Below are 288,358 nucleotides of genomic sequence, written 5' to 3'. Positions count from 1 at the left end.
AAGTCCTACCGGTGCCATGTTTGCTTTATCCCATCTTCTTTTAATTTTCTTGGCCTGAACTTTTGTTGGAAATAAAATGCTAATGCTTCCTTGCTATAGAAATCTCTACTGTAGTCAGGAAAGGTAGCTTAAAATTCTTCAAGGTAGCATTCTGAATAACAGTTCTTATTTTGTTACACAAAACCCAGATCACAGAATAGTACTATTGTGTCAGAAATTTATTCTTTGAAAAACTAAAAACCTTACTTTTAGTTACTTACTAAATAAGTTACTAAGTTACTAAGCTATTTTAGTTACTTACTAAGTATTAAAAGCCTGTATTTACCAGTAGTTACTTACTGATGTTCCAAGTATGTCTTTGTTGCTCTCTATAGACTGATATTATTATAAAGAGAATGACTTGAAAATAATTCAGATATTGACAGAGAAATATTATTATTTTTTACTAAAGTTGATGATATTTTCTGAGCCAAAGCATATACTCTACACAATTCTATACATATAGGCAACTATGGTTAAACAAGACCCATAATAATATGTAAATAAAACAAAACCCATAATAATGTGTACATTAAGAAGTGAGAAATTTCTTGACCTAATGCATATATCCTCACTCTCACCTCCCACCACTTAAATCCAATACTTAAGAAAAAGATGAGATACCCCTGTTTGGTGAACTAGGACCATAATTTTTCTTTAACCTGTTAAACGCTTTGCTGAATCAGTGCTTCTTCTAAGCAGCATCTTAAAACTGTAATTCCTTCCACCTATTCAATGAATATATTTCAACCAGATAGATGGAAAGTGGATGAACAGTGGGCTGTGAAATATATTTTTCTTATCTGATACAGGGAGGATAGATCATTGGAAGAACCCATCAAAGCCCAAGACAATAAGCCTTTCCTTTAGCAACTCTTTCAACCAATTTGTTTTTCAACGAACCCCCCTAGAAAATCTACATGAATATTCACACACACATTCATACGTTTCTCTTAATATACATTTTTGCATACTCTGCTTCCTAAGACATATATTTTGCAGGCAAATTTTCCAAATGTCATGCATTTTTGTTTATTGTATTCACTAACATTCATTTACACAGATTTTTTTTTAATGAACACATTTCAGTAAGGATTTTTAAAATCAGATGACTGCATTGCAGCCATTGGTAAGATGTGCCTATTGAAGTACAACTCCATTTCAGCTGATATATTTTTTGTAAACAAAAAAGCACAAATTGGGTAAAATAGTCTCTGAATAGTAACAACCATTTGAACTGAACAATAGGGTCGAAAAAAGGCTTAAAACCAGTCCTCATACTTACAACCATCACAGTATCCCCACAATCATGGGATTATTTGGCCAACAGCATGTATTTAAGAAAGTTACAGTGTCCCAGGACTGCATGATTGCTATTCATGACCTTCCCAACCAATTTCCAACAAGCAAAGTCAATGGGGGAAGCTGAATTTGCTTAACAACCACATGGTTCACTTAACAACTTCAGTTAATCACTTAACAACCATGGAAAAAAGGGTTGTAAAATGAGGCAGAACTCACTTAACAACTGCCTTGCTTAGCGATGGAAATGTGTTGGCTCCTATGGTGGTCATACGTTGAGGACTACCTGTAGACTATATTCATTTCATACCCCAATTTCAGTTGTCAATCTCCATCTATCTATGGAGCGTTTCAGTCATCCAGGTCATGGTTGTCCCAAAGGTGCTTTTTCAGAAGGCAACTGGACTTTACTTTTTTGTTTCTTTGCCTTTTAAAAAATCACCTTTGGGCCAATCTCCATCTGTTTTTGCTGGTGATGTAAATGGGTTGAATTTATGTGTGACTAATCTAGGATCCCGCTTCCCAGTTCTGCAATAATGCTTAATCATGACAGAGGGGCTGTTAACTGGAACAAATAAGAACACTGGGAGTGTGCCAAGAATACACAATCCTAGTGGGGTCACCCAAAGTGTGAAGGCCCTCCTCACCACCTAGTTAAAGCAAGCAGGCATCTATATTGCGTAATAGAGTCTAGTGGATCATCACTTTAGAGACAACACCGAAGGGATCGTTTCATATTGCAGAGGAGAAGGCGAGGGTACATCACTCCTGCATTTTACCAAGAAAAATCACATGAATAGACAATATAAAATGATTGATGATGGCTGGATGGCATTCAATATGCTACTGAGGAAGAGCCGAGGACCTTTCAGAGTACTAATGATGTCAATGATATAGCTAGATTAAAGCCTTCGGGATGTCTCACTGCTGAAGTCACCATGCAGGAAAGGAAAATCCAAAGCTGCAAAGACAAATTACAAAGGGAACATGTAAAATAAGATGCATGAAATGGGAATGCTTAACCTAGCAAAAGATGAAATAAATCAACTATACATTGACATCCTAGGCATCAGCTATTTGAAATAGACCAGAAAGGGACACTTTTCTGTTTACTATTCAGGACACAAAGAAGGAACAGCACTGCTTTCATAGTCAGGATAACATATAACAAGAATAATATTTGGTTACAGTAAAATCAATAGCCAGATAATTATTTAATTATCTAAATTTAACTATCTAAATTTAAGTTCCAATCAGGTGTGCCAAATAAAAAGAGTCTGGTGAGTTTTGTGATCAAGTTCAATTTGAAATCAACAGAGCAGGCTAACAAGATCTGCTGATTGTGGTTGGAGATTGGAATGCTTAAGCTGGAAATATTAAAGAGAAAAATGTAGTTGGACTATATGGTCTAAGAAACCAAAATGAAGCAGGAGAATTCAATTTTTGCCAATCCACTGATTTCTTCATTGTTAACAGTCTTCAAGCAACCACACTGATGCCTGTGAATAGAAACATCACCAACTGATGTTTGGTGCAAAAATCAAATTGACTGTCTTTTTGCTTCAGCTCACTTATAACAGCAAGGATGAAATGATATAGGGCCGTGATGGCGAACCTATGGCATGCGTGCCAGACGTGGCACACAGAGCCCTCTCTGTGGGCACGTGCGCCATTGCCAGATGCTTTTCCAGGTTCCATCACACGCAGGTGCGCCAGACACCTGGTTCAGCACACATGCGCCCCAGCCAGCTGCTCTCTTCCGGGTTCCGGTGGGCATGCTGGTCTCCCAGAAGAGAACACGAAAGAGGGCAACTGGCCGGTATATATGCACATGCCAGAACCCGGAAGAGCAGCTGGCTGCTATGCATGCCTCTTCCGGGTTCCAGCGTGCACACACACATGCACAAACACGTGGTCCAGTTTTGGCACTCGGTGCTGAAAAGGTTAGCCGTCACTGATATAGGGTCTCCTGCTTGAGCAGAAGGTTGGACTAGAAGACCTCTAAGGTCCCTTCCAACTCTGTTATTCTGAGGTGGCCAGGGGTTGACTATGGAACAGATCACAAATTACTCACGTGCAAGTTCAGATCAAAATAAAATAGAAAACCAACAGTTTCCACAAGATGAATGTCTACTATATACTGCCATTCTCAGAGAGAATATCAGGAATTATCTTGAAGTTCAGGATGTTACTGAAAGGGATCTAAGACAGCTATGGCACAAAATCAAAGAAGTTGTCAAGGAAGAAAAGAGATGGCCAATGATCAAGAAACAGAGGAAAGCAAATTGGACATCAGAACAAATAGTGGAAATTGGCAAAAAAAAAAAAAAAAATAGAAGAGAAGCCAAAGCCAAGAAAGGCAAAAAAAAATCTCAGAAAGGAATTTAACAAAGAGTTTGGAGAACTGTTAGCAGAAACAAGATGTATATTACAATATCATCTCTAAAGACATTGAAGATGGAAATAGATATGGGAAAAACCAGGAAAATCTTCCAAAAAATGCCTGAATTAAGAAGGCGGCTAAAGATGTTTATAAAAATAGACTGGACAACCATTTGATTGGGATGATATAAGGCTCCTGCAGGAGGTTGGACTAGAAGATTTCTGAGGTCCCTTCAAGCCCTAGGATTCTATAATTATATGATCTTGTCTCAGAATGACCCCTTTCTGCCTTAACACCACCTCTATATAACCTTCTCCCTCCAGGGATCAGGTGAGCGGTGCCACAGAGCTTGCCCCACCTACCACTACCCAGATGCCTTCGCTTCCCCTAAGCATTTCTTTGCCTACCTGATTTCCAGGTCCGTCACGTTTTTTGCCGTCATGTGCAGGGAAACAAAAGTTTGTAGGACTAAAAAAAAAAAAGTTCAATCAATCAATTCCAACTTTGTGAATTTTTTTTTTTTTTGAATGAAGTTGGAATTGATTGATTGAACCTTTTTTTTAAGCCTCACAAACTTTTGTTTCCCTGCACATGATGGCAAGAAACATGACGGAGAAATGCAACGGATTTGGAAATCAGGTAGGCAAAGAAATGCTTGGGGAAACAAGGGCATCTGTGTGCCAGGCACTGAAACAGGCCCATCCCTTTCCAGGAGTTGCCCAGGCCTGCTGGAGGGAAGCCTGGCATCTACCGGCACCTAAGTATGGCGGCATTCCAGCTCTGGCCAGGAAGGGGCAGCCGGCATAGCCACTGCAGGCAGGTCCATTCACTTCAGCATCCTCCCAGACATTCTGATGCTCCGTCAGCGCTTTGGCCCTGGGCTGCTGCCTTATGCACAGGCCCCACGGGCCAGGCCAAGGCATCGCAGGCCAGAGGGATTGAAATAGATGCTATTCAGTCGGTTCGCTGAACTCCACAAAAAATTAGCTACCGGTTCTATTGAACCGGTGCGAACCAGCTGAATCCCACCACTGCTAATACCTAAGAAAAGAGATTCATCAGAATGTACAAACCTTCACATCATAACCATCATTTTACCTGCTAGCAAAATAATGCTTAGAATCATCCAATGTATCTTTATAGAAATATTTCAAAGATCTTCATAGAAAGGGAGATCCAGATATTCAATCTGGCTGTAGGAAAAAACCAAGGAATATAGTACATTACTGTTGATGCATGCTGAATAACCGAGAACATCCTTGTACTGTAATCTCTAGAGTTGACATCAACTTGATGGCACATTGGAAGCCATTTTGCAGAAGGCATACTTAGCCACTTTAAGAAGCTAAGAGAAAGCATTACTGAAGGACATCATCACTTTTTAATTTATTTATTTTTTACTTTTCAGCTAAATTAACATTTTTATGAAGCATAAAGATTCCCTCAAGGCTTAAAACTAGAATAATTCATCTGCTTCATTAATAAATAAAGGAAAGCAATAACTATCCATATACAGGTTGAATACCTCCTCTTGGATGGGGAGACTCTTATCTTCCTGGGACTTTCGCACCATTTTTCCCTCCGTTTCCCAAGTTAAGCCCTGAGACATGTTAATGTCAAAGATGTTGCCAAAGCAACACAGGTCTGATACAGATGGAACAAAGATGTTTTTCTGAAGCCCAACATGAAATGATACTATGGCTTCCCCATTTCAGGAAATGAAGCACCATAATGCTGTCATCTCTCATTTAGACTTTCATTTTTTGGTTCAAACCTCGCCACACACACACAAAAATCCTGCCAATGAATATCCAATCCTGATTGATCATGTCAGTTCCTGTCAAGGCTCTGTCTGTTTCCTAGGAAAGAAAAATCCTCAGCTCCATAGATTTAGAAAAAAGTACTTTTACTAGGAACGAACCGAAAACAAGAAATTCCAGGCAAGCTCTGAGGCAAAGTGCGCAAAAACAGCAACTTGAAACAAACTGTACAGCCCAATCCCCTTGTAGCTAGACAACCAGAGGGCTGCTGCATACCAGAGCTAGAAGAAACAACCTTGGAGAAATAAGCAAAGTACAGGCCATAGTTGCAAAGCTGCAATAAAAAAATTATCCACTTATCCCTCCCCCCCTTTTCCATGGCAGCAAGCAGCAGGCTAGCTGACAGTTCCACTCAAGGGTATCCACAGATGCTTCCTGCTTTTATCAAAATGGTGAAAGCCCAATCAGTCCATAAATTCGACACCTTTTATACACACGTTCCACATCATAATGCATGTGCAAAGAAGTGGGTCTTTTGTCATTCCTATCAATTATCCTATCTCCTTCCTGGAATATTCATGTGAGTGACCCAACCCATCAGAGGTCTTATAACCTGGCCAATGTCAAAGTGCTAAGAACACTACTGTATATCTTAATTTCAGAGAGTTCTAGAATCTCTGAAGAATCTAAAGCTCTTCTGGCATAAACAGACCTGAGCACAATAATAGTGTTTTTTCTCAACTCCTACCTCATAACATTCTTTATGTCCACTCCAGGATTCTTCATTTGGAGGTTCAGAGAGTCTTAAATCCAGCAAATCCACAACTTTACTTTTCCTCTATGGTCCAGGCAACATTTGATCCTGTTAATCCGTTTTGACAATGGACTTCTTGCATAAGGAAAGAAACTAGTTTGGAAGCAGTTGGCACGAGGAATGGGAAGAAGTGGTTTCAAGCCAAGTTTGCATTTGTGAAGTCAGAGTTTCCCTACATTTCCTCAGTATCCTAGGTTTTCTGGATTTAGAATAAAGTCATCGTGCATGTGCATTTACATATTATCAGAAGAGATCATTGTTCAGCAATATTGAAAAGACACCAAAACAATGTTAAATTATCCTGGCCCAGTTTGCAGAGAAAGCATGTGCAAAATGTTTTTTTTTTCTGAAAAGATGTATAGGAAAGGCAATTTATTGGGGGGCGGGGAGTCACCAGGATTGACCTGAACATTTTGTCATCATGTAGTGGCAAATATAACTATAATCTTCTCTACCTTCATGATCTGTTGTGACACTTAACAAATCTGACAGGCAACTGATTCCACTTAACCTGGGAAGGGTCACTTGTTTTGTACTGATGAGAGAATAATAATTCAGAGGATTCTGAAATTGAATTTCAGCTGGATTTTGTCTTAGGGGGACATCTGGGACAAAGGTGAAGGTCCTTGCGTCTAAGTAACACATTGATAGAATTACGTGGGAAGAAAGGAAGGGCATCTGGAAGTTACCGAACACCATAATGCAAGCTGTTACTATCTCGGGTTGGCACCTGTATTGCATTTCTTATTAGGGCATATTGTGTAAGGAAACTCTACAGTGCACAAGGTGACCTTGATAAAATGTAGTACTTTCACTTTCAGCCAAACTGGTGAGAAGTTTTACAGGGAAAATGTCAACATTTTTGCAGAGGGGATTCAACCTTTTTTTTATTTCAGGGTGGGGGGGGGAAAGAGCTTTGATTGCCCAGCCTAGCATAACTTTTTTCCTGTATTTTATAATGCTTTACATTTCTGCTTTCTTTATTTCACTACACAATTTCTAAATAAGTATTCTGAAATAGTTCTGGTGCCACTCACAGTGCCATAATTCTTCAAAATAGTTTTCCTAAATCTTGGCGTAATAGTAACAGAATAACAGAGTTGGAAGAGTCCTTGAAGGTCTTCTAGTCCAGCCCAGGGTTGGGTTCTACTTACCTTTACTACCGGTTCGCAACGGGATCACATGCGCAGATCGCCGATGATGACATCCGGGGTGGTGGGAGGAGCCTCCTGCCGGTTTTACTACCGGTTCTTGCGAATCGATCTGAACCAGGGGCAACCCACCACTGGTCCAGCCCCATGGTCAAACAGGAAAACCATTTCAGACAAATCATTGTCCAATCTTTGCTTAAAAACCTCCAGAGTTGGAGCGCTCACAACTTCTGGAGGCAAGTCATTCCGCTGATTGATTGTACTGTCAAGAAATTCCTCCTTAGTTCTAGGTTGCTCTTCTCCTTGATTAGTTTCCACCCATTGCTTCTTGTCTTGCCTTCAGGTGCTTTAGAGAATAGGTTGGCCCCCTTTCCTTGATTTCACCTGGCTTACAACTATGGTCCCAGTTAGACCAAATCTGTGACTTTCTGAATCTTCATGGACTATTCAAATGTTGAGATGTTCTGTAACTACAAAGATCAGGATTGTAAAAGTAATTATTTTCCCTGTGACATTGAGTTTGACACCCCTGGTCTATTAGGTTACCAAGAGTTAAATGACTCATAATCAATCAACGATCATCATCCTATAAGAAATAAAGTGTTACTTCTCTGCCTCCCAGAAAGATTCTAAAACTTCTAAATACACCTCATCTAATTCAATAATCGATAAGACCCACTGTAGATAATTTCTTTTATTGCTTAATGTAAAAATGATAATCCACTGGTTGTAAATGGGCTCAAATGCTGATTAGCATTCAACCATATAGTTCAAGACTGTCCAGTCTCTGTATCATCGTGACAGCTGGATAAAAGGCTGCCAGCTCAGTTCAGATAGATCTGAGCATGTTTACTAAATAAACGAACCTGTAGATAAGCCACATATCAAGAGCCGCAGCTTAGTGCCCTCTTAATCTCCTCCTGCTGTCCTGCAGAAACACAGTGTTTTAAACAACTATCCCTTCTTGAGAAAAGGCCTGTGATTCCATCTTTGATTTATTGATCAGTAAGAATTAAAACCTCAGCTATTTCCTTTTTCTTGACTTTAAGCAAGTCCAAAAGATAGCCACACCATGTTTCAATTACAAAACAAGGCTGCGTCAGCAACATTTTAGGTTCTTCTTATTCTTGATCTAAATTTTTAAAAAATCTTAATGCTGAAATAATTTTAGAATTTAATGGACAGAGAAGAAATAAATCATTAGATTTATTTTCTTATTGAAACAATAATTTTATAGGAAATCAAAATAACAAGAATTCTGTTAGGTGTGGTTTTCTCCTGGCTACGAATTCTATTTCCCCCCCACTTTTCTTTGTTTAATTTTTGAATTAGTCGGATAACCAATCCTACCCAATATTAAGTAAGATTATCATTGAGCTAATATGACAATGGTATACTTAGATATCAGTATAAAAAGAGCCTTGGTAGTACAGTGGTCTAAGGCATCCTGTTATTAAGCTGGTTATTAAGACCAGCTGCCTACAATTACTGCAGGTTCGAATCTCGCCAAGGCTCAAGGTTGACTCAGCCTTCCATCCTTTCTAAGGTAGGTAAATTGAGGACCCAGTTGTGGGGGCAATAAACTGACTTTGTATAAAGTCACGAGTGTTTCCAGGATTGCTGTGGCTATCTGCCTACTCACAAACAGTATGGTTTTTAATCAAGCCATCTGCTGTTGGCAATTACCTGCAAGCCTTCCCCGCCCTGGATAATTGCAGGTTAACTCCCTATATAAGCAAGGACCTTTTGCTTGCTACTTGGGCCTAGTCTAATCTAGGCCTAAATGCACTGCTCCTGCAGGAAGCTTGGTGCAACGCCGCGGATGGGAGAAGAATGCAGATAAGGACTCCAGATGTTACAGAGAGACTCCCACGGATGCTTGCCTTTTGCTGTTTTGTAGCACGCAAGCTATCATCGGGACTGCTGTTGCTGGACCTTCTTCCTCCCACAAGCTTCAAGCAATGTTTGCTGTTTGAACTGTTTTTACTTCAGGTGACTTTCAGCTGTGAAGCTTGTGCTGCTCCCACCATGATGGCCTTGATGATGTATCGACGCCGAAGCTGATTACCTTCATGCTAGCTTTATTCTTTTGTGAACTGTTTTGGTATTGTGGAGAGGGATCTAGGGAGATAGCCTTGCTTCGCATACCCAGATAAGACTTTGTTTTTAATGTGTTTTCTTAAAGACATAGTGCTTTTTAAATGTTTTAAAGTAAATTATATTTTTACACAAGACGCCTCTGTCAGAATCATTTCAGTCTCAGTGTGTTTACTCATGAGCTGGTTCACGGTCCGGGGTACCCCTCAACCCCATTTCTTCACATATACAAAAAGGATGAAGGCTATTGCTGAGCACATTGTAAACCGCCCTGAGTCTCCAGAGAAGGGCGGCATATAAATCAACTTAAAAAAAAACAAAACCAAATTCTAATCTGATCATGTCCCTGAGATTGTCTGAAAGCAATTAGGAGAGGGATTACATTATGTAAATGATGTCTTCAAGCACTTCAAAATTCAGGTTTAGGAGGAGTCCCCGCCCCAAAAAAACCCCTAATAGAATATAACTCATGTGTTTATGCTCTACATAACATAAGAAACAATGAATTGTTTCAACCAAACTCTGATCTTCAGAATGGCATATTGACTGAAGTTTAATGAATTATTATGGCTTGTCACACAGTTAGGCACATGACTGGAGTTGGCATGCTTATCCAAGGATAAGTCCTTTCCAAGGATCTGTGATAGGCAGATGTTGCTGTTGGATGGTGTTAATGGTATCATCACAAGATGTAAACTATTCCAAGTAAAGTTGCCTTTTGCAATAGATGGATGGTGATTTTCTTAATGCCAATGATATTCAACAGATGCGCCAAATGTTTTGGTATTGCATCCAAGGCACCTGTTACTATTAGTACTATGTTTCTTTTCATTTGCCACATTTGTTCTACTTGTATTTCCAGGTTTTTTGTGAGTTTCTCTAGTTCTTTCTGCCCTATTCTGCTGTCAGCTATTACCTGTTCACAACAATGGGAAGTCACAACTGCTAATTCTTTAGCTGGTATTGGTCCTTCATATCATCAGGTTCTTCCCAAGAACCTAGGATATCATAATGTATTATTAGCACAGTATATGTGCAGATCCAAGCAGATTGCAGTTGATAGATTTGGCTTCCTGCAATTTGGAACTGATAGATGGATTAATTATTCTTTTAATTATTGATTATATAACAAGTCTTCCAACCAGGTTTTCCCCTTCTCACATATTGAGCTTCATCCTTTCTGTTTTTGGCTTCTATCAAGTTGTTTTCTGGTATCTTGATTACAAGTCATGCAAAATTGGCCTTTATTTTGTTCCATTAAGCAGTATCATAAACAGAACATACTTGAAGCAGATATGAATTGTGCTATATTTTCAGTTCAACCCATGAAGATGCTGTCAACAAACATGTCATCACCTTTCCAAGCTCTTACTCCAATGTTGTTGAAATATCTATCACTTTAAATGACCCCCTAAAGACTTATGTGTCAGTTTGACTGGTATCTTGCTTTCACATAGACATTCCAGAGAAGGACTTCTCCAGCTAGCGTTCACAGCAAAATGTACTTCTTTTATTGCTGACAAAACTCTTGACAGATATGAGCAAGCAATGATTTCCCTCAAAAGCTGTTCTCTACAAGAACTAGAAAAAGCCAGGAACAGATGGGCCAGGGCTGATTTTCACTCACAAAATTGTTAATGAGCTATCCTGAGAAATATTTGACAAAACAAAGTACCGTAATTTTTTTAAAAAAAATAAAAATAATTGCAGGAAGACACATACTATAGTAGATTTTGTAGTTGGATTTTTTTTTCTTCACCATTAATTATAAAATATTATTTGCATTCTGGTAATAATGTCCACAAAGCACAATGGAAGGACAGAAGCATTTCCTGTTAGGCCCAGCATTTGACAGAAGTAACAATATTAACCCAAAATCTTCTGTAAATGTGAGGAGAAATGTGAGGGAATGAATCAAAGATAATTGGGAATGTCAGCATGCCCTGCTCAATGCTAGTCCATGTCATATTCATCTGCCATCTGAAATAATAGCAGACAAATATAAAAGTGTCTTTTCTCTGATGAATCCACCAAGTGAAACTGCTTTCCATATTACTTCCATCAGAGTTTGAAGACACATTTTCTTTTCAAAACAACTTGCGTTTTCCTGCCATATCCCATACCCTCAATTTTTTACTCATTCTGGGCTCTTCTCGAGTTTTTCGTGATATTGCTGCATTTTCCATGTTTGCTGATGTGAATATAATTTTGGAAATGCCAAAATTATCAAATCATAATGTTATTTTCATTCTCCCCAAATAACTAATAGAAGAGTGGTGATAAGCCACTGGTAACCTTAGATCTCTCAAAGTGTAAAATCTCTAAAATTGGAAGGGGTAATTTGACAGTTCTCTTGGTGATATCGTAGTGACATCATCACATCTGCAGACTTTAGCGCTCACGAAATTGCTTTAAAATATTTTCATAAAACAGTTGCTTAGCTCCGTATTAAACACAGTCAAATGCCTTGAAAGACAGGGATCTGTTCTTCATTAGAGGCTTTTGAGCAGAGATAGGAAGGAGGCTACAGAAACAAGTTACTTCCATGATTGGATTAGATGTTCTTTTCATCTCTGTGATTCTAGAAAATCATACATATCTTTTGTTAATGATGGCATTAGCCATAATCGTTATATGACTATCACTACTCCTCTCTAAATCCATGGTCCTTTAGTCTGCATTTAATTTGTTGCAATTTTAATCTGTTTTTATATTTATAATTGTTTTTATATATCTATTTTTATTTATATTGTAAGTCACCTAGAGTAGCCTCACAGTGAGATGGGAAGCATAAAAATATAATAAATAAACAAAAATAAGTATCAGTTTCAGCAACAGCAAAGCCAGTGAATCTAATCTTCACCCTAACACAGTTTAAACCAGTCACATAGTAGTGCCTGCCTGCTGGTAACTGACACCACCACACAGGATACACACTGTGTAAAAACAGAGTAATCCCTTCCCCCTTAAGAGAAGAGGTGCCCAACAATGGAAGAGTGGAAACATACCTAAAGAAAGGGAAATAACAAAGAAAATACTTGACTGTGCAGAATGTGATAGACTGATGCTAGAACTGAAAAATAAAGGAGAGACAGAGTACTATGAGATTTGGAATAGATTTTATCAATGGTTAGTTTTAAGGAATGGAAGTCGGAACTGATAAGAACAAGGGTGCATAGAGTGAAACAAGAGGCATTATATGTAATATATTATGTAATTGTAATTGTAAACGTGTAGAAGAGGTTAAGTATGTGTATATAATTAGTAAGTAGTAATATATATTGAATACATAAGAGACTTGTGTTACACTCTGTATGACAGAGATATCGCCAAGACGGTTCCACCATGTCCATTTTTTTTAACAATAAAGATTTAAAAAAAAAGAGAGAGAAGAGGTGGAATTCATGTAAAATCTCATGCACAGAATATGATGTAATGTAATTTTTCTTAACAGAATAACAGAGTTGGAAGGGACCTTGGAGGTCTTTTAGTCCAACCCCCTGCTCAAGTACGAGTCCCAAAAACAATTTCACACAGATGGCTGTCCAATCTCTTCTTAAAAGCCCCCATTGATGAAGCACCCACAACTTCTGAAGGCAAGCTGTTCCACAGGTTCATTGTTCTCACTGTCAGGAAATTTCTCCTTAGTTCTAGATTGCTTCTCCCCTTGATTAGTTTCCATCCCTTGTTTCTTGTCTTGCTTTCTGGTGCTTTGGAAAATAGTTCGATCGCCTCTTCTTTGTGGCAGCCCCTCAGATATTGGAACACTGCTTTCATGTCACCCCCCGTCCTTCTTTTCACTAAACTTTTCTGCATTTCTCTGCTCTGAGAACTTAAGGAGAGGTAAACTGCATACATCATTCTGATTCTATATATTCCTTGTTGCAACCCTGCTGAGCACAATGGCCTGGATAGTTCTTAAAGCTAATGAACTGCAAATAGTCATCTAAGGTGCAAGGGTCCATAAATTCAATTCCCAGAAAAGGGTTTAAAGGCCTTTAAAGGTTTAAAGATAAGTTCTGGATATTTAAACCCAACAATTCCTAATAAACTTACCATTTACTGCTTCCTGCTGGTCAATATAACAATGCAGCGTGGGGGAGTAGAAACCTGATGCAATAAAGATGCAGGAGTCATTTGTCAAAAGCCTAATGAAAATGTTCACAATGGAATCATTCTGAGTTCATCCAATGAGTTTCACACTTCATCTAGTAGGAATAGAATAGAATAGAATTCTTTATTGGCCAAGTGTGATTGGACACACAAGAAATTTGCCTTAGTGCATATGCTCGCAGAGTACATAAAAGAAAAGATACATTCGTCAAGAATGATAAGGTACAACACTTAATGATAGTCTTAGGGAAATAGTCAATATAAATCTTAAGAATACCAGCAACAAGGTTACAGTCATACAGTCAGTGGTGGGATTCAGCCAGTTCGCACCTATTCAGTAGAACCGGTTGTTAACTTTCTAAACAGTTCAGAGAACCGGTTGTTGGAAGAAATCTTATTTTGTTTTTCCTCACTTTACAGGGCTAATCCTGTAAGGAAGGCAGGAAGTAAACATTCTGGTGTTGTTTCTAGCCTAATCTTTATTGCCCTGCTTACAGAAACTGCCTTTCTGATTAACCCTTATTACATTGTAAGAGCTAAGGCGAAGCGCCCATCGACGTGAGTGACATTGAGTTGGCCATGCCCACACGGTCATATGACCACTGAGCCACGCCCAGCCAGCTGGTCATTAGGGCAGAGAACAGGTTGTTAAATTATTTGAATCCCACCACTGCATACAGTCATAAGTGGGAGGAGATGAGTGATAGGAACGATGAGAAGATTAATAGTAATGCAGACTTAGTAACTAGTTTGACAGTGTTGATAGTGACAGTTGACAGTGTAGGAAGGGAAGGAACAGCAATGCAGATCTAAGGAACAAAACAGCTAAGGTGGACCTATTGTCTTTGTGAATTACAGACCCATTCCCTGTAGATGAGCACCTCTTGAAAAAGGACAAACTATAGGTCTTTCCCTTTCACAGAGGAGCTGATCTTCAACCAACAAAGGGACAAATTTTCATCCAACAAATAAACAAATTTGCCCATTTAAAAAAGGATCTGTTTGGGGTGAGCAGGAGTGAAAGATTGAAAAAAGCAGATTTGTTCCTTTTGAGATAGATAGCAATAGCAATAGCAATATTATTTTTAATAGCAATAGGACTTAGACTTATATACCGCTTCATAATGCTTTACAGCCCTCTCTAAGTAATTTACAGAGTCAGGATATTCCCCCCAACAATTTGAATCCTCATTTTACCAACCTCAAAAGGATGGAAAGGTGAGTCAATCTTGAGATGTTCAGAATCGAACTCTGGGCAGTGAGCAGTGTAGTTAGCCTGCAATACTGTGTTCTAACCACTGCGCCACCATGGCTCCTGGTATATATAAAGATAATAGTACACTGTTGATATTAAGTCCTCTTACTTTTTTATATCTTGCCTGGTCTCTTTTTCCTCTCCTTTCTTTTGCTTGCCATTTTCCTGTTTTGCTGTTAACTATTTTTGATGTGGGTTGATGTTTAATAATAAAATCAAACTATATTCTTGGCTAGCTAAACTGAGTGTCATATGGAATTCTTCTGCATTGACCAGGAGGTTTCTGAGTTAAAACTAAAGTGCAATTACTCATACAAATTCTCCAACAACAGCATGACAGCCATTATCAGCCGCATAAGCATCAACATCACAGCTGCTGCACATCATGGTGGATTTTAAGCAGCAAATGCTTATTTAGCTTTAAAAGCAAAGACCCGCACTGCTTCTTTTATTATTGGGAATTTATTTCTAAGCTGCACTGTTGGGTTTGCTAGTACAATTTCAAGTATGGTAGAACTTACTGTGAGAAACAGGTTGAGGGGTAGAAGGGGAATGAATCACCTTCCGTTTTGGAAATCTGACTGTTTGTTATGCACAGCCTGAGAGACTGGTAGAGGAAAAGCATGTGTAATTGAAATTTCCAGACTGGTAACCATGTTAATCTCAAGGTATTTGAAAATGAGCTTTCAAATTCTACAGCCCTATGGTACCCGAACAACACCCACTCCATTTTAAAAGGATTAATGTACAGTACACCCATCTGAAATGGCAATATCACTGAACGAATTCTTCAGGAAACTCTCTTGCTGATTTCAAGATTTACAATGGATTTAGAAAGTCTGATTTTAGCGTAAAACAGTAGAGTCATAATTTGTTAGAAGATTTAATACCATTTCTTACTACTAACCAAGAGCAAAGTTCTTATCACACTACTTCAGATTAACTAACCGTTCCATGGAAAAAAGACTGTGTCACCCCCTATTAGTGCTTTGCTTATGGTCATAGGAGAAGACTAATATAGTTAGTGATCTTTATGTAATGGCCAAGATTGAAACAAGCTGAAAATCCATATCTGAGAAATTTTAAAAAGAGCTAAAGAATAGAATGCATAGGTTTAATATGCTTTTTTTTTTTTTACTGTGCAAATTATCATATCCTATTATTGGAACGGAGATGGTCACTTTATTAAAAATTTAGAGAATATTCATAGCTCAGTTTGTAGATTTAAGCAGAGATTTAGTTACCAAACTAGGTAAGATGCTAGGTAAGATGTTACCAAACTGAAGATGTTACCTACTTTGGTAATGAAATGTCTGGGAGCCAAGCAGCAAGCTCGGAAGACTAATGTCTGTCTAAAGGTCACTTTATTTTCCCTATTCTTTTTCCCCAGCTACAGCTTTAGATACTTTATCTTAGCATTGTAATCCTTCCCTAAATTTTTTTGCTTCTCATCTTTTTCTACCTCAGTTTCAGCTCTTTTTTCCTTTTCTTTTTCTTTTTTTTTTTCCTGTTTCTAATTCATGTGAATGCTCGCCAACCCCTGGAGAAAAAAAATTCACTTGAAACTGAAGATGTTAATCTTGAAACTTCTGCTCCCCCCCCCCTCCCCATTCTGCTTTCTCTTTTCAAGCTCACCACCTCTTGTTCTGAAGTAATCTCCATTTTCTCAACCAAATTGTGGCTGTGGCTGGCAGCTCTATGCTTGGCATTCTGCTTTCTTAACAGCTTTTTTCTTCTATTGCCTCAGATAAAGCTTTTATTAATGCCACAATTTCTTTTAATTTTCTACTGTTCTGTCTGCATACAACATCCCAATTTACTCATCAAAACCACATTTTTTCTGTCTCATCTCCTCCAGATTTGTTCTTATTTCTTCCAGAGCTACTTTCTTTCTTTCCCAATTGTCTCTGCATTCTAATTATATATACACACACACACCAGTTCTGAACATTTAACTGAAAACAAAGCACCTGCTTGTTTTAATTTTTTCCCAACAATCACAGCCTTTTTATGTTGTCTTTTAACATTACAGCTAATAAGAAATTCACATGTTTCATACTTTTTTCAGTGTTACATTTTTTTGTGGCACTTTCTTCTGTGGTTTGGTTTTCTGTCAGCCACTGACTCCTGAAACAACAGCCTTCATTGATCAATCTTTCAGATTGAATTGAAAACGGACTCTCTATTTTCCTTCCCTCTGCCAAATTTGAAAGATAACAACTCTCTATTTAGTACAAATTATCTCAACAGTTCTCTCTATTCCTGGTCCTTAACTTCTACTTGTAACTCAGAAGGAACCAAAATCAAATACTATAGATGCCTGTATTGATTCTACCATTTTCAGAGTGTCTAATGTGGCTCTATCAAACCATTTTTTTAGCTAATGGACCAATTACATACCTAAATCTCATGATTTCCTGTTTTTGCCATTTAGTCTCCAGTTTGATTAAAGATAGCATGTACCACAGCTTATAGTTGGTTGTTAAGTGAATCACCCCAGTTGTTAAGTGAATTATATAGTCATTAAATGAATCTGGCTTCCCTTATTGACTTTGATGCCCTTTGGAAAGGAAATCACTCGACCCCAAGATGAGGCAAATATCATAAATACATGCCAGGTGCCAAGCGCCCAGATTTGATCGTGAGGATGCTAAGAGAATCATAAATACAATGACCAATTATAAGTCACTTTTTTCAGTGCTATTGTAGCCTTGAACAGTCACTAAACTAATGGTTGTAAGTTGATAATAGTTGTAGAAGCTAAAGTTCTCGAGAATAACGGTGCTTTACAAATGAACCTCAAATTGCAACATTTTCTTGTCAATAGAAGAAAATATTTGCAGTTCAGGATTGAACTATGGAATTCTTAGTGTTTTCTGGATTTGATTGTTTTCTTGCAGACATTTTATTACCCAAATAGGTAACATCATCAATCTTAGAAGGGTATGGGTTTGCTCTTATTTTATTACTAGTGGTTTGCCTGTCATTGCTGACTGGAGTGTTCTTGGTGGTTCCTTGATTAGGCTATTGTTTACTGTTAGCTTGTTTGTCAGAGTTGTTAGTTCCTTGATTGGTGTACTGCTTATTTCTTGATTGTTGGTTTAGTCTTTATCTTGGTTTTAATCTCTGCTGGGCTTGATTGCTGCTAGAAGATGTTGTGGTCTTTTTCATTTCCTTTATGACTTTTTGTTTGTCTTCTTTTTTGAATGGTATGTAAATGTTGTTTACCTCTATGTGCCTATTGAGGGCTGATTTGTCTGAGTGCCAGACTTCCAGAAATTCCCTAGAGTTTTTAGACTTAACTTGGTCTAGGATACTCAGTTTCCTAATTGAAACTATGAGGAAGTTTGTCCATGTATTGTACAGTTATACATGCTGACGTTGAGCCTCTTTCGCTCAATTCCATTTCGAATTTCCTTTTAGCTCCAGCTCTTTAGACTGTTTTCTTTCCTTAAAATGTCTAAATATTCAGTAGTTGGCTTGATTTGGAATTTCATTTCTTTTTGTGGATTATTCTTGTTAACAGCTCTTTTTTTAGGCAGTAACAATCTCATACCTTCCACACTGACTCCCTCCTACTGGGAGCTGTTTCCCACATTCCTTTTTTTAACAGTTTTACTTATGGTTCAGAATCTGGCAGCCATTTCTGTTTTTGTCAATGTTCCTTTCTGTTCGCATTCACAGCTTTTTTCCCCCCTCTGTAACTCTTTTTTACGAATGCCTCCGTGATTTCTTATATTCTCAGGCCCTACCCCAGTGATGGCTAACCTTTTTGCCATCGCATGCCAAAAGTGGGGGAAGTGCAGGGGGGTCGCATGCACGTGTGCCCACACCCATGCATGTGTGCGCACCCCCCCCCCGCACTTCCCCCACTTTTGGCACGTGATGGCCTGATGGGCCTGGTAGGCCTGCTTTTTGCTCTCCCAGGCTCCAGATCCTTTCTAGGAGCCTGGGGAGGGCGAAAACAGCCTCCCCCCCTCCCGGAGGCCCTCCGGAGGCCAGAAACAGCCTGTCAGCCCAACTTCCAGTGGGCCCAGAAGGCCCGAAAATCAGCTGGCCAGCATGCACATGTGCCAGAGCTGAGCTCATGTGCCCACCGATATGGTTCCACGTGCCACCTGTGGCACATGTGCCATAGGTTCGCCATCATGGCCCTACCCATTTATTTTTTTCCTTCAGACTTCCAGAGTTCTCTGATTCCTGTCCTCCTTTTTCTTCAGGCTTTCACATCTCACTACCAGCATCACATATGGAGAAACCAGTCTTTCATTTAGTTGGGATAAATATATAAATAAAATGTCACTGTGATTTGTCCCAACCAGTTCTTACATTTTGCTTCCAACCTTGCTCCATTTTTTTTCCCTTTGTTCAGACAAACATCTTAGATTTAGATGCTGGGAGAACATTAAATTGTGTATCTAGAAGACCAGCTGATGGGTTAGGGTTGCCAGGTGTCCACTATTTGAGCGGACTGTCCACTTTTTTCACATTATGTTCACTATTTTTTTTCACAAAATAGTGGACATTTTTTTATTCAAAAGCTTTATGATGAAATGGTACGTAATCCAAAGCTGTACAGTCTAAGAGAATAAGGATAGGAGAATCACGTTTTGTCTTTTTTTTCATAAGTTAGAATGAGACAAAGATCAAATGCTCATTGCAATAATCACATTTTACACAACAGTGCAAAAAATGCATTAAAGCAGTTATCTTTTGATATCGAAAATGTAGTGCTGAAGGTTTTTGCCGAATTTTCGAATTCTGCGAAGAAACGAGAAGAGTTGAAATCATTTTTTGAGTTTTGTGAGTCAGAATTCCATGAAGTTTTGCGCCATGTTGGTTAAGTTTGTTTAATGCAGTCGAAAGACTTCTTTTAAACTGGATACCTCTAAAATCGTATTTTATTTCTCTTGGATCTGATGAGTGCCATAAGATTATCTGGAACCTTATTTCGGATCAGGAAAATGAACTCGCAAAGGACGATGAACCAACAATTTCAGAATTGTATTTATATTTCACGCACTTCTTCATGTCAATAATGCAAGACACCCTACTGAAACTGGAAAGCAAGAAAATTCTTGCATGTGATCTTCACATTATCATGTGTAAACTGTGTGATTCTTTGCAAAAAAAATACGCTGAGCAATTTTTTGGAATGAAAGTTTTATTTGCCTTACGTAAAAAACATTTGCCTGAGAACGCTGTGCAAAAGTTCAAGAAAGAAGCCCTCAGCGTGTATCAAAGAGCCATTGCATACCTAGAAAAGTGGTATAATTTCACCGATTCAGTATATGAGACGCTAAGTTGTTTCAATCTAATTGATCGCAATAATCCTCCAACTTTAGAAGAAATGACGAACATCTGGTTATTATCACCATGGCGAGAAGAACTTCCACCCAACACTCTCTTCGATGAAATTTCTGCCTTAGAAGAAGTTTATGTTCATCTGCAGGGCGATTCATCCCTTGATAAGTGGACGTACTTTTTCAAGAAAGAGCCAGCTCTGAGTTTACTGAAACTGTTCCAGTATTGTGCATGAATTCCGGTATCAAATGCAAACATTGAACGAATTTTCAGCGACATGGGAAATTTGTGGACTGACGAACGTAACCGACTGCTTGTATCAGTTTGAAGTGAACTTTATATATTTTTTAATATTTCTCAACGTTGTACTGAAATTAAAGAATTATTCCTTAAACACAAAGAATTGATCAAAGCTGCGCAGTCAAATAAAAAATACACACGACAGCAAAGTAAAATGTAATTTACTATTTTACATATTATTATATTTGATGTTTTGAATTTTAAGTAAAGTTTTGAAGTCATTATTTTAATACGTGTTAAAATGTTTGTAAGAAAATATATAATTTAATTGTAAATTTTTTTATTTTTTTTTTACTACTTAACCACCACCACCACCACCCCGCTTGTCCGCTATTTTTTGGAAGCAGACCTGGCAACCCTACGTGATGATGAATAATTAAGTTTATATTTATCAAATAATCCTAACACATAATACAGGATATGATGTTTCTGTTTAAAGAGGTACATTAATAAAAGGGAAAAAAAACTTTTTTTTTAATGTCTGGCCTGGCAAAAAAGGTCACCAGACTCTCTTTTTCTTTTCCTAACAGGAGGGAGTAGGGCATATTAACTGAGCCATGAAAAAGACCTCCACCCACCAACAGGTTCTCTTTGTTACTCTCTAAGTTCCCTTAATTTAGAAACAAATGTCTGGTTAACCCTTTTCTTTGCCTCTAGCAAAGCAATTTTCATTTCACCGCAGTTGGCCCTGCTGGTGAACTGTTCTTATTGTTGGGAATATTTTATTTTCCTTACCTTCATTCAAAAATCTGCCTTTCCTGTAAATTAAATCTATTATTCCATATCCAGCATTCTGGAGTAATAAAGGAAAAAGTCTTGGCCTTTTGTACTTGACATGCTCTCAGGCATTTGATGAATACTACAATACCTTTTTTTTTTTTTTTTGCTCTCAAGGCTACACTTTCCTGATTACTTCCATTTCTCTTCTTAGTTTTGGTTTCTAGTCTCTGGATGATTCCTAATGCCCTTCTCTGAATCTGTTCCAGTTCCATGAAGAGTGCCCAAATCTGAATACAGGTATTCCTCAACTTATGAACGATCATTTAGCAACCATTTAGAGTTACAATAGACTTCCCTGGAGGTACTTATGACCCAAATTCTAAGTTCCAATGGTGGGTTCTCCCCCCCACCTCCATGGTCATGTGATCACACTTTGGGCACTTGGCAACCAAGCCTCATTTACGGCCAATTGCAGCATCCCAAAGTCACATGACCAAAGAAGAGGGAGTCAAGCACCTGAGGGCAGGACAAGAAGCAATGGATGGAAACTAATTAAGGAAAGAACCAACGTAGAACTAAGAAGAAATTTCCTGTGAATTAGAACATTTAATTAGTGGAACAACTTGCCTCCAGAAGTTGTGAATGCTCCAACATTGGAAGTTTGTAAGAAGAGATTGGACAACCATCTGTCTGATATGGTGTAGGGTTTTCTGCCTGAACAGAGGGTGAACTAGAAGACCTCCAAGGTCCCTTCCAACTCTGTTATTCTATTCTATTCTATTCTATTCTATTCTATTCTATTCTATTCTATTCTATTCTATTCTATTCTATTCCATTCCACTCCACTCCACTCCATTCCAATCAATTCCAATCCAATCCAATCCATTCTGTTCTATTCTTGTCACATTTTAACCAAATCCTGACATTTACATTTTAGCAAAACCAGTTTACAGCAAAACATGGGTTCATTCACAACTATGGCATTAGCTTAATGACCACTGCAAAAAAAAGGTTGTAAAATTGAGTCCATTGTGAGGGTGACCCAATTTACAAACATCACAAGTTACGACTGTGATGGGCATGCTCCATTAAGGTCATAACTCGAGGACTACTTGTATAATGTTTGAAATGGGATTTCACCACTGTAAAATAGAATGTAATGATGACTTCCCAGAATTTAACTATTCTTCTGTTGATACTGTCTGAAATTGAATTTCATTCTTCAGCAGCCGTAGTAATGCCACTCCTATCAGTTTGCAATAAAATAATATTCCATATTCTCCTCACAGGAACTACAGCTAAACCTGCTAAAACCCATTCTACATCTGAGCATTTGGCTTCTGTTTCCCAGGAGCATAACTTCACAATTCTCTATGTTGATTTATTGTCATTTCCAATAAATATTGTTAACTTCTCGATATCATTTTGAATTTCATTTTTGTTTAATAGGGTGTTAGCCGTTCTCCCCAGCTTTCTATCATCAGTAAACTCAATAAGCGTTTTCTTCACGGCCTCATCCAACTCCTTAATAACAGTGTAAAATACAGATCACAGGACTGAACTTCATGGGGATTAATTCTGTACTTCACTCTAGTTTAATAGGAACCGCTAACAAATACCCTGTGAATCTGATTTCAAGCCAGCTATTTGGCCACTTAATTGTCATGCCTTCTAGCCCATATCATTCATCAGAAAAGCATGGGGCATTTTGTTAGTGCTTTATTGACATCAAGATATATAGTATTACCTGTAAAGCTTTCCTACAATACTGGCAATATTCCACACTTGGGAGAAAATGACAGTGAATTTGAAGAAACTAATTTTTACCTAGACGTGTAAATCATGCAGGCTGCAAGTCTTCAGCTTCTTCTCCTTTTTTAATTAGTCACAAGAGGAAAATGAGCTATGCAGCACACTGGAACCTCAACTCCCATCTCTGAAACTATACTTTAGGTTTTCCTCATGTACCTTCATTTATATTTTGTATGATCATGAGGGCTAGCAACTTGGGTTTCTGGGGAAATAAGCTTGAAAGTTCATTTCTAGCCTTAATATTAGCACATTTCCCTCTTCCGTGAAACTGCAACATATGTACAGTTCTATGCCGGTCCTGACAACACAAAGCATCCACAGTATTCCCAAACAACATCTGCACTTCTACCCCAGAGTTCCTACCTTTGAAAACCTTCAGTGAATGAAACCTCAAGAAACGGGCAAATCTCATGAAAACTTGGTGATTTTGTATATGGGTTTACGAATATTCTCATATGAGATCTTGGTAAAATTCCTGGAATCTCAGAAGACTGTATTATGAGATTTAAAAAAAAAAAAAAACACCAGGTATATACCCTATAACTTGGAGCATGATATCTAAATCATGAAAATCAGCACACCAGTCCATTTCTCCCCCATGCAAGCTCACCATGGCTGTGTCACTCAGGAGAGGCTCTTCCTTCACATAGCAAATGACTTACTTGTGTATTTGTTATCCCTCCAATTTGGGTAGAAGTGCAAAGTAATGAGTTAGCTCCATGTGCTGGCCTTTTTACCTTCAGAATGGACGTCTAAATCAAGCCCAGAGAGCAGTGACTGAAAATCCATTCAGGGGCTGTCTGCTCAAAAGGTCACAGAATGAAATAGTATAAGATAATTTTGCTATAGTTTATAGTGGTGCAATCTCTATCACAAAGAGGGAACCACAAGAAAAAGTGTCATTTAATTCAGTTGGCCCTGGATCTTCAGGGTCTAGGGAGACAATGGGAATAAAGGAAACTGTCTTTCAGACAAACGAGTCAAGAAAAATATAGGCAACAATGGTATTCTGAATTGGGACATTTATAGCACTTCTCAAAATAAAAAGGGCACATCTTGTGGGTCTGCCAGAAAGGTTTCAATTTGCTGTTGGATGGAATACTATCATACTTTTTTTTTTCATTATAGTCCAGAGATGTGTGCAATATTGTGCATGGAAGTTGGGGCTGCACTGAAAATAATTTGAATTATTACCTATGGAGTTTTCCTCCATTGCCCCATACTTCCAAAAATGCATTCATAATATTATTGCTATTTATAACTTTTATAGAGTGATTAATATATGTACTTATACAAATACATATTTCCATACAAGAATACTTAGGAAGATTCAATAGTATCTTCCTAACAATAGTCTAGATTGGGGCAGCAGGTGAAATGACAGTATATTTTTAGCTTTTTCAGTGTTACAGTATTTGTATTCTAAACCTGACCTTTAACTGAGGTTACAGAGTTAATGATTAATCCTAAACTTGCCAATTTATTATGTTGCCACGGAAGGAAGCCTTCAACCTGACTAGGAGATAGTGGACTATAATTTGCATTACTTCAGTAATCAACACATTTGATTGTTGCTAAGGAGATAAGGAATATATTTGTCAAATGTTTGAGCCAGAATTTTAAATAGTTCAAGACAGTAGTTGGAAAATGTAGAGGATGCAAATAAGCAAGTTCAGAGCTGAGGAAATAACTTGCTTCAGAAACACCCTATCTACTTTATCATCCAAGCAGAACCAAGAAAAAGTGATGCCCCAAACCCACAGCTAGCAGTATTCTTCCTGCTGCCCCAGTGAGCCAAAAACATTGTCAACCTCAATCAGTCCATCATTTATAAATTTGTGGCCTGTGATGGACGATGACATCATTGGAAACACATCACATGACCCACTGTCTCCTTTAATCTGCTGAATCACAATCAAGGACACCAACAATGACAAAAATATTTTATACTACACCATCCACCCTCTGTGAAGGAAATGGGAGGTTTTAAAATTTGATAAACAAACAAACAATTTCTCCCTCCCTCCCTCTGGCTCTCTGCCATCTTTCCTGCCCTAAATAAGGGGCACAATAAAGCAGTGTTTCTCAACTTTGCCAACATTAAGATGTGTGAACTTCAATTCCCAGAATTCCCCAGCCAGCATAGTTGACCAGGGAATTCTGGGAATTGAAATTCACACTTCTTAAAGTTGCCATGGTTGAGAAACACTGCAATAAAGGATAAGGAGTAAAACTAACTGCTTCTGTCCAGTGGTGGGATTCAGCCACTTCACACCACTTTGGGAGAACTGGTTGTTAACTTTCTGAGCAGTTTGGCAAACTGGTTGCTGAAAGAAATCATTAGGGCAGAGAACCGATTGTTAAATTACTTGAATCCCACCACTGCTTCTGTCCTTTTTAAGCATGGTTCCCAGTTACCCCGAAGCAATTTAAGGGAGTTCCTCCTTCTTGCCTTTCTTCAGAGGCAAAGACAAAATGGAGAGTTGGCTGTTTATTGTTTGCTGTCTGAGTCCATCTCCTCGCCAGAATAGCTTCAAAATGGAAACGTTAGTGTTGAGTATCAAAACCATGCTTAATGCCGTGCATAATTTAGGCATCATTAACAGGCTCAAAAGCATTAAACAAAATGTTCTCTCCCAACTCCTTAGCAAGTCAGCCGTTAACAGAAATGTGTACAGTTTGGGTGGATGCTAATTTAAGGCAAAGAGGTGAAGGATTCTTGCCACCAACCAGCAGTAGGATTTAGGCAACATGATGACATCTGGATCTAAATCTGGTTTCTTGTTCCAGTGGAAAGCTTGAGGGATTGCCAATAATTCCAACATATTTATAATCATAATCATAAGTTTATTTGTCAAGCATATATAAGATAACAGGTAAAAGTATAAACATAATTTGAATACATGAAAAGAGTAAGTAAAAAGGAATATTAGGACAGGGATGGTAGGCACACTGGTGCTCTTATGCACACCCCTTACAGACCTCTTGGGAATGGGGTGAGGTCAACAGTAGACAGTTTAAAGTTAAAGTTTTGGGGGTTTGGGGAAGAAACCACAGAGTCAGGTAGTGCATTCCAGGCATTGACCACTCTGTTGCTGAAGTCATATTTTCTACAATCGAGTTTGGAGCGGTTTACCTTGAGTTTGTATCTATTATTTGCTTGTGTATTGTTGTGGTTGACGCTGAAGTAGTCATTGACAGAAGGACATTGTGGCAGATAATTTTATGTACTATGTTTAGGTCAGACTGAAGTCAGTGTGGTTCTAAATTGTCTAAGCTCAAAATTTGGAGTCTGGAGGACTCTTCTCGTAAAATATCTCTGGACTCTTTCAATTGTATTTATGTCCGATATGCAGTGCGGGTTCCAGACAGATGAGCTGTATTCAAGAATTGGTCTAGCAAATGTTTTGTATGCTCTAATTAGTAGTACAACATTACCAGAGAAGAAGAATTTAGAAGAATGTTTCAGGAATCCTCCCGAAAGAGCGATTCCTTTAGTTGCTTGGGAGTTTTACTCGACACATATTCCTGTGCTCAAATCACAGAGTGACAAAACGGAGCCATCCCCCCCCCCCATCCAGTCATGATCTTAATGAAAAGCACCTCAGCAGGTTTGCCAATGCTCCTGACATAACGCTTCTCTGCAAAGTTCACAGTATTTTCAGAAACAGATCTGTCTGCTTTAATATGAATATGCAACTGATCCCTCTCAGGCTTTACCTTAATCACAGTTAAAGAGCAGTGCTATTTTATAAATAATTCCTGTCACCGATGCAGCAATAGCATCCCAGAGGGACAGCAGATTTACACATCTCCAATGCCGTACAAAGCTAATATAAGAAGGATTTGCTACAATTAAGAGAAAGGATTAGGAAGGATATGTGAAAACTGTTTGACTAATAGACAACCACACAATTCTCTCTCTGCTTTTTTTCAGTCATATAGCCATTTTGTTCATCTATTCGCAGGCCTGTCAAACTGACGGCCCGCGGGCCGGATATGACATACCTCGGCTCCGCAAAGGCAAAAAATGTCACGATACGTCACGTGACGTGATCGAGTTCGACACCCGTGATCTATTGTTATTTAGGTTAATTCCCTTATAATATTTAAGAGGAGTCCCTAATCGTTTGGGACCTGTTGACACATTTGAAACTCTGACATCACATTGGGGGAATGTCACGGAATGGTTGTCTTGGTGATTATGTGTTACAAACTGATTATCAGGATAGCCAATTACAAAATACATACAAGAAGGCAAACAAAGCACTAGGCTTAATTTTCTAAGAATGTCCCCTATCCACTAGCATTGTTGGAAAAAGAGGATATATTTGAGGCTGGTGCTTTCCTTCTACCTTCCTGTTAATTTTTCTAATAAAAATTGATAGGGCAAGAAGTTAGATGGAGGTCAAGAAACACACTGAAGAGAACATTATCACCCTGAAACCCAGTTTTGGAGGCCTAGATTATATCAGCACTTAACCAGAAGAAATTTTAACTAGATCTCATTACAAATTTAAAGGAAAAGCTCAAATTTAAATAATACATTGAAATGTAGAACTTTGCCAATACACTGAATTCTATGCAGTGCAATCCAACACATGTCTATTTGGAACATTTTTTAAATTAATTTTATTAAGTTAAACTAAATAATATCAGGAAAATATAAAAATATACAACAGTATTAATAAAATAACTTCAAACTTAATCATGGTCCTTACTTAGAGACTGCCTGGTTGAGTGATGAGTCACAGTTATGGTGATGAAAAAGTAATTTTGCAACCAAACCTCACATTTATGACCTTCACAGGGTCTGTAAAGGATGTTTCACTTAATGACCATTTAAGTTAACAACCAAGTTGCCAGTCCCAATTGTAGTTGCTGAACAAGGACTACCTATATTTCCCAAAGCTACTCAGAAACAAGTTCTGTTAAGACTTTATTTATTTCAAACATCAAGTGCCAAATGCAGATAAGCATTAGGCAAATTAAGAATATCAAGATAATTTGCATCAGAAGCACACCAGAGAATTACAGGAATAAAGTAGCATTTATAACCCTCTAGAACTATAGAGAAAAACTTATTTCTTCATTTAAAACAAGATGGGCAACTTACAATTTAAGGCCATATGCAGCCTGTGGTTTAATTCAAAAGCTTTTTGTTTAAGTTACTGCCAAGAAATGTATGGTCCTTTCTATGTACTATTTTGGAAAAAGAGAGAAGAGGAGAGTGCATAGGAAAAAAATGAGTAAACACAGCTATTTTTTGGTTCTGGAACCCCCAAATGATTGCTTCAGCCAATTATGAGGATAATCTGGCTGTGCTATCTACAGAATTACCTCATTGATCACTGAGATTGGTTCAGGTGATTTAGTAGGCTAGAAATGTATCCCCTCCCTCCTTCAATCAATACTCTATGTTGATGCTTCCTGAAGCTTCATACATGGTGGAAGAAAATGGTCATCCCTTGTAGGAGTGTAACTGTGCTTTTGGTCAGTTGATTCAGCCCTCTTTATTATACACTAAGTAAATTGCTCTTGGAAAAACTGGGGTCTTAATTTAAAAAAAAAAAGGATGTCTATCCATTAACATTTATATCCCAATGTGTGAGTGCTATAGATCCCAAGATAATTTGCAACAGATTGCTAGGGCCAGAGAAAGTTTCATAGAAAGTAGTTTTAGACCTTCTAGTCTTAACATTCTTATCATAGGGGATTCAACTTGTGGTCGACCCATCATGCCAGATAAACTCAACCTGATGCCCTTCAAATTTTAGAAAACAACTTCCATCAGCCCTAGTTAACATGGTCAGTGATAAGAGATTATGGGCTGTTTTACAAGATTTGCAACCCAAAATTAATTGTTGTTGAGGACATAAGTAAAAGGATCCATATTTTGGTGTTCAAAGTAGTTTCACAAGGACAATATTTCCTGAAGTTTTAAGTATTTATTTAGAAGATTTTTATAATCACCCAACTTACCTAACTGTGACTCCAGGGGGTTAAATAACTCACCCCCAAATAATATGACCGATAAAGAGCCACAGAGCATTAAACAAAAAGAAAAAAAGAAAGAAATCTGTAAACCAACACATTAAATTATACATAGCTGTGGCTTATCAATTGTACACTCCACTTCCCAAGATTGGCTCATCTATCATCTTGGCCCAACACCTGGGGGAAATATTAAATCTTTAAGTTTTCTGAAAGTCAATAATGTCAATTCTTGGGAGAGGGGGTTATTCAAAGTTAAGTGCTATAACAGGCAAGGCAAGTATCTCCTAGATCTCATCAGATGAAATTGCCTCAAGGAGGTGGTCTGGAACATGATGGAAGTAGTCAATGTTACTCTGACCTAGGGCCTATTTGTCATAATATTTGCCAGATGTAGTGGCAGGTCAACCACCACACTTAAGGCCCTGCTGAGCAATCAAGAAATTCAAATATATCTCCACCTCACAGCCTGCCCTGCGTTTCCCTTGAGAGGCAATGCATGGAATGTTCTCCTTCTTGACAAATTGCCATGCAACGTTGCCATATATACTGTGTGGAAGTTCACCTGCTGTTTCACAACCGAGAAGCAGATGGGAGGAGAAGCAGAGGCTTTCCCTAGGGTGGAGGCTAGCAATGAGTCACTCTACTCTCCACTTTCTGCAGGCTACAAAGCTGGTGGATTTAATCATGAAAAATAGTTTTACAATAAATTGTTAGAGCTAATATACCATGGGATGAGAATCGAACTGTTAGTAGGTAGCACATGAGGTCTCACAGATACAAAGATCAGCCTTCATTTAAGCTTTAGACCTGGTGTCAAAGCTGACTCGTAATGCACCTCTACTCGCAACTTGACAGTAGAAACTAAGGGAGAGGAGAGAGGGTTGCTTGGAATGTATTGGGAGCTAGGAGGGAGGTGAGGAATTTATGTGAGCTGGTTTGCAGCCTGAGAAAATCCTGACACTTCAAGGCCAAGCGATGGGAATCTTCCAAAGGCGCAGACTGTTTTCCCAAAATAAAAAAACAAGTTGGATTGGTGAACAATGGACAAATGGGTGGCCCAAATGGGAATTCAACTATGCTGTTTTTCACGCGAAAACCTCAGAGCTACCTTTGCTTCTTCTGTGCCTGTATGGATCTATCAGTAAAGTTATACCCTTGGTAAAATAATGTCCCAGGAGGGTTTTTTGCTTCATATGCTAATGGGGCGGTTGACACTACAGTCAATGTAGCTTGCTAGCTTGGAACAGCCTTCCAGGCATGGAGTTGTGCAGAAAAAAAATGGCGTATAGGATTGTCTCAACCAGTGTAAGAGTTATGGATGTCCTTCTTGACCCATGATCTTGAAACATGATCCACCATCCTACAACACCAGTTCGATTGGGAAGGACAAAAATCATTGGCTATGCTAGCACCCGCCATGCATGTGAATTTGTTGAGGCCTGGTATGCCACCAAGGAGCAATTAACAAAAATATTGACCTAGATCCAGCATATGAATATATAAGAAACCAGACCATTTGAACAACCAATCAACAAAAGAACCAATCAGCTGCTCAGAATTTAAATATCACTCCAAACGAACAACCAACCAAAGGACCAACTGACCACACTGGCACACAAGACATTTATAAAGCTAAGGAGAATAGGACAAGAAAATCCTGCTGATAAGGTTACCTAATCTGGTAACAAAATGTTCAGAAACTAAATTGAAACAAGCTTGGATAGCAAATCACTGCCAAAATCTAAAACCTGAGCTACAAATATATTCTACTATTTCAATGATCCACCTCTATTGCAAGGCCTCCCATTTCATCTCACCATCCTAGAATGCTCTTTCCCTGGCTTTTCTCTCTCTCTTTTCTCTTTCCTCTGTCTTCTTTCCTTTGATGATGGGCTTGCAAAGCAATAATATCAAAATATAAGTCATCTTCTTGCCAGTTATATCAATTTCTCTACTATAAACATTTTCTTCCACTTATGTTTTTCAAGATGCACAGTGGTCTGAGGGTCTGCAAAATGATCTGAGAGGCTACTGTAATGGGAAAGCATGTAAAAGGAGGTCGGTTAAAACGGATGTTGCTTACCTGAACGTCCCTTCTCGACGCGCAGCTGGAGAATCCAAAGCTTCGGGTTGTTCAGTAGTTGGATAGCCTACACTGAGTGTGTTCCTTTAAGAGATTTCTCTTCAGACACGCCCACTTGCTCAACAGAGTCCCAGTTTTGTTCACGAAGTAAGGAGCAGTAGAGCGTAAGGAAGGAATGTTCAGCAGCCAAGCTGGGTGGGTTGGATTCTCCAGATGCGCGTCGAGAAGGGACGTTCAGGTAAGCAACGTCTGTTCTCCAACGCGCAGCTTGGAGAATCCAAAGCTTCGGGATTTACCCAAGCAAGTTCAGACAGGGAGGGAAACTGGCTGCTGCACGTCGTCTGAAGAGTTGCATACAGCTTGGAGCACCCGGCGGCCGAAGGATGCCTCCACCGAGGCGAAGGAGTCCACCTTGTAGTGCCTGATGAAGGGATTCAAGGATGACCAGGTAGCCGCTCTGCAGATGTCAGAGACGGAGGCATTAGTGGCCCAGGCGGCCATTGTGGCGGCGCTCCTGGTAGAGTGTGGAAGAATCCTCTGCGGAACTGGTCTGTTCTGAGCTGAATAAGCCCTGGAGATGCAGGATTTAATCCATCTCACAATTGTTGTTGAAGAAACCTTCCGGCCCATGGAAGCGGGCAGAAAGGAAATGAAGAGCGATTCTGATTTCCGGAAATGCTCTGTTTGTTTAATATATCTGCGCAGGGCCCGTCGGACATCTAAGAGGTGCCAGTCTGCTTCCCGGGGATGTCGAGGTTCGGGGCAGAAGTCCGGTAGGATTAATTCCTGGGATCGATGGAATGAGGAATTAACTTTAGGCAGAAACGAGGGGTCTAGTCTCAGTACCACGCGATTTGTGTGAAAGACACATAGGTCGTTTCTCACTGATAGAGCCGCAAGTTCCGATATACGGCGAGCCGAAGTAACTGCGACCAGGAACGCTACCTTAAGTGTCAGAAAACGGAGGCTGATGGAAGCGAGAGGCTCGAATGGAGGATGCATTAGGGCCTGAAGGACCAGAGTCAAATCCCAGGTCAGGTAGCGATGTATAACAGGTGGGCGCAGGTTGGTTGCCCCTCGAAGAAAATCGCGAATCGTAGGGTCTTGAGAGAGGGGAAGCGTTGCAGAAGCAGAGATGACAGTACTGAGAGCCGCAACCTGGCGACGAAGAGTGTTAGGCGCAAGGTGCTTGTCCATGCCCTCCTGAAGGAATCCCAACACTTCAGGAACAGAAGCAGACGTTGGATCCAGGTGGGACTTAGCACACCAGGAACAGAAGGCAACCCAGGTTGCGTTGTAAATTCGGCACGTTGATGGCCGCCTTGACGCCTGAATCATGGGAATCGCATTGCTAGGTACGTTGACTTTCCTTAGAAAGATCCTCTCAAGCGCCAGGCGGTCAACTGCAACCACTGCGGATCTGGGTGCAGAATGACTCCCTGGCTGAGGACGACCCTGTCCCCTGGAATCTGCCACGGTCGTGCCACCGACAGGCCTATCAAGTCCACGAACCAGGACCTCCGAGGCCAGTGGGGTGCGACCAGAATGACGTCGGCCCTGTCTGCTATTATCCTGCGGATCAGATGAGGAAGGAGTGGTAGAGGAGGAAAGGCATAGAGGAGACCCCTGGGCCAGGGAGAGGCAAGGGCGTCGACTCCTTCTGCCAGAGGGCACTGGTACCGGGTGAAGAACCTGGGAAGGTGAGTGTTGTCGCGGCTGGCAAATAGATCGACTAGAGGCATGCCGAACTTGCAAACTATCTCGGCGAACAGATCCGGGTGAAGGCGCCACTCGGCGTGGTCCAGGTGTTGCCTGCTGAGCCAGTCCGCTGTGATGTTCGTGGTCCCGGTGATGTGCTCCGCTACGAGGGACAAGACATGCGTCTCCGCCCAGATCAGAAGCAGGGTCGCTTCCTCCATCAGTGGGCCCGAACGGGTCCCCCCCTGGTGATTCACATGCGCCTTTGCTGTTACATTGTCCGTGCGTATTAGGACATGGTGCCCCAACACAATCTGCTGGAATCGTTGGAGGGAAAGACGGATCGCCCGGAGCTCCAACCAGTTGATCCCTTTGAGGCACTCCTCTGTTGACCATGTGCCTTGGGCAACGTGAGAGAGAAGATGACCTCCCCATCCCGTCAGGCTGGCGTCCGTTGTCACTACCAGGCACTGCAGGTTTTGGAAATGGCAGCCCTGCTGTATACTCTGGGAGAACCACCAGAGGAGAGACCCTGAGACCTCTGGTGGGAGGGATACTTGTGCAGAAGAGTTGCTTTTCCTGGCCCTCTGAAAGGGGAGGAGGAACCACTGGAGCTGGCGGGAGTGAAACCTCGCCCAAGGGACGACGGACAGGCAGGATATCATTTTGCCGAGTAGGTGGGACAGGAGCAGCAAGGTCACCGTCCGAGAGGAAAGGACCTGAAAGGCCAATGACTGGAGACTGGAACACCTGTCCGGTGACAGGAACACCTGGCCCTTTACTGAGTCTATTACTGTCCCGAGGTGAAGAATACGAGTAGTGGGCTGCAAATGGCTCTTCGGGATGTTGAGGGAGAAGCCATGATGACGAAGGCAGCGACACACCACTTCTAGGTCTCGAGAGGCCCGGACCGGGGAGGGGGAGAGCACCAGGATATCGTCCAAGTAGCAGTGGAGCCGTACCGGATGTTGACGTAGATGGGCCGCCACTGCTGCCAGGAGCTTCGTAAAGGTTCTTGGGGCGGAGGAGAGGCCGAAGGGCATTGCTCTGTATTGGTAGTGCCTGTTGTTGTAGGCAAAGCGTAGAAAACGACGATGGGACAGTCGTATGGGTATGTGGAGATACGCTTCTTTCAAATCAATAGAGGTCATCCAGTCCGTTGGTCGAATGGAAGCCAGAATCGATCGGAGGGACTCCATTTTGAACTGATGGTATATGATAAATGAATGTGAATTAATCAGGTTCTTTTCTTTTCTTTCTTTTCTTTTCTTTTTTTTTTTTAAAGGTATAAACAGATGATTACAGTAGAAGAACCTAAGGAAGCACAGCAGGTAAGTCCAAAGAGAACTAAGAACTCTAACAGTTATAACACAGAGGCAATGTCATAAGCACAAGAAATTGCCAGCAGGAGGCTTTTGGCTTCCAGCAGTCAACTGCGCATGCGCAAGGCAGTTGCTGGGCAGAGAAAAACAGCCGTTGACTTCCTTGCACCAGGGTGGAGGGAATGGCTTCAGGGGAGGGCTGCAGAAGAATGGATGATTTTTTTCCCTGGCAGGGATTCCTTTGCTTATCGCCTCCCCTGATGGTGGAGGCGAGGTGCCCAGCTGTAGGGAGGATTAAAGAAGGCTCGCCGGAGGGACAGGCAAACTGGCGTGAGCTGTCACAAATGGCGGCTCTGAGCGCTGAGGAGGGCGAAAAAAGGGCGCGAAAATGTCAAAGGCTACTAGCGGCGCTGCCCAGAAGCGAGAGGACAAGGAGGGAAGCCAACGATTGAGAAACGCAGCTGAAGCCTCAGAAGAACTTCCAGCGCTGCGTGGGACGACTGGAGCTGCGAAAAGCCGCTTGCGATTTCAAATTGAGGCTGCTGATTGAAGTATCGGCAAGGGGAAGTTGCGGCGCTGTCCCTGTGCTTCCCAGGCGCGCGATCGTTCAGAAGCGATCCCAGCGCCAGCCACCAGATCAAATTTTAATGAGAAAGTGCCACTGGGAGCAGGGCAACTATCTCAAGCCGCTAATGTCCGAGATCAAGTCCAAGGGGCGGGGGCGGTGTTACCGGTAGGCCGGGAAACCTACCCACACGCCAGTGGCTATAAAGTGGAACGGGGATTCAGATAAGCGGCCAGGGCCCCGGAGAAGGTAAAAAGTCCCAGACAGCCTGCCTGAGGCGGCAGGCAAACTCACCCCTGGCCAACCAATCGAAGAGAGAAAATTAATCCAACAAAAATGCAGAAAATTATGAAGAGAATCCAAAGCTTCAGGAACAGTTTAGTAGAGAAATATGGAGAAAAATTCAGACAGTGTCACAGGCTCAACTGAGTGAACTAAACTGGGACTCTGTTGAGCAAGTGGGCGTGTCTGAAGAGAAATCTCTTAAAGGAACACACTCAGTGTAGGCTATCCAACTACTGAACAACCCGAAGCTTTGGATTCTCCAAGCTGCGCGTTGGAGAATAAAATTAATCCAAAGCATTGCAAAACACTGGATCTTTTTCATCTGCCTTGCCAATATTCTCCTGCTTCAGTTAAAAGTCACTCTTAGTTATGAGAATGAAACAACAGCATGTTTGCAATTCTGCATCCCAGTAATTCTCCCAGTTAGTTGTGACTGTTGCATGTTTCTACTGTGGCTGATATAAGCGACGGGGTTCTAATAAATGGATGCATTTAAAAAAAAATAAAAAATCAAGCTCCAGAAACAAGATTCTGAATCTAGATGGGGAGAGGAGAAATAATGGCTGGCTTATCCAACAGAGGCTAGCAGAGTTTCTGCCAATGGAAAAATAGACTGCCCACTAGGTCAGCCGATCTATAGTGATTCACAGCAAAATGCCATTTTGGGAGTCAAAAATAAATTGTCTCAGCTCTGCAGAACAGACAATATCATATATCAACCACAACTCAGCTAATACTGAAGGTGTGCAAAATATTGAGGTGGAAGTGCCCTCAGGTAAAAAGGGACCTTGCCCTCCAATCATCTATTTTCTTCTCTCTCTTTTTTTTTTTTAAAAAAACCTGGCGTTATCAGGACATAGTGTGGCATATGATCTTTAGCGGCCTACTCTAGCTGCTGCTGCACTGGTGCAAGTCAGCAAAAGGAGAGAGAAAAGGAGAGAAGAAGCTCAGTCTTGGTGAAGAGCAGTTGCGCTGTCATGAAGGCTAATAACAGGCACAAACAGCCAGGCTCACATGTCTAGAGTCCAAACTAGCTACTTTATTGTTCTCTGCCAATAGTATAGGAATCTCCCCAACTTTGGCCTGGGAAAGACTAGATAAAGCTCAAAGGCATTCAGGGATGATCAGATCTTGCCTCCTTATGTAATGAGTCCAGCCTAGTTCCCTGTTTGAGCCCTCCTCCTGACTGGGTTGGTCACTCTCCAACAGCTGATGAGCTGACCTGGCTGCTACACAGGGCTGTTGTAGCAAAGACAGCAGGCCCACTGGTCGACCCTGGTATGTAGGTATTGGAGACTAGAGCCCTGGTGGGACATCCACCTCTTCAGTTGATGGCGGATATACTGCTGCCAGTCTGACCCCAAATTGGAGAGAGCCAGAAGGAGAAGAGAGAAAAGAAAGCAAGAAAATGAGAATAACAAAACCGATGTTAGTAGTATGAATATAGTATGAAGGAGAGTTCCATCTTTAGAAGACTGTTCTATCATTCCATTAAAATGATCTTTTGGGGAAAAAATTAATCACCCTAACAAAGATGGTATAATCCTGGAGATAGTCGATATTTCCCCTTCATGGATTACTGCCTTGCATAGCTCAATGAAGCTATGAGCTATGCCGTGCAGGGCCACCCAAGATGGACAGGTCATAGCAGAGAGCTCTGACAAAAGGTGATCCACTGGAGAAGGAAATGGCAACCCACTCCAGTATCTTTGCCATGAAAACCCCATGGACAGTACCAAAAGGCAAAAAGATATGACGCCGGAAAATGAGCCCCTCAGGTAGGAAGGTGTCCAATATGCTACTGGGGAAGAGCAGAGGGCTAGTACCAATAGCGCCAGAAAGAGTGAAGCAACTGGGCCAAAGCCGAAAGGACATTCAGCTGTGGATGCATTTGGTGGTGAAAGGAAAGTCCAATGCTGTACAGATTTTTTCTCCATAGGAACCTGGAATGTAAGATCAATGAATCAAGGCAAACAAGAGATGACAAGACTGAATATCAACATCTTAGGAATCTAAGTGAACTAAAATGGATAGGAATGGATGAATTTAATTCAGATTACCATCAGGTATAGTACTGCGGGCAAGAATCCCTCAGAAGAAATGGAGTAGCCTTCATAATCAATAAAAGAGTAAGAAAAGCAATACTGGGATACAATCCCCAAAATGACAGAATGATCTCAGTTCAAAGGCAAACCATTCAATAATCTAAGTCTATGCCCCAACCACTGGTGCTGAAGAGGATGAAATTGACCGATTCTATGAAGCCCTATAGCACCTTATAGAATTAACACCAAAAAATGATGTCCTTATCATCATGGGGGATTGGAATGCTAAAGTAGGAAGCCAAAAGATAATCGGAATAACAGGCAGGTTTGGCCTTGGAGTACAAAATGAAACAGGGCACAGGCTGATAGAATTCTGTCAAGATAATACGATGATCATAGCAAACACTTTTTTCCAGCAACCCAAGAGATGACTCTACACATGGACATCACCAGATGGTCAACACAGAAATCAGATCGACTATGTGCTCTGCAGCCAAAAATGGAGAAACTCTATACAGTCAGTAAAAACAGGAGCTGACTGTGGCTCAGATCATGAGCTTCTCGTTGCAAAATTTAGACTTAAATTGAAGAAAATAGGGAAAAGCACTAGGCAGCTCAGGTATGAACTAAATCATATCCCTGATGAATATACAGTAGAGGTGACAAATAGATTTAAGGAATTAGATCTGATAGACAGAGTGCCTGAAGAACTATGGACGGAGGTTCGCAACATTGTACAAGAGGTAGCAACTAAAACCATCCCAAAGAAAAAGAAAGGCAAGAAAGCAAAATGGTTGTCTGAGGAAGCTCTGCAAATAGCTGAGAAAAGAAGGGAAGCAAAAGGCAAGGAAGAAAGAGAAAGATACACCCATTCTGGAATGCAGAATTCCAGAGAATAGCTAGAAGAGATAAGAATTCATTCTTAAATGAACAGTGCAAAGAAATAGAAGAAAACAATAGAATAGGGAGACCAGAGATCTCTTCAAGAAAATTGGAGATATGAAGGGAACGTTTCATGCAAAGATGGGCATGATAAAGGACCAAAATGGCAGGGACCTAACAGAGGCAGAAGAGATTAAGAAGAAGTAGCAAAATTACACAGAAGAACTATACAAGAATGAGCTTAACATTCCTGATAACTACGATGGGGTGGTCACTGACCTCGAGCCAGACATCCTAGAATGTGAAGTCAAATGGGCTTTAGCAGTGGTGAAATATAAAATTTGGTACTACCGGTTCTGTGGGCATGGCTTGGTGGGGGGGGGTTAATGTGACTGGGTGGGCGTGGCCAACTTTTTTTTTTTTTACTTTTAAAAGCATTTTTTCTACAACTTTAAGAGATTGCAGAAAAAAATGCTTTTAAAAGCCTCTGACAATCAGGCAACTCAGCTGGGATCGTCAGAGGCTTTTTAAGGTATTTTTTTCTACAACCTCTTCAGCCGAAGAGAAAAAAATGTTCTTAAAAGCCTCTGATGATCAGGCAACTCAGCTGGGATCGTCAGAGGCTTTTAAAAGCATTTTTTTCTACAACCTCTTAAAAAATGCTTTTAAAAGCCTCTGACGATCCCAGCTGAGCCGTGCGATCACCAGAAGCTTTTTTTTTTAACTTTTAAAAGCATTTTTCTGGCCGAAGAGGTTGTAGAAAAAATGCTTTTAAAAGTAAGCCTCTGATGATCGCGCGGTTCAGCTGGGCATGGGGTGGGGCAGGGATTTTTGCTACCGGTTCTCTGAACCACCCACCACCATCACTACTGGATCGGGCGATCCAGTCTGAACCAGGAGCATTTCACCCCTGGGCCTTAAGAAATCTTAGCAACAACAAAGCTAGTGGAGGAGACAGTATTCCAGCTGAGGTATTCAAAATCTTAAAAGTCGATGCAGTAAAAGTGCTACACTCAATTTGCCAGCAAATTTGAAAAACTCAACAGTGGCCACAGGATTGGAAAAGGTCAGTTTACATTCCAATTCCAAAGAAAGGCAATGCCAAAGAATGTTCAAACTATCGCACCATTGTACTCATTTCACATGCTAGTACGGTTATGCTTAAAATCCTACAAGCTAAGCTCCAGCAGTATGTGGACTACCAGAAGTACAGGCAGGATTTCGAAGAGGCAGAGGAACTAGAGATCAAATTGCCAACATACACTGGATCATGGAGAAAGCTAGGGAGTTCCAGAAAAATATCTACTTTTGCTTCATTGACTATGCTAAAGCCTTTGATTGTGTGGATCACAACAAATTGTGGCAAGTTCTTAAAGAGATGGGAGTACCAGACCATCTTATTTGTCTCTTGATAAACCCATATGCAGGTCAAGAAGCAACAGTGAGAACTGGACATGGAACCAGTGATTGTTTCAAAATTGGGAAAGGAGTCCAACAAGGCTGTATACTGTTGCCCTACCTATTTAACTTATATGCAGAGCACATCATGAGAAAAGCAGGGCTAGATGAACCAAAAGTTGGAATTAAGATTGCCAGGAGAAATATCAACAACCTCAGATATGCAGATGATACCACTCTAATGTAAGGTGACCAGACGTCCCGCTTTTGGTGGGACAGTCCCGATTTTTAGCAATTTGTCCCGCGTCCCGCGGTGTTTTAAAAAAGTCCCGATTTTTCATTCTGCCTCCTGAGTCCCGGCTGCCTCCTGAGTCCCAGCTGATGGCTAGAGGGAAAAAAAACTGTTTAAACTCTTACCGCGGGGCTTCAAAGGGCCGCCCTACAGGTGATCAGTGTTAAAAGAAAACAAATGAGTAGACCGATGCCTGGAAAAATAGAAAAAAACAGCCCCTTACAGCTTCCGCATAGATTAATTAGCACAAGTTGATTAGCTCGGCTTCCCCGCTCTCAGCTGATTTGCTCTCAGCTGTTTTGCGCAGAGCTCTGTTCTGTTGCTAGCTGCAAAGAGTTCCTGGAGCAGATTTTTTTTCCCCTAGCTATGCTTAAAAGCAAAAGCAAAAGTAAAGCAGCGTGACAAAATGAGGCAGAGAGAGATTTCTTTTTCTTTTTCCTCACCAAAAAAGGTAGGTGCAAAACTGCAAACAATGGGAAATTTAGGGCAAAAGAGGAGAGTTCAAGATTTTAAAACACAAAAGAAAAAAAGCTCTATTTAACTAGGGAATTGTAATAATTGAGATACTATTAATTGTATATTATGTTGAAAGCAGAAATGGTTAAGTTGTGGTTTGGAGGAATATATGGGGGAAATTATTTGGTTTATTATTATTGGTAAATATAATTAATTGATTTGTAAGAAATTGGATTGCATGGAAATAATTGGAACATTCATGTTCATATTGATTAATATACAAAAAAGATAGTTATATAACTAATTGATTTATATTAAAATGTTGAATTTGTATTAAACAACTGTATTACATAATTACATAATTAACCAATGTGAGGATGGATATAAAAATAGATGACAATGGGAAGGGGTATAATATAGAATAGAAGGGAAAATTTGAATTTGATTAAGATTAGAGATGAGGATGAAGGGTAATATTAGTTTTTTAAAAAAAATAGATGAATATGGCAAAAAGAAAATATAGAAATTGTAAATTTAATTGAAATGACTAAACACTTTTTAAATTTGTGAACCAGCCAAATATTCTGTTCAAAGAAAATACATTATATGTTTGTATGTGTGTTTCTAATTATTGCTATTTATTCATATTTGTTCTCTTTTATTCTTTAAAGTTTAACAATTCATTCTTTATCTTAATATCTTTATATTTGTTTGGGGTTGGCTTTCTTTCCTTTCATCTTTTTTATTGTACAGCAATCTTTCTCCTCAAACCTACCACCTCTCTCTTTTCTTTCCTTCTTACTTTCTCTTCCCCCCCACCCGCTTCTTCTCCTCCCTACTTCCTCTTCCTTTCTCCTTCTCCTCCTGTCTTCCTCCCTCTCTTACCCTCACTCCTACTCTAATTTCCATTCCTTCATCCCTCTCTATTGCTGTAATCCTTTAATGCATATGGACTACTCAGAGGGCTGAAAAAGTTATTTTTGACTGGTCCTCACACTTTTGACCCGTCCTCGAACTTATGACTGTCCTCACATTTTACATTTTTGCCCTATCTTGTCATCATGGTGAAGAGAAGCAGTTGTGAAATGAGTGATATGGTTGTTAAGAATACTGCACGGGCATAAATGTGAGGATGGTCATAAGTGTGAGGACCTGTCAGAAATGACTTTTTTCAGCCCTCTGAGTAGTCCCTATACACATAGCCATGGCCACCCGGTCACATGACCAGCTAGCTACGCCCACCCAGTCACATGACCTCCAAGCCACGCCCACAAAATAAGCCACGCCTACAATGGTATCCCTCTTTACCAATGTTAAAATCTGGTCACCTTACTCTAATGGCAGAAAGCGAAGAGGAACTAAAGAACCTCTTGATGCGGGTGAAGGAGAGTGCAAAAGTTGGCTTGATACTCAATATTAAGAAAACTAAGATCATGGCATCCAGCCCTCTCAATTCCTGGCAAATACGGTAGATGGGGAAGAAATGGAGGTAGTGACAGATTTTATTTTCCTGGGCTCCAAGATCACCGCAGATGGGGACTCCAGCCAAGAAATTAAAAGACGCTTGCTCCTGAAGGGGGAAACTATGGCAAATCTATACAGTATACTAAAAAGCAGAAACATCACCCTGCCAACAAAAGTGTGTATAGTCAAGGCTATGGTTTTCCCAGTTGCAATGTATGGCTGTGAAAGCTGGACCATAAGAAAGGCTGAGTGCCAAAGAATTGAGGCCTTTGAACTATGGTGCTGGAGAAGACTCCTGTGAGTCCCTTGGACTGCAAGGCAATCAAACCGGTCAGTCCTAGAGGAGATCAACCCTGACTGCTCTTTAGAAGGTCAGATCCTGAAGATGAAACTCAAATACTTTGGCCACCTAATGAGAAGGAAGGACTCATTGGAGAAGAGCCTAATGCTGGGAAAGATTGAGGGCAGAAGAAGAATGGGACGACAGAGAATGAAGTGGCTGGATGGAGTCACTGAAGCAGTAGACGTGAGCTTAAATGGACTCCAGAGGATGGTAGAGGACAGGAAGGCCTGGAGGAACGTTGTACATGGGGTCGCAATGGGTCAGACATGACTTTGCAACTAACAACAACAACAAAAGTCAATATTTGTGCGTTATTTCCACCATGCTGCAAAATCTCTCATTTTTTTTCCAAAACCAAGCCTTTTAACAGCATATTTCGAATGTTCAGACATTTCACAGGACTTCATTGCTGGTGGGTGGTTTTGTCATCATATTCATGTACAGGCATAATTCTCTCCACTTTCAAGTTCTCCACACCTCTGTGGATTCTGACTACCTTATGTAATTCACAATCTTCATGGAATTTATTTACCAATGCATTCAAGAGAGTGCATTCTCGCCCGCCCTCCCCAACACAGCGATCAGCTTTGAAGTACCCAGAGATGTTGACAGCTTCTGTTTATAAATTCTTGGACTCTTGCTGAATTCTACTCCTTCCTGTTCCCACTCACTCTGGCAGTCAAAAACATTCACTGAGATTGTGTAACTGCAAATAATATTGAAGTTGCTTCTTTTCCATCCCCATTAGTTCTTACGGAAAACTCATGCTGCTTTCTCATCACTATTTTGCCTGCACTAGTTCTTTCCCTCGGCCTTCATTCACAAGCACTGCTTAACACATCATGCACCATTATTTTTAATATTCATCCCGTTTCATGAATCAGAATGAATGACGATTTACAAGCATAGTCAAAAAATCTTGACATTAAAACCAGGTATCAACCTGTGTACTGTGTACTGATAGTGCTTTCTATTTATACAGATAAACACGGACAGACAGACAGACAGACAGAACAAAGAATCAGTTAGGTCACTAGCTACAACTGAGGAGCTGTACTTCCTCCTCAGTGAAGGTTATCGAATCTGACAGGAGACACAGAAATTCGATGAATTGCACATCCCACTCAGAGAGTGCTTAGCAATTTGCTGAGTTGTCTGCCAAGGCAGTTCATGAGCAGTTTGCACAGAAAAAAAGAAGACAGCTATGCTGAGGGGGCAACACAGACACTGGCAGCAACAAAAATTGGTATTAAGCAATAAAAACTCATCAAATCAGCCACAAAGCCACCCATAAAAGAGATGAAATAATATGACAGGCATTATAATGAAAATAAGTACAGGTAGTTCTCACTTACCAACCAAAATTGGGGCTGGCAATTATGTTGCTAAGTGGTGTGGTCGGTAAGTGTGACATCATGTGGCCACAGTGACTTACAATGTCAGTTCTGGTTGCAGTCATTAAGCAAATCACACACGGTTACATGATCTCAATTTGTGATTTCCTGCTGGCTTCCCCATTGACTTTGCTTGTGAGAGGCCAGCAGGAAAAGTCGTAGATGGAAATTCCATGACTATGGGATGCTGCAAATGTCATAAATACATAATGGTTGCCAAGCACCTGAATCGTACTCACATGACTGTGATGATGCTGCAGAAGCTGCAACTTCAAGGACCAGTTATAAGTCTCCTTTTTCAGCACCATCAAACTTCAAATGTTTGCTGAACGAGTGATGGCTAAGCAAGGATTACCTGTACAATCTTATCCACTAGTTACATCTAAATGAATGGTCCCCAAGTTGTCCATTCTGGACAATTCCTCTTCCATAAGGAATTGTCAAATATACCGGTAAATGGAACCTGATGAAATATAGGCATCTAAACAATGAATTAGAAACCAGGGCCCAAGAGACAAATCAACAAATCAACTCTTAGAACAGTAATTCTCAACCCTCAACCTCCCGGGGTCCGTGAAAGCTTGAAGAAATGTTCTATTTCGATCTTGAATTAAGTCTTGGTGGTCTGGGGGGATGGGCCACAAAGGGTATTTAAAGGGGTCTGTGGTAAAGAAAAGGCTGAGAACCACTGCCTTAGAACAGAGTTCCCCAACCTTTTTGGCTTTGCGGACTGGGGATGGTTCTGCATGAGCAGTGGGCAAGCACGCACATGCTGCTCCATTTGCATGAGGGGCGGGCACACACACCAGCTGCTCGCGCAAATGGAGCATGCACACATGTGCTTATCCACTGCTCGTGCAAGTGGGAATGTATGCGTGTATGCCAGTGGTGGGTTGCCCCTGGTTCAGACCAGTTCTATAGAACCATTAGTGTCATCAGGACACTTCCGCGCAGCCCTGTTGCAAACCGGTAGTAAAGGTAAGTAGAACCCACCCCTGGTGCATGCTCACCCACCACTTCCACAACCTGCTTGCGAATGGCTCAAGGCCCAGTAATGGGCTGCGCTCAGGGGTTGGGGACCCCTGCCTTAGAAACATAACATAAAGGAGCAATTAAAAAAAGAAAGATTGTTAGCGGCTGGTTTACAATTGCCTAACTGAATAGTAAAACTGGTTTCCCAGTCCCACTCTCAGGACCTATATTGAATTTTTGTTTCCATTGTGGTGATTCTTTCTAACTTGCATTTACATTGGCACATGCACTTTTTATCCATTCAGGGTCTTTAATTATTAGTATAGTAGAGATTCGCCTTGAGGTTATTTCCTGCTTTTTCCGTCTGCATCTTACCTGCCAAAGTTTTAATTTCTCTTAGCATTTTTTTTACAAGCATCAAAGTATCCAATTAAACTGTATTTCCATTTTATTAATTGCCGGTCTGGCCAATTTCTCCTTACACGAAAGGGTAGGTTTACTAACAAGTGATTCGTGATCTCTCTCTTCCTCAAATTTGGTACAAAATCTCCTTCTAAACAGAATATCAGACAATACTGGCAATTGATGCCAACTTCAAGATTTCCAAATGGGCTCTGAGTGAGGAAAGTGGGAGGAACTTTCTAATCTGACATTCTCTCATGTTGCCTCTGCCCTTCTGTACGCTGAGCGTACAGCAAAAACTGGAATGATGAGGCCTTTGGGGTAGACTAATTTTACAACTCCAGCAAAAGAACCATCTCACTCTCCTCTGGAGGCAACTAATGATATGATTTCATTGATTGGGTAGGAATACTGCCAAAATTCCCAATCTCCCAAACTCCATTTATCTTAAATAATGCCCAGATCCAGAAACAAGCCCTCATCTGAACACAAAGTGACTGTAACCTCGAATTAGTTCCCCTCTTTCCCATTATGACAGAGTGCCAAGTAGTACATTTCATGCCACCATTCGTCACAAAAACGAGGCTGGGTCACGTCCTTTGAAGCCCCAAAAATTACCCTCCAGCTCTATGGGAAGAATCTATCTGTATTTACTTCCAACACCAGTTTGTAGAATTCCATTTCAATATATGTACATTAGAACAGATTGTGATCATTAAGTCTGACTGCTGTCAACTCTTGAGTAAAATCCAGCTGAACAGCAAGTCATAATAAGGATATTGCAAAGTTTTTTCAAAAAAAAAACTCATTTTTTTTCCCCTAGCAACACAGCATATTTTTCCTAAGGACTTTTACTTTCTTAATATACCCAGGTGCACTGCACAATCTTGGATTCACAAGGTGTCTTTCTTCTTTTGTAAAAACAATGCATCTTTAATTTAAAGCCCTGCACTTTATTTATCACATTAAAACCCTGTCTTTTATTTATCCTGATGTATGCCTCAACTCTCCTAGGAAGAAGCTCAAAATAACTTGCAGGGTTATTCCTATCTCACTTTTATCCACAAAGAAAACCTGTATGTTAGCATTATTGAAGAACCATGGGCTTCGTGACTAACCAGGGGGTTTTATATGGATCTCCTTAGCTCAGAATTTGGTTTTCGATAAACCAACCTTCCTTCAAGTCAACAGGATCATACTAATCAAAACAGAGCTATTTTACGTCTGCTCTTTTATTTGTTACTTTAGAAGGCCTCAAACTGTTCTGCCTATCACCAGCACTCATCTTGATATTGTAATTTATAAATAGTAAATGTGATATATGACATATTTTGAATATTTATCCATGTAAACAAATCTCCATGGGTATAATAAGCTGGTACAACCGACTGTACTTATCTCTGTGATATGATAGCATTCTAAATCAGTAAGGAATTTTCTGTGAATATGCCTAAACTTACAGAGTCAGAGGGAGAAAATTTTTAAACATCATACAGAAGCTAAGACAACATTCAATTGAATCCCAAAAGGTTAATGGATTTCTGCTTTGTTACTGTAACAAAACAGCATTCTATGAAAATCTAAACACAAAAAAAATCATATTCCACTTATTTTAGCTGCTCTGAAACAGGAAACAATAGACAATGTGGAATATTTTTTTTTAGAATGGAATATTCCTATCTGGTATTTGTTATAAAAGCGGCAAAGTCAGATTTTATTTCCCAAGCTGGCTCTACGTTTTGTTTATGTTTTAGATATCCAGAAGTTGTAACATTGCAGATGAGAATTGTGATACTTGACAAATGGTAATACTGAACAAATCAACTCTATTGTGATTATATAAAACTGTAGCGTTTTCGACAAATGGGCATATTTCTGATTAGAACTGTGGACGTATGTTTCTAAAATACAGTTTCTATCATAGGATCAGCAATACATTTTTTTTTTAATATAATTTCTTCCTGTCGAAAACTATATAAAAAAGTGACTGGTTCCCTGAGTTAAATGCAATGGTTAGATTTGCAAAAATGTGAACTAGTATTGTTGAAGGCTGCGTACAACACTGAATTTATTTGAAAGAAAATAAAAGAATAGCTGCCTCTAGATGTATTTTATTTTTAAGATTCCTGAGAATGAAAGTAGATTTTTTCCCCCGTCTAACCATTCTTTGGTGGAGATGGTATTCACCTTAAATTCTTAGTCATCTTCCTGTGCAGAAAATACAGCATTATACACAGATTTACACCCTGGCAAAATGCTAAACCAGGAGGCTAGGCAATCATTTTACTGAATTGTAAAGCTGGATTGTCCTGAGAGAGAGCAACTGGTCCAAAGTCACCCAATTGACTTTGATGTCTAAGGTATAACTAGAAATCATAGCTCCCAGGTTTCTAGCCTGGTGTCTTAACCACTGGACCAAACATACTTTCTTTATGTAGTCTATAAAGCAGATTCTTCATATTTATGAAGATGTTCAAAGTCTGATTGTTTAATAGTAAAACTGGATCAGAGCTACTTGGAGAAGTTCCTTGGTGAATATTACAAAAAGCTGCTTTCCACCTCTGCAGTGTTTGTGAAATAGGGCATCTCCCAAGATGCCCATTTCTCAATCTTGGCAGTTTTAGGATGAATGGACTTCAACTCCCAGAATTCTCCTACCAGCATTCTCAGTTCTGGGAGTTGATATTCAATATTAACTTCATTGGCTAGCAATGACAAGACTTCTCTGTCTGTCCAGGAAATGCTGGATGGACATGTATTACCAGTAGATTGAAACAACCCTTTTGTTCAGATCATCAAGTGATTTAGCAGAGGGACCTCCTGATCTAGCAACCATGCAAATAAAAGCTGAGTGCATGTATAAACTAAAATTCATAATACCATAGGGGTTTAGTAAAAGCCAATGTTACTTTCAACTTGATTCTTGATAAGTTCAAGGGCTGTCCATGAAATCACCAAGAATCAAGCTGGACATGGCCTAACCCTAACCCTAATCCTAACCTTCTCATACTGTAAGTTCTCAGTCTTGTCCATAGCTCTAGTATTTGTTTGTGGTGTCCATTAACATATTAGTTGAGGTCACATTAGGAGTGACCTTGTCCAAGGTCAAGTTCAGTCAGGAGCCACAACTGCTGCATTGAAGTTCATATTCACCAACTGGTATAAAGAATACCATATACTGAGTTATTTTACTCTCCAAGATTCTGTAACTTTCATATCATCTGCTTTTTTTATGGCAGCGAAAGGAACAGGAAGCTGAAAAGTTTTGAGTTCAGATTTACAGTTCTTCTTTTTAGTCATGCTATATAAAGTGTTTGCTCTGCAGTCTAGAGTTCTACCACTCAAGCTATCATTTTCTACATAATATGAAACTTAATTAATTGTTTTCCTTCCCTCTTTTTAAGATCCACCAAACATCTATCAACACACATTAACAATAATATTCATTAGACTAACTGGTGGCAAAAGTTGAACTCATGAATAGCTTCTTTCTCCTAAAGGAGATAAATATTCAAAAAAGAGGTAACATAACTTGTAGTCATGAATAATAAAATAAATGTAACATTCTCTGGCTGGTTGAAATGTAGACCAAATATTTCATAATCAGCAGTCCAGATTTTTTTAAAAATGTTTAATCCTGTCCATATTTTGCTAAAGAAAAAAAATATCCAGGTTGCTAAAAATCATAATGGCCTTCTTGTATTTGGTCCTTCAATGACATATTCTGGAATTCATCCCCCCTCAATTTTCCAAATTGGCACCTATAGTTATTATTTTATAGTGACTCTTCTGGTTATTTATTTGTTTAGCATATGGCAATGTTACCTTAGCCAGGAGACTACAATGCTAATACAGAGTAGTAGTTTGGATGCCTGTTTGCTAGCTGTTTGGTTCACTCTCATGCACTTCCCAAGGTGTGCCACAGGAGGGCAAGCTACCTCCACAAAAAAAAAGATGGGCAGCTTCCCTGCAGTGTCATCCAAGGCCTCTCCCTCCACTGAAGCTGCCTCAGAAACTGTCATTGCAACAGGAAAGGTTCAGCACAGGCAGGATTCTGATTATCCACACAAAGCACCAGGTTGTCTCCTCACCAAAGTGGTATCTTTTTATCTAGTCGCATAGAACATGCTTTCAAACTGCTACATAGGCAGAAGTTGAGGCAAGTGATGGGAGCTCACCCTGCCACATAGTGCTAGGACTCAAGCGCTGGAGCAGAGACCATCTGCAGTGTCATTAAGCCATTGAGCCACCGTGCCTCTAGTTTTCTGGGTTAATGCAGAAACGGGGTTTACAGTTGAGGAAGACTGCTTTGTACGATGTGACTTGTATTCTTTTTCTCCCTCTCTTAAGTGGTTGGATAAAGGACCAGCAGAAATAGAACATGGTAAATCTTAATGTTTCCATGCTCACTGCACAATATTTTCATTTTCATTCTTCTCTGGGCTATATAGACCTTTCCAAGGAAAAATAGTATATTTTGCCAATATTCTCTCAAGTAATTACACCCATAGTGTTAGCAGTGGGAAGTCTCTGATGCACAACATAAATCTCCATTGCATGCACACAAAGGACAGTGTGTTATTCGAAAACCAAGAACATTTTGTTGTGTTGAGTGCTTATGTGAAATACTGATGAAAAAGAAATGATATATCAAACACTATATATTCAGATGCAGCTAGACACAGATTTAACTCAATTGCACCAAGTTAAGGGTAGGCATGAACTCCCAGCAAAGAAATTATGTGTAACTAGCCATAATGAGAAAAGCTGTGTTTTCTTTGCTTGCTATCTTCATTCCCTCTAAAGTCAGAAAATTAATAGCAGTTCCAAGGGAGCTGATAGTCCATGGGTGGTGAGAGATTTTCAAATTGGAAGGAGTCGGAGGTATTGTTGACTGTCACATGATGAAATGCTAATAATATGCCAACAAGTTTGCATGGAGTGATAGAAAACATGATTTATTTCAGGTGTCAGGAGCAAAGTTATTTTTTTATTAGTCAGGAGGAACATTAGGAAGATTGAAGCCAACCAGACATGGATAAATAAATGTACTGCAAAAAGAACATCCAACAACTTTATCTCATGTCACTGGTTGATTTCTGTGGACTGCAAATCCACAATAGTCTTTATTTTTTAAAAAAGTTCCTTAGAAAAATATGCAAATAATTATTCTTTTTTCTTTCAGTCAGAACATGGCAGCGGCAACCTTACTAAAATTCTGATTGGAAGCAAAAAAGCAAGAGGAAAGTTTTCCTCTGAAGCCTCCAACTACAGTGCTGACAACTGGATATGTTCAAAAACTTACTTTATGAATGCACTAAAACAGGGGTATCAAACTCAAGGCCTGCGGGCTGGATAGGGCCCATGGGGTGCTTAGATCTGGTGCCCGGTGCCGCTCTGGAAACAGCAAATAATGAGCCTGCGGTGCCTCTGCCAATGAAAATGGAGCTCGGGAGGGCCGCTGACAGAGCACTTGGGCCACCACAGGTGCCCCGACATGAGTGACATGCACCCTGGCCACGCCCACTCAGCCCCCCAAGATCAAACACAATCCTGATGCGGCCTTCACCGAAATCGAGTTTGACACCCCTGCACTAAAGCTTACTTGCTTCATTTATTTACTTATTTTGGGGTGGTTTTTTTTAATATTCTTTTATGTTGTCTTTAAATTGTGAAGCTGTTAAAAACAGAACTAAAAAAATCACTAATACCAACATTATAAGCTTTGGGAAATTCTGATTTAGAAGCACCTGGTTGGGTTTTATTAAGTGAATTTTATTTCCACTAGAATACAGAAAAAAGTGATAGGCATCCAATGAATAGATCTGAATTAGCAAGCTATGTTTTATAACCCAGCAACAGCAGCAGTAACTCAAAGATCAATAGAAGAAACTCTGGGTTAGAGTAGAGTATATTTATTTTCAAACTGATTTACTTAAATTATTCTTGAACTGATACTGCATTTTTCTACAATAAATTACACTCAAGACAGTTGTCAAATTGGAATAAATAAATAAGCAAAATACAATCCTAACCATAAAACTAATAGATCAAGAATGATAAAATACTGGAATAAAAACATATCTTGAGAAAGCACAAGGGGGAAAAAATTGCTATCAGAGCCACCATATGCAATTCTCTTCCACCAAACTGCCACCGATATTTTAGCAAAGTCTCAATACTGAAGTTGGGTTCGCACACGGCCATTACCTATATTCTTGTTTGTTTGGCTCTCACTTAGTACATGAGATGAAACCAGCCACTGTGGGTGGGAAATAATGGTTTATCATATTGTAAGAGTCCAGAAATAAACCACGATTAAACAAACCATACTGAGAGGCTGCACCTGGCAAGGTCATTATACAGACATGTCTCCTAGCCTTTCCTAAAGATTGCAGAGGGTAAAAATTGCCCTTCATTATATACATTATATACATGAAGTGATGAGAGGCCTATTGATCTGGAGTCCTAGGATGTCAATCATATCAATTTAAAAGTAGATGAATCATCAGACCATCCACACAGAAGGGGATTAGGTCACAGATTAAAGAAAGACCCAAAAAGATCAAGGAATCTTTTTTGTTTGCAGTATGAAGTAAGATGCAGTCCAATTATTTAAAGTCCTAGCTAGATCTGATCCAACTTCCCATAGAAGAATGTTCAGAATAAGCATGAAAATAACACTGTGCTGAATGAGGCACATCACAATACAAATCGCTTCACTCTATCTAATCAGGGCATTTTTTGCACCATCCTATGGGAAATGCTGAAATGCTCAACACCCATTGACTTGAGCCTTGGAATGTCATGAAGATGACATTTTCATAAATCTTCATCAGGCAATAAGTCTTAATCTATATGCTTGGGCCACTGGGAAATGCCCATTGGTTAGCATTAAAGCACTAAGCGTGAACAAGAGTAAATAAAGGACAAGATAAAGCTGGCAAGAATCATGATCATTTGAGCAATATCAACTTTCACCTGTCCATGAATATTTGACAGTGGGACCAATGGCTGCCATATGTCATGAAGTCTGAAAGAGATGAAGGAATGGATGTCTTTTGTGTGCACTTTTTATGAAAAGAAACTGCTAACGTTGGATGCTTCACAGTTTTAGGAACAGTTCCTGAGAACCCCTCCAAAGTGAGGTTTTTATGTATATAACAAAAGAGGGAAATATCAAATATTAAAATATGAGGAACAAATTAGAATTAATGCATACATATAATATACCAATTAAATTTAATCAAATCTAGTTTAAATCCTCCTTCACACATCTCAGTATACGAAATACAGTTTAATCTTTATCAATGAACAATATTGCACAATGGAAAAGAGGATTATGAAAATTTTCCATCATGGATAGCCCAGCCTCCAATCCCCATCATTCTTCAAATATAATAGATATATGGCAATGCTGATGCAATGAAATAATTTTCTTTCTTTCTTAGCTAAAGATACTCTTTAAGAGGTATTCGTTTGATTGTCCAACATCACACTCTGATTGCGACAACATTAAACTCATAAATGAGCAAAGGAATATGCGGTGTGTCTATATGTATATGAATTATTTTATTCGTTTAAAACATTTATATAGCCATCCATCTTCCAAACAACTCTGGGCAGCTCATAATCAAAAATTAAAACAACATATTAAATCATATTAAAACTATTTATTTATTTATTTATTTATTTATTTATTTATTTATTTATTTATTTGTCATATTTCTATGCCGCCTACTCTCTGAGGACTCTGGGCGGCTTACACCAAAGACAGTATACTAAATAGCATATTGCCCCCAACAATCTGGGTCCTCATTTTACCCACCTCGGAAGGATGGAAGGCTGAGTCAACCTTGAGCCGGTGAGATTTGATCCGCTGATCTGCTGAACTAGCAGTCAGCTGAAGAGGCTGCAGTACTGCACTCTAACCACTGCACCACCTCAGCTCATTTAAACTATAAAACTACTGTTGCTTCAACCAGCTCCGGTAATATTCTCCATGGCAGAAACTGTCTATCAGGCAGAAATGGGGAACAGGAAAAGACGCACAATTTATTTGAAATTTCTTCATACCCAAACCACCTTTTCTTCAGGGCAGGCTGGAGAATTCTGGGAGTTGAAGTCCACTCATTTTAAAGTTGCCACACTGGAAATTTTTGTTGTTAGTTGCAAAGTCGTGTCTGACCCATCGCAACCCCATGGACAACATTCCTCCAGGCCTTCCTGTCCTCTACCATTCTCTGGAGTCCATTTAAGCTCACACAACTGCTTCAGTGACTCCATCCAGCCACCTCATTCTCTGTCGTCCCTTTCTTCTTTTGCCCTCAATCTTTCCCAGCATTAGGTTCTTCTTCAGTACGCTGGATATACACTGATGTAACTTAATCCCTGTTTTGTTAAAATTTATCTAGGAAAGGAGAAAGGAAACTCATGAAGCATTTGTTCCCCCTGAATAGTAGCTCTTAGTACTGGGACATTTTAATGGATGTCCAAGTGAAATTTCTTTACTTGTAATTTAAACTTGTTATTTAAACTCCTGTCTTCTGAAACATCTCTGAATGCTTTCTTCCTATCTTTTGTATGACAGCTCTTTAGATACTTGAAAACGGTCATCATGTTAAATATATCTGTCTCCCACTGTTCCTTGTGTTTGTTCCATCTTGGCTGACTTCCTGTGGACATTAAGCAGTTTAATATTTTATTTGCCCTTCACTGCTTACACACTATCATATCGGCATTATTTTGGCCTTGTTTGTCATTTAATGAGCATAGGTTTTGACATTTTCCTATTAATTATCTGCCTCTGAGGGCTCTGGTTTTTTTCTCCACTTTCTCTTTGATTGCTTCTCTTTCTGATAGCTGATACTTTGCCATAATTCCTTCTCTTAATTTATGCATATGCATATTTCTCCATGTTTCCTTTTTTGTTAAAAATATAATAGCTTTAAAGGCCCAAATTCAAATTACGTAGTTGCTAGTAGTTGAAAATAATGTAATAGTACACAATCAATTATTGAATCAACAAATTAGAAAGCCAAGATATAATTTAAGAAATAAATATTGCCCAAATTATGTACCTGTATCCCTTCTCCTCAGAAGGGGTTCTAGTGTTCTTTTGGTTTGTAAAAAAGGACCAATGCACAGCTCTGATTGGTTGAGCCCTATGACATCCAGAACTCTTCTTCCTTAGATAAAATGTTCTTTCCAATTCAAATTCAAGGCCCATGGGCCAGATCCATGTCTAACTCAAGGCCCACAGGCCAAATCCGGCCCACAGGGTGCTTATATCTGGCCTGCGTGGCCATCCTGGAAACAGTGAAGGACCAGCCCACAATGCCTCTACCAGCAAAAACAGAGCTCAGGGGGGCCGTGGGGGGCCCTCCCAAGCTCCATTTTCACTGGCAGAGGGTTGCAGGAAGCTTTGCAGCAGAAAATGGAGCTAGGGCGGTGTCCCCGACATGAGTGACGAGTGCCCCCATCAGGAGTGATGTCGAGCTGGCCACACCCACACTGGCCAAGCCCAGCTCCCCGAAGTCAAAACATAACCCTGATGCGGGGTTTGACACCTCTGCTCTAAACATTGAACACAACAGGATCTCAATTGTTGCAAGGAAAGAAGCTGGCCAAAGAAAGACCAACTTTGCAAAATGTCCTGGAACCAACTGGGGTTTTTTTGAAAAAAAAAAATCTCCAAAGAATGCCCAAAATATTGGTAACTGTTCTAGTCTAAGCACACTCCTTTTCCATTCTGGTCACATGACCCAGAACAAAGCAAACACACAATCACAGCATGCTTCTCAGTGCCAACCAGTGGTGGGTTGCCCCCAGTTCGCACCGGTTCTATAGAACCAGTAGTAAAACTGGCAGGAGACTTCGCCCACCGACCCCGATGTCATCAGAACACTTCTGCGCATGTGCAGAAGAGCGCGCGTGGGGCCCCCCGTTACAAACCAATAGTAAAGGTAAGTAGAACCCACCCCTGGTGCCAATGTGCACACAAACATTTGGCATTGCTGGTACAGGTAATCCTCGACTTTTGACCGTAATTGAACTCACAGTTTTGGTCATATATCATGATGGTTATAACAGAGGAGAAGAGAGCTCATCTTCTAGGGTCTCGTGAAAAGAGAACTAATCCATATCTGCTGGGTAAACCAAACTGAATATAGCAATACCAGTTTTGGAGTAACTACATAACCGTTGTCATTTATACATAACTAGAGAAACATTTGTTTCAATGTTGATGTGTTCAGAGATCAAGCTTGTCTAAGTGACTATGAAGATTCTCAGTAATTCCAGGTCATGGTTGTCCCAAAGGTGCTTTTTCAAGAAGCAGCTGGACTTCCTTATTTTTCTTTGAAGATGTTTCGCTTCTCATCCAAGAAAAACAAGAACGTCCAGTTGCCTCTTGAAAAAGCACCTTTGGGACTTGTCTAAGTGAGGTTCTCCCTACAAACTTTCAGTACTGCAGCAGAGAAATCAGGATGAATGACTAAATGCAGGATAGTCAATGGCTTTAAGACTGAAGAAGCTACTTGGATAAGCAGAGAAACGTTTCAAACCAAAAATGAAAAGAAGTCCAGTTGCCATGACTCAATTTCCAGGCAAACTCTGCCTGGATGATTTAGAATATTTATCAGCATATCTATAGATTTATGTATATAATGTGAACATTCAGCTACAAAAAGGCATGGGTGTGATTGAGGGATGGAGCACCAACTTCTGAGACATGCCTTTATCTGCTTCCATGCTCTCATCCTTCTGCATCACATTATAAACAAACATAGGTGATTCCCCCAAAGTAAAACCTCTGGTTTTTGTGCCAAGCACCTGCCTTTTCATTTGCTGCAAGCAACTCAAAACATGTTTCTATTAATAACTTCATAAATAGAGCCCAGGTGAAAGCTCTGTTGAGATTTCTGGATAATTAGGATGTGATAGTTGCACCGGCATAGTGAACGGCAAAACATTTTTGACCAAGAGATGACTGTTTGGGGAGGAAAGCACCTTCTTTGCATACCAAAGGCATCTCCTAGAGACATTTGATTTGTCAGCTTATATAAACCCACGTATATAATTTATCTTTTAAAAGCATTTCTACCTTGATAACACTTTTACTCCTAATGGAAATGAAAGGAGTGGGAGTCAGACCATGAGTGACAACAAAAAGCTATGACATTTGAAAAGAGAAGATGGAATAATAGCATTTCTTGCTAATTTAGACAACAAAACTAGCAATTCCAGGAGTAAAGGATGAGAGGGAAAGGGAATAAGGGGGAAATGTGTAACATATTTTTTTTTTTCTGGTTAGAAACAACACTGAAAGAAAAGAAAAGCTTTCTAAATAGTACTTTGCTGGTCAAATAGAAGAAATTATTTCTTAGGAAGGCAAACCTGCCCTACCAAGTTAAAATTCAGCCATAAACTGTTAGCACTGCAAGATAGATCAGACCAAGAACCCAATGCCATTTATTGTAGGTCAGGACTACATGTATTGTAACAGTTATAGAAAGAGTAACTTGCAAGTCTGAATATGTTTTCTTCTCCCTCCCCTTATCTTCATTTAAACTAGGGAGGGGCTTATCTAAAACATTTTCTCAAGTTGCATTTTTCGGCTTGAGCCCAAGCCTCTCTTATCTGGCCAATGTCTTGGTAGCAGGTTTTCCTCCTGGCCTTCAAGGCAATTCCTTATACAGAAATGAAGCTTTGCTCATAGCAAGATGATCTGCTTTTGATTTCCAGCGAGATATTTGGTTGTGAGGGGGAGGGCGAGGAAAGTATTCTATATGAACTAATATTCTCCTAAAACATACAGCTTTCTTTCAATAATGATACTATCCCTGAAAACAAATGATTTTTTTTTTAAAAAAACCGATAATGGTCAGGTTCCATGCTTTCCTCTGAAGCAAGAAGGCTTCATCCCAGAGGTGAAATTCAAAAATTTTCCCTACCGGTTCTGTGGGCGTGGCTTGGTGGGCATGGCAGGGAAAAGATATTGCAAAATCTCCATTCCCTCCCCACTCTGGGGCCAGCCAGAGGTGGCATTTGCCGGTTCTCCGAACTACTCAAAATTTCTGCTACCAGTTCTCCAGAACCTGTCAGAACCTGCTGGATTTCACCCCTGCTTCATCCACATCATACCTGCCAGGACATTGGAATAAGACTCAGGCAGGCTCAGCATGCCTTAGGGAACTTCTTCTTTAGCAGGAGACAGCCAAAGAACAAAACTTCAACTGTATGCTGACACATTAATACAAAGAAAATGTTTCAATCCCCAGATTAAAACAAATCTCAAATCCTATGCGCATCACAACACATAGTCAAAAATTGGTGGGGAGTTCATGAAGGAAAACAAGGAAGACATTTTGAAACTCAGGGTACATGTTCCCTTCATGTTTGCTAGCAACTGTTCCTATGGATCAGGATCTTCGTGGCTAATGGTCTGTTTATTTACTGAATGACAGGCAGCATTCTTCAACTACCAGCTAGTAGGGAGGAACAGAGAAATGTGGTTATCTCTCTGGCCCTCTTGTCTAGGGTTGTGATTTGCTTGGATTTATCTGGTTGGCCAGTGGATGATAGAGAATGCTGGATTGCATAGACCAGGGTGTCAAACTCGATTTCATTGAGGGCCGCATCAGGATTGTGTTTGATCTCGAGGGGGGGGCGGTGTGTGTGTGGCCATGGTAAGTATGGCCAACTTGATGTCACTCATGTCGGGGTCACCTGTGGTGGCCTGAGTGCTCTGCCAGTAAAAACGGGCTCCCAAGCTCCAGTTTTGGCTGCTATGGCCTTCTGCAACCCTTTGTCAGCAAAAACAGAGCTCAGGAGGGCCACCCATGGCCCTCCCGAGCTCCTTTTTCACTGGCAGAGGCACCGCAGGGTGATCCTTCACTGTTTCCAGGGCATCCCCACGGGCCTGCACTGATCCGGCCCGCAGGCCTGGAGTTTGACACCCCTGACATAGACTCTTGGCCTCATCCCACTAGCTCTTCTTATTCTTAATGATACCTGTAACGAGTGTGTGTGTGTATGTGTGTGTGTGAGAGAGAGAGAGCGAGAGAGAGCACCATACAGCATTTCACAGTTTCAGACTTTCAGAAAGCAATGTCCGATGAAGACTAAAATCCTGCCTTTTCATCTACAGTTTCTTAAACCAAACTTTACTGAGCAGCAATATTATAAGACCATGTCATTATATCAAGATGCTTTTTTTAACTTTCCTAGTCTGACCTATAAGCCTGGGATTTCCAGGTAGCCTATTTTCCCAAGTCCTAACCAAGTTTGACCTTTTCTCAAGGTCAGTCAAAGTCAATTCAGTCCTGTCATCTGCTGCAGGAGGCAGTCTAAAGCTAAAAGCTCTAAAAACACTAAAATTCTGACTGCAACTTTTTCCCCGCTGAGTTCTATTCCGTAATCTTTAAAAAGATCAAGTACGTTCTGCTGATTTTTAAGGGAGAAAACTTCTAAATTCGATGTAACTGCGTTGTTTTTCTCCAAGGTTCCCTTTAAAGCAAAGAGGAAGCAAAAGCCGCTTTCAAAGAAGCAGCAAGACTCAGTGATAAAAAGATGAGGCACCAGGCTGCTTGTGCTTGCCTTCCTGCCTATTTACATACTTCGTTATTTGTAGGCAATAATTCTGCTCAAAAAGCAGCCATTCCCAGGAAGGAAGGTAGATATACTGAGGACAGAGCAGTAGAGCCAGAGGAATAGAGCTACCTTTTAAAATAAGAAGTTAGCTCATAAGAAGTTGTTAATATTCATGCCTGTGCCATGCAGTTCAGTGCCTTTTGTTTGTGTATGTGTTTGTGTAACATGAGCTGGTTTATTGGGGGGAGAAACTGAGTTCATCCCTCTGGGTAACAAAACTCTGCAATCTGATTGAATTCAGTGAATAGTCCCAGGTAAATACATGTAGAATAGTAGCTTAAATTCGGGTTTCCTACAGATCTGTTGGTGTTGTTACCCAGGCCCAAGTAAGTAGTAGGAAAATCAGTCAGTGAAAAAACAAACAAACTTTATTCGAACAGCTGAGAATTACTTCATTCCCAGCGTCTTTCAACTAAATTAAAGCAAATTCCTCCCAACACAAATTCCTCAGTCCTATCTCAAACCTTGGTCCAATTAGGCAAACTGCCAAAGGCCTTTCTTGGCAAACGTTCAGAAGTCACAGATACAAAAATAAATACAAGACGTAGATGAAGAAGACGAAGCTACCAACATTGTTTTCTGGCAAAGCCCAAACACCATTGCTGGTCTGTTTTAAGCCTTATGGGAGGGGCCAATCATCTCTTGGCCCTACTCCCGACTTGTCTTTTTTGCTTGAGCTGCTCTTGCCTTCTGGCAGCTCTTCTCATGCGTGTATTAGGAACAGGCTCCTCCTGTTCCTCTGCCTCACTCCTATCATTCTCTGGAGGCTCTGGAGTCTGCACCTCACTCCCAATGGCCCTGGCCCCATTTCTGCCTCCGATGCAGAGCCCTCATCCGGGCCTTCCCCAGCCTCCAGGACTGGCCCATGTTCTTCCTCAGCCTCATCGCTGTCCGACTCCGCTGCCAGTTCCACAGATTGTTGACGGACTACAACAGTTGTTACGGAATAACCTTGGAGTAAAGTTTTCTTACCTTACCTTCTTTACCTCTTCACTTCACCATTTAGGAATATACAGGTAGTCTTTGACTTACAACAGTTCATTTAGCGACCATTTGGAGTTACAATGGCACTAAAAAAAGTGACATATGACCAGGGGTGGTATTCACTTACCTTCACTACTGGTTCATAAATGTGAGTGCGTGCACACTCGCTTCACTCGCACACACCACCTCCGTGCATGTGCAGGACCTTCTGCACATGCACAGAGCATCAAAAATGGGATGTGATGATGTCCAGGTGGGTGGGCGGAGCCTCCCGCAGCCGCTGCTACCGGTTCGCCCGAACCAGATAGAACTGGCTGAAAACCACTGCGTATGACCATTTTTCATAATTACAACTGTTGCGGCATCCCCACGGTCACATGATCAAAATTCAGACGTTTGGCAATTGACTCATATTTATGAGGATTGTAGTGTCCCGGGGTCATGTGATCCTGTTTTGTGAGCTTCTGACAAGCAAAGCCAATGAAGAAGGCAGAATCATTTAACAATCATGTTACTAACTTAACAACTGCAATGATTCACTTAACAACTGTCGCAAGAAGAGTCATAAAATGGGGCCAAACTCACTTAACAACTGTCACAAGAAGAGTAATAAAATAGGACCAAACTCACTTAACAACTGTGAGCAACAGAAATGTTGGGCTCAGTTGTGGTCATAAGTCGAGGACTACCTGTACTCCCTGCAGGGTTGTGGAGCTGACATCTGTTTTAGCTCTTTAAAAGACCCTTAAAGCCCTTTTTTTTTGTACAGGCATTTTATAGCTAGTTTTAACTGTTAACTGAATTAATTTCATTGTTTTATTGCTATTTTAACTGTGTTTACTGCCTCAATTTTAAATTTGCTTTTTACAGTCAACCACTGAGAAACTTCGGTAATCAGCAGTATATCAAGTCAAATAAATTTAAACTCTGGTACTGAATAGAAGAGATGATGAATCTACAGTGTAGGAGAAAGAAGACCCTACTCTATTTTTCTTTTTTTTATTCACTCACGGCAGTAAACCAACTTGATTGTCAATCCCTGGACTCTTGTTCAGATGGGAAAATAGATGCTAGAAACCAGGGGTGGGTTCTATTTACCTTTACTACCTGTTCGCAACAAGATCGCGCGCAGGCAGGCGCATGCGCAGATTGCAGATGACAACATCCAGGGCGTGGGCGGGGGCTCCCGCCGGTTTTACTACCGGTTCTTGCGAACCGGTCCAAACCAAGGGCAACCCACCACTGCTAGAAACCATGTGCTCTTAGTTTACCTGGAAAAAACACAAGAAGAAATTGGAAATGTCCGTAATGTAGGAAGAGTCATAAGACCCTCCCCCTTTATTTCCATGCCCCCAGAGAAGGCAAAGGAAAACCATCCATAGAAGCTAAAGGAATCCCTGCCTCCCAGCCAGAATGGCCTCATGTAACTCCAGTTGGTTGTACAATCCGGTCCAGTTCCAAGCGGGGAGAAAGGCGCAAGAACCAATGAATTTGGAGGCAAGCTGCAGAAAAGGAGGTCTCCATTTATTTAGGAATCAGAAGTGAAGTAACTCGGCATCGGTTCTGGGACAGCTGACAGCCAGGCTGAATTGAGAGGATTAAGTCTGAAAACACAAAGCCACGCAGGATTTACATTTCCCACTTTTCTCCCAAAGCTAGCCTTGACCCTGACCACCATCCAGGAAACCAAAAAAGGGACAGTCAGAATACCGAAAAGCACATTTTTAATCTAATCAAATGACTCCACCAAGAATCTCAATCTCAAAGGTCCAAAACTGTATAAAAATCACTCTACTCCCCATGCCTGGCTGTCAGCTGTCCCAGAACCGATGCTGAGTCACTTCGCTTCTGATTCCTAAATAAATGGAGACCTCCTTTTCTGCAGCTTGCCTCCAAATTCATTGGCTGTTGCATCTTTCTCCCAGCTTGGAACTGGACCCAATTTTATTTCCAACAGTAGGTTCTGCCCTCTGACATAATAGGAAGCTAAATACATTGAGACGTTCATAATGTTGAAAAATTGCTTCTAAACATGGGCTGTTTCTGAAACAACAGTAAGACATCATGGATTTATTAAAGTGCATATGCTGAAACTAAGCACAACTGGAAATAAATGGATTTAATCCATCCAGTTTCCCATCATGCCATGCACCACCCACCAGCATAAATAAAGTTTCCTTTTTTTTTTACCTCATCCCCATTTTCTTCTGCGACATGTTTTTTACAATGGTAAATTTGGAGGCAAAACAGCATATGAATTTCATTATTTGGTCATTTGCTATGGAAAACCTTCAGGCTGAAGATGGTCTGTAAATAATGCTGGTAAGAAAAACCAAGTCTTATTTGGGAACTCCAGAACTTTTTTGTTCCAGTTTAGTTGGCGCTGTCCTTTTCTATAGGCTCTGCTCAATCTTGATTCCTGGAACTACACTAGTGTGAAAAAGCATTTGCTTTTCCTACATGTTGTATAGGTTCTCCGTGTACTGTTATTAGAGCTTCCTGCGGGTCTTGCTGACATGGAAAAGGAGTCTTGAATGAGTTCACATTTGATGTTTGCTTCCTTTATTTCATAGACAAAATCATTCAACGGGTGATTATTGTATGAGAGAGACAGGAAGTTTAGCCTATAGAAATGAAACCACTATTGAGTCATCCAGATAAACAGTCTACAAATCTGGCAACATCGTTCTGCAAGACTAAACACGTTTAACTCGAAGGCATGAATGGCATGCCAATTATCATCAGAAATAACACTGACAACATAAGAGATCTCTACTGCGCAACAATTCCATCTCTCCGGGGGTGCTGCTTTACATAGGTACAACACTGCATTTAAGAGAGCATTAGAATCATTAAGCTCTTTGACTGGATCGAAAAAGCCATCTCAATCTCAGTGGGATCTCAGGGGCTTTTCAAGGCTTCTCTAAACTGGGCACTTGACGAAAGAGTTAATCCAAACTTGCAGAGGTGTTGGCAGCTCTATCATGCTTCAGTAAAACTGTCTATGCCAAGGTCTGCCTGAAGAATTCATCAGTGGCCAAGCAGAAAAGGGAACAAAATGTCTACAGATTGATAATACACTACCTTCATTAAGCCATTCACGGGAGGTGAGGAAATCGGTATCGTGGTCAAGAGGCAAGAGGCTTTTCATCATATACTTTTAATAACTTTGATGAATACATTAAACTGCACTTGTAAACAAAATGTAGCACATCCCATAAGGAATTCTATGGAATTTCTGGATGCAATCTGACCGACTTCCAAGATTTTCTAGTTAAAATTAATCAGAGCTGGTTTTTGAAGTGTGTGTACAATATTTCTTAAGACATTTAGAGCATAAAAAGGACTGCAGATCCCTCAAAAGGCTCATCTAGTGCTGTGTTTTCTTCTGATGCAGACGCTTTCAGAAGTCTAGAAGCAACATTTTTTTACTACTGGTTCTGTGGTCGTGGCTTGGTAGGCATGGTGTGGCTTGGTGGGCGTGGCTTGGTGGGTGTGGCAGGAGAAGGATACTGCAAAATCTCCATTCCCACTCCACTCCAGGGGAAGGATACTGCAAAATCCCCATGCCCTCCCCACTCCGGGGGGAAGGATACTGCAAAATCCCCATTCCCTCCTCACTCTTGGGGGAAGGATATTACAAAAACTCCATTGCCATCCCCACTCTGGGACCAGCCAGCGGTGGTATTTGCCGGTTCTCCGAACTACTCAAAATATCCACCACTGGTTCTCCGAACTGCTCGAAATTTCCGCTACCAGTTCTCCAGAACCTGTCAGAACCTGCTGGATTTCACCCCTGCTCTGTCTCCAGTACTGACAACCACACAATCTCTGATCAGAAAAAGAATCAATGTGCATAAAAACGCTTTCATAATAAATAAAATAAAGAACAGATGACTAGGAGAAAATAAGAGCAAAGGAATAGCTTTGAATAAATAAGTTACTAGTTAGGAAATTAGCAAAAGGGTAAAGCAGAGTAAAATTAAAGGTGGGTAAAGAGATTGGCTTTTAATTTAAAATGGAATCCTTCCATGGTGGGGACCACTTGACTTCCATGAGGAAGTTCTCCTTCACAATGATCCTGCTACTTTTCTATTTATGAAGAAAGCTATGACTCCTACCCAGAAGTTCCCCTTATAATTTTCTGATTTTAAAAAATAAAAAACTTGGTGCCAAGATTATATGCGATGCACAGAGTGCAGGAAAATTATCTTATTGACTGAATCTTGGTTTCTAATATCTGCAGTTACAAGGATGGCCATGATAATAGTGGTGCTAATGGTCTGACTATTTTGGATTATAATTTTTATATCATTTTTCCTCTAAGAAGCTCAGAATGATGTACAAAAGTGTTTCCTAGCTCTATTTTACACTAACAATGACACTGAAGGGTAAGCCTCAAACCAAGAGAAATTGGCATATTTACCAATTCCACAAGAAACAACACTCTCAAATTATTTATCAGGATTGCATTATTCCTGATAATCATCTCATCTATAAATATTTATTTACATAGAAATAGCCATTGGGTAGGGGTGAAATCCATCAGGTTCTGACAGGTTCTGGAGAACCGGTAGCGGACATTTTGAGCAGTTCGGAGGTACCGGCAAATATCATCTCTGGCTGGCCCCAGAGTGGGGTGGGAATGGAGATTTTGCAGTATCCTTCCCCCAGGAGTATCCTTTCCCTGGAGTGGGGTGGGAATGGAGATTTTGCAGTATCCTTCCCCTGTCATGCCCACCAAGCCACACCCACCAAGCCATGCCCACAGAACTGTTAGTAAAAAAAATTGGATTTCACCACTGACATTGGGGTCTTGTAACATATATTAAAGTCAAAATATGGTTTCCTTGTTTATGATTTAGTTTTCTATGACAAGTCATTTGCTCTGTAATCCATGCTTATAGTGGTGGGGAACAGTTTCTATGGGCTTGGAACTGTCTTTCTGCCTATTAGTCAGGCTGCAGAAGACTTTCTGATGACATTGTGATGATACCAGAAGAAGCAAGACCTTAATTTGGAAGCTTTGATGGGCAGAATAAGCTTTGGGGGATACTTTTTTTTTTAAATGCACCATTGATATTTGGCCGCTTTGGCATTGAATTTCAATGGTGTAATCTCAGTATTCGGAAAATATATTCCAATGCTGTGATGTGCTTATACCAATAAAGAATAGAAGTGTGCAAGCCACAGTGTTCCCTATGACACTCTATGGAAGTGAAAGTTGGATTTTAAAGAATCAAGATAGGAAAAGTACTGATGCCTTTCAACTCTGGTGCTGGAGAAGCCTCCTGAGGATACCATGGACAATCAAGAAAAGAAACAAATGGACCATTGAACAAATCAACCCAGATGTGAGAACTTTCCCAGCCTGGTCTTCTAGGAAAGAAACACTCTCAACTCCATTCGTAGCGAAAAGGTTACTTTTACTTAACGCCAAGTGATTATAGTAGCAAAACCGAATCTAAATATTTGTGCCCAAAGATTCCCTAGTTAACTTTCCCTTCTCCTTTCCACCCCCCTGTTATCTCCCCATTGTCCAGTCATATTCAAGAAGATGTTTTGGTAATTGTCCCTGTAGATGGATAGGCATTGCATTCCATTCCCAGGTCTGCAGCCTTGGGATGTCTCAGGACGGCATGAAGTTCATTTTTGGTTTCCCCCTTGTCTTCCAACAGCTCCCTCCCTTCCCCCCATGTCTAGCAAACATGTCTAGGCTGGCATCTAGCAAAGCATACATGTGAGCGAAAGATGGCAGCTCTGACACCAGAATTCTCACTCAAAGTACAAATGACCAGACTTAAATTACCCTATTTCTGACACAATATGTGAATATCTAGCTTTCTGGAGAAGGTTTTAATTCTGGGAAAGGTGAAGGAAAGAGAAGAAGATAAGCAGCAGCAAGGTGGATGGATAGGACCTCAATTTTTATAGTAGTGATGGGGTTGTCATTGGAAGGGCTAAAGGACCAAGTTAAGGACAGATCACCAGGGAGAAAATCTATGCAGCTAAGAGTTTGCAGTGACTTGATGGCACACAATCTATTACTCAAATCAATCTTAATATGCTGGGAAAATGCAGGTTACCAATATTAGGTTATAGTTTAATGTTTGGGATGAACCCAGTCACCTGTGGTTTATTTAATTAACCATGGTTAAGCAAGTCATGACCGCATTCTGTCATAATGCAGTCAATATCTCACGGATATTATGAATCAGTGCCTAAGGATATGCAGAAATACATTCTGGACTTACAGTTTGAAGAAGCCTAGTTGAAATACAGATTTAATAACTTAGACATAATTAAATCTTTATCTAAGGAAGAAAATGCTTTGGCATTGTTCTCCAGTCCTGTTCTGTGAGCCAGATATAACGAGAATTGTAAGTCCAACACATCTGAAGGATACTGGGGATGGAGACCCTAGCCCTAAGGAATAGCACATGAATGCATGTAAAGGAGCTCAGAGATATTTGCTTAAAAGATAATGGTTTATTTATTATTTGAAGCATTTAAATCCAGAGTTTCAGCCTGAAAGACTGCTAATGTGATTTGCGTAACACAAAAACAGACATCTCTTTTCCTTTGGTTGATGCTAGGACATAGAAAAGAAATGGGGAAGGGACATGCCATTCTTCACATTTTATAGCTAAATATAGATAGTCCTTAATTTACAACCATTGTTTAGTGACTGTTCACAGTTAAAATGGCACTGACAAAAGTGACTTGTGACCATTTTTGACACGATCACTGCAGCATCCCCATGGTCACATGATCAAAATTCAGACACTTCGCAACGGATTCATATTTATGACGGTTGTAGGGTCCAGGGGTCATGTGATCACCTTTTGCGACCTTCTGAGAAGCCAAGTCAATGGAAAGCCAGATTCATTTAACAACCGTGTTATTAACATAACAAGTGTAGTGATTCATTTAACAACTGTGGCAGTGGTGGGTTTCAAAAAATTTTACTACCGGTTCTGTGAGTGTGGCTTGGTGGGCGTGGCATGGTGGGAATGGCAGGGGAAGGATACTGTAAAATCTCCATTCCCAACCCACTCCAGGAGAAGGATATTGTAAAATCTCCATTCCCTCCCCAATCCAGGGGAAGGTTACTGCAAGATCCCCATTTCCTCCTGATCAGCTGGGATTTGGGAGGCAGAGAATAGATGGGGGTAGGGCCAGTCAGTATTTTTACTACCGATTCTCCAAACTACTCAAAATTTCCGCTACCGGTTCTCCAGAACCGGTCAGAACCTGCTGAAACCCACCTCTGAACTGTGGTAAGAAAGGTCATAAAATGGGGCAAAACTCAACAACTTTCTCCCTTATCAATAGAAATTTTGGGCTCAATTGAGGACTTCCAAGGCTTTTTTTTTCCTTTGTTCAAAGAAAAACAATTGTTCCACATTCAATTCAATAGGATCAAGCATTTGAAGTTGTAGAGCACACTTCTTCTTTAGAAAAGTTTCCAGAATTAAACTATCACTGCCTCTTGTGGGAATATCCTGCCGGTTCAGAAATACTTTGTTTTTTATTTTACTTTTGGAGAAGGTCTCCCCACTCTCAAGCACTCAAGGCTGTATGCACTGGTCTTATCCTATCCCATTCCATGCACAGCTAGTCACTCAGGTTATCAAAGGGTTGGGGGGAGGTGAGAGAGAGATCACTGCTTGATCCAATGTCAAAAGCTGCAAGGAAGAAATTATTCCTTTGAACTGGAAGGGCAAAATTGAAAAGTGGAAAGGGAAAGATAAGGCATTTTTACTTCTTTATTGAATTTGGCCTTCTCCTCCATTGTATTGTAACCTGAAGGATAATAGGTGGGATGCCTGGAAGGATGGATTCTACAAAAGGAAAAAGGATGTGAAAATAGGCTTCCAGCAGCATGAAAAGTGCCCAGCTTTTTCTCAATAGGCAAGAGGAGAATAGGAGGAATGCCAAAGAAAGATGCTCTGAAAAGCGGGAAATCAGATATTGTCAGATAGCATCCTCCATCCCTTCTGAACATTAGCCATGCTGGCTCAAACTGGTAGGTGCTGGATTCCAGTATCTTTTGAAAAGTCATAGGCTGTTTATCTCTGCTCTAAACCAGAGTGTTCAGAGGCGCCAGTCAGAACAGAAACTGAATTAGAAATATATGCCTTTTGTTCACAATCCAGATCAATTAAAGAGATGTCAATTTTGCGGGAAGTACTATTTGTTCTTTCTTTATTCTTAGTTTACTACGCTATAAACACTTCCTGCGTGACAGGTTTCCCTTATCCAGACTCACCAAATTAAGCTAATCTAACCCCATGATTTGCTGCCCAGGCCCTCTGGCCATAATTCCACACCTGCCACCCTTGCTTTCAAGATCTGCCAACAGTGCATGTTTACAACATTGCAAAGTTCACCCTGCTAAGCAAATAGGACCACCAGGATATAAAAGGCAGGAAGAGTTATGGCCGAACTGCAAAGAGAAGCAGAAGTATTTTGCAAAAGGGACAGAGGAGCCTGCAATAAAAGTCACTACAAATGAGATCTGGCAGTTGGGCCATTAAAGTGACACAGTGTCTATACAACCCAGGAGTGACAAGCCCTGGCCCACAGATGTTCTAACTGGAGAACCCAATCCATCAATCTTTCAGTCTATTCCTGGCTTTAATTGTTAGAAATCTAAATGGCTGGAAAAATCATATCAAAAATCAGTTTTCTCATTTTCTACATCACTAATAATCCATATCCAAAATTCCGCGGAGACACTTCACCTGGTAGGAATATCACCGAAAAGCTGGTTTCCATGGGGACAGCCCAACAGCCTGCAACCAAGTGCCTTAAGCACATAATAGTGGGACACACACCTTGTTTATTATTGTTTACCAATTTTATATCTCCTATTTTTCTTTATGTTAATACCCAAAGCAGATACCAATAATAAATATTGGGATTTTAAAACTTTAACTATGAGATCAATTACAACAATATAATTTAATATGTAATTAGGTTAACTTAAGAAGCATGTTAAATATTTCCAGATGCAACCAATTAAAAACCAACTCAAAATAAAAAAAAAAAGCTTAAGCACAAAAAGCTGACATAGAGAAGACTTTTCCTGCCAATGGAAATAGATTGAACGTCTTCAGTGAACTCAACTAATAAGGACCAAATTGAAGAGTGCTCAAATTTTGTAATCCTATGATAATTAAAATAGTTGTGCATAACTCCTAATAGCCCAAATAAGATTAATGATTTTAGTGGGATTAGTGTTAGACAAGAAATAAACCAATCTTAATAATTAAATATTAATCTATAAATTGAACGAAACAATGATAGAATCTGACAGTTTTTAAAAAATATATCACTTTCATTGGAAATAAATCCCAAATGTAATCAAATATAAAGCCATGTTTTTAAAAGGGAAGAGAATCTCATTTACTGTAGTACAGCAATACCAATAGCACTTAGACTTATATACCACTTCACGGTGCTTTACAGCCCTCTCTAAGCAGTTTACAGAGTCAGCATATTGCTCCCAACAATTTGAGTCCTCATTTTACCTACCTCGGTAGGATGAAAGGCTGAGTCAACCTTGAGCCTGGTGAGATTCGATCTGCCAAATTGCAGGCAGCCGGCAGTCAGCTGAAGTAGCCTGCACCACTGCACCACCGTGGCTCATGTATGACTACTGGATTATTTGTTTTCCATATTTGTTTTGGATAAATATTTGCTCTTTACAGCCCATGGTGCTAACTGTCTCACTTAAGTTTTGTATGCCTTTTATGCACTGATCCCAAAATTTAGAGATACTGTACATAGGTAGAATAAAATAGAATTCTTTATTGGCCAAGTGTGATTGGACACACAAGGAATTTGTCTTGGTGCATACGCTCTCAGTGTACATAAAAGAAAAGATACATTCATGAAGAATCATAAGGTACAACACTTAATGATAATCATAAGGAACAAATAAGCAATCAAATTGAATTAGGAAACAAGAATTTTATTTTGAAGGAAGGTCAGAAGAAATATCAGTGAATTCTCCACTATAACAGTACTGAGTAAATCAGTTCACAGTTTATCATCATACAGATTCACTATCTTTACTAATACTTCTGTACGCACTCCAAAGACTATTTAAAAATAATAGATAAATATACACACCATTATTGGCAGACTTGCTGGAGACTTACAAATATTTTCTAGAAAGTTCAAACCCAACTTTTGGCATCCAGAATTGATGGATAATATCTAATAAGCTTATCACAAGTTGTCAATTGTTATATTCTGCAAAAAAATGAGACTTTAATCCATTTCAACTGTGTTAAAAAGCCGCATTACACTTTAATCGAAGTAAATAAAACTTTAACATTTTTTGATAAAACAATGAGTTTCAACAGATTGAAGTCAAACATCTGCAAAACAGATAAGAAAGCATAACAGGTCATTTACAATTAATATCCTATGATAACTTACAAATTACAGAACACAAGATTTTTGGCGGTTCATAAAACTCTGGTGCCTTTCTTATAAAAAGGAAGCAGGTAGAAAACCCATTTGTAAGCTCAATAATACTAAAAAGTTCGAACCTACTGTAGGAAGTTAGTACCCACCCTGTTCCTAGGAAAATGAAATATTCTAGGAAATATTAAAAAGGCAGAATATTATATTTTCCCTAAAGGAGAAACATGTTTCTACAGACAAACTCAAAGCCTCAGCTCCCTGCCCCGCCAACAGATATTTTGGTGCCAACCTATCTACAAGACAAAGGCTGGGCCAGCTTATCTACAACACAAAAGACATGGCCCTCAAGACATTATAGGATTAGCCCTCACTCAAGATCCAAACCAGGACAAAACTATTAAGCCATAATAGGAATTGCCCAAAGCCCCTTCATTACATCATCACCCAGCAAGATTCAACTAGGCCTGGGACACAGACAGCCCACAAAGTTAGCTAAAACCTCCACCCCCTGGGAGTCTGAGAGCCAATGGGATACATTTCTTGTACAGGAACAGGAAACTCTTAAGGCAGGGCCCAAGAGAGTATATAAATATATTCCTCTCTCCACTCCATGTGCCTTTTTGCCCAAGATCTCAAACCATGCGGTCCTGTCCACCATTAAAAACCATCTTTCCAAACAGCCATCATGTTTCCAGTGTCTTTCTCTCCACTTGGAACTGAACCCAGATGGACATTTCTTCCAACATTACCTAAAACTTTCTATTTATTTATTAACAACCTCTCCATTTCAGCCTAATGAATGAACAATGTATGAAATTTCAAAGTCTAAGAACAACCACCCAGAAACACTATTTTTGTGTTTCCATTTGGGTCATAATGCATTTCAACAGGCTGCAATTGTCTTGCAAAAATCCAACGACTTTGTATTGAAGGAAGCATACAAATCCATCAAATTACATCTCAGAATCTCATACCTCAGAATCTCAAAACTCTTCATTCTATTTGAAGACAGGAACGTTGTATCATATCGCAATAATCCCAGGATAAATTCGTTCTTCCAAAGTAGTAAACCCAGAGGAAATTTCATTTTCTATGTGGCAACTTTAAAATTTGTGCAATTGAGGTAACTCTGCAATGCTTTATAATGATACAATTGAATTCCAATATGGATAAAATACTCTACATGTAGATAGATAGATAGATAGATAGATAGATAGATAGATAGATAGATAGATAGATAGATAGATAGATATAGACAGACAGTTTTTGCTTTAAATCTGATTCTCATGAAAAGATTATGCATCACCTCTCTTGATTAGTTAAACAACACCTCCCCCTCTTGGACACACATAGTATTAATTTGCTTGCTTTATAAGAGAAGAGGAAGATTAGATTCTTAGCATTGCAATTTAAGGGTGCAGTTAATTAATTACTGTATGTATGTACTATTTAATCCATGGATAAATGCACACATTTATACAGGTACCAGGCAGACATCCTAAGGGTTGCTCTATCACCGTGCTGAAGCTGGAGCATGACACAGCAAGAGAAACCCTCTGCTGTCCACAGATCTTAATGAGCTGGTGGAGATTCTGCAGAAGAGATTTGATGCAGACCCCTTTTGCCATTTGTCAGAGTTCAGCATCTGCCTAATGACCTGCTGATATTTTCTGCTGATCCCGTCTTTGTGGCAAAGGGCTAATGAGAAAGAAAGGGGGACTCAAACAGACTATCAATGAAGATAGACCTGTGTAAATGCACCCCCTTCAGGGTGGAGAAGGTTAGCTCTTGTTAATCCCAGCATTTTCTAATAGGAACTGCCTGCACACAAATCCAGCCTTTCTGGTAGTTTGAGGTGGGCTGAAGCACATTTTAGATGACAGTCTTGCTTTATGCAAGACAGCAGAGAGCACTGTCAAAGGAGGCTCTTCCGGCTAATTTATTTCAAAGGGAGAGCTCGAACACTTTGAACTTCTGTGTCAGCACCTTTCACTCAGGAACATCAAAGCCTCTTGCAAGGCAATTAGTTAATGAGTTGGTCAGCCTTTAGGAAGCAAAGAAATGAAACTGCCAGCCAGTAGGGGGAAAATATGGGAATTGATTGGTCTAAGAGGGCTATTCTCCTTGACTGAGTGATTTACAATGTGAGGCTGCCCATTTCAATGCTATCGGAAAGAAATTGTCTCAGAATTTCACTGAACTTAAAAGCGGTGTAAATATGCACAGGGCAATTTTTAAAAATGAAAACTCCTATACTTTGGGATTCCTCCTGCGACCTGGGATAAGATCAAAGTGAAATATAAAGAAATATTTGAAAGCACAAAGATTATTAAGAGTTTGAATTATTTCTTAAGAGAACTGGCTGGTGAATTTTTCTAAACAAAGAGATAAGGGAAACTTGTGAAAGATCACGTAACTCTAGAACCACATACAGCTGGATGGGTCTAAAGAAGGATATACAGGGGAAAAAAATATCTGCTCTCTCATTTTTGTTGCTTTACCTTTTGGGGTAACAAATTTAAGGAGAGAAATGGTTAATATTAAGAAAGCAAAAAAAAAGAAGAAGGGAGGAAAGAATTATAAATAGAGCAAAGAGGAATTATTCAAGAAATAACAATAGCAATAGCACTTAGAATTATACCACTCCATAGTGCTTTACAGTACCCCTCTGGGTGGTTTATTTACATATTACCCCCAACAATCTGGGTCTTCATTTTACCAATCTTCGAAGGATGGAAGGCTGAATCAACCTTGAGCCAGTCATAATCAAACTCCTGGCAGTGGGCAGAGTTAGTCTTTAATATTGCTTTCTAACAACTGTGCCAGCACAGCTACTCAAGACATTTAAATCTAATTGAAATTAGTTGGGTATGAATTTAACAACAGGTAAAATTGAAAGAAAATATCAAATATTTCAGTGAAGTACTCAGTGAAGATTGTTGGAAAAATCTGAAAAGAATACAACAATGGCAGTGGCAGTATCACTGATTTAAGTCTGTTAAGACAGAGTTTATTATTTTTGAAGGGAGCATGGAAAAAAGATTGTAAATATGGAAGGAAAGATGAATTTAAAAAATTGAAGACTCTATAATACGAATGACAGAAACAATAATTCAAAAGATGAAAAAAAAAAGAATTAGATAATGTGACACGTTTAAAAGAGAATGAATTTTCCTTGGGCCTAAAAGCAGCCATAGAACATTCTGGCAAAGGTAATAAGGGCAGGGTTGTTAAAGCCCTAATACATTTTTAGAAGGGGAAGAAGATAATATGGATGTCGAAGCAGGCAAGGTGTACAGAATTAACACAAGAAATGAAAAGTTAAGAAATGTTCTAAGAAATTCAGTATATTTGTGCATCTTGTTGGAAAATAGTTTTAAAAACCAGGGTTTAGGACAATATCTTAACACTAAACTAAGAATGAATGACACCAGAATGCTGTATATATATATATATACTGTATATATATATATATATATATACAGACTAAAGGAGGGTGATAAAATGTACAGCAATTTTTATGGGTGTGTGTGTGTGTGTGTGTGTGTGTGTGTGTGTGTGTGTGTGTGTATTCTGGAAGTGATGGAAACAAATAAATGAGCCTCAATATCCTGAATGGAATTAAAAATAAATATGAGAAAATGATTTGGGATAAAACTGAAAGAGAACAATGCTGGAAGGGGTATTTTTGAGATTTATATGGGAATTATAGTGATATGTCAGAGTGGAACTGAAATTAAGGCTAAATTGTATCCAAAGAAAAACTGATGTAAAGGAAATTATAAGTACTGTGAAAATGTTGAAAAATAGTAAGACTGCAGATGAGAACTGCAGATACAGAAGATGTTACTAGAGAAACGCCAATATACAGATTTAGTCTGCTTATGTTGTGCTATGGCACTGGGGTGAAGAGTGCGTCCCAGTGGTGGGTTGCCCCTGGTTCGGACCGGTTCTATAGAACCGGTAGTAAAACCGGCAGGAGGCTCCGCCCACTGACCCTGACGTCATCAGAAGAGATTTGCACATGCGCAGAAGCAAGGAGCGTGAGTGAGCAAAGCGAGCGCATGTGCGCGATCCCGTTGTGGACCAGTAGTAAAGGTAAGTAGAACCCACCCCTGGTGCATCCGTGTGTCACAACAGAATAATGAAATAATAATAATATTCTTTCACATGGAAAGGTAAGCCCCAAATTATAGAAAAAATAATTTATTAAATGTGCTTGGCAAGATTCTGGTCAAAAGATATAGCAACTATGAATAAAATCTAGGATGTGCAGTGCAGCTTTATACTGAACATTATTTCAAAAGACCATATATTTCATCTTCAGCGGACCATTGAGATATGCCTGAATGTGAGAAAGAAAGTTTATTGTACATACGTTGATTTAAAGTGTATGCTAAAGTGAGTAGACTTGAATTATGGAATGTTTTCTGTGAATATGGAGTAAAAGCTTGGTTGCCGAATGCAATCATAGTAGTACATGATGAATGTAAAGCATGCGTTAGAATAAATTAAATGCTTAGTGCTTTTTTAAATGCTTATTTCAATATTGGTATGGAAAAAAGACAAGCATGTGTGATGTTCTCCTGGTTATTTAATACACTTATCCTTGTGGTAATTCTAGAGATGTACTGGTTGGGTTCATGAAGCAGCATGTTCTTTGTATGCAGATGATGCCCCATTGCTGCTTAAGAATTCAATCAATTTGCAGTGATGGCAAAAGACTAATGAGTTCAGAATTGAAAGTTAATGTATCAAAGAGCAAGGTAGGTGCATTTGTCAAGAGATTGAAATGAACGGCACATGGATGGCAAAAATTACATTAACTTAATTTGTGTACCTCGGCATAACGCTTATTTAAAAATGGAGATATGGGTAGAGAATATTTATCGTGAAATACAAGTGAAAAGTTGGTAGTGCTTCTGCTCACTTTGTTACGCAGAAGTGAAAGATGCCAGGAAAAACATGTCAATAAATTGACTGCAGTGTGAGTTGGAAATGTATAAGCGGGGGTAAGGGGAAACAAGGATCAGGAATGAATGGGTGCTAAGAAAATGTAGACTGATGGCAAAAGCAAGTAGTCAGCACAAAAATCAGAACTGAAATTCGCCATATAAAGAGGATGAAGACGGACTGAATTGCGAAGAAAATATACCGAGGAAGAAGGTGAAAAGAAAGACAGAAAATGGAGTTGGAATAGATGAGATTTGCTAAAAAGAGAAAAATGAGAACTTTAAAGGACAAAAAGTTATGTTTATAGTGTATGGATGTGGTAGAAGCAAAGATAGTTTGCAAGGGCAGAAAGATAAGGAGTTGACGTAAACTAAATTAAGTCACCTTTCTTTTGTATCCTGCTTTGCAAAATCTTTTGCTCAGTATTGAACAGCTTTTCTGCACTTTGCAGATGGGGAAGAACCTGATGGGTATGTACTTAATTAGACTAAAGCTTAATGCTGTTCTCAGAAAGAAAAGTGTGCCATTGAATCTTTAGCATCTGACAGCCTATTGACCACAAGGATGTAGAGAGTTAGGGATTTCCCGTTTGTTTTTCTGCTGCATTTGCAGCTCTTTTGCTGGCTGATTCTCCACCTGGTAAAATGAAGTTAGCTAGGTAGTAGTCTTTCCTACCTCCTTCCTGTATTTTCTTAAATAAACTTTATTTTGATTACATTTATGAACCTGCTTCACTAATTCTTGTTCAGGGTAGATTCCCATTGTTGAAAATACTCTCTCTTGCACATGCATGCATACATACACATACATTTGCTTTCTTCAACATCAGCAATTTATCTTCTCTCTGAGCCCAGAAAATAGCAATAGCAATAGCACTTAGACTTAAATACCACTTTACAGCCCTCTCTAAGCGGTTTACAGAGTCAGCCTATTGCCCCCAACAATCTGGGTCCTCATTTTACCCACCTCGGAAGGATGGAAGGCAGAGTCAACCTTGAGCCTGGTGGGATTCGATCTGCCAAATTGCAGGCAGCTTGCAGGCAGCAGAAGTAGTCTGCAGCACTGCATTCTAACCACTGTGCCACTGCGGCTCAATCCTTTGTATATATAGATATCAAACTATTTCTCACACATTTGGACTGGTGCCATTACAGATGTTTAACATTAATTCCATTGCCTGCTGGCCCAGTGGATAATTACTCTGCCAAGCAGTCCCAGATGTGTAATGATTAGAAAGCTGTCTCCTCCATGAGTCAAAAAGAGTTTGTCTCCAAAATCTGGTTTGGTTCCCTTGCTATGGCTGTGATAAACCCTCCTTCCTTCTTTCTCTTCCATACACACAATAGGATTTTTAATACCTAGTTCCAAAACAGAGCACACGTTGAACGTAAAATAACTTGAGCATAATAGATCATCAAACTTAAAGAGCCTTGGTACTACAGTGGTTTAAAGCACCCTGTTATTAACACAGCTGCCTGCAATTTACTGCTGGTTCGAATCTCTCCAAGGCTCAAGGTTGACTCAGCCTTCCATCCTTTCTAAGGTAGGTTAAATGAGGACCCAGTTTGTGGGGGCAATAAGCTGACTTTGTATAAAATATACAAAAGTATGAAGGCTATTGCTGAGCACATTGTAAGCCGCCCTGAGTCTCCGGAGAAGGGCGGCATATAAATCAAATTAAAAAAAAAAAAAATAGTTATAAAACAATAGCAAAAACAAAAATAGTGGATGCTGTTTCCAAAGGCACTAAGGTTAGAAATCTCTTAGCCTGTTTCCGGAAGGATGATAGAGAGGCTGCCACACAGGAGCTGACATTGATGCTTTATTTGCACCACAATAAGCCTTCACAAAACAAGTTTAATATGGTGACTGAATTAATCCATTTTCTGAGTTGCACAGTGTATCAAACCATGTAAGAACAGCTACAGAACACGCTAAAGCAGAACATGCTAAACCACCTAAAATCAATCATATTGCGTTCACATATTGTGTGAATGTAGCCACTCTTTCATTGACATGGATATGGGTATATCTATGTTTGGTTTGGTGTGGGTATCAACTTTTTTCAATGTTGACTGGAATGTCAATGGCATACTTGTCAAAAACAAATCCACCTCTTTAAGTTCAAAACATGGCAAGCAGTGGTGGGTTTCAACCGGTGTTACCACTAGTTCACTTCATGCATGTGTTTTGTGCATGCTTCGCGTGCGCATGCTCACTTTGCTTGCATGTACACCAAACTTGTGCTCCACGCAAGCGCAGTGTATTAAGGAACAGCTGAGATGCGGCAATCCGCTCTGCCTTGCCTTTCAGCTGGGCTAAAAACGACCAAATATAAGGTATGTATAACGCAGGGGCGGGCGGGCAGGCCAAGCTAACCATCAGAGAGAACCGGTTCTCACCTCACCATCTCTGCTACTGGCTCGCCCGAACCGGGGAGAACCGGTAGCAACCCACCACTGATGCCAAGACTCCAATGCCAACATTCTCAAACTTTAGATGGACCCTGTATCATTATAAGCGGTCATATAGGGATGTAGTGGCTAAGATGCTGAGCTTGTCGACTGAAAGGTCAGCAGTTCAGCGGTTTGAATCCCTAGTGCCACGTAACGGGGTGATCTGTTATTTGTGCCTCGGGTGCCTCGGTCCTCTCTCCCCTCCTATTTAACATCTACATGAAACCACTGGGTGAGATCAGCCAATGATATGGGGTGGGGTATCAGCAATATGCTGATGATACCCAGCTGTATATCTCCACCCCGCGTCAGTTCAGTGAAGGGGTGGATGTGATGTGCCGGTGCCTGGGGACTGTGAGGGTCTGGATGGGAGTCAACAGGCTCAGACTTAACCCCGACAAGACCGAGTGGCTGTGGGTATTGCTTCCTAAAGACTATGTCGACTGTCCATCCTTAGTTCTGGGGGGGGGGGAAGAAATTGTCCCTACTTTGAGTATTTAACGATGCAATTCTCGAAGCCACAATCCCTAATTCTTGGACAGAGGCCATTATTACATTGTTACCAAAAGAAGAGACTGACCATACACATATTAGAAACTATAGACCGATATTACTTTTAAACGTGGATTACAAATTATTTACATCAATTATCACAGAAAGAATTAAGAAAATAATTAATGAATACATCCATTCGGACCAAAATGGCTTTATCCCAAAGAGACAGATAAGAAATAATATGAGATTAATAATTGACGTATTAGAATATTATGAAATGAATGTAGATAAACAATCGGCCTTAATTTTTTTAGATGTGCAGAAGGTCTTCGATAACTTAAACTGGAAATTTCTCACACTACAACTGGAAGCTATGAAATTCGGCGATAAATTCATAAATATGATAAAGAAAATTTATTCTTCACAAACAGCAAAAATAGCAATAAACGGTGATTTGACAGAACAATTTCCAATATTAAAAGGGGTGAGACAGGAGTGCCCTCTGTCCCCCCTATTATTTATACTAGCTCTGGAAACACTCTTGAAGGAAATTAGAAGAGATAAGGAAATAAATTAGAAGAGATAAGGAAATAAAAGGTCTAAAAATTAAGAGGGAAGAATACAAACTAAAGGCTTTCGCCGATGATATCATATTTATTACGATATCATCGGTGATATCATCGGGGATATAAGATTAAAAGAAGAAGAAACTAAGTCAACTGAACATTTAAAAATGTGTCACAAATACCATTGACTGGTGCTAATGGTTGATACAGGTTGCTGCCAGCATCCTAGATATCCACCAAGTATCTTCTTAAAATATATGATGTTCTGAGTAGTGCAGCTTTTTGCAGTTCCACTGGTGTTTTTGTAGGAAGCTGCAATTTATTGATGCGCTTTGTAAAATTCTTGAACATGGTGCCAAGTGCCTCAATGATAATGGGTATCACTGTTACATGTTTCATCCATACCATGTAGTTTCGATGGCCAGGTCGCAATTTTCATGATTTTTTCCAGTTCTTTTTCTTCGACTCTGGCGTCTCCTGGTACAACAATATCAATAAACCGTATGCTTTGGCCCTCAACAACCGTGATATCTGGCATGTTATGTTCCAAATGACGATCCGTCTGTATTCAAAAGTCCCACAAGATCTTCATTGTTTCATTTTCAATAACTTTTTCCACTTTATCCTCCCATGACTTTTCAGATACAGGTATGTCGTATTTTTTACATAATGTCCAGTGCACGAATTTAGCAACTCAATCATGTCTAACTTTGTAATCAGTTTGCACGATTTTGCTGCGCTCACATATTAAATGTGAAACAGTTTCAACTTTGCCATTGCAAAGTCGGCAGTTTGGGTTGTCAGTGGATTTTTGTATCTTCACTTTCATGGCATTAATTTGTAGTGCTTGTTCTTGAGCAGCAAGTATTAAACCTTCTGTTTCTTTCTTGATGGTTCCTCTCTTAAGCCATGCCCATGTCAAGTTGCAGTTCGAGTCTCAAGTCCTGATATCTGGTGACTTTTTCAAGTTGTTTCTCGTCAATTCTGCTGTCACCAGGTATGGCAATGTCGACGATCCACACTTTTTTCTTCTCCACGATTGTGATATCCGGGGTACTGTGTTCCAAAACTTTGTCAGTCTGTATTCGGAAGTCCCACAGTAGTTTTGCATGCTCATTTTCAACCACTTTTTGACTATTATTATTATTATTATTATTATTATTATTATTATTATTATGCCTTTAAATCATTGTTGACTCCTAGCAACTGCTTAACTCCTTGCAGCTCTCTTGGCAAAATTTCAGAAGTGGTTTGCCATTGCCTGATTCATGGGGCTGAGGGAGAATGGCTTTGTATCTAAGGTGGGACTAGAATTTATGGTTTCCTGTTTCCTAGCCAGATGTCTTAATCATTACACCAAACTGGCTAACGGGAGAAAAAAAACCGAGGGGATTTTTTTTATATAAGTGCCCTTTTCCCGGAAAAAAAGTGAGATATCAATAATAATGATTTCCTCTTATTGTAGAAAGCATATTCCAACTGATTAGCTACTTTAAAAGGAGACATTTCAAGGGAAGAGAAGATCAGCAGTGGCACCATGTCTGCTTAGTGCGGTGTCTGCAAAGCTCAGCAACTTTAAAATATGTGGACTTCAACTTCAATAGGACTTGAAGTCCACTTAGTTGCCAAGGTTGGGGAAAAGAAACTGGCTTAGGGCCTAATCAAAATAGTGCAATTTCTGTAATTAAGGGCTTGCTGCAATAAACTGAATAAAAGAGCTAATGACTACATCTGTATCTGGCCACACCTGATCACATTCCTTTGAGCTACTTATCACAAGAAGTAAATTATTGTTTTGCAAACCGCAAAAGTTGTTTCCTCCTTCATGTTAATGTTAGCCAGCAGAGGGAGTCACTGTGTTATGGAAGAGTCTTTTTACTAGGACAGACAGGAAGCAAGCCCAGATTTCTTCATATATGTAAAGAGAGAAGAGAAAGGAAAGCAAAGAAGAAGAAGAAAATATTTTTTGTCTGCTCACCAGAAGTCTGGTAGCATCTTTTTCAACTAACACATTTTATTAAAAGGCACAAGCTTTTGAGAGCTGCAATTCACTCCATCACATGCTTCTTGTAGAAAGAGTTACTGGTTACACGATTCCTGGCCATTGTAGACTAGCATAGAAAAGTCAGTTTGGTGAAGTGGTTAAGGCAACAGAATAGAAACCCAGAAAGCATTTCAGTCCTGCCTTAGGCACATAGCCAGCTGAGTGACCTTAGGTCAGTCACACTCTTTCCGCCCTAGGAAGCAGGCAAGGGCAAATTGCTTCCACAAAACCTTGCCAAGAAAACTGCAGGAACTTGTCCAGGCAGTTGCCAGGAGGCGACGCTGACTTGAAGGTGCAAATAAATAGCTCTCCTAGAGATTCCCAAAGGTGTTTCAGAAAACAGAGTTCTATCTACTGATAAAGGGGAAAAGCAGAATTCAGGGTTGGAAAGAGAGTAAGTGTCTCTTTCTCATTTCCAACCACACATTGGAAAATCTGCTTTCAAGTAGAAATGGAATTCTGGGAGAAACTCTGTCCTCCAACCTGGACTTTCATAGGAATTATTTCTATATTCCAGCCTTTTGAAAGCCTATTCAATACAGTCAATAATGAAATATAGGAATAATTTCTATGTTAGGATACTGGATGGAGACCAGGGAACTTACTTTCAAGTCATCTGGGAATTCATGTGCAATATATATAACAACAACAACAGTAACAATGACTTTTGAATATAGACAGATCATCATTTGGAACACAACACGCCAGATATCACAGTTGCTGAAAACTGAAGCTTACAATTTATTGATATCGCTGTACCAGGAGACGCCAGAGTCGAAGAAAAAGAACTGGAAAAAATCATGAAATATTGCGACCTGGCCATCGAAACTATGCAATTATGGATGAAACATGTAACAGTGATACCCATTGTCATCAGGGCACTTCGTACCATGTCCAAGAATTTTACAAAATTTATCAATAAATTGCAGCTTCCTGCAATAACACCAGTGGAACTGCAAAAAACTGCGCTACTTGGAACATCGTACATTTTAAGAAGATACTTGGTTGTTACCTAGGATGCTAGCAGCAACCCGTATCAACCATCAGCGCCAGTCAATAATATTTGTGATACATTTTTAAACGTTCAGTTGATAGAGTTGCATGTTTAATGAATATGAGAATAATAATATTTTGATGCCTTTTCCAACCACACATTGGAAAATCTGCTTTCAAGTAGAAATGGAGTTCTGGGAGAAACTCTGCCCTCCAACCTGGACTTTCATAGAACTGTAAATGAGATACTTCTGTTTTTCCACACTGGGGCTATTTAGAATATTCTGAACTATATTTCTTTATAATGTCCGCAACTCAGAAATATACCAGGACACAGTGTTTAAAATAGGACCATTAAGACTTGCTCTAAAAGAACTGAACACAATTAGGACAGGTGACCTATTTTTACTTCAAATGGCAGAAATACCTTAGCACATGCATTGAATACTCATTGGTATTGAATACTCATTGGTACTCAATTTATGATAATTGCGACTAAAGCTTCTGTTGCTAAGCAGGGTGGTAATTAGAGAGAATTGTGCCTGATTTTAAAATCATTTTGCCACATTTGTTAAACCAATTACTGTCGTTATTAAGTGAATCATGTGGTCACTAAGCAAACCTGGCTTCCCCCATTGATTTTGCTAGTTGGAAGCTGGCTCGGATCGCAAATAGTGATCACATGAACCAAGCCAAGTGCTCAAATTTTGACCGTGCGATCATGGAAATACTGCAATGGTCATCATACAATGTGAGGATTGGTTGTGTCACTCTTTTCAGCGCCACTGTAATTTTGAATGGTTGCTAAAGGAATGGTTGTTAAGTCGAGGATTACCTGTATATTTTTTTCTGGTCAATGAACAAGTTACAGTATTTGCTTCTCGATGCTTAGTCAGCACCACTGCAGGGTGGTTTTGTCCTCACAGCAGCTGGCTTTCCTCGTGTTATCTGATAGGTAAGATAGTTTTTGCACCATATAGCTGACATTTCTCTACTCTGCTTTCTCACCAGGAAATTCAGGCCCGCTAACACGAGGGCTCCCTGCAGATCATTCTGATTGCAAAGAATGGCCTGCGGGCAACACTTCCAGAGGCTTTTCACAACTCTGTGAATGTGTAAGGTCACCAGATGTGTGGCAAAAGGAGGACGTGTTCTCCTTTTTATCCCCGTGTCCTCAATCTGGTAGTCATAGCAGATATTGTCCAGGTTTTCAGGTGCTTTAATTTATTTTGGACTGTTTTCACAACAGTAGTCTTTAAAACATTAGAGCTTGTATTATCTGCTTCTTTTCTTTCCCTCCTTCATCAACACAGCTCAACAGTCTGGATTTACATAGCTTATTTCCTGATTCTAGCAGAATCCAGAATTTGAAGATTTCAGCTTCAATCCAGGTCCTTCAAATCTATGTAGATCACGTGACTCATGTTTCTAGGGTGAAATTTGGAGCTTTTCACTGAAATTTTTGGCCCAGATGCCAAACAGTTTGCGTATCCTCCTTTCCCACCCCATTTTGTTGTTCTTTGCAATTGTCCTCCTTTGCCTGTTGACGAGGTACATGGAGCATGGCTATTGCCCAGTGTCCATTATGGTGCTTAAGCCTAAAAAAAGTAAACACAAATGTTTTTTTTCTACAGGAAACAACCAGTTAAAGAAATGCAGAAGTTTTTACAGCCAAATGGTAAACAGATTGATTTCAGAGGATTATGAAAGCCTTGGGGGGGGGGGAGTTAAGGGCCAGCATCCTGCGGCTCTTAACCATTACTTTCTCACAATCCTCAAAATTAAGATGTCCTTAATTAAGCTCAAGGTACATCGACCATGTTATAGCTTAGCATAATTCATGACCCAGACTCAAGTATGTAAGTTAAGTGTTGTGTCTGGTTCAATGAACAAATTATGGTTACAAATCATAGCTTAGCATACCTGAACCTACCCATAATTTCAGGTTACATCACAAGGCAGAAGGACAAGTCCCAACCCCTTCCAATTTCTTCCAGACCATGGGTGGGCAACTATACGGCTTGTGGACTTCAACTCCCAGAATTCCTAAGCCAGAAATGCTGGCTCAGGAATTCTGGGAAGTCCACAGATAAATTGACCATAGTTGCCAACTCCCACTCCAGAGTATTGTTGGGGGGAGGGAGGGCAAGAGTGGCTCCAATAGGCCTAGCAGAGAGCAAGGCTTTTTCCAGAGAAATAACTCGAGGCATTTGAGGCCTAAGGAGAAAAATATAAGCAGTGCCCCTCCCTACCCCAGTAACCAACCTCAGCCATTGATAAAATCAGGAACCTGATTTTCTACCTAAGGCAAATTACCTCAACCTCTGGTGTCAAAGAGACGGATTTGAAATCTTCCGGATATCCTGGTGGGCTGCAGAGACAGGTATGCTGTGTTGCATTAGACAATTTTCTGGAAAGCAGTTTTCCTGATTGCAAAAGGCAATGTGAGCTTTCCCAACAAACAACATTTCCTGGTCTGACACCATTAGGCATTAACGTGCCTCTGAGTAGGTAAACATGGCATTGTTCACCTGTCCTCCGTCAGCAAAGCCATAAATTCTCCTTAAAAACCCAAGGATGGGCTGTTGACACACTTAAGCCCCAAGCATTTAGTCAGCATCGACTTGCAAAATAATTATTTTTCATCCGTGTTTTTCAGGCATTTTCATCTAATAGGCACCAGGAAACTAGTAACAAGCAGCAATTCTTCCCAGAGGTAGAGAAGTGTAAGGCAATTTCTGCTAATCACAACGACCTCACTTAACCTAGCCTTAGAGTTGGCCACTGGATCCAGCAGCATCAGAATTCATTCATTTAGCCTCCTTTGAAGGTGATACACTCCTAACATTGCTCAAGGTTTCTGTATGGAAAATACTGTACCACGGTCTTCCCAGCCCTGCTGTTTCCTGGGAAGCCAATGTAAGGTGGCTTATTATTTCCTGACAGGGAGAACAATTAACCAGTGGAATAGTTTGCCTCCACAAGTTATGGGTGCACCAACGCTGGAGGTCTTTAAGAAGAGATTGGACAACTGTTTGTCTGAAATGGTTATCAGGTTTCCTGCTTGAGCAGAGGGCTGGAGTAGATGACCTCCAAGGTCCCTGCCAACTCTTGTTATTCTGTTATTCTAATTATTTGTGAGGGACACGGTAGCTCAGTGGCTAAGATGCTGAGCTTGTCGATCGAAAGGTCGGCAGTTCAGCGGTTCGAATCCCTAGTGCCGCATAACGGGGTGAGCTCCCATTACTTGCCCCAGCATCTGCCGACCTAGCAGTTCGAATGCAAAACGTAAAAAATGCAAGTAGAAAAATAGGGACCATCTTTGGTGGGAAGGTAACAGCATTCCATGCGCCTTTGGCATTTAGTCATGCCAGCCACATGACCACGGAGACGTCTTCGGACAGCACTGGCTCTTTTGCTTTGAAACGGAGATGAGCACCACCCCCTAGAGTCGGGACTCATACATATGTGCGAGGGAACCTTTACCTTTACCTTAATTATTTGTGCAGGTAGCCCTTGTTTAGCAACTGCCTGGGAGGGCAAATTTTTGCAGCTATGATGGGGTGATAAAAAGCAGCAACTTTGCCACCAATTCTCCAATTTATGGTCTTTGTAAGGCAAAGGGAAGCTGAAGTAAGACTGTAAGAATAGTCGCAGTTTCACTTAGAGACTATTTCACATAACAAACAAGTTGCTGGTCCCAATTGAGGTTGCTAAACATGGACTACCTGTAATAGATTTGAACTAGGTTCAATTCTCTGTTCATCCATGGACTCCTTACGTCATTTGAGGTCTTTCATTCTCTCAGCTGAACATGTCAGAGGGAGGGGTTGCTGTCACAAAAGTAAAAGCGACAGCCGAGAGACAGATTAATAACTGGTGGCACTTTGACTGCCATCTTGACTTTTTTGACTTTTCTCCCATGGTTGACCCTCCTGTCCTTCTAACTAACCTCAAAGGACTGGTGCTGGAAGGATAAAATGAAGACAGCTGCCCATGTAAGCCATCTGGAGCATTCAAAGGAAAAGCTGGATATAAATGTCACCACTAAATATAAATGATTAGTAAATTCCCTGTCTTCCTCAGCCAGTATTTAACACTTCTGAAAGGCATCAGACTGGGAAAAACTTGTGCACAAAACACAAAATTAAAGCAACATTGATTAGGATTGGTAATGAGACAACAGGCCAAAGATATCCAGCATTTGAATCAATCATGAGCCTGAGTGGCGTAGGAGGCTAATGCCTCCTAAGGCAGCATTTAACATCCAGCTGCCTGCAATTACTGTGAGTTCAATTCTCACCAGGCTCAAGGTCGACTCAGCCTTCCATCCTTTCTAAGGTGGGTAAATTGAGGACCCAGTTTGTGGGGGCAATAAGCTGACTTTATATAAATATACAAAAGTATGAAGGCTATTGCTTAACGCATTGTAAGCCGCCCTGAGTCTCCGGAGAAGGGCGGCATATAAATCAAATAAAAAAAAAATCAATCAGAATAGAGCTGGAAGGGGCCTTGGAGGTCTTCTAATCCACCCCCCTACTCAAGCAGGAGACCCTACATCATTTCAGACAAGTAGCTGTAGTCTTTTCTTAAAAATCTCCAGTGATGAAGCCCCTACAACTTCTGAAGGCCAGCTGTTCCATTGGTTAATTGTCCTTACTGTTAGGAAGTTTCTCCTTAATTCCAGATTGCTTCTCTCCTTGATTAGTTTCCATCCATTGTTTCTTGTCCTGCCCTCTGGTGCTTTGGAAAATAAGTTGATTCCCTCCTCTTTGTGGCAACTTCTCAATTTTTTTCAAGCCAAGGGCCTTTTTTAAAAAAAATACAAAGTAGGTGAAGTCAGGAAAAACAGAGGATGCTGTCTATTGGAATCAGCTCCTGTGATTCAATTCCCTAGCTTTAACGTCATAATATTTTATCTTTCTTTCATATTTTCATGTACTGCTATGCTCAACCATGAGCTGTGTTGACATGCCAGTGTAAAAATGATCAATCAACATGGGATGTAATCAAATTTCAATTACGGTAGAACTTTAGTCATCTGAATCATAATTTCTTCATAACACTTAGCTTTTTATTTTTAGTGAGCAAGGATATATTATCAGTTCCAAATAATGCAATGCTTAATTCTGTCATGTCAAGGTAGAGGAAAAGCAACCCAGGGCATCTTTACTCACAAGTAAACCTCTTTGATTTCAGTGCGAAAGATTTCTGCTCCCAAGTAACTATGGGTAGCCTTAAGGAATCAGCTTTCATTTTGTCCTTCATTTGCCACACATATTAAAACTGTCCAAACTTCAGATTAAATTATGATTTAATGATACACTTGTGGCCATGAATTGTATTTGCATCCAGCCAAAGAAGATAATCATACTTTATGGGTCTGTTCTTGAGAAGTAGGAGCAATCATATTGGTGGGGAAGTGGAAAGTGGAAAGTTTGCCTGTCTGATACTTCCAACTCCTATTCCCCCTCTGAAATCCTCTCCAAAACATTAAAAGAGCTAAATGTCACTTGGTATCTTTAGCTTCCAGATGTTCAAAAGTGCAAGATATAGCCCCCAATTCTTAGAAAACTGCCCAGTCTTGCAGGAAACCAAACTGCTATTGTGGTTTATCATGTTGCACACAAATAGATCAAAGTCTTGCAAGCCATATAACGGAGTTTGGGCATCAGTTGTCTTTCTATTGTCTTTTTCCCTTTAAATTGGGAGAGGAGGTATTTTAGAGTTCATGCCGCCACTGCAGCACTTGCTAGTCCATCACCACTTACGATTCTACTTTAGGTCTACAGCCAAGAAATATAATACAAATTAAGCACAATAAATTCAGCCTGCGTTTCTGACAGGCAAGCAAGGATCATCAGCCAGTCCAAGGGTCAGAGTTTCAAGTTTCTTATATAAACTAAAGATGACAACACACCAGACATAGAAAATCAGATGATCATTTCTAAATCTTACATAAGATTTAAGTACTGCAAGTCTTATGTAAGACTGTTTTTAGTTACGCTAGCTGTTTTTAGGTAAGCCAGGTGTTTGACAGAGGGTCTCAGTGAGCATCTTTCCTCTGCTCTCCACCCTACCCCCCCCCAGTCCAAAGGCTTGGAAGTGATATGCCATCATCTAATTATTCTAGCTGTTCTCATGCTCCTTATCACCTCAGCTGATTCCTGACTTGGTGTTTCCTAAAGACACTCGATGCCTCCATGGTTCAACTGGAACAGCTTCTTCAGATTCAATATTGTCTGAGTCCTGGGCCTTGACACTAACTGGTATTTGTTGACTGACTGTCTTTAAAGGCCTAAAGCCTCCAGAGATCCACTTTTAAGCAGAAATGACTGATACTGGCTTTATGCCAAAGGTAGATCTAGAATAGTGTCTGTTACATCTTAAGTATCTCACCTGATATATAAGCTAATCAGCTATGTTTATTTGTTGAATAAAAAAACCTAAGTTATTGACTGTGGAGCAATGGTGGGTTGCTACCGGTTCGCCGCAGATCGGGTTGGTAGTGGTAGCGGCCCACCCACCCAGACGCTTCTGTGCATGCACCCACGCACCCACACGCAAACTGGTAGCTATGGGTTTTGAAACCCGCCCCTGCTGTGGAGGACATGGAGAATGGCTTTGAAAGACAGGAGGAAGAACTGCTATCAAGGCAATAGTCAGATAAAAGGGCTTGAGCCCAGGCTAAAAAATTAACTTGAGAAAACACCTCAAACAAGTCCCTCTCTAGTTCACACTAAAATAATGCAAGGGAAGGGGAAGCACCTTCAGTTTTTACTACTATAACTGTTATAATAAAAGTAATCCTGATTTATATGGCATTGGTTTGCTAGTCTAGTCTACCTTATTGGGCCAACCCTGATCTTCAAATATTACATTATATTAGAGAACCCATTTTCATTATCCTGTCATTCTTCCTCCAGATGCCTCTGGATTCACAAGCATTCCTGCTGTGGAAATAAATGTAAAACAGATAAGAACGTGAGTAATTTAGAAAACGCCAAATTCTTTAGCTCAACTAGAGAGAAAAGAAAAGTGCTGAAGGCAGAACAAAAGAGCACCAGATGTTTTTATCTAATGTTTCACTTTTTCTAAATGCCACATCGTGGTTGACCACAACATTCAAGAAATTGTTTAGATCTCCCCTGCCATTCTTTTTCAATTATGATAAATGGCTCAACAATGTGTTATGATAGTATAATGGTAGACTTGCATGCCTGGAAGAACTGAAATGCCATAATCTAGTTTCCCAAGCTATTCATTCCTGAATGTGGATTTTGCCTGCAGTTGTCAATCTGGAAATGCATTCCAGTGAAGTCACTGGGATTTAATCTGAAAAAAATAATAATAATCAAATCTCATTGTGGCTCTTGTCCTAATTGTAACATGTAATTAACTGGATTTACATCCCGTTTTGTTTCCCTTCAACCCTCAGATAGATTACAGGATATCATGAAAAGAACACAATTTGACAATAGGTAACTTTTTAAAAAAAGATTCTTCTACTTATAAACAGTTATATAGGCATATAATGAACGGTTGGCTTTCAGAAGTTGTAGGTGCCCCCCATCACTGGAGGTTTTTAAGAGACTGGCAGCCAGATGTTTGAAATGGTATAGGGCCTCCTGCTTAAGCAGGGGGCTGGACTAGAAGACCTCCAAGGTCCCTTCCAGTTGTTCTATTCTATTCTATTCTATTCTATTCTATTCTATTCTATTCTATTCTATTCTATTCTATTATTCTATTCTATTCTATAATGAGCATTAGGTAGAGTTTATTAATCGAACCCAGACGTCACGTTTAGGATCAGAACAGGAGGAAAAAGTGTGGTCGTGGGATACCAAATCATCTCCCCACAGCCTTAAAAAAAAAAAAAAAAAGACGCAGACAACAACCCGGGTGAGGTGAGAGTACCCCCCCCCCGACCAAGCGCAGAAGTTGCAAACCGAAAAACGCTTGTGAAATACCAGGGATCAAAAGAGGCTTCTGGACCTCGTGGTAGCCTCCCTCCCCTACCCCCCCCCTCGGGCAGATGAAGCGGGGCAAGCAGATGGCGGAGCCCCTCACCAGCTTGCCTCGCATCTCGACGCTCGATCTCCGAGCCAGGGCAGGTCTAATCCAGTCCCGCGCGGCACGTGATCCCCGACGCGGAGTTTATAGGACGCCGGCCCTGGCGAGCACCTGGAAGGCGGTCGTCAAGCTCCTCCCTTCCAGCCTCTGGGAAAGGCGCTCGGCAGAGATTCCCGACGGGGCAGCCACCGGAGCGGAGGAGGAGGAGGAAGGCGTCGGCGTTAGGTGCCAGGGAGAAGACTGGGGGACGTCATTCTCAACTCTGATCCGAAGATCCTGGTCTCCCGAGCGGGCCTGAAAACTCAGGCGCAACTCAGCATGGCTTTTGGAAAGAGTCAGAAGGATGCCTTCGGCACCCCCGTGGGCCATCTGATCGGTAAGCGGAGCCTGCCGGGTAGCTCGTTCCCTTCAGAGTCAGAGTCAGATTAACAGAGTAGAAAGGGATCTTGTAGGTCATCTAGTCCAACCCCCGCCCAAGCAGGAGACGCTACACCATTTCTGACAGATGGCAGTCCAGTCTCTTCTTGAAAGCTTCGTGCTGGCCCGGAGCCGTCTTCCTGAATTTAGCGGCTCGATCGCCAAAACTTCTGATATCATGATATCGCTTGGATTCCTGGCATTTTCCAATTACGATTGGACCAGACGGCGTGTGAGGCTCTTGAATTTGTGTATTCAAAGGGTTGTGGGGAGAAGGGCTTCACCCGTAGCCTGGATTCCCGCGTGGGGTGGAGGCTCATTTCTGGTAACTCATAGTAAAATCCCAAACTATTATCCGCTGCCCGCTGAAAGTTAGATTGTTATGCGATGTGCTAATGCAACCTATAGGGTAATTGAACTTTTGGTGAGTTTGGAAGACTGAGCAAATGAAGAGATTTGATAATCATATATTATGTATTTGATAAGGTCACTTACAGGAAACTTTAGTCAGCAACTGAGGATCAGAACTCGTCCAAAGTGCCTCATCTATGCTTTTGGAACTTTTGCAAGCATTTTTAAGCACAACAGGTGTGTCCAATAGAGGCAACCAGTAGCACCTGCTGAAGCCGCCTATTTCAGAGCAAAAATTGTGAATATAGGCATTGATGCAGTGCTGGCGTTCTGCATTTTACAGGGCAATGGGTGAACTTCCAGAAGTTGTTGATTAAGATTAATGGTGATTAAAGTTCAATAGCAACTGAGGGCTTTAGGCCCATTTTATCTTGGATATATTTATTTATTTATTTTTATTTATTTATTAAATTTTTATACCGCCCCCTCTCCCGAAGGACTCGGGGCGGTGAACAGCCAAAATTAAAAACACACAATACAGTACAAATATTAAAATACATTAAAACGAAATTAAATTATCTTTGGCTTCCCCAATTTAAAACCTCTTACCCATAAAATTCCCCAATTAAAAGATTTTTAACACAGCCCGGCTTGCTGAAATAAAAAAGTCTTCAGGGCCTGGCGGAAGGTCCGGAGGTCCGGGATCAGTCATATCCCTGGGGTAGCTCATTCCAGAGGGCGGGTGCCCCCACAGAGAAGGCTCTTCCCCGGGGGGTCGCCGGTGGGAGGTTATCGGAGGCAGAAGGTGGTCTCGTAAGTAACCGGGTCCTAAGCCATGGAGCGCTTTGAAGATGAGAACCAATACCTTGAAGCGCACTCAGAAGACCACATATACCCTTGTTCTTGCCCAACGGCTCCTTAAATGGCATTAGAAAATATCTTTGAGCCAGAATACCATGTTGAAATTCCACCAAATGCAATCTATTACTATTAGCTGAATTTCCTACATTTAAAAGTTGGCTGAGAGATATGTGTTTATTTACAAGTAGTCCTTGATTTATGACCACAGTTGAGCACCAAATTTCTGTTGCTAAGTGAGACAGATGTTAAGTGGATTTTGCTCCATTTTATGACATGTTTGCCATAGTTGTTAAGTGAATCGCTGCAGTTGTTAAGTTAGTAACAAGTTGTTAAATGAATCTGGCTTCCTCATTGACTTTGCTTGTCAAAAGGTCACAAAAGGTGATCACATGACCCCTGGGATACTGCAACCGTCATAAATATGAGTCAGTTCCCAAGCGTCTGAATTTTGACCACAGGGATGCTGCAGTGGGCTGCATAAGGGTGAAAAAAAGGTCATAAGTCACTTTTTTCAGTGACTTCCATTGTAACTTTGAACAGTCACCGAATGAACTGCTGTAAGTCGAGGACTACATGTGCTAGATTTATATTTGGCTATTCGCTCATTTTTTTTTAATTTGAAAAAGCTGCCTCCTAAGTCTAAATGTCCTACTTTGATCATCTAAAATAACAGTTTGTTCCTAAATGTCTAGTTTTTTAACCGTGAGCCCAATCTTTCCCTTGGCAGCGAAAGCTACTTTTGGAACCTTGCAGACAGAAGAATGGGGTCAGTTCATGCATATTTGTGACCTTATCAACACGACTGAGGAAGGGTAAGCTGCTTGATCTTGTTCAAAAAGATAAGTGTTTGATCTTTAGCTACGAGGTCAGAGAATGACAGTGCTTCTTCATGAATTGTTGCATTTTTGTTTGCTATCATTTTGCTCTTCAGCACTTGGGAAAACTTAATGTTTGTGGGCAAGCATGTCCAGAATAGTGGATGGAAATGTTTTACTTTTGTTTGTTTTTTGTTTTGACTTTTGTAGAATTTGTGGCTAAGAAGTATAACATGGTAGGCCTTCAGATTTGAAAAAGACACTCTGTTTTGCAGTTTTGTATGTGGAGATGGCTCTGCAGTCCCATTCTAGAAGCATAGAATTAGTGCAGCGGTGGCACGGAAAGTCTGTTGTTGTGGTAACTATGGGTGATATTCTGTGATGCCACTCACTGCTATCAATTTTTGGTGGCACGTGTCTTCAAAGCTGGTGAAGGCTTCATAGCAGAGAGCTTGTCAACAGATTCTGTCAGCAGCTGCAGCTTCCTGTTCTCTTAGCTGGAAGTCACAGTGGTGTGAGGTTTTTTTCACCGTTTCTTTGTATGATCAATCTTGAGATCTCTTCCCAAACTTCGAGATCTCTTCCCAGACTGCAGTACACAGTGGAGAAACTGGAGAAGCATACAGTGATCATCCATTTTTATGACGTGTCCCACCCATCGCATTCTGGGCTCTGATAATAAGAGACTCAATGCTGGTGGACTCTGCATATCCAAGATCTCCAGGCTGGAGACATGGCCTTGCCAACAAATATCAAGGATGGAGCAGAGAGGACACAGGTGAAATTTCTCCAGTTATTTGATGTGCCTTCAGTACAGAGTCCTGGATTCACATTCATATAGGAGGGAAGAGATAACCTGGATTCTGTAGACTTCTGGCTTTGTGGTGATATGAATGTTGTGTGGATTGAGCACTTCAGTACATTGCCATCCCAGCACTGGCTGGCCTTGCTGATCCCTAAGTCAGACCCGTCACTCGAGATGATGCTTCCCAAGTATTTGAAGCTGTTTGCCTTTCTCAACTGGGTATCATCAACAGTGATTTTTGGTTCTTTGGACTTAGTACTACTGGCAAAAAGTACTTCACTTTTGTTCAGGCTGATAGTCAGGGCCAAAGAGCATAGCAGCTTCTAGAATTTTGTTTATTATTTATTTATTTATTATTATTAATTTAGAATTTATTTTAAGAAGTAAAATAAAATATATGTTAAAACCTTTCAGGAGGTCCCCAGAACCACCAAAAATTCCTGAAAACAATGCATTCGCAATGCATTCGAAGAGATTTGCTGTAATAGGGGGAAAAAAACCACCAATCAGACCATGTGAAATTTGTGGTTTATCCATTTCAGCTTTATATGAAGTTGTGGGGACTTCTTCGTCTGTTGCAATGTATGCTAAGAGTTGCCAACTTTCACCACGTTCCTCTAGCTTGCCTTTGAATATTACTAGAACTCTTTTGAATACTAAAAGTGGGGCTTGATTGGCATAAAACACAAGCAAACATTTCTTTTTATGCTGTGAAATCTTCACCTTGACATTTTTTTAAAATCACAGACAGCAAAGAAGGACTGGATTGAAAATTGGTATCGCTACGTGTTTTTGATGATGTGATTACTGTTGCCTTATGAGTTGGATTTGAATGTGAATTGTTCAGCGTCTCTGGAACAGAATATAAATGCTAATAAATAAATAGATAATAAACAAGACAAATTGCATGTATTAGGCAATCCTACTTCCTGATAAATGTATTTGCATCCTACCTGAAAATACGGAAGCTCATATTTGTTGTGTACATGTTCATTAAATGTGTCTGTAAATTAATGACAGTGCACACTTTGAAAACATGGTGAGTAAAGCAGCTCTGTAATGGATTTATAGCGGGGTGTCCATCTGCTGGCTGGGGAATTCTGGGAGTTGAAACCCACGAGTCTTAAAGTTGCCAAGATTGGACACCCCTGATTTATAGGACCGTGCAAGTTTGGCTAGTGCCTTCACTGGTTTTTAGCATTTGAATAGATGTGAGCAATAGGAACTATTCTTACCCCTGAATAAAAAGGTCAAGATCAAGGTTTCCCCTGTCCAGTCATGTCTGACTCTAGGGGTCGGTGCTCATCTCTTTTTCTTAGCTGAGGGAACCAGCATCGTCCAAAAACATGTCCATGGTCATGTGGTCAGCTTGACTATATGCCAATGAAGCATGGTGGTTCACGTGGTTAGGATGCTGGGTTGACAGTCTGCAGCAGCAAATTGTTCAAAACCCGAGTGCTGCTGTGTGTCAGGGTGAGTCCTCATCATTCGCTCCAACTTCTGCTCTCCTAGCAGTTCGGAAGCATGCAAACAGGAGTAGAATAGAATAACAGAGTTGGAAGGGACTTTGTAGGTTATCTAGTCGAAACCCCTGCTCAAGCAGGAAACCCTGCCCATACCAGATGGCTGTCCAGTTTCTTCCTGAAAGCCTCCAGTGATGAAGCACCCACAACTTCTGAAGGCAAGCTGTACCATTGGTTGATTGTTCTCAGTGTCAGAAAAATTCTCCTTATTTCTAGGTTGAATCTCTCCTTGATCAGTTTCCATCCATTATTCCTTGTCTGGTCTGCAGGTGCTTTGGAAAATAGGTTGACCCCGTCCTCTCTGTGGCAGCCCCTCAAATACTAGAACACTGCTATCATGTCACCCTGGTCCTTCTCTTCACTAGACTAGCCATGCCGAGTTCTGTAATCATTCTTCATATGTTTTAGCCTCCAATCCCCTAATCATCTTTGTTGCTCTTCTTTGCACTCTTTCTAGAGTCAACATCTTTTTTAGTGTGGTGACCAAACCGGATGCAGTATTCTAGGTGTGATGTTTACTAAGGCTTTATAGAGTGGTATTAGTACCTCATGTGATCTTGATTGAATCCCTCTGTTAATACAATTTAGGATTGCATTGGCTTTTTTGGCTGCTGCCACATACTGCTGGCTCATATTTAATTGATTGTCCACTAACACTCCAAGATCCCTCTCACAATTACTGCTATTAAGCCAGGTTTCACCCAATCTATATATGTACTTTTGGTTTTTCATGCCTACGTGTAAGACTTTACTTTTCTCTACATTGAATTTCATTTTGTTAGGGCCCAGTGTTCAAGTCTGTCAAGATACATCTAGAATTTGAGCCTGTCATCTAAGGTGTTGGCTATTCCTGCCAGCTTAATATCATCTACAAATTTGATGAGTTCCCCTTCTATTCATCTAAGTCATTTATGAAGATATTGAAGAATACTGGGCCTAAGACAGAACCTTGTGGTACCCCACTGCTTCCTTCCTTCCATGTAGACATAGTACTATTAAGGACTGCTTGTTGACTATATGCCAACCCTAATTGTCAGCCAGTTACAAATCTATCTGGTGGTGATGCTATCTGTCCCACTTTTTTCTAGCTTACCAAGAAATAGGTTGTGAACTATAAATAAATGAATAGATATCACTTTGGTGGGCTCATTAATAGGGAGATGAAAGGAGCCCCCAACTGCGAATCAGAAACAAGCAAAAATGTTGCAATTAACAATTATATGACCGTCAGATGTGCAACTGATAATAAAAGTGAGCTGGTTGCAAAGTACCTGAATTACAATCACGTGATTGTGGGGATGGGTAACAGTTGTAAGTTCAAATTTAGGTCATAACTATCATTTACTGAAGTTGTTGCTAATTCCAGTCATCTTTAAGTGAACTGTCATAAGACAAGGACTACCTTTTAATGAGATTGGTGTCCTGCCTTCAAAAAATACAGAAAAGTCCATTATCCTCAGAGTAATCCTGAGGTGTATTTTTGCCTGAGAAAAAGTGTTTGCTCGGCGAACCTTGTAACTAATTTACACCTATGCCAATGCTCAGTCCATAAGCTGTTAGTCCAGGAAACCTCTGAAGCAAGAATTACAGGGCATCTAGCAGAAAACATCCTATTTGAGGTGTGTAATTTTGCAAAGAAGGAGCATGCTGTTTTGAGCATGTAATTCTATATCCTGAGGCTTGTTGTTTAAGAACTACAATACTAGTTCAAATTGACTTTTTTAATTGTACCATGACTCGGTTTTTATGGTTTTTATGGGTGGATCAGATTCTGTATTCAAAAGAGTTCTAGTAATATTCAAAACTCTCCCAAGCATGCACCCTATTTGCTAACCTGATCTGCCAACATGCAAAAAAAAAAAAAGTTTAATCTATGGTACTTCACGTAACACAAGGAGAGAGGCAAATGACATCTCTGTATTGATATCATTGTACAAATGATACAACTTGTCCTCGCATCAGATGTCACATTGTCATTAAAGCACAGAATTGCACTATTTGCATGACAATATGACATACTGATCTGTTATTGTGACTTTTAATGGAGAAGGCTGCCACAATGGGAAACTGCCATGAAAGTGCTGAACTACAGTTACTAGCATTCCTTACCATTAGCCACGATTGACTGCTGGGAACGGTAGTTCAACAACTCTGGAAGTCCAGAAATGTGTTGACATAGTTCAATATATGAAGTAGCAGTAAACACATCATCTATAATCTTGGATGAGTTATTGGGGGCTATATATCTGGGCCATTGCATAATTTTTGAATGTAACTCTTCCCTTTCCATGCACAGGTAGATACTGTGGTATCTCTTGGCTGCTTCCTCTTAGGAGAGAAAAAGAATGAAGCTTAGTCTTCTCTAACTAGGTGTGCTGTAGATGAGTTGGGTATATGGGTAGTCCTTGCTTAACAACCAGTTATTTTGCAGTTATGTCCACAGGATGGGGACTTTATGACCCATAAAAAACACCCCTGGCCGTCGTAAATGGTCTCACCACATGCTCCCTGCCTGCGGTCATGTGGCTGTATGTTGGGCAAGTCATCTTTGCAACCCATTGTGGCATTCCTCAGCCATATGACCACAATTCCAGCTAAAAATGCCCATTCAAATGAATGGGTTTATTAGTAACTGCCAGATTCATTTAACGATTATTGTGTTTACTTAAGAACCACCACCGCGCAAAAAAATGGCCTGGAAATTACTTCTAGTCATGTGGATGCCTTGACTTACGACCGTAACGATTTATGATGTAATTCCAGCTCAGTTACAATTATAATTCAAGGACTACCTGTAGTTCCTATATCTTTAACCAGCATAGCCAAAGAGAGTTATATTTCGAAGACAGCAGTCTGTGAGAATCATTACTTCAAAGAGCAATTTTTGCTCGAAACAAAATTGGAATAAAATAAGCTTTACCTTTTATAGTTTGCTCCTAAGATATAGGCTATTGTTTATATACACTTAAAAGAGTTGCTTATTGCTAACCCTGGGTTTATTTTTCTGGGATGGGTTTTGTGTTTTTCGTAGGGATTATTCTCTGGAATCGAGCCATGGCCTTTTATTTGTACTTTAGCAGTAGAACCTGTTCTTCCTTTTAAAAGTGTTTCCTGGACGGCTTACAAAAATAATAATAATAATAAAGTAAACCAGCAACAAACCAAATCAACAAAAAAGCAAGTCATAGTTACAACAGTATATACTCAGCCAAAGGCAATAGCAGTGTTATTGCTGTCCATGCTACTGCCTGTGGACTTATCCTCTAAGCAATTTCCAACCACGCAAGGAAAATTGGCACATTGTTCTGAAAGGTATCTCAGTTAAATTTAATTTGATTTATTAAATTTGTTATAGTTGCCCACTCTATTAGATTCTGGGTGGCTTACAAAACCCAGAAAGAATAGAATAGAATAGAATAGAATTCTTTATTGGCCAAGTGTGATTGGAAACACAAGGAATTTGTTTTGGTGCGTACGCTCTCAGTGTACATAAAAGAAAAGATACATTTGTCAAGAATCATAAGGTACAACACTTAATGATAGTCTTAGGGAAACAGTCAATATAAATCTTAAGGATACCAGCAACAAGGTTATAGTCATAAGTGGGAGGAGATGGGTGATAGGAACGATGAGAAGATTGATAGTAATGCAGACTTAGTAACTAGTTTGACAGTGTTGAGGGAATTATTAAAATAGATTAAAAACAATAAAAACATACACAGGCAGCCCATATCTAAATGCTAGGCCATGAAGATATGATGGGCCCTCCACAAATACCTCAGCTAAACATGTTAACCTCAGATAAAAGCTAGTTTTTAAAATCAGAACCCTAGGAGAATGAGTGCCATTTGTATCTCCGAGCAGTGGTGGGATCCTACCGGTTTAACAACTGATTCGCTGAGCGCGTGCGCCAGACGCATGCTGCGCGCGCGTGCACACTTTGAAGAAAATTGAACTTCTGCGTTGTTGAGAACAAGGAAAACAGCTGAGGAGCGGTTTCAAACCAGTCTGAACCGGTAGAATCCCACCACTTTCCAGAGGGCAGGCATTGTGGCAGAGAAGGCATACTTCCTCTATCCTTTAGTAGAGGGGACCTACCGTGTAACCCATTCTGTATAAATGTACCAGGCAGTATTAATTGAAGATAGACAGTACTTCGGATAACCAGGCCATATGCCACAAAGGGCTTTGTGTTACTCTTCTGAAACAATCTTTACGTCTTCAACTTGGGGAGATATATAGTACCTCCTCCCTTTCCTAACTATATTAATTTAAGATTGATGGGAGCTGCCAGGCAGTCAGAGTACCTGGAGTTTGAGGGAGAATACCGTAGAGGTGATGTGAATTTTTGTTTGCTTGTTCATTCAACTTTCGAAGAGCAGAAGAAATGAAAAAAAAAAAACATTCTGGGTTTTTGTTCCTCTGGAAACTTGCCAACTTTCTTGGGTCTGCATAACCACGGATATCTGTGGGCTTAGCTAAAGAGAAGCCATGTTCTCAGGGGGAAACAGGATTATATGAGTTTTGGTCTGGCTTATGTGTCAGTCAATGAGAATAACCAGTGTTTAGCAGCCCTCCAGCCCGTGTCCAGTTCAGCATTTGAAACTATGTCACTAAGGGCTGGTCATTTAACGGTTGGTACAGTGGTGAAATCATTTTTTTTTTACTACCAGTTCTGTGGGCGTGGCTTGGTGGGCATGGCAGGGGAAGGATACTGCAAAATCTCCATTTCCACTCCACTCCAGGGGAAAGATACTGCAAAATCTCCATTCCCACCCCCCTCTGAGGCCATCCTGAGGTTGTATTTGCCGGTTCTCTGAACTGCTCAAAATTTCCGCTACCGGTTCTCCAGAACCTGTCAGAACCTGCTGGATTTCACCCCTGGGTTGGTATCATTATCCCTAAATCAAGATGAGCAACAAAGATAACCAGCGTTAAGCTCAGAGTCATCAGGAGCAGCAGAATATGCCAGTTTACGAAGCATTAAAAAGGCAAATGCTCTCTTACCACAAAGAAAGTTCACCCCTGAGGGGGAAAAGGCTCTAAAGTCATGCTTTTCCATTTATATTATGCAGTCAGGAATGGCTTGAAGGCCACATAAGGCTTCATACAGCATTTGAAAGCCACCTTTCAAAAGTCAGCAGGACCTGAATTTGAAGTCCACTGTTGTTGCTTTATGTTTCTGCAAGGCTTAAGCGGGCCATTTCATCTTCTAAAAATACAACATAGTCTCTCAAATGAACTAGTGTGGCATAATGGATAAAATACTGGATTAATACCGGTATTAGGGAGGGAGTAGGGAGTAGTAGGAAGACCCAGGTTTGAGTTCCTGACCTCAGTCATGGAAGCTGTTTCTCAGCGCATTCTACCTCATAGGATTGTTTTATGTTTTATTGTTGTTTTATGGAAAATAGGACTGCTATTTTCACACAGACACACACACTGGATTTTCGGTAAAGACTTTGGAGGCTAATAGGAGGGAATAGATTCAGAATCTATTTCAGTGTCAATCTTTTATTGTTCTGTTTTTATTCTCTCTCATATTGATGATGATTATTTTCCATGCCTCCAGGAAAGGCATCTTACTTACAACACTGACTATTAAGCATGCTACAATATTTGGGGCTGATGGGAGTTGGAATTCAACATTTTGATAAGCCTATAGGATTCCTACTTCTACTGTAGACAGAAACGATGCACTGAGCTTGGGAAAAGGTTTCAGCAAAGCTTGTGCAGTGTCCCCAGTGGTGGATTATCCAACCTTCTGTAATAGAGATGCTATGCAGTCAACTATATATTAACATTTACCAAATATAAATCATCTCGGACATCAGGTCATGCAGAAATTAACCATCTATTGTACAAACTTCTGTAATGGAATGAGAAATGTTATTCTTTGGCAGGACATGGTGTATATTGGGTGGGCAACTATGGCAATTTTATGACCTGTGGACTTCAACACCCAGAATTCCCGAACCAGCTTGGAAATTCTGGGAGTTGAAATCCGCAAGTCATAAAGTTGCCGTAGCTGCCCGTCTCTAGTGTATGTACTCTCAACACACACGCAACTCATCTTTGTTACTGAAGTGGCTACCTTGCTTTATTCCCGTCTTGATTTAATTTTCCTCTTTGGGGGTTTTTCATTTCAGCAATCTTGATTCCCTATTATAAGAGAAATAATATGTATGTAGAATTTTAATGATCAGTATGTTTTCTGGTTTTATTTCTTCTAACTGCAGACCCAAGGAGGCAGTGAGAGCACTTAGGAAAAGGCTTTCCAAAAACTGTAATCATGTGGAGATTCATCTTACCTTGTCCGTAAGTACAACACGTTTGGTCCTCATAAAATATCTGCACAGCACAGGACAGAATTTGTAGATGTTTTCCAGACAAGTGTTTTGCTGGAATATTAGCACAGTTTTCTGAGGCATCAAAAGTCAGATTCATGGGACGGAAGTTGCCATTTTTGAATTAAATTTACAAAATATCATTTGGATCCTCTTTAGTTCGATAGGCAGAAGACTGCTCCTCCCATTGAAAGTAGCAGAAGTGCTTTGTATACCTCACTTGCGTCTCAGACAAATGGCAAGGGAAGGAAAACTAAAGCAGAGCACACTCTTACAAGTTTTAGCTTCCGGCACTGTAGCCTGGAAATTAATTTAGAACTTCCAGTTCCACTTACTTATTAGTTTTACAGTGTGCTAGTTCTCCAAGAGCTCAAGACAGCTTCCATTCCCTTCATTTTTACCCTTATAGTAACAGGCCTCAGAATGATCGAGAATGACTTATTCAGAGCTAATCAGGGATATTATGTGTTGAGGATGGACTAGTGCCCATTCAACACTTAAGCACTATATTAATATCCTCCTTCTCCCCACTTCTCTTGAATAAATATGGAAGTATTAAGCACCCAATTTAAAATGAAAAAAATAAACAAATTTAAGCATTGTTCAGAGTTCTAGGTTTTTTTTTTAACATTATAGCTTTATCCAACCCACTCTAAAGTAGAAAGCTTAGCATTTTAATCAGCATATTGCCTCATGTTTTCTTTTTAAACTAAGTATTTGGTTATCTTGGAAGAAAAAGAATGACATCCTGTTAAAGAAATTGTTGCTTACCACAGAACATTTTCTCTGAGAGTTTTCCACTTTACAGCATGCTGTAATATCTTTACATCTAGGAGTTAAAGCTAGTATTAAGTACTATGAGAATATTATTGAACCAAGTCTATTGAAGCATGTAGTTTTAACTACACAAAGGTGTTGTTGGCTCAGAATCAGCTCACACAGAAAAGAGATATTTATTTTGTAATTTTAAAACTTATTACAATAGTTTATCTGTAAAGTCAATATGAAAAATTAATGTGTGTTTGTTCATGTATTTCTATCTTTGCTGGGCTTTAATTGAGGGAGACACTATTTCACACAGAAAAGAGATATTTATTTTATAGTTTTAAAACTTATTACAATATTTTATCACTAAAGTCAATATGAAAAATTAATATATGTTTGTTCATGTATTTCTATCTTTGCTGGGCTTTAATTGAGGGAGACACTATTTGAATAACTGGATTAAAACTTAATTATAACATAACTAAGATAAAGAATGCTGGAAGTTATAACTTTAATAATAATTATTGGGCAATAGTTCACCTTTGCTTTATTTGCAGGCATCTACAGTCTTTCATTTCAATGTTACAATGCTGGATGGAAGCTTTATATTTACAAAACCATAACCTGATAGTTATGTTAAAAATATATTGAAGTTAAGCCATGGTATTTTAGCAATAATAATATTTATATAATATGTTTGAACAGGCTATGGCTTGTTCCACCACAATTGCATTTCATCTATGATTTAGTGTGATACATGAACCAAGTCATAAGCCATTGAAATGAGTGTACGATAAACATCACACAGTACAAGGATCTCTGTCTTGTGCATTTAGCCACCAGTCTAGTTTCCAGGATGTTGTAGCAAATAACATGCAATTTTAAAAAGTGGAGTTAAATGGCAGGAGAGCCAGTTTAGTGCAGCGGTTAAGGCATTTAGCTAGAAACTGGAAGACTGTGAGTTCTGATTCTGCCTTAAGCCCATCTGGGTGACCTTGGGCCACTCTCTCTCAACCCTTGGAAGCAAGCAAGGGTAAACCACTTATGAAAAAAAAACCTTGCCAAATAATAACAAGTGGGTGTGAATTAGAAATACTTGGAGCAAAAAAAAAAAAAAGAATTTCCTGTATAGTAGCCCCGTCTGATATTTTTGTGGGTGTTGTCTAACATTCCGATGTAGGCTATAATCTAGGCCAGTATGGTCAAACGGCGATAGCAGTTAAGGAGTTTGGAGCAATGTAGGCTGGTCCATTGCTTGAACTTATGTACAGTAATTGTAATGGTAGATGGATTCAAATTCCTATGCTTTTTTTTTTTTTAAAGTCACTAGTGGTACAAATGATTGATAGTTCTTGTTCACAGGACTACCTGCCTCATCGGTTGTAATATAAGACACAGCTTTTGGAATTTGAGGAATTTGCTTTTCAAAATAATGATTACCACACTGTATGAATGAAGTCCTACTGATTTAAATTTCCCCAAAGATTTTATACCACCTAATGTTTGAATCCTTCCTTTCAGAAATTACAGAACTTCAGTAATGGATATTTTCCCCAAATGAGTACGATAGCTTTCATTCCTAACTTCCACCTGTCATCCTGATTAATTTGCAGAGAGTTGTAGAATATGTGAAGTGTTGTAGACCACCATGGATCTTGTTATCATGTATTATTTTTCTTCATATACATATATACATACATGCACATACATACACACACACACACACACACACACACACACACAGCAAGGATACGCAATTATATCTAGCCTCTACTGTACTTAATCATTATTCATCATTTGACAAATGTGAAAGACAGCAGAGGTCCCTTGAGATTTCATATCCTATAAAAAAATAGAGACAATTTTTAATTTATTGGTCTTTCCATTGGGGAAGGTGGATACCATGAAATATTAAATGGAATGAATGAATAATCACACCTACCATTTCAGATTTCTTTCAGCGAAATCAGATGTGTTGGTGTGTGTTTCTGTCTTGGGGATTTCTTGCAGAAATGATTTTTGGATTATAAAAAACCTATAAGTTTTTATAAACTGGGAAAAAGCCAGTTTGATGTAGTGACTAAGGCATAGGGCTAGAGACCACCTTAGGCACGAAGCCAGCTGAATAACTTTGGACTAGCCCCTCTCTGTCTTAGCCGTAGGATCAGGCAAACACAAAATACTTCTGAAATCTTGCCAGAAAAAAATGTAAAGACTTGTCCAAGCATTCACCAGGACTCATCTGTTTGTCTATCTATGGGATAGAAATGAAGAATTCCTGTAGAGAGATATCATGAAAAATAAAATGCTGATGTGTTCACAATAAAGGATAAGGTAGGCAGAAATCTGAATATTGTGCCAAATTTCAGGATTTGTGTGATCATGCGGCATATGATCAGCAGTGAATACAGGTGGAAACAAGATGCTTGCCAGCTCTGTCTCTCAGGAGAAAATAGTATTATGCAATGTGTGTGTGTGTGTGTGTGTGTGTGTGTGTGTGTGTGTTACCAACTTCTCTGCTTAATCAGAGGAGCTTATTAGGGCTGATTATCAGATGTGCAGGAGCAGACTTATTTATTGCTTATTCTGCTTTTCTTCTGGTAACTTGTTGAGCAGGACAATTATCATCAGAGTTGAGCTAATAATTTAGGTTGATCAATGGCCAACATTTTCCAGACATCAATTTGGACAGCCTTAGTATGTTATGCTGGATTGGGGATTCAGATTCCTGGATATGTCGACACACTTATGTTCCCCCACCCTCTTCTTAGTAACTCTGACTCATTACTATATGTATTTTGAAGTTCTTCTGAGTTGCAAACATACGTATTTTTTTTTTTAAAAAAAAACAGCCTTTGCTTCCTCTTGGCATGCAGATTAGATATCAAACTAACTGCCTTTTATTTATTTTTCCCTGCCTGCTCAGCACACTGTAATGTGTGCCTTGAAAACACCTTGGGATAATTTACCTAGGGATTTATTCTGCAGATGTTAATTCACTATATGGTGTTTAAATAATCCCATATACTTTTATAGCTGCATGAGTTGGTGGAAGTTGGGAACACGGCTGACCTGCAAGTAATTTCTACAAGCAAAAGTAGAGGCAATTTTTCAACAAGATTTTTCTTCTACTCAATTCAGCACATTCTTTTTGTACCTCTGTTAAAGAGTCAAAATTAGAAATTGGACATTGTTATGCACTTGCTTCATTAAGGCATGAGGGAGTTTTGATATTTGAGTGATGAAAAATTGAAGACTAAAATCTGAGGAAAACGATAATAGACAGGTATAGCATTGAGACAAAATGTGCCCCCCCCAAATTCCCTGTCTCATCTGTAAAGATTATTTTTTCATCGATTAAAAGAAATCATATTTTCAAATCAATATTACGGAGTTTTGTTTGTTGTGGGCCTTAGAAGAATACTTAGAGGCTGCATGCAGCCTAGAGGAACAAGCAGCCACAAATCTTCACTGTTTACAATATTTTCAAAACATAGTAAGAAGGAATATTTTTAGATCAACAGCCAAGATCACGGCTTGGTTAGATAATCTCCTTTATTATTAATAAACTTTGGGTGTGTCAGACCTGTTTTCGTGGGAGATTACCTAATAGCTTAAATGTAAATAAACAAGTTGCTGGATTTACTGGAGCCTTGATAATTCTCTGGAGCATTGCCGGTCTGTTTATATGACTTTTGCTGCAGTAGAAATGTAACAATTGTGGGTTGCTACCAGTTCGCACCAGATCGGGCGAACCGGTAGCAGCGGCAGCAGGAGGCTCCGCCCACCCACCCGGACGCTTCTGCGTATGTGCAGAACCACCAAGCGCGCGAGCGAACCGGGAGCAATGGGATTTGGAACCCGCCCCTGGAATGTAAGTGTTAATTGAAAGATCCCGCTGCTTTGGGTCACCATAAAGATCCATGGAAGCTGAACTATTTTCCCAAGCAAATCTGATTTCAGGGATCTGGGTATCACGGTATCAAGGCTTTCTCAAATGCAATGCACAATCCCCATAATAAATGGCTAGATTAGACAGAATGAGAAGATGTTGGTTTGAAACAATAAAGGGATTATAAAGTAGAGTCGACGTTTATACACCTTGAAGGATAGAAGCTTGAAATAGGGCTTTAGGGATAAAGGGGAGGGGGCAGAATAGTCTCTTAACTTGCAGCGATGGCCTCTTTGTAATGAGCTGCATCATTAAATGCTACCTGGAACCAAAGGATGTCTTTAAGTTTGTTTATCTAAGGCAAGCCCATTGGGCAGTCACACATTTGAAAAAGACATTCATTGGGCAGTCACACATCTGTACAGACATTCATTTCTTCCACAGTTGGTTTAGGCTAGATTTGAGGATTTGGGCAGGGGTCAAGGGGTAGATGTTTTGATTTATAGGCGGATCTAAGAATGCAATATTCCCAATTTGTAATATGAAGCACTAAAATTGAGAGCTTTACTGTATTTTGATCTATGTAAATTGAATGCAAGGTAGGTACCTCCGTTTTATCATTCATTAGGTTTACATCCTGCCTTTTCATTTAATTAGAATGTCACTTAATATTGGAACTTGCATGTCAATCCTAAAGTAGATTGTTTGATTTGGCTTGCAAGTTTCATGAACCTCAGCCATTGTGGTCTTTAAATTATTGTTTATGGTTTGAATAATGATGATGAAGCTGGTTAATTATTACTTACTCAGCAAATCATATTTAAATAAACAGTGGGCCTAATCCAAGGAATGATTCTGACCAAAGTGCATTTAGAATGGGGTACAATTTGATTACAGTGCCACTAAACCATTTAAATGTAGCCTTTGGCTTGCATTGTGTTTCATGTTAGCACTGTCACAGCCAGATATGGACTAGTGGCAAGATACAAAGCTTCTTGAAGTACAGGGAGAAGACCTGTTATAGATGGGAAGAGTGTCCACCACCAACATCACAGAGGTGTTTCCATCAATCCAGAATCTCCTTAGGAGGCAGAAGAACAACGTTTTGAATGTGTAACTCCTGTGATGGTCGCTCTAGATCACAGGTGTCAAACTTGCGGCATCATGTTGCCTTCACGTGACTTATCGTGACTTTTTTCCCTTCGCGGAGCTGGGGTGGGCGTGGCCTGTGCATGACACATCCGGTCCGCGGGTCACCAGTTTGACACCCCTGATTTAGATAGTCTGAGTGATTAGTGTAAGCAGTTACTTTCTTTAGCACACAAATAAGCACCATGTGGCCATCTAGGTATTGTTGAACTGCAATTCAGTTTTGTGCTTTCATTACCATTCCAACAACATTAGGAGGGTCAGCTTGGTAATATTTTTTTTACCGTTCTATACTACTCTACTATTATTGATAGCATCAGGTGTCAAAGAGTAACTAAGAAGCTCACACTGATTTATTAAGGACTAAATATTCTCTGGGGATTTAATATTAGAGGATTTGTATTTAATACATTCCATTCAGCTGCCTGAAATTCTCTGTAATGTAGGATGATCTACTTTCTCTCAATCCACATAGTCAAACAAAGGTCTGTTTTGATTAGCTGAGGTGATATAATCTTATTTAAATGGCTCCATTTTGTTTGGAATATGTTTGTAGTGCTTGCCTGAAATCCATCATTGTGCAAACAGAACTGATCTTTCATGAAAATATTTCCTCCACACCCTTTCCAATCTGTGTCCCTACCCTCCAGAGCAGTTTTGAGAACAAATGTTGGGCTGGAACAGAAAGGAAAACTTGGGCCCATTTTTCATTTCACTGACTAAACAATTCCATTAGCAAAACAGAACAAAACTAATTCAGGATCACTGCTGCATTTCCTGTGAAATAAATAGAAACATTGCACATTAGGTTTGGCCTGTGGAACCAATATTCCCCAGGAAGCTGCAGAATTACCTCCTTCAATGGAAACTATCTGGTTTGACAGTTTATCAAAGTTGTACAGAACTAACGATTCTTAACTTTGTTTCAAGAAGTTGTTTGATAACCCAGGAGACCCACTTCTAGCTTTTTTCCAGGTCTTGGCACTGCAGCTGTAATTGCTTTCTCCTTCCCGTTTTGACCTGCGGGCAAAATGTTCTTCATCAAATGCAAGCAGTACTTCTCAAGGTTTCGGCAAGTAGGTTGCACCTTTAGAGACTAGCTTCCTTCTCCATTGCTGGAAAATGGCCTTTCCTATTAGTATGCAATCCTTGCCTGCCTGGGGCACCCCTCCCCCCCAATACTAGGGTTTTTTTCCCCCCTTAATTGTGCAAGATGCTGTGAAGAAGTTCGTAAGATGCCTTAAGTGAGGGAAAGTTTATTTGTAAAAACAAGTGATTGTGAACAAGTATCATAAGAATCTTTTCTTGCCTATCTCTGGCAAAAATCAAATCTCATAGATGCTAGCTATACCAATAATAGAGTTTGTCCTTTCATTATTTTCATCCATTTATTCTGTTAAAGATATATAAATGCATCAGCTTCATTTTCATGTGTTATCGTTCTGCTCTTTTAGAACCCTGTCATAATTGTATTTTCTTGCTGCAGGCAAGATCTTAATAGTGGGAACACAGAACTAGGAATGACAGCTCAAGTCCATCAACATCCTCTGATTTATTCTAATAAGCCTCTTTTTTACATCTTGTTCTTCTAACTGCCACTACTGACTAGTTTACCTTCCTAAATGAGGCAGTAAAAGTGATGTCAGGTTGCACTGCTAGAGATATAAATAGTTGTTCCAAACTACAATGGATCTACGCTATGCTAGAAAACAATAGCTTCCCATGTTATGCTTTATGTGTGCTTGTATTCTTGTGTATCATTTAATTTAATTTTAATTTAATTTCCAATTTATATACCTTCTCCCTGAGGACTCAGGGCGGTGTACAGCCAAGATAAGAACATAGAATACAAATATTAAAAACAGTTAAAAATATATATAAATTTGGCCCGAAAGTTAAGAAATCACAAACTGATTAAAAGAATTTTATAAATTTCTTCTTAAGCCAGCCCGGCTTGCTGGAAAAGATGGGTTTTGAGGGCACGACGGAAGGCATTGAGATCATGGATTCTCCTTATCTCAGGGGGCAACTGATTCCAGAGGGTAGGAGCCCCCACAGAGAAGGCCCTCCCCCTGGGGGTCACCAGCCTACATTGTTTGGCTGATGGCACCCTGAGGAGGCCCTCTCTGTGGGAGCGCACGGGTCGATGGGAGGTCGTCGGTAGCAGCAGGCGGTCTCGCAGATAGCTAGGCCCTATGCCATGGAGCGCTTTAAAGGTGATAACCAACACCTTGAAGCGCACCCGGAAGACCACCGGGAGCCAGTGCAGCTCGCGCAGGAGCGGTGTTACATGGGAGCGCCATGTTGCTCCCATCACTACCCGCGCTGCTGCGTTCTGGACCAGTTTGAGCCTCCGGGTGCTCTTCAAGGGGAGCCCCATGTAGAGAGCATTGCAGTAGTCAAGGCGAGAGGTGACGAGGGCGTGAGTGACTGTGCACAAGGAATCCCGATCGAGAAAGGGCCGCAACTGACGAATCAGGCGAACCTGACATAAGGTCCCCCTGGTAACAGCCGTCAGATGTTCCTCCAAAGACAGCTGCCTATCCAGGAGGACTCCCAGATTGCGAGCCCTTTCTGTGGGGGCCAGAGACTCGCCCCCAATAGTCAGTGATGGAGTCAACTGACTATATCAGGATGCCGGGAGCCACAGCCACTCAGTCTTGGAAGGGTTGAGTTTGAGCCTGTTCCTCCCCATCCAGATCCGCACAGCCTCCAGGCACTGGGACATCACTTCAAGGGCATCGTTGGGGTGGCCTGGGGTGGAGATGTACAGCTGGGTGTCATCAGCGTACTGATGGTATCTCACCCCGAAGCCACGGATGATCTCACCCAGTGGCTTCACATAAATGTTGAACAGAAGGGGCGAGAGGACTGATCCCTGCGGCACTCCACAGATGAGAGGCCTCGAGGTCCACCTCTGCCCCCCGCCAACACAAACTGCGACCGGTTGGAGAGAAAGGAGGAGAACCATCGCAACACAGTGCCTCCCACCCCCAACTCTTCTAGCCAGTGCAGCATGATACCATGGTCGAAGGTATCAAAAGCCGCTGAGAGATCTAACAGGACCAGAACAGAGGAACAACCCCTGTCCCGAGCCCTCCAGAGATCATCAACCAACGCGACCAATGCCGTTTCCGTGCTGTGCCCAGACCTGAAACCCGACTGGAACGGATCTAGATAAGATGTTTCCTCCAGGAATTGTGGAAACTGTCACGCGACCACACTCTCAACAACCTTCGCAATAAAGCGAAGGTTGGAGACAGGACGATAGTTAGCCAATATTGCTGGATCCAGGGACGGCTTCTTGAGGAGATGTGGATCTTCTGCTTTTATTGTAGCTATAAAGTAACATAGGCTGCTTTAGGATGGCTCTGCTGTTGGACAAAGTGAAGTGGCCAACTAAGGCAGAAGAAGGGGCAAGGAGTCATAACTGGTGAAAGACCTTGGAAGAAGAAGTATGCCATCACAACTTGCTTTGTATTCCTAAATTAGCCTCTCACTTGATGCAAAGGAAGACGTTTATTATCAGTACAGGTAGTCCTCGACTTACAACCACAATTGAGCCCCAGATTTATGTTGCTAAGTGAGACATTTGTTAAGTGAGCTTTGCCCCACTTTACAACTTTTCTTGCCACAGTTATTAAGTGAATCATTGCAGTTGGTATGTGATCTGGTTTACCCATTGACTTCGCTTGATAGAAGGTCGCAAAAGGTGATCATACGATCCTGGCACACTGCAACTTTCATAAATGAATCAGTTGCAATAGTGGGTTGCCCCTGGTTCGGACTGGTTCGCAAGAACCGGTAGTAAAACTGGCAGGAGGCCCCGCCCACCACCCCTGATGTCATCATTGGCGATCTGCGCATGTGCAGAAGCTTCTGCACATGCGCAGAAGCAAGGCATGCACGCGAGCGATCCGGTTGCGAACCGGTAGTGAAGGTAAATAGAACCCACCCTTAGTCAGTTGCCACCTGTCTGAATTTTGATGACTTGACCATGGGAATGCTGCAACAGTTGTAAGTGTGAAGAATGATCATAAATCCCATTTTTCAGTGAGGTTGTAACTTTGAACAGTCACTAAATGAACTATTGTGAGTCGAGGACTACCTGTACTGAAATAAGATGCAGCTTCTTGCTCTTTATGATGAATATTTGTCTTAGAAGATATTCTAGTAGGCAGGATGTCCTACCCTTCAACAAATCCATAGTTTGCCATCATTTTTTGAATCAAAATATTTTGAAAACTATTCAATTTTTTTTAATTTTTTTTTAAAGGGTCAATTTGCATGAGGAGCCTGGCTGTCTTCTCGTATTCCGTTTAGCCTTTTGAATCCCTTATAATAAGCTTCTTTTTAGTAGCTCTTGTTCACCTCGCTGTGAATACTAATAGTTCTCCGGAGCATTCTTGTTGCTGCTTTTCAGTTTTGTTCCTTGGAGATTCACCAAACCTTAACATAATCATCATCCAGGAGACTGGTGACCTTTTGTTGCCTAGACATGAGTCTCTGCACAAATATGTAATTTAGCATGCAATCAAATGAATCAGAGTTGCAGTTCAGTAGTCAGATTAATATGTAATCCATAACACACAAATGAACAATTGGAAAATAGTTTTAAGATAAGATAAAATACTTATTCACTTTATTAAGAAGTACAGGTTCTTTACTCTCTTGGTAGATCAATACAGAATTAATAGGTAACAATTCTTGGATTCATACATTGCACTAAACTTAATGTGGTTTATTTTTCTGGCTTGCCATGAATGTGAGAAAGGAGTCAATAAACTATTGTTTAAATATGGATTAGTAAAGAACATTTGGAAATCTTGGTTTGTTGCTGTTTCAATTTTGATTTGGCATGATGCATAAATAGAAATGCATTATTTGGGTTAGTGATTTATTGATTTATACTTGATTGGCTTGATCTAATCAGTCTGCAGAAATCCAAAGGGTGAAAAGGAAGAGGAACAAACCTATTTTGACCAAGCAAGCCATTATTATTTTGTTTATCCTCTAGCTTCCTTCTGACATGTTTAAAACCTATGGCTAAGACAACTCATGGCCTATTAGATCCTTTGGCAAAACTGTAGAATTCCATAAATGGCATTTTCAAGAATACAGCTGAAAATACAGGGATAATAGAAAGCACAATGGCAAATATGTCAGATACTTTTGTACTTTTCTTTCCCTGCTTATTTTGCATTTTTGAAGGAAACCTATTCATGTGTTTGTCATTATCAAATAGTTTAATTTTCACTAACAAGGGTTTCTGAACACTTATGAACGTGTCTGCTATTATCTAGACTTCAAAATTTAATGTAGCTTCAAATCCCATATTAATTTTGGAAAATCCCCAACATTCTGGAGTAGCTTTGAAAGAGAGGTGTGAGCATTTAAATTCCATTTTAATCGCATTGGGACCTCGCCCTCTGTATTGGCTGATTGTACTAACAATTCACAAACGTATGTGTTTATGAGCACGTTTTAACATGGCTGCCTAGAATTATGTCAGGTTTCATATTGTATTCAAGTCTCTATTTCTAACTCACAGGATAGAAGCTTTATGGACAAGAAATTAGAAAAGAAATATAGGAAAATAGTATTATTTTTGGGAACTGTGGCAAGATTATTGTATGCAGTAAGTTGGAAAAACAGTTCTATATCTAATAATATTAACATATTATTAATATTAAATATATTTATTAATATATTAATAAATATTAATAATATTTAATATTATTAATATTATTATTAATTATAAAATTAACTGAACTAACAGAAATGATAAAATTGACCGGTTTGAACTGAGAAAAAAATTTAAAAATTTTTTTTTTTGAAAACTGGAAACATTATAGGGCAGTGATGGCTAACCTTTTTGCTGTCACGTGCCAAAAGCAGGGCCGGTGCAGGGGGGGGGTCATGCGCGTGTGTGCCCACACCCATAATTCAATGCACCCTGCCCCCCACGCATGCACACGTGACCCCCTGTGCTCCCCCCGCTTTTGGCACTCGATGGCATGGTGGGCCCGGTAGGCCTGTTTTTCGCTGAATGGACTTCAGTAAGGCATTTGATAAAGTAGACCATAACCTACTACTAGATAAAGTAGAAAAATGTGGGTTAGGCAGCATCACTACCAGATGGATTCGTAACTGGCTGACCAACCATACTTAACGTGTAGTCCTCAATGGAACTGCATCTACATAGAAGGAAGTATGCAATGGAGTACCCTAAGGTTCTGTTTTAGGCCCAGTACTCTTCAACATATTCATCAATGACTTGGACAAGGGGATAGATGGGGAACTCATCAAATTTGCAGATGAGACCAAACTGGTAGGAATAGCCAACACTCCAGAAGATAACTCAAGATACAAAAGGATCTTGACAGACTTGAACATTGGGCGCTATCTAAGAAAATGAAATTCAATGGTGAAAAAAGTAAGGTTCTAAATCTAGGGAAGATAAACACAATGCACAGGTACAGTTATGTGGTACCTTGCTCAATAGTAGTAACTGTGAGAGGGATCTTGGAGTCCTAGTGGACAATCATTTAGATATGAGCCAGCAGTGTGCAGCAGCTGCCAAAAAGCCAACACAGTTCTAGGCTGCATAAACAGAGGGATAGAATCTAGATCACGTGAAGTGTTAATACCACTTTATAATGCCTTAGTGAGGCCACAGTTGGAATACTGCATTCAGTTTTGGTCGCCATGATGTAAAAAAGATGTTGAGACTCTAGAAAGAGTGCAGAGAAGAGCAACAAAGATGATTAGGGGTCTGGAGGCTAAAACATGAGGAACGGTTGCAGGAACTGGGTATGTCTGGTTTAATGAAAAGGAGGACTAGGGGAGACATGATAGCAGTGTTCCAATATCTCAGGGGTTGCCACAAAGAAGAGGGAGTCAAGTTATTCTCCAAAGCACCTGAGGGTAGGACAAGAAGCAGTGGGTGGAAACTAATCAAGGAGAGAAGCAATTTAGAACTAAGGAGAAATTTCCTGACAGTTAGAACAATTAATCAGTGGAACAACTTGCCTCCAGAAGTTGTGAATGCTCCAACACTGGAAGTTTTTAAGAAGATGTCGGCTAACCATTTGTCTGAAGTGGTGTAGGGTTTCCTGTTATTCTATTCTATTCTATTCTATTCTATTCTATTCTATTCTATTCTATTCTATTCTATTCTATTCTATTCTATTCTATTCTATTCTATTCTATTCTATTCTTGAAAAAGCACCTTTGGGTCTCTACCTTCAAGTATACAACCAGCTGCTTGAAAGGATGGATGGTTCCAATTTTTTTATTAGTATATCAAAATATAAAATACAGGCAGTTCTCAGCTTACAACCACAATTGAGCCCAACATTTCTGTTGTTAAGTAAGACATTTAAGTGAGTTATGCCCCATTTTACAACCTTTCTTGCCACAGTTGTTAAGTGAATCACTGCACTTGATAAATTAGTAACCCAGATGTTAAATGAATCTGGCTTCCCCATTGACTTTTATTGTCAAAAGGTCACAAAAGGTGATCACATGACCTTGGGACACGACAATGGTCATAAATATGAACCAGTTGCCAAGCATCTGAATTTTGATCACATGATCAGGGGGATGCTACAAAGGTTGTAACTGGAAAATGGTCATAATAAGTCAATTTTTTCAGTGCTGTTGTAACTTTGAACGGTCACTAAATGAACTGTTGTAAGTCAAGGACTCCCTGTACAAAAAAAATGAAAATGGTGGGGAAGTAGGGAAGGAAAGGGGGAAAAGAAAAAAAAGCATTGATTTCTGACTCTTTTTAGCACAGTAGAATAATAACATACAGCCTATTTTTTTTTTACTTTTCCATATTCGTATACTGTATATACTAGCCATTCTATAATATCAAACCTATCTAATCAGCAAAATCCAAAGTCAAAGTCTCATTTTGTTCCACCTCAAGCACAAACTCCCAAAACAGTTTCCAAATGGTAACAAAGTTAACTGTATTCTTTTCTTTGATTAGGCATTAGGGCAATCAATTTGGCCATTTCTGCTAATTCCATCAGTTTTTCCAGCCAGTTATCCGTTGTAGGAATTAAAGTATCCCTCCATTTTTGTTCGTAGAACATTCTTGCTGTTGTTAGCATATATAACAACAGTTGTATTTTTTTTTCAAGTTCTTTGTCCATTAATCCTAAAAGGAGCATCTCTGGTTTTATCTTTATATTCACTTTAAGAATCTTCTGTATTAAATGTGAATCTTATTCTAGTATTTATTTATTTTTTTGCTTTGTCACAAGTCTATCAGAGATGATAAATGTTTCTTCTTTATATTTACATTTCCAACATGCATTTGAAATACTTCTAGGCATACCAATGGCACATCATTTTACAAAAATTTTCTTTTAAGTTATAATTTAATGTAAAATTTAAACTCATCATCCAAATATGTTTCCATTGTTCAAGGGTTATATTATAACCAAAATTATTTGTCCATTGGCTCATACGGTGCTTCTCATACACTTATTTTCCAAATTCAATTTCTATAACTGTTTATAAACCTTAGCAATAATATGTTCATCTTTGCCGCATAGTATAGTTTCCAGTTCATTTTTTTTGCAAGGTCACATGCATAGCTTTTTAAAATCTAATTTAAACCTTTCTTTCAATTATAAATATGTAAACCAGTGACAGATATATCCTTTTGATTCCAACTCTTCTTTAGATTTGAAAGCAGGTTCACCTTGACTAAAAAAGTTATTATTTGACTATAGATCCACCAGTTTGGCCTCACCATCAATTCTTTTTTTTAAAAAGCTTCTTGGGCTGACACCCAGAGATGTATCTTCACAGAGAACCTTATTTTATATTTATTCCAAACACTTAGGAAGGCACCTCTAAAAAAGTGGTTGTTGAAATCAACATTTATTTAACTCATACTATAAGCAGCCATGCTATCCAATTCTTAGTTTGTGACCCTTCAGTTCAAGTAATCTCTTGTTTTGGAGAGTCACCCACTCTTTAATCCAGACCAAACAACAAGCTTTAAAAAACACTTTTTAAACCCAAACCTCCTCTTTCTTTAGCATCTTGAAATAATTTCTATCTAATTTTTGGTTATTTCCCTTGTCATATGAACTTAGAAATATCTATTTGCCGTTGTTTATAAATACTTATATTTATAAGAATTTAAAAGAATCGGTAAAGTCTGAAATAAAAATATTAACTTTGCTATCCAGAAAAGATAATTGCAAGTTGTCCCATTTTAGTAGGTCTTTTTTTATATCATTCCATACATGTACAACATTTGAAACAATTTAGAATTTGTATTTGTCAGTGTAACCCCAAGATATTTCACCTTTTTCTCCACTTTGAAGCCCGACGGTTTTTAAGGTTTCATAGTCCTGAAAACTCTTATTTTTAACAAGCATTGTTGTTTTCTGTTTATTTGTTTTGAAGCCTGATAAAGCTCCTAACTCATTTATTTTCTTCATCAAGTATTCTGTACCAGCTTTTGGATCCTGCAGAAATATGACTAGGTACTTGAAAGGATTGATGAATAAGTCAACATTTACTGGGAGTGGGACAGATAACTTGCAGTATACAGTATAATAAATATGTATATTTCATTCCAATGGATGTGGCTCAGAACCAATTGATGGCCTCATTGGAGCATTCTTCTCTGATGAAAATAGCTGTTACCATGGAAGTAGCTTCCATTAGTTTACTCACAAATGCTTTGCTGAAAAAAAGCCCTTTTAATTCACACTTTCAGTCTAGCTGTTTATTGAAAACAATGGGAGGACTAAACTATTCTAATGGAATACAAGATCTAGTAACTCTTCATCACCGTCTGTACAGGGAAAGTGTAGTAACAGGAGAAGTGTTGCTAATTTCTTCATTTATCTTGCAAAAAATGTTTTCCATATACAGAACCACTTTAAACCCGCTTCTGTGAGCAAATAGCTGATTAACATGTCTTTCATGATTCTAGCTAAAACATTTTGGTAGCTGTGATATAGACCCTTTCCCTATGACAGCCAGCCTTCCTTCCTTCCTTCCTTCCTTCCTTCCTTCCTTCCTTCCTTCCTTCCTTCCTTCCATCCATCCATCCATCCATCCATCTATTCATTCATTCATTATTTTCCCTCCCTCCCTTCCACCATCTCTTTTTTTAATCTAGTTTGCTTGCTGTTTTTCTAATCTGTGATTTTGGGGTATTAGGTTTTCCTGCTGTTTTCTGCTTTTTATTGTTCTAAACTTGCAAGAAAATTGTTTTTAAAAAGTCCATACTCAGTGGTCAAAATTGCCCTTAATTTAGCCTTCTGGAACAGTGAATCCTCTTGAAATATTTATTGCTACTGATTTCTGGTACAGGTATAGTAATACTGGTGCTTTGCTGAACTGAACAATTATTGAGAGGACTGTTACATTTTCACCATTTTCAGTCATTTTATGCTATACTTTGATAATGAAAAAGCTTCATTTGGCCATAATGCAAGGTATGGTTTAGAGTTAACAAAAAATAAGTGTGTGTGCTCTTTAATTTCTGCCCTTGCAGAGGTCACTAGCAGAAACCAGAAGCTTTGCTTCCTTTTGTAACTAACTGCATTTTACTGTTATGAATGAACAATGGCCTAATAATGGCCAGTGAAATTGTGGCTTGACTTTTTTGTCTTGTAACGCAGAGGTGGTCAAACAGTGAGCTGTGCTTCCCACCCACACCCACTCCAAGGATTGTGAGTAAATGGGGGTGGGGTGGGGGGGCGTTATAAATTTCTGAATTCATAGTTGGTGGGCAAAGAATTCAGTCCACCTAGGAAGACGGCTTGCTTTCAACCTAATCTATTAATTTTGAGACATGGAAAGGAGTTCAGATCTCCTTATCCTCAACCAGATGACAGGGTGTTGTGGATTGGCATATCTCAGGCTTCTAGAATGTAAAAACACTACACAATTAGAGACAGCTTAATCCTTCCAGCAATTATAAATATCTCTATAATTTGTGGCTGTTACAGTTATTATTACTACTATTGGTATTGCCGTTGCTATTATCATTGGCATGATTGACACACATTTGCATGGCACCGTAAGGTCTGAGAACCCTGAGTTTAGTACAAGAGATTGTAACTTGTTGAAGAGCCTTTTCCTGACATTGATTTAACCAAAAAAAACCCCAAAAAATTTAATACCATTAATATAATTGTGCCCTGTGTATATAATTTCTCTTTTTTGTCACATTATAAAACCAAGAATTCAGTACCAACTTTATAGGACATCTTGAACCCGCAGTACAAACATTGAGGGTAATATGCAGGTAGTCCTTGACTTATGATCACAATTGGGACCAGAATTTTGGTGGCTAAGTGAAGTGGTTATTAAGTGATGCATCACATGACTAGACTTGATTTTATAACCATTTTTACTATGGTCATTAATTATAAGATGCTTATAAGCATCTCTTTGTCACTTTGTAAGGTCAGTGCAAGAATCCTAAGACGTACCCAGGAGAATCTTGTCAACATTTCTTCTCCTTTAAAAAAAGATTCCTCCCCCATCAGATTGAATCATTGAAGATCATACATATCAGAAAATACTTCCTCAATATTGCCTATCATTTCAGGTTCAAAAGTTTCTGAATATTTGTTATGGAGAAATAGTCATAGAAGATTACTCTCCTTTGTAGACTTCCAAGAAGTCTCCGTAGAAAACAGTGGTAATGAGATGGAACTTTCCACTGATCCAGCAGGGCTCTTATGTGAAGGAAAGGATATCTTTTTGTTTTAATTTTTTTTAAATTAGGAATAGTCATATTTCTTTAAAAGGGGAGTGGGAAAGAGGAGATGAACTAAATCAAAACATACCGTATCTTAGTGATGGGCAGCCTATTTCATCAATATTTGGAATGAGATAATTAAAATCTTAGAATCAACATATTGTTCATCTAGTTTCGGAAGCTGAAAATCTATTTTCCAGAAGAGGTACTGAAGAAAAATGTAGTGGGATCATTAGTGTCACTTGAGTTAAAAAGTTCATATTTTCTGTGAGTTTTCATTCAAGAATCTTCTAGTGATTGTTTTTCTTCAGCTGTCTCATCTATGACGTCTGAGGAGACATCTGCCGCTGCCCCTTCTTAATTAATGGATAAGTGCTCTGCTCATTTGGCTAGCCAGACTGAATGCCACTTTGGCTGCCCACCTACTCCCAATTTTATTCTGCAACCAGTTCATAGAATCATTTCAAGTTATTCAGGCAATATTGATGCTCTGGGGAATGTATTTTAAGAAACTCTGTAGTAGGAGAACCATTGGCTGAGAAACACTCAGTAGTACAAAAGGAAGCTTGAGGTGATAACTGATGGCATGGGTGGCATGAAAAATAGGGCAGGGGCAGTGATGGGTTTCAAAAAATTTTACTACCGGTTTTGTGGGTGTGGCTTGGGCATGGCATGGCTTGATGGGCGTGGCTTGGTGGATGTGGCAGGGGAAGGATACTGTAAAATCTCCATTCCCTCCCCAGTCCAGGGGAAGGATACTTCCCCTAGAGTGATAAAATCCCCATTTCCTCCCAATCAGCTGGGACTTGGGAGGCAGAGAATAGACGGGGGCGGGGCCAATCAGAATTTTTACTACCAGCTCTCTGAACTACTCAAAATTTCCACTACCGGTTCTCCAGAACTGGTCAGAACCTGCTGAAACCCACCTCTGGACAGGAGAAATAGAAACAAAGGGAACTTCATAGGGCATTGCTCTCACAGAAGTGGAAGTAAATGAAATTGTTCATATCACTGATGCAAAAACCCATTTGTTTGCAGCTCCTTGAGATGTGTATGAAGAACTGTGGGCCACGTTTCCAGTCTCTGATAGTGAAACGAGATTTTTGCAAAGATAGGCTAGTAAAGCTGCTGAATCCAAAGTTTAACTTACCAGTGGATTTGCAAGAGAAAATTTTGACCTTTATCATGGTAAGCTTTTTTTCCTTATTTCCTTTTTGCTCCCTCGATGAAATAAATGTAATCAGTGTTTCATGACAGCTGTGCTATGGTGCCTGGAAAGGGAGTGTGTGAAAACCAGTTTCCTTTTCTCCTCTTTGAAGCTCTGTAGTGAAGAGTGAAAAGTGAAGAGAAGGATAGAGAATCTGTTGGCCTGGTTTTCAAATGATTCCTTTGTAGTTGTATAATCTTCCCTATCTGCTCGTACTGAAAAACTGTAGGGCAATCGTTCTGTATTTTTTCTGCTCTTAAGAAAAAAGTTATTTTCCCAGTCAGCAAATAAAAGAAGTGTTTCTGACGGGAAAGTGGGAGTTTTTCTTCACTGTTGGTTATCATGGGACCATACAGAATCATAAATTCACTTCTCCATCTGAGTGGGCCAAAACAGAAATAAGAAACCTTCACGTCCCATTTTAGCCTTCAGTTTCCAGAGGCCAATAGTAATGGGTTATGTAAATTGTGATCCAAAACATCAAAAGGCATCCGTTTGCGTACCTAAGGTATAAAATTTACCCTTTCACAAAACCATTTCAGTAGGTAGAGGAGTCATTCTGTTTACTAACTCTCAGAAATACTTGTATCAAACATCCATTAAGAATCACAGATTAGAATATCATTTTATTCTAGTTGGCTAGTAAAGCTGGAAAGATCTGTGAAAGTAAGAAATAAAGTCAGCCTTATCTTCACAGAACTTTCCAGCTTTACTAGCCATCAAGAATAAAATATTCTAATCTCTGATCCTTAATAAACTATTTCTGAGAGTTGCTAAACAGTTAGAATGACTCCTCTATCTACTGAAATGGTTTTGTGACAGTGCTTCCATGAGACGAAAATCAAAATTTAGCATGTCCTTTTATACAGCTAGTAATTCCTCTCCCCCTCATGATGTTGAAAGCTAACCTATCACATAGAGGAATAAACATTCACAAGTTTGCTGAATATGAGAAACATCAGCTTTGAGAAGAACAAAAGAAGGATCTAAGGCTCCATCTAATCTATTGTCCTGGCTATGTTGCCTGTGGGTATGGAATGGCATATTACCTCTCAACAGAGGCATTGTATGAAGACTTTAGTTCTTTCCCCATTACACAGCAGGGGTTGACAATTTACGGCCTGTGGGCTGGATGTGGCCTGCCACCTGAAATAATCCAGCCTATTGCCCCCAAAATAAGTATATTTAGCTGACCCACAAAAGAGAGGGAGAGAACAAACGGCTATTTTTTGAGCTCTTATCACTTTACTGGCCGCTTCACCAGTCATCTCTACATCGGCAACACAGCAAGTCCCCTGTCCAATGATGTGGTAATAGGGAGAAAATGGCAATAACGTGGCCTTTGACTCTATGTGGGAAAAGGAAAATCCCTGTTCTGAAGTATCCATTTTGAGAAATTTGAGAGATCTTCATTAAATAGTTTGGTCAATTTTTTTTTCTGAACCTTTGATTTGGTTTTAATACATAGACAACTCTTAATGTATCTAAAATGGTTCCATTGCAATACCAAGGAATCCTTTTGCTCCGTCTTGGTCTGTCCGTGTACTGATTCGGCAATTTAATGCATCAGTTTCTTTTCTGATACAGCTCATTCCTCTGAAAGTCTTTTGAAGAAATACCATAGCTGTTATCCATAACATTTTTGGCCCAAAATGGCACTTATCAGGTTTTGAAGGGGGCTTAATTGGATTCAGAAACTGTAATCTTTTTTCACAAACAGACCTGGGCCAGGGGGTTTCAGAATGCTGTGGATGTGAGTGAAGTCAAGGAGGTTTATCTGGAGCTTCTCAAGAAAGGAGTTGAATTTCCATTCTCAGAGATCAACAGGAGAACCACTAAGGTAAGTGCTTCATTGGGAGCTGCTGATTTGAAACAGGCTCTGCAAGTTGCAAAGATTGACACATGCAGAGAAGGTGTGTTAATTAACTCAATAACGTGTATCTGGCACAGTGATTTCCTTTGCTAATGAAACCAGTCATCTGTTTCTGTCTTGGAGCTTTTTAAAAAATCTAAGAGTAGGAGGAATAGTTTAAAACTATTTCTTAAACAGGAAATGTAGAGGTTAAATCTGCCCACGGAATCCTAGTAACCCAGGATTCTTCCTCAGGATAAAGGAAATTAAGTGTCTGGATTACCCTGAAGGCTTTGCAAAATCCACAAACATGTAAACAAAACTGAACGCTTGCACAGAAAACACGAGATATCTTTTGAAATCAGAAAATGAGTTTAAATAATTTTATTATTATTATTTCTAATGTATGCCTTAAAAATCAAAAGAATTTGACTTCCCAGAATTCATAATGATGGGTATATAGGTAGATCTTGATTAGTTAATGAATTCCACAAAATGATTTGCTTTATTCAAATTTGCATTATTCAAAGTGATATTTCCATGGAAAATATGGTAATTAGTTCCAGCTTGACCAAAGTAGGCAATGAAAACTTTTAAGCATAATGTTTATATATACTTATATTAATGAAATATTACAATAACTGTAAAGCATTGTATCTCAACCTTGGCAACTTTAAGATGTCTGGAATTCTGGGAATTGAAGTCCAGACATCTTAAAGCTGCTAAGGTTGAGAAACACTGCAATAAAGACAGGGGTGAAATCCAGCAGGTTCTGGAGAACCGGTAGCGGAAATTTTGAGCAGTTCGGAGAACCGGCAAATACCATCTCTGGCTGGCCCCAGAATGGGGTGGGAATGGAGATTTTGCAATATCCTTCCCCCAGGAGTGTTTTGCATGTGCAAATCTAAATTCTGCATTTGCTAGCTTTGCATTAATTAAGTTTTGGATCACATTAAATGGTATCAATTTACAATTTGCACTAAATCAAATATTCCATTATGTTAACTCACTCTAATTGCAACCTCACTGTATGCTCATTCTAAGCTATCTTAGTGAATAGTATTGGACTGTTGCTAGTTTTTTCATTACAAGTACTATATATTTTTCAACCTAACCCTGAAATTTATCAATTATAAACATTACATGAGACTACTATTACTTAGTTACTATTGGGACTTAAAGAAGGGATCAGTACTTGAGATCTGTTGATTTCTGATGGTTGTTTAAAAACATCAAGAGATTGCATTTTAAATATGATTCACCTATAACGGTCACTAAACAAATGGTCATAAATTGAGGTCTGTCTGAATGTTAAGTCTCATAACTGAGGAAAAAAATTCAACTAAGACTCTTGCCATTGAATTTAGAGATAAAGTAAGAATTAAAGTGTGATTGACACTTTAAAGCGTTCTAAATATATTTGCATGTCCATACCAACATAAATATGTGGGATAAAAGTGTGGCCTCTTCGAAGTACCTCCTACGTTTAAATGTTGAAAATCTATTTATATCCACAGCCTTTGTCTACAAGAATATCTTATAATTCCTCCCAGAAGTTCCTTTCAAAACCCCTCTCCCCAACTGCAGTAGTAACACTGATTCCTGAGCAGGTATGGTTTGTTCCTTCAAATATTTTACAAATTAAGCCTCATCATTCTAAAACTCTCAGATTTGAACAAGAGTGTAGGTTTGTAGTTTATCACTTACTATCTTATCAATACATTTTAATTGATAGGTGTCTGGTGGGACAGACTACCCCCACCTAGCTGGAGAAGTAAGGCTGAATTTTCAATTTAAAGAGAGAAGAGAAGGAACATTCTTCTCCTTATAAGCCAATAGGAAAATGTTCAGATATAAATGTTGATTTTTTTAAAAAAAGAGAGAGCACAGACCACAATGGGCCTTTCATTTATTATGAATTGAATCTTATGCTTTTTGACAGGTTGGAAAGCTCTACAGTGAACTGGACATGGTAAAAATGAATGTCAGAGTCATGTCAGCAATATTGAAAGAAAATGTTCCTGGAGCAGAAAACCCAGATGATATGGCACTTCTACAGGTAGTATAACACAGATTTTTTTTTTTGTTATTGTTCTTTCTGTTTTGTGCTGGAAGTATAAATACTTTGTGCACTACCGTCAAGCAGTCATTATACAGCAGGGGTCCCCAAACCCTGGGCTGCGGCCCACTACTAGGCCGCAGCCTGTTCAAAACCGGGCCGCAGGAGAAATGGGAAAGCACACGCGTAAAGCTCTAGTTGTGTGAGTAACAGGCAAACACATGCATTTGTACGAAGCTTCACTCGTGAGCATATGTGTGAAGCTCTGCTCACACGAGAGGAGGACACTTGCGCTCATGCATGAAGCTCCATTCATGCAAATGAAGCTTTGGATGCGAGTGCCCTCCGCTCCCACAAGTAGAGTTTCCCATGCTCACACAAGCACCGTCCACACAAGCGCCTCCACTTACGAGTGTACCTTCACGTGCAAGCACAAGTGCCTGCTGCTCGTGTTAATGGAGCTTTGTACACGAGCACAAGCACCCTCCACTTGCACGCGGAGCTCCATGTGTGCTAGTGAAGGGCGTGTGTGCCTGCCACTCACAGGCCCTCCCCCACACCGAGCCAGGCCGGACCACCAAGCTAGAAAGGTTGGGGGCCACTGTTATACAGAAGTTTAGTAGGTGGCAAAAATATGGACAGCATATCACAAGTCAGAAATGCTCCAAGTGAGATTGCTCAGCTGGCTCTGGCAATTCCTCAGTTGCTCCCTGAATTCCCCAGAATGATGATTGTATGACCAAGAAGCATTTTGGGCATAGTGAGATATCTTTTCATCTAACTCTTTTCTTATTAATAAAAGCACTAGTCTGCCAAATGCAAGACTCCAAAATATATGGAGTGTGAACGAAAGTCACAAGGAGGGGGCAAAATTTGTTCTTTCAAAATCATAGCAACTTATTTAGGTTCTGCCCACTTTAAAAATGGCTATTTGTTTTACATTATCCCTACTAAAAGTCTAGCCCTTGACTTACAACCACATCTGCAACCAAAAATTCTGTTGCTAAGCAATGCAGTTGTTAAGTGAGTTGTGCCATATCTTACGACCCTTTTTGCCACTATCATTAAGTGAATCACATTGTTGTTAAGTGAATTTGTCTTGATTTTGCTTGTTGGAAGTTCCCTTTGAAGGTTACAGATGGTGATTACATGACCCAGGGATACTGCAACTGTCATAAATACATACCAGTTACCAGGCGCATGAATTTTGATCACATGGTTTAGTGTAGCAAGTAAGGCTAGAAACTGGGAGGCTGGGAATTCTAGTCCTGCCTTAGCCATGAAAGCTGACTGAGTGGCTTTGGGCCAGACCCTCTGTCTCAGCCCAACTCACCTCACAGGGTTGTTGTTGTGGGGAAAATAGGAGGAGGAAAGTGTGCTGGATATGGTTGCCGCCTTGAATTCTTTACAAAATAATAAAGGTGGGATATAAACATAATAAATGACTGCAGGGACGCTGCAACAATCATAAGTTACTTTTTCAATGCCACTTTAACTTTGAATGGCCATTAAACAAATGGCCGTCGGTCGAGGACTTTTTGTAAGCATTTGTAGCTGGCGTATGCCACCATTTTTCCATAGCGACAAGATTCCCTCAGTTGCCATCTCTCAAAGGCTCCATGGTAACCCCAGCTGAGGAAAAGATGGGGCAGTGCTGCTAGAAACAAAGTATCCGGGGCAGTGATTGTCTAGCATACCCTCCCCCCCTCCTTTATATATTCTTTTTAATTATATTCTCTTCTCCTTTTGGATATCCTCTTCTTTCTTTGTGAAACAGTAGCCTGTGAAAAGCAACCTATTATTCCCCAAAGTCTGACCTGATTTCTTGCAGAAATTGGGCCGAAAATTACAAGTTGCCTATCTATCCCTGATTTGTAGCATGGAAAATATTTTTTCCCTTTCCTCCAGTCCTTTTTGATAGTTTTTAATAAGGTGGATTTGTGTGGCATTACGCTATGACTTCAAATAATGAGATGAGGTATTTAGTAAATAAGAACAGAGATTACTTCATACTGTAAAATGGTAGGTCTGTAATCAGATACTGATGTGGAAATATCAGCTCATGAAGAAACAGGAGTTAGACTAGGGAGCAATATGGTGTCTTCTTGTTTGTTTTTAATATGTCATGAGTTTCTGCAACAGAATCTAATTAGTCTTTAAATATCATAAGATTCTGTGGCATGACTGCCCCTCTGGGGGCTTTATGATAATGTATATGTGGTAGTCCTCCAGTGATTTCTGGATCACTATATTTCTATGTTTGTTTCCTTTGTGCTACAGTGGACTTTATCTAGCTAAGATCTATGCAGCCCAATTCTGTGCATGCATATTTGGGGATGCCTATATACCAGTGATGAAATCCGAATTTTTTTTACTACCGGTTCTGTGGGCGTGGTGTGGCTTGGTGAGCGTGGCAGGGGAAGGATACTGCAAAATCCCCATTCCCTCCCCATTCCTGGGCCAGCCAGAGGTGGTATTTGCCAGTTCTCTGAACTGCTCAAAACTTCTGCTACCGGTTCTCCAGAACCTGTCAGAACCTGCTGGATTTCACCCCTGCTATATATCGTATCTCTGTGCACAACAGGATTTACTCCCTGTATCTCAATGAGAAGCAAGATGTTATCCCTATTCAGAAATGTCCAGAATGACAGAATACAAAAAAGTAAGGTGAAAATGTTAAAGTAAACACTAAAATAACATCGAACCCTTCAGAAGCAGAGTAGTTGCATTTATTCTCTGACAAAACTTTAAGGTGGAATCTTCAAAGCATGTAACAACATTCAGTCTTTTGCTTATTTTCCTCATCCACTTTAAAAAGAAACAAAATTTTAATGCATTTCTTTCCACAACTGGAAAAATTTAAATCATGTTGCAAGAATAATTCGGAGTCCAGTAGATCTTCAGCTTTTTCTTACAGTGGGGCCTCTGGCTTTCCAAAGGTAGTTTTTACTACTAACATTCTTTTTTTTCACAAGGAAATACGAACAATACTACAGGCACTGAGGAACGTCTTAGGGACTATTAGATTGCATGCTGAAACCTCTTATGTTTGTTTCCTGATGTCTGATGCTTCCTACTGTGGTGGTTATATGTTTTTTATTTCTTTCTTCCACATCTTTTCTGAAGAAAAGTAGTACGTGCTTGAGTGAATGAAGCTGTATTTTGTAAAATAAGCATGGGAAGTTTTTTTTTTTAATAATAAACATTGCAAATGATATATAGGAAAGGTGTGAAAATTCAGTTTCCTTCACAGGAGTCTGTTTTTTCTAAAGGTAATGGTAACCATGGAGTAAGTGTGTATTTTAGATAAAGATTTTTCAATTGTGTCATAACAATCATTGGATGCAAGAAATGGTAATGAAAGGAATAAAGTGGTTAGAGCAATTTCCTTTTGTACTTCAATCAATTTCACTGAAGAGAAAAGTAAGCCAATTGGGGTATTATCTTCAAGTTTTCCAAAAATATGCATGATGAGGGAAATGGTAGCTATGTTTGACTTTCCTGTAATCTTACAATTTGAGGCTGTCTATCTAACTGTCTTGATTCCTGAAACAACATGTATCTGTGCACACAAACACATATTCTAGATAAGTATTCAACCTCCGTGTAACAAAATCTATCGGAAATACACTCATTGGAAAGTTAGAATGTCTCTGTTCTAAAACCTGACTCATACAAATGTTAAGTCAATTTTAAAAAAGCAAAAAGTCCAAATCTTGGTTTTCTAAACAAGCTACTGTTTACATCCATATCAATCTATATTTACAGTTTATTGTTAAGGCTCTCTCCCCTATACATAATTTGGCTGTAATTGGCATGTGGATGTCACACTTACAGTTAATTTATGACTTAGCATAATGACAAAACACAAAGCAGTTGGATTCTAAGCATAAAACAAACCGTAGTATGGCTTAGCATTATGTATGAACCAAACCTGTGTCTTTATGGTCCCTCTCATGTCTTGGAGAGAAATTTATAAAATGAAACACAGTTTTTATTAAATGTATGTTTAAAAATGCACACCATTTTCTGTGATACATGAATGAAACACATTCTAAATGCCTCCCATTCCTGCAGGAATATCTCTTGCAAAATTTGGATATAAACCCTTCCTTAAGGAACCTTAGTGGCAAAGTGGTTAGAATGTAGTATTGCAGGCTAATTCTGCCCACTGCTAGGAGATTGATCCTGACCAGCTCAAGGTTGACTCAGCCTTCCATCCTTCCTAGGTTAGTAAAATGAGGACCCAGATTGTTGGGGGCAATATGCTGATTCTAAACTGCTTAGAACAGCCGTCCCCAACCTTTCTAGCTCCACGGAACGGCGGCGGCAGCAAGCGGGGAGAGGATGGTTTCATATGCACATCCTAGATCCCATGCATCCTAGACCCCTTACATATTCGTCCACCATTTGTGCAGCCTGGTTCCCAATGGGTCTCAACCCGGGGGTTGGGACCCTGGTTTAGAGAGTGCTGAAAAGCATTATGAAACAGTATATAAGTGTTAAGTGCTATTGCTGTTGCTTGCATGTTCTTTGGTGCTGCATCCTTCATGATGCTAACTAAAGCATTTGCTGTATGGTTACAGTCACCAAAAGGGAGAGAGGCCTGTGGCCATTTCTAAAATGTTTTTTACTATGTCAGTTTTAAAACGTGACATGTTTTCGCTGTAAAACAAAAGATGGTGGGTGGGTTAATGAATTAATGACATGTTTTTTAATGCCTTGTGGACCTTTGATGTTTTCAATATTTTCAGCATCTCTTATTTTTGCTGTTCAAATGCAAATAGTATACCTTTTCTCCCTTGGTAGAAGCTCTACAAAACAAGCCGGGCAATGCAAGATAGAATTATGGAATTGCTAGCAACTGTGGAGAATGAAGATGTGATTACTGAACTCATACAAATGAATGAAAATCTAAATAATGTCTTACTGGGACATGAAAGGTATTTTACTTACTGTTATTAATGTTATATATGTAGTCTGTGGTAACAAATTGTTGTGCCTGTCTTCATGAACAGCCTATCTCTTACTTACTCTCTCCTTCTACCCAACAAAGGGGTAAAGGAATTCTGGATCAAGTTAGGAACAGTTCATAGAAATAATAAATGAATCGTTTATGTTCTTTGTATCAGACAAGTATGAAGCCTAATAAATGGAGTTTGAGTATAGAATAAACTTCAATCTTTTTTGAGAAGCATATCAGAAGGAAGAAACAAACATAACTCCTTACCAAAAGTTCAAATATCTATAAATAGGTTAAACTATCAAACTATTTTCTTTGCTGAATTGTTTGTAAAAATGACTATAAAATAGCATCATCTATAACACAATGTTCAGAGGCTGTAAGATGAATAAGATATCACACAATTGGTACAAAAATTGTAAACTCATTTAATCAAGCCAAGGGTTGATCACTGATATAACCGTGAAGACCTAAGCTCCCTTTGTTCTACTATTATGGAAGACTGAATATAAGACGTTAAGTACTACTATGTTATCATATTAAAAGTACTATAGCAATAAAAATTGCTATACCCTTCCCCCTCGTATCAGAATGCATGTAAATACTAGGGGGTTGTGGAATGTCTTTTGCAATGCAGGTCATCCTTGCTTACCAACCACTTGTTCAGTTGCCTTTTAAAGTTATAACAGCACTGAAAAAGGAGAACCCTGCTCGGCCCTCAAAGTTTCAGCCATCACAGTATCCTCACAGTGACATGATCCCAATTTGGGCATTTGCATCCTGTGCGCATTTACTATGATTGCAGCATCCCATGATCATGTTATCAGCATTTGCAACCTCACAGCCAACTTCCGACAAGCAGAGTCATTGGGGAAGTTGGTAGGAAGTCTTAAGTCATTCAGCAGAATGTGATATTCTACTCAATAAACCACAGTGATTCTCTTTAACAATTGCAGTCAGAATTTATGTAAGTCGAGCAACACTCACATGACATTTCACTTTATGACCATATCATTAATGGAATCACCAATCCTAATTGTACTTGGTTATTGAAGACTGCCTGTATAAGAAAAAAAAAGTTTAGAATCTCAACAGACTGAATTTATATCTGAAGTTCAAACTGGAGCAATCCAGTGCATTTAAACATACGGTAGCTTGAGATTTTCATCCAAGGCTAGTTGTAATATTCAGCATTTTTTATCCTACAAACTTTTCTTTTTCAGTTAGATTTGGAAGGTGATTTGAGCTGATTGATTGCCTTTAAGAAGAAGATCATTTACTCTGGGACATGAGTATTGAGAAGCTGAGCAGACACTAATTACCTGGCTCATTTGAAAATGCAATTTCTTTTCAAATAGAGTTCAAATTGAAGAACAAAAGATTCTGGTTACATTTCAAAATAACAGTAAAAAGTGGTCTGCCCTAAGTGTGAATGCAACTCTTGATAATAAGAGGTTTTATTACAAATACTAGGAAAGATACAGATAAAGGAAAGCAAACATTTATAAAATTCAAACTGTGCATCTTTCTCTCACCAGGAGATTTTGTTTGTTTGTTTGTGTTCGTTTGGTTTTTTGATTGGTTATTTTGGCAGAAGAACCACCCAACATCTGTATATGTTAGTATAACATGCACTTGCTTCTGCTAGGCTTCATGTAACATAGGCAGGTAGTCATTTTATAGGGATTTCAGGACAGTGTGTTACCACCAGAGGAAGGCACTGCATGACCAGTTTCCACCTATTTGGGACTCATTCCACATAATCAACCAGATATGTTTTCAGTTACCTTGATCATCAGGAGGCAGGCACTATGTGATTGGTTTGCACTGAACTTGTCAGTGCAACCTTCTTTTGTCTCTCAAGGCCTCATGTTCTATTCCTATCCTTAAGCCTTCAACCACAAGCCAAAAAAATAGGTGAAATCAATGTGAATTGTTGCAATTTTTGACAGGTTTTAGGGATGGCTAAGAGCAAGAGGCATCTGGGAGGTCTCCTTCTGTCATTCCTGCCCTTAGGTTTGAAAACAAATTTAAAATTTTTTAAAGTGTTATTGAATTCTGGCAGTTATTCTACTAGTTTTGGGTGCCAGAATGTCGGGTTGCTGGGCAAGGCAGTATTGCAAGCAGTTTGAGCACAACCAATTTCCCACCTTTGCTTTATAGGCTGTTTGTTACTATCCAGGAGTGACATTACTGTACTCTTCACTATGATAATTGTGTCCCATATTCCAGAAAGCCTCTTTCATGACCACTAAGTTTCCATACATTCTGAATGTTTGTGCTGTAAATTCTCAGGGTTCTAGTTTGTTATGCCTCCTTCCACATTAAGAGATATATAAGGCGGGTTCAGGAAGAATAAGTCTTCAGAGCTTTCTTAAACCAAGAGTTCTGGGCATTCAAATAAAGAGCAGGAAGGTGATACTCTGAAATCCTTCTTTTTCACTTTTGAGTCATCTGCTCTGCTGCTTATGGGAGCACCCACCTGCTATTGCACAATAGGAACAAAAGAGATTTATTTCAGTTGTTCCAGTAATACCTCTACAGTTTTGTTTCCTTATAGCATCTGTGGCTTAATGGTGCTCAAGATTTGAATATGCTAAGTCATCCCAGACTCTCAAATGTAAAAGGGCAGGTATTGCATATAAATATGAAAGCTGCTATTAGTCTCCATATTTATGTGTTTTATGTTAGTAAAACTGCCATTGCATTGTTTGAAATTGATTGTATTGATTACACTATTTTTAATCTAGGTTTTCTAGAAACAGAGTACGCTTCTGGGAGAATCAGAGAATCCAGAATGAACGTGCAGCTGTAAGTAATTGATAATCATTTCTACCAGTCTAGAACAACATTTTGTGGTTAATAGCAATAGCAAAAGCACTTAGACTTATATACCGCTTCACAACGCTTTACAGCCCTCTCTAAACTGTTTACAGAGTCAGCATATTTCCCCTAACAATAATCCTAAAATTCAGAATATTTTTCTTTCCAAAACTAGGAATATTCACAGAATTAATTTCACTGGGTTAAACATGGTTTATTCTTTTGGAAGTTCTCATCTTCCTACCCTCACAATATTCTAGTTAAATATTCTGCTAGAATAGAAAATTCTAGTAAAAAACAAAAGCATTCAGGGAGGAGTGAGGATTTATACAAAGAAATCTGCTCTAAGCATGATCGGAATGAAGAGCTTCGAGAAAGAGAAGAGGGAAAAACATGTTTTGAACACAGGAAAGCAGCTATTATCATCTGCCTGATCTAAATCTCACCTGGCAGAAGACAATCCTCTTTTGTTCACTCATCTTCAGTGTGCAGTAATCTTCTGGTTGGCATGGAATCATATGTCATATTCAATATAATTTACACTTATCAAATAACAGGTAACAAATGTAAAAGCTGAGTAAGATTTCTAAGGCATTCTTAACTGGGCAAAAACCCTTGAAGGAAGTTAATTATTTCATTCTGGCTTTTGAGGTCACTTTAGTGGTCTTGGCCAATGAATGGATTCTCCTCACCAGGAAAGAGACAAGAGGAATATGCCTCCATTGATCTTCTGAATTTATCAGGAATTTGTGGCATCCAGAAATATGAGGACACGGTGAAATGGGGATTTTGTTTCTTGGGATTGTGTCCAAAAAGCCTGTGGAAACCTCATGTTCAACATCAGGAATTTAATAGAGACCATGCTTTTTCATATTTATTCATTTGATTTGATTTTTGATGCTACCCAACTCCAGCTGACTCTAGGTGGCTTACAGGGTAAAAAAGTTTTTAAAATAATACAAAAACAACAAATAAATAAGAACATAATCAAAATCAATCCCCTCCCCAAATTACAAAACAGTTACAAAGTGACAAACCCACATATCTGAAATGCCTGGAGGAATAGCCAGTTTTTCATATAAAATCACCTAGAAGTGATAAATATTTTGGGTAGAGATATAGCACTGTGCTGATGAGACCAAATATGATTCTTGTCATCTGAACAAGATAAGTGTATGAAGATGATGAAACAATACCTGAAGGTTGTAACAACTCAGAGAACCACGAATATGAATCCTACAAGATAGTTGTTCTTTAACTGATCCTTAGTTCCAAGAGTTAGAGGCATAGCCTGTTGTGATGTCTCATTCATGCACACACACACACACACACACACACACACACACACACACACACACCACGGGTGTAAAGAGACTTTATTGAGGTTTCCGAACCTGAATTGATATTCCCCAGCAATTCCCTGTGCTGGCACGAGCTCAACCCTAATGAGTCTCTCAAGCTACTCAAATGAAGCCAACCCTATTCCTCAAGGCAAAGGCAAGTCCAGTCCACTAGGCCAAAGCAAGTTCCCAAGGCAAAGGCAAGTCCCAAGACCAAAGCAAACCCACAAGCAAAGGCAAGGCAAGGCAGAGAAAACAGCTGGAGACACAGTCTGAAGTTCAAGGCAAAAACACACAATAAAACAACAAACACGTTGTTCCCAGCATCATCTCCATCTGTCTGCTGTTCTAAATAGTCAACTTCTGGTGCAGCCTCAAGAAGGGCAAGGCTGCCTCCTTGTGAGTAATATGGCTGACCTTCGCTGCTCCTGCCTTTTATCTGCCCTATCTGTTCTTGGATTAGGTGCAGAAGGCAGTTCCTCTTCCTCATTGCTAATCAGCTGCAGCTGTATGCTTTCCCCACCTGAAGCCTCATGGATGTCCTTCTGCAGCTGTGCTTCAGCCAAATCAGTCTCAGGTGGCTGCTTGGAGCCATTGACCAACTCTCCTCCTGTCATGCCTGGAACTTGGTTCATCTTCCTCTGAGCTGACATCTTGAGAAGTATCTGGGAAAGCATCCGTGGAAATTATCACACATGTCCTGAATAGGGTTGTACTCCACCCAAAGAAGAATAAATCTCTTGGGAGTAATTTTGATGCAGCCTAGTTATTGAGAGGCCTAAATGGCTAGTGTGGTTCTGAAGACAATCCGGAAACAACTAGCAGTGTGGGGTCTTTGATGCTCTCTGAGCTTGGTTGTTTTCTTAGAGACATTTCATTACCCAAACTGGGTAACATCATCAATGCCAGTGAACTATCAATGTTTTGTCAGGAACTATTGTCAGAATCCACATATTTTCGGGAAAGGCTTAACATAAACTATCTAAAATGAATTAGAGGTCCTTATGTTAATCATCACAAAATCCTACATTACTTGAGAGCTGAATATCTGAAAGATTGCCTCAAGAAGAACTACAACAGCTTGCCTGGGACCTTAAATCCTCCTATCTCATCATGAAGAAAAATATAGCAATCAGTTCTACTATGAATGTGCAGTGTTCTCTTCTGAGAAGTATTTCTATTCCCAATTCAAAAAAATTTGAGCCCCAACCTATTTCTAGCAACTTTTGCTAGAAATTCATGAAAAGTAAGTGGAATTTGCTGCCCTGTTTTTTAAATCTTGTGTTGGTTTGATCTACCCTTATTGAAGTAAGACTGTTTGTTTTTGTTTTAGAGTTGTTGTTACCTTAAATGCACTATGGCTTGTCAGGCAGGATGCAAATTTAATGAATATAGTATGTAAATAATCATTGACTTCAAGCAATCCTCACTGTCAACAAGATGTGTTTCAATGAGAGATTATTTGCAGTTAGAGGTGTTTAATATGGGCTCAGAGGCAAAGTAGGCATCATGTCTTAACAACTTTGTTTAATTTTAAGGCCAGTGGCAACCAACCATCTGCTCCTTCCTGTGATTTGCTTGACCTTGAGTCATGTCTTCCTGCTGCTGTGCCACAGCCTATGAGAACTGACCTTCCCCAGTCTTCAGAGTTAAGTAAGTAAAATATATAAACGCCAATATTTTAACAGAATTTTAGAAGCTATGTAAGAAAAAAAAAAACAAGTTCTTTGGGATCCACTTTGCAGATTTGTTTGAGAACTGTGCTAAATGGAAATGTATTTTTAAGCATAATTTTAAATGTGTTTCAAGTAAAGGTGGTGGCTTATCTTCCTATCAGTATTTAGGATTTTTTTTTCAAATTCTACCAGAGAAATTCTGCTGATATTCAGAGCAGTAGCAGTAGGTAGGCTGTCTTAAGAGGTTGTCTTTGGAGATTCTCAGTCATCTCAGTCATCCAGGTTTTCCCAAATGTGCTTTTTTCCAGAAAGTCCAGTTGCCTCTTGAAAAAAGCACCTTTGGGACTTCTTTAGAGGTTGTTGGTTTGGAGGAGTTCTGCCCTCTTCCTGGCATGGCAGCAAGAAGATAGATTGCTCTTGAAGTTGCACAAAAAGGTGGCAGAAAATTTGACTGTTACACTGCCTAGCTCCAGGCTTATGGGATGCCTATCCCAGTCTAACATGTCAGGTGCACAAGTAGTCCTTGACTTAACAACCGTTTGTTTAGAGACCATTTGGAGTTACAATGGCACTGAAAAAAGTGACATACGATCATTTTTCATGCTTAAGACCTATACAGCATGGTCCCATGATCAAAACTCAGACACTTGGCAACTGACTCACATTTATGATGATTGCAGTGTACCAGGGCCATGTGATCTTCTGATAAACAAAATCAATGGGGAAGCCAGATTCACTTAACAACTGTGTTACTAATTTAACAACTGCAGGGAGTCATTTAACAATTGTGGCAAAGAAAGATGTTAAAATGGTACAAAACTCAATTAACAACTGTTTCACTTAGCAGCAGAAATGTTGGGCTCAATTATGGTCATAACTCAAGGATTACCTTTATTGGTTACCATGTAGAAGGCAATATCAATATCTATTATTAGTATCTCATATGCATTTAGTGTGCCTAAGAAAAGTGTGCCTAAGAAAAGGTTAAATACTAAGCTCGTTAATAATAAGTTTTTACCAAGTGCTGGCCAGATTTGTTTCATATATTTGAATACATGTAGGAAACTTCTGCCATTCACAATCACTAACTTGCCTCCTTTTAGATTATCCGGCCCAAAATGTGGTTGCTCCACATCCTCATTCTGCTGTGCCATCAATATACCCTCAACTAAACTCACTTGGAATTGTGAATACTTCGCAGTCTTCGTAAGTAGCAAAGTTTAAAGTCATGTAAACATTTAGACAACCTTTGACAGTTCATTAAGATCTCATCATTGGAAGTTTATCCAATAATTAGGTAGGCTTCTAGCAGATTTGATTTTCATTAATCCTTCATTTTAAAAGCTAATTTATGTAGTCATATAGCTATTGCGGTTGAACCAACAAACTAAGAAGCATAGCATTGCCTAATAAAATAGCAGTAGCACTTAGATTTATATATCGCTTCACAGTGCTTTACAACCCCCTCTAAGCGGGTTACAGAGTCAGCATATTGCCCCCAACAATTTGGATCCTCATTTTACCCACCTCAGAAGGATGGAAGGCTGAATCAATCCTGAGCCTGGTGAGATTTGAACTGCCAAATTGCAGGCAGCAGAAGTAGCCTATAGTACTGCATTCTAACCACTGCGCCACCATGGCTCTTCTAAATAGCTGAATAGTTAATTGTCCTGTTTTGGGCACAGAGGGAAAGCCATCATATATTCCATTCTATTTCTATTGTATTTTGTTGGTGGATTCCAATGCACTGTTTTTCTTCTAAAGATTCCCAACAGAAGCACAAAGGACATCCCAGGTGATTCCAAATGACCCAATGTATATCAATGTGAGTATCAAACTGTGTTCTGGTTTGTTTGTTTATTAAATTTATTAAATGTATTTTCATCTTGAGCTACTCTAGGCGATTTACAACTATAAAAACAGAGAAATGAAAAGAAAGTGTAAATAAGACAGTAGCAAAGTAATGGAACAATAGAATAAACAATGAAAAAGAAAACAATGAGAATACAGCGATATGAGAAAAAAAAATAGCCAGGTAGGGAAGCGGGGGGGCGAGGGTTTTTTTACAATCAGTCTAGTAGCCACCTCCAGTGTGGTAATCCCCCATTGGGTTCCCTACCAACCAGAAGAGTCAGGTTTTCAGGCTCTTATGGAAGATAGGAAGCTGGAGGCAGATCTCATCTTGGAGGGCAGGATGTACGAAAGGCTATGCCCAAGGCAGAGAAGACTGTTCTTCTGGATCCCAAAACTTGGAGTTCTTTGATCGAAGGGATCTACAGTAGGCCCCCTCTGCCAGTGCGAGTGGGGCAGGTTTGTCCTAGCAGGACAAGACAGTTCATCAGACCTATGCCATTAAGGGCTTTAAAGGTCATAACCAACACTTTGAACTGCACCTGGAAGCAGACAGGTAGCCAGTGCAGTTTGTGGAACAGAAGTATAATGCAGGCCATTCTAGGGGTGCCAAAGATTGCTCTCATTCTCACTTTGAACCAGCTGAATCTTCTGAAGGGATTTCAAGAGTTGCCCCATGTAGAGCAACATGCCCCATGTAGAGCAGTTACAGTAGTCCAGATGATAGATGACCAGGCCTTGAGTAACTGAGTGAAGGGAGTCATGATTCAGAAAAGGTTGTAGCTGGTGCACAAACCAGAGCTATGTAAAAGTTCTCCTAGTCACACCCGTCACCTGCTCTTCAAGTTTAGTCTTAAACTATTTGAGCTTAGTCACAAGCATCAGAAAAACTGTACATTTTATTTATTTATTTATTTATTTTATTCAATTTGTATACCGCCCTTCTCCTAGTGGACTCAGGGCGGTGCACAGCCAAAACTAAAACACATACCAATACAAAATTTAAAATTTTTAAAAGAATTTCATGACTTTGGCCCCAAAATTTAAAACATTCAAACTAAAACACATTGACAATTTAAAAAACTAAAAAAGCTAGAAAAGGGGGGGGAGGTGTTTTACGCCAGCCCTGCTTGATGGAAAAGAAAAGTTTTTAGGGCACGGCGAAAGACCCGGAGATCCGATATCCTTCTTGTCTCTGGGGGCAAATCGTTCCAGAGGGCACGAGCTGCCACAGAGAAGGCCCTCCCCTGGGGGTCGCCAGCCGATATTGCCTGGCTGACAGCACCCTGAGGAGTCCCTCTCTGTGGGAACGTACTGGTCGGTGGGAGGCTATCGGCGGCAGAAGACGGTCCTGCAAATACCCAGGTCCTATGCCATGGAGCGCTTTAAAGGTCATGACCAACACCTTGAAGCGCACCCGGAAGACCACTGGAAGCCAATGCAGCTCACGCAGGAGAGGTGTCACATGGGAGCGCCCCCTCGCTCCCATAAACCCCCGCGCAGCCGCATTCTGCACCAGTTGGAGCCTCCGGGTGCTCCTCAAGGGGAGCCCCATGTAGAGAGCGTTGCAGTAGTCCAGGCGGGAAGTGACAAGTGCCTGAGTGACTGTGCGTAAGGAATCCCGATCCAGAAAGGGACGCAACTGGCGAATCAGGCGAACCTGATAAAAAGCCCCCCTGGTCACAGCTGTCATATACTCTTCTAAAGACAGCCGTGCATCCAGGAGGACGCCCAAGTTGCGAGCCCTGTCCGTGGGGGCCAATAACTCGCCCCCAATAACCAGCGATGGCACCAGCTGGCTATATCGGGACGCCGGAAGCCACAGCCACTCAGTCTTGGAAGGGTTGAGTCGAAGCCTGTTACACCCCATCCAGATCCGCACGGCCTCCAGACACCAGGACATCACTTCAAGGGCATTGTTGGGGTGGTCCGTGGTGGAGATGTACAGCTGAGTGTCATCAGCGTACTGATGGAACCCCACCCCAAAGCCACGGATGATCTCACCCAGCGGCTTCACATAAATGTTAAACAGAAAGGGCGAGAGGACCGACCCCTGCGGCACCCCACAAACAAGGTGCCTCAGAGTTGACCTCTGCCCCCCTGCCAACACCGACTGCGACCGGTCGGAGAGATAGGAAGAGAACCACCGCAAAACGGTGCCCCCCACTCCCAACCCCTCCAACCGGCACAGCAGGATACCATGGTCAATGATATCAAAAGCCGCTGAGAGATCTAACAGGACCAGGATAGAGGAGCAACCCCTATCCCGAGCCCTCCAGAGATCATCCAATGCGACCAATGCCGTTTTCGTGCTGTGCCCAGGCCTGAAGCCGGACTGGAGCGGATCCAGATAGACAGCTTCATCCAGGTACCCAGGAAGCAGTTGCGCCACCACATTCTCGACAACCTTCGCCAAAAAGGGAAGGTTGTACATACTTTAGTTGTATTTATTCTTTTGTAAACTATGATTTATAGGTTAGTGAGTTGTGTCGACACACCCACTAAGCATGCACTGTGGAAGAGAAATTAACCCTAACTTTTTCAGATCGTTGCTAAGGATTCCTAATCCCTAGTGATCAGTTGTAGCCAAGAAATACAAAAAGGCACATAGGCTGAATTTATTTCCTCAAAGCTCATTGTTTTGTAACCAGCATATGCCACATGAATGCAAGTACAAATAAATTTTAAGAAATCACCAGGGTGGAATTGAATTTTTTAAAAAATGTATTGTCCAGGATGCAGAGTCTGAGGTGTCTGATTCCGTAAACCAAATGCAGAATGTTTTGAATTCTACTGTCTTAATTCCATGGGGTTAATGCAATCTAAACAATCCTGTAGATCTTTTCTAAATGATTCATTCAATGCCATCTAATTTATAGAGAGCTAACAAAAAGCTGATTTAATGTACTGTTTATATTAATAGAATCCTTAATCGCTTTTATTATAACCTTATGTAGTATAGACAAAAAAGAATGAACCATCTTGTTATGCTAAACCATTTTTTACCAATGCATCTTCTTGCATATCTGATTTAATTCACTTAATTTCCTTAGGTAAACACATGTTTAAATCCAGAGCCCTTGCATGCAGTAAACCATCTAAGTAATGGTACAGGAAATGCACCACCGGGAGGTAAATTTTTATTATTGCAATTAGAGTTTGCAATTGCATTATTATAATTACAAGACTATAGGTAATTGTAATTGAAGCCAAAATTACAATCGTAATTTGTAGTGGTCATTAAGCGGGTCACCGCATGACTGCGTCTGATTTACGACTTTTTTTGCAGCAGTTGTTAAGCAAACATTACACTTGTTAGCCAAACCTGTTTTACTCAATGAATGTTTTTTGCCGGAAACTAAAATTAAATGCTGATTTCCAGAAAACTGCCCAAAATCACAATTGTGTGACCATGGGATGCTGCAAATGTTCATAAATGCAAGCTGGTTGTCCAGCACCCAAAATAGGAATATGTGACTGCAAGGGGGGTATGATTGTCAGAACTCCAGAACTGGGTTGTAAATAGCTCTGGGGAGATTATTTGTAATCTTGAATGGCTGCCAAGTGACCAATAGATTTACTTTGAATGATTTTCATTTAGAGGACATATGTATTGGAATAGCTAGTTCACCTCATTGCCAGAGGAATTCATTCAATCATTGATTTAGTCGGTCGGTCAGTCAGTCTAATAGTCTGCCGTACATTCAGGAGTTCAAGATGTACCTATCCCTCCCCAGTCCTGTTTCCTCTGACAATAACAACTCTGAGAGTAGGCTGAGCAGAGAAAGAGAGAGCAATTGTACCAAAATCAACTAGTCAGCTTCTATGGATGAGAGTGGACCTTTTGCTCATAATTCCTAGTTCAACCTCTTCACTGCTATACATATTATGTCCACTTGAAGATGGGGCAGGAAGGCAGTAGCAATTGCTCTGTATTCTCCTGATATTTTATTTAAAAAGTGAGTTCTAGTGTATAGAGTCTGCTCACTCCTGAACTTTACTGCTGGGAGAAAATATGGCCCAGACCGTATTCCCTTCACACCCCCTTCCATATATAATTTTTACCTTTTATCTTAGAATTGGGGTAGAATATGTGATTCAGTATAAATATATTTTTGGTTTCTTAATACTTTTGATTAGCAAAACGAAACTTCTTTGTCTCTGGCTTTCTTTTTCCAGATATATCAAAAACCAACTCACATCCTCCTAAATATTATGAGCTAATGGAATTTGATCCTTTGGCTCCTTGTGACCCAACCAAGTAAGTGATTTTCAAAATGACTCAATTGTTGCTTATTTCTTGTCCAGGCTGACACAGACAGAGTTTCTTATACCAGCACAGCAAAAATATCATATTGTACATATTTTAAGTCATCAGTGATAGCCACTAAAATCGAACAGACACATGGATTTATTTAATGCTTCGTTTCATGTTACTGAATTGCATCTAATAGTACCCATCCACTAGAGTGCAGTATCTCTTGCCATTCCCCCCAATTTTCTTAGCAGATACTATACGGGGGACCGCAGAAAAGAGAAATGTTTTGCTGAATGAGCAGTTATCTGTTTATGTGATACTGCATTTTTACCATTATAACAAACAATACTTATATACATACACTATTCTCTCTGGGTTAAGCATTATTAATGCAAAGCATAGAACAGCTAAGTGTTAACAGCCAGTAGCTTGAAGCGTGAGGTGTCTATGCTGGCCTCCAAAATGGCATCTTTCTCTGAGATAGAACAGAGTAGAACATAGAACAGACTCAAACTGAATAAAGGAGCAAACACTTCAGCCATATACAACCAAGAAGAAAGTGCAGAATTACATCCATTCAGCACAACATGTTGAGTGATTAAAGAGTAAGAGACGGCAAAAGGAGAAAGATAAATTCACAAGAGTACTGGAGAATATTTAAGGCCATCTAAACTGGGGCTAGGCTGGGCTATCAGGAAGTATAAATAACAATCTGAATTCCCACATAGGTTGTTTAAGACAGCCTACAGTCTACTCACTTCAAATTCCATGGCTCAATTTCACTTGTCCCAAAGAACCTGACCCTCACATTGTAATCAGGGTAACTTCTTATCTTCCCTTTTTGGGTGCATAGAAAGTGACCTTTGGTGTTCATTATACTCATTTTTCTGTTCAATATTGTTATTTTTTTAGCCTCTTGCAGTTCTCAAATGCACATGTGTATTTCTTGTTGAGAACTCATATGACCTCAAAATGTTTGAGGAAATCTCACCATAGCTTTACATCATATTTGATAGTTAAAATCTCCTATTCACTAAGCCTGCTGATCTTCAAAAAGGAAAGGAAATTGAGGAGTACACTAAACTAAGCACTATATAAAGTTATTATGTATTGAGAGGCAAGTTCATTGCCATTGATAGAAACTAGATTAGGTAAATACATGTCATGTAGTTAATTCTAGCGTGTTACCCCTAGAGAAAGGTGGGAAAATTTTTTATGCTGATTTGGCAGCCCCATTCTACGTCCCAGAGGTTTCCATAATCTGTCAAAGGTGCATTTCGGAGGGAAGATGAAAATAGTATATTCCACCTATTGTGAGCAAAGTAATAATTAGACAACTAAGGGAAAGGATATGAATTTGCCTTCCTGATGAGCCTAATGGTTAGGAATTGTGTCAGGTATCATAGTAGTATTGTTTGTCAAATATGTAAGATGAGTGTATCTGAATCATAAATTGAACATATTTTAATTACTAATGAAAATATGAGGAGTTTGATGAGTATTTTAACTGTTGCTTAGCTGAAATGTGGCATGACTGGTTCAAAGAAAATTGTTTGGCAGATATGCTGCAAGTAATTTTTTTTATTTTAAGGACATGACCAGGAGGAATGTGAGGTTAGTAGTGTATCTGTCCTGAACACTCCTCCTATGTGCAAATGTTGCTTTAGTAACAAATTTTTATATTACTCCTCATCACGAACTTTTATTATCTTTGATTTCAGACATATTTATGAAGAAATTGATCCACATCTCTTCAAAACACAGGTTAACATCAAATGCTAGAAGCAGATGCCAATAGCAATATTTTAACAAAATGGTAGATTCCGCTGATTGCTTCAAAATGTGTCATGTAAAGATAAAATCTACTCAGTAGGCTGAGATTTGGGATAAAAGTGTTTTATAAAACTGTTCAAAAGAAAACACTTCAAATCTAAGATGTGTATCCTACACACCCTACCTAAGTACATTTCATTGGGTTCAACTCATTAAAAATACAAGATTCACTTCTGCAATCTTTGGACCAAAATTTACAATTGATACAATGAATGTTTTTCTAACTTTCATTCTTATAGCAAGTATAACATTCAGAATCTTGCATCTTGGATCCTTTAATAATAAAAGCAAAATATTTTCCTATGAGAACTACACTGCATATTGCTGAATAATTGACTGGAGTCTGATAGAACTGTTTATGATCCTAATCAAAGAACTTGAGTGTTGGAGCGATGACTACACCTATAGAGACTCAAGTTCAAATCCAAATTGTTTGAATGCAAGGAGAGATCTAGCTATTAATTAAATCCTGCAGTCAGATTTCCTGACAGGCTGCTTGGTAGGAGAGACCTTACAGTTTGTCTTTAATGTTGGTCTTTGGTGAAAAATAATCACTAACTAGGAGGTTGAAGTTAGATTTCCTTGCAGTACATTTCCTATTCTTCTGATAGTTAGCCACTCTAACATTTTTCTCAGTTATGAAATGCACTTTAAAAGCAAAAGTATGCACAAGCCACTACAAAACAGAGCATATGAATCAGTAGCAATTGTGACATGCTGTGGTAGCAGGTCTTATTCCACATTGTCTTAATACCATTTTATCTGTTTTCCTAGATTATTTTCATTCTCTCTTAACAATGAAGCTAAATATGTATGAAGCAGTAGCTTTCATAAGTTATGGAGGGTTGCATTGGGAGCTGCTGCAACAAAAGCACCGCCAGAATGCATGGGGGCAGCAAAGCATAAAACACGCATTGTGGGGTATTTGGAATGACTTTGATTATATTACCGCTGTTAATTTCTATTATTCCCAACAATTCAGGATATCTTGAAAAACACTTACTTGGTCATGAGATCGTATAAAAGTATGATTGAAATAAGTGCCTTTTCTCTATACTTTCCCAAATCTAGTGTTCAAACTTTTAATAAATTGGTACCCTTTAAGTCTTGAGTAATATGTATAGCATTTGTTTTACAATGGCTATTAACATACAATCCAAGTAAAGAATCTGGAATGGAAAACTGAATTAAATTTGAACACAAATGCTCCCAAATGTTTTTTATGGTTTCTTGTTTCTTAAGTAGTGTTTTGTGATGCATCAGATCCGCTCTACCAGATTTGCTTTGTACTGTTGAGGGATCTTCCATAAATATTAGGGAGATGCATAGGGAAGTGCAGGGGAAAATAAAAAATTAACAAATGTTATTTTCTGGGCAAATAAGCTTTACAGTAACATTGTTAAACCTATAAAGATTTTATATGGGGGGAGGGGAATCTTCTGCCACTCTTTTTTCCACTGATTTCCACCATACTGTAGAATTTGTGGTGAACAAATTGCTTTACATTTGTAATGTAATATATTTTAGGTATTGTTTGACACAGTTACTATACTATACCCTAACAGTGATATTAATTTCTTCTTTTGGAAAAGCAGTTTGTCAAGTTGTTCAAGGCAAGGATCTAGTCAGATTTAGGTTAGAAGCACATGTTAATGGAATAATTTTCTCAATCCATCGACCAACCCCACAGATCTATTTAGGAGAAAATCAGAGCACCATCTTCTACACTGAAAAATTGGTGCAACAAATTTAACATGGTTACTGAATTTTAATCCATTTTCTGAGTTTACAAAAAAAGACACTGGATTTGTGCAACATGCTAAACCACAGAAAAGGGTAACCTAGTCAAGCTTAGCATATTATGCAGATACAGCTACTCCAATCTTTATTTGACCTTTACCAAGGTAAGAATGAAAATAGAAAGAAAAGAATCAAAGTATAATTGTATTACCCTGAAGAAGAACTCAAGGAATGTTTAAGTGAGGATACTATGGGATGCATAAAAGCAGCATTTTATTTTTTAAAAAAGGTTGCTGTTATTATTCTTCATTTATTTTGGCTTGTGGGTAACTCATGAAAAATGAGAATGTAGCTCTTAACATAAAAAGCTGCTGCATGGAATAACTAAGTTTTAAGACGGTACACTGAATGATATCTTCTGCACACTTATTTAAAACAGCTTACAAAATTTACCAGATTTGTGCTGCTTCTGATTTAAGGTAGGCAAGTAAAGTCAAATCTAGTATTTATTATTTTACTGATTGCTTATTACTTTATTAGGCAGACATCAAATCTCCAAAAATAAACTATTTACTATTTTCTCCTTTGACACATTAATCTATTAAATAACATTTTAAATAACTCTGTGGAATAAAAAAAAAAAAGCTTTATAAAATGACAGTCATAAATTAGCAATTGGATAGATCTTCCTGTAAATGAAGAAAGAGAAATGAACAAAATAAGCTATTTTTGTATATCTTTGTATTCTTAATTTGTATTCTTAATTTGATTTTAAAATGAAAATTAATCACATCTCCAAAGAGAAGACACATCGGTGCATATTCAGCAAATAAAACATAATGCCTGAAATATTCAGAACTTTTTTCCTGGGCTAAAGTAGTTATTTTTACACAGTCAGTGGATTATCAATAGAGTACTGAAGAGAGAACTCCGATGTAGAGTCAACATACTGTACTGTTAATTATAACCTGGAAGCGGTGGTTTATATCCTATTTTGGCTTCAAAAAAAGTGTAAGAAAGAGTAATCAAATTAACTTTCTCCATCCTTGGGTCTTCTACAAATTCAGGATCAATGAAGAAAAATACTGGCATGTCCACTTCCTCATGAGGATTGAGTCTTTGTTCTTCAAAACAAAAGCACTGAAAGAAGAAAAAGTTTATTTTCCAAAATTGAATAGTCAGCTAAATTTTTTAATGTTTTGTCTTAATCCTTAATTCAATATATTTTTTAAAAAATCTATTAAAAGCAAATCCATTTTCAAATTCACTTTGTCAAACAATTATTTTATAAATATTTTAAAATCTCTAAATATGAAGCATTTAAAGAAATATTAACATCGAAAACTAAGGAAAACTGGTTTTATTCATATTTCAGGGAAAACTGAGCATTTTGAACTATTGGAAATCTCATGTTTATTATGTTATAGAAAAGTAAGATAGCAATCCTTAAAGAAAAAAAATGAAGTTATACAGAATTTAAGAGGACAAGAACAAGTATTGACAGCATGCCATAAATCTAATTCCATGACTTGCTGCAATTATGAATTATCAAACAGACTCTAGTTTCAGTTATAATAATAAATATAATAAATAAATATAATAAATATTTGAGGAACTTAACCAAAATGAGCAGCACTTACCTGTATTTTATTGAAATATTGTCCAGCCTCAGGTGGTAGTACATTGTAGGTAGATATTCCAATTATTGGTCTATCAGTGGGATTTTTTGCTTTATAAAAGGCCAGTGCAGTTTCTCCTGGAACCACCTATTTTAAAAAGTTACAACTGTTAAGTTTTTAGCTTCTCTCCATACTTTTATTTCTTACAAAATGGGTTTTCAAACAAAATCTGTGCACCAAGTTACATTAAGCAATTTTTCTCAAGAATTCTCCCAGAATTCTGAGAGTTGGTGTTCACACATCTTTAAATCTGTTGAGGTTGAAAAACATAGCATTAAAAGGTCGATAATCTGAGGTGGACTGTCTCTGTTGGCATTATATTTCAAAATATTTATAAAAAGCCATTTCAGATTAAAGAAACTAACCAGAATTTGCTTCACTCTAATACCAATGACAGACCAAGGCTAGATTTACTGATTAAACTGCAGTTGTGCATTTGGCAATAGGCAGTGGCACTAGGATTTAACCTGGCTGTCATTTATATTTGCTAGTAGAATAAACTTAATTCTAAAACTAATTTTGCTAATAGAAATTAGTAAATCAAAATTTATTGTCTGATTGTATCCCATTTACCTAATTGAAAAAGAGCCTCTTAATTAAAAATTCCCAGTTGGCTACAACTACTCACATTCTTGATTATTTTTATAAGAGCAGCATGTCATTTTATTGTAAAAAAATGCTTATAAAAGTTCATGCAAAATTCACCTAGCATATTTTAATTACTTACATAAACTTCAGTTTGCTGAGGCTTGAAGTTCCACTGAAGACTTGAATGTACATCTGAATTGAACATGATTTTAATGATGCGGTCCTTTATAGGCTCCATAGTCTCAATCTGTTCTGAACTATGACCATCTAAAGCTGACCCACCAAGCCCAGTAGCCTGAAAGGAAAATAAGATATAAGTGAAAACAATCTGCTTAAAAACAAATTATTTTCATGGGAGTAAGAACAGAGTAGGGTTTTTTTCCATTAGAGATTGTTTACTTAAAATTATCAACACTTACAAGAGCTATGTAGTGCTTTAGATTCAAAGGCAAAAAGATGCCTCAATGTTTGCAAGGATGCTCATGGGATATTTCTCTGCAGCTTCTTAAAGCAGCTGTGTCTTTTCTCAGGATCATGCAGTTGTCTTCTGTATTTGTAGCAAGATCCTGGGAAAATATGAGTTTGGTTTAAGTAGTTGGAGAGAGGAATAATGTATGCACCCATTAATGCTTCAAAGCAAGTTTCTGAATCTGAAGTACTCCACAGCAATAAACTGAGCAGCACTTGTGGGTCCCTCCCCCAAAAAAGTCATGGTTGATCAAAAGGTTTATTATCAGTGTCGTATTTTTCAAGGAGACCAACTAAATACTAATGGGGACTTCACAAGAAAGACATTAAGTAACTAAGGAAATTTGTATGTGCACTGCATCTGTTGCTAGAGATAATATATAATTACCACAGTTCTCCCACCTTCATGAAACTGTAAAATCCCTGTAAAATTACATGGCTCCCTGTCAGCAGATGAGCACTTTCATGTAATGGTGAAGCCAGTTCAGTAAAACTGGGAAGAATGGGAGCACTGACTAAGTTGTTGCTAAACAGTTAAAAGTGGAAGGGATAAGTTATTGTAGACAAAAAATTCAAACATAAAAACTGGAAGAAAAGAACAAACCATCTCTATATTATTACCAAGGCAAGCATGTGGGCATGGCTAGAGCATTTAGACAAATGGTGGTGGCACCAGATAATGAGAATTCCTTTGTTCCAGAAGTCATAAAATAGTTGTCTACTAATCGAAGAATACTGAATTTTCATAGAGAGATCTGGATGTGATGATGTAATCAGATTGAAATCAGAAGGAAAGGCCAGTAAAATCTTTGTTGCATTCAAATGTCCACTCAATCTGATTTTGCCATTTGAGTCCATTGACATCACTCTAGTTAAAAGTATAATAAAGGTACCTCATATAAATTATATAAATTTATCTTTGGCCTGGATTATTTTGGGTACAATAGACATTAAACTGAGGTGAAATCTCGATGCAGTTTATTATTTGAAGACTACTAAATTGAAGTTGTTAAACTGGGATTTTACTATACTGAAAGAGTTCTTCCCTTTACAAGGACAAGAACAATTGTGAACATGAAAAGTATGAATGAATGAATCAAGGGAAACTAAAATTGTCAAAACATAAACAAAGTACTAAATTAGGAGGGATAGAAAGTGGCAAAAGCCAAGAACATTGAGGATGATTAAAAGAAAGTAAAAATGGAAAGTGCTGAGATAATTAGAGGTTTGGCCCAATGCATGTTTGACATCAAGAACATCAGTGGAATAAGCAACTAGGGAGAAGTAGAGAATGGAACCACTAGGAAAATTGACAAGTGAGCTGACCACCTCAATATATATGTATTATACTTCTAGAAACACACAGTAATCTAGTTGGCATCTTACAGGCTATAGAAACAAAAATTAAAATATTCATGTAGAGGTTAAAATCAACCAAAACAATCATATTCATCACAATAGTTATATCAGTTCCTACCAAATAAATATAAGAACATAAAAATGAGTCAAGGCAATAAAATGGTAAAAAGAGATGCAAAACAAATGCACAAATTATTGAAATCATGGCAATAGTTTTTCATACAATTATGTTTAAACTTAAGGTTTTATTAAAAAAGGACCATAACTGGAGAGAAAAAAATTAACACAGGAACACAGTATTTTTGAAAAGACACGGGAGCATGAGATAGAAAACACAAGATGGATAATAGAGTAGAATAATATGTGGATGTTTACCTCTGATTTAGATTAGAATATTAACCATAAAGAGGCCTTAGAATGGCAAGACCATGCAATTATTTCAAAGCTAATGGATGTATCAGAACCACCTATTTATTCGTTTGAAGAATCTTTAAAGTGACAAAAACCAATGTAAGAATTGAATTCAGAGAAAAGGGGTAGATCACAACAGGGAAGGGAAAGAGACCAAAATACACATTAACTCAATGTTTATTTCATGCATTCAGCATACCTACTGAAAGAGTGGGACTGGAAGAAGAGATCAATACAAGTCAGTGCCTACTATACACCTGAGATTTGCAAATGCAACCACTTCGTTGGCTGGAAGGAAATAAAAATTTAAGGTGCTCATTACGAAAGCAAAATCAGAACACCCAAAATCCAAGACGCTACTCAATTTTAAGTCAACCGTAATGCCAACCAACACACTTCATGTGCTCGGGAGTTGATGGAAAAGGTCATACATTTGTTTTCTTGTGCACAAACGCAAATAAGACAGCGCCTTAAGAGAAAAGTAACTGGGAATAATACATTTAGACAAGCTTGTGAAGAATAAGGACACTCCAAAAACAAGGAAGATCAGAAGAGTTTTGGCAATTAGCGATCTGTTCCTAAAATCGCCAATTTATTCTCGTATCACGTACCATGGGACCACCCGTCCTCACCCCCTAAAACACAGTAACCCTACGGGGCGGGCAGGCAGGGGGAAAAGCATCATCGGCTGCAGGTGGACTCCAAGCCCGCCTCCTCCTACCGCTCCTCACCTGGCAATAAAGGCGGTACAGCGGCACGGCTGCGTAGGATAAGCCTGCCATGCCCACGATCCCGGCCGCCAGATAGGTGAGCACCGTCTTGTTGCGCTGCTTCCATTGCTGCTCCTGCTGCCGGCGAAAAGCAGCGACAGCCTCGGAGCTCTTCTCGCGATAGTCCCCGCGGAATTCCTGGCTGTTGCCACCGTGACAGACCCTAACCTGTTTGCAGCCCCAGACTCTCACCGTTCGGGTCACCAGCACGCAGCCCTTTGCGCCCAGACGCATGCTTCTTCCTGTCACGTGAGCACTCCTTTTCTCTTGGGCTGTCTTTCGCAGGCGGGATTAGCAACTATCGCGAGAAGTACCCAAGGTCGAACCCGCCGGCGGCGTCGCTTTGATGCTGGCAAAACTTTCCAGCGCTGGGGTAAGAACGTTCTGACTACGGCGGCCGTAGGGGGTAAGTTCGCGTTTTCGTTACCTGCCTCCTCTTTGCTCCGCCTCCGAACCAGGAGCGATGCTAACTTCCCGCCAAGGTTGCCGGTGCTGGTTTTTTAAATTCAGATCTGGATTTTTTTTCAATCCAGATTTGGGTTTTGCAATCCTTGTTGGGTTTCTAGGTTTTTTATTTAAAAAATTAATGAAGTTTTTCTAGACATTACGTTATACATTGTAGGTATTACATAGGTAAAGATGGTTTAGTTTAAAACGCACTTATGATGTGTTTTGTCACCTGGGCTTTTTTTTTTCTCTCTGTAGGATCTGGATTTATCTGAGCACGAAATCTAGTTTTAGGAATCCCCGCGGGCAATAGGTAAAAATAATTTAGTTTAAAACTGATTTATTGTGTTCTTTTGTTATCTGTTTTCTAATGTACAATCTTGGTTTATATGAACGCAGACTCTTAGGATTCTTGTTTTGTTTTGTTATTGGAAACTCCACTTGCAACCCTGCTTCCTGCAAATTTTAGATGCCCCAGGCTAAGCTTCAAAAAGGGGCGGGTGCACTGCAGATTTATTATCCAGACACACCCTGGAAATCATAGGAAAGCTCTGGGCTTTAAAGAATGCAGTCTAAGGGTTAAACTGTTTTGAAAGTTTCAAACTTCATTAGGAATCAAAGGAGCTGGCCCTTTGATATTCACACCAAAGGACATGAGAGGATGAGGGAGCTGGACTCCTTCAGCCACCACAAAGCTTCCTGTGTGACCTGAGACGAGGCAAATTTTTTCAACTGACCTATTCTCAAGATTGCTTTGAGGATAAAGTGGGCAGCAGGTGGAGTCATACTGAAATGCTGTTTTGGGTTTCTGAAAGAGAATTTTTTTAAAAACAAAACTCCAAGATTAATTGTTCTTTCGCATTATATTGCCTAAGTAAGTACATAGTACAAGTAGTCCTCGAGTTACGATCACAATTGAGCCCAAAATTTATCTTGCTATGTGAAACATTTGTTAAATGAGTTTGCCCCATCTTATAACTTTTCTTGCCATGTTTGTTAAGTGAATCACTACAGTTGTTAAGTTAGTAACATGGTTGTTAAGTGGACTCCCCATTGACTTTGCTTCTCAGAAGGTCACAAAAGGGGATCATATGACCCCAGGACACTGCAACGATCATAAATGTGAACTAGTTGCCAAGCATAGGAATTTTGATTATTTTGATGACACCATGGGGATGGCTGCAATGGTCATAAGTGTGAAAAATGGTCATCAGTCACTTCTTCCAGTGCCGTTGTAACTTTGAACAGTGACTAAATGAACTGCTGTAAGTCAAGGACTACCTGTATTAAATGGCACACAGCATTTCCTTTTATTGATTTATATCCCACCTTTTTATTGTTATAAATGAGGCAGTGGACATGCTTCTGCCTCATACTTCTTCTGCATCCTATTTGAGGTGGGTTAAACTGAGAGAGTGATTAGTCCAAAGTCTCCCAGCCAACTTTTCATGCCTTAGGTTGGACTAGAACTCACAATCTCTTGGTTTCTAGCCTTGTGCCTTAGCCACTAGGTCAAACTGACTCTTCTATTAGTTGCTGTCTGTAGTCTGGTTTGGTAGGGACAATATTACATTGAAACTAAGAAGTACAAACAATTGCGTCCATCTGCCATCCGTTCAAAATACATTCTGCACATAAACATTGATCTGGACTGCAATCATAGAAAAAGTGTGGTAGCTAATAAAAAGAGGAAGTCAGCATACTAGCTGGCCAATTTGCTGGCTTCCCCAGGAAAGAATGGATATGGGAGTGACTCAGTTTTTGCAGGGTGGTTATGATTGGAATTGGTACCCTTATTTAAGGGCGGTTTCCATGGAAATAAGAAAAGTGAACTGATCTCTGCAATGATTGGTCAGAAGAGATATGTCTGGAAGTGCAGAATAAGCCATTCCTGTATAAAAGGGACCATCACTTGAATGCCAATCCCCATTTCTGCCCTACAGCTTCAGTACTTGGTCTTGGTGGCCAAGACTGTTAGCATTCTCTGTCTTAAGCTGTTAAAGATGTGGGGTATTTTATTTTTAAACTAAGAAATATTCAGTAAATTCAGTACAGCTGTATCAAACAAACCATCAAAGAATGTATGTTTGCATTAGTTTGAAGGCAATCCATAGTAATTGTACATATAATACCTAATGGTGTTCTCTTCTGCTTTACAGCAAATGTTCAGTTTTAGTTGTGAGCCTGTTAGAATATTCCATTATTAATGACCTATGTCAACAGAGATGGCATCCCCAGACTCAAATCACCCTGATATGTAAGTCATATATAATGTTTACAAATCTTTAGACCTATAATAAATTCAATATCTTTGATTTATATTATCAAAACAGTTCCTAATAAATGTATATTAATGTTAGCATGATACATCTAGTTAGTGCAGAATATAATAAAAGAAATGTGCTTTCATACGTGTTATACATACATGCATACATTACTGTGTTCTGACATGCTGAGCTAATAAGTTTCCAGAGTGATCTATCTTTTGTGAACATTGACAGTAAATAAAGTAAAATACCAATAAAAGAGAATATATGTAGTTCAGAGGTGAACTGTGGAGTCTTTGGTGTTCTGTAAAGCTTTAAAGGAATAAAATTAGCAAGGGAAGAAGAAAACAACACAATATCCTTCCTGGATATCTTTTTCAACAGAAAAAATAATGGAAAATTAGAAACACAACCCTGTTGAAAAACAACCCACACTAACCAAGTGCTCCATGACCAAAATAACAATCCAACCTTCCACAAGAGTAGCTATGCAGGAATTATTATTCAGAGGAGGTAATGGAATGTGTGGATAAGAGATGCTGCCTAGGAAACAGTCAGACAAAAGCAGCAGGAGCCCCCAGTGGCTTAACAATCAGAAAGAAACCTAAAAATGACCTGTAATTATCTACATATACGGTGGCTGTAACAATCACTACGTAAGACAGATAGGCAGAAGACTAGTAGAGCACATCCATGAATATCAGCCAGATATAAGAAGACCCAGTGAAACTGAGCATCCTAGACCAAACCAAATCCAAAAATGCTAGGAGATTCCTGGAAAGCTGGCATTCAGACATCAATAGACACATAGAAATAAAGCATATTTACACATTCAGAAGAGACAACAAAAAACTAAGAAGGAAACAAAAAATCCAGCACACATCCTCTCCCACAGCCAACAGCCACATAAGCAACAATTAACACCAGAGAAACAAGCAGAAAACAATTCCCTACTCAAGGAATTAGCAAGGAGAAAACCTCTTTCCAATCAACACTGGCAGTGCAAACTACTGGGAGCAAAACCCACACCTACACTGATGATGTTACCTTGTTGGATAATGAAATGTCTGCAAGCAAACAACCAAGCTCAGAGAGCACCAAGGATTCCAAAGTAAAATACATGTTATGGTACTGTCTGCCATTCCACTTCTTGCTATCTTGTATCTGTGGAACCTCCACAGAGTATCTTGTATGTCTATGGGTATTTTGAAATATTGCTGCATCCTTCTATCAGTAAAAGTTGATATTTTACTTGCAAATTAATTAGAACATACAGTTTGCCAGTACCAGAATGCTAACCACTTTCTCAGCATTATCTTATCCTCATTGCAGAGCTTCGAAAAATGGTAGATAAATAGGTAAACTAGATTAGAAACCTAGGCAATGTGTCAATAATCAAATCTAAAATCTTAGCTTGAAGAGTTGGGAAGAAGAAATAGGCATGCGAAAGTAGATGAATCTAAGCATTCTTGGTGATAAAGAAATATGAAGTATATACAATTCATTGTTTTAATCTTTGTGCATGCACACACCTCCGAATCAGTATTTCCTGGACATGTCCCTGCAATTCTGTTGGCAAGATTTCAGAAATGGTTTGCCTGCTTCCTAGAGCTGAGGAAGAGTGATTGGCCTATCACCCAGATGACTTCATGCCTAAAGCAGGATTAGAAGTCACAATCTCCTAGTTTCTAGTTTGGTGTATTAACCACTACACCAAACTCTCTCTCATAAGCATAGGATATATTGACAGATGTTTACCTCCTTCATATACAAATGTAAGCACAGACTTTTAACCATTGACTGCAAAAAAAAAAAATCTGGTGTGGTTGCAGTTCTTGAGGAACAGTTTTGAATGGAATCAGCAAGAATTTTGACCCGAAAACTTCTATTAGATTAAGCCCATAGGTATCTAGCCCAATGTTTCAATTTTCAGAAAAATTGAAGTTACAGAAAACTAGATATGCCTGGAAGGAAGACATAAAGGAATATGCATTCTGTGTAACTTTTGTTAATGCCTAGCATTGCCATTCTGAATGTAAGGAATTAGTTTGTAATTTGTCTATAGAAACATATTAGAAAATAATTGCCTTGCGATACCATTCTGAATTTATCCTGCTGTCGTCTCCTGGGCCACTATGTACATGATGGATAGGTACTGGGGAGTTTTAGATGATTATAAATTGGTGAGTAAGGAGTTCTATTTTCTACATGTGCTGACACAATCTGATAGACATATTGTTTTAAACAGATAACGGTAATTGAAATTTTATGCCAAGAGGATTATAAAGAATGAATCCTAACACAAACAAAAGAAACTATTGTTTATTATAAATCTTTTAGTGGAGTGAAAGATAAAAATGATATATTAAAATCCAGAGAAAATGCAAGTAATCGCTATACTTTTAAAAAATACAGTTCTTCGTACTTATTGAATTGCAATGGGAGACCTAATTTTTGCTGTCACATGTGAATTATCTTATGTGAGAAGATTAACTGGTGGGAGAGATAAACTGATGTTTTAGTAACAAAGTATGATGGAAGTAAGCATTTCTCCTGCTGCTGAATATGAAACCTTTCAGCGCTTTTTAGGATTGATTTATTTCATTTGCAACAAATATCTTTTGCTAGAGGATGAATGAAAACCAGAGTATAAGATCTATAAAGATATGCTTCATGGTTAGATTTTAGATAACTATTCCCAGCCATTGTCTAAAATCTTATGTAAACAGAGGTATTTTCATCTCTGCAAAATGAAAGGTTATTGCAGGCTTATTCTGGAACAAGACAGAAAGGTGATAGGCAGGCAGGCCTTTTACTTTAATGGTTTTATTGCTGTGTTTTTTGTGTACCTTACGCAGGATAAAAAGAAGTGATTCATAGCCATTGTTTTTTTACGTAATTAAAAGGACTTCTTCATTTACTGAAATTTCTTTCCAACCCTCTCCTAAATCTACATACATGTAATACCTGATTTGTGGATGTATTTTATAGAAATCCATAAGTAAGAGTTTTGGGGGTCAGTTGTTTTCTTTTGTTTTGCCTTCCAGAGCCTTAAACATATATTAGCAAAATAAAAAAAATATTGATTATCAGTACATTATCATTCAAGAAACCATTTATCTTAAGCTACCAAAAATGATCTTTGGGGGAGAGGGGCAAATCATAATTGATTAAAATGTAGTCACAACTTCAGTAATGCAGTTTCAGATTATTTGCTATTTAGTAACAAAATCCAGCATATGTTATCAATTTCCACCTGTAAACATTTCTGACAGAATAGGCAAAACACTAAAATTCCCACTTCTGAAATGCAATTTATTCCGGTTGGAATATGAACCTATGTTCTTTAGAATAATCTTGTACTAAATTACTATTATTATTATTATTATTATTATTATTATTATTATTATTATTATTATTATTATTATTTAGTAGGAACCCTTTAGAACAACCTTCTAGTTTTTTGAGGGGAGGCTGTTATATACGGCAAATAAAATGCTGCTAGATAATAAGTAGGTTGTAACTACACCATGCAATTGTATTCTTGCCCCACTTTTTCACAGTTCATCCTGATTTTGTATTTTTACAAAAAACTTTAGTAACAGTCCAAGATGATTTACCTCCTCCTGTCTTTCAGCTTAAATCTGGAAAGTTATAGAGAAGACAGAAGTAACACCTATGCACTACATAGCATTTTTACAGATCAGTGTGATGACAGGTAGCTGACAGCGTAGATCAGATGTACACAAGAGTGTCCTTTTACATTCATGGTATAACAGGCTGCCTATTTATCTACTTTTTGTCATTAGAAGAGTGCTGCCAAGGTGACAGTGTCCTAAGGAAATGTATCACATTTCTTTGAGCACAAAGTATGTGGGAAAAAATCCAGGATAGCGTGATCACAATCTAATTTTTTAATTTTCTTATCTTGTTGCTTGTTTCAAATTGCATTGTACTGTATTCTTTTATTGTACAATATATGGCTTAATGACTGCCCTGTTTGGCGATTGTTTGAAGTTACAATGGTGCTGAAAAAGTAACTTTACAACTAGTCCTTACACTTACAACTGTTACAACATCCCTCTGGTCACATGATCAAGACTCAGACATTTTGCAACCAGCAGGCACGATATTTGCAGCAATCCATGGTCATATAGTCATCATTTGTACGTTTCACATCTGGCTTCTGAAAAGCAGAGTCAATAGAGAAACTGACAGTAAAATTGCAAGTCGCAGTCACATGATGTCCCACTTAATGACCACAGGTGATTCACTTTATGACCATGGCAGGGGTAACATTACATATCTAGTTTGGCCATGTGATGTTTCTGCTTAACAATCACATTGCTGGGGGGGGTTGAAAAGGGAAAAGAAAAAACTACTAGGCTAAGAATAAGGGGAATAATCACAACCCTTGATGTGATGTCCCGCTGCCTGGAGGCCGTGCGGGTCTGGATGGGGAGAAATAGGCTCAAACTCAACCCTTCCAAGACTGAGTGGCTGTGGCTTCCGGCGTCCCAGTATAGTCAGCAGGTGCCATCGCTGACTATTGGGGGTGAATCTTTGCCCCCCACAGAGAGGGCTCGCAATCTGGGTGTCCTCCTGGACTCACGGCTGTCTTTAGAAGAGCATATGACGGCCATAGTCAGGGGGGCTTTTTATCAGGTTCGCCTGATCCGCCAGTTGCGTCCCTTTCTGGACCGGGACGCCTTGCATACGGTCACTCACGCCCTCGTCACCTCCCGTCTGGACTACTGCAATGCTCTCTACATGGGGCTCCCCTTGAAGAGCACTCGGAGGCTTCAACTGGTCCAGAATGCGGCCGCGCGGGTGGTTATGGGCGCACCTCGTTACGTCCATGTAACACCTCTCTTGCGCAAGCTGCACTGGCTCCCATTGGTCTTCCGAGTGCAATTCAAGGTGTTGGTTACCACCTTTAAAGCGCTCCATGGCATAGGACCAGGGTACCTATGGGACCGCCTTCTGCCACCAACAGCCTCCCACCGACCAGTTCGCTCCCACAGAGAGGGACTCCTCAGGGTACCGTCGGCCAAGTTATGTCGACTGGCGACACCCAGGAGGAGAGCCTTCTCTGTCGGAGCTCCTGCCCTTTGGAATGAATTGCCCCCGGACATTCATAACATCTCTGACCTCCGGGTCTTCCGCTGTGCCCTCAAGACCCTACTGTTCCGACAGGTGGGGCTGTCTAACTGAATGATTTTAAATTGGGTTTTAATTTTGGGTTTTAAAATTCGGCCAAAACTATTTAATGATTTTAATTAATTTTAACCATGATATCTATATATCTATGTTTTAATTCTGGCTGTACACCGCCCCGAGTCCTTCGGGAGAAGGGTGGTATATAAATAAAATTATTATTATTATTATTATTATTATTATTATTATTATTATTATTATTATTATTATTATTATTATTATTATCATCATCATCATCATCATCCGTATTAGTTGAAGAACCACTATGAAATATTGCTTTAAAAGGAAAATTTACTTATATGTTGTATGTTTTGTAAATGTTTTTATATGTGTTTTATATGTGTTTTAATAAAGTTTATAATTTTTTTTAAAAAAAAAACCAATCACATTGCTTAACAATTCAGTTGCCAGTCCCAATTGTGATTGTTAAGTGAGAACTGTCTGTATTGTGAACTGCCCAGAGTCATCTGAAGTAAGAGAGTACCTAAATCAAATTAAATAAATTAACTTCCTCAGCGTCAGGAAATTCTCAAAAGAATAAGAGCATTGCAGGAATTGAACCTGATCTTGTAAACAATGTTTTATATTAGCACACACCATCTAAATAAAAACTAAATAAAAACATCATCTTATAAATGGTGGAAGGAAACAATAGAAGGAAACAAATGAATTCAATCACTTATTGATACCTATTTCTAAAGATACCTGTTTTTCTTACCTTGGGACCGACATAATAGGCTCCATGTTTCATTTTTTAAAAACAATTATTTCATAAGTTGCAACCATTCTGAAATCAACCTTCTCTTCTCTATTTCAAAGGACCTTTGTAGGCCCACATGGAACTCATCGAACTATACACCATGTTTCATTTTCAGACTGCCAAAATGGATTAGGTAATCAGATTACATATTCACTTTACTCTAATAAAGTTGGAGAATTGCCATACTGTTTTGGGCAGGTGGTCCACTCTGATGTAGACAGGATTTATAATATATGCAGTTATTTAGCAATTACCATGATATGTTTATCACAGTGGGGAAAATACGAAAATAACCTATTCACATCTTGTTTGTTTTAATTGCTCAACAGGCATTAAAATTATTGGAGGCTGTCAAGATCAATCCAAAGAAGAGTATGGAATTTTCATAAAGGAGATATTACCCAAGAAGATAGCTGCTACAGATAGTAAATAATTATTTGATCTTCACTGGTGGCAATGCTGCTTTAACAAAAGAAAAAGCTGTGACAATCCATATATTGATCCATATATTTTTTAAATTAAAGATCCACACATCTAAACCATCTTCTCTTTCCTTCCCCTACAAAACTCCCTTGTTCTGTTCTAGAAATTCCAACCTTTTAGAGCAGATTACACAGGAAAAGTTGGGGTCCCCATATCCATAGTTCCACTCATGGAAATAATTTTATCATTTGAAAAAAAACAAGTCCCTGGATTTCATCCATTAGATTCAAGTGAGAGAATTTTAGGCACACTATATACCTGATTTAATCTGGCCCAGAGTGAAGTTGCAAACTTTACACACAATAAACCATGTTGATGGATGGATTATCATGTTGTGAAAAAAGGATAAACTTAATCAACCAGGAGATTAAAAGAATTTGCTTTTAGCTCCAGGTAGCCATGGAGTGCTTTGGAGGAAAATTAAGTCTTAGTCTAAATTAAGTCAATCCTATCGGCTGTGTTGACCAAATAGAGGGGAAAAGCTTCTCTAAGCCCACCTTCCCTGTCCCTGTTTTTCTTCCCATAATATGGACAAAGGACACGAAATGTCGAATGAGTAGCCTCCCCCTGCCATCTCTATCCATGGGGGCTCCAAAACTTGTTGGATTATGGATAGTTTTTGGTTTTACTTTTTTACTTTCCTCCTTACTGGAAATGCAAATTCAGCTTTTTATTCACCTTCCAACCTCTTATATATTAGCTGGCAAGACTGCAAAACTATCAGTTCCCTCTTTGAGTAGAACATTGTTAATCATACATTTGCTGGTGCACAAGGTAGGTCTTTACCAGTAGGGAATAAATAACTAAGTCAGAAAAGCAGGTATTAATATTTAGTTCACTAATTCAAGGCAATAATATGGGATCAAGGTATTAGATATGTCGGATAGTAAGATTCATATGATAGTTAAGTTACTCCCAACGACAATGTTCTTTCATATTAGAAGGGCATATAAAAATAATAAAATAAGTAAAACATTAAAAATGGCATAAAAGATAAATGAAAGATTGCCTTAAATCATTACTATGAAGTCCTATATAAAGATATAAATAAAATAAATGCCATTCAGCAGTCAGATAGAAAGTAGGTAATTATTAATCTTGTAGATGTGTCATTTTGCTGAAAATGTATCAGAAGTAATTCTGACATTTTTCTGACCTGTTTTTTTGTGTTTTTGTGGATTTTTTTCTTTTGAGTTTGTGTGTGTGTACAATTTTTTTCCCCTAAATATACATTTTGTTTTCTTGATGTAGCTGATTTGTAATTTATGATTTTTTTTCTTTTCAAGATCAGCTGTGTATTGGAGATTTGATTTTAGAAGTGAATGGCCAAAAATTATGTGGTGTAACTAATGAAAGGTAAGTTCTAACATTTAATTATAAGCATGAACTGGAATGGTTAACATTTGTATTTGCCTGTTAGTATTTTAGATCAGATTAGCTGCAGATATAGAAAGAAAAATCAGTTACCTCCAACTGCTTGGGTCTTCTTTAACATCTTCATGGATAAGATGCCATACAATAGGATAAAGTGTCACTGACCTGTTCCATGCCAATTCAAGACAAAAAAGGAAGCTATCTTTACAGTGTTCACTGCCATGAAGAATGATTACAAAAAGAACATTTAAGGAGAGCCCTGCTCTATGTTTGGGCAAAAAATTCCTTCACTTGTGTTTTAACAAGTGTGACTGTCTTTTCATTCTCTATAATCATGAATTGTGGCCTTGTTATGCCAACATTTAATAATGTTTTAAAAAATGAACATGTAATCAATTCAATTCATAGAAAACAATTAGATAAAATGAATTATGGTGATGCTTTTGTAACACCTCTTTGGAGAAAATCAGTACATTTAACTCTTCATTTTTAACTTTTCAGAGCTGTTGACATGTTACAGATGGCATCGGCAACCAATCACGTGTCTTTGCTTATTGCCCGAGATGAAGATGAAAAGTAAGTAATGTTTCCCCAAGTCCTAAAAAATTATACTAGACCCAAGACTGAGTGTAGACCTTATCATTTCCCCATTATAAGCAAAATATGCATACCAGGTTAGCTAGCAATGGTAGAGAAACTGCTCCTATATTGAAGACTATATGGATAGGATTGTGCAGGATTTTAAGGTAGTTTTCTTCTAAGGAAGTCTTTTTCTGATTTTAAAACCTGGCTAACCCCTTGTAGTTGAAAACAGCTTTTAACAATGGAATGCACAAATTCTTGTTCTCAAAGATTGGGAAAAATTGCTGGTTTTGTAAAATCTTGAACTGTATTCAAAGAAATAATTAGAGACATTTAGGAAGCAAAAGACAACAAAATTAAAAATATAAGCATTGGAAATAAATATATTTTGTTCCTTCCTATAATGGAGGTTGGAGCATACTGCCGTTTAAACTCTGGAGTAACATTTTGCATTGAGGAAATATTGGCACTGTTGAAAGAAAAATGTCCAATTTCCCCTAATATGTGAAATAACACTATGCTTCTGGGCACACTTCATTGTGTAATTGCCAATTTTACACAAATGGTTTTCTTCTCTTGCTGTTCTGTAGATTGGAGATTCCTAATCTGCTTCTAGCTAAAAAATGCTGGCCTGTTTTTTTTAAAACTACTGTAATCATCTTGAATAATTAAAACTTATAATCAATTCGGGCATTCCAGCAGATCTCAGTCTAGAACAGAATTAGACTTCCTCTTGCTTATTTATAATTTTGTTTTATTGGGCTCATACTAACACGTATGTTCAACTCTCTTTAAATTTATACTGGCAAATTGTCATATAGCCTACATCTGTCTGGTCTTGGAGTCTTTTTTCCATCTTTCCATTTTAGTCAGGATGATTCTATTCACTACAGTATTATATTCCTGTAATAACAGGTGAGTACAAGTAATCCTCGACTTAACCACAGTTCATTTAGTGACAGTTCGAAGTTACAACGGAATTGAAAAAAGTGGCTTATGACTAATTATCACACTTATGACCATTGCAGCATCCCCATGGTCATATGATCAGAATTCAGATGCTTGACAAGTGCTTCATACTTATGACCGTTGTAGAGTCCCAGGGTCATATGATCCCCTTTTACAACCTTCTGACAAGCAAAGTCAGTGGGGAAGCCAGATTCACTTAAGTGTTTGACTAACTTAACAACTGCAGTGATTCACTTACCAAATGTGGCAAGAAAAGTCGTAAAATGGGGCAAAACTCACTTGACAAATTTCACTTAGCATCATAAATTCTGGGCTCAATTGTGGTCGTAAGTCAAGGACTATTTGTACAGTCCTAAAGAGGTAGACTAAACCAGCGGTACCAACCTTTCCAGCTTTAACGACCTGTGGGGGGGGGAGGAATGGTTTTGCATGAGTGGTAGGCGAGTGCGCGCATGCCACTCGCACAAATGGAGTTGCGCATATGCTCTGCACCACTTGCGCAAGTGGAGCTGTGCACATGCTGTTTGCGTGGCCTGGTTCTGAACGGGCCATGGCCCAGGGTTTGGGACCCCTGGGCTAAACCATATTGAACTTAATCAGATTTGCTTTTGAGTAGATCTTCAGAAGTTAGTATCTTGTCCTGAGTTTTATGGAAGGGACCTTCTGATCAAGTACACCTGGATCCCCAGGCTTCTAGGTAGTTATGGAAAATGTGTCTTTTCTTTAGAAAGGATTGGTGCATTTGCTACTTAAAATCAAGTCTGATTTCCAGAATTCGGCTGCTTGATCTCTCTGATCATAGATTTGTTAAATCTATGAGAAAACCATAATATAACCCTGGCTAAAATAGAACATTTCTCTTCCTGTTTGTGGGCAGAGAAATTGATCCATTTTGCTATTCCTAGTGATACATTGAATGGTGACAGATCTCCAGATTTGAAAAGACAGGAGTCAATGTGGGAAAGTTACTAGTAAGCCTTAAAAATCAATATGGGGAAAGCATGGGCATCTTGACAAGCTTAATTTTGTGTTGGAATTTGCAAATTAAAAGAGTCTTTAAGAAAGTGCATCAAGAATTCTTGCTGTTTCAAGTCTGTCTTTGACAATGAATCAGTCTTGCATGTTCCGTGCCACACACAACTTCCAGCCTGTAATTATGCAACTGCAGTTGAAACATGATGGAAATATCTGACAGAAAATTTATTTAAGTTATCTATTGTCTAATCTTTCATACCATTATTCTTGCTTTCCATAGGATATGAATGTATGTTGGTACATTTCTTAACTGCTGCATAAGACACAAAGCAAACCCCAGGATTTAGCTCAGCAGCAGCAAATAAACTAAATATCTATTTCTTGAAAGGTCTCAGATCAACACATTCTAAGCGATATTAAATGATGTATTGCATCTTCAACTTTTTTAAAAAAATATATATTATTGTAGGAAAGAATTTCTGGCCTTGATGGAGAAGTACAGTTCACACAGTAACTCCAGTAGGAATTCCCCAACGCAGCTCCTAACTGGTAAGAGGTTGCTTATGTTTTCACTCTGCAATATAAGAGAACAGTAGAGAATGCTTCTTGGCCTGATGGCCTCCATTAATATTTCAGGTTGGTAGAGATGCTTTCACGAATTGGAAGATAGACCTTTAACCCAGATTTTATGGGCTGATGTTTGATGGACAGAAAGGACACTTCAGTTCAATCAAAATTCTATATATACAGTATATTTTTCTTTATGAGACTGAACAGTATAGTAGTAGTGTCATACTGCCCCCTAGGGCTTCATTTGTACATTTCCAAATGTTTGGTGGTTTGAGAACATATTGAGCCTATAATTCCAAAGTGTGCCAGGTAAATAATTAACTGTATTCTCAGGCGATCACTGGCTAACATTGCTGTGTTATGATTGTGCCACGTTGAGAGGAAAAACACTAGTAAACCAGCTGTTCAGGACTGTTTCAGGCCCCAGAATCCCGTATTACACATAGGTTACCATGTCGTGTGTCAATTCCAATCAATTAAAGCCTATGCAGGGCCTTGCACTGTAATATAGGAAACAGTTTCTGGCTTAGTGTTTAAAAGGAAAATAACTTAATTGTTGCTAACTTCTATTTTGTCAAAGTGCTTGCAGGTTTATTTATTGCCCATGTGAATAGAAGATTAGAGTTTGAAGTATTTACATATTATAAGCGGCTGAACAGAGCAGATTGCTATTCATTGCAAAGGATGGTTTGGGGCCTATCAGCTTGTTGTAGTTAAATTACATTTGCCCTTTTCCTTTTTCCCAAGGAGCTCACGGTAGGATGATTTTTCTCACATCCTGTTTTCCTTCACCGTGAGGTAGGGTAGGTTGAGCTTTATGACTGAATGGTGATTTGAAATGAGGTTTCCCCAGCCCTAGTCCAGCAGTGTTAAATTATAAGTCTGTCTGTTTTATTGGGGAGCCATTTCTGTCCTAATTGGTAGACAATTTAGTCTGAGAACATTCGTAGATGAAAGTACTACTTTCAGTACTCAACTTACAAGTACAATTAGGAACAAAATTTCCATTGCTAAGGAGGGCAGTTGTTAAATGAGCTGGACCCAATTTTACGACCTTTTTGCTGCTGTCATTAAGTGAGTCATGCAGCTGTTAAGCGAATCCAGCTTCCCCCATTGACTTTGCTTTTTTGAAAGCTGGCTAGGAAGGTCACAAATTGCCAGGGCACTGCAATCATCATAAATACCTGCCAGTTGCCAAATACCAGAATTTTGATCACGTGACTGGTCATAAGTGCAAAGGCCAGTCGTAAGTCACTTTTTTCAGTGCCCTTGTAACTTTGAACGGTCATTAAATAAATGGTTGTAAGTTGAGAACTACCTATAATGAGGTGTCTTAGTTTTAACTTGAATTCAGACATTTACCATATTTTTTGGAGTTTAAGACGCTCTGGAGTATAAGACACACATTAGTTTTTTGGGAGGAAAACAAGGAAAAAAACCTCTGTCTCTGCCTACCAGCATCCATTGGTATTCATCTGGCTTGTGTCCTTGCAGCAAACAGCCTGGTCAGCTTCAGCACGTTATCACAGCCTGATTCAGCACAAGCAGCTGATTAGCGGTTGGATTGGCCTCCCAGAATACTGCCAATCAGCTGTTCCAGGCTGCGGGGATCGCCACAGCCCATCACCACCTCCGCCCGTCGCGTTTTTGGCCTCTTCACGCTCTGTTTTAGACCCGTTCCAGGCTGCTGGGATCACCATAGCACATCGTCGCCGATCGCTGTCTCCGCGCATCACGTTTTCGCCCTCTGCATGCCCTGTTTTTGACCCATTCCAGGCAGCGGCAATCGCTGCCACCACGATCCCCACCACCTGGAATGGGCCAAAAACGTGACACGCAGAGGCCAAAAATGAAACATGTGGAGGCCAAAAACGCAACACATGGAAGTCGAAAACACGACGCGCGGAGGCAGCAATCAGTGGCAATGTGCTGTGGCGATCCTCGCAGCCTGTAACGGATCTAAAATGGAGTGTGCGGAGGCTGAAAATGGCCAGCGGGTAGGCAGGGCTTCAGCAATATTCTCTGTATAAGACGCATAGGCATTTCCACCAACTTTTAGGGCGGGCGAGGTGCATCTTATACTCTAAAAAATACAGTACTGCACAGTAAAAAAATAGCCCTCTGTATGAATTTAGTGTTAAGCAAGTTGTTCCAAATTGCCCATGCTTTTGCCCATATTTTATGGTAATCTGCATCTTTGTATATGGAGGATGGTGGGGAACAATGTTTCTCATCCTTCCAACTGCAGGTTTTCCCCTTTCTTCATTCCATTCCCACCCATGCTGAAGACAGATGCCTTAAGAGAAAAACAATACATGAGCAGCTGTGGCGAATTGTCAAGTCGGGTCTATGACAGTTCGCCACAGCCAACTCGCTGGAGGACAACTTGCCATGCCCATCTCACCACAGGACAACTCACTGCGTGACAAGAGTTACACTAATACCAAAGAAATGGTGGAATAGAATCATTAAAGAAAGGATGCAAAAGGAGGGGGCAGAATGAAATGTGAATGGCAAAAATTAAAATAATTTTTATTTATTTTAAATAATTAAATAGAATTATTAAACTGCCCTGCAGCGAGTTGTCTCAGGGCAAGTTGGCCGTGGCAAGTTGTCCTGCAGTGAGTTGGCCGTCATGAGTTGACCGCAGTGAGTTGACTGTGGCAAGTTGTCCCATTCCCGTGAAGGTATCAGCCTTTCTAAGTAATTGGAAATAAATGATGGAAACAAAGAAAAGGCCCAGACATAAATGGACTGGATAATGGCATAGTGGGGGGAGGGGGGGCAATTATACAAATGGTTGAGATCGGGAAATGCTTCACTTTCTTTTAATTGACAGAGTGAGCTTTGTTTGCTTAATTCAACTTTAGCACTTAGACTACAATTTCTAAATATTTCCATTTAAAAGGCAAGTAATTATGCTTCCAAATTGGGAGAATTAGGGATGCAATTGGGGGTTGTTCCTGAGGCTGTAATACATGAGTATCCAACTGTGGCAACTTTTAAGATTTGTGGAGTTCAACTCCCAGAATTCCCTAGCCAGCTATTTATGCTGGCTGGGGAATTCTGGAAATTGAAGTCCACAGGTCTTAAAGTTGCCAAAGTTGGACTCCCCTGCTATAAAAGATGTTTGAAGTTAGATTTGGTTACATTTGGAATTGCCAGTCTCTTCCTTTTCTTGATGTCAGGTGAACTCACTTAAGATGCTCCTAACAGGGCATTGTGACCCTTGGATTGGACCTGATTCTTCACCCCTACTTTAAAATAATAGAAGATTTGAACAAAAGGCGGCAATCTTTGTGGTGTGGAGCAGTTGCTTGCTGTAGTAGATATAATTTTTTGTTTCCTTTACTCTTTTTTTTTTTCTCCCTGCAAAGGTGTTGATAGCTTTTCTTCAGGAGCGTCTTCAGTGAGTCCTTCACTATTTCATCCAAAGGACGCTGTGACAAACCTCCCGGGAAGGCCTGCGGCGGTAACTTCCCTTCAAGCCATCACAAAGTAACTATGTGAAGTTTGTTTTTCATGGACCGTTTGTGGAAAAGACAGGATGCTGGCCTTAAATTAAGCACAGGAACATTATCGTTTCCAAAGCCTACCCTTTTAACCTAAGATTGTGAGCTGTCAATACTGACAGATGTTCCTCAAAAGGGCCTGGGTTTCAATTTTTGGTTTATATGCTGTTTCTCTGCATGAAAAATGCCAAGTATAGCCAAGCTCTGCTGCCATTTTCTTACTTTGCTTGCAATTATTTTTCTTAAATGGTCTCGGTTTTTAAGGAGCATAGGATCTTGTCCTATGTCAGTTCAGAGATAATCCTTTGAACTCATTCAACAGAACTGAAGAAGCCTCTTGGATGAGAAGGGAAATGTTTTTAAAGAAAAAAAACCAAGAAGGTTCAGTTGCCTTTTGGAAAAAGCTCAAAGGACAACCATGACCCAGATGATTATGAATCTCCATACACATTTTTCCATCCAGTACTTTTGCTGTGACCTGCTCCAAATCCTTTAAACTTGAGACCCTGAGGATGCATCCTGACACTTCCCCAAGGCCTTTCTTGGTTTGCTTTTTTTCCTTTTTAAAACAACAACAACAAAAAAAAACCCCAAACCCTTGTCATTCTCTGAGTAGATTTTGAGGTCTTAGAGACACCACAGCTTCCAGGCTGGGAACTCTTCACCTATAATCCTTTGTAGATGGGGAAAAACTTTGCCTGTCCCCATTTTTCAAAACCTGGAAAAGAAGTAATGATGTGGTCACAGTTGCTTAGCAACTGTGCTTTTCTTTCATGGGCCCAAGTAAAACTCCCAGCTTTGTTCAGTGGCAAGCAGACACATATCCAGGAGACAACTGCAAGGCCACCCAGCCTGCACATTTTCTGTCATAGTTACTGATCCCGGACACATAAATTTCTGAAATTATGAAGTGAAAATCATCCAACAGCAGGAATCCTACTGGGTTCTAAGCTTGGCCTCTGTCATGCTATGGGGACAGCATCTTAAAACAGCCTGGTTGGAAGTTTCAAGTTTATTAGATATCTATACCACCCTTCTCCCGAAGGACTGAGGGCAGTGTACAGCCATATTAAAACACATAGATTTATAAAATTTAAAACCAATTAAAATTGAATATAAAATTTGGCCAGCGAATTAAAACACATATACACCCATTTTAAAATTCGTACTAGGCCAGGAGGCCAGAAGTGGTTGCCTTGCCAGCACTCAAAACAGAATTGTCTCCTATGATCCAGTTTTTATTTTATTTTATTCTTACGTTGCATTTATTATTTTTGCAAATAACTTATGGCAGCAAACATATCCCACACATCTTCCTCCTCCTATTTTTCCCATAACAACAACTTGGTGGGGTAGGGTAGGCTGAGGGAGAATGACTGACCCAAAGTCACCTAGCTGACTTTCATGGTGAAGGCAGACATTGAACTCGCAGTCTCCTGCTTTCTAGCCTGGTGCCTTAACCACTAGACAAAACTGGCTTTCATCTTTAAATTTAAAGCAATATTATTTAAAAATTTTGTATCCCTGCTCCTTTTCCTTAAAAGGTTCCTGGGTCCAAATCTTAATTTTTTACTGTCTGTCAGGTTTCATTATGCTTATATTATGGACCACAGGTTATTTTCCTGATGTCTTTAGTATAATAAATAGTAAATACATAACATGCCTGTTTTCCTTGGTCTTGGCTCACCAGTTTTTAGGCTTGTAGAAGAAAGGAAGACAGCAATGACAAAAACACTTCCATGTTATTGCCAAGATAACTCATGAACTTATTATGAGTCAAATCAAACTTAAGAGTTTAACTTGACATATGTTTAATTTGCATATTATTACAGTATGAATATAGACAGCTGTTGATCAATTAATCCCCATTTTCAAAATTTGCAGATCTCTCTGCAAGCAGAACTCTCTGGTTATTTTTCCCCTCAATACATTAAGATAATGATCTTTTCTATCAGTCTGGTTCAGAGTTGGTGCCAGAAATATATAAAATGCCTGTTTTCCCTGGTCTTGGCTCATCATTAAACTTCCAAGTTCCACGCAGATTGATAAAGCTCAGCTTTTAAACATGTAGACATCGGCATTGCCCCAAGGCGTTTGCTGCCTGAGGTAAAAAATAAAATGCTGTTTTGCCTGATTCCACATGAGGTGTCCCTCCGGCCAGGCATTGAGTCCTGGCAGATGGCAGTGTTGTTAGATGGAGTAAGACAGACCAAGTGCTTTTGCCAGGCAACCTCATGTTCCGTCTGCTCATCTAAGAGCGATGCCTTGTAGTCTAATGGAGCCCAGAGACAGGTTGCATTCTGGCATGGGTTTGGTTATACAATTGCCTTGTCTGAAACAGCACATTAAAATGGAGAAGAGGCAGTTCCAGATAAATATCTTTTATTTGCTACTTTACTTTCGGTTCCTAGCATTTTTTTAATCTTTTTTTTTAACCCTCAAATTCCATGAAGCAAATGAAAAAAAAAGAGAGAGAGAAATTCTTCCAGATATAGCAAGCTGTAGGACCTAGAATAAAAAACTAAGTTTAATTTTTTTTTTATTTAAATCAAGTACATGGGAAAAATAGTCTACAGAATTGTATAAGAGGCCCCATGCCAAAGTTTCCATTTTGCACATGACTGCTTGATTCAACTTTCCTGTTCTTTTTAGAGGAGAGTGGCCAGGGGTGGGGAGTGGGGATGGGATCTCCTGCTTAATATTTGTAAGCATAACAGGCATCAAAGCATGGCTGTAAGAAAACAAAAGATTTTGCTGCAAGGTGTTCTTCCTATTTGTTTTGTTTCCCAGTCACTGACCTTTTAAAGCTAACTTTGTTTCTTTTTTTCTCTAGTGACAGCATATTTCAGATTATCAGTGTTTCCAAGGAAACGGGTCTGGGCCTGCAGATTGTAGGAGGCATCGACAAGAATGAAGGGCCCTTGGTGTATATTCTGGCAGTTATTCCTGGAGGGGACTGTCATAAGGTAGAGAAAGCAGAGAAGAGTTGGGGAAGAGGGTTTCTATCTCTGCTTTTCTCTTTGCGACCCAAGACGGATGGGAGTGTCATTGATTGGTGTCTGCCTATGTTTTAGAACTCTTTCAGAATTAAGATGAACCTCTAATTTAGAGGAGCAGCAAACTTCTTGCTGGATCCTTCTGAATTTTGCCTTCCTCAAATAAAAATGACCGTAGCTTCATTCTCACTACCATAGTCAACATTTTAATAACTGACAGTATCCTGTGGACACCTCTGATGTTAGATGTTCTTACAGATATTTGAGACAAGAATGTATCAAAGCTGGAGTATAGACTGCTTTGATCCAGGAACTGCCTGGGATCAGTCAGCTGTCAGTGCAGAGTCATCATCTTCAATGCAGAGGTTTTACCAATGAAGTGCTGTTTGCTTTGATGCTTTCAGATTTCTTGTTCTATTGCATTTTGTATTTTAAAGTTTCATGCAGCACTTTTAAAAGAAATATTCTTAATCAGCATTTTGAAATTCCCTTAATTTTGATATTGTGTGCACTGATTTCTCTGTGTCACCTGGATGACATCCAAGCACCTGAAATGTCTCATTAAAATACGGCACAGGTGATAACACTAGGCTGATTTTTTCTGTACTAGAAAGCCAAGCAGGGTTAGCCCTGTATAATTCTTGGATAAGAGATTGTTAGGTAATTTTAGATTATTATGGGCTAGACTGGGGAGTTGAAAAACATCAAGGAAGAAAGCAGTGACAAAAGCACTTCCATGTTATTGCCAAGCTAACTCATGAACTCATTATGAGTCAAACCGAATTTAACAGTTTCACTTGGCATATGTTTAATTTACACATTATTACAGCAGGAATATAGACAGCTGTTGATAAATTAATCCCCATTGCAGATCTCTGCGAGCAGAACTCTCTGGATATCGTTTTTTTAATACATTAAGAAAATAGTCTTTTCTATCAGTCTGATTCAGAGTTGGTGCCAGAATTGGACAACCTGGTGCACTCCATATGTTTTGGGCTTCATTTCCTATAATTGTTTTCAGGTGCCTTATGTCTGCAACTGGTAGGTTTAATTTCTTACATTCAAATAGAGGATGTTCTATTTGCAGTCACTGCCACAAGATGTCACCATTGTTGCTTGTATCATAACGCATTAGCACAGCCTTCCCCAACTTGGTGCATTCAAGATGTACCAAGATTGCAGTTCCCAGGCTATTTGGAAATTCAGGAAGTTGCAGTCCCAACATATTTAGAGAACGCTCAATTGAGCATTAGCAAAAGAAAGCTAATCAAAAGGAATCTTAAAGAACCATCCAAATGCAAGTGCTCAATAATACTGTAGCTGGAGTTATAAATCAACGTTTAAGAAGGTGCAACCAAGTAGCATTTTATGGACTACAGGATTAGAGGAATCCTGTAGTGTAATTATTAAAGGAACTGCAATCTTGGTACAGAATGTTATTAGAGGGGAAAATGTTAAAAAATACTAACAGTGGTTTATTATAGACATTGATCTACATACCAAGAGGTACTTGCATTGTTTTCTGTGAACCTTTCTTTCATTCCAAGTGTTTCATACTGACAGTCCCACAGCTCCTGTTATTCCTTTTTTTACTCTTTGTGGATATAATTTCCTTTATTTCTTTTGCAAGGTCTTATGTGCTGCATGCACACAACATAGAATCTCTTTAAGATAGAAACCCCAGACTATCAACATGGTACCTTGCTGACAATAAAGAATTCTTCTGGTACTACCCTGAGAACTAGCCAGCAGTAAACCAGCTTCCTCAGTCTGATTTTAACTTCCGATCCCTGACTGAAGGCTGGTGAAAACTTCCTGAATTTATTTATATAAAAGTCAGTCCATCATCTTTGTATCTTTCGAATCAATTTGTTCACTGAAATATGTCTGCGGTAGTCATTGACAGCAGAGTTTTTATTTTCATACCTTTGATAATAAATTAATCAAGCTCAGGGTTGGATTAACTACTACAGAAATTCTCACAGGCTATCTGTGGCTTAATTCTATAACAAAATTAAACATCTGTAGTTTAATGTAAGCTAACCCTGGATCTCACAGAGCTGTTATTTAGGCAAAAATAATAACAATAGCAAATCAGTTCCCCAAGAGATTGATATTAATTTTCTCTTCAAATGCCCCACCGACTTTTATGAAAAACCCCTTGGACATTATTTGTAGGTGGTCCCCAGCTATGCTGGATAGATTAGAAAGCGTGGAGAAAGCCTACACAAAACATTATTCTGAGCTTTGGTGAGTTTCTAATCTCATTTTCTTCTCTAAAGGCATAAAGCAAGAAGCTGGTACCACTTCTGTATCCTTACGTATCCCACACCAGACTGAATACAGTCTGTCTGGCTTCTTATTCAAGAGAAACTAACAGTATTTTGGATGTCTGTTATTACAGAGAATTAAGAGTATTACTTCCTTTTAAATCAATAGACAAAACAACTGATTCTAAAAGAACAAGACATATATGGAGTACATATTTTTTTCAGAAACATATGCAATATGGCGAGATTTCTTTGATTATCCTTTCATGTGATGTAAGCATAGTGCCCTTCAGTGCCAGAGAATGATGAGAGTTATTTCTCACATCTTCTCTTTGAGTGGAGAATACAGTTCAGAGGGGAGTATATAATAAGAAGTTTGTTTGTTCTTTTTTATGAGCATACTGCAGAATTAATGCATTCAGATCAATAAAATGGAGGCTCCATTACATCCCTTTAGGGGAAAATATAATTCTGTTATCATTCCCTTTTCCTGCATACATTAGTTATATATTGCAAAACAGCTAAGTCTTCGGAGTGGGCAATGGGCTTATTTGGACAACAAGTCCCAATTGCTCAGAGATGAAACAATATTAGTTTCATTATATGAATTGCTTTTTAAAAACATTTTTGCTACTTTACTACCAGAGGGCATGTTATATTATTTATTAGATTTTTATCCCACCTTTATTACTTTATAACAGGGGTCCCTGACCCCTGGGCTGTGGCCTGTTGGGAACTCGGCCACCAAAGCAGTAGGTGAGTGCACAAAACTTCATTTGAGCATGTGCGGGATTTACATTGCGTGCGCAAAACCTTCCCCCCACCGCATAAACTGCCAAAGCTTCTGCTGCTAGTCCATGGAACCAAAAAAGTTGAGAACCCCTGCTTTATAAGTCAGCAGTCCCCAACCTTTATGGCTTGGCGGCCTAGCAGGGGGGAAGAGGAGAACTGGCCCGTGCAAGTAGTCAGCTGGTTTTTACGTGCATGCGCACTCCGGCTCATCACTTGCGCAAGTCGAGATGTGCTCACACGTGCCAGCCTGCCACTCACATATCTAGAGCTGCATGCACAAGTGCCAGCCCACCACTCACGTGGTCCCAATTCCAAACCGGTCACGGCACAGTAGTGGGCTGCAGCTCAGGGATTGGGGACCCCTGTTATAAGTAACTCAAAGTGACAAACATACTCCTTCCTATCTCCTATTTTCCCCACAACAACAAGCCAGTGAAGTGGGATGGAGTGAGAGTTACTTTTAGCTTTCATGCCTAAAACAGAATTAGAACTCAGTCTCCTGGTTTCCAGGCCAGCACCTTAACTGCTAACCAAACTGGCTCACTGTCTTACATGATAGCTTGCTATTAAGTTCTTTCTCCATGCCACAGTTTATTGGGAATACCTACCCAGGGTTAACGAGTTAAAAGAGAATGCTTTGGGAATGTGAGCATGGAACAGAGGAAGAAAAATGAAAAATTGGCTGTTAAGGCAACTTCCCTTTTGTTTAGCTGCCCTCCCCTGCCGTTTCACCCTTCTTCAATCTGACTGGTAACTTGGTTTCCCTTCACAGTTAATAGATTTATAGAAGTTTTCATTAAGCTGTTTGAACTGATGGTAAAAATCAGTGTGAAACCCTGTCCTCATTATTCTTGTTAGGATGGTCGATTGAGACCTGGTGACCAGCTTGTATCTGTTAATGGGGAATCATTGATTGGAATCACCTATGAAGAGGCAAGAAATCTAATCAACCAAACACAGCCGAGGTAACCATTTGTTATAAAACCAAGCATCTCAACATTCATTTTCAGATTATGTTTATGTATTTAGCTCTCTTAAAATTGTCAAAAAGAGTTTTGGACACGTGCTTCTGAAAATGTGTGTGTGTGTGTGATAATTTTGTAAGTAACCATAGGAAATTAAAGTATGAGTGGATTTCATTGGGGGCTTCATTGAATTGTGCTGAATGTATTTTGATCATACCAGGTGAGTTGTCTTCGTTTTTAAACATTGCCTGAGTCATAGAATGTTTAAAAAATTAAGGTCTTCACAACTAAACTACAGGTAGTCCTTGACAATGTAGTCCAGCATTTATGTTGCTAAGTGAGACATTTGTTAAGTGAGTTTTGCCCCATTTTATGACCTTTCTTGCCACATTTGTTAAGTCAGTCATTGCAGTTGTTATATTAATAACACGGTTGTTAAGTGAACCTGGCTTCCCCATTGACTTTGCGTATCAGAAGGTCGCAAAATATGATCACATGATCCCATCATGACCTCATGACCATGACCTCATGACCCCATCATGACCATCATAAATATGAGTCAGTTGTGAAGCATCTAAATTTTGATCATGTGACCATGGTCATAAGTGTGAAAAAAGGCCATAAATCATTTTTTTCATTGCTGTTGTAACTTTGAATAGTCATTAAACAAACTTGTAAATCAAGGATTACCTGTATTCACCTCTTACGTCAAAAGCCAGTAAAAACAGTGTAATAAATTTTAATCTTATTGAATTTGTTCCCTGAATAGCTAGAAAGCAACAAAAAATCTTTTTTACTTGGAAGGAATCAGCATATGATACCAGTTTACCATCTTTTTCATTCACTTAGATCAAATACCTCTTGGGAGATAACTTTCATTCGACATGATTCTGGTTCTGATGAAGTGGAAAATATGCATCCATTCTCCAATCTGCTAAATTCAGAGAGATGTGGATTACAGAATGATCTACCCAGCCTCAGTCCAACATTGTCTTCTAATGAGAATGTTGCTGCCGAGAAATCTGTCCTTGATATGGCAAGTTTAATTTGTCAGACAAAATTTTTGCTTTCCTTAAAAAATCGCTATGCTTTGAGTGGAATCATTTTACTGAAGCAGTACCTAATAGATCCTGGCTGATCTCAAAAACCTGAGCAGGGAGACTTACTTAGTACTTTGATGAGAAACCATTAGGAAATAAGGCTGTAAACTAATCTCGAGGAACAATAATTTTAAAAATCTTGGAGGATAGCTGTGTCAAACAATCTGCTCAGCCATAACCATGGAGTCACCAGGAGTTGACCTCATTTCAAAGAGAACTTTACGGTCTAATTTTGCAAAATACATGACCCCAATCAAATGTAATTTTTAAAAAATACATAAAATCAGATTTCTTGCAATGTTGTTTATGCATTGACTATTTTTATGAATTTAGAAGTGACTATTGTCTTCTGTAAGGGCATACCCAAATATTTCCAAATATAGAGCAGTAGGTGAGCATTTATTTGCATAAGACAATTCCTTGGCAAGACTTTAAAGACAATTCTTTTGGGTCTTCCGGGCAAACGTGTAAGCTGCATTTGCATATGTGGCATGCACGTGCAAAACCATCCCCTCCCCCTGCCGCCACTTGGGAACTGAGCCATTTGAATGGTGCGCAAGCACATGAAACCATCCCTTCGCCCCCGCAGCCACCAGTCCGCAAAGCCAGAAAGATCGGGAACCGCTGTTCTAAATGGAAGCAATTTTTTTTCAGTTATTTTAAAACTTATATGCCATTCGACTCTCAGTGATTGCTACGGTAATAGTTAATTGGAAAAATAAATAAATGAAGTCATAAGAAAAGAAGGTGGGATTAATGATTGCAAGGTAACAAAGTTTGGACTCCCTGTAAAGTTTTATGAATGAGGCATAAATATTACATGAGAAGCAGTTTGTTTGCAAACATCCACTGTTCATTGATTTATCTGTCTACTTTCCAGCACTTTTAAGGCAATTTGCAGTTTAAAATTATGCATGCTAACATAATAATGCATACTTTCTGCAAAGAAGAAACAAGAGAAACAGAAGTTAAATAATCAAAGAGAAAATAAACTATTTAAGAGCAAGCTCATTATTTCCAGCTGAATAGGACTGGGTGTCATGTTTAGTTTCACCAGATTGCTACTTCTGTTGTACTCTTTTTTTTCTTATGCATAAAGCATTCAGTTTAAAGAAATTGTGTACATGGCCATTGCTATTGCTGAGGAGAGTATGACTATCAAAAACCTAATGAGCTAGGTAAATTATACATCTTTAACTTAAAGCATCTGGTTATCTACTAATTAGTACTATCACAAATAATTTATTTGAACTCCTGGCTTGTACAATGCACAACTCAAAGAAATAACTTGTTCTAGTTGGCTTGACTCTCTCCAATCTTATGTCCTCTGTATATGTTGCCTTTCAGCTCCCAGCAGGCATGCTTTTTATCATATTTCTTGGATATTACATAGGGTATAAATTCAACATATCACAGTGCACCAGGCTGGAGAAGGCTGTTTTGGATGAACAACATGGCAGCCTGAATTTTTTTGCACAAAGTGGATTCATATTTACCCACTTTAATTTGCTTTATGAAAAGAAATAAATCTCTGAAAAACATCACTCTTTCTTTTGAGGAAAAAAACATTTTCATTTATTCTTAAGCTATAGGAAGCAGCCTTAGTCTGAGAAGATAATTAGTATTCAAAATAATTGATTGTCTATATTTGCTGTTAAATTAGATGACACTTCTCCTCTAAACAGATATTTAATGCAGAAGAAATATTTTTAAATAGCCTTAGGGGGAATATATGTCCTAGGAGATGTGGGCTGGTTTCTCCATTATCAGCATACTTCCTTTATGGAGAAACCTATTTATGAATAGAACATGATTGCATCAAGGCCTCCTGGAAAAAAAAAATCATGCACAAAAAAATAGTGCACAAAAATCATGCTTCTCTTTGAAATAAACACTCAACTAAAAGCATGCTGCATTTCTCAGAGAAATTTCAATACCCAGAATAATGTGCTTATACAAAACCTTAGAAAAAAGAGTCTTTGCAAGACAAGGTCCCTATACAAAACAATCCTTTTTAAAATGATAAAGCAGTTGCATCAACTATAAGATTCATGGGACTACTTCAAAAGCAGTTCCTAAATTTGTGTAGATGCACAGCCGTTTTGCTTCATTATTTTGCCCTGACCTAGAGAATAATATTTTGTTCCACTGAGTGGTTGAATTTGATTTTGTGTTTCTTTTTGGTACAGACTGAGAAGGGACTTGCCCTAGGTTAGACTATAATTCTAATTAGAATCCAAAATCCAGGAACTGAACCCTATTGAATTGTTGGAAGCTACACATATGCTTGTACATTAAATAAATGTACAATCATGTACATAAACACCACCACCAAAGGAGAGAACAGAAGTGGAGAGAAAGCAGAATGGATGTTCTACAGATTTTTAAAGCTATATTTGAGAAATTCTGCCTTCAGTGTTTCTAAACCACTGCCATGCAGTTTTAATAAAATTTGCATAAGTAATGTAGAAACTGGCAATGTCTATTTTTAATGGTATTAATAATTTCTAGCTTGTTAAGAAATTTCATGAAACAAAGAAATCCTCAGTGCTACAAGTTTACTTAGAAATGCCTTCATTTGGCAAGTTGTAAATTACTTAATGCAGAGTTCTGTATGCACATATTTGGGAGGAGGGGCAATGAATTATATTCAGTGTGTTTTGGATCACTGGTACTCAAAATAATCATTTAAGCATTCTCTGTGTGAAATAACCAAGAGAAAAATTATACGAACTAGTTCAGATTGAAAAGCAGTGGAAGAATCAGTATCATATAGTAAATTGACTGAAAATGTTTTTCAACATAGCATCTGACAGGTTGATGTGTTCTTTAACTAGGATCCCTCAGTGAAGACTACCATGTTACAAATCCTGAGATACTTATACTTGTTGTTCCTGTGTCTAATGCAGCTTTTGATTTTGTGGCTCTTGATTTGATTGGCTTGGTTATCATTGATTGACACAGGCTTCTGATAAAGTTGTTTGTAGTTTGCTCTATACTTACTCTGCCCCTTCTTTGGGGCCACATTATAACTTTAGATTAAAAACATTTGCAGAAATACCCACTTGTTCTAATCCTATTTGAGAGGGGAAAATCAATACTATCGAAAGGTTCTGCTAATCTTTATTCTATGGACTAAGATGACCATGGTAAAAGTATTATTTGGCACACCTTAATAGTTGTTATAATAAACTTGTTGGGTGTTTGGCAAAATGTAAGCACGTTTTTCTCCATAATAGACTCTACATGGGGCTCCCCCTGGGGTGCATCCGGAGGCTCCAGCTGGTCCAGAATGCGGCCGCGCAGGGGATTATGAGAGCGACGGGGCGCTCCCATGTGACACCTCTCCTGCGCGAGCTGCACTGGCTCCTGGTGGTCTTCCAGGTGCGCTTCAAGGTGTTGGTGACCACCTTTAAAGCGCTCCATGGCTTAGGGCCGGGGTATTTACGAGACCGCCTTCTGCCACCAATAGCCTCCCACCGGCCAGTACGCTCACACAGAGTGGGCCTCCTCAGGGTGCCGTCCGCCAGACAGTGTTGGCTGGCGACCCCCAGGGGGAGAGCCCACCCTCTGGAACAACCTCCCCCCAGAGATACTTACAATATCAGACCTCCGGATTTTTCGTCGGGCCCTGAAAACTTATTTATTTCAACTAGCCGGGCTGGCTTGATCCCACAGTTTTGTGTTAAATTTTAATTGATTTTAAATTGGGTTTGTTTTAAATCGCGGCCAAAAATATTTAATCATTTTAAACTGTTTTTAAATTTTGTATGTTCTGTTTTTATTTTGGTTGTTCACCGCCCTGAGTCCTATTGGAGAAGGGCGGTATATAAATTGAAACAAATAAATAAATAAAATAAATAAATGAATAAAATAATAATTTGGTTAATAAAAACTTAACATCAATATTTAGTCTGGGACCCAACCTACTTTAATAAATAGTACCTCCTAATTTTTATGTTTTTCTTTCACAGTTGAAAACTGAATTCAAGAAAGGAGAGCAATTTTCTGCATTTTGTACAGACAACAGTTCCATTGATGTATCAGCTGGGGGTAAGTACTTATGTGTTTGTTCACCCTCTCTTTGTTGTTACTACTTTTCACATGAGTAATATGTAATTTGTTTCCTTTTCTTTAAAAAAAACAGTATGTGGGCCTTTTCTTTGACAATGTTAATGAAAAACTGAAATAAATGAATTGTTGAGTATCTTTTTCAGTGACAACCAAATAAAAGTTGATTGTCCTTGTTTGTAACATTTGCTTGTATAGTATAGTTGTTGTATGGCACTTAAACAGAGAGATTGTGGTTGTAAATCTCAGGGTACTATACAAGGAAGCTGCAAAGACTTAGGTGAAGCAAGTAGACCTTTGTGTTCAGAGTATGATCAATATGATCCTGAGCGCGCACGCTCTCTCTCTCTCCCTCTCTCCCTCTCTCTCTCTCTCTCTCTCTGTATCACTCTGTGTGTGTGTGTGTATACACACACACACACATATACATATGTATATACTGTACACACACACATATATATATGAGAGAGAGAGAGAGAGTTGTACGGTACATACACACACACACATATATATATATGTGTGTGTATGTGTATATATAGATATAGATACAGATACACACACACACACACACACACACACACACACACACACACACTGTTTCCCCGAAAACAGGACCTCCCCGAAAATATTTAAATGCATGCACAGCCGGTCTAGTTAGGGTTAGGGAGACAGATCTGGAAATCAGGTAAGACTGCAAGAGGAGCCCCATCTTGCTCCCAAAATAATAAGACCTCCCCAAAAATAAGGCCAAGCGCTTATTTCGGGGTTCAAAAAAATATAAGACAGGGTCATATTTTCAAGGAAACATGGTATATATACATACGTACATACACACACACACACACACACACACACACACACACACACATATTCATCAATGTCCCAGTAAAAATTTATCCATTTTAGAAGTTGAAATGGCAGTATATATACTGTAAATATCCAGGTTATTTTTGATATCTGTTTTTTGAACAGTAGCTCCCTCCTCTCCTACTTGTGTGACCACCTATTTTAAAACAAGGAAAAAATTAAGGACAGTTTGTGATACAGCTATTTTGAAAGAGGAACAGAGTCTCCTTGGATCATATCTCAGTCTTTGGAAAGCTTGAAGCAGATCGCTGGCTCCCATTCACAAACATCTCTTGTTTAGTGAAGGGAAGAACAAGGATGCAAATTATTAAAGGTTGCAAGTTTCCCAGGCCCTGTGTTACTCCAGATCTGTATCGGGAAGAATAACATATTAAGAGGCCCTTCCTATGTCATGTCAGTGCTGATGCTGGGTGGAAATTGAAATTATAAGCCAACATATAGTATTTTGAAGCCTTGCGTCATGGGGTTATTGTGATTTTGAAAAATAAGTGATTTGCCAAAAGAGTTTTTTTCAGGACAAAATAATTGCCATAGGGATGATTTTCATAAGTATATTCACAACCAATCGGTCTCCTATGTCTTGTTAAAAAAATGTATCACAGGTACAAGCCATGTGTTTCTATCATAGTATGACATTTAGTTTTTAAAGAATACCTTTTTGTTCCACTTTGTCTTTGTCAATTAAACCCCAGATATATGTGATTGTATTTCCCATCCCTCTTAATTTCTTGGTGGGTAAATATAAAGGGGCTATAAATATAAAGCATGTGTAAGTTTCCATTTTAATAGCATCTTGCTTAATATTTAAAGGGAAAAAATAATCAACATTTGGCATTCAAGTGATTAGCTGAGTTGTTTGAACAGCAGGAGTTTAGAACATATCCTTCAGCAGAAAAAAAATCCAATTAGATTTCCAATTAATACGCAACCTGTTGTCTCATAGCTGTTAGCCCCTCTTGGAGAATTGATTATGGACCACAAAGGAAGATTTCCCTCAATCCTTCAGTTCGCCTCAAAGCAGATAAACTAGAGATGGTAAATATCTCATTTTAATGTTTATTCTTAATGTAATGTGATAGCTTTCAGAGACGTTTTCAGAATTCATTTTAATGTTACTTCAAAATAAAATTACTATTCCACTTGAGTCAATAATTAATTCATCAAGCTTACGAACATCTATATTAATTTACGATGCTGTATCTGTATTGATATGTGGTGAAATTATTTAGTCAGAATTGAAATGGTATAACTGTATCAATCTGTTTAGGAATTCGATCCTTCAATTAAAGCTGTGATTTCATTTACTAGCTTTGGAAATACTTAATGTTTGTTTGTTGTTTTGCAAGCCATATTATAGGATGTTGATTTATTCATTCTGGTCCATCCTGTTCCCCCTCCCACCAAACAGTTGGAAATAAGTTGCAGGTGCCTTCGAGTGACCTTGCATGTTTTCTTTTGGTATTCTTGCTTCAGCAGCTGTTATATTTTAAGATGCAAGCCATTTCAGAAAGCGTTAAATTGCCTTTTCAGAATAAGGAGCTAGTGCAGCAAATAAAGTTTTAGCTATGCCAGCAAGAGCACATAATTTATAGAGTAAATTTTAACTTACAGTTAGAATCCCAAGGGCCAAGTGTGGTTTTCCATGCCTTCATGTTTTGCTCATCCTTACCTAACCAACATGTTTCCATCTTGTCTTTGGCAGGGCAGCCGGATAAAAGTCAGTTGGTATCAAACTTGCCATCCTTTTTAGTCAAGATGGAACAATAAATTGTCTTAAGATTGTAAGAGCCGTAGGGATCAGGCCAAGAACTTTTCTAATTCTGCATTTTCTTTGTTTATTATTGCATTTATACCTTATATGTATAAAGGACATATAGACATCACTTTTTATCTTGGAACTCAGGATGGTGTATATATAGAGGCTTTGCCTAATTTTATCCTCAGAACAATAACTCTATAAGGTAGAGTTTGCTGAAAGAGAAAGATTGACTCAAAATCACTCAGTAAAATAGGGGCATGAACCTGGGTTTTCCCAGTCCTTGTCCAGCACTTGAAACGCGATATCACACTGGCTGTTTCCACAGTGCCTCTCTGATTTCATAGCCCACCTCAAACTCATTCTGAGCATTTTGGCCAAGGAGATTATAATATGTTACCGTTCTGCAAACTAAGATATTTTGAGAGGCCTGATAAAATCATCCAGTTCTGTGGAGAACTATCTGTTTCTTGTTTCTATCCAGACTATATATGTTACTGACTTTCCATGCCAACAAATTTCACTTACATCTATTTTCTCCTTTAAAACCAGCTCACTCATTTTGTCTCCAACTTCTGGCATTTGCTCAGAAAGAGCTCTATATAGGATCTATTTCCCTGTGTGCTTTTTTCCCTGTTTGTTTATTTTATTCAGTTTTGTTACTGCCTAAACTCCAGGGTAGCTTTTTTTTGATAACTCATGTTTTATATTTATTTTCTACTCTTTCTCTCTTTTGAATGTGCCACAGTAGCTTTTATCTTTATTAGATAGAGATGATCCTTCTTTGAATCAGATGCTCCCTAATTTCAGCCATGCTTTTCTGAGTTCGTATGAAATGACATTGTGCCACAGGTTAATTTTAGTGCCAGCATTCTGGTCTATTTTGTGAAGTCCAGATTTGTTAAGAAATGTTTTGTAATATCTAATAAATCTAACCTTTTTGTCTTTAGCATCCCTTTTCAATCCACCTCAGTCAGCCATAGTATCCTGTGCACAAAACATAACTTTTCAGAAAACAATATTTTTGTCTTTCAAACTTCGCAGCAACTTCAATTAGATTTTTGTTCAATTGTGACAGCATTTCTTTGGCTTTCAGCTCTGGTTATGTTGGCCAACAATTGTGATTAGTTTGAGATTACAGTATGTCCTGCTTGCCAAGTTGCCAAACAAATTCATGTCAACAAGTTTTGATTCAAGACCTCACAAACAAAAACAAAGGGAGATTGAACACACAGGGGAGTTCCCATCCTAGTGCAGTTGAAGAAAAAGACTACATCTTTGAAGCCAGATTCAGTGCGAAGTAGCAAAAATACTCACTACAGAAATGAATCAGCTCCATATCTTTTGTCAACCTGTAGTTTCAAGGATTCCTCTGAAGGTTAGAACATGATGTGCCTTTCTATAGCATCTTAGTTCTCCAGAATTTCTGAGAGATTATTATAGTTCTGAGGCCATATTAACAAGTTTGCTAATTCTTTAGAATGAAAATAATTTACGCTGAAGTTTTCAATTCTTTTACGATCGTTAGAAATTTCCTGACCAGCTTCTTAGGTTTCAGTCCTCAATCACCCCCACAGTTGTCATGAGTCTGCATTCATTCAACTTTGAAGATGACAAGGGCAGAATAGAAGATCACCCATTCTTCCTTCACCCTGTTGTGTATTAAAATGTCCTCGTTATTTCTTATGTTCTTGCTTCAAACATACCTGAAAAATGTATTTTAGTTGCTATACTCAGTTTATTCTAAATCGTAGCTTTCCTTTCCTATCCTATCCCAATCTATCTATTCTGTCTTCAATGTTCTGGTGGTTTCTTGTTTTCTGATCCTCATTAAACTTTTCATTTGTATCTTTTTGTTGCTAACTAGAATTGTTACTTATTGTATATCTAATAATCCACCTTTTCAAAAAATATTCTTCCAAATCTTAGGCTTTTTCTATAAGCAAAATCTCATTCAGGTCATTCTCAATTCCTCATAACCATGAACAAAACCATCAATATGTGTTTTTGTTATTACAATATAGAAGTAATTCGCTATTATTTCTTCTGAAATATTTTTTAGAACTTCCCAATCTAGTCTACAGCCCTGATAATTGCTGGAATTCTTCCATTCTGGTTCCAACTAAACCAAACTGCTTTTTTTCCAAGCTCAGAGAAGGTCAGTCTGGTAATGGCACTTGCTGAGACAGGCTTCTTTTAGATGCTAGTATCTTTACATTGAATTAAACTGGAGCATTTAATTTTGCATTTAACTGAAAAGGCTCTGGGACAAATTTACAAAAATTAACAAGACAGCCCTTGCCCTCAGGCTTGTGACTTAAAACAATATGGCACAAATTGAAATGAATTGGGCAAGGAGAGAAAAAAGAGTTCTCAGAAGTATTCTTTCCCACAGGAAAACTTAAAGCGAATTCCTTTAAGATGCTGAAGTGTGGCACCACTTTGATCTTTCCTTAGTATATTGTTCTCGGAGTACAAAAGATGTGGTGACACAGTAGTCCTTGATCTAGTAGCATAAGCTGAAGTCTCAGGGTAATCTCTTTGAACTGGATGGGTTTTTTTCTAGAAAACTGAGATAAATCAAGCTGCTGTTCTTCTCTGGTTGGTAGAATCCAATCTAGCAATTCTCTAAGCTTGTTAATATCTAAAGAACACCCTTGAGTATAGTCATGTTTAGTTTTTTCATAAAATCATGGATTCCAGTAGTTTCAGCTATTTCCCTCACCTTTAGATTCCTGATATTTTAATATAATTGATCAGCCCTTCTTTTTTGTCTAGAATCATGTGAAATGTAGTCAGTGCCATTCTTCCTTTATGCATTTTTCAAGGAGTAAGTTGAGAGAAACATATAACAAGAATTTCTGAAAAATGCCATACTTAGTGAATGGAATGGAATGGATTTTATTGTGATCACTGATCCATTCATGAAAGAAGAAATTAAAAATAAAACTCACAAAACTACCCAATTATAAAGGTGATGTCAAAGTACAAATTATTTAACAAATAGTAAACCAATTATTAGCCACATTGAGAAGAATGAAATTACTGTACTTTTCGGAATATAAGATACACTTTCGCCCCCCTCCCCCCAAAGAGGGTGGGAATGTTGGTGCGTCTTATACACTGAATACAGCCATTTTTGCCCTCCCAAAGCCCCGTGTGTCCTGTTTTTGCGAAAACTGGGCCCATTTTTTGCAAAAACAGGGCACGCAGAGGCTTTGGGAGGACTGCAGAGTGCTCCTGGGGGCAGGGAGGGCAAAAACTTTTTTTTTCCTGCTTACCTCTTCGAAATCTTGGTGCGTCTTATACACCAGTGTGTTTTATAATCCACAAATTACAGTACGTTGGCCACGTTGATTGCAATTGGAATGAACCCAGTTAGCCTAAAAATTTCACATGGTGAGTAGTGAATCTCACTTCTCTCTCTAATAAAGGCAGTTTAGCAAAACATGGCAATGTTTCAATAACTCTTCACTGAAGAAGAATCTTTGTTCAAATGGAATATCCTGAAATTATACCTCAACTGTTGGAAGGGCATTAAATCTTGCCAGGGCTCTTCTGATTTTGGGAAATGTTATTTGGTTTAAATATTTTGCCAGCTTGAAAAAAGAGAAATAACTGCCCAGGGGCACATGTTTAGGCAGGACAAATAGATCTAATTGGCTTTCCAGATCTGTGGCACACTGTTCAAAGGCTGTTCTGTAAGCTCACATCCCATCATTAGAATTGTTTCAGGTAAGAAACCACATACTTTAATTTCTCATTTGTCCTATTCTAGGATGAGACAAAAATCAATTAAAATCAAGAGGCCAAGCTCATGATGGGATGGAAAAGTAGTACCAGTATAAGAAGAAGCATATCTAAATATGTGCCTCAGTTTTAGTCAAGTGGAGCTCTAGGTGCAAGCCCACATTAAGAACACTTAAAACACTTTAAGTTTCACCTGTGAAACTTAAAATATATACCTTAAAAATATAGATTGTATCCTCTCCAAGGGAGTAAAGAAGCTATATGGTCCCAATTAGGCTCTGGACAGAAGTTGTTTGGTTAGTGCTTTCAATATTTAGGGAAATTTCCACTTGATATTTGAAATGTTCCCATTATTCCTTATACTTCCTTTCTTGAAATATCTACAATTTGAGAAAAAAATGCTTGGTTGTCAGTAATGTAACCCCCCCCCCCCCCAGCACTTTTATCAAGATACTTTATTACAGTCCACCGTTATTTTTCAAAATTGTTCACAAGAGTAATTTATTTGCTTTTATTATACTTTCCTTTTTACCTTTTAATAATATTGACTGAAGAAAAACCTTGGATTAAAAGTGAAGGTCCGTTCACTTTTAAGACATATTATTTTGGTATATGGTATCTATTCAATGAAAATTTGTTTTTAGGATTTGTTCTCCCTTTTGTCCTTTGTTTCTTTTAGAAGTAATAATGTTGTTGAAGAGTTGTCTCAGATTGCATCAGCTGTTTTTTCAGAAATGTCCCTCTTAAATCTATGTTTATATGTGGGAAGGCAGTTAGTAAATGGCTTTTCTACATAATTTGCAAATAGGCCTTAGGCCAGTGAAGAGTATGATCTTCTCGCCATCACTGGTCTGAATTTTTCATCAGTTTCAGCCAGAGCCTGCTGAAAAGAATGAGATTACAGAACAATTTGGGTTTGATTGAATCTGAAAGCTGAACACTTTTTCTTTTAATCTGCGGATAGTGTGAGAACATTACATAGTGAAAACAGTTTCTTCACATAAAAAGGTTCACTTTCTATTTATGAAAAGTAGAGCTACCACACAGGTTTTGTTTCTAACCCAGAGCTATAAAGCAAAACCAAAGACACCTTTTAAATTAGAAAATCCGGAGCCTCCTTACTTTGTGGTTTTTGTTTTTGTTTTTGTTTTCTTGATCAGGCTTTGAAGTATCTTGGGATTCAGCCTACAAAAGAAGAGCAAGAAATCCTAAGGCAACAGCTACCAAGGGATTCTGAAGGAACAGTTTGTTTTGGAGGTAATTAAGTGAAGGGATTTTTAGGAAATTGTAAGGGAGATTTCAGAATTCTACATACAATTCTTCCTAACAGAAGTCACTAAATGTGCTTCAGAGTTGATTCAATATTTGGTCAAGCACTCCATGAAGCCCCTATGTATAGTGTGTATAATGTGAAGATTTGCATTACCATTTTAAAGGTATTTGTTACCCAGCACTTTCTTACTTACAAATTAAAACACTTGTTAGACAGCCTTATTCCAATATACTTAAGAAAAAGACTAAATATACAGAACAAATTATAAGGAGCAGGAGGGTTAGTGAGTCAAATTTGCAGATGAGGAATAAAGTTGGTTAAGAAGATCTTACTTTTCCTCATATTTTTGTTGTGAGTTTTCCATAGATATATGGGTAACCATTAAGGGAACAAAATTTAGACAGACCTGATGCAGATATTATATTTTAGGATAATGAAAATTTAAGGCCTGAATCCTGGGTTTTTCAGAATGGTGTCTTCACAAATGCATCCTGGGTTCTTCAGAGTGGTCTCTTCACATAACACATTTTCCTCATTTTTCTTATCCTGCTCATGTTCACCATGAAGCAGGAATTGAGTTCTGCTCAGAGCTTATCTTTTTTTTTTCTTTCATTGCGTAATGCAGTGTTTTACCTCAAAAACACAATGTAAATCGAATTTTTATTAAATATTAAGCAATTAATTAGGATTATGAGACTTAAGATTGCATTCTTAGCCATGGGCCCATCCCATCTTCAGAGGTAAGGCAATAGAATTCCCATTCCTGTTGGTGTTTAAATATCTGCACTGCAATAACACAATAGCAAATTTTAGAAGAGCTTCCCAACACATAAGAGCCCATGAAAACTATTTGCCTTTGAATCATTCAAATAGTCATTTTTCCTCAGGTTAACACAGTTGCCCAATAAGCATAGCTGCATATGTGTACGCACACATTCACTTAGCTTTGCATCTATACTTCCTCTGAAGGATTTGCTTCAGTTATCAGATCAATTAGAACTGACTATCAATTAGTTACCTCTTTAATAAAAATTGTAATTTATACTTACATTTGGTCTACATGACAGCAATGGTGTGGTGTTTGCTTTTCAAATATGAAAAACTAAGGCTGTGCTGCTGCACGCAATTTTAGTTTGGAAGGCAATCGCAAGACCATAGCTTTCCATTTTTATTTCATTCTAGTTTACCTAAATGAGTCTGAATGCATGAAGGGGAGAGGAGGAAGTGTCCAGGCTTTAGCACTTGCTCTCTTTTTTGCCTTCTAGTCAGTCCTGACTCTTGGTGACCATATAGAAAAGTCCCTACAGTTTTCTTGGCAAGGTTTTAGTTTGGAGTGAAACTGACATTCTGAAATACTAAATAACTAACAGATACTAGGTTGTTTAATGAAAAATATAAGTTGATTTTTCTGTGATTGACACTATAGTGTTGTTCTGACTTAAATTATATGTTAGATTTTATTCAGGTGGCAAGAGATTTATTTTCTCAGCAGCTGGATGAGACTGGTCATAGCCCTGTACATGAAATTGCTAAATTACTAGATTCACAGGTAAATAATATAATTCTTACCCCCAAACAAAAGTGGTGAAATTTTTATTTAAAATTCCTTGAAGATTTCCACCTCACTGTGGTCTTTCAAAAGGATGACTAGAAAGGATATTAAGGAGCTCTCATAACAAAGTGCAAATTACTTTCAATGCTGTTATATAATCATGGTTTTCCACACATTGTAGCTAATTATTGTGCACAATGTACATTTGTTTAAAATAGTCTTCCCAACTTCACTTGAGGGCAGTAGGTGGAGAAAGCTTATATCAAATAATTGTGGATGACAAATTAGGCATTAATAGCAGCAGGGTTCTGATGCCCTGGAGTTACAATATCTTCTAGGTGGCTGGCTGCCCACAGGCAAATTAAAAACTTTTTCTTTAAAAGATCCAGCAATTATTGAAAGCTAACCATTGGATTATAATCTTCACTTGCTTTCCTACTACTGTCTTTCGTGAGTTATTTGTCTTGTTGCCATTTTAATTATAGCTTGTGAGAGTTTAACTAGACCAGTTGTGTGCATATTTATTTATCTTCCCTTGGGGCTCCGGTTGGCCCCTGACCTTCGCACCGTCCACCGTGAATTGAAAACCTGGCTATTTACAGTTGCAAGAAAAAGTATGTGAACCCCTTGGGATTACGTGGAGTTTTGTATGAATTGGTCACAAAATGTGCTCTGAACTTCATCTAAGTCACAACAATAGAAAAACACAGTCTGCTTAAAATAATACTACACAAACATTAGATGTTGCCATGGTTTAATTGAACATAACATGTAAACATTCACAGTGCAGGGAGGAAAAAGTATGTGAACCTTTGGACTTAATAACTGGTTGACCCTCCTTTGGCAGCAATAACCTCAACCAAACGTTTCCTGTAGTTGCAGATCAGACCTGCACAACGATCTGGAGTAATTTTGGACCACTCCTCTTCACAAAACTGTTTCAGTGTAGCCATATTCTTGGGATGTCTGGTGTGAATCGCTCTCTTAAGGTCATGCCACAGCATTTCAATCGGGTTGAGGTCAGGACTCTGACTGGGCCACTCCAGAAGGCGTATTCTGTGCTGTTGAAGCCATTTTTTTGTTGAATTACTTGTATGCTTTGGGTCATTGTCCTGTTGCATCACCCATCCTCTGCGGAGCTTCAGTTGGCAGACAGATGGTCGTACGTTTTCCTGCAAAATGTCTTGATAAACTCTGGAATTCATTTTCCCATCAATGACAACAATCCGTCCAGGCCCTGAGGCAGCAAAGCAGCCCCAAACCATGATGCTCCCTCCGCCATGTTTTACAGTGGGGATGAGGTTTTGATGTTGATGTGCTGTGCCTTTTTTTCTCCACACATAATGTTGTGTGTTCTTCCCAAACAACTCAATTTTGGTTTCATCTGTCCACAGTATATTTTGCCAGTAGTGCTGTGGAACATCCAGGTGCTCTTTTGCAAACTTCAAACATGCTGCAATATTTTTTTTGGACAGCAATGGCTTCCTCCATGGTGTCCTCCCATGTACTCCATTCTTGTTTAATGTTTTCCTTATTGTAGATGTGTCAACAAAAATGTTAGCATGTGCCAGAGATTTCTGTAGGTCTTTAGCTGGCACTCTAGGATTCTTCTTTACTTCATGAAGCATTCTGCGCTGTGCTCTTGCAGTCATTTTTACAGGACGACCACGCCTAGGGAGAGTAGCAACAGTGCTAAACTTTCTCCATTTGTAGACAGTCTGTCTTAGTGTGGATAAGGCTTTTGGAGATAATTTTGTAACCCTTTCCAGCTTCATGCAAGTCAACAATTCTTGATCGTAGGTCTTCTGAGAGCTCTTTTCTGCGAGGCATGGTTCACATCAGACAGTGCTTCTTGAAACCAGTAAACCCAAAACAGGTGTGTGTTTTTAAAGGGCAGGACAGCTGTCAGCAACACATCCAATATCATCACCCTGATTGGAGTCAAGGTTGGCTCACTCCTGGCTCCAATTAGCTCTTGGAGAAGTCATTAGGCTAGGGGCTCACATACTTTTTCCTCCCTGCACTGTGAATGTTTCCATGTTATGTTCAATTAAACCATGGCAACATCTAATGTTTGTGTAGTATTATTTTAAGCAGACTGTGTTTTTCTATTGTTGTGACTTAGATGAAGTTCAGAGCACATTTTATGACCAATTCATGCAAAACTCCACGTAATCCCAAGAGGTTCACATACTTTTTCTTGCAACTGTATGTCCCCCAGCCTGGACTGATGGGGTAGTATATTTTAATTTTTTTAAAAAAAAAAATTAAACTTTTTATATTTTTTGTGTATATTTGTTGATTTTAATAGTTGTTGGTCGACTGAGCCGCCCTGAGTCCTTGGAGATAGGGCGGCATACAAATTTAATAAATAAATAAATAAATAAATAAATAAATAAATAAATAAATAAATAAATAAATAAATAAATAAATCTGTAGTAAATAAATAAAGCTTGCTTTCACAAATGTAAAAAGCATTGCAAGTTAAACTACTGCAGGTAGTCCTCAACTTATGATCACAATGGAGCCCAGAATTTCTGTTATAAGTTGTTGCGGTTGTAAGTTGAAGCACCATGTGACTGGACCTGATTTTACAGCCATTTTTATGACAGTCATAAAACAAATCACCACTGTTACTAAGTGAACCATGTAGTCTTTAAGTGAATCCAGCCTATTCAATGGGCACTTTTTGCCGTCTTCTACCAGAAAATGACAAAAAAGTCACAAATCTCAGTCATGTGACTGCAAAATGCTGGTAACCAGCCATATATGTGAGCCATTTGCCAAGCGTAACTATAGTTTTGTATCTTTTTATAGCAGAAAGAAGGTTTTATTTGGTGGGCTGAATTAGAAAGCTTAAAGTATTAGGTTAAATAACAGACATGTAATTATTTTTCTGTTATTTGTATCCATGTATTCCCTCAATGTCTGCTTCTGATTTTTTTTTTTTTTCTGCATACAGCTTGTATCTTGTGATCATTTGGAAAGACATGAAATAGAACAATTTAGGAAAGAGAAAAATGAAGCTTTGAAAGAACTATGTCAACTGAAGGTGACATTTTGCTTTAATCAATTTAAACGTCCGCACTAACCTTTGCTTATTTTAAACCTATTGCAGTACTTACCACTTAGTAAAAGGGTGAGCTAAGTGTAGAATGATTAGATAAAATTAGTATTATTTGCTTTCTTTATGCCGTAATGTTGAAACTTCTTAGCTATGATGCAGTTTAATTTTGTTCTTGCTAGTGTCTCAATGCCATTTTGGACAGGGAGAAGAAAATATGCAGCAGTGACTTGTTCTTCTATAAAATGTCGTAATATATCCATGTTACACCTGCTCCATGAGCTGTATTGGTTGTCAATTAGCTTTTGAGTACAATGCTTACAATTTATAATCCTTTGTGACATAGGGCCTGGTTATCTGTGGGACTGCCTAGCTCTGATATTTTCTACCCATCCTGTATGATCGGTGGGCATGCTCCAGGTTCCATCAATCATACAGAGTCATCCGATGACACCAGGAAATGGCATTTTTCTCTCATGGTGCCTTCATCCTTCCAGATACTCATATAGCCCCAATCCCACCTATCATTAAAAAAACATCTCTGAAAATCTGTTTACCCAAGCCTTGGGTTAAGGTAGATGACGAACCCCTTTTAAGATGCTAGGAGATATATATATATATATATCCCCTAGCATCTTAAAAGGGGTTCGTCATTCACCCTATACCAGTAATTATTTCTAGTTGCTTTTTAATTTATATATTAATATTTTTTAATCCATTCCCATTAATCCATTGGATTTTTGGTATATTGCCCTCAAAAAACCTTGGGGTGTGGGGGGGGATGGAAGTTGAATGAAAACACAACTTATTTTTAAAATATCTTCCCTTTTAATTAGGTAGAGGTAAAGTGGCTTGCACATTAAACATAACCCTTGGAGACTACTTGGGAACATCTATGCAGTTTTTTTAGCAACAATATGGTGTGCTTTGCTATTACCTTCTGCAATATTTTTTCGAGTTCCCAATCTAGTCTGTAAGAATTCCCTGGTGGCTTCTCTTCTACCAACCAGACCCAACTCGGCTTACCTTCACAGCTCAGCCAAGGTCAGCCAAGTGCAACTACATACTGAGGAAGTTCATTTGGGAACCCTTTTGTTTTATTGTATTGTGTGCGTTGGTTTGTTTAACTGATATTGCAACAACTTCCATTGTTGTTGCTGTTCTTAAGAGCTCTGAACTTCCTAAATGATGGCCTGCTGAGCCCTGCTCAGTAGATTGACTCAATATAGCTTGCAACATAGACATACTCATTTAACTTTCATTCAGAAACAAAACATATATATATATTTATGAATCAAATGAATTGTTTCTTAACAAATCCTGCTACAACGTAGTGTTTCTAGATACTGTGCAGCAGCAAAATTCATCAGATGGTGACCTGTGCTATAAACTAGATTTAATGAACAACTAATTTGCCATATTAGAATGCCTTGTAACTTGATAGATGTACCATATGCCAACTTTTTATGCTCCCCTGCACCCATCTAAAGCTGCTATCTTTCTTTTATGTTTCTCACTTTTTAGTATACCTTGTTTTTCATTCAGGTGTCTATTATATCTTATAGCTTTTCATAATCTTTTTAGATATTTTTTTTATTTTTATTCCTGGTGTATCCTTTATGCTTTTTTAATGACTGTACTCCACCTTTCCTATGCTGACCTATGACCATAATAAAGCTTCTAGTCTTTTTTTTTTTCATGTTTTATTTATTTCATTTATAATACTTTTCATTTCCATTGAACAGTGCGTGAACTAGGTACAATTCTTTAAAAATTCATAGTTCGCATATTTGTTGTTGTATTCATTACAACGACATTAATAATATAACTTTATCTTAAACATGTGCTGGGCTTTAAACCTTTTTAAAAGTGTTGCTTAGTGATTTTTAAAGGCTGTACTGGCAGACGGTTTCTGGCGTCACAATTTTTGTTTCATTAGTTCTCTACTAAGTTCATGAAACAATCAATGTTCCTGTGCGATTGCCTGCACTAAGAGTTAATTTGTTAAGTAATTAAAAAAAACATTTGTTCGATTATGTCCTTGGATATGTCCCCAGGAGAAAATTCTCTGCAGACTTCCACAATATGTCTTCAATGCTGGCAACATGTAATTGCTATTACTACCTATTCCAGTGATGTATTGTTGGACCATGTGCATGCTTTAATTTGTAACTGCACTGCTTTAATTTTGATTATTTTTAACTATGGGCCTCACTGAACTTATTTATGTAAAGCTTTGATTAAGTGGAATTAAGAGGGATTGTTGAACCAACTGAATTAAATGTGATGAAAGTAAATAGAAGTCAGAAAGCACAGAATCCCATATGGGGAGGTCCCCTGAGATTGTTTCTGTAAAGATGGGAAATTTCTTGCCCCCAGCCTCCCTGATTGAGGTGGCACACAGTGATGTCAAGCTGTCAATTTAATGCTTTCAGATGCCATTAGGAAGGAAATGTCAATAAAAATAACAAGCCTGCTCCATTTTTTTTCACAGAACCCAAATATCTTCCCTCATATTTAGCGTTGCAAGATACCTATTTGTGCTGTTTGTTTCATTGAACAATTGCACATCCATAATTTTTAAATAAGCACAAACAGCTGCAGGGGGCATTTTCAGAATGAAGGGGGGGAAAGAGATTGTACACACAGGTAGTCCTCCATTTACAACACAATTGAGCCCAAAGTTCATTTTGCTAAGCAAGACAGTTGTTAAGTGTGTTTTGTCCCATTTTACAATCCTTGCCACAATAGTTCAGTGAATCACTGCAGTTGTTAAGTTAATAACATGGTTGTTAACTGAATCTGGCTTTCCCATTGACTTTAATTGTCAGGAGGTCGCAAAAGGGGATCACATGACCCTGGGACACTGCAACTGTCATAAATATGAGTCAGTTGCCAAGCGTCTGACTTTTGATCACATGACCACGGGGGTGCTGCAACAGTTGTAATTGTGAAAAAATGGTCATAAGTCAGTGCCGTGAAACAGTCATTAAATGAGCTGTTGTAAGTTGAGAACTACCTTTAATAGCGGATCCCCAACATTGTGAAAAAGAACAAACCAGCCAATCTGATGAATGACTTTCTCCTCCTAAAAAGCTGAGGCATTTCTAATCTGCTCTTCTGACTGCTACAGGTTACTCTTCATTGCTTTAGAAAGCCTTCAAAGAAAAATAACTGATTTTGATTAGCAGTCAGGAGAGCTTGGCACCCCCTATATATAGTTGTCCTTGTAGAACAAAAGGAGCCAAAATGCTGTTTCTGTATATTTGGGTATTATGTCTGGCATGCTCATATTGTGAGTAAGCAGAATTTGAAATATCTCAATAGAATGAATGGGGGGGGGGGAGAAGAAAAATAATTGAAAAAAACATGAGCTTAATTGAATCTTTGTATTTCTAAGAAAAAAAATCTTGGTTCCTGAAGCAACAGGAAATTTTCCTTAGACATGTTCAGAATTTTAATTTTGTCACCATTATATGATCCTGGATAAGAGGAATACCGAGTTGTAGCCCTTGTTTTTATTTTTTTTTACCAACAGTCACTGGTGGAACTGTACTGTTAATAAAGTTAGATTGAGTAGAGTGGAAGGAAAAGTAACTGGTCCTTCTCTCAAGTAAGGAAAGGAGGAACCTGTGCACCGTTTCCTTGATAGTAGTATAGGTGGTTCCTACTTATGTCCCTGACAGAAGCAGGTTCTGGCAGGTGGTCGATGAATGATATAAGTGGATAATGGATTTTTTTTTTCATTTGGTTTATGGTGGGTAGACTCAGGGAATTGATGAGTATTAATCAGAAGCAGCCCCCTGGCCTGGTGGGATAATTAGAACTGGATGGTATATATGATATTGGATAGGAGGGGTTTCTAGGGATTTGGGAAGATAGGACTGATGTGACTAGGAGGCAGATGGAAACACTCATTGTCACAGAAAGAGCAAAATAGAGCAGGTGCTTTTTTTTCTATTTTTCAAGAGGTAACTGGACTTTTTCCTTGAAGACGTTTCGCTTCTCATTCAAGAAGCTTCTTCAGCTCTGACTGGATGGTGGGGAATGGAAAGATTTATACTCCTTCCAGACAGCTGGTCATTTGCATTCTTTTAGCGGGGGTTGTTAAGGTCACCTGAGGTTTATCTGTGTCATCAGGGTCACCTGAGTGATGCAAATGGGTGTGGAGCCTTCTTAGAACTGTTGACATAAGGACATAGATGATGTCGTATCCCTCCCCCTCTGTTGAGAGAGGACTGTTCAATTTTGACATAGATGGCCTCTTTGACCCCTCTTTCAAACCAGCGATCCTCTCTGTCCAAAATATGGACTTTGTTGTCTTCAAAAGAGTGCCCTGTGTCTTTTAAATACAGATGGACTGCTGAATTTAATCCTGATGTGTTTGTTCTGAAGAAGCTTCTTGGATGAGAAGTGAAACATCTTCAAAGAAAAACCAGAAAGTCCAGTTGCTTCTTGTAAAAGAAAAAAAAAGCACCTTTGGGACAACCATGACCTGGATGACTGAGAATCTCCATAGACAAGACAGAGCAGGAAACAGGGGCAGGACCATACTTTGAGAAGAGAGTTTCAGATTCCTGGAAGCTTTGGTCTGTTTTCTAGAAAGCTAAAATCATTTATTAGTAGTTGTTTTAACCAGCCAGATTTTCTTATATCAAAATGTCATTGAATGATGGGAGGTGGTGGGGGAAAAAAATATCTAAATTTAACTGCTTATCTTTTCTCTGTGTATGTTTTAGGAAGAATTGGCAAAGTCAGAATGTGTGAGAAAACAACTAGCTGAAGAGCTGCAGATTACCAAACAAGTGGGTAGAATATCTGTAAAATTAAATTAAGCCATTCAATCTGTTTTTTGCCCCCACTGAGAACTATTCCTTGTTTCTGAGATATCCGTTTTCCATATTTCATAACTTGATTATGTAGTTTATAATATACAGATAGTCCTCAAGTAACGACAGGTCACTTAAGGACCATTCAAAGTTACAACAAATCCTGGAAAAGCTACCTACAGCATGGATTCAAAGTTCTAACGTCTGCCTCTGTGCCCGCCCCAATGGTCATGTGACTGTATTTGGGTGATTGGCAACTGTCCTGCATTTACAGCATGTCACAGTCACATCACTGCGATTTACGACATTTTTGCAAAATATCCCATAGCAAACAAGGGGTTCACTTAACAACCATGGCATTTAATTAACAATTGTTGCGTTCATTTAACAACTGTAGTGTTCACTTAACAACCTCCATGTTGTTGGTCACATGATGACCTGCTTTACGACTGTCACAATTTACGATCAAAATTATGGGCTCAGTTATGGTCGTAAGTCAAGAACTACCTTATAAGTATCATCATCATCATCATCATTTTAGCCATTATCTATCAACTACAGGATGAAGGCCTCTTCCACATGTTTCCAACCAATATGGTCCTGAGCTTTGTTTTGCCATTTGGGCCTGTAATACTTGCTGAACATATAGTTATAAGTATATTGCTTAATAAAACTAAAGTCTCCCTTTTTACCCACAGAAAGAGTTTGTAAGTTATTAGTTTCTATCCATACCCAAACAATGAAGGTGAAGTAAATAATTATGAGATGGCTTTCCCCAGAAAAGCACATTTGACTTGAATTCTGTTGTCTTTTCAGGGCCAGCCGAATCTTTTTTTTTTCTTTCTTGCCAATCCTTGAATTGTTAGTTTTGTGTGGCAAAATGTTCTGCTAATTATTTTTATCTCTTCTGTTTTAATTTCTTCTATGTAATGTTATCGTTATTTAAGTTAGTAATTATTTAGTAGTTTGTTGACTTTAAATCTTTAAATTCCTTACCTTCCTCGTTTTCAGAATTTTGTCAGCTTCTCACAACCCATCAGATTATATTAAGTGTATTAAGAATTTTGTTCATGCAAAGTTGGCAATGTGATTTTAATGAAGTTACTGCCAAATAAAATAATAATTTGCCATTTTTCCTGATGCCTCATTTTGTCTAGTAGTTCTTATTTATTTATTTATTATTTAAATAAATATGCTGTGGTTGGAATGCAGTATTGCGGGCTAACCCTGCCCACAACCAGGAGTTCGATCCTGACCAGCTCAAGGTTAACTCAGCCTTCCATCCTTCTGAGGTCGGTAAAACGAGGACCCAGATTGTTGGGGGCAATAGGCTGACTCTGTAAACTGCTTAGAGAGGGTTGTAAAGCACTGTGAAGCAGTATATAAGCCTAAATGCTATTGCTAAATGTAAATGGCCATCTACTCAATACATAATTCTGGGTACTAGCAGTCCATTAAAATAGCTAATAATAAACAAAGATAATTTAAAAACAGCACATTGTAGCAGGGTGATACAAAACACATAAAATCACAGCGCCAAGACAATCTCACCAAATAACTTGGCCCAATGCTCAGGAGAGAAATCAAGTCTTCCATGCCTTGAAATAAAAAGGCCAACACAGCGAGGCCCACCTGAATCTCCAGGAAAGGTTCCACAGGGAGCACCACAACACAGAAGGCGTGGCACTGTTTAATAGAGAGGATGCAAAGCCTGTCCACCCTAGAAGAAGGGCAAGCAGAAAAAAGAGAGTGGGAGTTGGCTTTGGGAATTCTCAGGCCTTTTAATTTTTTTTCTTGGAGCCACTCTTTCTGCAACTGTTAACAACCCATGTATTTGCAACGCTTTGGGTCTGTTTTTCCGAGCTGTTTCTAAAGGAAGAAAGATGTATTCAAAGTAACTTTACACAGTCAAAACAAAATGAAAGTATCGACTTAGCTTGAATGGTACATTTTAAAAATAGAATTTGATTCCCTGTAGGAAGCCAAGGCATCTGTGGAGGAGGCGAGAACCTTGCGAAGCAGAATCCATCTCGCAGAAGCGGCTCAAAAGCAGGCTCGTGGAATGGAACTGGACTATGAGGAAGTAATCAGTTTGCTGGAGGTAGAAATCACCAGGCTGAAGGCTCAGCTTGCTGATCACGGTGGCCAAAATAAAGTAAGCACCTCAGGAGTCTCTAGTAGAGTTGCCATGGTTTCCTTGCTGTTGTCAAGTATCCTGTTTTTCATTTTTCTTCCATTTGTTCTCCTAAAATAGGTCACTGTTTGTCTTGTGCGATTCAAGAGCTGGAATTAACGTGTTGTGAAGGGAAGAGGGGCACAAAAGCTATGAACTTTTTTTCTTGAGAGAACTGTTTTGAGTGGCGAAATATGAGCTTTGGCTTCATTTGGGTTGCTTGCCAGTATGGCATAGCTCAAGCAAACATATGAGATATGAAGCATATTGCATATGTATTTGATCTATATTTTAACCATACAATGGATAAAACAGCTTTATTTTTATCCGGAAACTAAAATTACAGTCCTATAAACATTTAATTCAGTCTGAGTTCCAGTTAGCTAGGGGTCTGCATATTCATTTTGGTTATTTTATATAAAACATTTATAACCCGCCTAATTATGTAGAGGATTTTATGGTGGTTAATGGGGAGTAAATATTATAGAGGTTGTATAATTACTATTTCTTTTTATAAATGTTTAAAAATTAAAGCTTTATTTCAAGTGCTTTCTTTTTAATGCTGAAATTCAATTGCAGCTGTGGTAACTAGATATTCTATCTGATTGGTGCATTTTCCAGAAATGATATAAGGCTTACAGCAAAAACAATTAAGTTGATATTGCAATTAGTAGAAATAGGCTGCAACCCATAAGTTCAGTTTACTATAAATTTTATTTACTTTATAACAGAGCATAAAGAGTGAAAGATCCTTCAGTTTTCCCAAAGAACTACGGACTTTCCAGCATACAACAGACTAAAATAAAATTCATTGCCAGCTTGAGAGCTAAAAGTAATTTTCACCCTGGAAGGAAGGAATGGGATGAAACACTTAATGACCACACTGATTTGCTTAATGCCCACTGCAAATTCATTTTATGAATTGGAAATTGAACTGTAGTCTGAGGCACAAATACCTGCTATTGGGTGGATCTGAGTAACATGGAAACCTGAAATTAATTATACATGAGGAATAGTAGCAAGATTTTAGAATACATAATAAGTGAAGCCAATTTTTATACCATAGGCTACAATATATTTAAATATAAAGTTGTAATTTTGGAAGAGGGGATACTTAAAATGTTTTTAATCATCTTAGGGCTCAGGATATCCATGGCTAATATTTATATAGTTTTCAAAACAGGTTCCTGGGTTCACCTTATTACATCCTAGCTTGGCCAAGAAACAATACTTGTAGGGAGACTATATAGAGAAATTGTTACACAGTTTAAAACTGGTTCAGCTCTTTTCATTCCTCTTTCAGATTGTTAAACGAAAAACAATTGATTTGAGGGCAGAGAAGCAAAATCTGCCTTTTTCCAGCAAAGCGTGGTTCACACAGAGCAGAAGTAAATGGTTTTCCTCCACTCTTCCATAATCATTTTGTTGTCTGAACCGGAGGATCAGATGAAACAGCTAAGCGGACTGTATACCACATAGTTGACCATAGGCTACCTTCAAACACTGTCCGCACTGTGAATATCTGGCACTCAGTGTGGCTGCCTTACTCTGCTTGTAGAGGAAGCCCTATTTTTTTTCTTATCCTTGTCACTGATAGATGTACAACCCAGTTAGCTGGTATAAAGCTAGTTTGCGCCCTCCTCCCCCCTCCACCTGACGTGATGCACCAAGGTATAGAAATAAAAATAAATAAAATAAATAAATAAATAAGGATAGGCGCCTAAGCGCTGAACAAAATGAAGTAGCATTCTAGGTTGCCAGGATTGCATTGTGTATCTGTTGTTTGTAGATTTCCTTGACATTGTATGCCATATGCTAAATAAGTACATGAGAAGGAATGTATTGTGTCATGTTGCTTCTCCCACAGTGAACAGTTTGTTCAGGATTACAAATGAAGGAAATTAACCAAATTTAAGGGCACTGGACTGCACCTTTAAAAAAAAAATAGATTGGTTTCTCCAGTATTTTAATCACCTTCAAGTTCACTTGACACACACCCACCTCCACTATAAAATCTTTTATTTTGCAATGTATCAGGATGCTAGATCAGATCTTGGTACAAGTAATGCCTTTTTGCTCCTTTATTGACTGAAAGTTAAAAAATCTCCCTACCTTGATATTTAGATGGTAGCATTTTTGTTTTTATTTAATTTCTTTCTTTCCTAGGAGAGTGTGCAAGATTTAAGAAAGAGAGTTACTGTGCTTGATTGTCAGTTAAGAAAATCGGAAACAGCCAAGAAGACTTTTGAGGTGGCAACTGAAAAGTTGCTAGAATTTGTTGAGGTAATGGCGAATTCATATATTGTTTTTCCTTAAAGGAACTAGAGCAGTAATGGTGAACCTTTTAGAGACCAAGTGCCCAAACTGCAACCCAAAACCCACTTATTTATTGCAAAGTGCCAACACAGCAATTTAACATGAATGCTGAGGTTTTACTACCTAAAATAATGATAAACAAGGCAGAGTTCAGCTAATTGTTCTACAAAAAACGTGATAAATGCACTTTTATGCCTCTTCATTTTTTTTCCTGCTTTTGAAATATTACGTTTAACAAGAATAAAACAGAAAAACTTTTGTAATATCATTTCTTTTTCCCTCCCTCCCTCTCTCTTTCTCTCTTTCCCTCCCTCTCTCTTTCCTTCCCTCTCCATCTCTCTCTCTCTTTCCGTCCCTCTCTCTCTGCCTCTCTGTTTCTCTTTCTCTCCCTCTCTCTGCCTCTTTTGTTTCCCTTTCCCTCCCCCCTCTCTCTGCCTCTCTGTTTCTCCCTCTCTTTCCCTCCCCCCTCTACCTGTTTCTCTCTTTCCCACCCTCTCTTTCTTTCTCTCTGTTTCTCTCTCTCTCTCTCTCTCTCTCTCTCTCTCTCTCTCTCTCTCTCTCCCTCCCTCCCTCCCCCCCAGGGGGGAAGGAACCCCTGAACTGGTGCTGGGTGGTGGGAATCTGACGTCCGTAGGCCAATGAGCCCAGGAGCAGTGCGCTGAAGGTCAGCTGGCCGATGGGGAGGTGGGGCATCCTAACACAGGCAGCTCTGCAGGAAAAGCAACTGACCAGATGTCAGTTGCTTTTTTTTTCAAGCCAAGACGACGCAGGATCGCATTGTGGCTCCACGTCGTAATGGGCTCCAGGAGGAGGACAGAACCCCGTCTCCTCATTGTGAAGCGCGCAACTGAAAAATTCACTCAATCAATTCCAACTTCGTGAGATCTTTTTCTTTCGCGAGAAGTTGGAATTGATTGAGTGAAATTTTTAGTCTCACAAGCTTTTGTTTCCCTGCAAACAACAGTGGGAAACGCGACAGAGAAACGCGATGGAGCTGGGCTGGGGCAACGGTGCGCGTGCCCACAGAGAGGGCTCTGTTTGCCACTTCTGCCACACGTGCCATAGGTTCGCCACCATGGGTCTAGAGTATGTTGATTGTTTAGCTGTTACAAAGATGTGTTATTAAAAGTTATTTAATTGCACTATTAATGGGTTGAAAACTTATTCTTCTTTTCAGTAAAAAAAACAAACTAAAAATTCAGAAAGTAGAACTACAACATTTCTGAGAAACTAAGTCCCTTTGTGAACAGACAAGTCTCTGTTCAGGAGTTTGACGCTCTGCAAGGATTACAAGTATTTTATATAATTTGGCTATTGCTGCAAATATAGGGTTTGTAATTCAACAATCACAGAATTGCAAAACTAGATTTTTCACATTAGACATTTCTAGATTGTCTCAGAAACTCAAACAAGACTTCATTGAATGTTTTTCTGATTATTAACACAATGTAATAAGAAATGTCTTTGCTTTGACTTTTACTTTATTATTGTTAGTTTTTCACTTGTTTAGTAGTACAATCTGTGATGCCAACTCTAAAGGGATGTGGCTATTTATTTATTTATTTATTAAATTTCTATACCGCCCTTCTCCAAATAGGACTCAGGGCGGTGCACAGCCAAGATAAAAAACAAAGCATACAAAATTTAAGAACAATATTAAAATAATTAAATGTTTTGGCCGAAATTAAGATAACCCAATTTAAAATCAATTTAAAATTTAACTCAGGCCAGCCCAGCTTGTTGAAATAAATAGGTTTTCAGGGCCCGACGAAAAATCCGGAGGTCTGTTATTATACGTAACTCTGGGGGAAGGTTGTTCCAGAGGGTGGGCGCCGCCACAGAGAAGGCTCTCCCCCTGGGGGTCGCCAGCCGACATTGTCTGGCGGACGGCACCCTGAGGAGGCCCACTCTGTGCGAGCGTACTGGCCGGTGGGAGGCTATTGGTGGCAGAAGGCGGTCTCGTAAGTACCCTGGCCCTAAGCCATGGAGCGCTTTAAAGGTGGTCACCAACACCTTGAAGCGCACCCGGAAGACCACTGGGAGCCAGTGCAGCTCGCGCAGGAGAGGTGTCACATGGGAGCGCCTCGTCGCCCCCATAATCCCCCGCGCGGCCGCGTTCTGGACCAGCTGGAGCCTCCGGGTGCACCCCAGGGGGAGCCCCATGTAGAGAGCGTTGCAGTAGTCCAGGCGGGAAATGACTAGTGCCTGAGTGACTGTGCGTAGAGAGTCCCGATCTAGAAAGGGGCGCAGCTGGCGTATCAGGCGAACCTGATAAAAAGCCCCCCTGGCCACGGCCGTCAAATGATCTTCTAAAGACAGCCGTGCGTCCAGGAGGACGCCCAAGTTGCGAGCCCTCTCCGTGGGGGCGAGTGATTCGCCCCCAATAGCCAGCGATGGCGTCAGCTGGCTATATCGGGACGCTGGAGGCCACAGCCACTCGGTCTTGGAGGGGTTGAGTCGGAGCCTCAACTCCGACTAATGCTGTTGGGTTCCCTTTGTTATCTGCCTTCTGTATTAATGGTTGCTTTTCTAGCAGATCACCAGGGAAGGAAGAAGAATCCCTGACATCAGATGCATTTTTTTCCTTCGATCCCTTAAGAAATCTCCAAAGACCATTAATTTGGTTAATCTCCAAATTTGCCATCTCCAGTATCCCCTCTCTAGTTCTTCCATTATTATGTCATATAGTTTCACATCGATATAGAAGCTTGGGACAATCTATTTGGTCAAATCATATGAGGGAGGTCTTGTTTCTTCTCTTTTTGATTGCGTCTCTTAGATACTGCCTTAGAAAGGTATTCATTGGATATGATTTGGATAACATATGGGGATAATTTTCATTAAACCTCTCCCCTGCTTTTATTCCCATAATTTGAACAGTGGATTAGAGATATTTCAAAGCATTCTTCTAATAATAGCAATAAAACTTAGACGTATATACCAGTTCATAGTGTTTCATAGCCTTCTCTAAGCAGTTTACAGAGTCAACATATTGCCCCCAACAATCTGGGCCTCGGAAGGATGGAAGGCTGAGTCAGGTCAGGATCAAACTCATGGCAATGAGCAGTAAGTTAGCTTGCAATACTGCATTCTAACCACTGTGCCACCATCATTCTAGGTGCCATGAGGTAGGACAAAACAGAAGTTGGCAGAAGCAGTTTGAGAGAGGGGTGATCTTGTCCATATCTCACAAAGCTAAACCTGTCTCCAACTTTAGCTCTTATGTACACTTTTGTTAGGATTGTTGGCAGATTACAGCATGACAACTGCAGATTGTATGCTGATTTGCTTGCCTATCCTGATACAAGAGCAGGAAATTCATAGGCATCTGAAAGATAAGACTCTTAATTGCTGCAGTGAAGGCAACTGAAAGAATCAAGAACCATTAAGAAGAGTATTAACTGCTGTTGATTTCAGAAGGGTGTGAATTGTTACCAATTAAGCTAACATACCTTATGAAACAGGTACATATAGCTGTGTGATTTCAAAATGCAGACTTGGAGGACTAATGATTATATAACCAGTGAAAGATAAAGTCAAGCTATTTTTCTTTTGGAAATTGTTACTTTATTTATTTTTCTTATTTTTACCATTTGCCTGTAGACTATACCTGAAATGTTATTGCATGGCAGTAGTCCTCCAGTCACTTTAAGGTAAGAAATATGTGCTGTTGAAATTTTCTTTAATTAATACTTTTAACTCTGCTAAGAGGGCAATGAATCCAAGAACCGATTCTTATACTTTGGTACTATTTGCTTACAAACCCCATACAAAACCTTTTTTGCAGATTTTTTAAAATGAGCTTTATAACATTGATATCCAGAAGATTCTATTTGATGAAACAAGTAGTCTTATTTTGATACGGATAGAGGTAATTGACTCTACAGAAATATCTGATTTGCCAAGATTAAACAACTGAGTTTGTTACACAAAGTGGACTTGAACATAGTTCTCAGTTGTACTCACCCATCAGTTGAAACTTTCGTATTCCTGTTGAAAATTGTTTACAGGGATTTTGAGAATAGAATTAGATTTTAGGATTAGAATCTATCAGAATACTAAATACAATCCACCTTCCCTTAAGCTTTCAGAGCAGAGTTGTGGATATAACATTATGTCATATTTCCATCTATAAAATTATACATAATTTCTACCTAATTAATAATCTTTCTCATGTATTGACGTAGATCACTGCCATGTTGATTTCTAGCTCTCAATGTTCTGTTGCAATCTACTGCTATCATTTGTTTAACATTCAATCTTTTATTTTGGCCAACAGTAAATATAATTCTGGTTTAATCATAATACTATGTTAATCCACAGTATCCTTTGTATCATTTTATTAATTTGCACCCAAATTCCTTTGCTTTTTCACAAGTCCACCATGAATGGTGAATGGTACAAAGTCCCCTCTTCGTCTTCACACTTCCAACGCTTACTTGATATTCTCTTATACATTTTAGACTGTAAATCAGGTTACATACCATTGGTACATTATTTTTAAATTTTTTCTTTTAATTTATGACAAAATGTAAATTTTAACACCAGTTTCTCACATTTTCTGCCACATATCCATATTTATAATGTAGCCAAAGTTTGCAGCCTACTTCACCATGCAGTGTTTAACCTCTTTGTCCTCTGTTTCAAAAAATGGTATTAATTTATATTGAGAAATATTTCAGCTCAGAGGTCAGAGGTTGGGGACCTCTGACCTAAACAAAAATATTGCAACAATGTAAAGAAAACACTTAGTTCTTTTTTCTGATCATTTTATCCAGTGACAGGAAAGCCACAATCTCTTCAAAAATGCTCCTTGCACATCTGGGACGGAATGGCCACACTCTTGCGGCATCTCTTGCAACAGAAGCCAAAGAACTTGCTAGATCTGTCCGGGCTATTCTAGAAGCAGATTGTGAGTTTTATCAGATTGTTCTTCTTTTTCTAACCTCTATTTTCTCTTCGTTTTCCTTTCTTTTCTACCCCACCCCCCTTTTCTTGTACTTTTTAAAATGTCCCTAAAAAAGAATATTTGCCATATTTTGGATTGTGACATGAATTCATTATGTGGTTTGTCAAAAGAAAAGAAAATAACCATCCGTGAAATGTTCAAATGGTGACAGGTGTAATAATTTAGATCAACCGTATAATATGTACTTGGGAATTTGGAACTACATAATTGAGAAAAATGCTTCGTGTATGCATTCTCAGTCTATAATTGTACCTATTCTTGTTTAACTGCAAACACGCAAAGCAAAAACTAAAAAGAGCAAATTGTGATTCAAATAGATGAAGCTTTCAAATTACATGCTAATTATCCCAAATGTTGTTTCTGCTGGTAGGATAATGTACATAGGACATAGTCACATCTTCATAGTAAGCAGAACTTTTTTTAAAAAAGAGTTATACTTAAATGTACTGTATGGATGGTATTTATAACAAGGCCATTCTAAAAGTTACTGAGGGATCATCTGCTATTTCTTCAAGAAGACACATGACCTCATTGGGTAAATCTTATTAGGGAAACTGCTTCTGAATTTATATACAGATAGTTCTTGGAGCCTGCGCATTACCATCATAAGTCGGGATAGTCATAAAGCAGAACCAAACCGATTTTACAACCTTTTTTGCTATCGTAAAGCAAACGTTGCATTTGTTAAGCAAACCAATTGTTCACTATGGGCTGGTTTTGCCAGAAACTGGAAGTAAATGCTGTTTTTGGCAAAAACATTGTAAAACGTTGTCACATGACTGGGATAATGCTAACAGCCGTAAATGTGGGGCATTGCCAAGCACCCAAAATGCAGTCACATGACTGAATGTGGAGCCCAGTTATTGGAACTTCAGAACTGGGTTGTAAGTATCCTAAGGGCAGTCTGTCATAACTTCTAACAGTAATTAAGCAAATGGTTGTAAATTGAGGACTACCCATAAATTGGTGTTATTCACTTAGTTACAGAGTGAGTTGGAACCAATCACCTGTAGCTGAAACAATAATCCTTCCTTTGAAGCATATTTATAGTTATTTCCCATAGTTATATAAATAAACAAATCTGTTGTGTTAATTGCAATGTTGAGTTAACTTTAATTTGTGAAAAACCAAAGGGGAGACTTTTGCCCCTGAAGCCTTTTATTATTTTAAAAAGTGTGTGTCATTGTAGCACTCTTATATATCTTCTTTAAAGATACTATCCATTTGACTCAACAAGATAATTTCACCAATTTAATCATGTCGGCTTTCTTTCTTATTCTAAAAAATATCAGAATAGTTATGGCAGCAATCCTATAAAGAAACTACCGTAGTTTAACTGTGATGAGAACTTCTTGCAAAGATCTGATCCGGTCCTATTTGTTTCCACTGTGACTACAAAAAAGTGTTCAGATTTTTTTCTTCAGGTTCAGATTAATCAGTTGCTCTTGCTTTCTGTGAAGCAACAGATTTGGGTTAAATTTAAATGTGATATGCTAACTTACAACTATGAGCTATGTGTTGAATCAAACTATGGTTAAGGATTCAAATGACACTATATTTTGACATATTAAAATTGGAAATAACAACTTCCAAGACCTTTACTATACAGGAAAGGATCTTGTAATAACATAGATTTACTGTATATCACTGAGTCCCTAACTATGGGATATTTAGTTTTTCCATTCTATAAACCAAATGCAATTAGTATTTTACTTAATGAGGAATGGCAATATATTCAGCATTAAAGAAGCAGCATGCATTTAACAATACACACTTTTCCTTGGCAACTACCTAAATATAAAACATCCTTTCTTTTGTTTTTAGTACTGTAGAAGATGTAGAAGATGCTAAATTTGCACAGGCATTTACAAGGAAGGGATTGAAGATCTGTTCTATTAGCTAAATTATTCTGGAGGAATATGCTTAATGAGTAACATCATAAATATTTCTCTATATTTTTATTTTGGAAGTCATTTATATGTTGGACATTCTTACATAGTTTGTTTAGGAATTGCTTACAATTTCAAATTGTGATAACCACAGTTTCAGAAAAAGAATAATTCATCTTTTAAATTTGTATAATCCTAACACACATACTGTCATAGTCATCCTTGATATAATAATAGCATTAATTATCTATTCACTTTCAGTCTGCAAAATGTTGTTAATGGTATTCAGATTTTAGAATCAAATAGGAAAAATAATAATTGACCTTGCTGATGAAAGGAGCATGGATTTTCTAACTCCAACAAGACCATATAATTTATTATTCAAAGTATTTATGAAGTACCGATAATGCTGCCAAAAGGTTAAACGCTTCTTTCAAATGTATATTGCAGTGTTTTGAATTAAAACTAGATCAAAGCAAGTTGCAAAACAGCTTATACTTCTATAAGAAGATGTCATAGAGAACTCACTGAAATAATAGTCAATTTAAGACAGTATCTCATATAGGTTTTTATCATGGCAGAGTGACTACAAAGTGAATGTTATGTAGGACACTGGATTTCATGGGTCTATAATGACAAGAATTTTAATTTGGGCCAAACTTTTTGGATTAACCTGAAAAGGCTATGTTTTGTACACACAGTCTAAGTGCAATTTATGTCCATTTTCCACACTTTTCCTGCTTAATAAAAATATGAAGATTGTAGGAAAGAGTAGGGCCTCAGTGTAAAAACATTTAGGACAATTAGATATAGTAGAAAACATTTTTTTCCTAATTTCCAAAGATGCTACAAATGTAGATAGAAGGGATATAAAAACTCTTACAATATGAATTTTTCATGAGTTCCAGCATCTATGTTCATAATCAGATACATAAGGTAATGTCTAGAGCAGTGATGGCTAACCTTTTCTGGACCAAGTGCCCAAAGTGCCGGCTCAGGCCCCAACCCCCAAAATGCAATGCGTGCGCGGCCCCATGCATGCATGCATGCCCCCCATGCAGCCCGGTGCATGCACACACGCCCACCGCACACGCTCCACCCCTGTACATGCACGGCAGAGATCTGGAGACCAGCTGGCTGGCAGGAGGCATGTGCGCATGTGCAGTGGAGCTGAACTGGGGCAATGGCTCGTGTGCCATCAGAGAGGACGCTGTGTGCCATCTCTGGCATACATGCCATAGGTTCACCAACACGGGTCTAGAGGCTAGGACAGAGGGAACTAAAACAATCAAGATTTCCAACAACTTTTTATACTTGTTCTACATGTTTATGGCAGTATCCAGGGAATAAGAATTCTAAATGATCCAATTCTTTTATTCCTCCTGTTACCACATCCTAATAAGTAAGATGAAAATCATTATGGAGAAAGCTTAGATTGGTTTGTATGCTAGCCTGTCAAATGGAAGCAACCTGAGTCAGTTGTAAATAGTGAAAGCCAGTAACTTTCTTGCTTACTCCCTATTTTATAAGAATCTCACCAGACTGCTTGCCTTCCCTGGGAATGACCAGATAAGGCTCATGGATCTTGGGGAAGCTAAACATGATGCCATTTGCAGCTGTACAAGGACTCTAAGCAAAGTCCTCACTTGATCCCTTCCTTCCAGCATAATTGACCGTTTCCGAACTTGGCCGCAGTTCAAGCTCGGTTTATTTTTCTGAATCTTTGGAGGGTGATAATTGAATACATGCCATCAAGTCAGTGTTGACTTTGAGTGATCACTTAGGTGTATCTTCACCAAGATGATCTACCTCCAGCCTTGTTCTTCAGGTCTTCCAATAGTGCACCACTCACCACTATAATTGAGTACATGCACCTTGCTGCTAATAATTGTCTTCACTTTTCTTTATCTTTCCTGGACTTTTTGAGGAAACTGGACCTTTGCATAATGTGTCCAAAATACAATAAACTAAGCTAGCCATTTGTGCCTCAAATGAGAACTCTGGATTGATTTGTTCTATTATCCATTTGTTTGTTTTCTTAGCTATCTATGATATTCTCAAGAATACTAACAATCTTACTATAGGTCCCACATCATTTTCAGTGCAAAATATGTTTCTACGGAGAGATATCATTGACCTATGCCAGTGATGGCTAACCTTTTTTTCCTCGGGTGCCAAAAACGTGTGTGGGTGCACAATAGCGCATACACGCGTGCCCACACTCATAATGCAATGTCCCCTATGCATGCCCCACCCCCTGTGAATGCGTGCGCAACCCCCTGTGCTGCCCCACCCCCCTGCACATGCGCACACGATCCTCCCCTGCGCTCCCCCACTCCTCTGCACATGTGCGCTCAACCCCTCCCGTGCCCCGTTTTGGACCTAGCAAGCCTCCCTGAAGCCTCCAGAGGCCAGAAACTCAAAGAGCCTTGTACTATCAAAGAGCCTTGATAGTACAAGGGTTTAGTGCACCCTGTTATTAACACAGCTGCCTGCAATTTCTGCTGGTTTGAATCTCTCCAAGGCTCAAGGTTGACTCAGCCTTCCATCCTTTCTAAGGTAGGTGAAATGAGGACCCAGTTTGTGGGGGCAATAAGCTGACTTTGTATAAAATATACAAAAGAATGAAGGCTATTGCTTAAAGCATTGTAAGCCGCCCTGAGTCTCCGGAGAAGGGCGGCATATAAATCAAATTAAAAAAAAAAAAAAAGAAACGGCCCGTTTCCAGACTTCAGGTAGGCTCGTTTTTTGCCCTCCCCAGGCTCCAGAAGCTCTAGACACTTTCCTGGAGCCTCCAGGAGGGTGAAAACGGCCTCCCCCAGCCCTTCGGAGGCCAGAAATGGCCCATTTCCAGACTTTCGGGAGGCCCATTTTTCACCCTCCACAGGCCCCGGAGCCTTTCCTGGAGCCTCCAGGAGGGTGAAAACAGCCTCTCCCGGCCCTCCAGAGGCTGGAAACGGCCCATTTCCAGACTTCCGGTACTTCCAGGAGGCCCGTTTTTCACCCTCCACAGGCTCCGGAAGCTTTCCTGGAGCCTCCAGGAGGGCAAAAATGGTCTCCGGAGGCCAGAAATGGCCTGTTTCTGGACTTCCAGTAGGCCCGTTTTTTCGCCCTCCCAGAGCCTCTGCACGAGCCCTGTACTTACCTGGCATCCAAAACGGGCTGTGTGGAGACTCCTGGGAGGGGTAGGGCGGCATGGGCATGCACGTGCATCTCCCGCACGCGTGGCAGTGACTCAAAAACCAGCTGGCCAGTGGGAGGCCTGCACACATGCGTGGTGGAGCTGACCTAGGGCGACGGCTTGCGTGCCCGCAGAAATGGCTCCACATGCCACCTGTGGCATGCATGCCATAGGTTCACCATCACGGATCTAGGTGGAACTATGAATGCATGGCTGGCTCAAAGCTACTCTGTCTACTTCTGTAGTTGAGTATGGATTTGATCTTCAGTCTTCCCAATTGCGCTTGAATACATTAGCCGCTAAGATGTATTGACTGTCTATACAGCTGGAAATCAATATTTACTTAAATTGGCCATTCTGTTCTACAAACAGCTTAACCCTTCCTGGAAAGCCCTGCCAAAATTGCCAAAATTGTGATGAATGGAATTTATCAATCTTAAGTAGCAAGATTGTGGATTAGTACTGCTATATACTATATCCATGATGGCGAACCTGTGGGCATGCGAGCATTGCCCTAGCTCAGCTTCAGCTCACATGCACGCGCCGGCCAGCTGATTTTCTGACCAGAAGTCAGTAAATGGGCCATTGAGGGCCTCCGGAGGGCCTCCTGGGGGATGGGGAAGGCCGTTTTCATCCTCCCCAGGCTCCTAGAAAGGGTCTGGAGCCTGGGGAGGGCAAAAAATGGGCCTTCTGGTCCCACCGTGCCATCACGTGCCAATACCAGGGGGAGCGTGGTGTGTCTCACTCACATGTGCGGGGGGCAGGGCACATTGAATTATGGGTGTGGGCATGCATACACATGACCCCCCTGTGTGACCCCCGCTTTTGGCACGCAATGGCACTGTGATACAAAAACCAATATCGAGATTCTAGAAAGAGTGCAGAGAAGAGCAACAAAGATGATTAGGGGGATGGAGATTGGACAACCATTTGTCTGAAATGATATAGGGCAGTGTTGTCGAACCTTTTCGGCACCGAGTGCCAAAATGGGAGTGCGCACATGCACGAGCGCACATGCCAGAAATCGGAAGATCAGCTACCTGGTGCGTATGAGTGCACCGGGCGCCTGCTCTTCCGGTTTCCGGTGCACATGCATGCGTGAAGATCAGCTGGTCAGTGCACATGTGTGTGCCGGAAACCAGAAGAGCAGTAGCCCGGTGCACATGCGTGTGCTAGAAAGATGATCTTCTGGTTTCCAGTGCTCCCACGCGTGTGAAGAGCAGCTGGCCTGTGCATCGGAACCCGGAAGAGAAATGGGCGATGGCTTGTGTGCCCAGAGAGATGGCTCTGTGTGCCACTTCTGGCACGCGTACCATAAGATCGCCATCACGGACCTATGCATAACATGAACATCTGAGAACTTCAGAATAAATCAAGAGAACTTCAGTAAAATTACTATATAAGTCCATCTGTAGATCAGCTGACCCTTGAATTTTTAACCAAAATACTATGAAATATGCCCATGAATAAGTCAACTTGTATTTTTCACAGTATTTTGGTTAAAAATTCAAGGAGCTGCTTATCTACAGATGGGCTTATACATCAGTATACACAGGAAATATAGGTGCTTTAAAATGTGTTACTGCAAATAAGCCTGTTAGTGGATAAGCTAAACCTGATTTTGTTTAAATATATTTTGGCATCTAAAAGTCTTGGCTTATCTAAGTATATACAGCAGTGAGATTTCTGAGCCATTTTTTTTGTGCAAGTGACTATTGGGGGGATGGATTAGGAGGTCTAAATTTATATTCACAAAGTTTGAGAATTATGAAAAGTCAGAATACTTTAGGAATACAGTTGCATATAACATTCTACAAAAGCCAAACATTCTTCGCAACCAAAAAAATGTAAGCCATTGGTTATTAACATGGTTTCATTACTTAATTCTTATTTAATGTTCAGCAGGGATTTTAAGGGGTGACTGTATGACTGTATGATTATAAAGCTATAATGTAATTGGATGATAATCCAATTTTCTTGTGCCTTCCTTGGATTGTGCACAGGTAAGATTGCAGTACAAATCATATGGATGAAATGCCCCATATGTATATACCTCTTTAGGCATTCTTCTACTTGGGCCTTATTATAAGTCAGTTTAAAATCCTGAAGCGCTACTATGTAAATATGGTATTTTCTGCTATAATTTCATTCTGTTGTAACATACATACATCATGATGTTGGAAGTATATAACATTTACAAGATATACCTAGTGCTTAAATATAGTGATATTGCAAGAATGGAGTTTACATAGATGAAAATTACAATCTTACAGTGTAATATTAAGATATAAAGAGAGAAGACACCTTCATGCAAGCCCTTTAATGTTATTTAGGTGCACATAACCAAAGGATACTTTTCAGTCTAGGAAGGGAGGAGGGCAGATTTTTCTGCACTGCAGAAAATGTGTTTTAACACAATAGGAAGTATTCTAGGTATGTACATGGAATTTGTATAAACTTGCATTCTTTTTATCACTATATAGTTTTTGGCTCACCAGAACAGTGTAGTAAGGATCTGTTTATGTGCCTGCTTTTTCCCATATATGGACTTCTTGCTTACTGAAAGGAGCTGGGGATAATAGTTACCTTGTCACAATTAATACACTAAATGTTTCAAAAGTGATCTTGCTACTTTAAGTGACCTTTGGATACAACATCAAAATAAGTAATAAAGTAATATAAGTAGTATTAGTACTACTACTAGTTGTAATTGTAATTAGCAACAGGCGCAGAGGTTCAACAATTAAATATGTACTTTTGAATCTGTTTAAAGTCTTCTTCATTGTGAAATTAATTGAGATATTATTGCAGTATGTGAATCCACATTGAACATGTTTTCATTATACAGTAATGGCTATTTGGACAATTTACTAAATGCATTTTTAAAATTGGATTCATTCTCTTGAAGTAAGAGTTAGTGATTAATTACAGTATGCCTGCCAGTAACAACTTTTGAATATATTCCTGTAATGTTCTTACCTTTTAGAATATCTAACATATAACCTCAAATATATTACAACTGGATTATTCTAGTACATGATACGAAACATTCACAATTTCTTAATGAAACAATTAGGAATAATTATTTGATTCTGAAATAATTATGCACTCACTTGTTTCCAAGCAGTCAGATTATTTATAGTTGGAACCTAGTGAGTCATTTTATTAAGAAGCAACTGTTAAACGTTTCAATTAATGTTGTTTTCAAGTATGTATGTACGGTTGAAGTTTTAAGCTAAATCTAATCAATATTCATAATTCAATAACTCTTTTTTGTTTGTTTTTTGTTTTGTAGTTGTTTTACACAATATGCAGATAAATGTTCTTCATAAAAGAACATTTATGAAATTCCTCACTGTTGAGATAAATCAGTAAGCAAATATTATAGTTCCAATCACAAAAGAATTAAAATGTCTTATGAAAAAGTCTAAATCTGTTGCTAAAATAGTATCTGTAAAAACCCACAGAGTACACATTTTCTTTTACTGTAGTGTTTACAATCTATATGCTAGTAAAACTCATTGTCATGACTTTTAGCAGGTCAAAAGAGTGCCTCATAGGGCAACACTTTTTGAGCCAAGGTACCTCAGATAGGTACCTTGAGAAACTCAGTGTTTCTCAATCTTGGCAACTTTAAGATGTGTGGACTTCAACTCCCAGAATTCTCCAGTCAGCCAGAGAATTCTGGGAGTTGAAGTCCACACATCTTAAAGTTGCCCAAGTTGAGAAACGCTGAGCTAACTTATAGAATGTATCCAAAATCTGGGACCCATGACTTCCACAGGGATGAAATTTGAGAAAGCTTTGGCTGCTTCACTAGAACCTGCTGCTGCTGTGGTCATGTGATCTTCATTTTCAAAATTCTGTGACAGTTTTCCAGCCAGTCTTGCAATTCCTTACTCCCTCCTCCACCCAGCAGCAGCCATTTTCCTGGCTGCTGGAAAAGGAAGGGAGGAGACACTTCTTGCACCCCTATGCAGTCAGCCGCACGTCTTCCCTCAGCTGTGCAGCACTTCTTGCACATCACCTTGAACCCTTCCCAACTTATGTGAACTCCCACATACCCTTCCTGACCCACAATGCCCCATGTGCTTTTCAGGACCTGCATGGGAGGAAACCTCCTGGGTACCCCTGACCTCCATGGCACCTCTTGAACACTCCCAAGCACCCTTCTGAACCCATCCATCACCACCACCCCAAGTGTCATCCCTTATTGACATGGTTGATATTATGGCTACTAACAGAATAACAGACCTGGAGGTCTTCTAGTCCAACCCCTTGCTCAGGCAGGAGAACCTATACCATCCTGAAAAGTAGTTGTCCAATCTCTTCTTGAAAACCTCCAGTGTGGGATCATCCACAACCTCTGAAGGTAACCCATTCCACTGGTTAATTGTTCTCACTGCCAGGAAACTTCTTAATTCTAAATTGCTTTTCTCCTTGATTAATGTCTATGGAGATTCTTAGTTCATCCAAGTCATGGTTGTCCCAAAGGTGCTTTTTCAAGAAGCAACTGGGGTTTCTGGTTTTTCCCTGAAAACGTTTTACTTCTCATCCAAAAAGCTTCTCCAGCTCTGACTGGATGGTGGGGAATGGAAGGGTTTATACTCCTTGCAGACATCTCTTTTAGTGAGTTATTGAGGCCACCTGGAGGTTTATCTGTGTCATCAGGGTCACCTGAGTGGTGCAAATGGGTGTGGAGCCTTCTTGAACTGTTGAAAGGACTGTGTTGTAGATTGGAGATAGATGATGTTGCATCCCTTCCCCTCTGCTAAGACGGGGCTGTTCAATTTTGACATAGATGGCCTCTAACCCCTCTTTCAAACCAGCGGTCCTCTCTGTCCACAATATGGATTTTGCTGTCTTCAAAAGAGTAGCCTGTGTCTTTTAATTGCAGATGCACTGCTGAATCCAGTCCTGATGTGTTTGTTTTACACAGATTGTGGGCAAACGTACCTGGTGTTTTCACACTTGTTATTCCAAAGATCTCTCATAATTTAACAGTAGTTAATTAAACAATTTATGAAAGTGACTAGGAAATGAGCTTTGCAAACTTAGTGTCTCTGCTACAGTTGCATCTCCCTCCTCTTGAACCTGTGGGAAACTGTCCTGCAATCTTTTCACCAGAAGCAACCATCCAAAGCACATGTGGGCAATCTCCTGTCCTCTCATGATCTGGAGAAGTTCCAAGGAACTGGTTTATTTATTGTTTCATTGCATCTTTGCAATGCTCATCAGTTCCACTTTTCATTGTTATAGATCTCATAAACAAGATCATAAAAGCCATCTTCAGTTCGCCATACTTCCACCTGGTAGCCTCTACCATTGCCTTTTTCCAGGATATCTTTTCATTACCCAAACTAGCATGCACTTCTGACATTTTCAGTGATTTCTCTTGCAACAGTAATCAGGACCAGTCATATACAGATTTCAAGAGCAATCAAATGTTGTTATGTGCTGAAAGTAAAAATGTGGTACCATAGGCTGTACTACCACACACAATGTCACATGTATGTAAACGGCTCAAATGAGTACCTACCTTAATTTCTCAGATGCAGGAACATGCACACATAGTATAGTCACTTTTCCTAGTTTGCCACAATATCATGACATGTCAGAAAAACATGGATCTGTGGAACAGTTAAGGGTATGCAAACATTTTAATAATGAAGTTTAGGATTCATTATGATTTTATAAAATGCTGCAGCTTTGAAAGTAAGAAATGATGCTGTTCCCAAAAGCTCAGCTAGATAGAACCATTTTCTGGCAAAATTATTCTTTGTGAGAGCAGGAGCAATTTGGTGGGAATGTGGATGAAAATGTTCTGTCACATTAAATTACTTCCAGAAGGCTGCGTAAGAAGTCATGCAAGAGAAACCTTTAATTCTAAATGCAGCTGAAGATGAACAGTCGGTTGTGTCAACTTTAATAGACAGAAATTGGTTAAAAAGTACTGGAGCTAGAGGATGGATCCCTTCTGTGAATCCAAAAGTTAAAAATAAAGCTGTGGAAAAGGATTTAAAGATTGAACGTTATCCTTTTTCATTCATTTTGACATGGGGAATTATTGCATATACAGTACAGCCACATTTATTCTGAGCTGGCAAATATAGCATTTCAAGTGTCTTCAGTGTTTTAGTGGTTTATTTAGAATAGTTGTCAAGAGAAGTAACAAAAACGTGAAAATACATAGTCAATGAATAACCAAGTTGATCAACTCATTTGCAGTCAGCGGGGATGCTTTTAAAAATATCCTTGTCCTGATTTAAAACCATTGTTACTCATATGTACCTGTTTGTGAGTGATTAAAATGATGTGTGTTAGCTAACCTGAAATAAATTAGCTCCCCTCTGTCTTTGGATTTCCTAACTCCTATGCTTAGCCTAGTATGTTCCAGCTTTGGCAAACAAGCTACTGCCAGCTTTAATGAGAAAAAATTGTCCACATTTGTCAAAACAGCAAGGATGATGCATTTTATGATACACATTTGTAAATCCAGTTTGAAAAGCTTACAGAAGAATATAATTTACAACAACATCACTGCAGACTCCACATTACAGCCTTAGATTTTCTTCAAGAAGCCAAATTCCACTGAAGTCAGCAAGAGCCAGATTGGTCTATAGTTAAGGCACCAAGCTAGAAACCAGGAGACCGGGAGTTCTAGTTCCGCCTTAGTAGGCATGAAAGCCGGCTGGATGACTTTCTTTCTCAACCCAACCGACCTCAGAGAGTGGTTGTGGGAAAAATGGGAGGAGGGAAGAATATTGTACATATTTCTTCATAAAAATAATAAAGGCAGGATATAAATAAATAAAAATAGATAAAACTTAATATCAGCCTTGGCAGTTAATCTCAAAATAGCATTGTGCTATTAAAAACCAAATAATTCTAAGCAAATATAAAAGTAGACTATTATGCAAAGCTAGATGACATGTATCTTGGTCACTAACTGCTTCTAGCTAATTATCTAGATCAGTGGTTCTCAACCTTCCTAATGCCGCGACCCTTTAATACAGTTCCTCATGTTGGGGTGACCCCCAACCAGGGGTGGGTTCTAAATTTTTTTACTACCGGTTCTGTGGGCGTGGCTTATTTTGTGGGTGTGGCTTGGAGGTCATGTGGCTGGGTGGGCGTGGCTAGCTGGTCATGTGACCAGGTGGCCATGGCTGTGTGTATAGGGACTACTCAGAGGGCTGAAAAAAGTCATTTCTGACAGGTCCTCCGTCTTTTGACTGGTCCTTACACTTATGACCATCCTCACATTTATGTCTGTGCAGCATTCTTAACAACTATGCCACTCATTTCACAACTGCTTCTCTTCAACATGGTGACAAGATAGGGCAAACAACGTAAAATGTGAGGACAGTCGTAAATTCGAGGACTGGTCAAAAGTGCGAGGACCAGTCAAAAATAACTTTTTCAGCCCTCTGAGTAGTCCCTGTCCATAAAAGGACTACCCAGAGGGCTGAAAAATGATTTCTGACAGGTCCTCGCACTTTTGACCGGTCTTCGCAGTTATGACTGGTCATCATTTATGCCCATTGTACCATCCTAACAACCGTGTCACTCATTTCACAACTGCTTCTCTTCACCATGGTGAAAGATAGGGCAAAAACGTAAATTGTGAGGACAGTCGTAAGTTCGAGGACTGGTCAAAAGTGCGAGGACCAGTCAAAAATAACTTTTTCAGCCCTCTGAGTAGTCCATATGCATAAAAGGATACAGCAATAGAGAGGGATGAAGGAAGGGAAGGGAAATTAGAGTAGGAGTGAGGGTAAGAGAGGGAGGAAGAGAGGAGGAGGAGAAAGAAAGAGGAAGTAGGGAGAAGAAGAAGGGGGGGAAGAGGAAGTAAGAAGGAAAGAAAAGACAGAGGTGGTAGGTTTGAGGAGAAAGATTGCTGTACAATAAAAAAGATGAAAGGGAAGAAAGCCAATCCCAAACAAATATAAAGATATTAAGATAAAGAAAGAATTGTTAAACTTTAAAGAATAAAAGAGAACAAATAGGAATAAATAGCAATAATTAGAAACACACATACAAACATACAACATATTTTCTTTGAACAGAGTATTTGGCCGGTTCACAAATTTAAACAGTTGTAGGAGGTTAGCACCCACCCCTTTCCTAGAAGAATTAAATATTTTGGGAAATATTAAAAAGGCAGAATATTATATTTCCCTGGATGAGAAATGGAGAAGCATATTTTACAGACAAAGCAACTCCCACCTTCCTGCCCCCCACCCTTTGTTAATGGGCCAGAGGCAGAAAGTCAATCCTTTGTCAAAGGACATTTGCAACACAATAGCAACAGAAACTAACACAATGGGTCCCATCTAGCAACCGAAACTCACCACAGGGTGCAATCTGACCTGGAAAGCATGTGACCTGGGAAGCGCATGTGACCATCAGCCAGCAAGGCTAGCTAAGACCCCCACCCCCTGGGAGTCTGACAACCAATCAGGATACTCTTTCGGGGCCCCAAGAAATGCAAGGCCAGAGAGAGCATAAAAACCCGAGGATTTACTGTATCTGCCCCTTTTCTGTTCAGGAACTCAAGCCATGTGATCCTGTCCACCATTAAACCATTTTTCCAAGCAGTCTCCATGTTTCCACTGTCTTTTTCCCCACTTGGAGCAGAACCCAGAAGGATATTTCTTCCAACACAGTGTTTAGTCATTTCAATTAAATTTACAATTTCTATATTTCCTTTTTACCATATTTATTCCTCATCTATTTTTTTAAAAAAACAATATTACCCTTCATCCTCATCTCTAATCTTAATCAAATTCAATTTTTCCCTTCTATTCTATATTATAACCCTTCACATTGTCATCTATTTTTATATCCATCCTCACATTGGTTAATTATGTAATTATGTAATACAGTTGTTTAATACAAATTCAACATTTTAATATAAATCAATTAGTTATATAACTATCTTTTTTGTATATTAATCAATATGAACATGAATATTCCAATTATTTCCATGCAATCCAATTTCTTACAAATCAATTAATTATATTTACCAATAATAATAAACCAAATAATTTCCCCCATATATTCCTCCAAACCACAATTTAACCATTTCTGCTTTCAACACAATATACAATTAATAGTATCTCAATTATTACAATTCCCTAGTTAAATAGAGCTTTTTTTCTTTTGTGTTTTAAAATCTTGAACCTCCTCTTTTGCCCTAAATTTCCCATTGTTTGCAGTTTTGCACCTATCTTTTTTGGCGAGGAAAAAGAAAAAGATTTGCTCCAGGAATTTACCACTTTGCAGCTAGCTCTTTGAAGCCCGCGGCAAGAATTTAAAGTTTTTTTTCCCTCTAGCCATCAGCTGGGACTCTGGAGGCAGCAATAGATTGGGAATGGGCAGAGTAAGCGAACGGCGACCGGTCGATCCAACAGAGGCAGAGGGTGAGGGTGAGTGAAGGCGTGGGGGGGGCGAGAGAGGGCTTTGGTGACCCCTGTGAAATGGCCGTTCGACCCCCAAAGGGGTTGTGACCCCCAGGTTGAGAACAGCTGATCTAGATGAATTTACCTTTTATTGTCATCTGTTAAATGTAGTACTCTAAATGAACATATTATAAATGAAAATATTTTCAGAAAATTTGAGTAGTGTGTTCTCAGTTTATTTCATTTGGGAAGAAAATACGTTAAGAAAATACCTGCCTGTGTCAGAGACTATAGTCGTGATGACGAACCTATGGCACACGTACCACAGCTGCACACAGAGCCCTCTCTGCGGGCACATGAGCCATCGCTAAGCTCCACCACGCATGCGTGCATGCACCTCCTGCCAGCCAGCTGATTTTCAGGATGCACAGGGGGCAGGGCACATGCAGGAGATACGCCCGCATGGGCGGGGGGAGCATGGGGGAAATGGTATGCATGTTCCAGAAGTGCGAAAACGGCCCATTTCTGGCCTCCAGAGCGCAGGGGAGGCCATTTTTGCCTTCTGGAGGCTCGGAGAAAGCCTCCGGAGCCTGGGGAGGGTGAAAATGCCTCCACCCCCAGCCGTGATGCAGATTACTAAAATTTTTAAATCCCATTCCTCGCACGCATGGGCGGGGGATTGGGGGGTGCGTGCACATGCGTGGAGGGCGCACATGCATGCACAGGGGGATGCATTGCATTATGGGTGCATGCACACATGATGTTGCGCGCGCGCACTTTTGGCACACGAAGAGGAAAAAGATTAGCCATCACTGGATTATAGTCATTTTTGTAGTTTTTTTTAATATTGAATATTTGCAGAACTCCCAAAGATTTTTATTAATAAATAGTATATTATATTCTGGGTAGCAAGCATCAGTTTTTGTCATTCTTAAACTCATCTGGTACAAATGGAATGCCATGGTTTTTGTATCTGTCATTCCATATACTAATTCCTAGTTCTTTTATGTGATCTATAACAATGAAAGGCAACATTGCTAAAAGTTTTCAAGAGTACTTATTGAAGGAAAAGGTACTTTATGCTTATCCAATGATCTACCATTTGGATAGGAGTCTTATCAAATAAATCTTTAGGTACAGGAAGAAACTGTGATATGTCACAAACGCTGGGCAGAAAATTTGATACCACTGGATATATTAAAAGTATATGTTATAAATATGGGAGAAAAAACTGATGTTTTGCCCTCATCATTTAACAGAACTGTAATTTTTCCTATAGATTTCAGGCCCAACAGTCCTAGTTAGTGCTGACTGCAACTTTGATCTAGAAACTATAACTTCTAGGACAGTTTCTGTCCTAATACAGCTATCAATGGCCCTTGCTAGCTATATAAGGATTTATTATAACATGTTTTAAAATAAAGTTTTTAAACAAATCCTTTTAAACAGGAATCCTATATGATGAATATTTTAAAGACTGATTAAAAATTGTGCTGATTGTTCAAGCTGTCATCCAATGTCTCTGTTAAATATTAATGCCAAAATGTTGACAGTACCTTCTAGCATTTATACTACAGATGATATTACATTTAATTGTCCCAACTTTCACAATCCGATATAATAAAGGGGCAAGTTTCTAATATTACATTGATATTTTAAATATACACTTTAAAAAAAAAAACTGAAATCAGCAGTAGTGGGCTCACTAAATGTAGAAAGGGCTTTCAATGGTCCAGTAGAAATTGTTGACACAACTTTGACATACATTTTCTTATTAATAAATTAAATGACCTTATGGTTTTCTAACTCTTCATGCAGGATTATTTCAAATGGAATTGCTTCCTCATCTATCAAATTAAGTCCAAACTACCCCTTATTTCCTAAGTCTTTGTAAATTGAACCCTGGCTTGTTCCATCAAAGGATTTTTTTAATCATTAAAACAGTTGGTTCCGCGAAGATCTGTGATCCATCACCTTTATAGGTAGTCCTTGACTTACAATCAAAATTGGAACTGGAATTTCCGCCACTAAATGATGTGATCGTTAAATGACCTAAAGGTGCTTTTTCAGGAGGCAACTGGACTTTCTTGTTTTTTCTTTTGAAGACGTTTCATTTCTCATCCAAGAAGCTTCTTCAGCTCTAACAGGATAGTGGGGTCTTCAAAAGGAAAAAACAAAGTCCAGTTTGCCTCCTGAAAAAGCACATTTGGGATCACCATGACCTGGATGACTGAGAACCTCTACAGACTCATTAAAGAGCCTTGGTGGCGCAGCAGACTAAAGTGCTGTTAAGTAGCACCAGCTGCCTGCAATTACTGCAAGTTCAAATCTCACCAGGCTCAAGGTTGACTCAGCCTTCCATCCTTCCGAGGTAGGTAAAATGAGGACCCAGATTGGGGGGGCAATAAGCTGACACTGTATAAAAAAGAACACCGCTGGGGGGGGGGCGAAAGCCCTACTAAGCAGGTATATACAAAAGTATGAAGGCTATTGCTTAACGCATTGTAAGCCGCCCTGAGTCTCCGGAGAAGGGCGGCATATAAATCGAACCAATAAATAAATAAACAATAAATAAATTAAGTGAGTCACATTCAATTTTAAGACTTTTTTTTGCTGCGGTCATTAAACATGGCTTAGGGCCGGGGTACTTACGAGACCGCCTACTGCCACCAATAGCCTCCCACCGGCCAGTACGCTCGCACAGAGTGGGCCTCCTCAGGGTGCCGTCCGCCAGACAATGTCGGCTGGCGACCCCCAGGGGGAGAGCCTTCTCTGTGATGGCGCCCACCCTCTGGAATAACCTTCCCCCGGAGTTACGTATAATAACAGACCTCCGGATTTTTCGTCGGGCCCTGAAAACTTATTTATTTCAACTAGCTGGGCTGGCTTGAGCTAAATTTTAAATTGGTTTTAAATTGGGTTGTTTTAATTTATGGCCAGAATATCTAATTATTTTAATACTGTTTTTTAAATTTTGTATGCTTTGTTTTTACTTAGGCTGTGCACCGCCCTGAGTCCTATTTGGAGAAGGGCGGTATAGAAATTTAAATAAATAAATAAATAAATAAATAAATAAATAAATAAATAAATAAATAAATAAATAAACAGCTGTTAAAGAAATCCAGCTTTTCCCATTGATTTTGCTTGTTGGAAGCCCTCCTCAGAATGTTGCAAATAATGACCATGTGACCCCAGGTCACTGTAATCGTGAAAATACCTGCTGGTTGCCAAGCACCTAAATTTTGACCACGTGATCACAGACAAACTATGATGGTTGCAATTGTGAGTACCAGTTGTAAGTAACCTTTTTCAGCGCCATTATAACTTCAAATGGGTATAAATCAAGGACTATCTATAATATAATTAGGATTATGACATTCAAAGTTGGAAAATGAGTGCTTGAGAAATAGCCAGAGGATGGTGCCCCCTTTTCCCCATAGTTTGTTATACACTATTGGAACACATGGGCAAAGAATTTAGAATTTTCTTCAAAAAGGAAAAGAAAAAAATAAACAATGGAATCCAATAGTCCTAACTGGTGTTCTCTTCACTGAAAAGTGTATTCAGACTGCTGTATTACAAGCTCATCTTCAGCCTATAAGCTCAGTTGGCTTCAGTTTACTGAGTACAACAATTGTTCATGTTTGATTGCCTTCAGCAAAGCATGCAAAGGTGTTTTATTGCTTTGTTCAGTGCTGTGTGCTCATTTCTTCTAGCATTAAACTCCTGCTTGGATTAAAAATTAGTCACAGCTGGGTTTTTCCATTTTGAGTTTAATAACCCTCCAGATCCATGAAGATTTCTTTGATTTGAAATAGTGAGAGTCTTTGGTCTGACAGAGTTATATTGGTTTCTTTCTATAAAGATGATTTTCTAATTAGATTTTGAAAGCTTCAACTTGCCATATTTTAAAATGTCACCCGAATAAGTAAAGGAACAGTCTTCATGCACATTTTAAATGATCACTTATGAGTTTTTCCCAACTACAGTTCCTCATTTGTAGCTGGCAAGCTGTACTCCCATGTGTTATGAGGCTAATGGCAAGCAGGAATGAGTTTTGTTTTTCTCTAAATAGCAATTCTCCGTTGCTAATGCATATTCATACTATTTTTGCTCAGTTTTGAAATGGATGGAGTTCAGTAGATGAGTGAACATAAACCACTCCCTGACCTTTAATTCAGTGCTAATTCCCAGTGTAGATCTGTTGTGAGCACATCTTGTATTGACATAACATTGTGCCAGATTGGACATGCTTTATGCTGTTCTTCATTGGTGAAGTGCCATTTTATCTCAATCAGCAACAATGACAAATTAGTTCTAATTGTTTGTACTGGAATCTGCAATGCAGGAAAAAAATAGGAATGTTCCTTTAGCAGAATCTTATTAAGATGAAAAAATATACTTATTTGTGAGCAGAAACAGATTAAGGAACGGAGGAGTATGTAAAATGAAGGCACACATTTTGTAAAACTTCTCATGTCTTGTCATAATGAACAATATTTAGAAGAACTAACCATTTTATCCAATGTATTCCGTCAAGTTCACTTTATTTTGATTTGGAGTGATGAGGACTGGTTTTCATTCAGTCCCCAATTTAAAAATGCATTTCGAAGTTTGAATGACCCCAAGATTTCTGTTACTTCCATCAATAATTGCATGGAATCATTACTGGCTTCCTTATGCTATCTAATAATTTTGTAAGTTGCAATCTAAAAAAATATTTTGGACTAACACTGCTACATAAGCAAATTTAGCATTGGGCGACAGATGCTGCATTGTTTCTTCTTTCTGATCCTGTTGGCTAGAAGAAGTTTATGTCTAAGTGATATCCCATGTTTCTGTATCTCTACTCAGGGAAGACAGAGCATTGATTTTTAGTATTGTTATACCTGCAAGGGCTTCACAAAGAAACACATTGTTTGAGGTGGACAGAGAAAGAAATCTGACCTCAAGAGATTAGAATTGCCAAGGGAGCAAAGAGAAGTTTAGCAGGGAATTCAACGGAGGACAGGGAAAAAGCAGAAGTGCCTAGGAGTCAGAGGGCTATAGTTTCTACATTGTGCTGTTGTTTGCTGCAAATTGCCTATTTCTGTGACAGCTTCTGATGTGGCTGAGGTATCTTCGGGGAGTATATAAGGAAGCCAGTTCCCCATAGAGTAAACTCACAGAGCTGTCAAATAGGACTTCAGCAGAAAAGGTCAAGCAGGAGGAATATTTTTCATCGTTGTTCATCAGAGGAACACAAAGATGAGAGGGCTATTCTTGTGACCTGCAGGGGATGTGCCATGTTTGTTTTCTTCTGTGAAGATGACAATAGTCCAATTAAGAGTGGACTTCTGGGGGAGGTTTTGGTGAACTGAAATGTCTCCTGGAGAGCAGAGGCAGTAACCACAGCAAAGATTGAGGAACCAATGAGTAAGTTGGTTTCTTACAACGCATTCAGATAAGGAGAGGATGAGAGATCACTCACATGTGTGAGTACAGTAGCTTTTCTGCAGTCTGAACACCAGAAGATAATGGGATTGGCCATCTTCTCACAACCGAGATGGAGCCTTTAAGTTTAAGGCCACTAAGCTTGCAAGCCACCCTTTCTAAGCTCCTTCAGAAATTGCCTAATAATCACTGTAAACCTCTTAACAACCTTCAGAATGAAAAGTTTGAAAAGTCATTGGGTGAGTTTATCTTGAACTCTGAACAAAAGAAAAAGTAGTTACAAGCTTAAAAAAATAGAAATAAACAGGAAAAAGCTAAATAAGATTTTGATCTAAGAATGTTATGAATAGATTAAGGGTCCAGATAAATTTGGAATGATGTTGACTTTTGCCATAAGACTTTGGAATTAATTATAAAAAATAAATAGTTTCTTGTGGGAAATAGACTTATTTTGGCTATCCTGGCTATTGTAAGTCATATCAAAGATAAGTTGCTTTATGATTTTAGAAACTGGACACCAGAGGGGACTAAAGATTATAAACAGAAGAAAGAAAAGACCATAAGCCTGTTCTTGATGTCAGTATTTTATGGGGACTGGGACTTACAAAATGACAAAAATGTTATCAGAAACCTTAAAAGATACGTTTTAACAATGGAGCCAGAAATTAATATATAAAACATCACTGCTGTCAGTAATGATGCCTGCTTCTAGGGATAGAGTGTATTCAAGAGATGTTAATAAAGGAATGATTGATTCAGTATTTTATCTGACAGGATAAAATACTGAAAGTGAAACTACAAATAACAGGCCAAGAGAATTATTTGGAAAAGGACACTAGATAAGCAAAAGAAACTGGCTGAGACCTTAAAAATTAAAACGGAAATGCAAATGATAAACCAAGAGAATTACCTAGAAAATGTTTTCTTATAGGATCTACAAAAGAAGCATGATAAAGACTTGAGGAAATCTGTGATGGAATAAAAAAGAAATAAGGAGAAATCAAATCCTTTGATAGTTTGTAATTGAATTAAAGACAGAAAGGAATATAAAATTGATTTACCAGATCAAGATTAAAATAAATCTTACTTTAAAATCTTAAAATAAATTAATTAAGTTTTCTTTTGCAAAGTTCTGGCAACCCTTTATGGGCTTTCTTGCTGATACCAATTGATTTGCTTATAGATAAAGGATAAGGGCTGAAGAGACATCTGTTTGTAAACATATGGGAGAAGAGTTACTAAATTTGTTTATGCTTATTATGATGGTCATCCTATATATGTTTCTTTTCTTTTTCTTCTCTCTTTTTGTTTTTCCTACACTTTTTATTTTTTCCCCCTCTAAGTTTATTTAGTTTGTATTAGTTTTACTATTGTAATAAAAAAAATTATATTTAAAAAATTGTTCAGTCAAGAGTGTTTTTTTTTTTGTTGTTTTTTGTTTTTTTTATTGAATTTCTATACCGCCCTACTCCCGAAGGACTCAGGGTGGTGCACAGCCATGAAATAAAACACATAGATATACAAAATTTAAAATCGAATAAAATGAATTAAATAAATTTGGCTGAATTAATACCCATAATTTAAAATACCCATATTTTAAAATCCATTAAAAATTTAGAATTTACACTTAAAAGGGAGAAGATTTAGGCGAGGCCAGCTTGATGAAATAAAAGCGTCTTCAACTCGCGGCGGAAGGTGCGCAGATCCGGAATCCTCTATCTCTGGGGGGAGCTCATTCCAGATCGTCGGTGCCCCCACAGAGAAGGCTCTCCCCCTAGGGGCCGACAGCCGACATTGTTTGGCCGACGGCACCTGGAGGAGCCCCTCTCTGTGGGAGCGTACTGGTCGGTGGGAGGCTGTTGATGGTAGTAGGCGGTCCCGTAAGTAACCAGGTCCCAAGCCATGGAGCGCTTTAAAGGTGGTAACCAGAACCTTGAAGCGCACCCGGAAGACCACCGGGAGCCAGTGCAGCTCGCGCAGGAGAGGTGTTACATGGGAGCTCCATGTTGCTCCCATAACCACCCGCGCGGCCGCACTCTGCGCCAGTTGGAGCCTCCGGGTGCACCTCAAGGGGAGCCCCATGTAGAGAGCATTACAATAGTCCAGACGAGAGGTGACGAGGGCATGAGTGACTGTGCGTAACGAGTCCCGATCTAGAAAGGGACGCAACTGGCGAATCAGGCGAACCTGATGAAAAATCCTCCCGGTCACGGCCGTCAAGTGCTCTTTTAAAGACAGCCGTGAGTCCAGGAGGACGCCCAAGTTACGAGCCCTTTCCGTGGGGGCCAATGATTCGCCCCCAATAGCCAGCGATGGCGCCAGCTGACTATATCGGGACATCGGAAACCACAGCCACTCGGTCTTGGATGGGTTGAGTCTGAGCCCGTTTCTCCCCATCCAGATCCGTACGGCCTCCAGGCACTGGGACATCACTTCAAGGGCATGGTTGGGGTGGTCCGGGGTGGAGATGTACAGCTGGGTGTCATCAGCGTACAGATGGTACTTCACCCCGAAACCACGGATGATCTCGCCCAGCGGCTTTACATAAATGTTGAACAGAAGGGGCGAGAGAACCGATCCCTGCGGCACCCCACATATAAGGTTTTGGTAGGAATTCAAAAAAGTGATGACTACAGTGATACTATTCTTTGCTATACACTGCCAGTCAGGCATACCTAAGGATAATCTCTTCTTGAACCAGGTAGCCAAATTTCAGGGAGAAGAAACATATTAATGATGGGAAGTAACCTGACCAAGAATGGAAGTTCCCCAAAATTCCTCAGTGATCCTGCTGTTTCATTTTCCAAAAGGATGAGGAAGAGACATGGGGATCTGTTCTCCTAGACTGGGTCCTAACCAAGAGAAAAAAGATGTTTGAAGAGGTTAAAAAAATTATCCAAGTTTATTGCTAACCATAAAATCACCCTAATGTGAAATGTCAAATAAATTTGACCATTAATCCCAAGAAAACCTAATCCAAATCTCACCCATATGCCAATATCAAATATTTACCTTAACCACTATACCAGCACAAAAATAACTGTAATATACAACTACTAACCAGAAAAACACACTTATGCTATCCTCAAACTTAGTTATAGCATACACCACTTGGTATCTTGATCCTAAGCCTAGCTTCACGGTGTCACAATAACTAATAAATTCTCAATCAGAAAATAAATGTGCAATTGCCACAAATCATAAAAACATCTAATAATATCATGCTAATTGTTGGAATAAATCTCAAGGCATACTTAAAATAATTGTAATTTCACCCTAATGCCAATAAAAATATTTATACTAACTCTTGTTCCAGAAATGGAGGCCAACAGTAATAGGAACCTAAGACTACCTCTAATCATTGTGTGGGTCTTAGTAGTAGTGTTACATGTCTCCCAGCTGTGAAGAATGGCTGCACTTTTTTTAGGCTAATTCTTTTAAATTGATATTAAAGATTGATTAGAGTACAGGTAGTCCTCGACTTACAACAGTTCATTTAGTGCACTGAGAAAAGTGACTTACGACCGTTTTTCACACTTATGACTGTTGCAGCATCCCCATGGTCACATGATTAAAATTCAGACATTGGGCAACTGACTCATATTCATGACAGTTGCAGTGTCCTGGGGTCATGTGATCACTTTTTGTAACCTCTTACGACAAACAAAGTCAATGAGGAAGCTAGATTCACTTAATCATGTTACTAATGTAACAACTGCAGTGATTCACTTAACTGTAGCAAAAAAAAAGTTGTAAGTGGGGCAAAACTCAACAACTGTCTCACTTAGCAAAAGAAAGTTTGGGCTCAAGTGTGGTCATAAGTCAAGGACTACCTGTATTGGGACCTACCAGAGCAGGAAGACAGGACATGTTATGGGTCCCATCTACTAAGTACATCTGATGATACCTAGAAAAAAGACCTATGTGGTGGCTGTCTCCCTTTGGAACATCAGCCCAGTGATGGGTTTCAACCGGTGTTACCATCAGTTCGCTTCGTGCACGTGATTTGTGCGCGATTTGCACTCCACGCAAGCGCATTCCATTTCAGAACAGCTGAAGCATGGCAGTCCGCTCTGCCACACCTATCAGCTGGGCTAAAAACAAACAAATATAAGTAGGTATAGCACAGGGGCGGGCAGGAGGGCCCAGCTGACAGTTGGAGCAAACCGGTTCGCTCTCACCTCACCATCGCCACTACCGCCTCGCCCAAACCAGGGAGAACAGGTAGCAACCCACCACTGCATCAGCCCCCTGGAAATAAGGTTGTCCCCCTCCTTGCTACTTTGCCAGAAGGCCCTGAAGACATGGTTTTTCAGAAGGCCTGAGGACACCAAGTTGATTCAGATTGCTGCCACAGGGTTAAAGTTTCTGGATTTTTTATATTGTTGATCTTGAATGTTGTATGCTGCCCAGAATCACTATGTATGATTTGATTGGCTATCTAAAATTATTTAATAAATAATTTGGCTCTATGTAAAATGTAACTTCCATATCACTCACTTCTGGGTGTCTGCAAGTCTTTTACGTCTGTGTCTTTCTGATTTTTTTAACCTACAGGGAACACTTTCACATTAATATAACTGAGCATCTGCCCAAACCAGCTGTCTCAAAATTTCCTTTCCCTTGTAGAGAATTGAGGGGAATTTACTCTAGTTGTTTGAGGCCTCTTCATTACATTGTACAATTTGAAAATACTGTATAAGTCTCAGAACACCTTTCTTCCAAATATGCACATGCTGCACAACTGCAAGGACAAATCATCAGAAAGAGGAAAGATGTATTTCAGAAACTATTCTTGTTTTTTTTTAAGGTCACCCAAAGGAATATGGCTGCTTTCTCTTAGCAAACAGTGAAAAATATCCATGGGTGAAATAAACTCCTAATGTGGTGAAAAAGTAACAATCCAATTAGCAAGTGATCTTCATATTTCAATCATTAATTTATAGCCTAGGTTTATTTGCTTTTATTCTTTCATCCAGTTTATTTAATATATTTGACTTCTCATCAGTATGTGTTCTCTGAAAACTTTGAACAATCAAGAGTAAAATCCAACTAAAATGAAGTTCAGAAAGACCAAAGTTTAAGGGCTTTGGTATCAGTCCTAATGGGGTCATTGCTGAAAATGCAAGGAAAAAAATTGACTAGGAATTAACCAATAAGTTAATGGCATCATCTTCATCAATGTGTTTACTCAGTTTTGACCAATGTGAGCAAAATACTTCACTTCTAAGTAAGTATATAAAGGATTGTAATCTTAGGCATTGAATATTACTGAGGCAAGAGGATAGCAACTCTTCTTAATTTGCCTGACTCTACGAAATATCCTCGCAAAGAATGTTTTGTAGGGAATGGCCTTCTGCAGAACTATCAGGCGCAAATAACCAGAAACATTCATTGCGTTCAAAGACAAAAGAGTTTATTATTGCTTCCTCAGTGCAAGACTCTAGTCAACTAACCGTCAAAGCTAAATTGGCTCTAGTTATGGGTCAACAGATTTCACAGGGGGTTAGACTTGGGTCTCTTGTGGCAATGCAATGACTCCAAACTGATGACTTGTTTGACTCTGACTTCCAGTTCCGAATACTTTTCTATAAAAACTGCCACTGGCATTGAAATATCTAATGACAACACTTCATAGAGACAGAGCTTGATGGTTTCAACCATCCTCGTCTAGCTCTAGTGCTTGACTTTTAACTTTCACACTGTGAACCAAAACCTTGCTTGCTTGCTTGCTTGCTTGCTTGCTTCCTTGCTTGCTATTAATCATGTCAGTGACTACATTGCTTAGAGACAAGGTGTAAAAATTTATAGGCTAGGATACTCCTACATTTTATTTAAGCACATGGGCATTTTTACAGGAGACTAGATGGGCAAATGATGACAATGACATTTATTTATTTATTTATTTATTTATTTATTTATTTATTTATTTATTTTTAAATTTGTATACCGCCCTTCTCCCTGAGGACTCAGGGCGGTGAACAGCCAAGTAAAAGCATAAACTACAAACATTAAAATACAATTAAAAATATATATATAAATTTGGCCCCATGATTAAAAACAATAACAAACAATTAAAAACATATAAAAAAGTGTTAGGCCAGCCCGACTTGCTGGAAAAAGAAGGTTTTAAGGAAAAATAAGGTTTTAATTATTTGACATAATTGTGCAACAGCTTGTGAATTACACACTTGCATGATTATTTCATCCCATGGATTTTAGAATCATCACTACTTGCTGGGTATGTTGGTAAGTTGCTATTTGCAACACATTTTCGCTGAGGAAATTTCCTGGAAAACACTTGAATTAGTAGGCTGTTTATGGCAAATGTCCAGTGAAATCAAACTCTTTCTCCGGACAGAAATGCAATCAAGGCTGAAATAGATTTTGGTGGGATTTCTTTTCAAATTGGCATTAGGCCAGAGATCTATAAATTAGTTTATGCACTTGCAACTCTTCAACTTTATATGCTTCAGAAACAATCTGCCCACCAAAGCTTGTAGCAGAAAGGGACTCTGAAAAGCTTAACTAAAAGCTTAACCAAGTGGAAAAACTTTATTTTCTATCAACAAGTATTATATAGATTGCCACTTGTCTAGTTTGTACTTTACAAAATGAATAGCAAGCTCACAAGAAGTCAAGGTCTCGGTTGTATACATCAGACAAAGCATGTAAACCCATGAAATCCGCATGAAGAACAATTTCCTGACTTTTGAAGGAAATTCACATTTAGCAGAGGAGGAAATTAAGACAGTATAGATCAAAAATGAGGAAAATGTGGGAGCAATAAGCTGACTTTGTATAAAAAAGAACACTGCTTGGGTGGGGGCGAAAGCCCTACTAAGCAGGTATATACAAAAGTATGAAGGCTATTGTTTAACGCATTGTAAGCCGCCCTGAGTCTCCGGAGAAGGGCGGCATATAAATTGAACTAATAAATAAATAAATAAATAAATAATAAATAAATAAATAAATAAATAAATAAATAAATAAATAAATAAATAAATAACCACCAGCAGGGGTTTCACATCTAACATTTTAACCTCAAGAAATTAAGCCACAGGGTTGGCACAATCAAGCACCTATAACTTACTACTAGAACTTTTCCAGCCATGAGTTCTCTGTTTCGGCTCCTTGTTTTTGCCAATGCTTGTTTGCCTACATTTTCTGAGTGAAGAAGCAAGCAAGCAGTTGGGACCAGAAACATAGTGGAGAAGTTTCTGTTTCCATTTCTCTTTCCTTCTGCATTGGGCCCAAAGTAAGAAGACAAAAATGAACAGTTGCAACAGGAGTGAAATCAAGGGAGACTCTCGTAGAAACATGGAAACCAGGAACTTGTCCTCTTTGAAAGTGATGGGTCTTTCAGAATTGGGTCTTAGGACATGTTCCTACCATACATTTAAAACTAATGTTGTAGAAGGATAGCTCCCATCATAGCCAGGATGTTCAGAGCACATTACTTGTAGGAAGTAAGGATGAATGTGTTGATGTAAAGACTTTTATCATCTGCCTTTAAGTTTTCATGCTGATTATTTCTTCTTTTTGCACTTAGCAAAATATTGTTTGCCTTGAAATGAATAGTTTGCTGTGTATATAAACATGTCTGAATCTGAAATTTGTGGTATTGAGAGTGATTAATTCCATTTTGTTTTTATTCATGTCTCCTCCCCCTTGACTTAGGTCTGCCTTATGGGTGGGAAAAGGCGTATACAGCAGATGGAATCAAGTACTTCATCAAGTAAGTACATCACTTTCAGAAGGCAGTTATAAAATAGATAAATAAAGGTTTATAATCTTGGATGCATATGGTCACTAAGGAATACTATCACTATGCTAGTAAAAGCATAGAAATATGCTCTAGCTGGTATATGAGGAGTTGAGATTTTTCTTGTACAGTGTTAGACGAAGCCATCTTGCTACCTCAAAGTCAGTGGTGGGATTCTGGGGGTTCTAGGGGGTTCGGCCGAACCCTTTGTTAAATTGCTGGCTCGCCCCTTGCCCTGCCCCTCCGCACTACTATTTATTCCCAATAAATGGGGCGAGCGAGCCAGCAATTTAACAAACGGTTCAGTGTTTTTTTGTAATTTATTGGCCCCGCAGTACACCGAACCCTTTGTTAAATTGCTGGCTCGCCCGCCCCTCGCCCCGCCCCGCCTCCCACCCGCGCGGCGCCAGCCTACCCTAGCCAGGGGTAGGCAATTGTGGCTCTTTTACAACCTGTGGACTTCAACTTCCAGAATTCCTGAGACAGCTTGGCTGTCTCAGGAATTCTGGGAGTTGAAGGCCACAGGTTGTTAAAGAGCCACAATTGCCCACCACTTCCCTAGCCTGAGTTCCGCTGCCTGGAATCCACGTGGGCTGCCACGTGGTTCCCCACCGGCTCCGGACGCAAGAGAGCAGGATGGAGAAAGCAGCTTCCACACCTTCACTCACCCTCACTCTCTGCTCTGTTGGATCGCCGGCTGTTCGCTTACCCCGCCCACTCCCAATCTATTGCTGCCTCCGATGGCTAGAGGAAAAAAAAACTTCAAATTCTTGCCGCGGGGCTTCAGAGGGCCGCCCTATAGCCAGTGGTGCAGCCGAACCCTTTGTTAAATTGCTGGCTTGCCCCGCCCCTCCGCACCACTATTTATTGCCAATAAATAGTGGTGGGTGAGGGGCGGGGGAGCCAGCAATTTAACAAACGGTTTGTTTTTTTTGTAATTTTATTGGCCCACGGAGCTTCAGCATAGGCTAATTGGCCTCCCGGCTCTCAGCTGATTTGTCTCAGCTGTTTTGCTCAGGGCTCTTCTGCTTCCTTGCAAAGAGTCCTGGAGCAGATTATTTTTCCCTTTTCCCTGCTGAAACACAAAACTGAAACTGCTTTGCTGTTGCTGCAAGGTTGGAAAATTAGGCAGGCAGAATTTTTTTCTTTTTCCTCACCAAAAAAGGTAGGTGCAAACAATGGAAAATTTAGGGAAAAAGAGGAGAGTTCAGGATTTTAAAACACAAAAGAAAAAAAAGCTCTATTTAACTAGGGAATTGTAATAATTGAGATACTATTAATTGTATATTTCTGAAAGCAGAAATGGTTAAGTTGTGGTTTGGAGGAATATATGGGGGAAATTATTTAGTTTATTATTATTGGTAAATATAATTAATTGATTTGTAAGAAATTGGATTGCATGGAAATAATTGGAATATTCATGTTCATATTGATTAATATACAAAAAAGGTAGTTATATAACTAATTGATTTATATTAAAATGTTGAATTTATATTAAACAACTAATATTACATAATTAACCAATGTGAGGATGGATATAAAAATAGATGACAATGGGAAGGGGTATAATATAGAATAGAAGGGAAAAATTGAATTTGATTAAGATTAGAGATGAGGATGAAGGGTAATATTGGTTTTTACAAAAATAGATGAGGAATAAATATGGCAAAAAGGAAATATAGAAATTGTAAATTTAATTGAAATGACTAAACACTGTTTAAATTTGTGAACCGGCCAAATACTCTGTTCAAAGAAAACACATTGTATGTATGTGTGTTTCTAATTATTGTTATTTATTCATATTTGTTCTCTTTTATTCTTTAAAGTTTAACAATTCATTCTTTATCTTAATATCTTTATATTTGTTTGGGGTTGGCTTTCTTCCCTTTCATCTTTTTTATTGTACAGCAATCTTTCTCCTCAAACCTACCACTTCTCTCTTTTCTTTCCTTCTTACTTTCTCTTCCTCCCCCTCTTCTTCTCATTCCTACTTCCTCTTCCTTTCCCCTTCTCCTCCTCTCTTCCTCCCTCTCTTACCCTCCCTCCTACTCTAATTTCCCTTCCCTTCCTTCATCCCTCTCTATTGCTGTATCCTTTTATGCATATGGACTACTGAGAGGGCTGAAAAAGTTATTTCTGACTGGTCCTCGCACTTTTGACCAGTCCTCGAACTTACGACTGTCCTCACATTTTACGTTTTTGCCCTATCTTGTCATCATGGTGAAGAGAAGCAGTTGTGAAATGAGTGACATGGTTGTTAAGAAAGCTGCACAGGCATAAATGTGAGGATGGTCATAAGTGTGAGGACCGGTCAAAAGTGCGAGGACCTGTCAGAAATGACTTTTTTCAGCCCTCTGGTTAGTCCTTTTGTGCATACGGACTACTCAGAGGGCTGAAAAAGTTATTTTTGACTGGTCCTCGCACTTTTGACCAGTCCTCGAACTTACGACTGTCCTCACATTTTACGTTTTTGCCCTATCTTGTCACCATGGTGAAGAGAAGCAGTTGTGAAATGAGTGACATGGTTGTTAAGAAAGCTGCATGGGCATAAATGAGAGGATGGTCATAAGTGTGAGGACCGGTCAAAAGTGCGAGGCCCAGTCAGAAATGACTTTTTTCAGCCCTCTGAGTAGTCCCTATGCACATAGTCACGCCCACCCGGTCACATGACGAGCTACCCACGCCTACACAGTCACGTGACCAGCTAGCCACGCCCACCCAGTCACATGATTGCCAAGCCACACCCCCAACTAAGCCACGCCCACAGAACCTGTTGTTAAAAAAACTGAATCCCACCACTGCTCAAAGTGATACACATTTGATGTTGATTGTAAGCAAATTAAGATTCCCATAAAAGAGATGTAAACATATAACCATGTTCAGAAATGGTTTCCATGCCTTTATCAATAGTTATTTTGCTGCTGCTAATCTATTAATCATTAATTTATCTGAGTTTAACATGGACTCTCACAGCACACCCATGCACTGAAGCAGATCACTTCGCTTTGCTGCATGACAGAAGCAATCTGATAAGGGAGGATGTGCAAACACAGGCTTGACTCAAAAAGCACTGAGCTTTTTTTCCATTGAATTAAAAACTCTTCTCAGAATGCAGTTTAGAAGCTGGTCAGTAAAGGTTACTCTGCTTTTTAGCATTTTGTTTCTATAAAAATACAGGAACTATTTCTTCTTTCTGTCCTACACCTCCTTCATAATGTGTGTAGTGTTAGGGCTTGGGGGGGGGGCTGAGTTTGGTGCCAGATGAGTTGTGTGCTTGTTCTTTGTATTAATCAATGTCATGTCATCACTCAAAAGGTGTTATACATTTATCAACAGCAAACTTTTATCACTGAAACAAAATGAATGTGTGAAATTTCATCTCACTCAATTCAAACAAATGACTTTTAAAGATTTCCTCCAAGACTGAATGATACTGAGAGATATATTTTTGCAGAAATCTAAAATAGGTTACTAATTTATTTATTTATTTATTTATTTTATTGAATTTCTATACCGCCCTACTCCCGAAGGACTCAGGGCGGTGCACAGCCATGAAATAAAACACATAGATATACAAAATTTAAAATCGAATAAAATGAATTAAATAAATTTGGCTGAATTAAAACCCATAATTTAAAATACCCATATTTTAAAATCCAATTAAAAATTTAGAATTTACACTTAAAAGGGAGAAGATTTAGGCGAGGCCAGCTTGATGAAATAAAAGCGTCTTCAACTCGCGGCGGAAGGTGCGCAGATCCGGAATCCTCCGTATCTCTAATCCTCAGGAAGGATGGTGATCTCTCCAGTCCTCTTTCCTCTCCTCTCCTCTCTTCTCCTCTCCTCTCCTTTAAATTAATATTGATCCATTTTCTCATTTGTCATTTAAATCTGTGGTAATTAACAGATTCTCTTAATAAGCTTCCTTTGGAATAGACCAGTCCTGAAAGAATTTTGCAGACAGAAGCACTCTTAAAACAAATTTAATGGACTGAAAAAGGAAACAGGACTGCCAAAAGCTTTCAAAAACTTAAATAATTTCTTTAAAATTATATACATAATAAATATACACTTAGCACCTTAAAAACAATGACACAGCATTTCCATTTATACAACACAGTTTTAATGAGTAAACATCAAAATTTCAGTTAGCTAATCCCAAAGAGAATTTGGCAAATTTTCTCTAGATTAGAACATACAGTGCATTTTTATGTTATAGAAGAGCCAGAACATTGAGGCCACATGGCACATATAGCTTGGAATTATTCCTAATATTGCCCTTTTGGTGTTATTTGCTTCACCTATAGCTTGTATATATTTAGCTGTTCCTGGGATATGAATAGAAGTAGTTTGTTTTTCTTTTATCAGAACTGTCCACTGCTAAATAAAAAAGGCTTTAACTCTCCTAGTACTAAACAATATCAAACTAAACAATAGCCAGAACTTCCAATAAGATAACTAGAAAAAAAGGAGTTGGCACTTCATTACATGTCATTCATTAGATAGTTTTGATGTTGTTTTGCATGGTCGCTTCTACATACCTGAACATTTTTTAGATTGGAGGTTTATTTACAATTTTAGATATATATATATAGAGAGAGAGGAAGACAGAGAGGTAGATTTAACCAAAAGGAAAACCAAATGAGAGGGGTGATCCTCAGTAAGCAAATTGGATCTCAGTAGATATTCAAACTTCAGAGATTTCTCCTTCACATATACTAGAATATCCCCTGGGAGGACTTCTGCCAAATATGGTAGCAGGTGGAACACTATTTTTAAGACAGAACATTTTTTTTTTAATTTGATTTATATGCCGCCCTTCTCTGGAGACTCAGGGCAGCTTACAATGCGTTAAGCAATAGCCTTCATACTTTTGTATATTTATACAAAGTCAGCTTATTGCCCCCACAAACTGGGTCCTCATTTAATCTACCTTAGAAAGGATGGAAGGCTGAGTCAACCTTGAGCCTGGTGAGGTTCGAACTTACAGTAATTGCAGACAGCTGGTGTTAATCACAATGCTTTTAGTCTGCTGAGCTACCAGGCCCGTTTTAGACTGACTTCTGGCTTCTGCCTGCCTCAGCAAAGAGTTAATGACAAGATGAAAGTGCCTTTGTGAGAACATGCCCTTCACATACTGTTAATTGGTGTCCTCGCGCTATGGCGAACAGGATGTATTGAAGGATCCATAGCCAGGCATGATCAGCAGTCACCTCTTAGGGCCAGTCAGTTATCCAGACCACAACCAAAAATTGCTGTCATGTTATAAAAAGATATCCTGTCCTTAGAAAAGAAGGGTCTCAAAAGTATTTTTAATCAGATGGTCCCATTCAGGCTTTAGTTTAACATGTGTATATTATACAAAGAAAAATTAGTGGAAGAAGTAAATTTCAGTCTCTTCTCTCACTCTTTGGTATTTGAAATAGCTGCAGTTATGAGGGTCCTAAAATTATTTCCTACTGTTCTGTTTCCAATGTACAAAATTAGGAACATGTCTTGGTTGTCATGGTAATTATAATTCCCCATATCATTCTGACTTTTAATCTACTGTGCTTGTATCCTTCAGTTTATAGCTCGGGGCCATTCTCTCAATTGCATTTCAACTGAAGGTGATGGGTTAAATTAGATTTCATTGTTGTAGGGAAGAGACTAGTAAATGCAAGGGTATTATTAACTCAGCAGATAACTTGAATCCGTAAGTTTGAATAACAAGGAATGCAATAAATGCTTTACATTTATTTTTAAACTGGAATAGTAAAATCAACTCTTCTTCAGATTTGGAATTGACTCATGCTGACCACACAGGGACAGCCATGTTATTTTCTTGACAGTGTTGTTAAGACACCTTCTGGAATGTTCTTTTAGTTTCGCCAAACAAACCTACACTTCTGGAATATGCTGGTGATCTCTTATTACAGGCTGGTTTATGTTTGTGTTGGAAAAGAACATGTTTCTGTCTATTAATATAGAAATAAGTTCTAAAACAAAAGTATACAACATATTCTCCAGCAGCGCGCCGAGAAGGGACGTTCAGGTAAGACAACGTCCGATCTATTAGGTGTTTTATGAAATATAATGTCCTAAGAGTTACTTACTTAACCTGAGATGTCAAACTTTTGTATAGATTGCCCAATCTCTGTTAATGTTCTGTTAGAACTTTAATCTGCATTATTTGCTAAAACTGGCATATAAAATAATATATGATCCTATAGTCATGCTTGAGCTATAGGAGACTGCCACATAATTCACTGTGAGCTTTCTTGCACAGGATCTCTTAGAATGAATGGATACTACAAAGCAAGTAATGATTTGCACAGACTTTATTCAGTAAGACAAACATTTTTAAAAAACCATCCTTATAGGTTTTCCCATTGGAGTTTCCCATTAGTCCAATGCAGTATCAGTATGGGCTAACATAATGAATCTGCTACTAAGAGCCATGGTAGCACAGTTGTTATAATGCAGTACTGCAGGCTACTTCTGCTGAGTGCAATTTGGCAGATCGAATCTCACCAGGCTCAAGGTTGACTCAGCCTTCCATCCTTCCGAGGTTGGTAAAATGAGGACCCAGATTGTTGGGGGCAATATGTCAACTTTGTAAACCACTTAGAGAGGGCTGTAAAGCACTGTAAGGTGGTATATAAGTCTAAATTTAAAAAAAAAAAGAACTTGCCTAATTTTTCTACTGCAGTCACTGAATCAGCCTTCTTTTGGTGCATAGCAATTTCCCACAAATTTAGTTATAATTCCATTCTGCCCATTTTCTACAATACTACACTTTAAAAAGGAACAGCTCATAAAAACTCACATATTTTTCAATCCAATTTTTCTTTACAGTGCCCGTGTGCAGTTTTGTGTATAATTATGGAACCAAGTACAGCATATGCATAATTGCAAGTAGCACATACTGAATGATAACTGGTTTCTAATATTCATTATTAGCCTGAAAAGTGGAAGCATTAGATCAGTTCAAAAAATGTAGATCAAGTATAGTCATACCTGAGTACTTGACTGCTTCAAAACATTTCAAATTCAATATTTGACACATTTTGAAGCAGAAATCTTTTCCCAGCACTCGCCTTTCTCCCAATAGTCAACATGCAAGGAAAAACTTGCTGACATCAGCTGCTTTGTGACTTGCTATTTCTTTTGGCTGAAATAATGAGTCACATGGTAAATTATGTGATTTTCTCGGTACCCATCAGTTTTAGTATTCGTTGCATCTTCTGGAATGCATTACCAACAAGTAACAAGGTACCACTGTACATTCTTTCCTAACCCTCTTCTTCATTCCCAAGAACATGGAGGATAAGGACTGTATCACTTAAATTGAATGATGTTAAATCATTTTAAAGTTGATTGCTTATGCCTGATACAATGCAGCTGAAGCATAAGTGAAAGTTTACACATTCTGTAATGATTATGCTCAATCCTGTGTTTTGCAGCTTTTTAAAAATTAATATTAAAGCACATTTCTGCAAAGACAAGCGATTGAAGTGTAAAGCCAAAGAGAAATAGGGTAAGGCATTTAATATAGCGTGAAGCTTCGCTTTGCAAAATTTGGATTCGTTCCCATTATTAAAACATATCAAAAAAAAGGAGGAAAGGTACAGAATCTTGCGCCCAATTGATGTAGAGTATAAAAGTTGGCTTTTCCTTGATGAAAAACGTAATTTTTGTACCCCAAGTATGCATAATAGTGAATGGCCTTACCAGATAATCTTACAAACCATGCAATAGAGAAAATAGTACTGTAGCTTTATGTACTGTGCTATACTTATGTACTGTATCATAGGCAGATTTTTTTTGTCCCCCATCAATCAGCAACTCTTACAAAGTCCCTAGTATTCTTTCAGAGATACTATTGCTCACATCTGTATACATTGTTTAAAAATTGCTTTTCCAAAAAAGAAAGCTCCATCTTTTTGATTTATATGGCCTACCACTGTTGGCAGTCCAGGAATGATATTTTGGAACTAACACACATTCCTGGAAACCACAGTTCAAATTATAGTTTGTATAACCTATAAATAGTTGAGGCTTTTCTTTGGAGAAAAATAGGCGTTGTGTCTCTTTATCTAATCTCTGCAATGTGTGAAGAGCCTGTTCCTTCTCATGTATAATGAAACCGGGATGGACAGGTGTGCCAAAGTATTGACACTCCTTCACATTTTCCCAAAGAATTCCAAATTGTCATAAAATAAGGTTGAAACTCGCACAAGTAAATGGCATCTACCTTCTAGAATCCATGCATAGCAGACACATTGTTTACGATGAACAATTTAACATGGTCTTGTCAATAATAAAACAAAACATAAGCATAAAAGATTGGACTTCAGAGATAGGCGAGTTAACAATATTTGTTTTTAAATGATACATTTGGTCAATCAGAAAATATCTGTCTGCTATTTTGAAAAGGCTTGGTTAATATTAAAAGCTTTTCTGTTTTAAATATTTACAAAATCAGGTGAACTTGGAATATGGTTGTAATTATAGGGTCTTTTGTGCAGTATTTTCTGAAGTTTTTCTTTATTTGGTGTACAGTAAATTATTATATTATTTTATGCGTGTCTGTCTGATAATGGATCAGTAAACGTATTTGGAGAAGCATTGACATAGTCAAAAGTTTGAACTAGCATGCCTGGGAATCCCTGCGGTGTTTGTCGTGGTCTGGCCTACCTCAAAGAGTGTAATAACAGCATCTGTCTACATTTCCATATATCCCCTCTTAACACTAATAAAATCAAGGGCCGGTTATTCTCAGTTTCTTACGCTTGCTTTGAGTCTGGACCATCCAATTGCTTATCAAAATTCATCATTAATGGTTCTTTTGTACCAAGTTCATTTCTAAATTTACAAATACATTGCAAAGGGGTAAAGGTAGAGGGAAAAACAGTGGAGTAACACAGTGAAAGGCTACATGGGAGAGAATTTACAAGCATGATTGCGTAGAGCACATTAGAGGAAGAAGATCCTAAAGTTGTTGGAGCCCCTAAAAGTGAGAGCAAAGCAGACATCTGGGCTTGTTCCTATTGTCTGCCAGCAATGCACCTCTGGATTCTGTGTCAGGCAGCCTAGAATTTGCACAAAAGAATTAATGGTCACAAGTCAGACATCAGAACTCAACAAGCATAAAGTAATAATGGAGCATTTTAACTTCTCAGGGCATTCCAATAGAAATCTCAGAGAAGCAATTTTGGAACAAAGAAACTTTGCCGGCATAACTGAGCATAAGAGGTTTTAGGTTATTTCAGAAGGTCTGAACAAACACAATGGATTTAACAGATTTCAATTTGTAATTGATAAAATACTTTTTAACAGGTGCCACCAGATTTTTTCCCTAATTCTTGATTATGATAAAAACCTGCTGGGCCTGAATTAAGAGGTATAGATTCTGACTTGGCCTCATGCTTCTCAGTAAATGGGCTGTTTCTGATTATTACCATTCCTGAGGTATAAATAATGATTTAGTTCCCAGCTGTGTTTTTCAGAATGTCTGCTTGGAGGAGCTTGACTGGCAGGTTGAGTATTCTTGCTAATAAAAAAATGGGCATAACAACATGAAAATGGACTACAGCAATTTAATACAAAGGAAACATTAGCGCAATACTGGCTTTTATGCAATTTCCTACCTAGTGAAGCACAGTCAGAAATAAATTGTTTCAGCTTCTAGACAGATGATGATGTCTGTCTAGAAAACAGGTCTGAAGCTGGTGCAAAACTGGAATTTTCAGGAATTCAGGACACTTCAAAAATCCTTGTTTTTCCCCATGCGTCTAGTTAAGCCACCAGTAATCTAAGCAAAACTCCAAAATGCTTCCTCCCTCTTTCTTCCTCCCTCCCTTCCACACTTCCTCCCTCTCTTCCATCCTTCTTTGCTTCCTTTCTTTCCTCCCTCCCTTCTCCCCTCCCTCTTTCCTTCCTTCCTTCCTCACTGTGCCTTCCTCTTCCTCGTTCATTTATTTCCTCCTTCCCTGTCATTTTCTATCTTCCTTCCCTAGAATTCCTTCCTGATTCCCCATTTTGCTTGTGGCAAGCTTGCAGGGAGAAAGTCAGTGGGGAAGCCAGCAGGAAGTTCCAAGTCCAAGGCCAGCAGGCAGGTAAATGACTGCTTCCGGATGGCGAGGGAATCAATGGTAAACAGGAATGCACCAGCAGAGCCTTATGGGTTGGGAAGGGTCTGTTAGTGTGCACTAGAGATGGCATGTGATTTGGGGAGGGGGCATGGGTTGGGAAAGGTGCCCCAGGATGCACAAGAAGTGCTGTGTGGATCGGGGAGGGCACATGAGGTGCAGGGCAGGTTAAGAAGGGTTTGTGGAGCTAAGAGGTACCATGCAGATCAACTAGGGCACCAGCACAGGTTAAGAAGAATGTATGGGGGTAGGAAGAGTATGAGAGGTGTCATGCCAATTAGGAATGGCAGACTGGTGAGGGTGGGGGGGTTGAATGGGCTCTGGAAACTATCTAGTGAAGAGAAGGGATTGAGGAAAACTTGTGGAGAAAGAATTAAGGTAAACTTCAGAAAAAGGATTCCCTCCCAGATAAGGAGATGCAGGGTTTAGAGCAGAATATCTGAAGGAACAGGGGATAAAGGAAACAGACAATGTTCAGTGCCTTAAGAAGTAACCATTTTTATTCTTTCAGCTCTTTTGTGGATTGCTTCCACTTTAAGATGGATTTTATCAATGTATTCGCTAATGGAAGGCTTAAAAGAGCAAGGATGATAAGAATATGCAATATTGTATGAAAGGATGAGAAGCAGAGAGGAAACATTAGCCATAAAGAAAGCAACTACAGCGTCCTTGTCAGTTCTATACAATAAAAGCCAAGACCCTATTTATAGTTGTGAGAAAGGAAAATGTTTTCATGCATAGTTGCAGAAATGGAAAGGAGAGAAAATGGAAAATTTACCTGGCTTTAATCCAATTAAAAAAACAAAGTTTTATTTTATTCTTACGTCAACCCATCTTGCAAATGTAACTGGCTATCTAACAAAATTTAGAAACAATACAAAACAAGCAATAGCCAAAAGCAAGGACAAGCATGCTTTGCCAATCAAAGAAACTAGGAACCAACCCATCTGGACTAAACTATCCTCTTAACATCGAGACCTGGGAAAATAGCCAGTTCTTAAGAGCTTTCCAAAAAGTCAACTTAATCCTGGGTTGAGCCATAACAGAAAAGGCACTAAATAGAAATATAGTTCTGTCCTAACTCAGTCTTCTATCTTTGATGTGACAGAAACTAACCTCTGATAAAAAGATACTGCAAGAAACTTGGTACTGGTGGCAAATAATTCTTTTTTTTTTCCATCTGTCTTAAAATCAGAATATATTATTTCTATAATATTGCTTGGGGACTTTGTAAGTAGGTTTTACTACAAGCTCTGCCTAGAATTTGTCAGATTTTAATTGAGGAAGAGATCACCCAAAGATCCTACATAAGCTGTCTTCTGAAATGGCAGGTATGCTATTTGGCTTTTTTGGTACCCATTTTGCCATGTTTCCACAATGAAAGAGCTTTTGTTTAACCTTTGACCTTGTAATACCAGTCCCCTCCTCAGCACAGGCTACCTTTCCTCCACAATAGCCAAATAAAAACTCCAATAACCTGTGCAGTAATGGTCACTGAAGCTTAAATATATCTGGAAAGCCACTGTTGAATGTACAAAATGTTAATAATTAAGCAAGTGATTACACTGTACTGCTGACTAAAGTATCAGAGTATTTGAGAATATGTACACTAGGAGAAACTAAATAGCTCTAATTATTCTGAACTAAAAATATCTGAATTCTATTTAGCAAAAACAAGACTAAATAGATGTTGCAGAAAACAGAATGTTCTTTGACTTCATTCTGCAATTACCTTTGAAGTTTTGAAGTCATTGTTCTTGTTGGATTTTATTTTTATTTTTTTTATCACATTGTACAAATCTATTTACTTTTTTCTTGCCAGATTTGGCTCCATTTACAGGTAGCCCTCAACTGGAAATGGAAATCTGGCTTTAAATTGAGGCATCCACGTCACTGGACTCATTTTTACAACATTTTTTGTGACAGTCATTAAGTGAACCCATTCTTCTGAATGGTTATCTTTTGCTTGGAAAATAGAGGTCATGTGATTATGAGACACTGCAGTTAGTCATAAATCTGAGGCAGATTATCAAGCGCCAAAAGTGCAATCACATGATTACAGGAAGCACAACATTTTATAACAGCTGGAAGCGCTTCATAGGCTTTATAGATGGTTTCTTGAGTGATGAACAGTAAATGGATTTAGACCTGGTTATATTTAGAACAAATATTGTGTATTGTAGATATGAATAATATGCATAATGTTGTATGTAAACAATGCCACGTTGACCTCTGAGAATGCTAATGATTTACACATAGATTATGTGATGCAACAAGAAGCACAGATCTGAAAATTTAGGTATCAAAGACCAAACTGGATTATTCATTTGATTGACAAGAAAAATGAAGTGAACCATTGCAATTTATAAGATAGTAGATTAAATTCTGTACCCCTTTCTGAAGAAATGGAAAAAAATTAATATGTGCAAATGTTGGTAATATGCTAGGAGTGAACGTTCAAACGAATGAAACTGTAAGAGAGCATTCTTCCTTTATTGCTGTATTGATGTGAGAGTTGACACATGAGAAATATGTGGTTTCAGTAGAAATGGAACATTAAATGAAGCACTTTGGTTAAAAACAAGCCGAGTTAGCATCAGTGCTCAATAAAAATGGAGTGAATGTAAAAATTCTCTTTTTCAGAATGCCAACCAGACAGCTGTGACATTTGTGTATATGTGTTTTGTGTGATTGGTACCAATTGGCTACATAAGGATTTATAAATAATTAATTCACTATTAGTTATTCAACATTATTCTTATCATAGCTGGGAAGAGCAGATGGGAATTAGCCATGTTCACCAACAGGTAGATTGTGGCCTAAATTTAACTTAGAATCATGGGCTAGGAGAAATGTCTTAGGCAAACACACAGAGAGAGGCTATCATACTATTTTATTTCTTTGAGGAGCAAAGTAAAATTTATTTCTCTTTATTGGAGTAAAATTTAAACCTAAAAACATTCAAATAACTATTCATAAAAATAAACTGACATTTATGAATAAATCACATGTCAGAAAACACTTGGGTCAAATTCTGAGATTATACTTTCAGTGTGTAAAGTTCTGAAATGTTATCTGATGGGAAAGATGCTTCCATGATGGATTGTCCTTTTTCAACTGAACTATTCAAATGTATTTTTGTCTAATATCTGCATGGCTATTCCTCCTCCTTAAATAATTTTGCTTTTTAAAACAAAACCTGAATTGTATATTTCTCAGTATTGAAATACATATTCTTCTTCACCTTTTAATTTGCAAAGCAATTGAATCATTACTCAGTTAATCTATCTCCCTGTATCAAGGAACTTCACTGTTAGTTTTTCACAACTTTAGGCTAGCTTTTTTCAAAACATCTGGCATACTTTATTGGTGGGTAAGATTTGAAGCTGATCTCTCAGAATAATTGTTGTTGGTTTGTTTTCTAGCCATGTGACACAGACAACATCCTGGATCCATCCTGTCACTAATGTACTTGCCTTGTCATGCTCGGAAGGGAACGAGGATGATGGTTTCAGAGAACTTCCGGATCCCCAAACCTGAGACCATAGATGAAAAATAACCTGCTTTCAACAGTTTATTCATCAACAGAAATGAATTAAAGCTTAGTTATTGTTTCTGTACAACAGATTTTCAGGATAAACAATTGCCCTCACAAGATCAGTATTATACAGAAGAACCAGTTTCATATTCCAAGAGCTTAATTTTAATATTGTTTATGTCCTTCCGATTACAAATTCATATTCTTTGCAAATCAATCATAAATATCTTCTTGCATTCCTGATAATTATTGCTGGTAACAGATGATATCTGGCCCAAGAGCTGAATTGTTTCCTATTGTACTTTATTCAATAGCGCTGAGTCCCTCAAGCTAGTCCTACCATGAGGTAGATTTAAAAGACTAGAGTCAGAAAGTTTGGGGGTATAGAAAGGTAACAAAAACAGTTGTTGATTTTGGGGCTTTGTTTTGGTGCCTTTGAGTCAGCGTTGATCCTGATGACACTTTGGACAAGTCCCTGAAGGTTTTTTGGCAAGATTTTGGAAGTGGTTCGCTTTTGCCTTCTCTCTGAGAGAGACTGGCCCAAAGTCACCCCGCTGGCTTTGTGCCTAAGGCAAGACTAAAATTCACAATCTAGATTTCTAGCCTTGTGCCTTCACCATTTCATTAGATTGACTCTCCAGTTATTTACTTAGCTATTACATTTTTACTGGAAGGGGTGGGGGGTGTCACTTAAAAATATACTTCCTAGGATATTTTGAGGAATTTCCACTGGAGATGGGTAACCAGTCAGCACTATTTGTTCTCTTAGATCTGGAAATATCAGCCTTTATACCTGATAGAGTAAGCTGTAGCTCATCAAAGCTTATGGCGTTTAATAAAATGTGTTAGTCAGAAAAGATGCTACCAGACTCTTTCTGACACTTTGCCACCATAGACTTGCATGGCTGTCTTCTTAATGTCTCTACCAAATTAATGATGTATCTGTTGTGCAACTCTTTAGTTCCATACGTTTCCAAACAGTTATCAATACATAAACGTAAGTAATTAGCAGAGCAGTTTTAACTTATGCTCAGCTATAGTAACATTTCAGCAATCTGGAGTTGTTTGGGTTTTTTAAAAACCTATTAATAGCTCTTCAGAAGTAGGTTGCTATGTCCAGTGTACTTCTTTATCCTAGCATCATATTGCTGGCAGTAGTGGGTTCCACTTACATTCACTACTGATTCGTGTGCTTGCTTCGCTCACACGCAGCGCTTCTGCGCATGCACAGAACCTGTGCATGCACAGAGCATCCGTGATGATGTCCATGAAACCCACCACTGATTGCTGGTCAAATAAGTTCCAGTCGCTTCACATTTTTTACTGACGTCAGATTATGTTCTGTTAAAAAGCAAAGTATTTTCCAGCCTTGGCTTATTTTCTTTTATAAGTTACAACATGTATTTCACTATGTGGGCAAATGCAAATGGAATATGTAGTCTTAAAATATAGTGCCTTAGCTGTTTGTAAGTATTAGTAATGTTCTTAATAGATTTTATAACAAAATTAGCCTAAATTTACCTTTTTTTTTATTTCCCGTATTATAAGCCTTCCCAATTTTTCACTTTTTCTTTTTGCACATGATTATAATAAGCTAATGAGAGACATTGTATTGTCATTGCATTCAATCTTAATAGATGAATAAATGATATTTCTTTCACGGTTTTAAAGTTTGAAGTATTTAGTCTTCTCAAAGCTGTGACTAGTAATCATAAGAGCTGGAAATTTTACTGTAGCAGATTATAGTAACTTGCTAGCTGTGGACTAAGGGGCATATTCCAAAACACATGCTTAACAAGCCAAAATCAATCAAAAGTTATTTATAAATTGAGAAATTTATCTATTCCCAAAGTGTACAGTACTTGCATTCCCTTTGTCCTGTATATCAGTGGTCCCCAATTTTTCTGCCACTAGGGACTGGTTTCAGAAGAAAATTGTCTTCCGGGAGCTGGGGGGAATGATTTTGCGTACAACCTAGATCCTGCACATGTGCAGATTAAGTTTCATTCGCTCGCCTGCCACTAGTGCAGACCAGTTCCTAACAAGCCACAGACTGGTACCAGTCCGCAACCTGGGGGTTGGGAACTCCTGCTGTATATCAGTCAGTTGTTTCATGAAGTGCCTGACTCATGAGAGCAGTAAATCAATTTATATATTATAATGAAAGCCTGCTGGCAAGGGAAACATTTTGGAAATAACTTTGCCAACTAAAATTATATTAGGTAGCAATCCAAGATATAACTTAAAGAAGATCCTTATTACCAACTTAGTACTTTTTTTGTGTGGTCATAATAGCATAGAAAGCCATCCCATCTAAGTACAGCTCCTACAAGCTGTGAAGGGCATCTCCCTATGATCATCCTAATGCTCCCTTTTGCAACAGCTGGCTTCTCTTCCTTGGCATCTCTCCTTGATTATAATTGTTGCCTGGAAACTGTTGCCAGAGATTGTTGGACTCTTAAGCTCTACCAGGCGAAATCACCTGTTTTGTGGTCAAAATGATGGGAGTTGTGGTACAACACAGATCTAGGAGACTACAATTTCCCTCTCTTAATGTTTGGGGTGAGGCAATGCAGGTAATGTTTATTTCTATTATCATCTTAGACATTTCATACACATTGCAGTCCATAGCTTCATTAAATAGCTCTTTCATCTATATAGAGATGTGTTTTGTGCTGGGGTACTTAAATAATTGATATGACATTTCAGTAATTACGGGGGGACACTTAATTTGTAACCCATTCGTAATAACAAGAATGATGAAATTGACATGTAAATGATCAAGAATGAATTGCCAGAAGCTCCCAACTTAGTATTCTGACATTTGACTAGCAACATTAGCTCTGAAAGCCAAAAACAAACTCCCATGGAAACCGTCAGTGAACTTAATGTCTTTATTTTTATTGAAAGAACCCTCTTCAACATGATTCATGATGAATCCCCATTTCAGTTTCTCTAGTATTTGTCTGATTTATGAGTGCCCTTGAAAATCTCCCTGGATTGTGGATTTTAAAATGCTTACAGAGTGTTTAAAACATACCCCTCTCTAGAAAATCAGTTCTACTAGTCAGTCACTCTTATGTTCAAAAGCTTTTTCTGATTTTCAACTGAAACCTTCCTTTATTCCATGCCTCAGACTCTGTGATAAGTGTAACTTTTCTCCATGGAACTGACAACTCTTCAAACTGATAGAGCACACTTAACTCAGGCAGCCCCCTTACCTATTCAGATCTTAGCAGTGTTTCTGGCAGCACACAGTCACATTGAATCAAGGTTGTATTTTGGGAATAACGTCCTCCTCCACAAACCATGATATACCATAAGCCCTTCAAGCAGGTGGCAAGAGAGGGCTGTCAGGGAAAACTAGGCATGGTTTGGGCACTGTAGCCAGTCTGTGTTTGGAATTGTGCATTTGTATTGCCAGGCATCACTATATAACAAAGAGGCTTTCTTTTTCATCCATTCTTTCTCTCCAACATTTTTCTTACAGAACTAACTGGGCAAAAATAGGACAATTATGTTTTGGGGTTTCCCGTGATAAGTATAACTTGCACGTTTATCACTATGCAAGACAGGGTCTATTTGGGGATAAGTTTATTCTCTTCAGGTTAGTTGAATGAATCAACTAATTCCCTTGTTGGTATCCCATAAGATACATCTCCTCCCCCAATTGTGATTAAGTGTGTTATGAGATCAGTGCCATCGTTGATATCAAGTTTCCCCCAGCATTATCTTCAGAAAGTATTGTTCCCCCATCCCACATAACATTTAGTTTCAATACCATCATTGAGGAAGATGGGGAGGTCTAGAAACACAAGATATAAATAAATTAAACAAATAAAATTATCTTTACCTCTGTTTCTCCCCCCCCCCCACCGGAGGAAAAACTTCAGTTGTTGACTTAAACAAAATCCTAATGATGACTTTTCCTCTCCAGAGTGAAAATTCCAGCTTCAGAAGCAGAAATCTGAAATATTCTATGGCCCCTCTGTAAACAGACGTTTCAATAGCAAATACATTGACAAAGTGGAATTTCCAGATATGTAGTAATTGATATTAAGAGGCATTATTAAGAGGAAATAATGATGTATTTCATGGGAAGTAATGCTTCTTTCTCATATTTAGTTCTTGGGGGAAAAAACTGCTTTCTGTCTCCAGGTTTCATTTTTGCTTATATTTCATCAAGTCAGCATCAACTCTTATTGACCAGATGGCTAAATCATCTCCAGGATGAGCCAAGCTTTAGCTTGGCTTGGAATTTGCACATGACCACTTCATGATCACTTCCACAGTCAGCCCTTGAAATCATTGGATTGGCAGCAACTGATTGGTTTTGTTTCATTTCTCTTTCCTGGACTCTTCCGTCCAATTACTTTTTTCTCTCTGCTATTCTCAACTTGGGCTTTCCATCTTCAACCATACAGCGGTCCTCTTGGTCCCTGTGTTCTTCACTCAGTCCTCTCGAAAACATGCACTGCCATGAGACTTCATTATAGTTCTATTAAGTCCTGAAAGATCCAATTGTTTTTTATTGGTGAGAACTATACCATGTGTATGTTACAGACTTCGTCATCACTTATTATTTTAATTATCTTTACCCTTCCTTAAGAAGGAAAGATCAGTTGATTAAACAGAGGTCACCTACCATCTATTGGAGAATACAGGTAGTGCCCTTAGTTGCTAGGCATGAACCAGATCTGAGTTCATGGTGGAAAGGATTGCTACAGAGCCACTGGAGTCTTCGTTCACCGAAGGGGAGTAATTCAAGTTTGTCATGCAATCTCCATTAGGAATTGTGTATGGGAATATATAGGATGTAATCTCTTCTCCAAGTTCAAAAGTGGCAATATTCATAGTCATGTAACTTCCTTTTTTATACCTTAGTGTTTCCACCCTGTGCCCACATCGGAAGAAAGAAAATCCACTAGGGAATACTTGCAAAATTCCTCCTCCTCCTCCATTTTTTTGGTATTTTCTTCTGTTATCGGCACTCCCATCAGGGAGAAGAGGGCAGAAGAATTCCAAAACCTGACAGACCAGTATAACAGGAGAACCAAAAGGTGAGATGTCAAAAGCACAAGTGCATCCCTAAGCCATAATTGCTGTGGTTGGGAGGGACTGTCACACCAGAGGAAGTGCGTCAAATAGGCCACTGACAGGCATGTGTCACAACACAAGTTCATCAAAGCTTCATCACAAGTCTGTTTCCCTGTTCAGCTTGTCTCCTTCCACCTTGGATGGTCACCAACCATGCAAAGATCTAGTGACAATCAAACAAGAAAAGCAAACTCTGCTTGCTTTTTGCACCCCTCAGGATAAACGCCCATGAATGATTAGAAAATCTCAGCCACCACACAAAACTGTTATGAAAAGGATGCACCGTCCATACTAGTATTTTATAATATCATCCAGCCGTTCTATGGGATGTTATTAAGGAAAGCAAGCTTTGTATTGCCACAGTGATGTTTGGGTGTCATTATAAATTAATAATGTTGAAATGCACAATACAAAGTGCAACACTTGGGGTAACAAGCATTAGGCACTCCATTCCTTTACGCCTGAGCTAATGGGAGGGTTCAGAATTGGTTTAACACATTCATGAACTTCATAAACATATCCATGGTTTATCCTAGTACCAATAAAGAAATAGCAGGCTGTGGCCATTTTCTGTCCCCCCCCCCCGCCAACATCAATCTAAATCATAGCAGAGCTCCTAGAAACCCCATGGCCAAGGAAAAGAGGTAGGTCATCCTCCCCATCTCTTATTTTCATGGAGAAGATAATCTGGAGAAGAAAACACCCTATTCTGAGGGAAGGCAGCATCTACTCCAAGGAACATAGGCAGTCTTTGGCCTTACCTCAAAAGCCCTATGCTACAAATTAGTTCAGATCTCTGGCAAGAGAAATCTTGTCCTGTTCCAGGGACTTGCTGGATGGAAAGAAGATGGAGAAAAGGATGGGGATAGTAGAAAAAGAGAACAAACTCTACCTAGCTTTTGACTCCAGCATTGTTGATTGCCAATGCAGCCTCAAACATATTTCTACTAAAGTCGTATAGCCCAGTATAGATATAAATTGCTTGCCTTATGCCACTAATCTTTATGGTGAGAAGATTGGTCGCCCATAGAAAAAAGTCATCATACCCAAATCATCCAGAGGCTGTCACTGTCAGATATTGCCTGCATATGATGCACCGGAGACTAGAAGGGGTTAAGTCTTTACAGACATGACATGTGACTGTATCAACCAATGAACTCTCTTATTGGACTCTTACCTAGAAACCACTTGGATATCTCCCCTTTTTTTTCTCTCTTTCATCTATCTCTCACTGAGACAACACGTGAACTTCTCTCTCCTCTCAACATCTGAGTCATACAGTTAGGGTAAAAATGTAACAGGACACCCTGTTCATTATCGTATGCATGTATATATTTGTAAATAATAAAAACAACTTTTTGAACCTGAAGCTGTATTGACCAAATAACTTCCTCATAGAACCAAATGAGCACAACCATCAATATATATCTGATAGTCACATCCCAATATTCATTCGTTTTTTTTAAGATTTGTAGATATCGACAAAAGAGGGTTAGAAAGGAAGACGTTCAAAGCCAGCTTCACTAGCTCCTCTGTGCAACCAAATGCAATCTATCCTTACCATAGACACAAGTGTTGCAGAACTAGATGTCTGAGCAAGGGAGATAATTCAGATATTCTATAAAAATACACAAGCATTGGAACATACTGTGCAGAAATGACAGATGATGTGAAACAGATCTTGAGATACTGGGATTTCCACTGTTCATTGCAAAGACTAGCTTTTAAAGGTACTTTTTTCTAGGTCATACTACATTTGTGTAATGTTATTTTTATTGGGATTTGTGCCAGTAGTTGCTGGTTCTTTATTTCGTTCTTGGAGGAACTATTTGGTTTTTCTTGTTAAAGCCTTTGTAACCCTGGCCATTTTAATTTATTGTGAAAATATGTTTAATTCACCTATTGCAAAAGTAAAGCTTTTTTTCTCCTATTTTTTTTAAAGGGGGGGGGGGGGTTGTCCGTTTATTTTGGCAGCTTAGAATTCAGCCCTGGCATTTGCTAAAGAAAGAAGGAAGAAATCCATTAGAATGTCTTCTCTCAAATTCACCCCGAGGGCTCAACTATTCTAGGTAGCATAATGCAGTGTTTGGCATCTTTCCAAAGGATCATAAGGCTTCAGTGAAACCAAAAGATAAAGCAGCCACATTCAGTTATTATTATGGAAAAGAACCAAATAATTGGTTCTTTTAACCAAATAATGAGCCGAGGTGGCGCAGTGGTTAGAGTGCAATACTGCAGCTACTTCAGTTGACTGCTAGTTCAGCAGATCAGCGGATCAAATCTCACCGGCTCAAGGTTGACTCAGCCTTCCATCCTTCTGAGGTGGGTAGAATGAGGACCCAGATTGCTGGGGGCAATATGCTATTTAGTATACTGTCTTTGGTGTAAGCCGCCCAGAGTCCTCAGAGAGTGGGCGGCATAGAAATATGAATAATAAAATAAATAAAATAAAATAATTTTTCAGGTGAATATTCTCACCCTTGTGAAGTTGTGTGAGTTGCATCCGTGTAACGGCTTCATCCTGCTCGACACTAAGAACCCCTTCAAACTCTCACTGACATCCCTTTAATATCACCAGCAGCTGTCAAAATCATACCTTTAAAACCTCCGTCAAACAAATGTTATAACTGTTAACACAAAGGCATTTCCACAAATCTCAAAAGGCACTTTCCATCATACACTGAACTTTGGCAGACAAAAAAACAAAGGGGGGGGAGGCATGGAACTGAGTTGGGTTGCAGCCAGGAAAGCACTTGAGGACGTGAAAAGCCACCAAGACACTTCAGTATTTCGTTAGGTAAGAAAGATTGAAATTAAACTCCCACAGAGCTGTTTACAAATGCGTCCTTGGCAGCTTCAGACTGCAATCTGAGACTGACACACCAGAAAGTTCTTATCAGCAGGAGAATTCAAAAACCACAAGAGGTAATGAATCTTTTTTTTACGTATATCACTTTTGAGTGAAGCATATTAGCTAAACTCAATTAATTATACCCCACTCTGAATTCAATTTGCAATTCTAATAGAATTGCACACTTCACATACACATACACGCATAAACCTTTACCTTCTTTCTCCATCTCTTTGGATAGCTTTCAGAGAGAGATAAATTCATACCAACCAGAGAGGAAGAAATCTAATAATTCCTAGTGTTCTTGGCTTTGCCATCCACCGATCAACAATATTGACAAAAGAGATGTTTTGCGCAAGCACATGTGCCATATTGGTTTAAAGGCTTATTATCCAAAAGCTGCTCCTCAGAGGTGTGCAAACACAGCTAAAGCAAGATACACAGAGACATTCTCCATCAAATATACATAATTTGCGGTATACAAATTAAAACAAATAAATAAAAATAAATATGACACATTATTTACTTGCTGTTTCATTCAAGAGTTCAAGGTGGTTAACACATTGTTCCCTCATGTTTTCCCCCATAACCACTCACCTTTTGAATTTGGTTGACGTGTAAATCAGTGCCTGGTCCATTTAATGGCGGATTTCCTTGGTGCCTATCCAACACTTTAACCATTTCACCAAACTGGACCGACATGACATTGTATGATATTAGCTAGTTGATTAAGGAAATGCCAAGAGGCTTAAAACATATACCAATTAAAATAAAAGCAGAAATAAAGCAGGTAAGCTAAGCATTGACTATTTGGCACTTTCAACATTAGACTGAAGAGGCCAGAAATGTAGGGTATTCCAGTCTGTAGTCAATTACCACAGAGCCATAATTTCATCATCCAAGTGGCTTGTTGGGCTGTGGGCTTAACCACATTGGTAGCCAGAACTGGCTCATGCTCATGATTCATTAATCATTTAACCATACAATCAAAGAGCAAATTTATTCAGCCAACTAAGGGCAACTTTCTTCAAGTTAAATCCACTGAGACATCTTAAGGGACTTAATAAGAGGATTGACTTAGCCAACTTTTAAATTACTGTTGCATGCAATAACCACCACAGCTCTGTAGAAAATAATGCAAGAAAACATACCTTTTGCACAGGGAAATCTACATGGTAGGTCAGAATGTTAAATATATCCTCCACAGTTTCTTCTATAATATATTCCGTTAGAGCCATTCTCCCTCAATCTCCCAGAGACTCTTTTATGGGGAAGGAGGAGATTTAGACTGCAGACCAAGATTGATACTGAAAACAAAACCGTCTGGTTTCAAAACAGAGCAGTGAGGAGGACTATGGCTCCCATTATCTTAAGTGGAAGTCTTGGAGTGTCCATTGGGAACCAACGATCCTGCAGGTACTGCTAACTGAAATTTCCAGCATCTTTCTTGGCTGACCATGTCGATGGAACTAGAGACATTGCCCTAGAACAGTGATAGTGAACCTATGATGTGTGTGTCAAAAGTGGCACGCCATGTTTAGGATGTTACTCCAACATTCACCAACATCTGACAACTATTCTCAAAAGCACACCCTGTTCTCAACAATAGCAGTAACTATTAGACTATTATGCTGCTGCATAGCTCTCTCTAGTGATTTATAATATAAGCATTATTTGCATATTGCTCCCAACAGTCTGGGTCTTTGGAAGGATGAAAGGCTGAGTCAACCTTGAGCTGGTCAGGATCGAACTCCTGGCTCGGAGCAGAGTTGCCTGCAATACTGTATTCTAACCACTGCAACACCAGAGCTTATGATTCTTGCACAATTTTCAGAGACTATGGAGGCCACATGAGAATGGGGTGCCGCTCTTGCATGGCCTCAGGACCTTCTGTAAGTGGCACAAGACAGCTGTGCTCTTGTATGGCCTCCAGAGCCTCCGAAAATCAGGTGAAAATGGGGTGTGTTTTGAGGCTGCAGGAGCTGTGGAAGAGCATTCTCTTAAACCAATTAAAAAACAAAGGCTTGTGCAACCCAGACCAGTCTTGAGTAGGCCTCAGGGGACCCTGAGAAAGAAAACACCGCCAGAAGTAAGAAAGTGTGCAGAAGATCCTGGAGAATGGAGTTTTTGAGAGGCAGCGGTTCTGATAGGCTGCAGTTGAGACCCAGTTGTTAAAATTAATAACATTTACAGTAGTCGCAAAATACTGGGTCTAGGCTTTGGGCTCGGTGTGTCACTCCTAGGTTTTCTCAGTTTTTCAAATGCTTGTTTTTAAAAATCGCAGATTGTGCAGAGTGCATCTCAGACAATTTTTTACATCCCACATTTCACTTGTAGAAGAAAATCAGGTTTGCCTTGCACTCAATAGGAAACATAATTAATAGAATAAAACTATAGGGTATTTTGTGAATACTGTATCTTCAGGCTTAGCCTCAACACTGCCGCTAACTATCACTGTTCAGGATAGCCTACTTGAGAGAGATGGAAAGATAGAGAATTGTTTTATCTTTTTGTTGGGGCGGAGTGAAATGTCAGCAGAGTCAAGTTAAGCTTTTTTTTTTTTTTTTTAATTTTGACACACGGAGCCCAAAGCTTAGATCCAGGCTATTGGCAGAGCAGCTCCAGCAAAGACCTGTTTGAAACCTCAAGGGTATTTTGGCAAAGCCCACAGTCGATTGCAAAAGAAAAGGATGAAAGATTAACCGGCACAGCAACACACTAGTTCCCTTTAGCCACTTCCATCAAGTTGGAGGATACATTTGGGCCCCCAGGAATGGCTCTGTATTGAAAGCCTGTTTGCAGGAGATGCTGAGGGTAGCAATGCATTCAGTCACCAGCAGAGTGGGTTGAGAAGTTACATCAGCTCCTGGAGCGTTCATGGGGCTTAGCTGCATTAAGCAAGGACATTCATGCCGTCATGGCTATAAATAACCTCCCGCATTGAGGATATATGGGAACACGGCTCAGTGTTCAACCACCAGGCAAAAATATTCACTCCCAGGTTTTCTCAGTGGCTCCTTTTCAAATGCTTGTTTTTTTAAAAAAAAAAAACGCAGATTGCGCGGAGCGCATCTCAGACAATTTCTTTATATCCCACAAAATAGTCACATTTCACTTGTAAAAAAAAAAAATCAGGTTTGTCTTGCGTTCAATAGGAAATGTAACTTATAAGGTAAACTGCAGCTTATTTTATGATTACTGAAAATGTTATTAATTTTAACGAGTGACATTTGAACAACTCTTTATAGCCCTGGTCAAACTCTGGTTTGAATACATCTCACAACTGAATCTGTCCATTCGAGAGGAGATTACATTATGAGTCCCTTGCAAGTTGCGTTTCTTCTTACAAAGTACTCATCCAAGACAGCTCACTTTGCCCTGGCTCCAAGACAGCCAATTTACTGCATCCTCCCAATGGAGCCTCCCAGTACATGCTAATCTCCTGAAGCTGGATCAAGGTGAACAGTGGTCTTTCCATGGGAAAACAGAAGGGACTCTCCCATGTTGTAGGGAGGAGAAGCCTCCAGAGATCAGTGACCTGCTGGATTTTATTTATTCAATTTCTATAGCCACCCATCTCAATCAACGACTTTAGGTGGCTTACAGTTCCAGAACTACAAAAACAAAACAATAAAAAAAAATCCAAAATAAATATAAACAGCAACTGAGCTAATTAGCCAGCTAAGAGTAAAGCCAAGAAATGGGGCCCTTATCACTTTCAGCTTCCCAGACTCAGGAACACAACTGGGTTTTTAAAGCTTTACAAAAGGCCAACAGGGCTGGGGCCATTCTAATCTCTGAGGCGAAGATCTTCCACAGAGCAGGGTCTACTGCAGAAAAGGCCCATCTTCTAGTCCCCTCCAGGCTCCAGCCAACACTCTGGCTAATGAGATCTGCAGCATGCCCAATCTGCTAGATCAAATTGGATGGGTACAGATTCTTGGAAAAAGACAGTCCCCCAGGTAACACAGTCCCAAACCGAATAGGGCTTTAAAGGTGACAACTAGCACCTTGAATTGTACCCAGAAACATACCAGTAACCAATGCAGTTCATTCAGTACCGGTAGCAGTGATGGGTTCCTCCCAGTTCCGCCAAGCCGGTAGCAGTGATGATATGATGTCACTGAACCGGTTCTGCCCCCCTGCCCCCCGCCCTCCCCGCATTATTCTTACCTTTTATTTGACCCCACCCCCAATCTATTGCTGCCTGCTGAGTCCCAGCTGATCAGCTAGAGGGAAAAAAAACTGTTTAAACTCTTGCTGTGGGGCTTCAAAGGCCCGTCCTACAACTGATCAGTGTTAAAAGAAAACAAATGAGTAGACCGGTGCCTGCAAAAATAAATGGGTAGATCAGTGCCTCCAAAAACAAATGAGTAGACCGGTGCCTGCGAAAATAAATGGGTAGACCAATGCCCCCAAAAACAAATTAGTAGACCGGTACAGCTCTGCAAGTAGTTAAAAGCCTGGTAGACCAGTACCTCTGCTAAATCCTAAAGAATTGTCACATGACCATCAAGCCACGACCACAAAATAAGCCACGCCCACAGAACCGGTAGTAAAAAATTTTAGAACCCACCCCTGACCGGTAGTAGTGTTATGTCTGCCATATACCTGGCACCATTTATTACCTGTGCAGCCACGTTTTGCATCAGTTGAAGTTACCAAATGCTCTTCAGGGGCAGCCCAATGCGGTTCGCTGCAGGACCACCCCTTCCATCAGGTACAGGCTCTCTAACTCTCTGGCCCTTTCTGCTTGGGCAGCTAGAAAGACGGGGCCTTTCCTGACAATTCTCTGAGAAATTGTTTGTTCTCCCTATTCCATCTCTCAGTAAAATAGTCAGGAATTAAAAACTACCACACCACACTCCTACATCTGCACTAAGATATAAACCACAGATTACAGACTACAATACCTGAGTTCATACATCACACTAGGCCTAAGATTATGGCTGTGTGTGATGTAAAACACAACTGGCTAATATTTGCCCAATGAGATTGTTGGAGATCCACATCCAATTCTAACCAGTCTTTGCTGAGGAGATGTAGGAACTAAGCAGTGGTGGGATTCAAGTAAGTTAACAACCGGTTCTCTGCCCTAATGATTTCTTCCAACAACCAGTTCGCCAAACTGCTCAGAAAGTTAACAACCGGTTCTCCCGAAGGGATGCGAACTGGCTGAATCCCACCACTGGAACTAAGATTTGGGGTGTAGCATCTTTAAGAAGAAAACTTCAATTATTATATTCCTCATCAAACAGTCAAGCTATAGGACTACTGTTCTGTAGGAGCTCACAGAGAAAAATTCTCAATTTTTTCAGAGGAAGATATATAGATCTGGATAGCAACTGCAAGCCAATCATCACTGGTGTTCTGTTTCAGACACAAACGCAGTTGCTAAGGAGTTAAGCAGATAATAGTAGACAAAATTGAAAACCAAGGTCTGTGCAAAGAGAGCTTGCCTGAATAACTCTGTTCAAGCACCAATAGAGTGGTCCAAATTAATTCCAAGAGTCGGAGTGCCAAGTCAGGAAATCAGCTAGTCCAATAATCAAGAGTTCAACAGTAAGTAGACACAAGAACAAGAGTCACAAACTCAAAATCGTTATTTCCCACAAATACTGAAAGCAAAGCAGCTATATAAATCTGTCTGCAGGCAGCTGGCTGCAATTACTCATTTCTTACCCTTTGTCTAACAAGGAGCCTCAATGAAGAGCGTTGCTCTGCTCACCGCTGCATGTGTCTAGAACCAATGCTCAGGGGGTCACGCCTCATCGATGCTCCAGCTGAACAGGAAATGCCTGTGGCTGATCAGCCTCGAATGAATAATGGTTTAATGATTCCTGAGGCTAGCAATCCTGAAGCTGACAATCCACAGGTTCAGCTGGAGCAAAAGGTCAGAGTCAGATGCTGAATGGTGGCTCATAATACCTGGTACAGGTAGTCCTCGACTTACAATAGTTCCTATGGTAACCGTTTGAAGTTACAACAGCACCGAAAAAAGTGACTTCTTATGACCATTTTTCACACTTATGACCATTGCAGGATCCCTGTGGTAACGTGATCAAAATTCAGATGCTTAACAACTGACTCATATTTATGAACCACGGTGGCGCAGTGGTCAGAGTGCAGTACTGCAGGCTACTTCTGCTGATCACCGGCTGCCAGTAGTTTGGCAGATGGAATCTCACCAGGCTCAAAGTTGACTCAGCCTTCCATCCTTCCGAGGTGAGTAAAATGAGGACCCAGATTGTTAGGGGACAATAGGCTGACTCTGTAAACCGCTTAAAGAGGGCTATAAAGCACTGTGAAGCGGTATATAAGTCTAAGTGCTATTGCTATTGCTATTGCTATTGCTATTGCTATTGCTATTGCTATTGCTATTGCTATTGCTATTGCTATTGCCATTGCTATTGCTATGAGGGTTGCAGTGTCCCGGGGTTATGTGATCACCTGTGATCTTTTGACAAGCAAAGTCAATGGGGAAACCAGATTCACTTAACAACCGTGTTACTAACTTAACAACTGCAGGGATTCACTTAACCACAGGCAAGGAAGGTAGCAAAATGGGGCAAAACTCACTTAACAAGAAGAGCCTTGGTAGTACAGTGGTTTAAAGCACCCTGTTATTAAGACCAGCTGCCTGCAATTACTGCAGGTTCGAATCTCGCCAGGCTCAAGGTTGACTCAGCCTTCCATCCTTTCTAAGGTAGGTAAATTGAGGACCCAGTTGTGGGGGCAATAAGCTGACTTTGTATAAATATACAAAAGGATGAAGGCTATTGCTTAGCACATTGTAAGCCGCCCTGAGTCTCCGGAGAAGGGCGGCATATAAATCAAATTAAAAACAACAACAACAAATGTTTCACGTTAGTAACAGAAATTGTGATTGTCAATTGTGGTTGCACGTTGAGGACTACCTGTATTGAAATGGCTGCCCCTCTTCACTCAATGAAAGATGCTAGGTTTTAAAGTCCTAAATAGCCAAAGGTCAGATTGTCCAAAAGGAAATCAGTTCGATTTTATTTTTTTAAAAAAAATGCATTCATCAAATCATGGATACTCAAACTTACCAGATTCTGAATGCAGTGGTGGGTTTCAAAATTTTTTAGTACCAGTTCTGTGGGTGTGGCTTGGTGGGCGTGGCTTGGTGGGCGTGGCAGGGGAAGAATACTGTAAAATCTCCACTCCCTCCCCACTCCAGGGGAAGGTTACTGCAAAATCCCCATTTCCTCCCGATCAGCTGGGACTCAGGAGGCAGAGAATAGATGGGGGCAGGGCCAGTCAGAGGTGGTATTTACTGGTTCTCCGAACTACTCAAAATTTCCGCTACCAGTTCTCCAGAACTGGTCAGAACCTGCTGAAACCCACCTCTGTCTGAATGTATATTAACTCCCTTACAACATGGCTTCTTTGGAGGGAAAATTTGACTGTAGCTAGTCACAAAACCATTTACCAGGAAACAAATGGGTTAAACTGCTCTCCATTGCACCCCTGGGGCATTCTTTATCACTTTAGGCTTACCTTTATCTATTTTATTTTATTATTTTTTTTGATCCCAGAAACATTTTTGGAAATAAAGGTGATGCCAGAGCTGTCATTTTAGGCTGTAACATCCCAGTTTATTTTAATTAAAAATATATTTTTTAAAAAAATGAAGTGAGGAATATGCCCAGGGGAGGTGTAAGCAAACACACTGAGGTCCTCCTCATGATCCAAGGCTTTTTATGTTATTTCATCTGAAGCAGAAGTGAGATTAGTAGTGAAAATATTAGTTTACTTTTTCCATAGCAGCAGAAAATCAAAAGAACTGGTGTTGAGAAAGTCTCTTTCATCTGGCTTGACCAGAAAAGGCAGGCTGGAAACAAGGCAGAAGTACTTATCTATGTTTGTAGTGGATGTGTGAACATTGATTTAATTTGCATTAGGAATGGTTCTCTGTATACAGTTATGATCAGAATAAATCTACAGGCAAAGCATTTAAGGGAGAATAAAATGGAAACCGGAGGCAGGCTGACATTTTCCTGTTGCAATATAAAACAGACTAACTAGAAAGCAGAGGAAAAAATAGCAGCCAATTAGACAAAACCATTATCTCTTCCTTGAGAGTTACAAGGCAGGGGTCTCCAGACCTGGCAACTTTAAGACTTGTGGACTTCAACTCCCAGAATTCCCCAGCCAGCATGTCTGGTTTAGGAACTCTGGAAATTGAAGCCCACAAGTGGACTGGCTGAGGAATTCTGGGAGTTGAAATCCACAAGTCTTAAAATTGCCAGGTTTGGAAACCTCTGGTCTATAGCTATGAAGTGTCCTAACTCATCAGTCACAGGTAGACCAAATTGGCTGAATATTGGTCAGAGAAGGAGCAGCTTTAAGGAATTTCACTCTCCAACATCTTCAGAGATGTTGAGATTACTGTAACCACCAGCCAGAAAATGAACTGTTCCTCCAATCCTCACTTTGTTTTCCTCTAGTCCACCAGTGTCAAACTCGTGACCTCACATTGCTGTCACATGATGTATCATGACATTTTTCCCTTCGCGGAGCTGGGGTGGCCTGCACATGACGCATCTGGCCCGCAGGGTACCAGTTTGACACCCCTGCTCTAGTCCATCCAATCTATTAACTCAAGGTGGTGGACAAGGGAACTGCCATATCTTTCATCATATATATGAGGCTACAAAACTGTAGGCACTTTATAAATTAATTATAATAGCACAGGGAACAATAATAAAGCCCAAATGTGTCCTACAGGCAGTCTAGTTTTCCACTTTCTGTATGAACATCTGGAATGAACTATCTAAATTCCATTCCCTCCCTTTGGGAAAGACTGAGGGGCAACTCAAACATCTCTAATACAAATCAGCTAAAGAACCCTGTACAAAGCAGGTAAAATTATTCCGGCTGGGCCTGCTGCCCTCTTCATTGTTTCCCTTTATAAGTGTTGCGGATGAAGTTATTTACACATTTAAAGAAACTGATATATTATCGGAATTTGGACATTGAACAGGAGCCTGTCATTGGAGCTCTAAGGTAGTTGCCAATATCCATTACAGTTACACTTTTTAAGTGCATGGAAGCTGCCATTTCAAAAGTCCTTTAATGTCCTGGAAGAATGTTATGATAGGCATTCTGGAACATTGTGGGAAATTCCCATGCCCAGCCAACACTTCAAAAGGTCCCAGAAAAGCAGTGGAGGGGTAGGGACAGAGAGAGAATCAGGTTGCATTTTGTCAAGGGCATCTTCAGCAATGAAGCCCGTCTAAGTTCTGTTTTGGTTTCACTGATGCGGCTGATACAAACAGTGTTTTGAATATGGTCCAGGTATGCTAAAAACTAGAGTGGTAACAGATCAGGTAGCCTATCACAAACAAATAAATATAATTTATAGGCCACCTGACATTCTATATATAAAAAAAATGTTTCTATATAAAATGGTTGCTGATTAGAACGGTACAATTTTAAAAGATTTGTGGAGTCTAATATGATAAAGAAAAACAGTACAGTAGAATACATGGTGCCATCCAGCCAAGCTTGAAGTCATAAATAGAATATTCGGTAAGAAACTTACATTGGTCCAATACGGTGATAGCAAATATTTTGGGCTTGACATGTCAAAAATTCAGAAAATGTCTACCTTGACTCTGCTGGCATGTCACCCCATCCCTATTCTGGAAAAATGAGGTTTCTCTGGACTCTCTTCTCCTGACTTTTTGGAAGTCGCACAGGAAGGCCCTATTCTCACAGGGCCTCTGGAGCTTCTGAAAATTGCATGAGAATGCTTGCATGATTTTCGGATGCCTCAGAAGGTTGTGTGGGAGCAAGGCCTTCTTGTGTGGCTTCTAGAGCAGGGGTGTCAAACTCTATTTCATTGAGGGCCTCATCAGAGTTGTGTTTGACCTTGTGGGGATGGGGGTGGTGGTCAACTCGATGTCACTTATGTCAGGGGCGCTTGTGGTAGCCCGAGCGCTCAGCCCTCCCGAGCTCTGTTTTCACTGGCAGAGGCACCATGGGCTGGTCCTTCGCTGTTTCCAGGGTGGCCCTGTGGGCTAGATCTAAGCACCCTATGGGCCGGATCCAGCTCACAGGCCTTGAGTTTGACACACCTGTTCTAGAGGGTCCAGAGGCCTGGTATGTCACCTTTGATACAAGATAACACTTCACTAAAAATCTTTGACTAGGCTTTTAATGAACATTATAATATTACAGGCATTTTTTTTAATTAATTTTTTTTAAATTATTTTTTTTTACTATTGGTTCTGTGGGCGTGGCGTGGTGTGGCTTGGTGGGCATGGCAGGGGAAGGATATTGAAAAATCTTCATCCCCCCCCCCCACACACACACACTCTGGGGCCAGCCAGAGGTGGTATTTGCCGGTTCTCCGAACTGCTCAAAATTTTCACTGCCGGTTCTCTAGAACCTGTCAAAACCTGCTGGATTTCACCCCTGATTACAGATAGTCCTCAACTTACAACAGTCCCTTTAGTGACTGTTTGAAGTTACAATGTACTGAAAAAATAACTTATGACCATTTTTCACTTACGACCATTGCAGCATCCCCACGGTCACGGGATCAAAATTTGGATGCTTGGCAACTGACTCATATTTATGACAGTTACAGTATTCCAGAGTCATGTGATCTCCTTTTGCTACTGTCTGACAAGCAAAGTCAATGGGAAAGCTAGACTCACTTAACAACCGTGTTACTAACTTAACAACTGCAGTGATTCACTTAAAGACTGTGGCCAGAAAGGTCATAAAATGGGGCAAAATTACTTAACTATCTTGCTTAGCAACAGAAATTTTGGGCTCAAATGTAGTCATTAAGTCGAGGTCTACCTGTATAGAATTGATGGCACTAAACAGAATATGTGATAGAGCAGTTAGTGTATTTCATAGTAAAAAATGAAGGCAATTTCATCCTCTCCACTTTTGTTTTTTTACCTCATGAGGCCATTAAAATGCATGAACAAACAACCATCTGTAAAGAAAACAGCTGGAGTTCATGCATCGCCAAGGATGAATCTGCCCAATTTCCAAATAGCTGGCAGATTTTGCCTGCCAGAGTCAAAATAAGAGATTTTAAAGTCCAAGGGCATGACTCCAAATAAGGTGGTGTTCCTATAAAAGTCTGGTGGGATCCCAGATTTCCTGCAGGATGGTCTTCATGACTTCATGAATAAGTGGCCAGTTTGCCAATCTAAATCACTTGACGAGCTTTTTCTTTTCACATCAGGTGTGAAACATTCTCACACCTTTCCTTAGAGCTTTGCTGCCAGGGTAAGAAAAACTGATCAGGCAGATGAATAGTTGCTTAAAATAATCCAAACACTTTCCCATTAACCAGCAGGGCCAACATTGTGGCACTTTAGCCTACTCAAAATTTCATTGAGCGGCTTCATTACAATATTTGCAGCCTGTCTATTTTTTAGGAACCCAAAAGAAGGTCTGGGTGGGTGGAGGACACGTTCCCACTTACATAATCATGAAGTTGCTTATGTTCCGTGTTTCTGCTAACCAGGACTGTCTGGGTTTACAAATTCCATTCAGCCATCATGTGGTCTGCTCGGTTTTGATTTAATACTGTGTGTAGTGTGTGAACGTAGCCTTTAGGGGCTTTTAAATCTTCTGTACGATTAGTCCTATGGCTCAGCCAGGTCGTAAGAGCTCGTGTTGACAGGGGGGGCAGAGGTCGACTTCGAGGCGCCTTGCATGGGGAGTGCCACAGGGGTCGGTCCTCTCGCCCCTTCTGTTCAACATTTATGTGAAGCCGCTGGGTGAGATCATCCGTGGTTTTCGGGTGAGAGTCCATCTGTACGCTGATGATACTCAGCTGTACATCTCCACCCCAGACCACCCCAACGATGCCCTTGATGTGATGTCTCGCTGCCTGGAGGCCGTGCAGGTCTGGATGGGGAGAAATAGGCTCAGACTCAACCCCTCCAAGACTGAGTGGCTGTGGTTCCCGGCGCCGCGATATAGTCAGCTGGTGCCATCGCTGACTATTGGGGGTGAGTCTTTACCCCCCACAGAGAGGTCCCGCAATCTTTAGAAGAACATATGACGGCTGTGGCCAGGGGGGCTTTTTATCAGGTTTGCCTGATCCGCCAGTTGCGGCCCTTTCTGGACCGCTACGCCCTTGTCACCTCCTGACTGGACTACTGCAATGCTCTCTACATGGGGCTCCCCTTGAAAAGCACCCAGAGGCTTCAACTGGTCCAGCATGCGGCCGCACGGGTGGTTATGGGCGCAACTCGTTGTGCCCACGTGACACCCCTTCTGCGCGAGCTGCACTGGCTCCCAGTGGTCTTCCGGGTGTGATTCAAGGTGTTGGTTACCATCTTTAAAGCGCTCCATGGCATTGGACCTGGATACCTTCGAGACCGTCTTCTGCCACCAGTAGCCTCCCACCGGCCAGTTCGCTCCCACAGAGAGGGTCTCCTCAGGGTGCCATTGGCCAAATTATGTCGGCTGGCAACACCCAGGGGGAGGGCCTTCTCTGTGGGAGTCCCTGCCCTTTGGAATGAACTGCCCCCAGAAATTCGTAAAATCTCTGATCTCCGTGTATTTCGCTGTGCCCTCAAAACCATGTTGTTCTGCCAGGCTATCAATGTAAAGATTTTAATTGGTTTTAAATGGGATTTTAAATTTGGGGTTTTATAAATTGGGCCTATTATTTAATAATTTTAATTATTTTTAAATTTTGTCTGTCTTTGTGTTTTTAATTAGGCTGTACACCGCCCTGAGTCCTTCGGGAGAAGGGCGGTATAGAAATAAATAAATAAATAAATAAATAAATAAATAAATAAATAAATAAATAAATAAATAAATAAATAAATAAAGCAGTGGTGAAATCCAAATTTTTTTACTACCGGTTCTATGGGCGTGGCTTGGTGGGCGTGGCTTGGTGGGCATGGCAGGGGAAAGATACTGCAAAATCTCCATTCCCACCCCACTCCAGGGGAAGGATACTGCAAAATCCCCATTCCCTCCCCACTCCTGGGAGAAGGATATTGCAAAATCTCCATTCCCACCCCACTCTGGGACCAGCCAGAGGTGGCATTTGCCGGCTCTCCGAACTACTCAAAATTTCCGCTACCAGTTCTCCAGAACCTGTCAGAACCTGCTGGATTTTACCCCTGCATTAAAGACTTGCTTCTTTCTGCTTAATTTAGCCTTTTGCCCTTGATCTGGCCAGGAACGTTGCTTTTAAAACCCAAGCTGCACAACTGAAGCGTAGGTCCACACCCAACATTCCCTTATTATTAAGCAGGCAAACGGAAGCATCAGAGAAGTCAGTGTGGGGAAGTGGTAAAAAGTTCTGGGCTACAAACCAAGAGGCTGTGAGTTCTAGTTCTGCCTTAGGCACAAAGACACCTGGATGACCTTGGGCCAGTCAGTCTCTCATCTCAGCTCTAGAAGCAGCAGGGAAGTCTTTCTCTCTCTCTCTCCTTCTCCCTCTATCCAATTTAGGTAGCACCCATCTCACTCACAGAGTAACTCCAAAAGTCTTACAAAAAAAATTGCAGGGCAGGTAAGATCCAGGCAGTCTACTGGAGTCAAGATTGACTCTAAGGCACAAATACATACATTGTAGCACCCAATTAAAGAAATTCATCAACAGGTATCATCTGTGAATCAATCTGGCGTAGAATTCACTTCAGTACATTTGTGGATCACTCCTGCCAGATTAGAGGGATTTTTTTCCCACTGTACATTGCAAGACACCAATTTCCTGCCAGTTCTAAACATGGACAGGAAAGTGTTGAGTATTGTGAGATCAAGTTTAATAATGAACACCCCAACTCCAATCAATATCTTAGTGGACATCTATTAACAGGCCTCATAAGAATTGTAAACATATAACTTGTAGTGAATGTATGATCTCTACCAACCCAATGTCAAGATCTACTGAGTCCAGTATTTTATTGCCACAGTGCCCGATCAGATGCTCTCGAGAAGCCCATCAGCATAACATTTTGAAAATTTGCAGTAATTGTGTTTCAAATACAATCAGATCATGTCATTGCTCTTCCTTTCATGCACTGCCGTTAGAGGAAATCGCATCTTCCTTGCAATTTCTCACTCTCCAGAGTGACTCATTCGGAAAATTAATGAGTGAATTGAAGAGAAGTGCTATATTCAGTGCTAGTGTTTATATTCATTTTTTTAAAAAAAGAATACTATTTTCAAGTGTAAGAGTGAAGGCTGGCTCTGCTTTTGTGGTAAAGAGAAAAGGAAACAAACATGCAATCAAACATTTGAGAAATATTGACACCCAGTACATGTTTTCTTACGTGGAGACCACTTTACCAATTCAAAGCAAGAATGGATGCATATTGCAAAACTCATTTGTTCATTATAAGCAAATTGAATAATCAGTGCATCAAGCTGCTGTATGACATTTCCTCTAGAAAAGGTATAGTATGTTCTGTATAATCAGTGGTGGGATTCAAGTAATTTAACAACCGGTTCTCTGCCTAATGATTTCTTCCAACAACCAGTTTGCCAAACTGCTCAGAAAGTTAACAACCGGTTCTCCCGAAGTGGTACGAACTGGCTGAATCGCACCACTGTGTATAATTAGAAGAAAATATAGTCATTTTAAATGGGAATAGTATATTCGCTTTATTCAGAGTTCGATGGGCATAAATTAGGCCTCAGCAGTTTTTTAAAAATCTAATTAAAATCCTGATTAGTAAAACTGGCAAGCAGCCACCTGTAAAACCTTTTTGTGCATCTAATACAGTTTGGAAGCAGCAATCACGAGTAGCAGAGGAGAGGAAGGGAAAACACAGTTTGATTTTTTTTACATTTACCAAAAGAAGGTTTAGAAAATTTTGGTCAGGGTTGCCTGATCTGGATTTAGTGTTGAGTTTAATGCTGAACATCGCTGAATGTGATACCTGATTCACAGACACAATTGGCAGCCTCTCTAAGAGAAGAGTATCTTATGTACATGTTGGCATCAATAATGATTCAGTGGCAAACAAACCTTATTTGTTTATTAAATTTATTTGCAGCTCATCTCGCAGCAATACAGATATACAGATCAGGTAGCTAGCTAGGCAAATCAGCCCACCATCACTGAATGTGCAATTGCAGTGACTCAGTCAGAGATCCCTTAAAGCCAGAGATCTCTTAAAGGCAACTTCTGGGAATATAACAGAACTGTCAACTACAGCAGCAGAATCGTCACACTGTGCCTCATGCAAAGTGGAAGAAGCCTTACTTCAGTGAGGACAGCGCACATTCTTTGTGTGAAGAAAGTCCCAGGTTCACTTCCTTCTATTGCCAACACATCTCACAAAAGTTTGCTTTCATGCATTAAAAAAAATAAGAGTGGTAAATGAACCTGCACCCAATAGCTTGTCTGCTAATTCCATCTACAGATCTTCATGAGATCGATGGAAGACCTGACAGGACCTGGAATTAATTAATTAATTTTTTATGCCAGCCATCCCCCCTATAAGGTGACTCTTAATGCAAACAAGAAAGGAGGTGTTCAACTTAGGCTTTGTGACTTATCTTTTCCTGGCTCAGCTTATGCTTTCTGGTTTACTCAAATTTTCCTTTATCCTTTTTGAACCGCTTCTCAAACGAAATAGAGGTCCATCATTCTCCAGATACTGCTAAACTACAGCCAGCCACTATGGCAAAGCTGAGGGAGGCTGGGGACTATCGTGCACTAACATCTTACTTATCCTTGCTCTAGGACCTCCTCACTTTTGACAGTTGTCTATCTTTCCATATTATTACTAGTGCTTTTGGATGAAAAAAAACATGGTTTGGATTCAATGGCCCCAAACAGTTTCAATCATACTTTTTCTGTGATTGGCCACAACATTGTCTGTTCTTTGAAGCTACTTAGGGTCAGACCTGATTAGGAGTTGGATGGGAGATTCCAAAGAATTCCAAAATTTGCAAAAAACCACCAACAACAACAACCCACCAATGCTAAACCTTTCCATATCATGCTAAGAAAATGCCACGGATGTATCCCACGTTGTTGCCTGGAGTTCACCTTGACTTAAAGACATCTTTATCATTTCAGTTGTAACGATGATCTTCAAATGAGATTGAATCCCCCCTACCTGCATCAGACATATTTATCATAGTCAATTTGCACCAGATCAATCAATCAATCAGAATAGAGCTGGAAGGGACGTTGGAGGTCTTCTAATCCAACCCCCTGATGAAGCAGGAGACTCTGTACCATTTCAGACAATTGACTGTCCAGTCTCTTCTTAAAAATCTCTAGTGATGAAGGTTGACAACAAGTGATGAAGATTTGGAAAACCTTCCTCATCAATGGAACCTGAGATTCATGTCTTGGAATGGTTAGGACTGGATTCATACCTAATCATAAGCCAATATTGTTTCTAACCATGGTTGTCCAAACTTTTGGCTTGCCCGGGCTACATTGAGTGAAGAAGAGGAATTACCTTGGACCACATTATATATATATACTGCTCAAAAAAATAAAGGGAGCACAAGCAGAAGACATCTGAATGAATGAAATAGCCTTATGAAATACTTTGTTCTTTACATACAGTAGTTTATACACTGCTCAAACAACTAAAGGGAACACAAAACTACTGTATGTAACAAACAAAGTATTTCATAAGGCTATTTCATTCATTCAGATCTCGGATGTCTTCTGCTTGTGTTCCCTTTAGTTTTTTGAGCAGTGTGTGTGTGCGTGTGTGTGTGTGTGTGTGTGTGTGTATGTTTTCTGAGGTTTTCGCGGGTGTTTGTGTGTAGGTCTTTGGTTATTCGGGTTTTCTCCCACGTAAAATTGGAAGTGTCTTGGCGACGTTTCAACGAAGTCTCATTCGTCATCTTCAGGCTGGTGTTTTCGGCTTCGTGCTTCTAGGATCAATGTGTGATTGCAGCTGTTTCTTCCTTTTAACTGCCAGTGGGGGTGTGAACTAATTGGGTGGGAGCTTGGCTGTGTTCTGATTGGTTGGGGACTTGGCTGTGCTCTGATTGGATGGGGGGTTGGCTGTGCTCTGATTGGATGGGGGTGTGTTCTGTTTGGGTGGGGGCTTGGTTGTGCTTGGGTTAGTCTGAGTTGCAGGGGGATTTGAGCTGGTGAGCTGCGTTGCTGTTGTTTGGCTTCGCGTTCGTGGTCGTGCCACATCTTCATGGTGGGTGTCAGTTTGCTTCATGTATGGATTGGAGGGGTTTAGAGTGGCTAATGATGCAGCTGTGGTATGGCTTCTGGTTTGTGGTCGTGCCTCATCATTGGTGTGGGTTTGAGTTTGCTTTTTGCGTGGATGTGTGGTGGTGACATCCTGTGTGGTTTTCGTGCGTGTGGGTCTGGTGTCATTCTTTGTATTAGGGACTTATTTGTCAATAAGGGCGGGTTTCCAAATGGCTGGTAGGCGGGATGTATCATCTCATTTATTCATGCTGTGTGGGCGTTTTTCTATCTCGATGGCTTCTCTGATTATTCTGTTGTTAAAGTGTTCAGTTTTGGCAATAGTTCTGGTCTTTTTAAAGTCAATTTCATGTCCTGTGGCTTTAAGGTGTTGGACCAGGGAAGAAGTTGGTTCCTCTTTTCTGACTGAGTTCTTGTGTTCTTCAATGTGTGTACTTATTCTTCTGTTGGTTTGTCCGATGTATGTGGTGGGGCAGGTGGGGCATGGGATTTCATATACTCCTTGATTTTCTAACTCAATTTTGTCTTTGGGGTTTCTTAGGATGGTGGATATTTTTTGGTTTGTGCAGAATGCTGCCTTGATGTTGTGTTTGTGGAGGATCTTGCTGATTCTGTTTGTGGTGCCTTTTATGTATGGGAGGAGGGCTTTGCCGTTTTCTTGTTCTCTGTCTTGGATTTTAGTGGGGGTTTCTTTTTGGATTAGGTTGGTAATCTTATTTCTTTGGAATCCATTGGATGTTAGTACGTTAGTGAGAGTGTGTAGTTCGGTTTTTAGGTGTTGTTCGTCAGCTAAGTGTTTTGTTCTGGAGATGAGTGTCTTGGCTACGGAGTTGATCTGTGCTGACTTCGTCGAAACGTCACCAAGACACTTCCAATTTTACGTGGGAGAAAACCCGAATAACCAAAGACCTACCTACCTACCTACCTACCTACCTACCTACCTACATACATACATTGTATATAAATAACAAACTCCCATTTTTAATATTTTTATTATACTCTTGTAGGGCCACATTACTAGCTGTCCAGGGCTACATGCAGCCCACAGGCCATGGGTTGGACATGCCTGTTTTATACCATAGTTATTGAAAAAGTCACATTGACCTTATTCATGAAGTCAGAAATAAGCCAACTCATGATGTGCAATTGAGCAATTATAGAGAGATCCAGGCCAGAGGCTTTCACACATGTTCTCCTACGGAAACTTGATTTCAGCGTTAATCAGTCTCCCATATCTCTACTCCAACTCCTCTCATATAGCAGGAGTTGGCACACAGCATAGGGCACCTTGCCTATTTTGGATTAAATCCAAGGACTCCTTCGACGACTTCTGCCAGTTCAAATCAGGTCAGTCATCCTTAGAAGTATGTGCAATTATTCTGCTAGTCTCAGACCTGAGACTGTAAATGTTGGCAAGCAGGAAGGATGTGTGTGTGTATATATATGTGTGTGTTTGTGTCTATATATCAATCTTGTAAATCACAAGTCCTTAGGTGATGACTAACAAGATCTGTTTTTTAACAGAAGTGGGAAGCAGTTTGGACCTCCCCATGTTATCTGAGAGATGACACTCAGAAGTGGTTCCAAATCTGCTTCTCCACCTAAGAAATTACTTTCTAGCACAGATGGGGCATATGATGAGGAGGGGAGAGCTTAGAGGCTAAACATTCAATCATCCCCACTTCTACATGTGAGACATCAGGTTTCCTTTCCCAGGAAGAAAATCCACCATGATCTATCAAAAATGACTGAAAGCCACATATAACTGAGACATGGACTAAAATTGCCTTGATTAGGCTTATCAGAGAGGAGGGCTGCTGAAATCCCAGATCTTTAGTAGCAAAACAAAAAGGGCTGCCACATAGAAGAGGGGGGTCAATTTATTCTCCAAAGCACCTGAAGGCAGGACAAGCAGTGGAAGGGAAGGGAAGGGAAGGGAAGGGAAGGGAAGGGAAGGGAAGGGAAGGGAAGGGAAGGGAAGGGAAGGGAAGGGAAGGGAAGAGAAGAGAAGAGAAGAGAAGAGAAGAGAAGAGAAGAGAAGAGAAGAGAAGAGAAGAGAAGAGAAGAGAAGAGAAGAGAAGAGAAGAGAATTCTTTTTGGCCTAGTGTGATTGGACACACAAGGAATTTGTCTTTGGTGCATAAGCTCTCAGACTACATAATGGATGGAAACTAACCAAGGAGAGGAACAACCTAGATTAACTAAGGAGAAATTTCCTAATGGTGAGAGCAATCAAGCAATGGAGTAGCTTGCCTTCAGAAGTTGTGGGTGCTCCATCACTGGAGGCTTTTAAAGAAAGATTGGACAGTCATTGGTCTGAAATAGTATAGGGTTTTCTGCTTGAACAGGGGATTGGACTAGAAAACCTCCAAGGTCCCTTCCAACCCTGTCATTCTGTATTCTAAAAGAGTTTGAAAAAGAGCTCAAGCAGGACTCTGAATATAACTCTAAAGCTTTTTATAAACCTGAACCTAAAACAAAGCAACAACTATCCCATATATTTCTCCCTTTTACCCTTCAGAAAATGAGGGTTTATTCTGAAACTCTTTCTACATCTCCTCTGTTTCTATGAGCTGAGATACCTTTTCCTTGACAGTGATCAAGTCTGTGGTTCTTCCACCTGTCTCCCTTGACAAAACCAGACCCGAGTCTTTGCTCCTTAAAAATTCTGAAGTGGTAGCCTTTCATTACATCCATCTTCCTCCAGTAGGATTCTCAAAATCCAGCTCCCCAAATTGTCTGCCAAGTCAGCATTAGACCTTGGCAAGACTATAAAACAGCTTTACCACAACCTAAAATCTAAAGATAGATGAGCAGGTTGGTTCCAACTACTGTATCTACCAGTGAAGCAGTTATAAATATTTGTTTAATAATGTAATTATCTTGAACTGGAAGAATGGATCCAAGCAACTGAAAGGAAGACAAATATTAAAGGTTATCCGTTTTACTGTTATGTTTGTGCTAATGCTTAAAGAACAAATAAAGTATTGGTAGTTGAAGACAGATTGCTATGCATAAAACTATCTAAACTGAAACTTGGATGTCAAAAAAAATTACCACACATCTTATTTATTATCTTTTTTTTTTTATTGTGCACTTCCCTTTAAAAGGTTTTCCCAGGAAGGCTTACAAAAGTCTCAAGTTACACCATCTTGGAAAATAAATATTCAATGTAAGAACTAAACTAGGTAAATTAAATTCTAAAGGAATAAAAGCAGTTGCCTGAACAAAGTTTTTAAACAGCAACTATATTTAACACCAAAATATTAATTAAGCTATTAAAACAGTTAAAAACCTTTTTATCTGGCAGTGACTGGACCCTAAGTTCCAATTATCCACTTCTTCAGGGGTGTATCACTGATAAGGTCTATCAGATTTTTATCCATCTTTATTACCAAGTTGGCGGCAAACATAGGTAATACTCCTTCCTCCTCTTTTCCCCACAACAACCCTAAGAGCTGAGTTTGACTGAGAGTGAGTGACTGGTCCAAAGTCACCCAGCCACCAGTCATGCCTAAAATGAGACTAGAAGTCATGGTCTCCCAGTTTCATGCCTGGTGTCTTATCCACTAAACCAACCTGGTTCTCCATGTGCATTGAAAAGTCCTCATTAAAGTTTCCAAAAAAATGATTACATGAGATGGATCAGAACAAAAGGCTTCCTTCAGATTCTGCAGTCCCAAGCCATGAAGAGCTTTTGGATTTAATACAATCCTAGGATCAGGAACAACCTGGGAAGATTGTTAGGTTAGCTAGGGAAGATTGCATAAGACCAGCCCAGCATCTTCACCAATGGTAATTGAAGCAGTGTGCAGTGAAAGGGTAATCCAAGACACAGCAGAATAAACACATTAATGGATACATACAATCCTCAAATACAGCAAAACAAACACCTTTCAAATTTCAAAGCCATTTGGAATGAAACTGGTAGAAATTGTTCACTTAAGTTTAAAAAGTTGGGTAGTGCTTTTTCAATTTTATCCGTTTGTTTACCTGGAAGTAAATCTCATTGAACTCAAGATGACTTGCTTCTAAAATACACATGCCTAAGAATGCATGGTAAGAAAACAATGAAATCTTCCAGAGGCGCTTCTCAAAAGAAGACTGATCCATCAACTGAGTACCACTACTGAGCAAGTGCAGGCACGAACTTTCTTCAACTTTGGCCAAAGATAATCTGAAGCCTCTCTTGCAGATCTATGGCACAAAAACCACCTATCATTTCAGTAACAAAATCCAGCTAGTGCTTAATGTTGTTTTATACTATTTGCAGCAGGTGTTAAAGTTTGCAGGATGGCAAACACTCTTTCTACCTTTTAACCCACACACACTTGCAGAAGCCTTGAATGGCAGTATAGAGTGGTAGACTGAATCAGATAAAAACAGACGTTAGAAGAATGTTGAGTGATTTATTGTCTCCTCCTACTTTATTTTAAAAGTACAGCAATTACACTTGTCAACAAAAACTTAGTTTCCGCATCTCTCAGATCATGACTGAGGTTCAAATCATCATGTGGTTTAGCAATGTTACCAAATAGATATTCTTTTGCTCATACTAATGCATAATCTGGCTTCTTTCTGGTTGAACATGCTGAATATGACCAGCCATTCTGGTCTAGAAACCATGATCTATGGCTTAATAGATTTGAACTAAGGATGGTTTTTCAATAAACCAAAGTTAAACTATCCCTAGTAAAGTAATATATGAGAATCCATATTCTATCTCATGAATTTCTGTGAAGACAGAATGGAAGAAAAAAGAATCATATAATTCACTTTGAATTATTTGAAGAAAAAGATTATAAATATACTGCTTTTATAAACACCTATGAAGCCAAGTTAATTGCACACTTCCTTCCTTGCCTGGTTGAATAAATTTCACATTACGATATCAAAATTCTACCAACTGTCCCACATTGCAGAAGAGCTGCCAGCTTCACAGTAGGTAATGTTTACGGAAAAACTTTCAAAAGCAGCTGTCTCAATTTCTGTTTTCTTCTACAACCCTTACTTGAGATTTAAGAGTTTGTTTTCCATCTCAAATCTTATACACATCTTGGCTTCCTCCTTTACTTTCCCAACAGATGCTGGGAGATCATAATAGTTTTCCATTAATCTGTCTCTCTTCAGACCTCTTTGTTTGATCCAAATTCTTCTATTAAACTTCACGAGAGCCAATTTGGTGGAATGGTTAAAGGCCCTGGGCTAGAAATTGATGAGACCATGAATTCTAATCCTGCCTTAAGCATGAAAGCAGTTGATGACTTTAGGCCTCTCAGCCCTAGAACATACTGGCAAAACCATGTCCCAAAATGTTAAGAAAATCACATGGGCTTGTCCAGGCAGTCATCAAAAGTAAAGACTGACTCAAAGGCACAATAAATAAATACTATGTTCCTTCTCTGTATCTAAAAAAGTCTTTTGTTCTGCCTTTCCCACTTTTCAGAAACATCTCCAATACTTTTGATCTTCTACTTTTTAAAAAAAAGAATCTTCTTTTTAATTTCTTTAAAAGTTTAACTTGTAGAAAGTATAAAGGAGATAGTTTGTGTCTGTAAAATCAAGCAGGGAAGAGTACATTGTCCTGTTGGTGGAAGAGCTGGAAGCTAATTTCAACATCAGCTGAAAAGTCACAAATTTTCCTATTCCTTCTCCTACCAGTTTCAGTGGAATTGATGGGTTGTGGTTTAATCAGAGTTCTCTTTCTGTGGCCAGTTTACACAGACAAAAAATATTAAATACCTTAAAGCCATCTTGACTTTTTTGTGTCCATACCTGTTTGCATTTTACTCCAGAGATTTCAGGTATCCAAGTGTCTCTCCACCCACCCACCCGCTTTTACAATCCCAAATCTTCAGGATTCCCTTCAAAAATGTGATCCCAAATCTTCAGGATTCCCCTCAAAAATGACATATTTGCTCCCTGCCCGCCGCCCCCCCCCCCAGCAAGTCTTTACAGTTGCTACTCTGGTCTGAAATAAATGAATACTGCCACCTGCTTTGAAAGGGAGTATCTTTGGCAAGCCAATTAGGGCTACCTTCTCTTTTTAATACAAATATTCGGTATACTATTCGGGTACCATTTCGAAACTGCTGTAGGAATAGCAGCTACCTAATGAATGGGAAGGTTTGTAAAGCAATGCACAAGAGACTTCTGAAAATAATATAGGATGGTATCAGGAAGATATTGAACTCTTCGTTTCGCATTTTCTGTTCCCCTCCGGTGGGATCCCTCCTCGGCCGCTTGCCAGCCCGCCAAACCCATCCTGTGCCCCAGCGCGTGGAAATAAACCCTGGCTGAATCGACGGGACTTGACTACAAGCAACCACGGCCAGGACGTCAATGTCAGCTTTGCTTGCTTGAATGACAAGCGAACTTCCAAAAGCGCTGCTGCCACTCTAGGAACTGCCCTCGACTTCCAGAGGCCCCCGCTCCCTCGCATCCCAACCACCTCTCGACCCGTTCCTTTCCTCCTCCCCTTTGTTTCCCCAGCTCTCTCTGTGGACCCACCCATTCCACCTTTCCTCCAATCCCTTTCTGGCGTTCCTGATGAAAACTCCTCCCACACAGCCCTCAAAGTTATCTTCCTAGGCTCCGCCCAATGTTCTGAACTCGCAGAGCCTCAATCTCACCCGGGGAGGCCCGGCGGCTGGGGAGAGGGGGGAGGTCGCGCAGATAGTCTCTTTGCGGGACGGCTCGCGATTGGCTCAAAGTAGGTCAACCCCCCCCGATTTCTCACGTGACTCCGGCTGTCAGCGCCTCCGCCTGAATAAGCATGGGGAGTGGGGGGGCGCTTCAACGTGGGAGCACAGCTGAGCGGGCGGGGTTAACCAAGGAGGAGCGCAATTCTCAGGTTCGTTGTGTGATCCACTGCTGAAGTATGATGCGGACGGGCAGGCATGCTTTCGTCTTTACACTATTGGCCCCGGCGCATCTTTCTCCATCAACTGCAGGACGTGGAAGCGCAGAGATTCATTTTTGGTAGAAACGTTGCAGTTATGGTGACTTCGATGAACTTTTACCGCCTCTTTATTTATTTATTTTTCTCAAGTTCTGTTATGAAGCAATTTCCTCTTCTTCCACACAAAATCTGCCAAACTCTAGCAATTAAGTAAAATTTCCACCTGGAGCAACAGGAGATCCTCTCCAGATCAAATATTACAGTTGGAAACTAGTGTAAGAAAAAAAAAATAGGTGGCCGAATTTATGTTGTCTGGGGCCATTAGTTAGCCAAGGCTAGACTGTAAAGAGTTAAAAGATTTTTCTTCATGTCAAATATTCCTTCCTAAGGGGAAGGGATGCTCCTCGCTGATTTTCAAAGATATTTAATAAAAAATAGTGGTTCCCCGTCCAACTACATTTTCTGTTATGTCTTCTGAAAAAGATTGCTAGTTGGGAAATTGGGTTGTCAGAAGAGAGCATGACTAGCAGGGTTTGGAGGGGTCTTTTGTCTCATTGCAAAGAGTTTCAGAAAAGTTTCTCCTCCTTCAGGAAACTTGGCACATGCCAGTCATGTCCAAGGTATTTTTCACAGGGTGACAAATGAAAAGGTATTTCTATGTGTTTTTATAATGGGTGGCTCAATTCAAATCATAACTATTGTCTGTTTCCTAATATGATTTGATTGCTTATTTGTACCCTATGACTCTCATTAAGTGTTGTACCTTATGATTCTTGATGAATGTATCTTTTCTTTTATGTACACTGAGAGTGTATGCACCAAGACAAATTCCTTGTGTGTCCAATCACACTTGGCCAATAAAAAATTCTATTCTATTCTATTCTAAGGGTGATTTTAGTTTAAATAGGTACTGAAAATGGATTTAGCACTATTTTCTGAACTGCCTCTTTCAATTACGTAAAAAATCACAGGGTCTGGGAAGTAACTGTCTGGCTACTCTAATTTTATGCAAAGCAAAACAAAATCTTTCAGTGCCTGGAATTTTCTGCATCCCTTTACCCCTCAGTGAAGGAAATGGCAAAACAAATACTGCAAAAAAATAAATAAATAGCCGTAGTGAAAAAGTTTTTGAAAAAGGCTAATAATTACGTGATAGTTAACTGACTGAAAAAAAAATATTACAATTTTTTAAATCCTGCAGCTTTAAATAACTGAATTAGATGCATGTCAACTTTTGAATTGCATTTTGAATTGTTTGCTTTATTGATCATACTGGAAGAATTCTATTATTTGCATGCTTCTTAAAGGCAATATTTTCCCATCCTTTAAGTAGCTTTGAGAAAAGATGGTAGTTGTGGCAGTGGGGAAAGCATCTCTTGCTTTTCCCTACATGAAATGGCCTGCAAGGAACAAGTTATCTCTGTTGCATAGCAACTGCATTCAGATGACCATGTAAGAAGGATTGACTGCCGATCTATGGAGGAGCATTCTAATGTTCCTACCTTGATCTGCTTCTGCTGTAATATTTCAGTCACATTTCTTCCATGCAGTCCTAACATGAAAAGTGGCAGCTTTCAAAGTTTGATTATAAATCCTTCATCAAGATCATTTCCTTCTCTTGGTGACAAATGGATTCTCAAAGGCGAACTGAAAAAGCAAAAGCATATTAACAAAATTGAAGGCAAACTGTATTTATCTCTGCATTCACAATGACACTTAAGATTTGCAGAGGTCTTCAGAAACAGTTCATGATTTTGCAGTGTTTTCCGGTGTTATTCAGAATTACTGTGTGCTGTGGCTATTATCCTCTTCATATTCAAAATGGGAAGAACTTGATAGAAACTGAAAAGGCCCAGAGAAACATAGACTGCCAAACATTGTGCCAAGCACAATGATGTTGTGCTTCAAAGGAGAATGCCACCACTGGATGTTAAGTGTTATCACACTTGAGACCACTTTGCTTCCCAGCAAAGCCTATCGAGGAAGTGCAGATTGCAATTCCCAGTGTCCCCAATTAGCAACTCTTCTTGCTGGCTGGGGATAATGAGTTCTGCAATTGACACATTGGAATGAATGATGGCAAATCCAGGAAGCATGTTTTAAAAATGAGTGCATTAAATAGTGAGATTAAAGATTTCCAGTTATTAGGACTGAAGGTGGGACTTCAGCAGAAAAAAACATCCCAGAGAAAGGCAATGGGCACCATTTCCATACCATGCCAAGAAAGCTGCATGGGTACAGAGTCAGGTTGAATTTGAGAATCTGAACTTTTGGACCCTGCTGCAGTGATAGCTTTAAATATAGCCTCATTTTTATCATTGGGTGCAGAGATTTGTTTTTGATAACAGTATTACAATTAGCTGAAAGCCTGGCACACCCACAGAAACTGGTGTGGCATTCCAGCATGCTTGATTTCCATGCTTCTGTGCCCTCTGTGTCTGCTGCTGAACGTCCCTGACTTTTTTCACAGCTTCTCTTTAATCGGAGCTGCTGCCTTCCTTTGTTCAGTAGTGTTATTTCACTGTATTGGCCAAAGCTAGCAATAAAGAACTTGGTTCATCAATCTTTATCATATGAAAAGCACATTACACTGCAACATGCTAGAGAAATAATGTTCTAAAATCATGTTATAATCAGACCACACAGAATTTGGCTAAACTTTACAGGATGGGGCTCAAAACCTTCTATATCACAATCAGTGTTGAAGGTTTTATCCATCCTCCAACCATAAATTTTGCAATAATGCAGATATTCTGTATGCCTACAACCATGAAAGCCATTTTCTTCTGTTTTAAAGCAAAAACTGAAATGCCTTTGATGCTGCCCTGAATTCTCTGATTCAGGCTTTAAGAAGCTTCCTCAAAATAGCATGTTTGGAGATCAAACGGGTGGCTGCTGAAGTCTTATGACTTAGCTGTGAAGCTCAGTTTTCCAAGAGAAGCAAGTTGCAATTTCCGTGTCCTGATTGTGAGCAACTCCCCTGAAAGCAAAAAAGGGGGAGGACAAAGAGGGCTCCGATCTTTTTCTCTTCTGGATTGGTAGCTGCTTGAGGCTCTTCATCCACCTCCTCAGTTCTCCCAGATGCTCAGCAGTTTATAGGAGGTAAAATAGCAATGTGAATAAATGGTACCTATTATAAAAAATAATTACAATAATGAAAAAAATAAAGGGATGGATGGATATGCATATGCCTGTAGTTCTACAGTGAGTTTCCAAAGGTTTTATTGGAAAAGGCAAGTTTTTATTACCCATGGAAAGTCCATGACAAGGGTAGGGGCTCCTTTATCTCAGAAAGAAGTCATTCCAGAAACTTTTTGGCATGATTTCCATTCTTCAGTCTCTGTTGAGGGGGGGAATCATAGGCTGATGGATACATCCCTCTGCCATCCATTGGCTCATTCTTAAGATCTATGTTGCTCATCACAATAAGACTATTTAGGGATAGCTCTTATAACATCTTGATTTACTTCCTTAGCATGCCTTCCATATTATCATCCCCCTTCTCCTCTTCCAGTATTGAGAAGTACATTTAAACTTAGGTATCCACTTTATTCATTTATGAAAGAGTGTCTTGAGTCCTCTTGCTCAGGAGCTTTCTGGTACAACCTTGCATAGAAATCAACCTCACTTAATGTAACTTCCTTCTATGTAGATTAGAAAGCCATAACAGTCTGGGGTTCTCACCTTTAGTAGTCCTTCATCCTTTTGTACGGCTTATTATAGGGTCAGCTGCTGCACTGCAAAAGTTTCAAGATGTCTGGGCCATACATGGAGATCAGTTTGCAAATTCTTCACTGTGACTTTCCTGCATGGATCACGGCTTTTGTGAAGGATCTTCTGTTGGGCTTTTGGAGGACTGTTGATATAATGATGGTTGGTCATTACAATTATTATTGTAAGCTATTTTACAGCTTTTGTGGCATGTCTGTTATTGTTATGAGCTACCCAAAGCCCGTGACTGTGGAATAGCATACAAATACTGCAAGTAAATAAGTAAATGGGCTTGCTGAGGATACTGTTTTTTTTCCTCTTTCCCTCTGATAAGCGCAACAAATCATCAGCCCACACAAGTAGCATTTTACATTTCAAAAAATGTGTTTTACTAGTCCAGCAGGAGCTCTGGTAAAAGAGGGACAGAAAGTAACATTGCCTAGGCTGATTATATAGGAAGACAGAAGTGCTCTATTGATCTTCTGGATGGCTATTTTCTCACCTATACAAGTTGCCTGGACACCCATGGATACTACTCATGCTTCAATCAGCCTTTCTCATCTCACACAATCTAACGCAACACATATGTGTGTTGTAACTGCAGTTCCCAGGATTTCCAACCAATAGATATGCTGACTGGAAATCTAAAATTTGGAAGGTTTGACCTGTGGAGGGCATCAAGTTGGAGAAAGCTGGCCTGAGTACAAGATTTGCTTGTTTCAACAGTATTGCTTGTATAGAGAAAATTGCATTTGGAATTATTAAAACAAGTTCTTGCTGGCCTTTCAAAAGGCCTTGAAGAACTAGTTTTGTTATCAAGTCCAGGGTCCTAGGAGTGTGATAGAGTCTCTGCCATGATTATGTTGACCTGCTGGTTGTTTTTTTTTTTTTTTTTAAATTTGATTTATATGCCACCCTTCTCCGGAGACTCAGGGCGGCTTACAATGCGTTAAGCAATAGCCTTCATTCTTTTGTATATTTTATACAAAGTCAGCTTATTGCCCCCACAAACTGGGTCCTCATTTCACCTACCTTAGAAAGGATGGAAGGCTGAGTCAACCTTGAGCCTTGGAGAGATTCGAACCAGCAGAAATTGCAGGCAGCTGTGTTAATGACAGGGTGCACTAAACCCCTGTACTATCAAGGCTCTTTGATGCCTTGTTGAAACTTCAGTTTTGATATATATTATTTCTTGATTTGTTATAATCTTTTTATTTGTTTTTAATCCTTGTTACCCAGACTCATGTATTGAGATAGGCAGCTTCTAAATTAAATGAATGACTAAAGAATTAAATGTAGACCTTATCTTGACTATTGGGTAGCTCAATCGGATTGACCTGGATTGTGATGTTGTCTGCAGGCATCCTGTTTGCAGAGAATCTCTATATATTTATCACAATAAATAGCCTTTCCCTTCACATACATGCCATCAAGCACAGTAACATTTCTATGCCTAATAATAAAACATATGATACTTTGCTTGAACTCTTCACACAGCCTGGCTTTCTCTGAAGAAAGCAGCCATAATCAAAGGAACACCAACACCTGCTGAGTTAATATTGACTTAAGATACTAAGTCAATATTTTTCCATTGAATTGTTTGGCAAAAAGGCTCCCAATTGCATATTACCAGCTCATAAACATATATACAGATCCCCACCTCAATAAAAAAAGATCATCCTGTGGATGCTGAACAGCCATGTCTCAATATATTTTAATGCAGCAAATGGCTTCTCCTGTAGTAGATTCTGTGTAGATGCTACTAGTTGGTGTAGGAATACTGAAATACGTCTTCCAGCCAATTGAGTCATTTATTTTCATGGTGCAATGACTGTGACTGTAATACCTTTTCTGGCTGTTCTCCTTGGTCCATATAGAGCTTGCCAAATCTTTTTAAATGAAATGATGGTTTTGTCTGTTTGTATACTTGTAAATAAATTATTCCTATTAGACTACATAATCTATATATCTTGTGCCTCCTGGACATGTAGCATTACAAGAGATATTACACAAAACATTGGAAAATTAGGATATAACTTTAACCTTTAAAGGGCGGATGGGCATGTTGTAATGTTAACTGCCTTTTTATTGAACGAATGAAATGTAAAGACAGGTACTAAAATAAAAAGAATGAAAGAGGTAAATAAACCAAGAAATAAAACTGGGTAGGTAGAAATGTTATTAAAGCACAGACCATGGAAATGTAACTGATCTAAAAGCCGGTCAGAGTTAGCAGCTGAAGGGTGTGCCACCTTCAGTTTAGAGCTGACGTCAACAGTACATGTGAGAGTCTTGTCATGACGGTGGTATTTGGCATGGAATCCATGGGGCCTTTTCATGATTGCCGCTTCACATAGCTTCAGAGGAAAATTGAATAAGGATCGTGTGAGTACAAAGCATTTGCTCTCCTTCAAAGCTAAGAAACTTCTTCTCTTATCTTGCCACATTGCTGCCTATGTGTCTGTGAAACGAAACAGAAGAGCTGTCTCTTCGTTTTGTCAACCTGAAGAAAGTTTTCCTCATATTCCTGCTGACAGATGCAGCATTACAATAGGAGTGAGGTGCAGTGGCAATTGTAGTTGTGGCATAATGCTGAACTACAATTCCCAAGTACAGCTCCCTGTTCTCTCAACTGAACGTGCAGGCTTGGGCTGTTGGGAAGTGTGGTTCAGCAACATTCAAGGAGGCCGCAGTTATCCTGTCTCTGCCTTCTCGTGTCACATTACACTGGTGTGTTTTTCAGGTACTGTAACTCTGGCAAATTTCATAGTTGTCCTTCGAGTATATGCTATCAAATCGGTGCTGCCTCTTAGTAATCCCACACAGACCTTCTCCAGGATGATCTGGCTCCAAGCCTTGATGGTACAGTGGTCTACGCACCCTGTTATTAACACAGCTGCCTGCAATTTACTGCTGGTTCAAATCTCTCCAAGGCTCAAGGTTGACTCAGCCTTCCATCCTTTCTAAGGTAGGTGAAATGAGGACCCAGTTTGTGGGGGCAATAAACTGACTTTGTATAAATATACAAAAGGATGAAGGCTATTGCTTAACGCATTGTAAGCCGCCCTGAGTCTCCGGAGAAGGGCGGCATATAAATCAAATTAAAAAAAAAAAAAAAGTTGGTCCTTCAGGTCTTCCAACTGCATACCAATTGCTTCTGAAATCAAATGCATCCCTCTTGCTGCTGGTTTTCCTCTTCTCCTCTTTCCTTCCACCTTTCTTAGCAGTAAGGACTTCCCAAGGGAGCTGGGGCTTTGCATAATGTGTCCAAATTAATAATAACTTGATCCTACACCATCTGAAACTGATGTACCTTTCATAATTGTCCTTGGACGCATTAACAATGGTTTCAGTTCATCCAGTGACTAAGCCATGGGTGTCCACAGGGTGAGGCAAGGTGAAGCAGGTTATGATGCATGCATGATAATGTCATCATGCAACTGACATTTCTCACGACAATGTCATTTAGTATAGATATTGCTATACTAAATGTGGTTTATTTATAGATTACCACATTGCGTGAATTCAGACAATGTAATTTAAAAAGCATGGTTTATAATTACATCTATGAACATAAGCAGTTGGTTAATTTCATAAACCACGGTTAACCAAACCATGGCTTGTATGAACACAGCCACTGTGTGGGTGTGTACACTACATACTACTTTAGTACTATCAACATAACGCCATGAAATACTGACTTATTGGTTGATTCCTAATAAATAAGAGTCCTCAATAGCATAAAAATAATATAATAAAGGAACAGCAGGATTTTTAGTTATGTCATTAAATCAGTTCTTGGCAGCAAAGCACAGTCTTCCCTTTTTAGGCAGCAACATACAGTAGTTGCATACCATTTTTCAAGAAATTGATAGTCTCGTGTTTTACAACTAATACACAGCTGGAAAAAAAAAATTCTGAAACTCTGCTATGGTACTTAAATCAACCAACCCATATTGATTGCTAAACACATCTTGTCTGGAACCATAAATTGATGGCAAGAGGGTGCTACTCAGAGCTTCCAAGTGGATAAAAATCGCTCTCTTGGGTCCTCATGGAAGGCTATTAAAGGAGCTGAAAGCATTAAAGATGCTTATCTTCCACATATTGTGCAAAAGTGTTAGATAGAAAAATGCTAAGGCTTTTATTTTCAGTAGTTTGAACACATTTTTTTAAATTTAATTTTATTATTTTTAAAAAAAGTACTTTTAACTTCTTCCCAAAGTTCTAAGAAATTGTTTCATGAGATTAAGTTAGATATATTAGTTTGAAAGTTTGTCCTTGAATATATTTCCATGATTTCGGTCTTTTAATTATTCATCTGTTTCTGCTCCTAGGTAGCTGTTAGGAGAAAGACCTGAAGAAGAAAAAGAAAAAGAAATGCATGACAATGAAAGATCAAGTAGTTCATTAATTGTGGGGTGTTTTTTTTAAAAACTGATTTTCTACTTCACTATTTAACTTACAACAAAGCTAACTCCTCTGCATTTTTACAGAGAAATCATTTTGTGAGGTTTATTCCTGGACAATCTTTGATGGAATTGCAGCGATAGTTACAGTAGCTTTGACAAACATCAGCCAACATGTAATTTTTAAAATCATGCCTGGAAGTCATAGGTAAAAAATATAACATATATTTCAAAGCTTAGATTACTGTACCAGTGGGAAATCTTTTATCCTGGCCCATTTTGATGCTGGAATATTTGGTATTTAGACTTGCCTTGTCCCCCAGCTTGGTCACAACCAAGACCTGGTTTCACAGTCAATCAAGGACAAAAGTCTGCCTCCTTTTCCTGTTTAGCAAAATATCATATTGCACATATTAATATTCTGCTATGTGCTTTGCTTTGTGCCGGAAAGTGTACTGAAGAAAGTACAGTCGTCCTGCCCTTCCTTCCTTCTCAAGGTTTCCTTTTTCTAATCCTAATCACAGATTAATATTGTTTATCAGTATTTCTCAGATTCTCTATTCATCCCAGAGATTATGTTTCTGTTTATTTTCTTTCGCTCTTAGCCTTAATTCTCATTAAGATTTCTTCCCATATTTATTTAAGCGCATATCAAACAGAAATGCATTATACATCATCTGATCCCTACTCTACCCATGCCAGATATTACCCTCACTCCTGTCAATGATCTCCTTGGGTTTATGTAACCTGGTGTCCAATAACTAGTAATTTGGATTGGGTTTTTTTTTTATATGCCATGGATTGTGTACAAGTAGTTGTTCTTTCCTCCCCACTTAAAAATATTTATTCTCATGGTTATTTCTTGACAGGCGGTTTAGAACTCACTGTGCCCTTGTTATGCCCAACTTTTCCAATTAATCCATCAAGTACTTCTGAGATATTATTTTGCACAGAGTCTATTAAGATAGTAGTTTTCTATGGGGTTGATTATTTTCCTCTCTCCATAGCTTATTTTTTAAAATGTTTTTTAAATGTTTTTAATATGTCTGTTATTGTTTTTTTAACTTTGGGGCCAAATTTATATATTTCTTTTTAAACTGTTTTTAATGTTTGTATTCATGTTTTTTACTTTGGCTGTACACCGCCCTGAGTCCTTTGGGAGAAGGGCGGTCTATAAATGTAATAATAAATAAATAAATAAATAAATAAATAAATAAATAAATAAAAATGTGTGATTTTCCAAGAACAGAAACATTCAACAAAATCTAATTTACTCATTTTCTTAAATAGAGATAAAGTGCTATTGATTTCATGCCTATGAAGGACAAAAGATAGAGCAAATGTTAATGGATTCGTCCATTTTTTTTAAAAAAACAATCCGTAATGTTCTTTTCCCCCCCCCAAGATTTTTACAAATCTTAGAAGCACAGATGTAGATGAGCTGCAGTAAAAGAAGGGAAAGGATAAAAACTGTCAGCCACTTTAGAGATGAGCAAATTGAACCTATGATCCCGCTGCATAGGTAGATAAGTCAGATTTGACACTAGGATAATGCAAATGTGATACTCGTATCTCAGGAGAAGCTGCTACAGAGCTCTGTTGTAGCTACAGAGCTAACGTAGCAACTGTGCAAATCTTCCTCCAGCACTCTCGAAAACTACTGTTATCTGTCAGCATTATGTCGCTGTCTTTGAAATGGAAGCACCAAGAAAAACGATGCAGTGGCTGGGACATCAGGTGGCCTGTCCTAGAACAATTTCTGCCACTCTGCCATTGGCTAGGACAATGATGGCAAACCTTTTGGGCTCAGCATGTCAAAAATTTGGAACTTGCCTGACTCGATTCTGCTGACCCAAACATAAACAAAACAATTATTTATATATTCATTTGTTTTTTAAAAAAATCCAATCCAATCGTATAGTGCTATGTACTGTATCAGTGGTCCCCAACCCCCGGTCCGCGGACCGGTGCCGGGCCGTGGAGTACCTGGCACCGGGCCGCGCAGCGGCCGGGGGACATAAACGCTGCAGCGCAAAGGCTCCTGGGCCGTGCGCAATGGGCCGTGCGCAAAAGCTCCTGGGCCGTGCCCCCACCCCTGCGCGCGCTCAGCGGGCCGCGGCGATAAAAAGG

The 288,358-nt window shown here is 39.3% G+C and overlaps 3 protein-coding genes across 3 annotated transcripts; 2 read left to right on the top strand and 1 right to left on the bottom strand.

The window, feature by feature from the left end:
• The first annotated feature begins 89,461 nt into the window (after positions 1–89,461).
• On the top strand, positions 89,462–141,872 carry TOM1L1 (target of myb1 like 1 membrane trafficking protein). Its single transcript, XM_070934827.1, has 15 exons — positions 89,462–89,681; positions 91,662–91,746; positions 100,317–100,395; positions 119,021–119,170; positions 120,910–121,029; positions 122,559–122,651; positions 122,984–123,100; positions 127,910–128,043; positions 130,814–130,874; positions 133,765–133,879; positions 135,006–135,108; positions 135,667–135,727; positions 138,807–138,885; positions 139,933–140,014; positions 141,733–141,872. The coding sequence occupies exons 1-15, from the start codon at positions 89,624–89,626 to the stop codon at positions 141,791–141,793; spliced, it is 1,398 nt and encodes a 465-aa protein (XP_070790928.1). The 5' UTR covers positions 89,462–89,623; the 3' UTR covers positions 141,794–141,872.
• Positions 141,873–143,791: 1,919 nt separating this feature from the next.
• COX11 (cytochrome c oxidase copper chaperone COX11) lies at positions 143,792–149,096 on the bottom strand. Its single transcript, XM_070934826.1, has 4 exons — positions 148,821–149,096; positions 145,991–146,146; positions 145,225–145,350; positions 143,792–144,724 (listed from the first exon to the last, which is right to left on the bottom strand). Exons 1-4 carry the CDS (start codon positions 149,091–149,093, stop codon positions 144,542–144,544), a joined length of 738 nt encoding a protein of 245 aa, XP_070790927.1. The 5' UTR covers positions 149,094–149,096; the 3' UTR covers positions 143,792–144,541.
• Positions 149,097–149,563: 467 nt separating this feature from the next.
• On the top strand, positions 149,564–246,414 carry STXBP4 (syntaxin binding protein 4). Its single transcript, XM_070934825.1, has 23 exons — positions 149,564–149,619; positions 151,466–151,563; positions 157,610–157,683; positions 157,880–157,975; positions 159,320–159,389; positions 159,909–159,983; positions 162,403–162,482; positions 165,881–166,001; positions 168,849–168,981; positions 172,932–173,038; positions 173,888–174,074; positions 178,113–178,191; positions 180,020–180,111; positions 185,743–185,839; positions 187,310–187,404; positions 190,370–190,459; positions 195,211–195,276; positions 197,279–197,455; positions 199,640–199,756; positions 203,393–203,442; positions 204,568–204,701; positions 232,343–232,400; positions 245,986–246,414. The coding sequence occupies exons 2-23, from the start codon at positions 151,520–151,522 to the stop codon at positions 246,098–246,100; spliced, it is 2,157 nt and encodes a 718-aa protein (XP_070790926.1). The 5' UTR covers positions 149,564–149,619; positions 151,466–151,519; the 3' UTR covers positions 246,101–246,414.
• Positions 246,415–288,358: the final 41,944 nt, after the last annotated feature.

Source organism: Pituophis catenifer, unplaced genomic scaffold (assembly GCF_029215685.1).
Source record: "Pituophis catenifer annectens isolate HBS135680 unplaced genomic scaffold, rPitCat1.0.hap2 SCAF_2, whole genome shotgun sequence".
Taxonomy (NCBI): domain Eukaryota; kingdom Metazoa; phylum Chordata; class Lepidosauria; order Squamata; family Colubridae; genus Pituophis; species Pituophis catenifer.
Note: the sequence above shows the minus strand (reverse complement) of the source record. Positions and strands in the feature narration are given on the sequence as shown.

Excerpts from the sequence above, each read along its gene's own strand:
- COX11 (XM_070934826.1), bottom strand. The coding sequence starts at position 149,093 with ATGCGTCTGGGCGCAAAGGGCTGCGTGCTGGTGACCCGAACGGTGAGA. Across the intron at positions 146,147-148,820 it reads TGTACCGCCTTTATTGCCAG|GCTACTGGGCTTGGTGGGTC; the intron begins GTGAGGAGCGGT and ends TTTTCCTTTCAG. Across the intron at positions 144,725-145,224 it reads AATATTTCAATAAAATACAG|TGCTTTTGTTTTGAAGAACA; the intron begins GTAAGTGCTGCT and ends TTCTTCTTTCAG.
- STXBP4 (XM_070934825.1), top strand. The coding sequence starts at position 151,520 with ATGTCAACAGAGATGGCATCCCCAGACTCAAATCACCCTGATAT. Across the intron at positions 157,976-159,319 it reads GAAGATAGCTGCTACAGATA|ATCAGCTGTGTATTGGAGAT; the intron begins GTAAATAATTAT and ends TTTCTTTTCAAG. Across the intron at positions 168,982-172,931 it reads CTGGAGGGGACTGTCATAAG|GATGGTCGATTGAGACCTGG; the intron begins GTAGAGAAAGCA and ends TATTCTTGTTAG.
- TOM1L1 (XM_070934827.1), top strand. The coding sequence starts at position 89,624 with ATGGCTTTTGGAAAGAGTCAGAAGGATGCCTTCGGCACCCCCGTGGGC. Across the intron at positions 91,747-100,316 it reads ATCAACACGACTGAGGAAGG|ACCCAAGGAGGCAGTGAGAG; the intron begins GTAAGCTGCTTG and ends TTCTAACTGCAG. Across the intron at positions 130,875-133,764 it reads TCCAGAATGAACGTGCAGCT|GCCAGTGGCAACCAACCATC; the intron begins GTAAGTAATTGA and ends TTTAATTTTAAG.